Source organism: Haliotis rubra, unplaced genomic scaffold (genome assembly GCF_003918875.1).
Source record: "Haliotis rubra isolate DU_JTF1 unplaced genomic scaffold, ASM391887v1 Scf195, whole genome shotgun sequence".
NCBI classification, from domain to species: domain Eukaryota; kingdom Metazoa; phylum Mollusca; class Gastropoda; order Lepetellida; family Haliotidae; genus Haliotis; species Haliotis rubra.
The window spans coordinates 1,023,462-1,311,819 of NW_025765947.1; the positions used below are offsets into that span (position 1 = coordinate 1,023,462).

The 288,358-nt window shown below is 38.3% G+C and overlaps 9 protein-coding genes and 3 long non-coding RNA genes across 15 annotated transcripts; 6 read left to right on the forward strand and 6 right to left on the reverse strand.

Annotated features, from left to right (window-relative positions):
• The first annotated feature begins 18,085 nt into the window (after positions 1-18,085).
• On the forward strand, positions 18,086-147,460 carry LOC124274848 (spondin-1-like). Its single transcript, XM_046710214.1, has 14 exons — positions 18,086-18,762; positions 95,206-95,306; positions 104,624-104,772; positions 114,877-114,950; positions 125,070-125,228; positions 126,304-126,455; positions 132,263-132,413; positions 132,952-133,058; positions 135,457-135,700; positions 138,043-138,474; positions 140,527-140,697; positions 141,413-141,931; positions 142,468-142,646; positions 143,431-147,460. The coding sequence occupies exons 1-14, from the start codon at positions 18,522-18,524 to the stop codon at positions 143,476-143,478; spliced, it is 2,727 nt and encodes a 908-aa protein (XP_046566170.1). The 5' UTR covers positions 18,086-18,521; the 3' UTR covers positions 143,479-147,460.
• A 2,003-nt stretch (positions 147,461-149,463) lies between these two features.
• LOC124274849 lies at positions 149,464-164,772 on the reverse strand. Its single transcript, XM_046710216.1, has 13 exons — positions 164,470-164,772; positions 162,409-162,458; positions 161,625-161,716; positions 159,566-159,701; positions 158,764-158,861; positions 157,781-158,087; positions 156,731-156,877; positions 155,258-155,417; positions 154,220-154,353; positions 153,793-153,857; positions 152,909-153,079; positions 152,488-152,543; positions 149,464-151,357 (listed from the first exon to the last, which is right to left on the reverse strand). Exons 1-13 carry the CDS (start codon positions 164,519-164,521, stop codon positions 151,206-151,208), a joined length of 1,620 nt encoding a protein of 539 aa, XP_046566172.1. The 5' UTR covers positions 164,522-164,772; the 3' UTR covers positions 149,464-151,205.
• On the forward strand, positions 151,827-159,032 carry LOC124274850. Its single transcript, XR_006898055.1, has 3 exons — positions 151,827-151,990; positions 154,834-154,837; positions 159,022-159,032. It is a non-coding gene; the product is annotated as an uncharacterized LOC124274850 (long non-coding RNA).
• Positions 164,773-171,088: 6,316 nt separating the features above from the next.
• On the reverse strand, positions 171,089-172,058 carry LOC124274854. Its single transcript, XR_006898056.1, has 2 exons — positions 171,189-172,058; positions 171,089-171,155 (listed from the first exon to the last, which is right to left on the reverse strand). It is a non-coding gene; the product is annotated as an uncharacterized LOC124274854 (long non-coding RNA).
• Positions 172,059-173,936: 1,878 nt separating this feature from the next.
• LOC124274853 (novel acetylcholine receptor chaperone-like) lies at positions 173,937-179,692 on the reverse strand. Its single transcript, XM_046710219.1, has 3 exons — positions 179,552-179,692; positions 177,985-178,120; positions 173,937-176,243 (listed from the first exon to the last, which is right to left on the reverse strand). Exons 1-3 carry the CDS (start codon positions 179,660-179,662, stop codon positions 176,002-176,004), a joined length of 489 nt encoding a protein of 162 aa, XP_046566175.1. The 5' UTR covers positions 179,663-179,692; the 3' UTR covers positions 173,937-176,001.
• Positions 179,693-181,914: 2,222 nt separating this feature from the next.
• LOC124274852 (lanC-like protein 3) lies at positions 181,915-190,134 on the forward strand. Its single transcript, XM_046710218.1, has 4 exons — positions 181,915-182,527; positions 184,186-184,309; positions 185,416-185,634; positions 186,428-190,134. Exons 1-4 carry the CDS (start codon positions 181,994-181,996, stop codon positions 186,790-186,792), a joined length of 1,242 nt encoding a protein of 413 aa, XP_046566174.1. The 5' UTR covers positions 181,915-181,993; the 3' UTR covers positions 186,793-190,134.
• Positions 190,135-191,934: 1,800 nt separating this feature from the next.
• LOC124274855 lies at positions 191,935-197,880 on the reverse strand. The gene is made up of 2 exons (XR_006898057.1): positions 195,087-197,880; positions 191,935-194,959 (listed from the first exon to the last, which is right to left on the reverse strand). It is a non-coding gene; the product is annotated as an uncharacterized LOC124274855 (long non-coding RNA).
• An 862-nt stretch (positions 197,881-198,742) lies between these two features.
• LOC124274851 (macoilin-1-like) lies at positions 198,743-226,657 on the reverse strand. The gene is made up of 12 exons (XM_046710217.1): positions 226,304-226,657; positions 210,823-210,964; positions 207,944-208,070; positions 207,461-207,590; positions 207,013-207,079; positions 205,893-205,989; positions 204,314-204,689; positions 202,443-202,601; positions 201,540-201,725; positions 201,082-201,202; positions 200,207-200,381; positions 198,743-199,430 (listed from the first exon to the last, which is right to left on the reverse strand). Exons 1-12 carry the CDS (start codon positions 226,384-226,386, stop codon positions 199,216-199,218), a joined length of 1,878 nt encoding a protein of 625 aa, XP_046566173.1. The 5' UTR covers positions 226,387-226,657; the 3' UTR covers positions 198,743-199,215.
• Positions 226,658-229,623: 2,966 nt separating this feature from the next.
• LOC124274856 (T-complex protein 1 subunit theta-like) lies at positions 229,624-245,593 on the forward strand. The gene is given in 17 exon segments (XM_046710220.1): positions 229,624-229,741; positions 231,124-231,214; positions 231,860-232,071; positions 232,694-232,744; positions 232,746-232,764; positions 235,010-235,138; positions 235,990-236,051; positions 238,280-238,417; positions 239,052-239,123; positions 240,179-240,352; positions 241,189-241,276; positions 241,775-241,890; positions 242,633-242,704; positions 243,251-243,343; positions 243,805-243,876; positions 244,309-244,428; positions 245,181-245,593. Coding segments are annotated over 17 exon segments (1,638 nt in total). The 5' UTR covers positions 229,624-229,681; the 3' UTR covers positions 245,250-245,593.
• A 1,986-nt stretch (positions 245,594-247,579) lies between these two features.
• On the reverse strand, positions 247,580-260,550 carry LOC124274858 (serine/threonine-protein phosphatase 6 regulatory ankyrin repeat subunit B-like). Of its 2 annotated transcripts, XM_046710223.1 has the most exons (3): positions 260,387-260,550; positions 259,180-259,189; positions 247,580-249,016 (listed from the first exon to the last, which is right to left on the reverse strand). In XM_046710223.1, the coding sequence occupies exon 3, from the start codon at positions 249,009-249,011 to the stop codon at positions 248,112-248,114; it is 900 nt and encodes a 299-aa protein (XP_046566179.1). In that variant the 5' UTR covers positions 249,012-249,016; positions 259,180-259,189; positions 260,387-260,550; the 3' UTR covers positions 247,580-248,111. The 2 variants fall into 2 exon arrangements, with proteins under 2 accessions (XP_046566179.1, XP_046566178.1); XM_046710222.1 differs by lacking the exons at positions 259,180-259,189; positions 260,387-260,550 and adding an exon at positions 251,090-251,301 and having other exon boundaries at positions 247,580-249,014.
• LOC124274872 lies at positions 255,477-256,634 on the forward strand. The gene has a single exon (XM_046710244.1). The coding sequence runs from the start codon at positions 255,513-255,515 to the stop codon at positions 256,632-256,634; it is 1,122 nt and encodes a 373-aa protein (XP_046566200.1). The 5' UTR covers positions 255,477-255,512.
• Positions 260,551-260,765: 215 nt separating the features above from the next.
• LOC124274859 (8-oxo-dGDP phosphatase NUDT18-like) lies at positions 260,766-280,653 on the forward strand. Of its 3 annotated transcripts, none has more exons than XM_046710224.1 (8): positions 260,766-260,886; positions 263,855-263,990; positions 267,185-267,345; positions 268,771-268,891; positions 272,278-272,374; positions 273,102-273,248; positions 274,617-274,722; positions 277,552-280,653. In XM_046710224.1, the coding sequence occupies exons 2-8, from the start codon at positions 263,903-263,905 to the stop codon at positions 277,807-277,809; spliced, it is 978 nt and encodes a 325-aa protein (XP_046566180.1). In that variant the 5' UTR covers positions 260,766-260,886; positions 263,855-263,902; the 3' UTR covers positions 277,810-280,653. The 3 variants fall into 3 exon arrangements, with proteins under 3 accessions (XP_046566180.1, XP_046566181.1, XP_046566183.1); XM_046710225.1 differs by having other exon boundaries at positions 260,766-260,880; positions 263,853-263,990; XM_046710227.1 differs by lacking the exon at positions 260,766-260,886 and adding an exon at positions 260,951-261,182.
• The last annotated feature ends 7,705 nt before the right edge of the window (positions 280,654-288,358 follow it).

Below are 288,358 nucleotides of genomic sequence, written 5' to 3' on the forward strand. Positions count from 1 at the left end.
TTACGCCACTTTTAGCAATATTCCAGCAATATTACGGCGGGGGACACTAGGGGGCTTCCCACATGATATTTCTGAAAGAAGCTATAAATTAAACACTAATTATTCCTGCCGTATATAACACATAGAGTCTGAACGAAAACGTCAATCAAGGTTCAATATTTTATGAAAATAGAACAAATTACTATTTCTTCGAAAGGAATATGTTTCCTGAATAGAAATATTTTTAATATCTACCAATATTATTTGGTTGAAAAACGTGTTCAAACCTTGTGCATGTTTAAAGAAATCCATTATATACAAACAAATCCACGATATTTTGTTACATTATTGTAGTAATTATACTGGTAACAGTTTAGATGAAGGGTCTCTATTTACAGGGGCGGTGGGGTAGCCTTGTGGTTAAAGCGTTAGTTCCTCACGCCGAAGACCCGGTTCGAATCCCCACAAGGGTACAATATATGAAGCCCATTTCTGGTGTCCCCCGCCGTGATATTGCTGGAATATTGCTTAAAGCGGCGTAAAACAAAACTCACTCACTCTTTATTTACGACCCCTTTTCACTAAACGATGGCCAAGTGACACACCTTCGAAAGGAACCATAGGTCGTTCCAAAACAGTTCTTAACAACAACCCTAGCTACAGGGACTGAAAGGTACTGAAGAGCAATGTGTATTTAAACACCTCACTCACAGGAACACAACGCCAATAAACGGGTTAATAAATCAAATTCCGGGCAATGACACGCTCTGACCAGTCCCATGACACACATTGGTCAGTTTAGCGTGCCTACCTGCAGGTCTACCGTGAGCCACACACCTGGTAATTGCATGGGACGCTACAGGTGGTTTAATAAGGAAACCAAGGCATAGATAGGTAGTTGATGACAGACGAGGTAATGAAGTACTAAGATACACCGTTGCCAGTAGGGATGGTCATTACTGGGCGCGAAAATTCACGGACGGTCGAGAGATGAATATGTTGAATTGTCCATGTGTAGTATGTGTTTAGATGAATGTTTGTTTTGTGTTTCATTTAATATATATGCAGTGTAGGAAGTCAGTCAAGCATTCTTATGAAAGCTGTAACGAGAAGTGATATTTATGCGTAACGTTTCAGGTTTTCATGCACGTTTTCACGTAATGTTTGAGATTTTTGTGCATGGTGTTTCGACGTAAAGTTTCAGGTTTTCATGCACGTTTTCACGTAACATTTGAGATTTTTGTGCATGGTGTTTCGACGTAAAGTTTCAGGTTTTCATGCACGTTTTCACGTAACATTTCATGCACGTTTTCACGTAACATATGAGATTTTTGTGCATGGTGTTTCGACGTAAAGTTTCAGGTTTTCATGCACGTTTTCACGTAACATTTGAGATTTTTGTGCATGGTGTTTGGCCGTAAAGTTTCATATTTTTGTGCATGGTGTTTCGACGTTTCAGTTTAATATGCATGACGTTTCAGCGAAGCGTTTCAGATTTAAAGCATTGCGTTTCGATGTAACGATTTAGTGCATCAATCATTCCTTTTCCACGTCACGTTATAGATCATAAACCACGACGTCTCGATATGACGTGTCTATGCATTGAGAGGGACCCTTTGACGTATTTATAAGATGCTGGGGAAGTGAGTGAGTGTGTATGGTTTTACGCCGCTTTTAGCAATATTCTAGCAACATCACAACGGGATAGACCAGCAATGGTCTTCGAAGTCAAGTGAATACAGCATTCCAGGGGCAGATCTTTGATACTCATTCAAGGTATCCCCCGTCGTTGTATACGTGGAATGTTAATTTAACGGCCTAGAACCAAATTCTGACTCTATCACACAGCACCCTTCTGATGCAACACATCAGTTCTAATGTATCTTCATTTCTTCACACGAAATCACAGTGCAGATGAATCCAGAAATACATCTCTCAATATCACCTAGTTGAAAAAACAGCAACATCGAAATCGTTTGAAATAGAAGAAATTTATTTTGAGATATTTAATTTGCAACAAAACTCTCATAAACTGTAATTCTGACGTTCGTTGATATCTGAACCTTTATTCATTACTCTTAATGCCTGCCTATAAACGTACATACGCAAATGCCATTCCCAGTAATGACGTACATACGTTCAAGATGAGTGTGTCTCTCTAACGCAGTAATGAACACGAGCATCTCGAAAATATTTAATTATCAGCTCCGTTGTCGCAAGAATGTTTCATCAAGGGCTTAGGTATGAAACAACAGCGGCCTGCGGTAGTTTCAGCGTCTGAGCTTAAAGGTTGTGTAATACGGCAATGGCTTCGTTTGTTGGGTATGAGATGGGCGTCGACCTCCAAGGTCACGGCGTTCCGGAAAGGTATCCTTGATGAAACATTCTACATTACGAAGTGAACGCTGACGTCGCGGTCACTGCATGACACTGCGTGACCGGTTGGTCCAAACACACACCCTCCCTTTAAAGAGTTTGCTAATTTTACATAATTATTTGCCGTGTAATCATATAAAGTTTAATTAGCGTGGACGAACGCGATGGGAGGAAGAATGTCTCATTGTCACACACCACTGTGGAACAAAGCTTCCCTTCTTTGCCACCGAATATCGAATGTCGGGTCGGGTGGTCAAGCGTTCTCAGACACGATTTTCGAATTATGAGGGTGCACGTTCATTAAAGGGAGACAGAGGGCCCAGTTTTGTTACTCGGCGGTCTGAAGAGGCTACTTGAAAATAGCAACAGAGGAAATTATGCGTGTGATGGCTTCTATTGAATCTCGGGCTGTTGTCTTGGTTCACCTTCTGTTTGCTCGCCATTGAAGGGCATTGGCCACAGTGACGAACAAACTGCCGTCTGTCCTGCTAATAAAATGACCGGGCACAGACCGCGGACATTACAAGGACCAGATTTTATTTTCACAGTGAAATTTATCCGTAAATGTCAAACACTGGAACGTTGCTCTACGGGACACAGGTGGGAGCAGTTAATTACGATCGGATTAAATGTTTTGTACATGTTCCTGTAACAAGTCCAGGTTTGGATCAGAACGTCCAAGTCTTTGAAGACGTCATGGTCAGATGAAACATGGCCATTGGTAACCATGGCTTTTTTTCAATACAAAGCCTTTTATTAAACCTTCACGTCTTTGCACATGTCTCAAAGTAGCCGTGAAGCTAAAAAGTAAACATAGAAAATAATAACCCATTTGGATAATGAGGTTTTTCTTCTGTTGGTTTGGGTATTGACCGCACATCGAAAGCCGTGAATTGTCGCGGTCAGTACTCTGAGATGATATCAGTGTTATTTAAAAACGCACTTGAGGCCTTTTGCAATATCAAATAAGTGAGAACGTTCTATATTCGTATACAGAGTGGTATTTATGCCATTTGAAATTAGTATTCCCGTTTTATTTGCTTAACCTCTTCAGAAGTAATATTTGGCTCTAGAATACTAGCCTATTCATTCTTCGGTACACTCCTTTGTGGAATGGTGTTTATTAAGTGTCCCTCAGATGAAGACACAGGTAATAACATGCGCGATTATTGAAAGGTGAAAACGTATGAAAGGGACATAAAAGCATACATTGCATCTACTACAGTTCTACTACAGGTCCACTACAGGCGCATGTATGTGTGAATAGACTGTGTGTAGTATGACAATGCGGTGAAGGGACATGTGATTAAAGTGAGACCGAGTGGAACATTTAATATACTATTTTCCTGATATTGCCATTTTGTACGAGTTTATATTCAAACGAAAATTAATATGGAAAACGTTCTGCCACTGCACTACGTGTATCATAACATAAATGATATAATATGTAGAACAATCAGAGTTGTTGTACTTGACTCGGCGAATCAAAGGAACCTCCAATGTATGTTTATATTCAAAAGGACATAAAAAACGCCCATTGAATGAGTGAGTGAGTGAGTTGTATCTATTGCCAGTTTGAAACGCTACGTAGTCATATAATGGCGTGTCATATTTGGTCTTAAACGCCAATTTCATGCCATGAGTACGTTGGACTTACGCTCTTCAGTTCTAACCTTTACCGACCCGTGAAGATCTGGGTTAGAATTGGTTTTCAGCAACCCATGCTTGTCGTAGGAGGCGACTACCAGGATCGGGTGGTCAGGCTCGCTGACTTGGTTGACACATGTCATCGGTATCCCAATTGCGTAGATCGATACTCATGCTGTTGATCACTGGATTATCTGGCCCAGACTCGAATACTTACAGACCGCCGCCATATAGCTGGAATATTGGCGAGAGCGGCGTAAAACTAAACTCACTCACTCTAAACTTCACCAGAAAGCAATCAGAGCAGCCACCTTTGGTCAGTATTCAAGTTATATCACGGCGTGACAGCTGAATGTTGGAAGAAAGCCTGATATGATGCAGGTCTAAGACGTTTACCACTTTGGTGAAAAACTAACAAAAATAAATGTAGACATGGGAACCGGGTCTAAATAAAAGGGTTCTGGCAAACCATAAGGGCAGTAATTTAAAACATAATCAAACAATTGTACAAATGAAAAAAACAACCTTAAATGATGATTTGGAATTAACATCACTGAAAATTAATTTTTTGAAAAGTCAGGAAACGATCTGCGTTTTTTATATTTGTCAATTAATTATGTTTGTTGGGAACATTATACTAAATTTACTCATTTTTTTACGTTATCGTGATTAGGATTCTTGAAAAACAGGAGGTGCGCAACTCTAAATCCGTCATATCTGAACTTCTCACCCCCAACTCCATCTTGATCTGAGTAGGTGGACTGGGTATGGGCGAAACCAAATCTTGTCAAGTTGGATGTAAGACGATTAAATGGAATCCTATATCTGCTGAGCTAAGTTTTTAACTTATACATTGTATTAATCCTTTTTCTCAGTTTCACAATTGACAATAATTCAATACAAGTGTGTACCAGACTATCGTGAACTATAGTCCTTCTTCCAGGTTCAGTATTGCCGCTTCGAGATCCTACGACGCCACATTTTCTTCCACTATTGTATAAACCAAATGCTGTTTGTCGGTGGATCTACCCAACAATCGAGGCACGTTAAGCGTTTGTATCGAAATGTAGGCACGTTAGGATTATCTCGATCCCCGGAAACCCCAGATACTATAAACATGGCCATACGCCACTCGTGAAGGTTGATTCTTCCGCTACCGGCCTTGTGAACAAGGATGTTTCACTGGCGGGCCCCGGAGCAGACGATCAGACCTGGCAACCCAACCTGGCCCTGTCGTCTGCTCTGATAATTGCGGGAAATTTGATGACGGAGAGCAAGGTCAATGCGTGCATTTCAGGAAAGCAACATCGTATATATGTAACTTGACTGAATCCCACAAGGAACTACCAGAGAAAGGTCGTTTGTTTGATGTGTGTGAGTGAGTTTAACGTCCCATCATTACTACGTAATTTATATATGATGAGATTTATGACCAACCAAGGCACATTGTCAAATTCATTTGAGTGAGTGAGTATAGTTTTACGCCGCTTTTAGCAATATTACGGCGGGAGACACCAGGAATGGGCTTCGTACATTGTACCCATGTGGGGAATCGAACCCGGGTCTTCGGCGAGACGAGCGACCGCTTTAACCACTGGGCTCTCAGACAACTTGAAATTTCTATAACCGGCTGCAGGAAACATTATTACCTTAGAGACTTGTGCAAATCTACTTGCGGGAGAGTGTAGATAGTTTTGAAACTGCATTTAGCACCATTCCCACATCGTACTGATGTGATAAGACTCTTCACGCTGGCGTGACAGGCAAACGTTTGAAGCAATGAGTGAGTGAGTGAGTGAGTGAGTTTAGTTTTACGCTGCACTCAGCAATATTCCAGCTATACGGCGGCGGTCTGTAAATAATCGAGTCAGGACCAGACAATCCAGTGATCAGCAGCATGAACATCGATCTGCGCAATTGGGAAACCGATGACATGTGTCAACCAAGACTGATCTTCAGTAATCCCGTTAGTCGCCTCTTACGACAAGCATGGCTTACTGAAGATCAGTTCTTACCCGGATCTTGAACCAATGGACTTCCCAACTGATGCAAGAGAACAACCAACATCATCATCCGAGAAAACAATCCTTTGGCGAAAAATTAAAAATACGGGGACATTAGACTAATGCTTAGTCTCTGAATATATTTTGCAAGAAAAAAATCATCCGTTTTAAATTGAAAAGAAGTCCCATTGGGTTCGGAAGGTCTGATCCTGTGGAAATTTAGACTTGCTTCATTCAGGGCTTTAGCACTCCAGAAAGGGCTGTGGAAGATAAAACAAAGGGGTTCGAGGGCTGTGAGAATAGTCTAGCTCCTGTCCTGGGTGATACATGTAACAATGTATAGTAATTCTATCCTTAAAACAGACAGGTCCAGATAACCGGACAGTCTAGGGGATAACATGTTCTCATTATTCATATAATCTAGATATCATGATTTAAACTTATTGCCTTGGTGTCCGAGATTGTGCAAGCCTATGGTAACAATTAAATGAATGGATCACTTTATATCAGTGCTGACACCAGGTGTTCGTTAAAAGGATAAGCATGTCCACGTATCTCCTTAACTGACACCATTACTTGAGAATCCACTCAACAGCCACAAGAACGCCGTACAACGTGGAGCTTAAACCTCACATTAGCCATTCAGAAAACCATTGGCGGGCATCTAGACCCTGAATATATAATTATATATATACATAATTTTGATAGTAACGAATAAACCCATTTAAATTGAAAAGGAGGCCCAGTGAGCTGGAAGATTCCCTGAACCTGGTTAGATCCAGACTTGCTTCATTTAGGGCTTTAGTATTGCAGGAGGGCTTGGCAATAGGGAAAATAATGTGGTTCAGGGACTGTGAGATAGACTAGCGGACATCGTTAAGCCCATACGAAGTTGATCGCCTATGAAACCTAGATGCTAAGGTGTATCAAGTTAAACGCAGTGGCCTCGACCTGATTTCAGCGGTAAAGGTAAACATATCACTATCATTTACCTTGACGTATACTCTCAAGACGGACTTAGAAGAAGCATGTATTTACCGTTATCATAATCTTCAAATAACGGTGCCTCAAGAAAAGAAAAGATACGACAATGGTAAAGATTGACAATTACGACCCAGGAATTGATGGATACTGATAAATTGTCATTGGGGAAGTCTTGAGGCGTTTGACAGGTCGTATGACATAGTTGCACGGACTGGGGGTATCAGTCAATAACCTTCACTTGAGATGAAACAGATTTGCTGTATTTCCGAACACGGCCAGGACAGGCAGTGATGGTTTTTGTCCAACTCTGTCGACGGACTGCCAATCAAACTCTTCGGTTTAGTCGGCCAGGGGATCTTTTCATCATAAACATTCTCATAAAACAACAGTTCTCTTGACATAAAGCAAATAAAATGAATAAAACATGAGAGCTTCGTGCTCAATACAATCGCGTGATGGTATAAAGCTATAGCGATAGAGAATTTGTGATAATCGTTGTAACTTCTAGTAGGTGTGAGCTGGGATTGGAGAATGAGTGTTAAATAACTGGGTATACATACCTACATATTTACAACATTGGGGTAACTAGGTACACTGGTGTTGTTTATGTAATCTAAGGGTGATATTAACGGTCATCATGATGGCAAATTCTAAACAGAAAACGAGCATCGGATCCTGCTCAGACTAGGGGGTATAACTAACGGGCACTCCACGAGTAAACAGTCCAACTGGGTCATTTGTGTCACGATTTCATAATTACAATATCATGTTTGCTAAAGGAATAGTATTAATGGCATATTTTCAATGACTTAGAAACGACTTGTTATCGTTTTAATTACTTGCATCTGAAACCTCATCGAATGAGCATTTTAGTGCGTGTACAAAAGCATAATGGTCTATATTTGAAACATTATCGTATTATTCTTTTGATTTCATATTATCTAAATAAGTTAGCTTCACACGTCATAGCATAAGCTACAACTACAAGAGAATCTTACTAGTTCTTGTGTTGACTAAGCAGAAGCTGGCTGAGGTTATAACAAACGTGAGCTAGTGAGTAGGGTGTTAGGTCGCTTTTTGCAATATTCCAGTAAAATCAAGGCAGGGGACACCAGAAATGGCCTTCATACGTTGTACCGATGTGCAGAATGGAATCCGGGTCTTCTCCGTTATGAGGGGACGTTTACACTACTAGGCTCCCCCATAATATGTATATACACATGTTCAGCAATATACCATACTGTTGACATCAGTTGTTTTGTCACATAAATTCTTCTTATCATTGCAAGACAAGCATAGGCGTACATATAAGAAAGCACGGGCTAAAGTATAAAACGTAATCTTAATGTACAAATCTTCACAAGGCAAGTATAGCCGCACACAGTAGAAACCATTCACATACAGTATACCAATATACCCTTCTGTTAAAATATATTAAAGACATTTCATCAGATGCATTCTCCTAACAATCACAAGTATAGCCACACAAAAATGAAACAATATCATTTACTGCTCAAATATATTAAAGATAGTTCATCATATTACTTCTCTTAACAATCACAAGTATAGCCACACAAAATGAAACAATATAATTTACTGTTCAAATATATTAAAGATAGTTCATCAAATATATTAAAGATAGTTCATCATATAACTTCTCTTAACAATCACAAGTATAGCCACACAAAAATGAAACAATATAATTTACTGCTCAAATATATTAAAGATAGTTCATCATATAACTTCTCTTAACAATCACAAGTATAGCCACACAAAAATGAAACAATATCATTTACTGCTCAAATATATTAAAGATAGTTCATCATATAACTTCTCTTAACAATCACACAATATAATACACTGCTCAAATATATTAAAGATAGTATAGCCACATAAAAATGAAACAATATAATACACTGTTCAAATATATTAAAGATAGTTCATCATATAACTTCTCTTAACAATCACAAGTATAGCCACACAAAAATGAAACAATATAATTTACTGCTCAAATTTATTTAAGATAGTTCATCATATAACTTCTCTTAACAATCAAGTATCTTAACAATCACAAATTATTAAAGATAGTTCATCATATAAAATGTAACAATATAATACACTGAAACAATATAATACACTGTTCAAATATTAAGATAGTTCATCATATAGATTCTCTTAACAATTACAAGTATAGACACACACACATGTAACAAAATACTGTACTGCTCAAATATACTGAGGGAAACAAATAAGGGAACAACACTTCTTGGCAGTGTTCCTCTATTTATTCTCCGATTTCCTCCCACAGCGCTGGTGATGAAAACTGGAAAATATTCAAGAACGCTTGAATTTCAGTGTGTTCCCTTATTTGTTTCTCTCAGTATATATTAAAGATATTTAATCATCTTTACGTTTTATATTTTATACATTTTGTTTTCCAGAGCGATTGGGTGACCTCAGATTTGATCACTTTGATGACACACAAATGTCACAAATGCCTGTTTTGATGGTGGGGTAATAAAACGTAGTCTAGTTTTCGCTAAAAGGACTAGGCAAGAAATAAATCAATATGCCTTGGTCTCTGATCTTCAGAGGTCATAATTGCGTGTCTTCGACGCTCACGTGTCACTCACCTGTCATTTCAAACGGCCATCTTGGACAGACCTGGTTCTCGGGCACAGGTGTGGAGAGCGGGCACGGGGTACTCGTCACAAATATGTCTGTCTACCTGTCCCTCAGCAGCCTGTTGTGAAATTAAGGAATTTTCTTTCATCCTGTGAATGTTTTTATGACTTACATAAATCATGTTTCTTCTCCATGGTATGTAGTACGACTCAGAATTATGAAACGGTATCATTAATTTCTCTCATTTGTTTATGGGGTTTCACGACGATGATTACTGGAAATGTGTTTTTCATGCATTTTGTTCATGTGAGAGGTAATAAACCCAAATATTACGATTATTTAATCGTTAGACCAGTGCCAACCGCACTTCAGACAAGGATTTAAGGATTAAACGATAGTCAAGGATGTGATAACTGGGAGCTTAAGATGCTCGCGAAAGTTTAAGATGATAATCGAGGAATTTGGGAAGCCGGACAGTCCATTAACGGACGTTTCCCCGAAACTGGCAATGGTTTTGACCTCACTTTCAGTATCCTTAAATATACTACTCACACTCTGCTAAGGATCACAAAAATTCACAACTTTACTTAAACGTAGAGTTATGATTTGAAATTGTATCCATTTAAAACTGGATAAATAATAATATGGTAACACCTCTTTAGGCAAACAGCCACTTTAATCTAACCTTATGCACTTGATACATGAGTAACCATCAAAATGGTTTTCATGGCACCAATCAACCATTTTGCAAATCATGGAACAAGTCATTGACAATTACACAACACCTGTCAGTAGTAGGTATGGGTTCAACAAGATGAATTGACAGAAAAAAATCAGCTTCGATTGTACTACGAAACATGTTCAATTCGGGCGTAAAAAGTAAAATAGTTAAAATGATATAAATGGATGACGGAAATCAGTGAGTGAGTTGGGTTTTACGCCGCTTTTAGCAATATTCCATCAATATCACGGCGGGGGACAGCGGAAATGGACTTCACACATTGTACCCATGTCGGGAATCGAACCTGGGCCTTCGTCGTGACGAGTGAACGTTTTAACCACTGGGCTACCCAACCTGGTAAAAGGGTAAATATTGAAGACAAACAAACAAAAATGCGGGTACTAAATTTTGAATTGTGTCATGAATACACTATCCAAACAATAACGCATTGTTGAGATTGGTGCGTGTCAGATGAAATCCGGGACCAAATGTCTTACCACTTCTTTAAACTGCTTCTTTGAATTTTTAACATTTTTCGTTCAACAGTGTCTTTGTGAAAGAATGTATATGAAATTTAGAAACTGTGGTCGAGGGGTTCATTATCCGGCAACCCCACAATCACCGGATGTACACAAGGAAAGTAGTGCGCATGCGCAGAAAGGTTCACTTCGTGAATGAGCAACAAAATCTGCCACTCCGGCTCATAAACCTTCAAAGTGATGATTAGCGGAAAGTGATGACCTCAACAAAACGAAATAGAGAAATTATTTATGTTCAAAATGTAACAGTATACAGCATTTCACTCTGTTTGGGGCTATTAACAGAGCAGAGTCTGAGTGGTTCTTTTTCTCAAAGGCGCAAACTATCCAAACGACAGCATTCCGTTTACCAAAACCTAAAGTCTCCTCACGCCTGACACGCAATGCTATTAATGGCATTAACTTCCAGTTTAAGAGGGACTGAAATGCCAAGCGTTTGCCCTAGAGGATGCTGCAGTGTCTATTCCTATGAATATCGCAGAGTATGTGAAAACCAAGTAACCGTGGAGCCTACCGCTTCGCCTGTCCACTAGACTGTCTCCTAGTCTGTCATACAGACCCTGAAACAAATATATATCCAAGAAAGCCCATACAAGTCTAGAATATGTGGCAAGTCTAGATTTCCACAATTTCTGAAAATGAAGAAAGTCTCAGGTCTCCTTTTCATTATGTTGCATTTTTAATATGAACTGTTTTATCTGTAAAAAATGTTCATTTCAAATACTAGTTGTTAGTCTAACCGTTTCCCAGACCCTAGACTAACGTCTAGTATATAGTCTCTTAAATGAACATGTACAGAAGAAGAACTGCTAAATTATCTTGAAAATAGAGACGCTCTGAGACCTGTCAGCAATTTTAGACTTACGAGGGGCGCATTAGATATACTCATGCCAATAATGGTTGTGGGTCGGGGGTGTGAGGTGTGTGTCGGGTTGGGGTGGGGAAGGGGGTGACAACCATTATTGGCATGAGTATATGTTGGTTTCGTGTTTGTATGACACCCTAGCAAGACGAGAAGATAAATTCAAAATGAACTCATCTCAAGTCTATAATGTTTTGGCCAATCTCGCTTGCCTCAGCTCAAGCCTTGAAATTAAGCATCGTTCGTGGATCATTTGGATTTTAATTTTTAAATTGTAGATGTACTTTTGAAAAATAAGAGAACTTTATTTCTGAGACTAAATGTCAGTCTACTGTTCCCTTGTTCTGTACTGGCTACAGGTGGTCCCTGTCAAAAGTCCATTAGACCCATGGCCTACGGTGAGTTGTGGTCAGGGATTACATGGGTGGTAGGGTAGTCTTGTGGTCAGAGCGTTCGCTGGTCACGGCGAAGACCCTGGTTCGATTCCAAATCAAGGGTACAAAATGTAAATCATATTTCTGGTCCACCGTCGTGATATGGCTGGAATGTTACTAAAAAAAGGCGTAGAACTTCACTCACTCACTCAAGGGATTACAAAATTGCACTGAATTCTGTGTACGAGGACAGAGTTTCCGTTTCAATATTAGTTTGGTTTGCTCAACAACATTCCAGCTAATATGTAAACAACCGAATCTGGATCAGATCAGTGATTGGTATTATGAAGACCCGGGTTCGATTCCCAAGATGGGTACAATGTATGAAGCCCATTTCTGGTGTTCCCCGCCGTGTTATTGCTGGAATATTGCTAAAAGCGGCGTAAATCCATACTCACTCACTCTCTTCACAGTACGATGATGAAGTCACCAAGTCTCTAACCGTTCGACTCCTTACGAGTGAGTGAGTGAGCTTAGTTTTACGCCAGCTATATGGCGACGGTCTGTAAATAATCGAGTTTGGACCAGACAATCCAGTGATCAACAGCATGAGCATCGATCTGCGCAATTGGGAACCGATGACATGTGTCAACCAAGTCAGCGAGCCTGACCACCCGATCCCGTTAGTCGCCTCTTACGAAAAGCATGGATTACTAAAGATCAATATTCTAACCCGGACATTCACGGGTCTCAGTGTTCAGTGTAACCATAGGTTGTGCAAACCAAATAAGTTTTCGTCCCTGTCTTACAAGTATTGGAATTCGGGTAATAATGTTAATGCAGAATGTTCACTGAACACGATAGGTTTTGATCATTCTTTCTTGCAGCTGTATTTATTCAGGCCTTACATGAAGGACTATGTGAATATTTTGTTTATTCTGAAAGACTATTGGGAGCACCTCAAGGTCAGATGCCTTAAAATGTCTGTAGTTATTTTAAAGAATTATCACTTTTAAAATTTATCAAAGCTTTCCCTGAAACTGCAAATCATACAAATTACTGAGCAGTGCACATTATTATAATACAGATATAACTGCACTCTTCGCTCTCTGATAATAAAATTCAGCTCGCTTTTTATGCATTATCACAGCTGCGGAGTTTGACACAATACGTGATCATATTAATTCATGTTTAGTGTAGTGTATAGCCACATTTACATACTTGTGTTTTTATACGGGCGGGTATTCTTCACAGGAATGCAAAAGCAGCATTAATGGAACGTAAAAATGCGTGGTATCATTGGAGCTGTAATGTGCAATAACATCTATGCGAAATTGACATTAGGTGTTATTTTGGACATAAACAGACATAGCAATTAATGTATGTGGTGTGTAAGTGAATTAGGTTTTAACGCAGTTCTCAACATTATTTCAGTTATATCACGCGGCCTGTGAGCTTCTTGTGAGTTGAGGATCGGTGGGGTACAATATGTAGAATGTGTGACGCCAGTTTCTGGTATCCCCCGCTGTGATATTGCTGGAATATTACTAAAAGCGGCAAAAAACCATACTCACTCGTTTGATCCAGTAGTCAGCTGTTATAGGCATGGGTAACTCACTCACTCATGTGGAGGAAAGATGAAGTCTCAGTCGTTAGCACTTTGGTGAAACCCTAGAAACACGTTGGTGAAACCTTAGAAATACATTGGTGAAACCCTAGAAAAACATTGATGAAACCCGAGAAATACATTGGTGAAACCCTAGAAAAACATTGGTGAAACCCTAGAAAAACATTGGTGAAACCCTAGAAATACATTGGTCAAACCCTAGAAACACGTTGATGAAACCCTAGAAAAACATGGGTGAAACCCTAAAATACATTGGTGAAAACCTAGAAATACATTGGTCAAACCCTAGAAACAGATTAGAGAAACATAGTGAAACCCTAGAAACACATTGGGGAAAATCTAGAAATACATTGGTCAAACCCTAGAAACAGATTAGTGAAACCCTAGAAACACATTGGTCAAACCCTAGAAACACATTGGTCAAACCCTAGAAACACGTTGGGCAAACCCTAGAAACACATTGGGGAAAACCTAGAAATACATTGGTCAACTCCCCTAGAAACAGCAAACTTTATTCTGTGTAGAAACACATTGTACAAAACCTAGAAATACATTGGTCAAACCCTAGAAACACGTTGGGCAAACCCTAGAAACACATTGGGGAAAACCTAGAAATACATTGGTCAAACCCTAGAAACAGATTAGTGAAACCCTAGAAACACGTTGGTCAAACCCTAGAAACACATTGGTCAAACCCTAGAAACACGTTGGTCAAACCCTAGAAACAGATTAGTGAAACCCTAGAAACACATTTAGAAAACCCTACAAACAGAATCGGGGAGAACAAGGATTCGTAGTGTAATCTTTGGTTTCCGATATGGCCAATAGTGCTGCAAGGATCACCCCTTTATAAGCATTAGTGCCATCTACCTCTTCATTTCCGAAGAGATGCTAATGACTCAAAATAAGCTTTTTAAAGTCAAGGCTTTCTTTGTTCCAATCATAGTGAGTGAGTGAGTGTGGTTTTACGCTGCTTTTAGCAATATCCCAGGTATTTTTAGTTTACTAATGCTAACGGTGGTACATCTACACGGCGAGTACATGTGTATACATACGTAATTCAGGTCACGTAAAACAGCTGAAAGGAATTAGACATGCGCACCAGGCATGTGGACACGAATATGGAATTATCACAATACTTTGTTCATGGGAATTATAGCGTGTTTTAGAATGCATGGATTGTGTTTATACCAATGAAGGCGATCGATATTGTGATTCATTATTAACTGTAACAACGAATGTGCTTCACGAATAACACAGTTATACATGGGGTGTTAATCTACTAGTGGTGTTCCAATTAGTTGAAATAATCGAAGATTGGTCGCAGTGACCAAACGATCAAGCAATCGATCACATTTTCTCATAATCGAACACAAACGATTTGGGAACTGCTATTTTAGTGTTTGAAACACTTGACGATGGAACATGTCTTAGAAGTTGTCAGGGCCTGAAAACGTGTTTAATTCTTAGAAAACTCACTTCACTAACTGAAAAGTCATGACTGAATATTTCTTGAAGACTCCAGGAAGTTTATGTTCATGATATATTAGTCATCACTTTAATGTAGGAAGTTGCATCATGTTATACACATCTACAATAACAACCTTGACAGGAAAATCTGAAAAATGACGCTAACCAATTTTTTTCGATGATTGTTCGTTGGTAATGAAGCAATCATCAATTGTGAGATTTCAACCAATTCCCAACACTATAATCCACTGACGTAAATTCAGCTCTAATACCCGGTGTTATCTCTGAGGTACGGTGTCTTGTTAAGTTGTGGTTTTGCCGTTTTCTATCGATGAATTTAGTTGATCGTTTTGAATGATTACGCTATAAACTATCGTACAACCCCGAGAGGTTCGGAGTGAGAGAGAGAAAGAGGGTGTGGTGGTGGGGTGTGTGTGTGTGTGTGTGTGTGTGTGTGTGTGTGTGTGTGTGTGTGGGGTGTGTGTGTGTGTGTGTGTGTGTGTGTCAGGGTCACCACCCGTCCTGCAGTCTCCATTAAGTCACCACAAGCCTATTGAACCACGCATTCTCTGTAATTACGGGTAGCTTGTGTTCTCATCATTAACACGAACCAGTTTTTGTGTAACCAACTTACACATACGAGCTCGTATATATACCATCGTTACCTGATACCCCCAGTACAGCCAATTCGGCCAGACTCAATTCGAGGAGAATAGATCAATCTAAAGCCAGTTTACTTTTAGGGTAGTGTAATTTGATTAAAGTATAAATGTCTAAAACCCTTCACCGAAGAAAAGAAATAACTTTTAACGTAATTTTAATGGTAGTGGTTATTGGAGCAATAATGGTAAACTTGACGTAGACTATAGGCTTTAGTGATGTTGAACGGGTCTGTTTGACCCCGGCATTAGTCGAGCCAACATGTATTGAAGACTACTGGAGGCTAAAGGCCTGTGTCCACACAGAGGCTAACTCGGTGGGTAAATATGCATGTGACGGACACTGGATTTACTAAAACTGTTATTAAAGGGAACCAATTTCAAATATTGATCGTCTTTACATGGACTGTGTGCTGGCTTGAATCGGACAGGGGAGCCTCAAAATGAGCAAAGTGAGTGAGTGAGTTTAGTTGTACTCCTCACTCAGCAATATTCCAGCTATATGGCAGCGGTCTGTAAATAATCGGATCTGGACCACACAATCCAGTGATTAACAGCATGAGCATCGATCTGCTCAATTGGGAACCGATGACATGTGTCAACCAAGTCAGCAAGCCTGACCACCCTATCCCGTTAGTCGCCTCTTACGAAAAGCATGGGTTACTGAAGATCAATATTCTAACCCAGACCTTCACGGGTCTAAAATGAGCATAGATAATGTAATGTGAAAAGATTGGTAAAAGCGGTGACCAGGGATTTTATAACTAATTCCTTTGAGTGAGTGAGTTAGTTTTGCGACTAACAGGATCGGGTGGTCAGGCTCGCTGACTTGGTTGACACATGTCATCGGTTCCCAATTGTGCAGATCGATGCTCATGTTGTTGATCACTGGATTGTCTGGTCTAGACAGACTGCCGCCATATAGCTGGAATATTGCTGAGTGCGGCGTAAAACTAAAATCACTCACTGCTCATTTTAAAGTGAAACGGGATGTTTTCTGAGGAGTATGGGTCCACTCGCCCAGGCGAAAGTCCGGATTCAATTCCCCACGTGGGAAGTTGTACATGTCGGGGCACAAACCAATACTCGCCCATTAATCGATACAAGACTGACCATGTTGTCTTCATGCTTTCAGAGTTGCGTCCCTTATGGTACAAGGATCCGCTGAGAATTGATTTCGGTTGTGAGTGAGTGGGTTTGGTTTTTAGCAATATTCCAGTATATCACGGCGGGGACAGCAGAAATGGGCTTCACACATTGCACCCATGTGGAGAATCGAACCCGGGTCTTCGACGTGACGAGTGAACGTTTTGACCACTAGGCTACCTCGCCGCCTCGCATTGGGTCGAATGTCAGATACGCGTTGTTCGTGGTTTTCACTAGAAAGATAAACGCTTAAGACATGCGTTACTGTTCGAAGTCCCCCAACAACAAGCCGACACACTGTGATATTGCCCTTTGCCTCAATCCTCCAATCAAAACAAGGAAAATGAGGTTTACTCCCAGACGGGATTGACATGCAAGAATGACGACAAGATTGTGGAAATTAATAGAGGTTTTTACAGTGCAATCTTCACAAACAAACAGACAGGTAGGACACAATAACTCTAAGATGCCAACATGAAGTCAGCATGATACAACAAAGATAAGTTAAATAGCATCAGTCATGGATAGAAAAATTCCTTAATCATGAAAGGGCGTTTGTTTTTTTTAAGTCAGACGTCAACAATATTTACAACCTGTTTGTTTGTTGGTAAGGTAGCTCTGTAATGACACATCATTACATGACTGTGAATTTTAAAATATACAAAGATAGGGATGTTGGTCTATAAGAATTCGCTCGGATGGAACGCAGTCAGAGCGTGTCTATGTTATAAGAAGCATTATTATGATTAAGGGTTTAAGCATATGGGGCATTTTCTATCACATGGCCTTTGATGTCGTTTGGTATTTGATATCTTCGAGCGTCTCTTTACTTATTTCAAATTCGTGAGCATTGATGTCTGATCAAGCGAAATGACGAAATTACACAACGATTATCAGGTGAATGTTCCTTAAGCACCGAATGTTCATTTTCAAACATATTGAACAATGAATATCAATATTTGCGTGTCGAAAGAAAATTACAAATGTTTACGAACATGTTTACAACCAACATTAGATGATGTAGCTGTCAGGGTTGTGCTGCCCTCTTAATAGGCTGTTAGAAGACGTGTGCCTGCCCGCCTAACTGGGTCTATCGAATCGTGGACCGTGTGCTTGGCTTAGACATAAGGCTGTTAGCGTTCGGTTGGATATCTCCGTTGATTTCGCTAACCCAACGATCATATGTTCCACTGCTCTACAATCAATTGTTGGCCGCTATCGGCTAGATGCATGGTACATGTGTATTTGTCGTGATAAACTGACAGACATGCTCATAATCTGTGACGTCAGAAAGAAAGGGGCGGAGTTAGCAGTGACCGTAAGCCAATGAGAGATCTCCCGACTAGGACACTCGTATCGCCTTGGAATATCTACTGACTGCCTTTACACTACGGCCTATGCATGAAAACTACCGATAGGGTGTACACAAGTTTTCGTGGTGTTTGTGGATAACTGTACGGAGACAAGGCTAGCTCGGGATTTTGTGGTCGGCTAGATGAGTGTCGACTGATGGTGAACTTGAACACGATGTCGCGAGTGAAAGGATTACCGTGTGTTTTTACCTGTGTTTTATTGCTGATCGCGTTGGCACGTGTGTCCGAGTCATATGACTATGCAAAGAGGATATGTGCCCGATTGCCCATTCACACTACCGAGCTGATATCATCCGGGAATAATGGATTTAAGATAACTATCGAAAGTGACACCGAATCGGACATCACGAAATATCGACCAGGTGAACAGTACACAGGTAAGTTCAATCCCTCAACAAATTATACACTTTTTTGGCACTTCTGAAGAACCTGGTTGTAGACTGTCTTGAAGACTGTTTACTTCTCGCGCCACTACAATCACAGGTAGCAGACGACAATTTTCACACAGTTTCAGAATCACGCACAACATTGCCCCGAGAAATCCACTTAATACAGTGTCGAGGAATTTGAATATTTTCTTAACAGCAAAGTGGCCTTCAGTTTGCCAATGAATAGATAAGCGTAAACTCAAAAACGTGTTAGCTCGCCATTTTTTGCAGCTTTATCGGAAGTGGGACACGCTCTCGTCCACATACTATAAATTCAACCACACATCATACACAGTGTTAGTTTATGTTATGATATTAACGTGCTGTTCTGCCCGGCCAATCGATAAGTCTGCTATAGAAGAGTACAATTATGTATGTTAATTAAAACTATTTAGTATACCTATGTTCATAGAACATATTCAGTTAAATATAATGCCAGGTTGGTCGCCAGTAAAAAATGAAAACAGATCTTCCTAACGATACAAATGTTCGATTTTAATATAAATATTTTTTGAATAGAATCACAAAAGTGAAATTAAATTACATACAGCCGAGCCATCGTTCCGTTAATGCACTGAAGTGCCTGTATTGGATTGTGCATGAATTGTGTCAGCTTTGACATGACACGTGACTAGTACGGTGTATTGTTGTCAGTCTGTGATACACAGGCAACCACAGGCATGTGTAGTCAGTACCGACTCTCGGTAGCGTTTCCCGTAGCACACATTCCCCCTGCATTACTTTGCACAAAACAACCCCGCTATACAGGAAGGACTACGTGTAGGCGATATACGCAACGTGGCTTAAAAGAAAAGTTTTGTTTCATGTTTGAGCAAGTGCCATCGAATATTCTCTGAAAATAGCAGGGTTATTGTTTACTATACGTTAGAGCTGCTTTAGGAATGGGTGGTATAGACCCCATGTAGCAGTATAGACTTGACTTGATACTAGTGTTTATACAGTATAAAGTATAGATGGGAGGGTGTATTACATTGACGATGGTTGTCTGTTGTTTTCGTGGTGACAACAACTTACTTGTATTGTACGATTAGTTTCACGTCATTAAATGCCTTTCTTCTGGTGAATATAATCGTCGCCGTTGAAACGGATGAGTACATTTGGCAAATATCAAGAATTCTGGTGTCCTTGTAGAAATATGTTCTAACCCCCCAGTAGGACATTCTAGTGACCTGTGGAAGTTATACTAGTGATACACCGTGAACAAGACACAGGAGCCGAATCTCATTGTAATAGTATTGATGTTAATGCTGAATACAAGCTGACTTATTGCTTGTGGCTCTTACATTTCATTGCTAAATTGTATATATAATGGAAACGTATTAATTAATCTATATACCCCGAAGCGTTTTAGGTCAAATTATAAAGTCATAAAGTCAAAGGATTGAAGTGACACGGGGACAGCGAAATAAATTTCATAAAACGAATTTCATATTGCTTGTGAAAGATAGTTGTAGAGTAATGCTAGGGACATGTTTGTAGTTTACACTGCGATTAGCGTGTGATCTGGATTCTCGGTGAATACCGTGAGGTCTTGAGTAACACAGCTCAAGTTACATTTAACGACGAGGTTAATTTGAGACGAGATTGTTTCCTTTCTGAATGGTTAATAATGGTAATACATTTTGTACTTTTGAAAACAACGATTTTTCGTTATGTATGCTTATGGAAAGAAATAACGCAACCTTTTTGAGAAGACTTACGTATTAGGAAGGACATTTGCAGTACGATTCAATCAAAGCCGCACATATACAATAGGTGATGTGTTTATAACAACAGCAACACACAAGGTTGCTGATTTCACGTGTTGCTTTATTTCTGACCTTCAGTATATACATGCTTGATATCAAACTCTGTTCCTGACCTGTGGATGACATAAACGACAGCAGCGCTGTGACCGTTGGGTGTGACGCGCCGTGTGTTGTGATCAGTATGTTGTGTGATGTTGTGGCGCTCCAACACATACACGTCGGGCTATTTACATGTCTATCATTAATATCTTTTCAAAGAGCGCTGGCTTGTTTTCGGGCTGGTGGTTAAAGTAAATGCACATATGTTGCAGTCACGCGTCAGATCTCAAATTCAATATTTTAACAAACATTTCGCCTTTTTTCTCCACTAGCCATTGTGTCATACAAATTTTCATAAACATCACGCAATTTCGTTTTCCGGTAAAGAACTTCAGGAAATTGATGAAATCGTGTAGGCATTTGGGTGCACCTTTAGTAGACAAACGGGCGGTGGGGTAGCCTAATGGTTAAAGCGTTGGCTCGTCACGCCGAAGACCCGGGTTCGAATCCCCACATGGGTACAATGTGTGAAGCCCATTTCTGGTGTCCCCCGCCGTGATATTGCTGGAATATTGCTAAAAGCGGCGTAAAACCAAACTCAGTCAGTAGTAGACAAACGCTTAGTCTCTGAATATATATTATGAGAGTGACCAAATAATCCCATTTAAACTGAAAGGGATTCCCAGTCAGAGGGGAGATTCAGAACCCGAGGAAATCTTGACTTGATTAATTAAGGGCTTTAGCATTGTAGAGATGGTAGGCGGAAGGGAAAATAATGTGGTACAGGGACTGTGAGACCGACTATACGTTTGGTGTTGCTATGCCAGCTTTTGTACACAGAATGAGTAAAGTGGTTCATTTACACCTTGTATAAACAGCTGATTCAGAAGCATCTATCTTGGATTTATCTCTGTCAGGAATCTCAGTGACATCACAGTATAATCACTATTCCGCTTGAGTAACCCTCAAATGTTAATCAATACCTTTGTAATCCCAGTCTCTGCTCACTGGGTTCTCATATGGCGGCGTTTAGAGGGTCTCTCGGGAGCTGACAGATGGACTCTGGAGGGGTTCATCAGGCCTTACCATGCTTATCACTTATTGAGGATCGTGAGCGGGGAGGATAACGCACACACGTTATGTAATCATAGTGGTGATACGTCCAGACAGTCTAATTGGACTGCATCACTGAGTAGGGTTTATGACGATTGAGCTGTCCTCACTAATAATGCAAGGGACAATTGTCACGTACTCGAGCCCATTAAATCAGATTCTTTACTCTGGATTGATATCTATGGGTATCAAATCTGATCTGTATTCCTTGGGTGGGGAGGTATCAAATCTGATCCGTATTCCTCTGGTAAGTAGAGGTATCAAATCCGATCCGTATTCCTCTGGTAAGTAGAGGTATCAAATCTGATCCGTATTCCTCTGGTAAGTAGAGGTATCAAATCTGATCCGTATTCCTCTGGTAAGTAGAGGTATCAAATCTGATCCGTATTCCTCTGGTAAGTAGAGGTATCAAATCTGATCCGTATTCCTCTGGTAAGTAGAGGTATCAAGTCTGATCTGTATTCCTTGGGTGGGGAGGTATATAAATCCGATCTGTATCCCTCTGGTGCGTAGAGGTATCAGATCTCAATTGTATTCCTCGTGTGAGGAGGTATCAAATCCGTATTCCTCTGGTGGGAACTATCAAACCTGATCTGTATTTCTCTGGTGGGGAACTATCAAATCTGATCTGTATTCCTTGGGTGGGGAGGTATCAAAATCCGTATTCCTCTGATCCGTATTCCCTCTGGAAGTAGAGGGAACTATTCCTCTGGTCAAATCTGATCTGTATTCCTCTGGTTCCGTGGGAGGTATCAAATCCGATCCTGTATGGTGCGTAGAAATCAGATCTCAATTGTATTCCTCGTGTGAGGAAGTATCCAATCCGTATTCCTCTGGGGAACTATCAAATCCGATCCTGGTGGGGTATTCCTCTGGGTCGTAGATGTATCAAATCCGATCCGTATTCCTCTGGGTCGTAGAGGTATCAAATCCGATCCGTATTCCTCTGGTCCGTAGAGGTATCAAATCAGAGCAAATGATCTGAGAGGGTTTTTTTATGAAATCGTTAACAACCCGAACAAACAGATAGAACTAGCAAGAATTCTTATTTCTCGAACGCTTAACTCGTTTGGTTATTTCACTGCCTTTTACAATGAGCCAGCAAAAATACATTAAACGAGGGGGTATAACCCTGTAACGCTCAGTGGATGCACGTGAGTAGATGTATCCCGTTCCATGGGCTTGGCAACATTGATGTGTGGTTGTACATCACCGATGTGTCTTCGTTCTCCGCTTTTTATGGCAATAAGAAGGCTATTTGCTTTATGGCTAGATGATACTAGATGAATGGAGACTAAAATGTTTACCGCGTTAGCCGACAATAACACAGGCATGGGGATATATTGAAGGGCTGGTATATCATCTATTATGCAGTGTACATTATCGCCATTCTTTCATGACAAATACCACAGATCTATTCACTACAACATCTTTTAGTCCGATTCTACGGACGATGCTGGGAATTATTTAAAGTGCCCCTCAGATGTTTACTGTACGCAAGTATGGCGATATTAAAGGCACCCAATAACATATTGTTTACTCTACACTGCAAGGTGATATGTCGAAGAATCCTTGTACGGTACAGTTTACTATACGAATGTATAATGCCCCATTAAAGGCACCCAGTAAGATGCCGTTTTCTCTATTAACGCATAGTTATATGCTAATATAGAGCAACTAGTCTGATACTGTTTATGATGCATTAAAGCATCAGTAACATATTGTTTACTCTACACGTGCAAGGTGATGTGTTAGAGACAGCTTGTACGATACAGTTTACTATAGGAACGCATAATGATTTAAAGGCACCTAGTGAGAAAAGTTTTTCTACACACGCATAGTGATATGATAATTTAAGACACCTGGTCAGTCACTGTTTACTCTTCACAAGCATGACAATATATTAAATCATCCAGTAAGATACCGTTTACTATACACAAGAATATTTTGAAGGGACTTTCAGCTGAGTAAGCTGAAATAGACCACGCTCTGTAACATATCTATGGCTGTGGACGTGTGCCTAAAACACTGAGTGATAGTTATCGTTTTTGTGAAGCTTAACACCATCTTTTACGTGAACTAGTTTTTAATATGCCCTTATGGACATTTTGTTTTTTCAGGTATCCCGAGTTTCCGTATTGTAAAATCTTTAATCAAAGCAAATTACAATCGATCTTTTGAGAAAAGGAATATCTATGGCTGTTATGTGAAGAACGCGGAGAACGTGTATCTTCATAAGTCTTTATAATGTTCAGAGAAACATTTCCATTTGCTGTAAACGCTATTGATACCTGTTTGAAGTGAATCGACGAATCGGCAGTTTTATTAAGCGTACCGTATTTACCCCATTGACACATGTAATTTCTTCACAGGCAATGTATTCATTTCAAATGGCGTTAGCGACTTTAATTGATACTGAATTTAAATAACTGTCAAATGGTATCACTTTCTTTCTCTGCATAGTTGAATAGTCCGTTCGACTACTAGACACGAGGCTATTAAAGGGCGATAAATCACAGTGGTAATACTCCACCGTGTTGAGAAATGCTGTCAATGAGACCTTGTTGGACTGAAAGGTGCTGTAATTGTTACTGCTTATGCAATTGATCCTTACGATGGCTACACGCTTACCGAGATTCAAACGTTTTCGATTTCTATGTATTTTCTTTCACTTTATACTTTAAGGACAAAAGCTGTGTACGGTTATACAACTCAATCAGTGTTTGTCAACACTCAATTTAGAGAAAATGTATTGATCCTTATGTAATAATTGTCATTTGAAATTATATTACGATTTGTCAGTTCTATTTCGAAGGCTGTTACCATAGCTGAATTCTGATTTAACATTAGGGGCACGATGATGTTAACACCGTGACTGTATGTATTTTAACATTGCATGAGCTTATGTACATGCCAGTGGAAAGTGACACAATTAACAGTTGGGACTGTAGGGTAGCCTAGTGGTTAAAGCGTTCGCTCGTCATGCCGAAGACCCGGGTTCGATTCCTAAATGGGTACAATGTGTGAAGCCCATTTCTGGTGTTCCCCGTCATGATATTGCTGGAATATTGCTTAAAACGGCGTAAAACTTAACTCACACACACTCAATTAACAGTCTCCAAGCTCAAGCTGTTGATCACTGGATTGTCTGGTTCAGACTCGATTATTTACAGACCGCCGCCATATAGCTGGAATATTGCTGAGTGTGGCGTAAAACTAAACTCACTCACTAACAGTATCTAAATAAATAACACCTTAGCTCATCTATATCATCTGTATATTCCAATTGGGTAGATCGATGCTCATGCTGTTGATCACTGTATTGTCTGATCCAGGCTCGATTATTTACAGACTGTCGCCATATATCTGGAATATTGAGTACGGCTTTAAACAACAAACCAACCAACTGTATATTCCAGTCAGAGTATATATAGTTAGTATATTCGAACGCTAATACTGCCGTGGTGAAGGGATGTACCCCCAGAAGTAGATATCCAGGGGGTGTAACTAGAGTCCCATTATGTAATGGATGTGGCACGATGATACGTCTTGGGTGATTACACAAATCCAGGCTCCCGACAACAGGGGCAGATGAGGATATCCTCCCTGTCATGTCTTCACTCACCAGCCGCTGAATCCATGTGCCAAGTGGTTACAGAATATGCTCATTGATGCTCAGCCACTGAGCTCCTAGTTTGATTACAACGATGCCCCAAGATTAATACTAGGTATTACATATATCTTCTGTCAGACATGTGCTAGACTTTCGTCTGAAGGTGATGCATGATGTTACACAACATCATGCACTAATATTCAGTGGCAAAAATCTTATATTGAATTCTCATTAAGTTTTCAAAAGCTTTTTTAAGACGAAAACACCATGAACTAATATTCAGTGGCAAAATTCTGTTATTTAATTGTCATTATGCTTTTAAAAGCTTTTTTAAGACGAATAACTAAGCAGATGATTTCTAAAAATTGTGCATTTTTTGTTTATTTAAGTTATAAAATGCGTGTATAAATCGTGTTCAATTTAGCATTTATGTCCTTTTGATTGTATCATCATAACGGAAAAATGTAATATTTTAATATTTATTCATTAAATACACTCGTCGAGCCGTTAAAGGTTCTGTAAATAATTTTGACTCTTCATTTTGTTGACAAGCATTATATTAGGTTTATGTCGGCAGATCAAGCAAGCTCCTTACAGTTCACGTTAGCCCTTGATCACCAAGTAATGTTGAAAACCGGTAGCTCCTCCGACAAGGTCCGTCAGCGAGTGCTGAGGGTTGGTCGGGCGCTGTCGAGAGTTAAAGGGACGGCTTGACTATAAACAGGGCCAGATCGGATATATATAGAGATGTATTTATCTTTGTAAATATGCACGTAGTTTCGAATTGTCCTACGCCACTGGGATTTAGGACATATTTTATTATCTGATGTGGGTCGTACTTGTTAATTTATTGCCTTATTGGTAAGTGGATAAAGACAATAAAATATAATGTTGACATTGCTTTCGTATGCAGTGCTTTTGAAAAATGATACACTTCTGTAAAGCATCTAAAAAATCATGAAAAAGTTAAATGTTATATGAACATGTTATTGTAAGGAACTGTTCCCATGGTGATCGATAACAGTAAGCCGTGACGGATTAATATGTGTAATCACGACTCACAAGATATCAGGATCGGAATTGTATTATCAGAGTAGATTAAGTCTCTTTCACACTTAGGGTGATGGTAGCGAGTGGATATAGAATCATTTATTCAATGTTCAGTTGTGTATGATTTATACAGTGTTTATCAGGGCGGAGATAGTCGCCTTCAGCCTGGACGGAGCCGGTCATTGGGGCGACCTTCATATAGATGTCGAGGTCTGACGCTGATAGGTTTACAGTCCGCTGCTAATCTATCGTGTTTGTGTAGAAATTGCTTGATGACAGTTTCATTTATGTATCATTTGTAGATCCAAGTGGATATTTACTGAAGTTCACTTTAGATATTATCGTAATTGTTGGAGTATAATATACCAGCCTTGGAAGTAGCGGTAGTAGCAGGCAAGGTGAGGTGAGGTGAAATTGGGTTTAACGTCGTGCTTGAGTATATTTCGCTCATATGACGACGTGCATGCGTGTGTATGTGTATGTGCGGCTGCTTGTACTAGCCCAAACTTAAGCTGGTTTTATAGTGCTAGCCCACTGAGATACCATGACGCAGTGAAGCATGAATACCCCACTCAGACACATTATACTGAATCCGAGCCGACCAGTCCTTGTTGTACCCATTAATGCCGAGCGCCAGGCAGGGACCAAGTACCATATTTTAACGTCTTTTGGTATGACGCGGTCGGGGATCGAACCCGCGACCTTCCGCTCCGGGCGGACGCTCAAACCACTACACCACGGAGGCGGTCTAGCAGGCAAGGTAGCAACAGTAGTAACAATAGGGCCGCAGTCAGTAACAGTTAGTATGTCGTGCGCGTCGTATGCGCAGTTCATAGTACTAGGTGTACTCATGTCAGTGCGTGGGCACAGGTACATGTATACTCATGTCTATTTTTATACACACGACCATGTATACTGAAGCATATATATGTTATACTGAAGCTACATGTACAGGGTAAATAGGGTTCTCATAAGAAGATTGGTTGGTTGGGTTGTTTAACGCTGCACTCAGCAATATTCCAGCTATAAGGCAGCAGTCTGTATCTAATCCAGTCTGGACCAGACACTCAGTTATCAACAGCATGAGCATCGATCTACGCAATTCGGATACGATGACAGAAGAAGAAGAAGGAGAAGAATGATAAATATCCTTGTATAGTTTCGCCTTAACAAAACATTTTTCCTGTTCATAGTTTTATCTATTTCACACACGACTGTTTTGTATCCTTCAGTTTTACGGGCGTAGTCTGTATCATACACGGCTGTTTTGTATCCTATTTCTTTTTGCGGTACATAGGTATATTTCCTCGACAACTGTTTAGGATGCTACAGTTTTGCGGTACAAAGTTCTATTTCACTCCCAGCTGTTTAGTATCCAACAATAGTTTTATTATACTACTTCCCAGAACTTAGTATTATTTCATACACAAAGCTGTAATCCATCAGTATCTCTGAGATCAGATAAGCACATGCTCCTTGCTGATGTTTTTAACGCTGGAATGTAGGTCAACTCAGGTGTTCGCCCGCAATGGGAATACGACCCACGTCGCTTACTTCAACAGTGTCGACAGGGTGTTAAAGGGGGACTGAGAGGCGATGGAAAAGAGGACACATTCGTCCGGGTGTTCGAAGGCCTGTAACAAAGTCGACCGAATTGTTAAAGGGGCCTGTAACAAGTGGACTATTGTGTTTAAGGAGACAGTAACTGCCTCGACCGTTGTGTTATACGGGGCTGGCTGGCTGGTTAACCGGTTCTTGCTTGCTTGGTTTGCTGTTTAACGCCGCACTCAGCAATATTACAGCTATATGGCGGCGGTCTGTAAATAATCGAGTCTGGACCAGACAATCCAGTGTTCAACATCATGAGCATTAATCTACGCAATTGGGATACGATGACATGTGTCAACCAAGTCAGCGAGCCTGACCACCCGATCCTGTTAGTCAGTCGCCTCTTACGATAAGCATGGGTTGCTGAAAACCGATTCTAACAAGGATCTTCACGGGTGGTGTTAAACGGGCCCGTTACAGAGTCGACTAAGAGATAAAAGGGGAACTGTAAGAGAGTAGACTCAGGTACTAAAAGGGAACTGTAACAGATTCGACAAGAGACAAGAATCAAGGGTAATTGGCACTTTGTCTGTTTATTAACTTACAAAATAGTTGTCTATATTACGCAATGTCTCAGTTCAATCTTAGAACTTCAACGTCTGGACCTAAACTTTACAATGTCACAGTTCAGTCTTGGAACTTCAGCGTCTAGACCTAAACTTTACAATGTCTCAGTTCAGTCTTGGAACTTCTATGTCTTGGCCTAAACATAAAATCTTCAGCATCTTGGGATCATAGTCCTCCTTTAACAGCAGCGAGCTGTGTGTGTAAATGTTACGTCTCATCGTGTTTTATACCTGTGTATAGACGCTGACGAGGGCATACCCCAGGAAGAATAACTCAATGAAAAAACACTAAAAACTATCCCAGACACTGCATTTCTGCACATATTTGCACTGCATTGTCAACAGGTTGAAGTGCGAGGTGTTTAAATTGTTTGTAAGTCAGTGAAACCTTTTTTTTAAATGGAATTTCAGACGGGTATAGCTATTGTTGAAATGTGAAGGATGGGGATTAATTTGAAATGTTTTGAAGTCAAATCCGTTTCAAAGGAGATTGAGGTAGAAAGAATCTGTCAGAATTGTGAGAAAAGACTGAATTAATGAAAGAAATAAAGTGGAGGGGGACTTAAGGGGGAAGGGGGTTGTTGGTGCTAGAAAATTGACCCCAGCTTCCCGTCCTGACGCCTATATGCAAACACGTTTTTTGTGATTGGTCGTTTCACTTGTCTAACCGTGTTAATGTGTTTGACCATAGCAAATAGTCAGAAGACTTGACAAGTTTTACCTGTGTGCGACGTTGACGGTTCCGCATGTTAAAGACAGAGCCAAGCTGACCGCGGACAATGGCCTCCTGTCGGTGATACTAAGTCAATATTTTCAGTTTGAATTCAAGATCACAAAGTCAAACTGTTATAAAGAGCTTTTTATAGTCGTTATGTGACTATATTTGACATTTAGCAAAGTTAACATTTTAGTATAAGATTGCTGGGAAAGGCCAACATATATAAGCATATTCTCCACGTCGTTTAGAAGCACACAGGATTTCAAACGGTACCCTGCATCCATTTGAATTTTGTATTGACTTATGTACAAAGTTAGAAAACGTAATCGACCTGATTGGTAGAGTCTGGAATCTATAAGTGTAAGAATAATTTGAATTTTACATTTGAATTTCGGTTTAAGAAAGCTAAAGCATGGAAAATAACGAAAACAAACAATCTTTTTATGTTTCGTTCCACAGAAGGATGTTATTTCTAATACGTTGACACCCATGAAGATCCGGGTTAGAACTGGTCTTCAGCAACCCATGCTAGTCGACTAATAGGGTGGGCAGGCTCGCTGACCTGGTTGACACGTGCAGAACACCGCCATATAGCTGGAATATTGCTGAGTGCGGCGTTAAACAACAACAGTACAACAATAAAACTAATACCTTGAAGACGGATACGTCGGTGTTGCATATTTCAAGCGTGACTGGGTCTAGACGTCATAATGCACGCCAGGTGTGACACGGAGACGTTGGGTATTAAGGTTAATAATGAACTGCAAGATCATATCATGATATCTGAGTTAGTGTACAAAGTTGTTTCAAATGGCTTGGATCAGTACTTGCCTGTACTGCCAACTGTTCAGAGTTAACAGAATTTAGGTATGCGCTTCTGCTCTTATAAACGTACCGCTCAGCTGACCTTGTGGTAACGGACGCTGAAGGTGATGGCCAACGTCGTAATCTATAGCGCCGAACCCGGGTGTTGTTGCTGATGACGTATGCTGGAATGCTGACAATGCTATGTCATTGTGTGGTGATATTTTGGCAAGACTTAGTTCAGGTACACTTCCACGCCGAAAATATACCGGAGCCGTTTGTCAGACGGTTACAAGACTATACAGGCTCATGAAACTCATTTCTATATTGAATTTGAAATCTAATCGTAACTTTCATAATCAAGATTGCACCACAGGGGCTTGTAACGCTAAAATCCTTTTATATAGTACTATGACCCCGTCAGTGACAGTATATACCTTGATGGCAGTGTTTAGCGTTACAAGCCCCTGTGGATTGCACGTGTTCGTTGTAGGAATACTTAAATGTAATGGCACGTGTTACTATCTAAAGAAAACTACGTTATAAGAACATTAGTTTTGAAATCATCAAATACTAAATATCACGGTCTTCCCTTTCGTCATCCAGTAGAAGTAATATTCGTAATTCATAATTATACGTTTCTCTTAAATTTGTATTCCAAGTTAAGACTGTTCTTTGGTTGTTGACCCGTGAAGGTCCGGGTTAGAATATTGATCTTCAGTAACCAATGCTTGCCGTAAGAGGCGACTAACGGGATCGGGTGGTCAGGCTCGCTGACTTGGTTGACACATGTCATCGGTTCCCAATTGCGCAGATCGATGCTCATGCTGTTGATCACTGGATTGTCTGGTCCAGACTCGATTATTTACAGACCGCTGCCATATAGCTGGAATATTGCTGAGTGCGGCGTAAAACTAAACTCACTCACTCTCTGGTTGTTGCAGAACTATTGAAATGTTTGCGGTTTTTAGCAATGTCATGAGAAGGGATATCAGGAATGGGCTTTTGAATCTCAGGGTATGGAACCTAGGTCTTCCTGGTTGGAGGGACTGCTTTAACCACTGGGCTACGTCTCTGCCCTTAGATCGAAATTTAGTTTGTTGCACTTTGCTATTAAATGTATGATATACATCGTGTTAAAAACACTGAATGTCCATATCGTAAATGTCATGCTGGTTCACAGACGAAATCCGTTCAGCTAGGAAGGTTGATCTACAGGGAAATTAGGTTAAACAGTGATATAGATAAGCAAAGGTATCATCATTGTATTTTCCGGAAACAAGCCAAGCATTACGTTTCATGGATCATTAAGTCTTTTAGAAAACCATGGAATTGACGGGTCACCGACAATGGCCGGCATAAGGCGTCGAACATTGTATCTTCTGACTTTGTGTAGAGCAATCGTAGAAAACTGTCCGAACCAGTCATTTGATGAACACTGTACCCTCACTTTGCCCATAAATCGCTTGTAATGTGAATGCACTGGATGGCGCTCTAGATGCCCATGGCAACTGGTGCAGAGACACAATGCCATCCACAGAACGTTGCTTCGAATTATGGGTGTAAAGTATGTAATTGTAAGTAGTTGGAAGGAAATAGCATGAAAGTGAGTGTAGTTGTAAGGAAGGCATTATCACAATGCACATGTTGTCCGTGCAGGCTAAATGCACCAGGATATGCAGTGAATCATGACAGGAGTGGCTAGAAGTACACAATGTTGGTATGTAGTTCCTCCTGAACTCAAAATCCCCAGTCTGGCAGAAAACATTATAAACAGAAAACGTAAGGACGTGGGTGGGTTCTCTCCCAGTTACCTAAGAAAATCTTTATCATTACATAATAAGGCAATCTGACCCCTTCACCTTTTGGAAGGTAGTGTATTATCAAGACCAGGGCCATATTTAGGATTTGCACTGAGGCACTAATAACTCTATAATTATTAAAAACACTAACCGGATCTTGACTCTCACTGTTTCATAAAGAATATCATTTTATACGGATATTTTCTAAAAATTCAAATAATTTTGTGTCTGTGGTGCATATGGGCGTGTATGTGCATTCTTGCATGTTAACCTGTATTATAATGTGCAATGAAAATGTGCACATACGGTCTCTTCAATTCCGAAACTAAAGAATTTGAAACTTGCCACAGTATTGAGACCTAAATAGGATATTTCATACACATTATATTTCACGGTCTGCATGAGATACCACACCACTGATTGTAGCATGCTAAAGGACAGTCTGCCTTCATCTCATTACCCTGCTTAGAAGTGGAAGTATAGCCTTGCTCCAAGGCTGAACTGAATGCTAAGCCCATGGATGTATTGTAAATCTATCCTTTAAAGAGGCAAGTCTAGATAAGGGACACTATAAAGGATGCCAGTCTGTTGTTTATATTTTTTATAGAAATGTTCATTTAAACTATTAATCATTACCGTAGAGACTTGTGCAAGTCTAGTGGAAGTAATGCAATACTGTCTACACAAGATTGTTCTAGAGATTTGTGTGTAGTACATCTCCATGTTGTAGTCGCATCTGATGTTATACACTATGGTTACATGATGAGCCAGTATTCTTCAACTCCTAGTCTGTCTCACAGTCCCTGAACCACATTATTTTCCCTACTGCCAAGCCCTCCTGCAATGCTAAAGCCCTAAATAAAGCAAGACTAGATTTCTCCAGGTTCAGGTTCTGAATCTCATGTCTGCCTTGGGCTCCTTTTCAATTTAAATGGGCTTGTTTGTTACTATCAAAATTATATATATTCAGAGACTAAGCATTTGTCTATTCAACTCCCTACCAGAATCAGATGCAGTTTCAACACAATACTGTCATTTGTAATTAAATACACTGATCCCTTGTTAATTTGTTTACCATTTTATTTTACTCATCTTATGGGATCACAATTTAATGGCCCCAAATAATCCATACTGTTGGTAAGACATTGACATTTAGCCCAAGAAATATAGTCTTTGATAAATATTTATCCAGATAAAGAAAAACTAAATAAATTTCAAAAGGAAATTGATTTCATGGCATAGGCAATCTAGACATGCTCCATCATTCTTGAATTGAGTTGGAATCCTTTTCTAGTTTATTCTTAGGGTCTTGGAGGAGTCTTGGAGGCATGGTCAGAGGTCGGTCATGTGATTTAATTGCATGTCATCACTTCCTGTATGGCTTGAATCTGTCATAATATCAATCAATGGTTTGTCTGGTCTAGAAACAATTTACAGTTTGTTTGTATCTAGCTCAATATTGCAGCATAAATACATATTGTTAAAACATTCATGCTTAGGGATAATCTTTCATGAGAGTATATACAATCATCTTGAGCATTACAGAATCGGAAAATGACTGTGGTTGCTCTATATATAGATAAATAGATGCTAGTCATCCCGTTCGTCAGACGAAGTGCTGTTTCAGTTGTCATGGAACTAATCTATATAGAGACAAATTATAGCAAACTTTGTCATTTCGGTAATCGGAAGATAAGTTAACTTCAGCAAAGTCCTAAGTAATGATACATTTAGGAAGTAAGTATTTTCGTGTGGTTCACAGCTGGGTCAAGGAGTAGATGCTTGGACTGGCCAGTCTGAATCTCCCATCAACTCAAACCATAAACTGTCTGTATTTCTCTGGTGATGGACATCACACCAGATTAACCAGTAATTAAAGACTGCAGGTGTGACTACAAGGAAAGCAGCATATAAATAATGGTCTTGTTGGTCTGACTGGTCTTGCAGGATGCTGGGCTTGGTGGTCAGCCTGGTCAAGGGGTCTATGACATTATTATGGGCAGCTTGACATGGTGATGAAGCTGTTGATGTGTGGGCGGTATGGCTTGTTAATACTTCTCCAGCTGGGATGGTCATTGTTTTGTTTGCTTGGTTGAATTTTGAATGTGTTCAGTGATGCTTATGACATTGGTGAATTGTTTCATTGGTCCTGATATTACTGCAGGGTTTGAGGTGGGGTAGCCTTGTGGTTAAAGTGTTCACTCATCATGCCAAAGACCCGGGTTCAATTCCCCTTCTAGGTTAAATGTGTGAAGGCCATTTCTGGTCTCCCCCACAGTGATATTGGTTGAATATTGCTAAAAGTGACATAAAACCTTTGATTAAAATTAATTGTTTAACTTAGCAAAAGGGACAACAGCCACAATAACTGAAACTTGGTAAATGAAAAACAATCTGTTAAAATCTGTCCTCAGTATATGTTCTGTCATTACATTGTCCTGTTATTTCATATTTTGCTCCTGGTGATTGGAACACCTTGGTTCTCATATTTACTGGCCATGATTAATTGCTTTATGGCATTTGACCATCAGACCATCATATTTGTTCTATTTGTTGTCCAGACAGTTAATGTGTACAATAAGACTCCTGTTACATATATGAGGTGTATGATGAGAAAGGTTGTGTTACATATATGAGGTGTATGATGAGAGCGGTTGTGTTACATATATGAGGTGTATGATGAGAAACGTTGTGTTACCACCAAAACTGAAAATGCCAGGAAACTATGATTGTGGTTTCAAGTCCTGGCTCCCATTTCTCGAAACAAACTTAAGTTTTTACTTGAATTTCAAACTGAGTTTGACAATTTGAAACAGCTGAATTTTTAACTCAACTGCATTTTTAAATAAAAAAGCCCAAACAACTTAAGTAATCTATCCACCAAACTCAAATTGTCTACTATGTTCGAGTTTGATATTGATTTCAGTTCATTCTGGGAAATGCATTTTCTCAAATTTGAGTAAAAATTCTGACTTAAGTCAAAACTCAGACTGAACCATGCATTACTTTAAACTTTCACCCATACAGGGGTGGTAAGGTAGCCAAAGACCTGAGTTTGATTCCCCACATGGGTACAATGTGTTAAGCCCATTTCTGGTGTCCCCTTGGTAATATAGCTCGAATATTGCTAAAAGCAGCATAAAACTAAACTCACTCACTCCACCCATGCACTGGAAAGCTACAGAATATATCCCACCCAACCCACTCACTCATCCAGCACTGGTTTGCCTAGTCCAGCCACTTATCATTTAGGTAAGACAGCTGGAATACAGCTGACTATGGCATTAAACAAAGCATTTAGACATTCATTCTCCAAAGCTCCAAGTTCACCTGTATGGATATTTGGCCTTCAACCTGTGTCAGCTGGTCACCTGGCAATGACCATCCCAGACCTGGCAGGTTGTTGTCCAGTTGCACTGGACAGTGTCAGAACCAGCTGATAAGCTTGCACAGCATGTCTTAAGCCAGTCAGAGCTAGTGCATGTCCACAACTTTATTCCAACATGACCCCAGTCTGACCTGATGGTCTGAGACCTCCATTAGGTGTGTCCACTGGAGTTAGGATAAGCTTCTTCGCCTTCCATTATCTTTATAGTCAGGATTATGTCTCAGTACCGCCTCAGTGGTCAATTACACTCCCCATTGCTCTTCCTTAGCAATGAAATTAACCACCACATAGATGTAGGTATGTGTAAGTTGCAGCTGCTATTTTCCACATGACAGATTTTGTGGCATGCCATATTTAGAATTCTTTAATTCTTCACAAGTCTATTTGGTAATTTTTAAAAAGTTAAGTACGTCATAACATTTGTATGCATGATTCTGTTTTTTCATTAAACAAGTCTGTGTTCATTCTTAAATTTCTTAAATTCTTTCTGAAACGATATGTTCATAGAAGTAATAATACTTTTTTTCATTCATTTCAGTGTTAGGAATATTATTTATTAGCATATTTTATGACTGGACTTGAACACTATTACATCTTTACACTGAAATATGTTTTAGATTAATTCTTTTTAAATGTCTCTTGTCTGTTGTACTACTACAGCACTAGACTTCTGTTACACAACTTTAGGCCCAAAACCATCATGGAAAATTCATAGAATTTGATTCAATACAGCCCAGCCAGGTGCATTAGAAAGGTAAATAAAAATCGGAGTACGTGGAATCTCAAAAAGCTCATCTTGCTTTCATTGAATTAGGCATCTTCAATTTGGCCATGGGAGATATGTGTATTAACTGTGGTTTAAAAGGCTTATAGATATCTAATTTCAAATACATTTCAAGCATGAAACCAGTTAATTACTGCAAACTTCTGGGGATAAATATTTGCATTGAAAAGGATTTTCATAATCCATTAGGAAATATGTGACGAGAATGGCTTGGTTCTCAGCTATGCGGGTACAGATGGACCTTTGACCCATCTACCCATAATTCACTTCAATGCTGTTATTGTTCTGTTTTAATACCGCGAAAAAATTGTTTATGTGAATGATTGAGTTGGATCTTGTTGATAAGTGGTGTAAGCATGTCTGTGTGCGATGTTCTCAGCAGGCGAAGATGTCACAGTGAATCAAGGGCAGGTAATCCATGACCCGATTAGGATGTACCAGTACATCTTTTATACATAGACAATGTTTTACACAGCTCACTGCCACTTGCACAACTAACCTACGGTAAGAACCCCCTATGTTATTATTTACGCTAGTATACAGTGGATCATTGCTTTATTATCAATCATATATTTTTAATAAACGTTTTGAATAGACTCCTATTTATTGCCTAGTCATGCCTGAAGACAGCATAGCAAAGATTTTTGTGGTAATTGCCAGAAGCTCTCAGGCAACAGGGAAGAGAGGTCTCCACGAAACCTGTGTTGGATATGCAGACACTTCCAAGTCAACTCTCTGACGGCTTCCATAATTCTAAATAATGTTATTGAAAGCCTGGTGAATATCCTTGATTTCAGTAATGGCGTAGTCGGGTCTCAATAGAAAGGGTTATTGTATAGAAGTTGGGTGGATCAACCTACAAGCTTTCCTTTTGATGCAAGATTTTCTGGTGCCTAGCACTTGAAGGGACTCCACTATAGGATAAACACGTCTATGGTCCTGCTGTCCTCTTCCGATCAGTTAGTTCCAATGTAAGGAAATAGAACTGTATTGGTATCAGCAGAATTATTAATCTTACATTTGTCAACATTTGCAGCTGTGATTTAATATATAGTGAGGCTGACTCTGACAAGCTCAATGGGGATGTGAAATGAGAAGGCTTATGCTCGAGTGGTTCTAATTACCAATGTTATTCCATCAGTGTTGACAAGTAAAGAGAGAGGATTTTGTTTATTTTATTTAGATTTCCCTTGTTGTTTGGAGTGAGACGGCATTGGATGAGGACTTTGATGAAGGGCTTGAGAGACTCTATTGGGAATAAAGTGTGGTATTTGCATAGATTTTGTCCTTCAAGGGCTTTTAAGTGGATTTCTCAACAAATTATTCATGGTCATTTGTGAATACATTAGTAGATAGACATTCTTGTTGTTAGCATTGAGAAAGGATGGAATTTGATATGTGTCACGGCTTAAGTTTTACATAGATAGGGATCTTGGTTAGAAAGAAAATATTTTTGTTATTTAACAAACTAAGGTAAATCATTCATGTTGCTTGTTTCCAGACAGTCTGAAGTAAGAGAAGATGACCATATCCCTTGATGGTCTGTCACACTCTTGAAGGCTTTACCATGATGGTCTTACAGAGGTTTTAACACACGCCACTATTATTTAGCAAAATGGTTTAACAATTTTTATTTTTGGGCTGGGATTTCTGAACAGAAATAATGTTTTCCAGAAAATAATAAATTGTCATTGTTTATGGATGTTCTGAAAAATAATTGGTTTTAGGTAAAATAATTGATTGGCTGTACCTTTTAGAGGAAAAAGATATGTCTTGAAATGCTGACTTAATACTGAATGGTTGTTCCCAGGTCCACAGTACAATATCGTTGTCATGGTAACTTGTGGTTATTGATGGGTACCAGAAAGGGCCCAAACACATTGTTCATGCTGTTAACCACTGCTTGGCAAAAGTTATTTTTATGCACCAGTTATTTAAGTTATAATTAGTTTAGTTATTTGTTAATAATAGGGGCATAATTCAAAATTCATTCTCTTAATTGTGTTTGAAGCATTGATCATCAGTTTCTGAATTTCAACAACTTTAATGTATTCTTTAGAAAAAGTGTATATATTTTTACTGACAATTCAACAGGTGCAGTTAACAGTCAAATGAAACCTTTTTAAAATGTTATCTGAGGCTGTATATATAACAAAGGTTCCCAAACAGACATTGTTAGCTGGTACATGTTCAGTGATTTTCTCAACATTGGGACCGATTTTTGGTTTTCTTGCAGGTGCCTGTTCACATATTGAGCTAATATTAACATAAGCTGTTTCGTGACATCACACCATGTTCAGCTGGAGCCTTCTTATAATCTGTATTGACCCATGCTTCAATGCATTGCTTCAAGGTGCTGCGCTCCACATCAACCCTCTCAAGTTCCACCTTATCTTTACAATTAGTCATTAGGGAAACAGTATCATTGTCATATCTGAACTCAAGTGTGTTGCTACTGCTTATGATGGTTAATGAATAGAATTACAAAGATTGATATTTTCTACAAACAGGAATGTTCGCTTTGAGATTATTTTATGTTTGAAGAATTTTGTTCACAATTAGACTGATGAAGTCGACAAGTTCGTGAACTGTGTGGTTAAATGTCCAAGTACCTGTTAGGAGTTTGTGCACAAATATCCAATCCTTCCCATGTTTGCTATGAAGGGGTTAGGGATATTGACATTTGCAAGCTACAAAGTAGTTTACAATTGCAATCTGGTTGACAGACACAATCAACAGCTTGTGTTCCTCGCAGGTTGGATTAACATGAACTTACCCAAGCTCCTACGGGGCTAAATCCTGCTGTAAGGTTGAAGTGAAAAAAAGGAAGAAATGGGGTTAAGATAGCAGCCATATTGACACAAGTGTGTCTTGCGCAAAACACAAATAGAAGAATATCCCCGCAATGAGTCGCATTCCACAAACATCTCAAAACATTCTGTTTGTCGCTTGTCCGTCTGACTAAACATCGACAGGTCAGTTGAACTCCACACAGCAACACAACACAACAACACTCCAAACTCACGAAAAACGCAGGAATCTTTCTCCATCCACGGAAATATTGTCACCAGATTCAGCCAATACGCAGACACAATTCTTATGAGCCAGACGTAAATGTTTGAAACGTTTCCTCGCTCCTGTCTGATCCCAAGGTAAGGATGACACCATGGCAGATATGCTATATGTGTGTTGAAGTATGTGTACGTTGTCGGTTTTGCAGAAATATAGTTGGTAGGCAAATAGGATGTCTGCAGAGGGAATGGTGCTATTTGACAACAACTGCCTGATACTCGCCTCACCCTCTTCAAAGGAGTTTTCGGCACTGTTGAAACAGTTCAAGAATATGTGAGTCAGTTTGGTTTTTATGCTACTTTTAGCAAAATTCCAACAATGTAACATCTTGGGACTGAAGAACAATCTTGGCGCGACCAACGAACAATTGAATAATCGCTAGGATAACCACAACAACATACAGTAAACTATGGTTATCGAGAACTTGAAGGGACAAGTAATTTTAGTTTGCTATAAATGTACTTTATAACATGCATTTCTACTAAAATATAAAGAAAGTGGCCAGAATAAATAAAAACCTGTTTATTATGTTCAGTTCATTATAAGTGAGTTCATTGTAATTTTAGTTTATTGTATTAGACCTGGCCCCGATTTCTCGAAACAAACTTAAGTCTGAGTTTTGACTTAAGTCAGAGTTTTTACTCAAATTTGAGAAAATGCAGGAAAATGCATTTCCCAGAATGAACTGAAATTGATATTAAGCTCAAACTTAGTAGACAATTTGATTTTGGTGGATAGATTACTTAAGTTGTTTTGACTTTTTTTATTTAAAAATGCAGTTGAGTTAAAAAGTTTCATTTTGTCAAACTCAGTTTGAAATTTGAGTAAAAACTTAAATTTGTTTCGAGAAATCAGAGCCTAGCCATTACTGTGATGTCTCAGATATGCTGGTTGATCATAACAATTTGAATATTCTGAATAATACCTAACTTTTCTTAGAAGCCACCTCACAGCTTAGAAAATGCAATTCCACTAGCATTCTTGAAGAAATTTATGTTTCCCAATCTTGATATGTAGTTTTTAAGGTACTGGATGAGCTTAGATTTTGATACTTATCACATAATTTCAACATTCTGTGCAGAAAGGTCAGCGATCCCTCCAGAGGAGATGAGATATTTATATCTTCCAGCAAAGATTACTTTGAGATAGGCTGATGGCCCTGGTATATTCAACACTTATTTGAAGATAACACTTTATGTAACAAAGACATAAATAATCGTGAAACTAATTCAAAATATGAAACAATTCTAAAATACTCTACTATGGAATTAATTTGAAGTCCTTGGGAATATGAAAAGTATCTTTTTTGAGTTGGTTGACACTATTACACCCAAATCCCAATGTAGAAATTAAATTTTTAGGATTAGTTTTAAAAGAAAATTAAATGTATTTGGGGGATTCTTCTTCCATAATATTTGGATAACTAATTTTGAGCGATATCCACCTTGGAGTGGCAGTTAAAGACATATATATGTTCATATATACATTTGAGGATACACATTGACTGCCATGAACGTGGAACAATAAGTCTGTATAGGACATTTGTGCATGGAAGATTAACGGGCAGGTAACTCTAATCACATTTCTGTATAATAAATTCAAATGGGTCTTTACTAAGATTGTCCCTTTCAAACCAACTATCCAACCATCCAAACCAACTATTTTCTCTTCCACACCAACTATGAAACCAACCAAATCAAGATTTTCTCTGCCAAACCAACTATGAAACCTACCAAATCAAGTATTTCTTCTTAAAAAAACCCTATTAAACCAACCAAGTCAAATATTTTCTTTTCCAAACCAACTATTAAACCAACCAAACCAACTAATTTCTTTTCCAAACCAACCTTTGAAAATGGAAAAGAAAGCTGTTGTTCTCAAACCGGCCAGAATCAAGCAACATATGAATTCTTGTCCTCATGTATCCCTTACTAATATTTCATATAACATCCTCATACTATTAAACTTATCCTCAGTAACTAAAAGCATGAAAATATACAGATGTTTTCTTGAACTATTCCAATGGTACATACTTTTAATGTTTCCGACTACAATCCTGCTTTAGCCTGACTGAAATCATTTGTCATGTGTCTATTGCTGCAACTCGAGGTTTGTGTGTATAAAGATCCTCGTACACTCTATAAACATATCCAGATTCGACAAACGCATGTACACACACATGTAAACATGTGACCCACGTACCATTTCACGGATGCAGACACTAGAGGGTACGTCATTAGCATCGACTTGATCGCATCTCAATGGAAATTGTCGTATGGGAGGAGATTCACGGTAATGAGGTTCAAGATCATAGATGTCGTCCCCTACAAATTCCTCAAATAGCTGGTATTGATATTTTGGAATTTGGAAATAATGATGGCGTCTGTTGCGTGTTCGGTACATATCAGAAACAGGTTTATTTTTCGCTATCTCTTTATATGCATTGTATAGGACACGAAACGAGATTCAGTTTGAGAGCGTTGTTAGCGATGTTTGCTCAGCTGCTGAATCCGAAAATGAAGATTTTGTACATAAAATGTTATTTTATCTATTTATTATCTCTGATTGGGAAAGAAAGGAGTAAAATGAAATGTTTATAGAAAGATTATATCAATATTTTGTGGTTTTTATAGTTGGACAGTGATTCTTGGCAGACTGCTTTTACAAACTTATAAGATTTGAATTTTGAATTATTTTTTTTATATCAACGCTTATGATAACAGTTGTGGGAAGCTGCATTAGCAGAACTTTAGCTACCGATCGTTGCTAAGGTCCTATTATGGCTTTGGTGCTAAGACCCATTCATAGCAAAATGTACTATAATGTTTTCTGTAGTCAAATATCTCAACAGACAATCTTGGTCTTAATGATAGTCACCCGTGAAGATCCGGGTTAGAATTGGTTTTCAGCAACTCATGCTTGTCGTAAGAGGCAACTAACAGAATCGGGTGGTCAGGCTCGCTGATTTGGTTGACAGGCATGCCAAAAGTTCCTGACAACATCTTAGCACCATTAGGACTTATAGCAAACTCCTGAGGTGTCAGTTTAACACTGGAGATATGTATCTCCAAAACTTCCTCACATAATGTAAGCAGCATTAGGACTTATACAATCTCCTTAGATGTCAGTCTAGCATTGGAGAACCATTACGACTTAGTACTATCAGAAATGAGTTAAATGTCCTTCTCAGCATTGGAGAGCCTAGCACTATCTTCCACCTGACAGATCTCACATTGCTGGTGTGCTAGGGAGGCCTTCTTCCTAGTTGAGGTGACGGCATCTTTTCGGAATGTCCCAGCGATCTTTCCAAATAATTCAACTTTGCATTTGTTTGCTGAAGTTCATGTCCTGGCTATTTCATTGTTGCGTGTCTTGTGTGTGTTGTGTACGTGTGAAGTATTGTGTTGATGGTGAAACTGCATGTCAACCTCCAAAGAGGACGATGACGATAATGATGATGATAGCAGTGACGAGGGTGATGATGATGCCACCGATGATGATGATGATGATGATGATGATGATGGTGATGATGATGATGATGGTGATGGTGGTGATAAATATGATGATGATAAATATGATGACAATTTTGATGCACTAGATGTTCTGTTCTCAAGCAACCTGACCTTTCAGAATTTGTAAATGTAATTAATCTTATTTCAAAAGACATTTTTGTTAACAATGTCAGTATAATTTGATCTCCCTCATACCGACGCTCATATGCCCCCAGACGTGTTTACAGAACATTTATTTAAATTACATGCACAGTATTGGCTGTTTTTGCATGATGCAGTTATTTCTGCACCTATAGTTCAACTCAGACATCCATTCATGAACAATTTCACGTAATACCTTATTTTTTAGAAATAATTTTCCTGTAATGAAATCAAGTGTTATTGTCAAATAATGTAAAGCATTTAACACCAATTATATTCACATCAATAGCACTTTCATGAAAAAAGTTAAAAAGCATTTTAAATCCCCAAAGTGGTCAAAAGAATATGTTTAGTAAATTTATTCATTAGTGCCTTAAGAATTTGCCAGCTCAAAGGTATTTTAGGTTCCACCTGAGCAAGTTAATCACATCAAATAACATTTAAATGGACTCTGAAAGCAAGGATGAATGACTTTAAAAACCTTCTTTCAAACAGGTGTTATTTGTTTGTTTACATAATGTAAACTTGCATCGTCATTGTTGATAATAAGAAAGTGAAAATTACAATGCGTCTTCTAGGAGCTACTCAGGTGTAATTTAAGTGACTATTGAAAGAGGGCTTTTCATGCTGTACTATTAACCACTTAAAGTATTAAACTCAGATTAAAAAAAAGAATATAAAAATATGTTTGTGTAACTATGTTTTAATATTTTTAAAAATATGTTAAGTCTCTTAGTGCAATGTCCTGTAAGGCAAGTAGATAAAATGTTAATGGAAAAAATGGCAATTTTCTTCCAGCCCCTTGTATGACATGTCAGAAACATGTAACCACATTGCTTTGAGTGCTATTGCAATCACTTGCAATCACATATTATTGATTGACTTTCTTTCTTCAACTGACACAATATTGAAATCAGTGTAAAAACTCTCTTGCTGACTTACTCAACCATTCAACAGCTTAATAACTCAACAACTCACTCACCCACTAACCTATTCAACCACTCATTCAACCAATCACTCAACCACTCACTCAACAATTCACTCAACCACTTACTCAACCACTTACTCAACCACTCACTCAACCTCTCACTCAACCACTCACTCAACCATTCACTCAACCACTCACTCAACCATTCACTCAACCACTCACTCAACCATTCACTCAACCACTCACTCAACCACTCACTCAACCTCTCACTCAACCACTCACTCAACCATTCACTCAACACTTCACACATTTATTCAACACCTCACTTAACTACTCACTCAAGCATTCACTCAACCACTCACTTAACCATTCACTCAACCATTCACTCAACCACTCACTCAACCATTCACTCAACCACTCACTCAACCATTCACTCAACCTCTCACAACCTCTCACTCAACCTCTCACTCAACCTCTCACTCAACCACTCACTCAACCACTCACTCAACCATTCACTCAAACACTCACTCAACACTTCACACATTTATTCAACACCTCACTTAACTACTCACTCAACTATTCTCTCAACCACTCACTCACTCATTCATTCAAAACCTCTCTCAATTACTCACCAAACTACCCACCAAACCACTATTTCACCCCCTCACTTACCCTCCCATCCACTCACCCACACACTCAACGAACCCAGCATTAGCCACTGTTGCATATATCACCATACAATCACTCATCCCAACAGTTTTGTATAACAATAACAACGTGAACATCCTCGTGGCTGTAGTGACGTCCCCAAATACATATGGGACTACAACAACAAATTAGTCAAAGCAAATTTATAAACACATACAATATCATGTGATGTATATAAACCTCTCTGCGTAAATTGTGTATTCTATATGGCAATTTTATGGCTATGCGTCAAACGACAGATCAAAGAATATGGTTCAAATGCTTTTGTCAAATTTCAAAGAGCGCTTGTAGGATTAGGCAATTTTCCATTGCCCATAGGCGACCAATGTGTTGAGTAAACGTAGACAGAGTTATATGCCTGGTAAAAATGTGAGGATGAAAAGATTGACGAATGCATGGAATTTGAAGTCAACAGCCTTACTAGTTGTTGTACATGAAAGACAAATTGAAGGTAACATTTATTCAAAGATTTGCCTTGTCAGGCTTTAGTAGAATTTGATCAAATAGCATAATAACATAATAGCAAATCGTCAGCCCCACCAACATTTTTGTAACATCTTCCCAAGATTAATTGCAACTATTGAATGATGATTTTGAAATTTATTTAAATTAATTTCAAATGGAATCCGTTACATTTTTTAAATGAAAACAAAGAGGTTTGTAGCATGTATTCTGTTTCTTGTTCCGAATAACGTATAAATAAATGTGTTTTCTTAGCGAAACACGAAACTTGTACATAAGAAGTAATAATGACACCCAAGTGTATGTAAATTTTATAGTTGATATGTATTCATCCATGCAAGGATAGGCTAGGTTTAAAAATGGTCTTCCCAGACCATAATGAAATTGATTTCAAGACATGAATGATATTCGTCTTGAAAAACTGATACACAAGTTCGTGTTCAAGTAGTACCAACTGCTTAGGAAAATGAAGATACACACCCATATTTGATAGTGGTTAAAGATAAAGATTGTGTGTTCATACTAACATTGGCGGATCCAGAGGGGAGGGGTCAGGGGGTTCAACCCCACCCTCTTTTGAAAATGACTTAAGACCACATTGAAGATTTTTTTTGCGTTGGCACAGCCAATGTGGGTGGGGGTGGGGTGGGGGTTTCGAACCCCCTGGAACCCCATCCCCACCCACCACCCTCCTTTTCAAAATTCCTGGATCCGCCCATGTACTAAAATATGCTGCTAGACGTTCAGGATGTCCGGAACCTATTCTAACCGAAAATCAAGTGGAAAAGTGTAAAGTGTAATGTGTTTAGACCTATTCTAACCAAGAAACCCCACAGTGATGAAAAGAACAGAATGAAAAGCACATTGATCACTGCTGACCTTGAAGAGGAAGTGCAGATGCATCTCAGAAACCATCATCTTTTATGCATATGTTACTGACACAGCCAGCAACAAAGAGGGCAGATGTCACCACCATTAATAACAGCAGTTGAACATGTCTATGAGATTGGGATGACAATGGGCAATGCTTCTATTCCTTTGGTTCCATTATAAATGTATGGTTTCATATTATTCGCCTTCAAATTGCTTCCCAAGTCACACGTGGTGGGTCAATAATAGGTTGGATGTCATGACTAACAGAAACCAAATTTATGAATACTGCAGGTACTGATTAACCTTTGTCACGATGAGTAGTTGGAAGATCATGTCATGGAACTGATGCAAGAAAGTTAAAGCTGTATTAAAACCTCTGTCACACTAGCCCTAGTCTGTCCAAATGTGCCCAGTGAGCCCATGTAATTCTTGAATGTGAGGCAAGTGAAGATTAACAGTTTCTGAAAATGAAAGTTTCTGGGCTCCTTTTTATTATATTTTCTGAATGTAGTTTAGACATTTTAATTTCTCTAAACTATGTTATACTAGATGTTGGTCAGCACCCTAACCCTCCGTTTGCCCTAATGTATAGGTAATGATGTATGTGCAGATCTCCTCTCAATTACCTCCTGCCTCCGCCAACCACTGATGTAACCCTCCCCCATCTCCCTCTCTCTTGCACTCTCCCAGTTTCTTTCTTTCTGTCTCTCCCTCCATCTCTCTTGCTCTTGCTCTCTTTCTTGCTCTCACTCTCTCTCTCCCTCCTTCTCTCTTGGTCTTCAGCTCTCACTCTCTTTCTTGCTCTCACTCTCTCTCCCTCCTCTCTTGGTCTTCAGCTCTCGCTCTCTTTCTTGCTCTCACTCTCTCTCTCCCTCCTTCTCTCTTGGTCTTCAGCTCTCACTCTCTTTCTTGCTCTCACTCTTGCTGTCACTCTCTCTCTCTCCCTCCCTCCTCTCTTGCTCTTGCTCTCTCTTTCTCTCTTACTTGTGCTCTCTCTCACTTTCTCTTTTTCTCTCATTCTCATTCTCTCCCCTCCTTCCCTTCATCTCTCACTCTATATATATGTGCAGATCCCCTTCTGCCTCCGCCAACCACTGATGTAATCCTGCCCCACCCTCCCCCTCTCTCTGCTATATAATGTCCCTATACAACCACCCACACAGTTGTGTTTTCACCCAGCAGATCTCCACGTCATCATGGCTGCAAACACATCCCTGTCTGACAATACAACATCAACCTGCATGCCATCGTCACTATAGCTTACGTCTCCCAAAACATGGGTGGTACTTGCACAAGAAATTTGTCAATTTGTCAAAGCAGATATATTAATACATACGATGTATATCAACCTCACTGGGCAAATTGTGTATTTTATATGCAAATTTTATCGCTATGTGTCGAGCAACAGATCAAAGAATATAGTTTGCTTGCTTTAAAATTTCAAAGAGAACTTGTTGCATTGGGCAATTTGACTTTGCCCTAAGGCAACCAATGTGTTTTAATTGTTCTCTCACTTGCCAATGAATGAAAGGTAAATGAGATAGATGTTCTTACATTAGAACACTTGCTTGACCCAAACATTGTCAAGATGTCAAGTGATTAGACTGTTGTACCCTCATTTATATTATCAAAAATTAATACAAAATGGCATGCATGTCTTATAAAATTCATTTTGCAACATACTTAAAGATATTTTAAAAATCTCTCACCCCTGTAATGTACAACCAGCTAATAAGAAACTGGAATAATTGCAAGCAGCTCGTCTTTATGACTCATACTGTTACCTGAATATTTTACAGAATTGTTTGATCTTCTTGAAAATGTGACACCTAATGTCATACTGCCTAAGTATGTGTCGACACATCACAGGAACGAGGATTTCATATTCTTCTTGGTACATCCTTTTCATGTCGGAGATAAAAGCAAGTGATACGCATCTCGAAAATCTAGTGGCAGGTTGCTGCGCATCTGTGTCAGTGAAACGTCTGCAGTCGCATCAGCCTTGACGTACTGACACATATGTCGACTCGGGCTTAAAGTTGACATTATCTGATGGAAACATCAAACGCTTTTAATCACTCATGTTCACTGTTCACAGCGACATTGTGGCCTCACGCTTCATTTCATGACATGTAATTTACAGAAAATGAGCTTGACATTTGACCCAAGCACACAAATTGACAGGTGTTGCGCTAACATGTTACATACAATGTTCCGCGTGCTCTTTGGCATTTTTTTGTCGAATGCGATACCTCCTGGATTATATTCCTGTATCTGGTTAGTTTTCTGATAATAGTTTAAATATTTGTCATTTTCAAAATATTTTCTAATTGATTGATTTGATAATCGAGACTTCACGACATTTAATATTTTATGCATTCACAAAATACCGCTGTTCGTGTTCAAGTGTGTCAATGGACATGCCCCCAGCTACCTCTCAAATCTTCTTCAAAATTACCATCCTCCCAGATCATTACAATTCATTCGTTCATTCGCAAAAGCCGGTCCAGTAATGTGGAACAGTCTAACTATGCCCCCTTAGATGGCAAGAGAATCTACCAACATTCAAGTCACAACTGCAAACGCATTTGTTTATGGTGCCTGCCGTACGTGAACAATGTCTTTCCAGACTCATCTTTAAAAAATTAGCACTTTTAAGTGGCACATGCCAGAAAATAAGGCTATATAAATATTTTGATGATGATGATGCATTCACACATTCTAGCTATCCTCCAAGTCACAGAGCTTGACTACCCAATCCATATATTTGACACATACTAAGCCATATGATGAACACAGTGAATGATGATTAAAGGCTAAGATTAACACTCCGCTTATCCTGGCCTCACAAGGGGGTGTAACTGTAACTGTAACTGAAATCTTTAGCTAGGATTGTATGGCTAGAATACATTCAACAGTTTACCATGCTTGTCGCAACAACCCTTTAAAGTAGTTACAGTGTTGTTTTTGGAGTTGTTACAATGTGACATGTGGAAGATAGTGTGAACACCAGTTACATGGAGTGGTGCTCATGCTGTTGACCACTGGTCCGGTATATATATATGTCTGACAAAGTGAAACTAACACAAACTACACACAGAATTCTTAAAATTGATCAGAAAAGGAAATATGATCTTTTCATTTGTTGATTTGTAACAACAATCCACCAATATGATAGTTGCATGTAAGTAATCAACTCTTGACCAGACAATCCAGTGATTGATAATATGAACAATGTCCCACATCATAAAGATACACCATCAGCCAAGTCTCTGAATCTTATAAGTAGGGGTGGGGTAGCCTAGTGTTAAAGTGTTCGCTCGTCACACCGAAGACCTTGGTTCGATTCCCCACATGGGTTCAATGTGTGGAGTCCAATTGCTGGAATAAGTGCCGTAAAACTAAACTCACTCACTCACTCACTCACTCACTCACTCACTCACTCACTCACTCACTCACTCACTCACTCACTCACTCACTCACTCACTCACTCACTCACTCACTCACTCACTCACTCACTCACTCACTCAAGTAACCTGTTAGGATTAGCATGGGTTGCTGGTGACAAATTTTACTTAAATCCTCGCAAGATTCAATATGATCATTACAGAAACAACTTACTTTGAGGAGTTTAAGTAGAATATATTTAAACCAAATCAATGCACTTACAAATTCGTAGGCTGTTGGATTGATAAGAATCTAAATTGCTCTTAATACAAACATTAAACTTAACAAACATCAAACTAACATTGACAATCTCATATGGCCTTTGGGCGTTATGCCCAAAAAAGTTTTGAATATTGCCACACGCCCATGTGTTTAAATAATTAGATTGTTTAAACATTCTTGCCAAGGAGATCCAGGCTCAGTTAAAAATACAACTTCCTGCGGTAGTCATATATCTAAGAATTTTGTCACCACAGTCATTGACTGCCATTCCGGCGGCAGACATGTGGGCTTGTGTGGGCAGAGGAAGACTAAATATGACTAGTGTAGTTAAAGAAACGTAAGGTTTGCATATTGCAGCAATCTCTTTGAAGTGTGTTTAATGAACATATTTTTACTTTCTTTTGAAACTGATGAAAGATAAAAAAAAATATTTTGCAATTTGAAAAAAATATTTTTGAAAGTTTATTTCCTTTTTATAACAAAGTATATGACATAAATGTGATTGCAAACTTTAGGGGAGAACACAGTAAATAGAGGTTATCTCTTCCGATGTTTCACCTTCACCAGAATGTTGAGGTCTGTGTATGAAGTTACTTCTTTAATATTTATACTAAGTCAATATTTCAAGATACAGGAGGCAAATTAGAAAAACTCCAAACTGGAGATTAAGAGCTTGAGGAATATCTAGACTTGCTCCTTTAGAGGTTATAGCATGGCTGGGGAAATAATGTGGTTCAGGGACTGTGTTACAGAATAATATTTTCAATCAAACACATTATGGCATGGTTTGCACATCTGTATAACAAGAAATTGACATGTCAAGCCTAAAGGGTTAGAAATTCTTCTTTTAGTGCCATTTAAAACTGGCATGCTTGATAATGGTGTTAACATCTACACCGAAACGTCACATCTACTGCAGCAGTGTTCACGAATGGTGTTTCAAAGTAACAGGACATTGGGTCCTTTAAGTTTCAGATGTCTGTCTGACCCATTAAAAAATACACAGGACCCATAGAATAAAATTAAACACACATTTCAGATTTAACATTTCTTATAATTGGCATTGAAATTATTAACAAACATAATATTTATAAACAGCAAACAAGTGTTACGTGTCACATATAACAACTTCAGTCAAAGTCATTGTGAAATATACAGTCAGACACTGGGGCCGGCGGGTTGTAGACTTCTATCGGACCGTTAGCAAATCTGCCGGATTTGTCAGAGGGTCAGACGCTATTTGTGAACACTGCTGCAATAAAAATGTTGTCAATCCAAAACATTTATTCCTCTTCAGGTTTGAAATTCACCAATAACAAACAACATAAACATTTTTATTAATGAAATGAAATGTTATCTATACTGTGTTAAGTAGGAGAAATGAAGTACATGCAAACAACTGATGTGTGCAATTTTGTACCTTAACGAAGCCCAAGTTATTTACACTAAAAAATAGTTTTATATGCATGACAGTGTTTTAAAAAAACATGTAAATCTGTGAAACAAGCAGTGCTCACTATAACACTACGGGCTAGACAATTAGGTGTAGACAGTAAAATAAACCCACCTTTGTTGTTGCAAGTCTCATAATTTACCTGGTGATAATGTGCAGCAAGGTATGGTCTAATAAATAAGACAGTATTTTTTACAATGAGATAGTTAATCACACCTGTATTAGCCAAGTGATGCTACACTTGCAGGTATCGCTGTCACCTTGTCATCATCTATTTACCAACTGACTTAACTTACACAGTCTGTTATTGTCAAACACTTTTTACCATGCTTAGCTTTTTTAATGCAACAGACGAAATGTCTGTGCATATCACGACTTACAACGTCTGTCTCGTTCTGTATTTTGAAATATTACCATTGCAATTTCAATGACATTAACAGGATTCCTGCGTTGAAAGATCTGTAAGAAGATTTTGTGTGTATTTTTGGTATAAGTAAATTTTTATTGGATATGAAGGGATATGTTCTTAAATGATCAAATAGCAGGTGAGCTTATGTGATGATTAATGATTATTTTATGTAAGTATTTTAAGTGCTGGAATTTGATGACTGTGCAACTGAGTGCTGAAAGCTGGTGTTTGTGTGATGTCAGGATAAATGTGATTAGTTTAGTTTAGGATTAAGTCAGATTGATGACTCCGGCTATGTATGGACCCTCTCCCATCAATCAGTTTGTACTGGGTGGAGAAGAATGGGCGTGTCAGAAGGGGAGAGGTTAGGAGGGAGAGGTCAGGTGTGTGGCTGTGATTTAGTGAGTGGTCATGCTCAGTGAAGGTTTGGAACAATATGGAGGAGCCTGGACCATTACTGTAGATGAAGAGGGTCCAACATTGGTCATCAGTCTGCTTGAAGGTCATTGACAGTTTGCGCTGAAGTAAGAGGACTGTTGATAGATACTGTAATGGCATGGCTGAGGGTTATGAATAGGGCATTAACTTATATGATATAAGGATATTTATGGTTTGTGATTTATATGGCTATCAATTTGTCAATGTTAGTAATATATATGTGAAAGCAAAAGACGAAATCTCCTTATCGGAGATATTTGTCATTTGCAATTTATAATGAACTCTTACTCACTCACTCAAGCTCTCCACTATCATATGGTAGAGATGAATAAAGTGATTATGCTGATGTGTGATGACAATGACCATGCAAAGGTGATGATGATGATGATGATGATGATGATGATGATCAAAACATGCAACAGCAGTGACAATAGCAAGGCTGCTGCTGACGATGACGATGATGATGATGACAATGACGATATGATGGTACAGTAGTACAGCATAACCAACACCATAGTAAAGTGAGTGAGTTGAGTTTTACGCTGCTCTTAGCAATATTCCAGCAATATCACTGCATGGGACACCAGAAATCAGCTTCACACATTGTACCCATGTGGGGATTCGAACCTGGGTCTTCGGCATGACGAATATATACTTCAACCACTAGACTACCCTACCCCCCACCCCCCCATGGTAAAGACCAGGGTGCTGCTGTACAAAACAACCTTAGCGCTAAGACTACCTTAAGCCTATGTTAAGGTATGGGAGTTATGGTGACCTAAGCGCTAAGATCACTTTGTACAACGGCACCCTGGTGACAAAATCCCCTATTGGTATTGTCACTAGACATATCTTTTATGTCGCTACACATTCCTCCAACCTTTTCAAAATCACATTACCCTATTCATGGTTAGACATTCTCTTTGTTCTAACAGAATGCATCCTGGATATAATACTGTCCGCACAACTATGTCCCATATTGTTGATGTCCAACTATTCTGTCATTGGCAGTATGTTATGGAATGGCTGTGGAATTTGCTCTAACATGGCAACCATTTGTGTAGATTTACAATCCAAAATGAAACATTAGTCCAAATCTGCAAATCCATATTTCGTGTTAATAGTTTTCTGATGTGTTATATGTGGTAAGGACAATAGTATGGTATAACTTTCACTGTTCTGTTACAGAAAAAGACTGTAATATCATAGATTCATGGTGGTCGGTTGTAGTCAGTAAACAGGTTAATAGAGGACAAAACAGAAATACCACAACCCCCGATGAGATCTCTCTGCAGGGGTACATTTGTTATGAATAATGTTACATTTTGTCACACTTATGGGGAGGTGGGAGAGGGTCAGGTTTTCATTATTTACTCGGACATATACATTCTGACCATCAGGTGATGACAATATGTATTTTTATTGGTTTGGACGGTATATCGTCCAGGTGATTCACAGAAGTCTTTCAAGCTTGAAGCATGTGTGATGTTGGTTTAGGCTTGGCTTTGTGTTGTGGAGGACACAAAATATATAGGCCAGTATAATGTGAATTCAACATAGTTTACTATGAAACAAGCTGTGTGTGTCAGTATATTTTTGTCCGAGGAACCACGTTAGGGACCATATAGCCATTGGTATATGCTTTCTGCATGAATGTTCTATTCAGCAAGCATGAATCTAAATTCAACATGTGCTAGTGGACCATTTTGCAAGTTTTCTGTTTTTCAAACTTTTGAACGTAAATTGATAAATCACAAATCATAAGTCTTTAGTATTTGTTATTTAGTTGAGTCCTTTGTGACTTGTGAAAATGTTGATGTACAGGAAAGATTTTGTGTCAAATGTATGATTACTCATAATAATGAAATATGGTGCAGAAAACATTTTGGGTCAAATATATAATTTCTATTAATGATTAAAATCGTCTGAAAATTAACTTTTTGATCAACGCTTTTTAAGAAATATAGCCTTACAACTGTATTATTTCATTTAGTGAATGTCACTTTAATCATCAAAAAACAGTTTTGAGTCTTCAAAACTGTGGAACCAAATTTATCTACATGAAATAAGATGGTTGAAAGTCTCACCTTGAGACTGCCACCTCCTCACGCCTGAGTGGCTGGCCTGTCTACCAGAAAACTGATGGATGCGACACGGTTGAGTGACCCCAGTCAGGCAGTCCCCAATGTTTTTCACCAGTGGTCCCCCTCTATTATCTGCTCGGTCTAGTAGGGAGTACGTGCCTTTATTCCACCAAGGTATTTGTGCATGAAGCGACCAGCTAGGAAATTATTTACGTATACTGTTTGTTTCCATTTTTCATATCAGATCGTAACATCCAATTTTAGATTGAAACTTCTGTATTAGATGGTTTGATGAATCAATATCTGGTTTGTAAAACATACGTAGGAGCATTTGCAATTTGTGAGATATTTTAGTAATTGCGTTTAGACATTTTTCTTGAATCTGTTTTATCATGGATAAAAATGCATTTGTGATTTTTAAAAATATTATCCTTATTTGGCTAAGTGGTTTAAGGGCATTCGGAATTAGAAATAATTAAAGGAGGATTTATTAATAAATCTTTTGGAAACTAACTGGGTTTAATTTCATCATAGTTACATAAATTGAGTGGTTTCATTGCTGTTGGCATACAAAACTGTAAAATATTGGTGCACTTTTGTTATTTTCTTGCAATTTGTTAGGCTAGCAGACATTTTTATAAGTATGATTTTAAACAGAATTAACAGAAAATATTCATTCTAAATGCTTGTAGCAATTTGGATATAGTGCTTCATTGAAGAGATTTCTGAAACTAAATTGAATCTGTCAAGTTGATCTATACTATTTACAAGTGCACTTAGATTAATATTGGGTAGATGTTGCAATGAAAATTGGATTTCATGACTAGCTGACAGTGTTTTATCTTTTATTTCTTGATATGACTGGCAGAATCATTATCAATGACACTTAAGTATGAAGAGATTTTTTCCAATCTGAAAAGTATGCAATCTTAAAATTCCTCATCCAAAGAAAACTGATGAGATCAGACTTATGCTTAGAGCTTAATGACTCATCAACTGATCTTGTATTCAGGATTGTGAAACTAATTACTATCAGCCATAATATCCAAATAATTACCAATTAAATGCCAAACTGTATTGGGCTACTGAGGTTCTTTTTTCATAAGCATTTGTTTTTCATGTAATTTTCAGTTTTTATCCTTATAAAATGCAAACTTGCTCGCTCGCTCACTCACTCACCCACTCACTCACTTTGGACGAATTAACAATCTAATATTGAAACTGGAAGTTTTAAGTCTGAGTTTTCAAGAATCAAAGGTGTTATTTGCCTTTGATTCCAAATGCTGTTTTCCAAGGGTTTCCAGACTATCAGGGTTCTGACTACCAAGGTTTCAATCCTTATGTTTGTCGTGTGTGCCTCCATGTTCTAAACTGTGTTTTAACACACTCGCCATGTGTAAACTATGAATGCCCTCTGGGTATAATTCCACAAATTATGTAAATATATGGAATATCTATACCTTCCAGGCCTAATGTGAATTTTTATAATGTCACTGTAAACCGTTTGTGTTTGCCAGTCTGTTTACAGACAGGTATTATTGCAGGCTATTCCTTCTCCGTGTTTAAGGTTGAGAAAGTTACCCAATGTTTCCTGGTGGAAGCCATGTCACTGAGTAACTGCACTGGTGGGTTTTCAGAAAAGTGTTAGGTCGGAAACCTGGATCACTGTGGGCTCTCCTCCTCCATTACCGGTATTCAATTAGGAGATATCCTTTCCATGGCCAAAACATATTGAAACATAATGATCTTTTTGGTTTCAAACATTTCATCAGCAACACTTTTTGTTTCCATGAAGTCATTGCCAAATGCAAACTGAACACAATTGTAAATGTGACATTAGAAGAAGAAGAAGAAGAAGAAGAAGAACATCATCATCATCAACAACTTCATCAAAAACACAAATATTTGTGACATAACCCTTTCCATATTAGAAGAGGAAGAAGAAGAAAATTATAAAAAAAGTCAAGCTGATGGATTTTTTTATGACCAACACTGACATAATTTCTGCAAAAGATAATAAACCTAAAATATTGTGTTTGGTCTTGACTATCAATGTTCATGTTGGTAACGATTGCCAGGTAGAAATGCTATGGTTGTATGGCAGTATGTATATGTTAACCTTTCCAGTTCAGAAATCAGAGTTATATATAGTGTGCCCCTTTACCAAATCACTACGAGCATGTATGTGAAGACAGTGGCGTATGCATGTTGCCAAATCACCACGAGCATGTACGTGTAGACAGTGGCGTATGCATGTTGCTGCCGCCGCTGCCAGATGCACGTCTCAACTCGGATGTTTATCTCATCACTGGCCAGGCATGGATGGTAATGCCATAAAATCATATTTAGAAGGGTGAGAATTTGCCAAACAATGACATTGTTGGCAGACTTGTGTCAATAAGACCTTAGCATGTCTGTATCCAGGATGTCATGAGAGCTAACTCCAGGTTCATCCTAATGCCAGTGATACGTGCTTCGTTCATACACAAGAACATCTGGTTGATCAAGATGTGATTGTTTCTACAGGATTGACATGGTCTGATTTTGTACTTTCTGAAGTGAGTGTTGCCACAGGTGGTCAGCATATTCCTATATACTGCAGGCAGGAAAAAGTATACTCTTGAAAATTGGATTTGAACCAAAAATTACAAACTTATGAAAACATTACTAGGCTAAATCAGTCCCCCCAAAACTGCAAACGTGAGTTCCAAAACACAACTATGATACCTATATCAATACACCATCGAATAACCAGTTCTTGTTGTTTCATTTCTAGCTTCTATCCAGCATCTGTGTACAGATCTTTTGCTGGAATATTTTACACAATCAGTGAATAGTCAAAACCGCAGGAGGCCAATAAGTGGTAGCTTGTGCAGCAGGGCATGGGTTTACCCCCAGATGACATTCGTACATTGTCAGTTTTCTGATGGGTTAACCTCCTTGGTCATGTGGACAACAAATCCGTTCGTGGATCAGAAGTCTGTGGTTTGAATCTCATCCCGAAGCAAAATTTTATGGTTTTACAATGAGCATAATGCCACAGAAGCAGTTTGTGCTTTGTGTGACCAGCATGGAAGTTACTGATAGATAAACCCCAAAATGCCCAAACTCAGGCCAAATATTTCTGTAATAGAGATAGCAACAACATTGAGGCACTAACTGTAACCGTTTAGTTTCTCTATGGCAAGAAATCACCATGCAAGTGTTTAAAAGAACTATTTTTTTATGATAACTTGGCAAAATATAGATTCATTCTTCATACGTACCCATTCACAACACAACAGTGGTGGTAGGGTAGCCTAGTGGTTAAAGTGTTCACTTGTCACGCCAAAGACCCAGGTTTGATTCCCCACATGAGTACAATGTGTGAAGCTTATTTCTTGTGTTTTCCACTGTGATATTGCTGGAATATTGCTAAAACCGGCGTAAAAACCATATTCACTCACTCACAACATCAGTTTGAGTCAGTCATAAACTGAAATTATTCTTTTTCATTTTTATGAAGAGTGATTGTAATATTTGACACAAAACATGTCACACTGTTTTTCTCAAACTATTCATGAAGAGCTGCTTTAATTCAGATGTTGATTTGACATGTGCTTCACAAAAAGTGAAATGGCAAATATTCAGGAGTGCATAAAACATTCAGTTTTTTCTACAGTGTATACGCAGATGTTTATGGTAAATACCATCATGTCATGTTATGTTTGGCAGGACTCAATAGCTGTTTTTAACAAATATTTCCAAAATAAACTCAACACCCATGTTCATTTCCTAATTAGCAAACATTACAATTCGTTTCAAGTGTTTATTCAACAGGAAACAAACAGAAGAATAAAATTTGATCAAAAGTTATTTTTGCCATTGCACAGATGCATGTAATTTACAATTGTATTTTTACATTTGTTTTTTGCAACAAAGGAGGCACTTAGTTCCATATGAGCGGCATGTTCACATGGGCTCCGCAACACAAATGTAACAACTGTGTTATTTCTAGAATTAGGCTTCTGAATCCAGCACACCTGGAACATGGTGCTAAGTCTCCGTACACCAACACAACAAGGTGCATATCATTACCATGTTTGTACAGCGCCCGTGTACATCAAAACAATATTTAGTCATTATGATCTAAATTTGTTTTCACTTAGGGAAATTAACCTAGAGGTACAGCCGGGCTTGTTTGACACATGTACACTAGGATGGTAATGTTTAACATACATGTGTCTCCCATTTGAAGTCATGTGTGGAAAATAAGACTAATGTATACATTTTAGTCTGTTGTTTTTACTTTCTACAAATGCCAATTATTTTTCAATTTAAAAATTCTTTTATTGAACAATTGTCTTGAAACGGTTACTCTGGAACAATTGGAATTTTATGATGTAAAAAAGTTGTTAGTTATCAACTGCTTGAATTATATTGAAGTATTTGGCATTTTTTACACTCATATAATTATGTGATATTATATTGAACAATTGTCTTGAAACAATAACTCTTGAACAATTGGAATTTTATGATATGAAAAAGTTGTTAATTATCAACTGCTTGAATTAAAAAGTACATGACATTTTTTACACTCATATAACTATTTGCTATTACAAATATTTAGAAAACTGTTAGAATTTAGAAAATGAATTTAGAATAATGAGTATAGTCTAAAGCTGCAATAGAATTGCTGCACAGAGAATCTGTCAAAATATACAATTCGTGAAATGTCAGACTGAGTCTTTATGTCATTGTAATTTGGTATGTTTTCTATTTATATTCTTACCTATATTTCAAAGACACTCAAAGTTCATATGAATAATTTATTCTAATTTTCTGGAATTATTATCCCTTGTCTGAGATATTCCTTTTTGGCGTGTATGGTTTAAATGTATATAACAGATTGGTAAACACATTTTGTGGACTTATTTCAATCCCTCCAGAATCAAGGAATATGGTTGTGTAATCAGTGTGCTCTGTAAAGAGTGAGTGAGTGAGTTTAGTTTTACACCGCTATTAGCAATATTCCAGCACTATCACAGTGGGGGACACTAGAAATGGGCTATGCACATTGTACCCATGCGAGGGAAGTACTGTAAAGAGATAGAAATCAGTCAACAAATCAAATGTTAGGTAGTTGAAATCTGTCTGAAAACAAGATAACATCATGACAGATTGAAGAAGTTTTGTGTTTGTTTCTTTAGATTCAAGCGGGGTACAAAACAAAGTTAAGATCATATCTAGTCAGATAATGGTACATGTTCTGTCTGATATTGTCATTTAAATGGCAAACAAATAATATAGTGGGGATGAGGTTTTCCAATTATACCTAGTTGTACAGAAACAATATACAGTTGCACATATACAACAAACAGCTGTACATATACAACATATAGTTGTACAGAAACAACAAACAGTTGTACATATACAACATATAGTTGTACAGAAACAACAAACACTTGTACATATACAACATATAGTTGTTCAGAAACAACAAACAGTTGTACACATACAACACATAGTTGTACAGAAACAACAAACAGTTGTACATATACAACATATAGTTGTACAGAAACAACATATAGTTGTAAATATACAAGCAATTGTACATATACAACCAACAGTTGTACAGAAACAACATATACATGTAGTTGTAAATATACAACAAGCAGTTGTACATATACAACCAACAGTTGTACAGAAACAACATATACATGCAGTTGTAAATATACAACATACAGTTGTTTGGATACTGTACAGTTGTTTCGGATACTGTACAAGTACTGTAGCGTACATACACATATACATCATTATTAGAGATAACGAGGGGGTCATCCATGGAGCTCAAGACAAGTGTTATGGCGGGGGATGACTGTAGTTAGCTGGCATATAACCTGTTGCCAACTCCAAGTTTACTTTGAAATAAAGATTTTGCCATTCTTTAGGCTGATCATTGCAGTAAACATTATGTTCTCCTCTATTTCAATTTAAAAAAATAAAGAATTAGCTCCGATAGGAAACAAATACAGCAAGGGTGCACGATGGGAGGTTGTCATTGATTTTTGTAAATGTCAAAGAAGTGACACGTCAATTTACGTCAGCTGTAAAATTTTAAACATACAACTTCACATCAAAGCCTTCAACATGATGTGCTTGACATGTAATTGATTTAATATCACATGAGTGTGTGAGAAATGTATTAAAGTTTAAATCGTTGAACAGACGGCACCACATTGTAGATAGACAGACAGATAGATGGATGAAAGTAGCATTACCAGGGTTTATGGTGGTAGGTGTAAATGCTATTTTTGCAGGGATGAATTTATCATGTTATATCCTGAAAAGTGCCAATCTTTTTTTGAGCTTGCTGTATTTATTATAAATTATTGAAGATCCCATAATTTTGCATGTATGTATGCTTACTGGAAATGATACATGTGAAGATCCAGGTTAGAATTGATCTTCAGTAACCCATGCTTGTCGTAAGAGGCGACTTATGGGATCGGGTGGTCAGGCTCGCTGACTTGGTTGACACATGACATCGTATCCAAATTGCACAGAACGATGCTCATGTTTATCACTGGATTGTCTGGTCCAGACTCGATTATTTACAGACTGCTGCCTTATAACTGTAATATTGCTGAGTGCAGCGTTAAACAACAAACAAACAAACAAATACTGACAATGAGTTGTCTGTATGATATGACATTAACATTCAAGAGTTGCTGTTAAATTGATACTATCTGGCTGATTACTTGTCCACAAAGTTGTAGGAAAGTATTACTTCATGAAACCACACTTCCTCAAAAAAAAGAAAAAGATCAAAGTACTAAAATTGATAAAAAGATGATTGTTTCAAGCTGATAGTATATTGATATTTGTATATCCAGTCCTATGTAGGAGCAGCGGGGTATCCTGGCAGTTAAAGCATTTGAAGACATGGGTTTGATTCCCCACATGGGTACAATCTATGAAGCCCATTTCTGGTGCCCCATGCTGCGATATTGCTGGAATATTGCTAAAAGTGGTGTAAAACCTCACTCACTCACTCACCCTCTCACTCACTCACTCACTCACCCATCCCACATCCACTCACCCACTCACCCACCCACCCACTCACCCACCCTCCCACCCAGCTATGTATGGATCATATTGTGTAGTGACCGATTGCTATATACATGGTGAGGACTAGTCTCATAACAATCTCAAGAGTTTGTTTTTAAAATCTTGACCCAAGTTCTTATCAGGTGGGGAAAAACATTTCAATATATTTTTTAATCATTTATGAGATTATGAAACTGACAAGAGAAGGACTTTGTGAGTGTCTAATGTGTTGTGGAAATGTAAACAAGCATGTAGAATACACATCAGACAGAGTTACATTTCACAGACTCGTGAGTGGTGCTAGTTTACTTTGGAAGTTGAAAACATAATGGTTCATAAAAACATACATGTGTATGTATGAATAATATGACAGAAGTATTCCACTTTTGCCTTTATTGTTGTTAAGTAATATAATATTTCAAGGAACATGTCTGATAAATGTGCAGCGACAAAAATAGAGCTTGTATGTCTTTTGGTAGTAATCTAATGTTGTTGTTTTAAGTAATGTTATGGCCAACATTTTCAGTGTTCTATGAAGGGATGTTCAACAGTGACAACTGTTCTATTGGTTGATGCTTTGACATAGTACAATTAGTGTTCTATAAGGTGATGTTAAATACTGTTAGTGTTCTATGAAGTGATGATGTGACCAACACTATTTGTGTTCTATAAAGTGATGCTCAATACTACACATGTTCTATGAAGTGATGATATGACTAATAGTATAAGTGTTCTATGAAGTGATAATATGACCAGCACTATAAATGTTCTATGAAGTGATGATATGACCAATGCTATAAATGTTCTATGAAGTGATGATATGACCAGCACTATCAGTGTTCTATGAAGTGATGATATGACCAGCACTATAAATGTTCTATAAAATGATGATATGACAAGCACTATAAATGTTCTACAAGGTGATGCTCAAAAACATTAGTGTCCAATAGAAGTGATGATATTACCAGCACTATAAATGTTCTATAAAATGATGATATGACCAGCACTATAAATGTTCTCTAAAAACGATCACTATAAATGTTCTACAAGGTGATGCTCAAAACCATTAGTGTCCAATGAAGCGATGATATTACCAGCACTATAAATGTTCTATAAAATGATGATATGACCAGCACTATAGATGTTCTATGAAGTGATGATATGACAAGCACTATAAGTGTTCTATAAAATGATGATATGACCAGCACTATAGATGTTCTATGAAGTGATGATATGACAAGCACTATAAGTGTTCTATAAAATGATGATATGACCAGCACTATAAGTGTTCTATAAAATAATGATATGACAAGCACTATAAATGTTCTATAAAATGATGATATGACCAGCACTATAAGTGTTCTATAAAATAATGATATGACAAGCACTATAAATGTTCTACAAGGTGATGCTCAAAACCATTGGTCTCCTATGAAGTGATGATATTACCAGCACTATAACTGTTCTATAAAGTGATGTTTAATACAATAAGTGTCATATGAAGTGATGGTATGACCAACTATATTTGTATCATGCAGAGTTATACATTTTTCAATTGTTCTTGGAGGTAATTGTTTTGAAAACCTTGTGGGAATGTCATTCCTACAGCCTGTGACTCCCTCGCTGCTCAACATATTTGTGTAAATTGTCTGAAGTGTTACAGTGTTATGGTGTGAGAGTGTTGCAACCCTGCAACAGCACCACTTGATTGTTAGTGAATAGAACAAAGTTTTCAGGCAGTAAAACGAGAAAATAATCACCATCTATTTTGTTTGAAGTAAAAGGAAAAGTGAGATGAGAGTCATTGCTGAACCTGTTTATCTTTGACTTTGAGTAGCAGCGTTAATTTTAGGTTTTTGAAATTATACTGTTTTCTATTTATCTTCAAAGAGGAAACCTGATGTTTTTGGGGGATTTTTTAGAGGGGTGAGGGGTGGGGGGATTCTGGAAATCTTGAGCATTGTGAAAGCTTTGATCATGTAGAAAAAACACTGATGCCATCAATTGGATTGATTGATGGAACCTTATCAGAACCAAATGGAAATCTGTGGAACCCTAAGAAATCAGATGGAAACCTGTGGAACACTGGAGAAATCAGATGGAACCCTAAGAAATCAGATGGAAGCTTGAACCAGTTCGAACCATATGGACTGTGATGGAACATACATGGAACCAGACTTTTACAGAACAATATGGGACCCATAAAATTCAACAAACATGTTATTTCAATGAAATACAGCAATTTATTTCTGAAGCGAAAACTCAAGTTTGGCACGTCCATAAAACATGAAAATATATAGTTCTGGCCTGATGAAAAATTTCTAAAGTCGTCACCTGTGAGGCAGTTGTTTTTACGTCTTAAGCCTAAGTGTGTTTACTTCACTTCAGAAGTGAAGAGCTTGACATGAACACACACTTAAGTCAATACAAGACAGCAAACTGGATCCATGTACAGTAAGTCAAAAACATTCAAAATACTTGTGAAACCCTAATTTGATTATACAGAGGATTTGAATACAGACCACTCTTGCTAGAATGTTAGCTGAGTAAGACAATCCCCGGTATAAAATGCTGAGCCAGGAAAAGTAAAGTTACTTTGCCATTTTGTATAATTGCAACATAGGCTTAGATTATCAGGACGTAGTGAATCAGGTCAACACCTCTTCACTTTAATCACCTCCATGATTCCAGCTAAGTCGGCATGCTGGAGTAGCCAGTTAAAAAGCTTATTTCTCATTCTGATCACTTTTAATGGTGGACTGCAACCAGCTAGAGACAGCACATGGCTTGCATGGTGGCGATTATTGCAGTTTTATCTCACGTCTGATTCCATGTTAGTCTGCTGCTTGGAAGTTTACTGCCATTTTGTCCCACTAACAAGTTCTGTTCCAAGAAGTTTAAGGTTCAGGCTGTGTACTTGTGAATGTCGTGGAGGTTTTGTTCCCATGGTGGAATGGCAGAGAGATCAGGGCTGACAGCCATCATGTTCATCAGATTCAGATTACTTGCTTAATAAATGTCATGAAGTTCCAGATCTTGTAACAAGACCAGGAACCTGTTCCAGATTGTGATCTTGGTGCAACAGTGATCTTAGGTCTGTTTTACCAAAAGGCTCAATCCCTTTAGCAATAACATGGCTTCTAGGGTCTAGCCTAGTGGTTAAAGCATTTGCTTGACATGATGAAGACCCGGGTTCGATTCCCCACATGGGTACAATGTGGTAAACCCATTTCCGGTGCCATGATTTTGCCAGAATATTGCTAAAGCGACGTAAGACTAAACTCGCTCACTCACTCGCTCATGGAATGGGGACATTAGACCTGAACAGCTCTCATGCAATAATTATTAGCTTAAATAATCATTTCTAGGTTATATAAATAATGGGAACAAGTTGTCTCTGTAAAAGAAAGGCTCACTTTGTACTTACCTAGATGTGACTATTGTAAGGATCGAATAACTTCCTGACATGAGACTTATCATTCAGTACAGAATTAGAGCAAGGCTGTAAGTCTTTAGACTTGGAGCTGTAGTGTTTAAAGAAAGCCTTCAAATGCTGCTTCACAACTCCAGATTAGCTAAACATTTTGCTGACTACACAACTCAATTTGTATAGATCTGTTTGCAGTGTCTCTGGACAGCGTTTATGATGGTAGTGATATGTGGTAGTGACACTGTTATGTTTGCTCAACACTGTCTCAGTGTCTTAATCCTTGGGCTATAGTCTGATGAGACTAATGCATACATAAGTGTTTGATTATTGGACATACCTGTGTCCCTCGATATTGTTGACCAGGCAATGTTTCATCAGCTTATCTGTTTGCCTACTTATATTCATGTGTAGTGTAATGATACATGATAGGAGAGCCATTTTCGTGAGAAATATCACAGTTTCTTATATCTAGGCAAAACCAGTTCATGTTCTTGTTTACCTGTGAAGGTCTGGGTTAGAAGAGACTAACAACTAGTTTCTGAAATGAAAATATTTTACAGAAAAAAGCTCATAATATAAAGAATAAAATATAATGAAAAGGAGCCCTGAGACTCTCGAAGCTGTGGAAATCTAGACTTGTCACGTTTTCTAGACTGTGTGGGCTTTCTTGGATATATTTGCTTCAGGGTCTGTATGACAGACTAGGGTTAGAATATTGATCTTCAGTAACCCATGCTTGTCGTAAGAGGAGACTAAACGGGATCGGGTGGTCAGGCTCGCTGACTTGGTTGACACGTGGCACGTTCCCCATTGCAGAGATCTATACTCATGCTGTTGATCACTGGATTATCTGGTCCAGACTCGATTATTTACAGACCGCTGCCATATAGCTGGAATATTGCTGGGTGCAGCATAAAACTTAAGTCACTCACTCATGTTCTTGTTATATCCGTCTTCTTGGTCAGTATCTGGTTGGAAGGCCTGAAACAAGTTGTCAATGCATTTTTGACGTTGTTTGCCCCTAGAACTTTAAAACAAAGACGTTTGAAGACCTGTAGAACTTTTAAACTTTAAAATAAAAGATTTAATATGTTAAAAGATAAACATGTTTTCAAAATATGAGGTGGCACATCATGGAAACTTAAAATATGTATGTTATAGTCAATATGTTTTGTATAATATGTATAAATGTTTGTATGCTTGATATGAATGTTGGAATATGGATTTCTGAGTGCATATATACATGTCTGTAAAACTAGGGAAATATTTTACCTTCTAAAAGGGTAGTAGGTTGGAACATTAGCTTATTACACCTAAGGTCTGGGTTTGAAGCCTGACCTTAAATTGTCATAAAGGCTTCCCTTTGTGTTTCATATTTCTTTTGTAATACTGGTAAAAACATTCAACCTCACTCACACATTTTGTCAATTCACTACTCAAAGGTGAGGTCCTATTTAAGAATCTGAAGTATGTTTCTGGGTCTAGACTGTTTAATTAGTCAACTGAGTGTGAAATTTAGACAATGTCTCTGTTTTAAAGGGTAAGAATTCACCTTCAAAATGAGCTACAGAATAAAACCAAGTGTGTAGAAAGGTAGTGAGCAGTCATGATTATCCATTGTGTTGTTTCAATATTCTATTATGATAAATATTCTTAACCCATTCACTACTTTGCTGTGTGCAAAATACTCATCATGTCGGAAAGTGCACATAAAATCATCATCATCATCATCATCATCACTAGGAAGTGATGACACCAGTTCCATATGTATTTGAAAATTGTAAATTTGACTTCTCATTTCATGCAATTTGAATGGATGTTATATTTGGCATTGTGTATTCAAATCAGGCTTCAGGTGATATTAAGGTGACAAAGAGATGTGGGGTATTTATCATACTAGCACGGAGATATAACCGCTTCCGTGGTGTAGTGGTTAGAGCGTCCGCCCGGAGAGCAGAAGGTCGCGGGTTCGATCCCCGACTGCGTCATACCAAAAGATGTTAAAATATGGTACTTGTTGGTCCCTGCCTGGCGTTCGGCATTAATGGGTACATCAAGGACTGGTCGGCTCGGAGTCAGTATAATGTGTCTGAGTGGGATATTCATGCTTCACTGCGGCACGGTATCTCAGTGGGCTAGCACTATAAAACCAGCTTAAGTCTGGGCTAGTACAAGCAGCCGCACCTACACATACACACGCATGCACATCGTCATATGAGCGAAATATTCTCCAGCACGACATTAAACCCAATTTCACCTCACCTCACCTCATGGAGATATATTACCATTGATTATCAAGGATGGGCTGAGATTTGCAGGTAACCCATTTACTCAGGACAGTATGTGGATATTATTGTTATGACTAATGCAAAAAAGGCATATATATATAATTTCTATTTATCATTTTAAAGGAAAGACTTCATTTTTAATACATAACTCCAATTTGCTGATTTCTGTTTTCTTCTGGCACTAATATTTCCAAAAGATGCTTTAAACAATACTCAGTTACCATCAAATATATGTTTTTACATTGCAATATTGACATTGTCCTCAAAACATTTATGGAGACCATACCATACTTAGCAAAAAAGATATTCAGAACTCAGCATGCTTTTCCCACATGACTGAATCAATCTGGCATTCCCAGCTTAGAAATGGGGAGAAGGACCTCTTTAAAGTAAGATCTTGGTAAATTTTAGATACAGTATCATAGTACCAACAGTTTAGCCTTCTTCTGTGGATACGGTTCATGCAAGTTTCCTTAGAATGTATGGATAATGTCACGCTTTGTCGGTATGGCTTATTTACATTGGATATCATTATTTCATTTATCCATACAAGAGTGTATCACAGGGGTGTGACTGATGCTATCAGTTTTGTCAGATAACCACACCTTTCTGCCACCTTGTTTACTCTGCTGAGACGTATTTTGAGCCAGACAATCACTTTAGGTAATTTTGTAATAAAACACAGGTTTAAGACGGAAAAAAGGAAAGTGTTTACCTGTTAAGATGAAACTCTTTTCATGATGCAATGCTAAGAGTTCCAGGGTTGGACGAAGACAAACACGACAGCAATCTGGGTGTTGTTCCAGCATCAAGGTATGGATTGTGTAGGGCTTTATGTAACTACATGATCACCTGTACTGTTTAAACAGTATTAGCAGCTTGTTTTAGGGGGAACAAATGGAATCTGTCTGTTAGCAAAGTATAGAGCTTGTTAATCCAGCAGTTCTATGCTGGGCTGTATGCAGCTGAATCTGATATCTTGGGGACTCGATGAGGGTGTTAGGATGAGGCTCTGCAGGGTAGGGGAAGGATGGTGAGATGGTTCAGGTGCTCTGGGAGGGGTAGTTGTTCCTGAAAAGTTTTACCGTCTTTTTTGTTTTTAAAGCAGGTGTGAGTGAGAGTTTAGTTTTATGCCGCTTTCAGCTGTATTCCAGAAATATAACAGAAATGGGCTTCAAGCATTGTACCCATGTGGAATCGAACCCGGGTCTTTGGTGTGACGCGTGAATGCTTTAACCACTAGGCCACCCCACCTCCCTTAAAGCAGGTGTGAAACGTGAGATATCAGCCTTGCTCCAAGTCAAAATGTATTATAAATCGATGGATAATAAATAATAGTCCATTTGTATGGTTCACATATCCATACATAGTGCATGCTCAAAACTCATTACAATAAGAAGTATTTTTATATTTGGAGAAAGTAAGTCAAAAGAGACAGGTTTTCAATTGTGAGGGGAAAGTAGACTGTTCACTCCAGTCATGGAGGTGTTCTGTAGACTATTACATAGTACCTATATACCTGTAATGGGCAGATCTAGATAAGTGGACACCTTGTATGGTCATAATTCTCATTTATGTAATCTAGGAAATATATAACCTGTTTTCACAGAGACTTGGAAAGGAATGGGTGATAGAGGGGCAAGGTTGGGAAAAGAGGATGGAAGATGGGATGGTACATTTTATTGGACAGAAGAGGTTGGGAAGGAGAAGATTTATGGGATGAGGAAAAGGTTGGCAAGATGAGGTCAGGAGGTAGTTGGAATGGGAGGGGTAGTGAGGGTGAGACAGAAAGGAGAGGGTGCTGAAAACAAGATATTAGTCGGTCTCACAGTCCCTGAACCACATTATTTTCCCTACTGCCTTGCCCTCCCTGCAATGCTAAAGCATTAAATTATGAAAGTCTATCTCACGGGGGTTCCTTTTCATTTCAAATGGGTTTATTTGTTGCTATCAAAATTATATATATTCAAAGACTAAGATATATACAGTTCCACGAAGCAATACCGTGTGAGGTTTGACCAGTTATGACATCTACCTGGTCAAGCCTACCCTGCCAGTGCCAAGGCAATTCTTACCTCCACCGTGAAACCATACCATTACATACTCCTTCACTTCACCATCGAACCAAGTCCACTATAACCTTTGCATTATCAATATTTGTAAGATTGTTGAAAAGAAATAAAAGTTTATGTTATTTTATCTGATAATAAAATCGGCCACAACACAGTTGCGCTGTGACGTTAATGCTACATGAAATACACAGTTACCGATGGTAATTGACTGCAAACGTTTGACATTTCCTATGAACATGCTATACACAAAACATACCGAGAGATATGGAGTTAATAGCATCCTTGAAGTATTATCGTAATAGCCAGGGCTTTAACCCACACAGGTATTAAAGCGATGAAAGAATGTTTCAACTTACAAACAGAATTAGCAATGACAGAACCATTGCCTGTAAAGCTTTCATTTTTATTGCACAATTAGTTCAAAGCTGCTCAAAATAGTTTTATTGCTCAAAACGCAAGATTATTCTTGAAAGGTTTTGCGAATTAAAATGCATGTTTTTCATGACATTTAGAGATAAGTCCATAGAAATGTTATTCCATTTGTCACATCTCCTCATGTTATACATAAACAGTGTTGATTTTGTTTTTTGTTTGCTGAATTATTATTATTCTTTAGGGAGGAAAATAAATCACCTACTTAGTGTGTCAACAGTTTAATAGCCAACAAATCAAACAGTTAGACTACGTGGGCAGAAACCTATCTTCAAGACTCTCAAACAAACAAGGTTTAACATAGCCGTGATAAGTAGACAATTACAGTCTTTATTTTATTGCACAAATACTGGAGGAAGTGCGGATGAAAGCTAATTGTGTTTACATATCGTCTCCCAATTAAACTGGTTGATGGTCTTGTTACATTGCATAACTTGCAGCTCCACCGATTGTAATTAGGCTGGAGAGTGTCTGCCTTACCCACTCGGCCCCTTTAACAGGTTGAGCTGGTTGTTACACGAGGCCGACATAGTTTGTGTTGGGAGAACCGCGACTCAAGGTAAACAGTTGGCCAGCGGCTGGGGTAAATATTCCTATACCTGGGTTGTGACATTTGGCTCGCTGTCTGTGGATCTATATTGGAGCCTTTTCACCTCCCTATACTGGAGTTGTTCAACCCCTTATACTGGACTCTTGTCACCCATCTATACTGGGCTCTCTTCACCTCTCTATACTGGACTCTTTTCACCCCTCTATACTGGAGCCTTGTCACCCTTCTATACTGGAGCCTTTTCACCCTTCTATACTGGACTCTTTTCACCCCTCTATACTGGAACCTTTTCACCCCTCTATACTGGACTCTTTTCACCCCTCTATACTGGAGCCTTTTCACCCCTCTATACTGGACTCTTTTCACCCCTCTATACTGGACTCTTTTCACCCCTCTATACTGGATTCTTTTCACCCCTCTATACTGGACTCTTTTCACCCCTCTATACTGGACTCTTGTCGTCCCTCTATACTGGACTCTTTTCACCCCTCTATACTGGATTCTTTTCACCCCTCTATACTGGAACTCTTTTCACCCCTCTATACTGGACTATTCACCCTCTTTTCACCCCCTCTATACTGGACTCTTTTCACCCCTCTATACTGGACTCTTTTCACCCATCATACTGGTGTACTGGAGTGGGTGAGCCCCATCTATACTGGTGTTCACTGTCTGCCCCATCCGTCTTTTAGCAATATTCCAGCAATATCTCGGCGGGGACATCAGAAATGGGCTTCACATATTGTACCTATGTGGGGAATTGAACCCGGGCCTTTGGCGTGACAAGCCAGCGCTTTAATCACTAGGCTACGCAACCGCCCCCATCAGTACTGGAATCTACCACTGCCTGCCATAGTTATAAAAGAGTCTTCATCCTTCTTTACTTGAGTCTTCATCCTTTTATACTGGAGTCTTCATCCTTCTATACTGGAGTCTTCATCCTTCTATACTGGAATCTTCATCCTTCTTTACTTGAGTCTTCATCCTTCTATACTGGAATCTTCATCCTTTTTTACTTGAGTCTTCATCCTTCTATACTGGAATCTTCATCCTTTTATACTGGAGTCTTCATCCTTCTATACTGGAATCTTCATCCTTCTTTACTTGAGTCTTCATCCTTCTATACTGGAATCTTCCACTGCCTGCCATAGTTATTAGTCTTCATCCTTCTTCTGCTGGAGTCTTCATCCTTCTTTATCTTGAGTCTTCATCCTTCTATACTGGAATCTTATCCTATCTTTACTTGGTCTTCATCCTTCTATACTGGTCTTCACTGCCTGCCATAGTTATAATAAAGTCTTCATCCTTCTTTACTTGAGTCTTCATCCTTCTATACTGGAGTCTTCATCCTTTTATACTTGAGTCTTCATCCTTCTACACTGGAATCTTCCACTGCCTGCCATAGTTATAATAAAGTCTTCATCCTTCTTTACTTGAAGTCTTCATCCTTCTATACTGGAGTCTTCATCCTTTTATACTGGAGTCTTCATCCTTCTATACTGGAATCTTCATCCTTTTATACTGGAGTCTTCATCCTTCTATACTGGCATCTTCATCCTTCTATACTGGAGTCTTCATCCTTCTATACTGGAGTCTTTTTCACCAATCTGTATTGTAGTCTTCCACTGTCTTCCTCATCTTTGCTGGAGGCTTTTGCTGTCTGCCATACTAGAGTCTGAAGACAAGGGACAGCTTCACTTAACAGGATTGGGTGGTCAGGTTCGCTGACTTGGTTGACACGTGTAGAACGATTCTCATAATGTTGAACACTGGATTATCTGGCCCAGACTGGATTATTTACAGACCGCCACCATACAGAGTGCGGCCTTAAACAACTAACAACCGACCAACTTGCATCACTGTCACCTTTTACCTGACCTCATGCTGCAAATAAACAGAGGGCTTTAACAACTGCATGCATGTTTTGTCATGTAGTCTTCAAATCTGGATCACACTGAAGATACACTGTCAGGAAAACAGTATCTCCTTGCTGCAGAAGCTGGTACTACTCCTGCATCATATTTAGACAGCAATGGTAATCCCGCATATTGATATTGACACACCGAGAGATCCATCACTGCACATACTCCGCCTCAGCAGTTATCCAAATCAGCAGTGTGTAGGGAAATAGTACCACTAGAGGGCCATGTGTAGGAAGTAGCGAGGGAGACCCCACATCAAGGGTATTGGGTCTCGTACTGATTGTTATCAGACTCCTCAAGTCTCAGTATCAACACAGATCAGTGCTAACCTATTCACCAGTCAGTGCAGAAACCTAGACCACTAATTGCATATCAAAGATCTAATAAAGCAGTTCAAGGGTCTTATGTAAGTTCAAGTTGTTTGATAATTATATTTATTGATTTGTATATGCACTTTATGGTCTCAAAAAGAAGACATTATAGAAACAATTTGTGTACTCAGTGTTGATTGCTGTTAATATGTTGTGAGGAAAAGTGTACCATAATATATTCAAATCAGTAATTGCCATTAAAGGGCCAAACAATGAAATAACATGCAGATTTCTAATCTGATTATTCTAGTTTACTTCCCTATCCTATCTTTCTACCCAAGATCATAACCATAATAAAGCTGAGGTAGAAATTTACCATTGGCAGATCCTGTTACATTACAACCAAGGGACATAACTCTTCACAGAATTACAGGTATTTTGCTGTCCTTTGTCCTCTTTAACTATAGCATAACAGAAGCAATAACACTGGCCTTCCCTAGCACATTTACATGTATTTACATCCTTACCCAAGAATCTTGTCTGAAGTGTAAGGAATCTGTATAATGACTATGTCCTGATTGCTTACAATACATCACCATGGAAATGGAATGAACCCACAGTGACTCTATACATCACTATGTTATCTATTTGGAGTGCTAACATGTCAGAAAGGGTTAGGTAAAGGTTTATGTCATCCTCATTAACTCCAGGAGTATCTGTGTATCTGAAGCACAATGTGGGTGATGTCAGTTGATAGGGAGGAGGATGTGTCAAACGTCACAGAGGCTGCTGGACGTATGGCTACTGTGACATGCCAGCCTGGCTTGTGGTGTTACAGTCAGTTACAATGTTGCAAGACAGTACTATGAATGTCACTGAACAGCTTAGTGTCATGTTTCGATTGTTTCGTGGGAACCAAAATTGGAATGGAAATGTAATCTTTTATCATGTTATGTTACCTCAACCATCTTTGTAGTCTTCAAAGAAGCCCTATGTCAATACTAAACTGTAGGACATTTTCATCTGTTACTACAAGACAGGGGCGTAGGAATGGTTTTCAAGGGGGGGGGGGAAGCTATTTTATGAAAAGTATTGAAAATCAAAATGAAATTGTAGTTATGGTAAGGTAGATATGGTTTCGTCTTGAAAAAAGTGTGTGTGTGTTCCTACACCCCTGCAAGAAAACATGTCAGTAATGGTAGTGTATCCAGATGATCTTATTTGTACATGTTCAGTGTAATCACTATTGGAAACCAATGAAATGTTAGACTGAAAACATAATTAACACACTAATGCAGCCCAATGAAAACTTAGTAAGGTTAGTAGTGCAACCCAGTGGAAACATGTTTGGGACATTGATGCAACATCATGAAAGCAAAGGATGGATGTCATGCAGTGAAAATATAGACATGGATGGAACCCAGTGAAAAGTCAGTGAAGACATGTCTACATCTTTCAAAATTCAATTCAAAAATAAAATATAAATTATTGATATTAAAATTCAGAATCTCCAACTTGGAAAATTATTTTACCAAAACACTGGCATGGTGCTTCCATGCCAATGAAACCCCAACCCAGTGAAAATCATTCTTAGGAAAAGCATGAAATTATTGCAGCACCCAGTGACATCACACCAACTTTGTGAACACTACCCGACAACAAGGTCATGAAAACTTCAATACCTGGCTTCAATGTGATAACCCTGTAGTTCCCTAGCCCCTATGTGATAACCTGGATATCTCGCACTTGTTCAGCATTGTCTGTCTTCCTGGGAGGATCACGTTTCATGATATAGTTGAGGGTGCCTTGTCAGGAGCATCCTTGTCCTGACAACATGGCTGCAGCCGGTGACATCACTGCCGCAGTTCACTGACAATGCCGCGGTAAACGTCTCAAAGGCATACTCTGGTGTTTTAAGTCAACACTGCATGGCTGTGATGTCGACCAGGCACACCCACCTGTTGCTCCCTCACTTGGGTCATTGTCTCGCAACCAACAATGAACACAGTATTTGTCTGATCAAAACACCTTGTGCACCTTTCTTGAGATTTGGGTGAAGTGTGACTGAAGAACTCCAGAACAAAATAACAACAGGTGTTTTGAAGGGAAGAAACAGCATGTTTAAATATGTCTGATGAGATATTTCTTAATTCTTGACATATCAGTGTGATTCTATGAATAGACTATGGCATTGAGAAAGTACAACTCACACTGTAACATGTTTCAAATTCAATTCTGATTTTAATTTCATTAAAAATGGGTGTCATTTCTGTCCCTGTGGATGTTCACAATAGATCTGATGAATTGCAAAAACAACACCTGGTGCTGTCAAGTGAGTCACAAGGTTAAGTGGGTGGACACCTGGTGTCAAGTGAGTCACAAGGTTAAGTGGGTGGACACCTGGTGTCAAGTGAGTCACAAGGTTAAGTGGGTGGACACCTGGTGTCAAGTGAGTCACAAGGTTAAGTGGGTGGACACCTGGTGCTGTCAAGTGAGTCACAAGGTTAAGTGGGTGGACACCTGTCAAGTGTCAAGTGAGTCACAAGGTTAAGTGGGTGGACACCTGGTGTGTCAAGTGAGTGGGTGGACACCTGTGTCAAGTGAGTCACAAGGTTAAGTGGGTGGACACCTGGTGCAAGTGTCAAGTGAGTCACAAGGTTAAGTGGGTGGACACCTGGTGCTGTCAAGTGAGTCACAAGGTTAAGTGGGTGGACACCTGGTGCTGTCAAGTGAGTCACAAGGTTAGGTGGGTGGACACCTGGTGCTGTCAAGTGAGTCACAAGGTTAAGTGGGTGGACACCTGGTGTCAAAGACAAAATATGCCAACAAAATAATGGTTGATAACAGGTGTTTTGAAGGGAAGAAACGTGCATGTTTAAATATTTCTGTTGATATATTTCTTAATTCTTGAAGTCATTGTGATGCTGTGAATACACAAAGCCATTTAGAAATTGCTCAAATGTAACATGTTACAAATTTGATTCTGATTTTAGTTTTATTGAAACTATGGTGTCATTTCTGTCCTTGTGGATGTTCACAATAGATTTTATGAATTGCAACAATTGATATTTGAACACCTGGTGTTGTCCAGTTATTCACAATGTTTGGTGACACCTGGTAACAAAGGCAAAGTTTGCCAACACAAGATACTACTGGCATTTAATTCCTTTGTATGGTTTCATAATTCTAAAATTGCTGATGTCAACACCTGCTGTCTTGTAGCTACTAACAAACATGCAGACCCTTTTGCAGGAGATATCTTTTACACGCCTGGTGTTAACTGTTGCTAAAAGCACACATGATAATGCTGTTTTTAAACTCATGCACTTATATTCAGCTTTGTGAAATGGCATGTAAAATGTGCATAGCCAGTACATTTTGATGGTTATCTATCTTACATAATTGGTATCTATAAATTCCCATTGCTATATAGCTGAAAAAATGCTGTAACAGAAATCTTAACTCACTGGCTTACTTTTGAAAAAAATAAAAATTAAATTACAATCCAAAAGTCTAAATGTTATCCTGAACATCTTATTCAGCGGCCATTATAATGCTGATATGTCACTTCAATGAAGATTGAAAAAATTAGAAAAATTACTTCCCAGAACACCAAAGAGCTTATGTCCTTCTCAATCACAGTAAGGACACACAATAAGGTATTATTCCTATCCAAGTGTACCTGTCTGTTTGAGTGTGTACGGCATTGTTCTCAAGTTACATTGTATAATCTGATCATGCTGGGATTGTTCAGTGTCCCATCACTAAGCTGGTCCATCCATCACCTGTACCAGGGCAGCGGGAAGCTATGAGACGATCCCTCCAGCTCTGGCGATGGAGATGTACGCTTGTATTCTTACAGCACATGCTTATCTTCTAGATATTCTGTGAATGAGACTTGAGGCTTTGAGGTGAAGATTCTGACATACCTGTCAGTTCGTCTTTTACTGCCAGTCGTGATATGTCAGCTTGAGTAACGGGAGAGAATGGCAACATGGAGATGAGGGGCATTCAGCACACATCTTGAATTTTGAATCTTGAATTATGTCAACAGATGGCCGGCTTAGTAATCTAACATTTAGTTTCTGAAAAAGTCTAATTTTGATAGAACTAAATAACGTTTATATTGAGAATTAACCTCTGTGAACCTGCAGATTCCGAATCTTAACCTAAATACAATCTAGACTTGCTTCATCTGGGCGGTGGGGTAGCCTAGTGGTTAAAGTGTTCGCTCATGGGTAGAATAGGTGAAGCCCCTTTCTGGTGCCCCCTGATGTAATATAGCTGGAATATTGCTAAAAGCAGCCTAAAACTAAAGTCACTCACTTGCTTCATCTAGAATATTTTCATTGCAGAAAGGAATGTCAGAATGGAAAATAATGGGGTTCAGGGACTGTGAAACAGACTAGTCTTTTAGGGATATGACCTCAGTTTTAATAAGTATTTTATGTGTATTTTGTTCTTGTAAATATTGAGATCCAACTTGTCCGTGTCCTTGTCGAGTTTGTTGCTGAGAACAAGTCAGTAACAATCCAGCAGCCTCCAGGAACAGATCGTAGCACTATGACAGTCATAAGTCTTGTGTTACAGGAAAGGAATGGTCTGTCTCACAGTCCCTGAACCACCTTGTTTTCCCTACTGCCTAGTCTGTCATACAGACCCTGAAGCAAATATATCCAAGAAAGCCCACACAAGTCTAGAAAATATGGCAAGTCTAGATTTCCTCAGCTTCAGGATGAAGAAAATCTCAGGGCTCCTTTTCATTATATTTTTTTTTTTACTATGATTTTTTTTTCTCAGTAAAATATGTTCATTTCAGAGACTAGTTGTTAGTCTACCTACTGCCTAACCCTTTCTGCTATGCTAAAGCCCTAAATGAAGAAAGTCTAGATTTTCTCAGGTTCTGATTCTCTGGTTACCCTGGGACTCCTTTTAAATTTAGAGGAATTGTTTGTTATGATTATATACATTCAGAGTACGAAGCATTATGTTGAGTAAAGGAGTTGTTTGTGTTCCTGCTGCCAGGAAGGGAGACAAGCAGCCAACAGTCACCAAACTCCACCATCTGATCACTTTAGTGGCATCTAATTTCGATCATAAGTTGCTGGGGAACTATTCTCAACTGGAAACATGTCCATAATCTCTCATGAGTATCTGAAACTCCCAAGCAAGTCTACAATGCTTTGGTTGTTCTTGATTTCTTGAGTTTCTAAAGTGCAAAGATTCTCTGGAGTCCTTTCTCTTGTATACCGGTAATGAAGGTTAAATATAAAAATCTGAAGAAATTTTCATATCAGAGACTCGAAATGTTTGTCTAGCCTACGGAGTATGATGTAATCGTACGATGTACTGAATCAACAACCACAGTACAGTCTGCATGGCGTCACTTTCAAACCACATCTAACAAATCCCAGTTTTTTGGGACAACTTGTACTAATTTATCATGTTTTAACAAGGTAAATCTCTTTAATGTACAATCCTTTTTAACCGTGCTGATACATCTGAAGTTACACAAGTTCTGGTATGTAACGCACGACAAATATGTCAAACTTGTCAATAATGTTACAAAACTACCACCTATAACCCTTGCGGACAATTGATGATCCTTGTCTACCCACACAAGAACAAAGCTTTGATGAAATATCTGCCCATCACTATCACAGACCACGATATGTCACTTGGGTTTTTGCCACGTGCAAGGTCTGCCCCGAGGGCTACAAATATATGTGTTGAAGCGTGTTCTAGCAGTGCTGGTTTCAATAGGATGTGCACATTCATCTCTGCCGAGCTTGAGATAGGGACCACATGATCATATTTGCATAGGCTAATATTGTAGTCACAGCCACAAATCGCAGTTTACATTTCTAATTTTTTAATGACAAAATAACACTTTTTTTCCTGTGAGCCGTGCAGGTAATTGTAGCAATGTATGCTACCTGTTCAGTAAGGAATGTTTACTTAAAGAATTTCATCACTGTGAAAATACTTCAAATTTTGTGGAGTTTTTTTAACGGTATTTTTTTATATTTTCTTAACATATACTTGTAATCTGTTCTTGGAATGTATGTGTCGATTATCATGATCAAGCAAATCTGATTGTCAGTTATGTTTACGCTTGATTCCTTTCAAAGAGATTGTGGATTTGGGAATAAAAACTTGTGTGTATTGCCTCAAACGACTGCTTTATGTTCCAGGTTTAATATGCTGGGACTTGGGTGGAGCTTATCATACACTTTGACCTATTAGTATGATGAGATTTAAAATGATGCCCCTTGAATCCTGAAATAAAATATTTCAAATATTTTCAAACAAGGGGATTCATATGTATTTTTCAAGATTTCTTTCCTCGAATCCAGCAGTAAATGTAATTGAATTCAACTCAACAAAGCAAGAAGACATAAAATTCAGCATGACATTTCATCATGAAAAGGATGAGATTATAATTTTAATGATGCAATCTTTCTCTGGTGAAACTGGTAGGCTTCTTGAAAGAAGGAATAGATTAAAACCACATTACTTTTTCTTTTGTTGTTGAAAATTCAGATCAAATTTATTTTCTCAACTGGAGTAGACATTTTGGGTTTTTTTTTACGTCACATACAATGTCAATGATGTGTTGGAAGTCAGTCTACCACTGTGACACTCAGACGATGTTCAAACACGATGCAAACCCGTGAATTGTAAATGGGATGTAGGTTAATTCAAGTATAATTTATTACCTTTAAATGGGAAACAAATTGTCATGGCCTTGGTAAGCCTGACTTGAATGACAGGAGATTTTGCTAAACGCAAGACAGGGTGGTATTTGGGGATTATGGTCTTACCGTGTTTAAACAGTTGCTCTATATATCTGAATTTAATAGACGTTAATGTGGGAGCTTGTGCCGAATACCCAAGTTTGAACATCACCTGAGCATCAGTAAAATCTCTGCATCATACTCAGTGATGCTAGAATGTTTTTCATTAGGCTGGAGCAATTTCAGTTTTTGTTTTACATGCTCTTTTTTCAAATTTTATAAAAATTCTAAAAAAAATCTTAATGTTTTATCAAGTCCATATTTTGTAGGACCTTGTTTGGTAATGCTGTTAAAAAATGATTTCATGAGATCAAATGAATTTTTTTCATTTTTTTTCATTTTGCCCGATGGCATGTTGGGAAAAAGCTGAATTTAAATGAGAAAATGCTTGTCTCAGTAGTGTCAGACTTTGACGGATTAAGATAGATAAGTTTGGATGCAAAAGGAATATGGAAAAGGTTTAAGATGTCTTCAGTTTTAGATCTAGACAAATTGCTGGACGTCAACAATCTTATTAGGACTTTGCCCTGCAGCATTGGGACATATTTTTAAAATTAGTATTCATTTTTTCTCATATCATGTAAAGTTCAAGAAAATAGGAAAAAGAAAGTGTGAGAGTGCTTTAAATATGGGTTGGAGTGTTTGACTGCATGAGTGAGTGAGTTTAGTTTTACGTCGCTTCAGTGTGACAAGCTAATGCTTTAACCACTAGACTACCCCACCGCCCCTGGAGCGTTTGAGGGAGAAGGAGATTGTTTATCAGACTCATAATCTGTGCAGTTCCACAAAAGCACTAAGCTATGTCAAATGTAAATCACTGTACACAAACACTACCATTGGATCAAAAACTAACCCAGAATTACAAATGTCTTTATCAACATGATGTAAGAGGGGCTGTGATTGGCTAGACAGGAGGTCCCCACAACAAGTCATTGGCTAAATGACCTTAGCACATATGCCACATCCAAGTTTTAAGGAATCTGTTATAAGAACAAATTTGTCTTTAAGCACGGCCATGCTGTTCCTTTGAATTGACAAATGACATCCTTTAAGCCCGATTAGGTTTTCGCCAAGTTACATAGTCCCTGCAATGGCTGGATGGTATATGGGAAATGTGGGGCTGATTTATCTGAAAGGTGAATGTTTAGTTATCTAGACAGTGGGTACAAGTGAGTTGTGTGGGTTGTGTTTGCTTGTATCACCTTCACACACAGGTGTAGATGTAATTAATAACACTTTATCTATAGATATTGGGAACGGGCGGTGAATTTAAATGTTATTTGAAATAACATGCTTGTCAATACAGATCTGCGGATTATGGTGACTTGTTAATTGAAACAATAATAACAATATGAAACAATAATGCAGTTTTAATGGTATAGAAATGGATTAATATTGTCGTTGATGTTTTCTGGATACTGAAATAGAACAGACAACATGCATGTATCTGGCAACAACACGGGGTGGAGATTAATGCCTTTCAATGCTAACTAAATTACTTCTAGTTCATAAGACTTATCATCATTTGAATTTATTCACGTACTTTTGTAATTTAGACCTTCCTAACTTGTTGGATGGGGTGGGTGAGGTTAGCTAACAGTAAATATGTAGCATAAGAAATCCTATAAATTTTGGTCGTAATGAATTTTAATGGACACAAATATTAGCTATTTATAACTATAGTTCGGTATATGCATTTTAACTAAAATATACATGTGTTCAGTGTCCATGAACTGGGCTAGGAGACGAGAAGCAGTGATTGAGTGAGTCTGAGACAGAGAGAGTAAGAGAAGAAGAATTTTCAGCTTTTACAACCTGTACTCACCCTTCTCAATCTAGAGTGGCCAGTATTTTCACCTGATATGAATCAACATGAGGGTTCCTCAGGGTCGACTTGGTTGACACTTGTCATTGTATCCTAATTGCGTAGATTGATGCTCATGCTGTTGATCACTAGATTATCTTGTCAGACTTGCTTATTTACAGACCGCTGTGGTGTGGTGTTAAAGAACAAACCAACCAATCCTTTATAGAATTATTACTGAACCACACACATTACTGTATTTCACAACTTCATATGTCTACTGATCCCAACCTTTACATAAGATGGTGGAATGACATTAATGACATGAACTATTTTCCGGATAAAACATCCAGTTTCTTCATAGTGTGACAAAGAAATTACAAACTAAATTGAATTTATTTCCTGGCACCAAGGTCTTCCTAAGTAATGTCAGATGATCGTATGATAACGGCTGTCGCCAATCAGTCGCCAGGTCATGAAGAAGGCGACCGGCATGATGGATGGACAGTGTGCATCATGGGGAAGTGCAGATTGGCGCATCACGATGGCAAGACTGCATCAGATGGGGAGGGGACGGAGGTGCTGACACTGTAAAAATCTGCACCAGGGGACTCCATCATGTGATGGTATCTGGAGATGGAAATATCCAATGTCATCACATGGCATCTGATTCCGACCAACCATGTCCTGTGATAAATCATATTGTTGTAATGTACTTAAAACTCAGGGTGTGGCAGAGGAAGTTGAACTGTGGTGTTTCTGATTAGAACATTTCTTAAAATAAATAAAAAAGGAATTTTAAACTGAAAAATGTCATTGCCAGGGGGATGAAAGGGCTGAAGTGTTTACCAGAGATTGTGTTTTGTTTTCTCAGATATCAAGTTCAGGTGCAGATTTTAACTAATTAGATTTGTTGCACGTATTAAACTAATTAGATGGATAGCAAGTATTAAACTAATTACATTTGTATCAGGTATTAAACTAATTAGATGGGTAGGAAGTATTAAACTAGGTAGATTTGTTTTGCAAGACTGACCTTTACTCAAAATTGCTTACGGATTTGACTACCATAAGGTATTTTTAAAGGAAAAAATGATGTTTCATAATGCTGTTTTTGGTTTGAAATATGTTTTCTGCAACATTTATTATGTTTTTCTTTCATTAAGACTTTTATTTCATTAATTCTAAAGACGGTTAATTTTAATTGTTATGACAATTAATTTGCCTCCAGCCTCTTGACACATTGACTCAGATAGCTGTAGCAAAGAGAATAAATCTGGCCTTAAGCTTGTACAATATTTCCTGTATTTATGTATTTAACAGCACCTTACAACTATTGATGACAAAGTACACAAGCCCATATCATTTGTAAGGTAGGATAGTGGCATTTAGCACCTTTGTGGCATTGACTTTAGTTTATTTGATGTGAGAAATGAACTTGATAATGAGAATCACCAGGCGTAAGTAGACCATGCTTCACAAAACCTGTTGTATAGACCTGCAAATTAGTTACTTCCATGTTGACCTTCTATCTCAAGGACATCTGTAGAATCAGTTACTGTATCAGGGTATCTGGGAAATGGCTACAAAATGGCCAGAAAATGGACATTAAGGTTTTACTTATCTAAATCCTAATGAAACGTGGAGCTTCCAAAATACAAGAAGTGGGTGAACTTTTCAACTTTGTATTAAACTGACATGACATTTTCCATGTTACAGAAAGAGAGATGGCAATCTGGAAACCTATTTAATTCATTTGATTGTGGTTGTGGCTGGCATATATTTTATCAGGTGTTTAATGATGGAGTTTTTGAGTTTCTGTTGACAGTTATGGGCTTCTAGGTGGGAGACAAGGGCTTGAACTATACTGCTGAACTATCACTGCCTCTAATTTGCATATTTATTCAATTCTTCATGGAAATTTACTTCCATTAGTCATTTGAAAATTTCGCATCTGAACAAGACGATGACCTTCATATGTCCCCCATTGCAATTTTTAACATTTTAACCTGACACCAATGTTAATGTTTCCACAATTACTTTTTGGACCTATTTTATGTTGAATTATTTAGTGCTTTGTATGACAGCTGACAGTATTGTATAATGAAATTGTGCATGAATCACACTTGGTCTTGACAAATTCTAACGCTCCTGCAGATGCACTTTTGGAAATCATTGATTGAAATATCCTCCAAAACATCCACCAAACTTTTAATTTGAACATTTTCTGATAAAACTTCGCAAAATACATGTATGAAGTGTTAGTAGATAATGTTCAAATTAAGGTTTATTAAGATTTGAGAGGGGATGATTTAATCTGTCATTATTGCCAAATTAAAGTATACGAACACCACCAGAATATGCGAATTTAGGATAACAGTGTTTTATCATTTTGAAAACTCAACACTTGTCACTTTCATGTTAGTTGAATTTTAAAACATTTATATGCCCCTCAAAATAACTTTTGAAATTATGAAACATCAATGCTAACCATATTATAACTGAGGGAATTTATAATGGAGCTATTTATAATAAATAAAACAATCCAATCGCTTACTTTTATCATACACATAACAGGAAGAACAGCAGTAAATTTTTGTTGCTCTGAGAATAATCTCCACATAATGGGTGTATTAGAATTCAGTCTGCCTTTAAGCCAGTGTTGAAATGTATATACGTGTACAACATTTGTAAAAACATTAAATGTGTGCTTTGGTCTTTATCCCTCTGTGTGCAAGGTTTGAATGTTAATGAATCTCATTTGCATGATGTGACATAATATTTTCCTGCCCACTGTATATATGCCATCCGCTGGTGAACCTTGAGATGTTTGCTCATGGGTCTGACATTAATAGTAGTTTTAAGACAAGCAGTGTCATAAGAAAGGAATGGAGAGAGGTGCAAAGGGGAAACTAGCCACGATTCCATCACAAATGATTGACAACATTGTGGGACCTGTTATCACCTCTAGGCAGGATGCTAGGTTGTAGATACAATATTAGTGTTCCCTTACAACACGTATTGTGTGTTAAGGAAAGCTGCATCTGGCTTAGAATTTTCAATGACACATAAACACTATTGAAATAAATGACCGAATGCTCTAACAGTCTATAATATGTTTATTTTTCATGTAAATTCTTAAGGTAATATGTTTTAGAAAAACATATGAGATACATGTTTTAGAAAAACATATTCCCTAAATTTTTCTCCTTGTCATCAAAATGATTATTGGTATTTTCGGATCACTCATGTTTTGAGACAAACCTCTATATATGCAATACTTAAGGATAATTAATCATCTTTTTCATCATTTCATAACTTTTTCATCATTTCATAAAATTCAGTGCTGATATAATCACAAATTTCATAAATCGCAAGATTGGTTTCTCTGGGCTGTTTTGTCCTTGAAAAAGAGATCACAAGTAGAGAAAAGTACAAGGCTGTGGTAGATAAGACAAAAATAGCTACGACTTTGAAAAACAGAGATAGTAATAAATATTATAGAATGACCCAGAGTTATATCTTGTCAAAATATGTCAAGGAGTGTCTTGAACAGCTTGAACAAGGTTTAACTGTTTATTGTTTCATTTTCAGGAGCCTGCCAAAATATTTAATTGAATGAAAATAAAAACAACAACATTTTAATGAAACACTACCAAACAAAATCACTTTTATAGAATAATCTTTATCGGGGCATCTTTGTTTGTATGTTGTAATTTCTGGTGTCCCCAGCCATGATGTTGCTGGAATATTGCTAAAAGCGGCGTAAAACCAAACTCAGTCAGTCAGTCAGTCAGTCAGTCAGTTGTATGTTGTAATGTTATTGTGTTTATTAAGGTTGATGTAAGATACATTCTTACATTGTAGTCGCTCTTACACTTGTTTGGTTTTTCTTGTGACTGATTGTCATACTGACCGAAACATTCTGTACAACAAGAGCTTTTCAGGCAAAAGTAAAGCATGGCAAATTCATCCATATTCATCACGAGATGTTTTCTTTCAATGATTTAGATATTGCACACAACCAAAAACCATAGAAAATGGGAAAACCTTATTTCCTCCTTCCTTTAATGTGGCCACATTGACTTGAGCATACAAATACGGTAACCACGGTAACCACGATAACCAAACAACGATGTGAAATGTGTACAAAAAGTTGTCTCATTTTCTTTCTTCTTGTAAGCACTCAATTTCCAGGGATTCCATACCACAGTTCAATGTCATCCTTGACTTATATCTGATTCACTGAAGAGGAATATCATCATATTGTAAACATGTAATTGGGGTAATAAACCAACTCATTAAAATGGCTATATGTTCATCTTAAGGTTTTATTATCTTTGGTATGTACTCAAGGTTCAAAGAAGGTGAGACATAAACTGTTTCTTTAATATGCAATACGGTTGCCACTTTAAGACCAGAGATAGTACACATAGAAGTAAACTGATCCGAATCAGTGGTGAAATGGCAGATGAAATTTGCTGACTTGGCAGGAATTGTAGACGTGTATGCTTCAAGGGGGATTTATTGCTCAATATCTCAATGTTTAACTACTTAAGGTAATCAGTGCGATTTAATGAGCGAGTTTATTGCTAAACACCTGACAGACTCGTAGCTTCCAAAATGGAGAATGTTGAGGATGGAGTTTTGTTGTTACAGTTCAAGATGAAGATTGGTGTAGCTTTTGTGGGGTTTCATTCAGTGTCCTTTTCCTTTTCACGAGGTTCCCAAACATGATGTCCCCACACATTGTCTTCCTGTTCATTGAGATTCTAAAATTAAGTTAAAAAGCATGCACCATCATGGAGATGTCCTGCTTTACACCATCATCAATGATAACATAGTTCATCAAGATGGTGCCAAACGTTTGAGTGTACAAGACAGAACTAGGCTCTTGGCATCAATTGCAATAATTCCTGATAGATTTATGAACATTTATTAGTTAAGCAGACTAGACAATTTTATTAAACAGGAACTTGGGAAATTTGGCAGCTAAAGTTGCAGACAGTTTTATACAAGTTTAAAAACGTGTCTTGATTTCAACAGACACCTCCTGGGGAGGTTTTCATCAGCTGTTCTATTAATCGCCGTGACATCCTTACAACAAAATATCTTCAAATTCCTTTCATCGTTGTCCCACTATGACATCTGTATCTCAAGCCATTCATTATCGTATTATCATCTGTTATTTATATATTCATACCGCCCTTGGCAATGTTTAGAAAATAAGGATTAAATGAAAACAGTTAACTCAAGAATGTTTTGCTCCACCTATCCTTAAATTTACGAGTAAGAAAACTGTCTGGCCTAAATGTCTTGCATAACGACAATACCTACATACACCTGGTTTGACTTACGTCTGACGTACAAGAGGTTGGGTATATTTGGGAGCATTATGTTTTGCTAACCCACTAGGGGGGAAGTGGAATTATGGGTAAATAAGGATATAAAACTGCAAGACTATGCTTGACACTTGTATAGGGCACTTGCTAGTCAAAGATGAGAGAACAAGATGAAATAAACCAACCTAAAATAATTATTCATAGGTATGTCATACTGTGTCTTTTTATTGTGAAGAAACTAATGAATAATAAAAGAATGCAGGATTTCCATATTATGTTGTCTGTATTAGTCAGCCTGTCTGAGCCAGCATGTGTCTGTCTTGATTAAAGAGAGATCGCTGTTCTTTATAAATGTTGCTGTCTTTGAATCGGTTTTGAGAAAAATATGAAGTGTCACTGAACTTTGACTGAGATGTTTTAATACAATATTTACAAACCAGTGCAGATGTGTTGTGGTAGATAAGGTGGAGGTTATTTTGAATATTTAGATCTTTTCCCACCCTGACAAATACGAGGCAATTGATACATTCTCAATACCTGTATATGTTCGCTCCAAATCCAATCCTGAAACATATCAGCAACTTTTCAAAGGTGAACAATTCATTAAACGGCAATACTCTCATCATGATGTTTAAATCCTTACATATATCTTGAATCGAACATGTTTGGAATTTCACGATGGAATTTCACAACATGATTCTCCGGGTGTTATCAAAGAGACCTGTGCCGTTTATTAGCTTGATAAATAAGAATGGTAAAACGGTCAATGAAATTTAAACTGTGAGTAGTAACAGACATGTTGAAGTAGCAAAGGTGTTTTTGTAGGTTTGCGCAGATGTTAGGTGGGTGTTGCGCCGCATGCCACTAATGAGTGCACATTGCTGTGCAGGGGATGCAGGTGTGCATTTGATCTGCTGTCCATGGCTGGGATGTTGATACAGACTTTCTTTCACAAGACAAACATTTATTTAACATGGAAGGGGAGTGCTTATCTTGCTTATGGATGTATGCCTGTTTACATGTTGGCATTTTTGAGGGGACAGGCTGGTGTATGAATACAGATATCATACTCTGTCTGTCACAGTGCATGTTTCAGGTTTCCATACCGTACTGATTAAAATCACAATTTAGCTCTAAACTGTATTGAATGAACTAATAAATATAGTATCATGTAAAATATTAGATTATTAAAATGAACTCACAATTATATTTTTGTTACTGTATCTGAAGTTTGGTTATTGTCATTAAGTCCAGAATGTTCATATAATCAGAGTCAGTTAGTGAGGTATTTTTAATGTTCCATGAGTGATAATTCATGTCTACAGTGCTATATTACAAAAGAATGACAACACTTAAGACAAAATTAGATCATTTTCTCTTGATTTGGAAACTTGCTGTTTCAATTTCCATTGATAAGTACCAAATAAATTGCCAAACAAGGTTTTACAGAAAAGTATTAAAAAATGTAGCTTACCATTTATTAGTTCACATATTGTACAAATAAAGGGAAGTTTAATAATAATTGCTTTATGAATAGGTCTTGCGACATAACTAATCAGATGACATAACAAATGACAGGAAGTATGGTCTGTGATGGTCTGTCTGTGAAGTATGGTCTGTGACAAATGGCGGATGACTAACTGTAATAATTGATGTTGCAACTATAATCAAATTTAGAAAAATATGGTGGTTTTTTTCCATTTTTTATGAAAAGCATTATATATTCTTGTGTTTGATAGATTTAATGCATGAAGGAAGTATTTTATTTTGCCTTAACCATTGGAAGTAGTTTAGTTTTACCCTAACCAGAATACTATTTCAGCTTTACTTTGACCATGAATGAAATATTAAGCTGTGCCTTAACCATGGATAGTTTTAACCAAGAGAAGTTTATCCATGAGGAGTATTTAAAGTTTTACATCAACCATGAGAAACATTTTTATTTTACCTTAAATTTGTAAAAGGGTATTCAGAAATGCAAAAGAAAACTCTTCACAAATTTTGGAAAATAGTACAGTAAATATCTATTAGAGCAACTTGAATTACAATATGCCTGTGACGAATGATTACATTTCTTAATACTGAAGCAAAACCATAGATTAGCTGGGATGAAATGTTCCAAGAGCGTTCCAAATGTTTAAGAGGACACTTCACACTGAAGTGCACATGCATATATAGTATTGAAAGCGTAATCAATGCATACTTCATGCAAGACTCCTGTCAAGCCACTTACAATGATTGTTGTATGTCAGGTAGGGTTTTATATTCTTGTCATTTGCTTGACTTGCTTTAGGAGAAGTTGATGTTAGAAACCTTTCAAAACTGAACAAACCTGCTTAAGCCAGCAAGAAAGACTGAACGCAGGGTAGGTTCCAGACATACCCTGAATACTTCAATACCACAAGTCACAGCTGTCATGAATAGTAAGCACTTCATTCCCTATTATGTGAAAAATAAAATTACACACCCTCTACTGTGTAAAATACATTTTGATTACAGAATTATTTGGGGGGAAGAAAGAATGGAATTTGAAATTTTGAGATGTTTGGGTGGAGTTAAATTTGAAAGTTTCAAATTGGTTATGAAAGTATAAAGTTGATTTAGCAACACTGTTTGATAAAGAAATTTGCTTTGACTAAAAATTTTAAACTTACAAAAAATGAATGGAATTATCATTGATGACAGGGTGTAGTTACTTCATGGAAGTGATAGCACCTGTACAGAAATGGCTGATTGAAGGACTAGAGAATGAAATTCTTTTGTGAACACAATCTTCATTTATACTATGGTTTCTGCATGACATTTAAGATAGAACTTTTATTGATTTATGTTTTTAATAATTGAAAGCCTTATTGTAATTGGGATTCTGAGCTATTCTAGCATTTTCATAGTCTGTCATACAGACCCTGAAGCAAATATATCCCAAAAAATCCCACGCAAGTCTGCAAAATGTGGCAAGTCTAGATTCTGAAAATGAAGAAAGTATCAGGGCTCCTTTTCATTATATTTTATTTTTTTTACTATTTTTTGTGTGTAAAATATGTTCATTTCAGAGACTAGTTGTTAGTTTACCTTTTTCACTCAAACCAGAATATATTTTTGTAGATAATACATCAAGTTTACATCCTTAAACTGCTACTTAGATTTTTTGTTTGGGTTTGTTTGTTTCAGGAGAACCCAGTAACTGACCTGAGGTATCAGGTTTTGTTTCTAGTCGTCTTCTTACTCAATAAGTTAACTTAACTGTTTCACCTTGTCAGCAAAAGAAATTATAGGAATGGAAAAAAAATACCCAAGAGTATTGTGCATGATGATTTACCCCTTGAAAAAAGCCATTTTCCTCTTCCAGTGGTATTTTTCATTTCCAGCATGTCAAACTAATTCGTTTCCCTCACTCCTAAATCTCTGCTAACTGCTGTCGTTTAGGATTTATGGGGCATAAGTCCATCTCAACCTCCACTTAACAGTCTCTTCTTACACACACAAGTTCCTCTGTACAGACAGTACATTGTGTCATATGTAACTGTGACGTCACATGTCACACTGACGATCATAGGTCATCGTAGAGATACGACGAGCAGCCAATAAGCTCAGGTAGCGCCAGGTGAGAGATGGACAGACAGACAGACATAATGACAGTCGTGATGATCAAAGGGTTGTTATCTCGAGTATTATGGCTTGTGTTAATGATGACACAAGCTGGTGAGGTAAGAACGATGTTTGACCTCGATGATAACTGATAAATATTTGGTGTCTGTTGTTACGCCCAGTGAAAACTGTATCATTGTGGAGGCTGGTTCATGCGTACGTGCATCCCTAACCACGTATCTGTATCAGATATTGTACGATGAAATTAGGTACAGATACAGCTACTGAGAGCTTGCTACACTCCGCACTACTGGAGATAAGTTTATTACCTGATTATTCCTGATTATTTACTTCATCAATCAGTCAAGTGAGTGAGTGAGTTTAGTTTTACGCCACACTCAGCAATATTACAGCTATATGGTGGCGGTCTGTAAATAATCGAGTCTGGACCAGACAATCCAGTGATCAACAGCATGAGCATCGATCTGCGCAATTGGGAACCGATGACATGTGTCAACCAAGCCAGCGAGCCTGACCACCCGATCCCGTTAGTCGCTTCTTATGACAAGCATAGGTTACTGAAGGTTCATTCTAACTCGGACCTTCACGGGTCCAATCAGTCAAGATAAGAATATAGCTCTCTAGATGGCACAGTGAAAGTTTCAGATGTGCAGCCAAAGGTAATTCTTTTTACCAAAGTGGTAAGGACCTGCACCACCTCAGGCTTTTTATTTACCCACATGTTAAGCTGACATGCTATGTTGTAAGTGAAAAACTGTCTGAGAAGTAAAACACAACTCATGGCTCAAATGTCAAGTAAGTGAGTATGGTATTACATTGCTTTCGGCAATATTTCTGCAATATCATGGCAGCCAACTTGTAACTGGTTTACAGTGCGTCCATGTGGGGAATTTATCCTTGGGCTTTGTGAATCTATGTGTGTTCACTGATCAACTAAACAACACCTAGAGCAAGATGTTCACTGATCAACTAAACAATACCTTGTACAAGATGTTCACTGATCAACTAAACAATATCTAGCACAAAATGTTCACCGATCAACTAAACAATATCTAGAGCAAGATGTTTACTGATCAACTAAACAATACCTAGAGCAAGATGTTCACTGATCAACTAAACAATACCTTGTACAAGATGTTCACTGATCAGCTAAACAAGATCTAGCACAAGATGTTCACCAATAAAAAGATGTTCACTGATCAACTAAACAATATCTAGTACAAGATGTTCACCGATCAACTAAAGAATAGCTAGTACAAGATGTTCACAGATCAGCTAAACAAGATCTAGCACAAGATGTTCACTGATCAACTAAACAATATCTAGTACAAGATGTTCACCGATTAACTAAACAAGATCTAGTACAATATGTTCACAAATCAACTAAACAATACCCAGTACAATATGTTCACCGATCAACTAAACAATATCTAGTACAATATGTTCACCGATCAACTAAACAATATCTAGTACAAGATGTTCACCAATCAACTAAACAATACCCAGTACAATATGTTCACCGATCAACTAAACAGTATCTAGTACAAGATGTTCACCGATTAACTAAAGAATAGCTAGTACAAGATGTTCACCGATTAACTAAAGAATAGCTAGTACAAGATGTTCACCGATTAACTAAACAAGATCTAGTACAATATGTTCACAAATCAACTAAACAATACCCAGTACAATATGTTCACCGATCAACTAAACAGTATCTAGTACAAGATGTTCACCGATTAACTAAAGAATAGCTAGTACAAGATGTTCACCGATCAACTAAACAATACCCAGTACAATATGTTCACCGATCAACTAAACAGTATCTAGTACAAGATGTTCACTGATCAACTAAACAATATCTAGTACAAGATGTTCACCGATCAACTAAACAATATCTAGTACAATATGTTCACCGATCAACTAAACAATATCTAGTACAAGATGTTCACCAATCAACTAAACAATACCCAGTACAAGATGTTCACCGATCAACTAAACAGTATCTAGTACAAGATGTTCACCGATTAACTAAAGAATAGCTAGTACAAGATGTTCACCGATTAACTAAAGAATAGCTAGTACAAGATGTTCACCGATTAACTAAAGAATAGCTAGTACAAGATGTTCACCGATCAACTAAACAATATCTAGTACAAGATGTTCACAAATCAACTAAACAATACCCAGTACAAGATGTTCACCGGTCAACTAAACAATATCTAGTACAAGATGTTCACCAGTGAACTAAACAGTTCCCAGTTCAACATGCTCTTGTTGCAAAGCTATAACTAAGTTCCTTTTCCTTGCAGTTTTTTCTTGCAACATGGTAAGAGAGGATTTATCTAGGGCTATAGTCCTACTGTTTAAATTAACCCACCCATCCAATGTCATTTGAGGGATGGTTGATCTGCACAGGGCACTGAAAGTGAACAGATATTGTTGTCGTGATTTTTTAAGGATGATAGCAAAAAACTCAGAAGGAATAAAGGAGCCCTGTCATCAACGTTTCTGTGTTGGGAGTTTGATGCTGGGGGATATACAACAAGAAAAATGAAATTGTGGGTCATGACCATCCATATAACCTTCACTGTATTACTTTAAGAACCATGACTTAATAAAAACGTATAAAAAATTTCACTAGACTATTTTCTACAAGATCTATGGTCCCACCTTCTCACCACAAGAAGACAAAATGGTAGGTTCCTAAGCCAACGTATGATTGTTAATCCTTGTAGAGAAACTCAGACAAATGCTCTAAGGAGAATGAAGAGGGTGTTTTCTAGCACAACATCGGTTTTGAAGCTAATCCTGTTTAGTGAAATTGATATGCCATGGTGCATTAAGTTTGAAGGAATGTTTTTGCCAGTTAGTATGATGTAAACAAGACATTTCAGCTTCAAACTATTCCGGTAAACCTACCATCATGATAAAACTGCACATTGAAAAGTAATTAGATTTTTTGGAAATAGTAGGAAAATTAAATGAACGGTGCCTAAAGTGATGTATTTCTTGAATTTCTTGTACAGTCTAAGTACAACATTGTCATGTAACCATCATGCACCAACTGCTTTGAGTCTGGGAATGCACTTTCTTGGGTCCTCTTCATTAACCCATGCTTTGCAGTTGGGATGTCTAATCTTTCTCTGATCCTAAATAAAAATATTTTCCAACCAAACCCTAACAAATGACCATTCATTTTAATCAGCACTTCCAGCTGGTTTGAATAAGGGGTCATTGTTTAGGGTTTGTTTGAAGTTTTAAATTTAATTCAAACCTTCCTCCCATGTGAGAAAGAAGGGTTAAAATGGAAGCAATAGTATTTATTCTACTAATGATAGCAAATGTGTTTAACAGACGCACATTTGGAACAATGTTCCCCATGGCTCTTCCCATGAGAATCACATCTGTCTTTCTTTTGTTATTTAACGGGCAGGGAGTCAATGGCTGACTGAATATTTTGTCAAATCAGAGCTGCAGCTCAACTGTCATGGAGTATCAAGTGGTGGTTATTCAGTGCTCTCTGTATCATTACCTAGACACTTTTCAGATAGGCTATAAACTGTAATCCACTCGTCTCTTGTAAACTCCAAAGAATGCAAAATTAGTCCTGAATAGACTTTTAATGGTCATTAGGGTTCAGTGGGAGTAGAAATCGCTGTCATTGAAAAAATATAACATACATCGCGATTTCCTTTTGTCTCGTCAGTAGACATATTAACTTTATGACTTTGAATTTGTTGAATATGAAATATATATGTCTGGAATATTTGATGTTGCTTTTTATGGCTGTGTGATGTACCTTTGAGGACTATTAATGTTTTTCTTACTAGGCCCAAAACAATTTTATTTCTGCCAAGAGCAAACAAAAAATGTCAAACAAATTACAGACTTTGCCAGAGTTCTTCCATATTGGATTTAGGGGAAAAGACTGCAAATAAACATTTGAACAAAATTTAAAATCAGGGAAGATAAGGAAATCGTATTTCCCACTTTTCATTACTTTCATTAATTATTTACAATTTTTGAATTTGTTTAAAGTTCATATCAATTTTCTTCATAAACAAAATAAATTGGTCAGGTATCTTAATTAAAACAGTTGCTATTAACAAATCCATGTCCACACTATTTACATAAGGATTTAGGTTCTCTGTGATCAATTTTAACTGGAATTTTGTCAGACTCAGCAGGAGAGGTGGTTGTAGATTTTAATTGTTAAAAACATCATACAGAAATGATGGAAGGATACTCTGTGTTGGTGGTTAACATAATTAAGTATCATGAATATTATCATTTCAAGCTAATATGTAGATTTTGTTGGGTTTTGGGAATTCAGTTATGTGCTTTGAAGCAGAGGCCATATATTATATGGTCTCTGTTTGAAGTAGGAACTTTCAATCTACCATCAAAATGACTTTGTTGTTTTTAGATTATTTGTATGTGATATGACATTTTATGATAGGATGTAGGATATTGAGATAGAAAGCAACTGCCTATGAGGCAATGTGAATCTTTGAGGAACATCTCATGATATGGTTGTTTGGTATTTATGTTGCAGTCCCCTAAAGGATAATTCTGTCTTGGCTGGGATATAATCTTGAAAATTACCCTTGTTGTTGTTGCTGGATAGCTTTAATCTTTTAGAAAAGATATAATCTGTAAAGCAATCTAGATGAGAAACAGTTAAGGGATTTATTGAAACCACTGGAGAAGTAGTCAAAATTAACACTAAATGTACCATATTTCCTTCAATAAGTGCCATTTTTTTGAAGCGTTTGCCTTTAAGAGGTACTTGGTTAGAAGCACCTTTCATGAAAATGATCATCAGGCCTCTCTTGGTTTCTGTGTTTGGTATGTTAGGTCCAGATTTTTTAATTGTGAAACTGAGCGATTTGTTTATGCATGTGTTATGTTTTGAAATAATAAGCACTAGGTTTCTGTTTACCGCCTGGAAACCTGTGAAGATCCAGGTTAGAATTGATCTTCAGTAACCCATGCTTTTCCTAAGAGGCGATTGATGGGATCAGGTGGTCAGGCTCGCTGAATTGGTTGACACATGTCATTGTATCACAATTGCATAGATCAATGCTCATGCTGTTGATCACTGGATTGTGTGGTCCAGACTTGATTATTTACAGACCACAACCATATACTTCAAATATTGCTGAGTGTGGTGTAAAACTAATCTCACTCACTCACTCACTACTGCCTGCATTCTGTTAAGAGCCATGGTGTTTGTGCTGGTTGAAAAATATTCCCAGGTTTTCAGAAGACACAATGTGCATTCGGTAGATTAAATCATGATACAACTGAGATATGAAGGATAGGACAGAGAAAATTAGAAAAGTGACTACAATATTTGTCCTGTATATTGTGTTACCTAGTCACAACCATCATTGTGTTCAACATGGCTAAGAAGGCAATGTGTACTTGTGGTGTTAGGTGCTGCATATCATTGTGGAGAGTTGTCTCCCCTTTGTCAATCCAGGCTCACAGACATGTCTTGATTATTTCCTTGGTACCTTAACCTCGCTAACTGTTTCAACCAAAGTAGTTAGCATCAATAACAAGCTCATACGCTCTAGACACAGTGGAATTCCTGTCCTGATCAATGCAAAGAAGCTTTGAGTGATATCAAAATGTGTCAGTTTACTTGCATATACTTGTATGCGCCTTTAACAGATGTCCATTTTGAAATTTATCAATCATACCCGAGGAACTTAACCAATTCTTTTATTTGCAGTGATTCTTGAAGGCAGGGGGAACCAGACGTTGCTAGGTTACATGTTGGTAGCAGTGCCACAAGGAGCCAAAGAAGAGAATGTGACAGTTGGCCACTTTGATGTGAGTACATGCAGTTACAAATGTTATTTTAGTATTGTTCACATATATATTCACATATGCACCTTGTGTTCCAGTTTTCCAATGTGGTGTCCCATGAGTTATGCCCCTTAGATACCAGGATCAGCTGATTACAGTTTAATTCTAAGGTGCATTCAGTGTTGTTAGGACCATACCCATTACCCAAGTAACTGATATATTTAGGTTTGTGTGTTTCCATATCATGCTAAATGTCACATGTTTTGTATCAAAAGTGTTACTGCCTCAGTTGAAGAGGTGGGGTAGCCTAGTGGTTAAAGCATCCGCTCATCACGCCAAAGACCTGGGTTCGATTCTGCACATGGGTACAATGTGTGAAGCCCATTTCTGGGGTCCGCCACCGTGATATTGCTGGAATGTTCCTAAAAGTGGGGTGAGCCTAAACTCACTCACTCACCCACATGCTCTCTCACTCATTTATCCTCTAATTGTGAGCTGAATTTATGTCGCTTGTAGAACTTGATCAGCAAAGATCACACCATTAATAGACTTCACATGTAGCCATGTTGGGAATCAAACTCAGGGCTTTGGCGTGATGAACAAGTACTTTTAACACAATGCTACCTCACCACCCACCAGGATCAAGGAAGCCACGCTAATCTCTAGATTTGTATTTGTATAATTCAACATATGTCACTTGTTTAGCCTTAATATTGGGTCCAGCTCTTGTGCTCCTTGTGTATTCAGTGGCCTCTTGAGTGTGTCAGGATGAAGATGTAGTCGCTTCTCATGGCTTTCAGGACAGGGGAAGACATACAATTCACACATACAAGAGTGACAATCTTGTAATGTGGGCAGCCTGGCACTTTAACCTGGGAGTATTTGCTCAGAATGTAACTCAGAATATTTTCTCTCTTAATGTTTTCACAACCGAGGGTGACCTTTTCGGCTACACTTTGAAGGAACTAAATTGAAAAATCTGTCATAAGAAGCACTGGGGTTGGAGACAGATTCATTCTTGACCACTTGTGGTCGGTACTGTATCCATGTGTAAACATCCAGGTGAATGCTTCTCTCAAGTGGGATATAAATGGTTATATTATCCCCTTCATAGTCAATGGAAATACGTCACAGATTCTCTTGTCTGTCTCACAGTCCCTGAACCACATTATTTTCACTACAGCCTAGCCCTCCCTGCAATGCTAAAGTCATGAATGACGCAGGTCTAGGTTCTGGTATCCCTGGGGCTCTTTTTCAGTTTAAATGGGATTATATGTTACAAACAAAATTCTATATATTCTCTGGCAAGTCTTTTTTGACAACTACATACGGCCATGACATTATTTGTGTTTATGGTAGTATTTTGTCATTGATTCAGGAGAATTTCAAGAAATCTGAAGAGGGTTGAAATTGTGCCCTTTTCTTATTGATCTTTGTACAATTTAGTCAATAATTTATCCGAGTGTTTTGTCATTTATTGGACATCAAGATCATATCAATATTTGTGGTCAATCACAATCACATTTCACAATAACATATCTATATTTACTATTTGTAATCTGTCGTAGTGAATGGTGTGATATGTTGCATGTTGCTTAAAACTTTCAACCCCATCAGGGGTGAAGTTCTTTTCTGTCTGGCCAAGATATAAATATTTACATGCCATCATGATTGATTTGTTGGTTGGTTGGTTGGTTGACCCTGAGAATGAATTTTGCATGCACCCAGAGCCATTGGCTACAGACCCTGAAACAAGACCGCCTCCCTGGTGTAGTAGTTAGAGTGTCCGCCCAGAGCACGGAAGGTTGCGGGTTCAATCCCAGACCGCGTCATACCAAAAGAAGTTAAAATATGATACTTGTTGGCCCCTGCCTGGCGCTCGGCATTAATGGGTACATCAAGGACTGGTCGGCTCGGAGTCAGTATAATGTGTCTGAGTGGGGTATTCATGCTTCACTGCAGCATGGTATCTCAGTGGGCTAGCACTATAAAACCAGCTTAAGTCTGGGCTAGTATAACTGACTGACTGACTGAGTTTGGTTTTACGCCGCTTTTAGCAATATTCCAGCAACATCACGGCGGGGGACACCAGAAATGGGCTTCACACATTGTACCCATGTGGGGATTCGAACCCGGGTCTTCGGCGTGACGAGCCAACGCTTTAACCACTAGGCTACCCCATCGCCCCTCTGGGCTAGTACAAGCAGCCGCACATACACATACACATGCATGCACATCGTCATATGAGCGAAATATTCTCAAGCACAACGTTAAACCCAAATTCACTTCACCCTGACACAAATGAACCCATACAGCCGTATAGCTAATCTGTCATACAGACCCTGAAGCAAATATATCCAAGATAGCCCACACAAGTCTAGAAAATGTGTCTAGATTTCCACAACTTCTGAAAATGAAGAAAGTCTCAGGGCTCCTTTTCATTATATTTTATTTTTTTCACTTTGAGCTTTTTTTCTGTAAAATATGTTCATTTCAGGGCTGATTGTTAGTCTATCCTGTAGCAGATGCAAGTCGAGAATATGTGGCAACTGGTCGTATTCCTAGAGTGGAGTCTAATGATTGGTTTGTCTGATCCACACATGACTATTTACACTTGAAATATGATAGCTGGAGTGCTTATGAAACAACACATACTTACTTCAGGATTGGAAGTTGCCCTGATTGAACAAACTTCATTGACACACTCACTCCCAGTATACAGAGCTATGAAACATTTCTCTACTTCCGATCCATAAAAAGTTGTGCAAAATGCATGAAGATTATAATTAAGATATATCGCACACTCAGGGCAATTGGCACCTCAAAGTGTTTTTTACTCCACTCACAGTTCAAATTATTTTCTCTTTTGACTTTGAAGTCTAAATGTAGAAGTGTGATATCTTCATCTTGAATGGTCGACAGCTCCATGTCTATCAAACGGAAGATAGAGCTCGCTGGAGCTGTTATAAATAAATGAATACATTATCAAGAAAATGAATTTATGAAATTTGGTTCAGATGATGACTATTATCTTCAAAGAGAATTGTTTATGAAAAGATGGGAGTTGGATGCAGCATCCGTTAGGGTGTTGGCAGGTGAGGAAGTAAGAGATGAGCCATTTCATTAAGACCTCGTTAAAATATCAATAGACATTTAATAAGGACATAATGATAAGATTATAGCATGTTCCGCCTACCTAAAAATAAAAAAGTAAATTGACCTTTTTTATGTAATACCCTATAATAAATGGGTGGGGAGAAACTTCTTACATAATGGAATGTCTGTAATTACAAAAAAATATGATGCAGAGAAGATACCATTCTTTTAGATTGGTGGGAAAACCGTGATTTTCTGCACATCCCAAGATTAATGGAATGAATGATGAGTCTGTGGAATGTTAATCTGTGTTCATGAATGATTTTATAGAATGATGATAATTAATCTATGGAATAACAATGTGATCTATGGAATAGTGATCCATGATCTATGTAATAATAAATCAGTCATCTGTGGAATAGTGGGCCATAACATATGAAATAGTAATCCATGAGCTATGGAATAGTTATCCATGAACTATGGAATAGTGATCCATGAGCTCTGGAATAGTGATCCATGAGCTATGAGATAGTGATCCTTGATTTATGAACTAGTGGTCCATTATATATGGAATAGTGATCCTTGATCACTGGAATAATCAATCTGTGATCTATGGATTTTCGTTTAGACTTTTATTGATTAATGTTGATGTAAGATATATCCTTTCATGTCAGTAAATAAAGAAGGATGTGGTTTGTTTAAAAGTATAAAAACATATGGTCCTTGAACACATCTTTAAAATTTGAAGATGGGCCATTTCTGGCAGAATCTGTGGGAATCATATTTAAGGCAGCTATAAGAAGCTGCTACTGCTGCTGTTGGGGCTGCTACCTCCAGTGAAAAATACTGAAATACCAAATCCTGAAACAAGTTATCTAACATTAAACAGAGGGAAATGGAATACATGTGATTACTATCATTGGGATGATCATTAAGAGAATGTGGAAACTTCATAGAAAAATACCTTCTTTTCCATGCCCTTTAAATCAGTCTTCAGTCGGAGGCATATAACACGATGAATACAAAGCCTCTAAGACTAGAAACATTCTCACCATAATCGGGGTTTTAAAATTCAAATCTTCAAACTTCTTTTTTCATCTTGATAAGAGTTGGATCAAACATGGAGTATAAAACAACGACTATCAAGTAGAATACTCGCTCCAAGGCATGTTTTATGAAAGTCAGTCTTGTTAAATCTACCCAAGTTCAAATGCCTCTCTCTTTCAGACTTTTATGTTTGACAATAATTTGAATGTGATCACATGAAAGGTTTACATGGCTTGTGTCGTGGCTGGGCGTACACGCGTGTTGATGTATGAGACTGTGGTCGTGTCAGCAATGATCGACAAATACTTCTAAAAAATCCATAGGAACTCCAGTTCAAACATTACTTGCATTCCATTTAGTACCCTGTTTGCTCAACCTCTTATCATTTACTGTTTGTTTTCTACATTTTGTTGAAAAGGTTTCTAAATGATTGCCGAAGAAACTGTGGTGTGCAGACAGTTTTTCTTCTTAAATGTGATTATGTTGTTGGACTGTTTGTGACACAAAAACACATCACTTATGCTTTTCTTTTGTTGAAGAAAAAAAAGTATGATTTATTGGACAGGAATCGTTTTCTCAAAGAAATATGTCAATTTATTCTATAAAATACAGGGGATTATATAAAAGATATGTGAGACACAGCAAATATTTTCTTCGTTTTGCAGATTAGTTTTGTAAAGGTTGAATTTGTTTATAACAAACTAGTTTTGCTAATCGTTCTTTTTTTACCTTTATCTATTATTTAAATAATTTTTTTATGAAAATGGTACATGTTCTATGCAAACTTCTGTTGCAATATTAACCATGATATCCTGACTTTTTTATTGTCTGACTGTTTATGATTATCCCTTTTTGTTCAATAGGTAACCATTTAATCCTGTCACAATTATTATTGTTTGTTTGCTTTTGTCCTATGAAGTACTTTAGTGTGGCCTAAAGTTGAGTCATGTTAGGCAAGCCAGGTATTTCTTCAGGAAAGGCTACACTATATAGAGCAGTTCCCAGTTCCTATCAGATCATTTGAAAGGTGAGCTTCAGATAGGCATGATAAATTCACATTTACTTTCATTTTTGTGTGCGAAAAACATAGTTTATATGGTTCTGTATCTCATAACATGGGAGAAACAAATTTACGTAAGATACAGATACTTGCCACCCATAGAAAGAGAAATGGTACTGTTTGTTTACTGACAGGGGATGTTGACATCGCTCAACAACTGTTCTATATCAGTTACAATAAAATCTATTAATTGTGATGTCGATGGACAAAAGGGAAATCTTATGGTCTAAATCTGCTTTAATTGGCAGTTAATGTGCAGTTTCTGTATGTAGCATCCATGCTTATCAACTGAAATGCATTTGGCCAACATCAAAACCTTTTTTTCATTTAAATAAATATGTGTAAATATGTCTATGTGTCTTAAGATTTCTTATCTAAATGAAAGTATTGCTTGAACTTGTTTTCTGAGGGGAAACAGCAGCTGTCTGGATTGCTTGAGGGAATGGAAGTGATCGTGCTCTGCAACACAAACACTCCAGGACATATCTTGATTTAGTTGTTATGTTTTCTGGAGATTGCTAATAATAGATCATAAGATTAAGATATTAGGACACCAAAATGTTTTTTTCAAATAGTCATATATCTCCATTACATGATGTGATATGAGTGTTATAGCCCAGCAAGAAGGATGATATGAGTGATTCTACACAGCAAGTCGAGTGAAATGAAATATAGGTCTGTGACAAGGCTGTCAACTTAGCCTGTAGGTTTTCATACAGACTGCATAAGAGTCTCGCATAGTACAGAGAGAAGGTGAAAGAGCAGTGCAGACATTTCAAGGAGGGGCAAAGCAAGCAAGGGGGATTATATTTGTCTGTCTGAGTTTAACATGAGAGATGGAGATGAATGTCAGTTCTCCCCTTGGGAGAAAACTCAACAACTTCATGGACAAGGAATAGTGATTACACCATAGTTTATAGTGAATTATCAGGCTGTCATGTGCCAGGCCACAACACCTGCATGTCATATTTCTGCAGTGTGGGGGGTATGATTTACAATAGGTATCAGTACATTCCAGACAGAGCACAACTATGTGTCCCTTGTTTTCACAGCCATGTGGTCTAAGGCAAAGGTCTTGTTTTGTTTTAGAGTCCAACCATATAATTATATAAATATAATTTATAAAATAAATAAAATTGCCTCAGGTTTAACACCTTCAGAAACATTTTGACTGGAGATGCTAGGTGCCTTTGAAAAATAAGAAAGGCTGAGCAATGATAAAGGAAAACACATATGCCCACCCCGTCCTTTAAAATAACGAAATTATATTTTATGCAGGGTTAAAAACAACAATCAGAAATTTTTAATAAAGAAATTGTTTTAAGCAGGGTGAAAACAACAATCGGAATTTTTGTGTGCATATGATTTAAACAGTATTTTATTTCCATTAATGTTTACATTTTTCATAATACATGACATAACAAAATGGAAATAGGATTAGCAAACAGGCCATATGGCCTATGTCAATGCTTCTCCGCATATAGTTCGTTATATCTTGACATAATTCTATGGAGCAGACATTAGGACATTAATGAATGAATCAAAACAAAATAAAAATAAAGAAAATAAAATAAAGAACAAGATACCAAGTGCATTTTATGTTTATAGGTTGTTACTTGAATTCCGTAACGCAGTTAGTTTCAGTTATGTAATTCTGAACTGATTTTATAAGGTGTGCATATCTCTCACCACCAGTGATATCAGGACAATCCCTTGCTTTTTATGATTCATTATCAAGAAATTATATTTAAGATTTTATTGGTTTTCCTTTCAGCATATTTAGACTTCTCTTGCAACATGTACATGTTCTAGTAGATCTTGTTTAGGGAATCAGAAGGTATTTTCTGTCAGTAAACAAAGTGATCCACTTATCCCCTGGTAAATGATATGTGTACAGAGGTACCTGTTTCACAAACTGAAAGAGAGATAGTAACAAATAGTAGCAATGTGTAACAAATATGGTTACAAGCCATCCCTAGGGGATATCATCACCTGTGTCTTAGTCACACAAGAAACATGAAGGAAGGGACAAACCCATAAAAACTTTGTCACGAACCTTGGTAACATGGCATTTATGACACTATGTTTTCTAAACACCGTGGGCTGTGGTTTTATTTGAGTTATCTAAAGGCTGCTTGACAATTTGATAACAACAGGGCCTTGTCCATTTAAGTTTTTCTGATGTGTATAAACTAATAAATAAACCCAAACTGTTTAGTTGGATTGAAAATGTTTTTGTTTACATCTTTATTGATGTTTTTATTTATGCAGTTACCTAATGTCTATACATTTTAACTAACAATACCTTTTAGACAAAGTAATTAATTGGTAAGGTCAAATTAGCAAATTTATTGTTACATTGTTGTTCTCTTATCTTTCTATTATGGTACCGGTATATCTTGAAAGATTTGTTTTGAAAATATTAGAGTTCATTGGATAGAAACAAAACTACACAATGGAGTATGTATGTAGAGTACATAGCTTGAAAATATGAACCAACAATGATCCTATAGAAAACCCAGTAGGTCACAGACAGGCAGGATGTATAGAAGGCAGTCAAGTTTTCTGCAGAATTTGCTGTTAGGGCCATAAGATCATTATTAGATTCTATCTCTGGCTGCCTTACTCATAACCAAACCTAACACCCCACATCAAATCATTTTATTGTTCCTAAGTTCCTCCAGGTAAGGAAATTCGCAATGTGTGTCCCCTTGTTTCTTTGCTTCAAGAAGTAATTTTACCATTTACCTCAGTAAGTTGTTCCAACCATATACCTCAGTAAGTTGTCCCAACCATATACCTCAGTGAGTTGTTCCAACTATTTACCTCAGTGAGTTGTTCCAACCATTTACCTCAGTGAGTTGTTCCAACCATTTACCTCAGTGAGTTGTTCCAACTATTTACCTCAGTGAGTTGTTCCAACCATATACCTCAGTAAGACCTTCCAACCATATACCTCAGTAAGTTGTTCCAACCATATACCTCAGTAAGTTGTTCCAACCATATACCTCAGTAAGACCTTCCAACCATATACCTCAGTAAGACCTTCCAACCATATACCTCAGTAAGACCTTCCAACCATATACCTCAGTAAGACCTTCCAACCATATACCTCAGTAAGACCTTCCAACCATATACCTCAGTAAGACCTTCCAACCATATACCTCAGTAAGTTGTTCCAACCATATACCTCAGTAAGTTGTTCCAACCATATACCTCAGTAAGACCTTCCAACCATATACCTCAGTAGGACCTTCCAACCATATACCTCAGTAAGACCTTCCAACCATATACCTCAGTAAGGACCTTCCAACCATATACCTCAGCAAGACCTTCCAACCATATACCTCAGTAAGTTGGTCCAACCATATACCTCAGCAAGACCTTCCAACCATATACCTCAGTAGGACCTTCCAACCATATATGCACTTCAGCAAGACCTTCCAACCATATACCTCAGTAGGACCTTCCCAACCATATACCTCAGTAGGACCTTCCAACCATATACCTCAGTAGGACCTTCCAACCATATACCTCAGTAAGTTGTTCCAACCATATACCTCAGTAAGTTGGTCCAACCATATACCCTCAGCAAGACCTTCCAACCATATACCTCAGTAGGACCTTCCAACCATATACTTCAGCAAGACCTTCCAACCATATACCTCAGTAGGACCTTCCAACCATATACCTCAGCAAGACCTTCCAACCATATACCTCAGTAAGTTGGTCCAACCATATACCTCAGTAAGTTGTTCCAACCATATACCTCAGCAAGACCTTCCAACCATATACCTCAGTAGGACCTTCCAACCATATACTTCAGCAAGACCTTCCAACAATATACCTCAGTAAGTTGTTCCAACCATATACCTCAGTAAGACCTTCCAACCATATACCTCAGTAAGACCTTCCAACCATATACCTCAGCAAGACCTTCCAACCATATACCTCAGTAAGACCTTCCAACCATATACCTCAGTAAGACCTTCCAACCATATACCTCAGCAAGACCTTCCAACCATATACCTCAGTAAGACCTTCCAACCATATACCTCAGAAGACATGAGATAATTTACAGACCTCCTAAGAAATGAAAATGAAAACATTTTAATGAATTTATTGTTCCCTATTTCAGGTCACCTCGTACCTCGGGTATGTGAGGGATTTGATGAAAGAGGGCATCTGTGACCACCATGTCATGTCCCACTACTTCCTGGCGGACAAGAACAGTATCCGAATGCAGTGGAAGGCGCCTACCAAGAGTGCCGGCTGTGTTGAGTTCAGGTAAAGGCAGTCTGGTCTTGATTAACCCTGCACTTTCGGATTTATCACTTACTGTTGGGTCCGAAGGTCAAAACCCATGACTGAGGGTTCAAATCTCAGATTCGCCTTGGCGTTGATCCTTGATGTTTTAAACCCATGTCCATTCTCATTAGTTTCACCAAGGCAGTAAACATCTTTGACCTGCATCACTTGGACCTTTTCACATTACATGGGTCACCTTTTCACATTACATGGACCACCTTTTCACATTACATGGGCCACCTTTTCACATTACATGGGTCACCTTTTCACATACACATTTTCACATTACCAGACTTTTCACATTACATGGACCACCTTTTTCATATTACATGGACCACCTTTTTTTCACATGGGCCACCTTTTCACATTACATGGGCCACCTTTTCACATTACATGGGCCACCTTTTCACATTACATGGGCCACCTTTTCACATTACATGGACCACCTTTTCACATTACATGGGCCACCTTTTCTCATTACATGGACCACCTTTTCACATTACATGGACCATGGACCTTTTCATGGACCACCTTTTCACATTATATGGACCACCTTTTCACATTACATGGACCACCTTTTCACATTACATGGACCACCTTTTTCATTACATGGACAGATTTTACATGGGACCTTTATGGACCCTTTTCACATTACATGGACCACCTTTTTCTCACATTACATCTTTTCACATAATATGGACCACCTTTTCATGTACCACCTTTCACTACTTTTCACATGGACCACCCTTTCACCATTACATGGACCACCTTTCACATAACATGGACCACCTTTTACATGGACCACCTTTTCACATTACATGGACCATCTTTTCACATAATAAGGACCACCTTTTCACATTACATGTACCACCTTTTCACTGACCACCTTTTCACATTACATGTACCACCTTTCCACCGACCACCTTTTCACATTACATGGACCACCTTTTCACATAACATGGAGCAGATTTTCACATTACATGGGCCACCTTTTCACATTACATGGGCCACCTTTTCACATTACATGGGCCACCTTTTCACATTACATGGGCCACCTTTTCTCATTACATGGGCCACCTTTTCACATAACATGGACCACCTTTTCACGGACCACCTTTTTCGCATTACAGGGACCACCTTTTCACATTACATGGACCACCTTTTCATGGACCACCTTTTCACATTATATGGACCACCTTTTCACATTACATGGACCAGATTTTCACATTACATGGACCACCTTTTCGCATTACATGGACCAGATTTTCACATTACATGGACCACCTTTTCACATTACATGGACCACCTTTTCATTACATGGACCACTTTTCATGGACATGGACCACCTTTTTTCACACCTTTTTACATGGAGCAGATTTTCACATTACATGTACCACCTTTTCACGGACCACCTTTTCACATTACATGGACCACCTTTTCACATTACATGGGCCACCTTTTCACATTACATGGGCCACCTTTTCACATAACATGGAGCAGATTTTCACATAACATGGACCACCTTTTCACGGACCACCTTTTTCGCATTACATGGACCACCTTTTTTACATTACATGGACCACCTTTTCATGGACCACCTTTTCACATTATATGGACCACCTTTTCACATTACATGGACCAGATTTTCACATTACATGGACCACCTTTTCACATAACATGGAGCAGATTTTCACATAACATGGACCACCTTTTCATGGACCACCTTTTTCGCATTACATGGACCACCTTTTCACATTACATGGACCACCTTTTCATGGACCACCTTTTCACATTATATGGACCACCTTTTCACATTACATGGACCAGATTTTCACATTACATGGACCACCTTTTCGCATTACATGGACCAGATTTTCACATGACATGGACCAGATTTTCACATAACATGGATCACCTTTTCTCATTACATGGACCACCTTTTCACTGACCACCTTTTCACATTACATGGACCACCTTTTCACTGACCACCTTTTCACATTACATGGACCACCTTTTCACTGACCACCTTTTCACATTACATGGACCATCTTTTCACATAATATGGACCACCTTTTCACATTACATGTACCACCTTTTCACTGACCACCTTTTCACATTACATGTACCACCTTTCCACCGACCACCTTTTCACATTACATGGACCACCTTTTCACATAACATGGAGCAGATTTTCACATTACATGTACCACCTTTTCACGGACCACCTTTTCACATTACATGGACCATCTTTTCACATAATAAGGACCACCTTTTCACATTACATGTACCACCTTTTCACTGACCACCTTTTCACATTACATGTACCACCTTTCCACCGACCACCTTTTCACATTACATGGACCACCTTTTCACATAACATGGAGCAGATTTTCACATTACATGGGCCACCTTTTCACGGACCACCTTTTCACATTACATGGACCACCTTTTCACATTACATGGGCCACCTTTTCACATTACATGGGCCACCTTTTCACATTACATGGGCCACCTTTTCACATTACATGGGCCACCTTTTCACATTACATGGACCACCTTTTCATATTGAATAGACCACCTTTTCAAACAGACAATTATGATTACTCTGTTGTTAATTTCATACTCTCACATTTTGGATTCCTTGCTTTCTACATCTTATTCCTAGCCATTTTCTGTTCTGCGAATATTTTCTTAAAAGTTTGAAGGAGAATCTTCTTCTCTTCTCAACTGTCATTTCAAACCTCTCACTTCCTGTGTCCTCTTAACGTCCTCTATCCTCCTCTGTCCTCATTCCCAATGCCTTTTCTGTTTTCTTCCTTTCAGTCATCTATTGACCCTGAAGATCCGGGTAGAAAGTCTTCTCTTCCTCCCATTCCCAATGCCTCTCTTTCTCTTCCTCTAAATCACTAGCTGAAGCCATCATCTCTTCTTTGGGCGTCCTCCATTTTCATTGGGTAACTCCTTCATCTCCATCTCGTGTTTCCATTATCTTCCATTATGCCTTTAATCCATATGTTTCTTCTTTGAATCTAATGACTTATCTAACCCCGAATGCCATCAATTGTTTATCACTGTCTATCACAAAATTTCAGAAATAATATTAAATATGTCATCTTCTGCCTTTGACATTTTAAATTGCTTTGCACTGTCCTATAACCCTTTGCAATAATCACATTAAACATTGCCATGGCTTAAAGCTTAAACATGAGGAAGATATTTATAATGCCCCTCACGCAATGCCCCCTCGACCATGAACAAGTACAGATTTACAAAACTCTCATTATCAAAATCCCATAAAAATGAGGAAGAGGTTTATAATCCAGTTTAATCTTTCTGTACCCTGTACACCAACAAACTCAAACCATTATCCACCACATATTTCAACTGTGAAGCGTTTCACAGGTACCAGAACACTTCCCTTTCTATTTTATGCCATTCAGCAAAGTATAAAAATAGCTAATGAGATGGCAGATCTAAGATGTCTGACAGTGTCTTCTGGGAAAGAAGTTGATTGGTAAAGGAACCAACTGCTGCCTCGAACCATTATTAGATTCCTACAGGGGGATGGCCTACCACATGCCTGCTCCATCACATCCCACCATCCGATCCCACATGCTGCAAACTCATCATCATATAAGATAATCACAGCACATTAACATTTCAACCAAATTGCTTTTTCATTCGAGTCGCTTTCCGAAAAGTAACACCCCTGTTTATTGCTATTTTAGGTTTGAAGTCTTTTATAATAAGATAATGTGATTAAAAAAGACTACACTTTTCTGAAAGTGACACTTTGTTTATTGCTAGGTTTGGTTTTAAGTCATTATTAATCTGATAAAGTGATTAAAAAGGATTATTTCCGAATATATATGCTTCATTTTGTGGAAGCTGTTTGTGAGGAGAATTTAAATGGGAGTGATATGGGTGGGGAACTTTTAAAAGGAAACAATTTTAGAATCAAGTCTGACATAAGTTCAGGATAATATTGATGATAGGGTGGACATTTTAACTTAGCTCATAGACACCTGGTGTTGTCAGTGTGGCTGTGTCATTTATAATGATTTAAAATTTATTTTTGAATTTGGGGTTCATTCTTTGCCACGTACAGAAATACAATTGTAAATACTAATGGCACTGACATTTATAATGTTACTAGAATATGTTGTTCTGGTTTCACTCTCTGTATCATCATCTGAATGATGATCCTAACTATGAGAGATGGTATTAATATGTTTTGACTAATATAACCATAAGTATTGTAGGGAGTGGTCATTTAGTTCTACAAATTAGTTTTGCTCTTCACATACTGTACTATTGTCATTATCTTGATTAAATCTGTAACTGATATTGTTAATGTATTTTACATATTTGCCATAAGCACTCACAGTAGATACTTGTATGAATGATTATTAAAGCTGGCCTAAATAATTTAGCAAGGAAGAGATAGAAAGAGACAAAGTGATGGTAAAAATCATTGTGGAGCTTGAAATTTCAAGGTTATTTTTGTAATAGTCCACTGGAAACTAATGTTTGCTAAACCAAGATTTGTTTATAAATTGTCATTTTGTATCAATATCTTTACTTTAGCGTTAATGCTAGTATGAATGGTATCAGTGTCAGTTACTGATACTTCCTTAGTTTGATATTTCAAGAATTTAGTAATTTAGTAATCCTTCACCAGGTTTTTCTGAAACACTGAAGCAGGCTGATAATGGGATAAACATAACTATGGTGCAACAAAGAATTATTTTACTTCCTCTCCATGTTAGGATTCTAATTCACCACTGAAAAAAACTTTTGTAAGCATATGCCTCAACACATTGTCTCGTCATCCCCACATCACACGCTGGAATATAGTCTATGACATGAAGTTATGTATGCTGTTAAAATAGGATGATTCTAAGGGAACGCTCATGTGTTAAGAAACCCTGAAGGGTCTGATAGTGTTGAGAAAAAGGGTGTAGACATAGAGGAAAGGGGGATGGGTGGGGTGATGTTTTATTAAATAAATGTTCTGAGGTCTGTAAGGGAACATAACTATAATGCAGTGACTCTTGAACATGCAGACTTAGTCTGTCTCACAGTCCCTGAACCACATTATTTTCCCTACTGCCAAGCCCTCTCTGCAGTGCTTAAGCCCTAAATAAAGCAATCTCTGGTCTCCCTAGAATCTCTGGTCTCCCTAGGGCTCCTTTTCAGTTTAAATGGGCTTGTTTGTTACTATCAAACTTATATATATTCAGAGACTAAGCATTAGTCTAATGCAGATTGTATTCACCATCCCAGAAATTAAATCTCAAAGACGTACAGACATGGCAGCCATTTTGAAAATTTCATACTCAGGCATTTTTCATTTATAGATAAGTAGAATTTGATACTGATTATGTTACAGACTTTGGGCATATTGCAAATTAGACATATAAACTCAAAGCTTAATGTTTTTAAGAAATTATTTTCAAATTTCAAATTCTAATTGATGTAAACTTGCTTAACATTTCATTTGCAACAAAATTCTTTCAAAGGCTATAAAGAAAAGACTTTATCATCGGTCTTGATGAGTTTTAAGTAAGCACAATAATAGAAACAAAAAAGAGGGCCTGTATAAACTTTATACAGTGATTACAATGTGTCCTGATACGAATAATATTATCATGTTTCCTGCAATGTAACTTTTAAACATTACCGCTGAGTCAGTCAGTTAAAGAAAAGCGACATAAGCTATTTCCTGTGATTAATTATTCTTGTATTTTTTACGCCAATCTTCAAGACACAGAATGATGTTGCCTACAGATTTCCCCATACTCCCTCATCACCTTCACACAAAGCTGCATTGTTGCAGTGATGTTGCAGCGATGTTGTAGTCATGTTATATGTCACGACAGCTGTTTGAAACAGTGTATTCAAAACAAAAACAAAAACAAATTCCTGGGCTGCAAAATACATCCATTTTGTGTCCACAAATTTTTCCTTGTCAACAGGTCAATTTAAGTGCAACTTTTGTTCAGAATTTGAACGTGTTGAGAATCTAATCGTTTGCACAGAAAACACAACATGAAAACTATTCACAATTGATGTTTTCCTTCAATGAATATTTTCTCAACCAACTGTTAAGGGAGTATATCATATTGTCATCAGTTAATAAATGTCACATATTTCTGTCATATTCCAACAAAGGTGTACATCAGTCTGAAAATGGTCACTGAAGACTGTTTCCTGTCTGTCATACAGACCCTTAAACAAGTATATCCAAAAAAGCCATGTAAGTCTGGAATATGTCTAGAGTCTAGAGTTTATGGAAATGAAGAAAGTCATATTTTATGATTATAATTTAGGAACCGTTTTTCTGTAAATATGTTCATTTCAGAGACTAACTGTTAGCCTAAGTGTTTCCTAAACCCTGAGGTTTTGGTGTCTTGGTTGTAAAGCATGTCAGCCCTATAGTTGTGAGGATTATACAGCTCTTCTAACATATTTCTCTGACAACACGTCAACTCATAAAATATCACAATGGAATGTCCAATTTCTATGCTAATATTAGGTATCCCCTGAAATATCCTTTCTTAAGTATTCAATGGGCTGTTCAAGTAGGGTTGAAGTGTCGGTTTTGGTTGCAAGGGATGCTGGGAGTAGTTTCCTAAAACGAGGGAAATTGTCAATTGAGGTGTTAAAGAAGCCTTGCTCCAAGGCTGTACTGAATGCTTAGCCCATGGATGTATAGTCAGTCATTCTATCCTTTGAGGAGGCAAGTCTGATCAGCGGACAGTACTAGTCTGTTATTTATTACTTTTTAGAAAATATCATTTAAACTATTCATTTTTACCTTAGAGACTTGTGCAAGTCTAGTCTTAAAGCTATAATGTGGGTTACCTTAGGTCTTATGTTGATGAAGTTGAACAAGAATCCATGTATTGATAGTCATTAGGGAACTGTACCAACAAGGATTATTAATCAAAGGTCGAATATTGTTTTATGCTGCTGTGAGCAATATTCCAGTTGTAACATACTGATTATTAATTAATCAAATTTGAACTGGCAAACCAGTGGTTGATAGCATGAGCATCAATCTGAATCATAGGGTATAGTGAGGCCTAGTGGACCTGTAACACATTGTAACCACACAGTCATGTCATGACAAGCACTGATACTGGGGATATGGAATCCAAATACAGAATATCAGAAGATTATTTTCTCAAGACAGTGAGCATTGTGCTTGTGTAGTTTGTGACTGAAAAGAACAATCTTGACAGAATCGACTTCTATTCTTTATTCTTTCAATACGATGTATAGAGCTAGTGTACATTTATGAAGCAATTCTTAATTTTGAAGTTTGTTTTACAAAACAAATCTTATGGATAACAACTTCTTTATTTGAAGTTAATCAAGTCGGGAACAGACAATCCAGTGGTCAACATCATGAGCATCGATATATGTAATTGGGATACGATGACATGTCAACCAAGTCAGCGAGCCTGACTACCCAATCCCTTCTTAATCTGAAAGAATATAGAAGTTGAAATCCATACATTAATCCTGTTTTCAACGATTCTACAGAACTACAGAAATACCACTTAAGCATACTGAAAAGAACCAGATGGGTGTCTTTAGTACAAATAATCAGACATATTTATCACCAGAGCTGCGGAGACACGATGATGTAGAATGATATTGCTTGCAGACTTCCTTATAACTCCTGGCATCCCTCCATATCTAATCCTGATTCCTTATTATCTCATTGTGTTATCACATACTGTTATCACATACTAATGCAGACTCGTGTTTCCCCGTGAACCAAGTACTTACTGACGTGCGTCTACCTATCACTGACGCCTGGACTGGTGATAACGTCATTGAGCAGAATTGCTATATTTTGTGAATGTCTTCAAAAGTTTTCTCTTTAAAAATATACATAATTCAACTCTTTGATAAAAAGTCGAAACTGTTGAAATTTATCTAAAATATTTTTTTAAGAACGGAAACCTGCAGTTGTGAACTTTTCAAAGTTAAATAAACATGGATGAAACATGTTGTGAACCTTGTGAAGCTTTCGCTCTCACTCTTCATTGCAAACAAACAGTTCTTGCCAAAAGGTTTCTTATGGTAGGAAATACTGTGGTGTGTTTAAGAGGCTAGACAGTAGAGAAAGTTAAGATGATAAATATTTCTGATCATCTCAAAATATCAAAGGTTGGGCCTAATAGATGTACAGTGTGTTTGTTTAGACTGCTGAATTTGCAAAATTTTATAATTATTTGTTATTTTGATACCAATCAATGTAATTGATTAAATGTAGAAGATAACAAAATATGAGAACATGATCTTTGGTGCTCAAAGTTTTGTCAAAATATAACATTGCAGTTTACTGTTAGACAAGAAACATTCAATACCTTGGATGCCATTTCCTAATTATATAGACTTTGGTCTTCTGTTTATTTATTTCTTCGTTTGTGTGGTGTAACTTCACAAATTATAGCCCTCTTTAAACAAGATGGACGGAGTGAAGGAACAAAATTGTGTTATTTCAGACACTTGAGCACCATGGCTGTTGAGAGAGTATCTGGCTAATCGTGGTAGATATGGTGTGTTGAATGTGTTCACTGAACAAAGATAAACATTACACAGGTATTATCTACCGTTCCATTGGCTTATCATATAGTAATGTACACACTACTTAAGCTTTTCTCACATACACGTGATACTCGCATCCTCGGTTGTCGTATTATGTCAGCGTGTTTAATTTCTCCTTTTAAAAAATCTGTCAGTTGATATTAGTTGAAGTAGTGAAGAGATGCTCAGTGGTGATTTCCTGGAAGATTAACAACAAAAATGGTGTCACATTGATTCAGTCATCCCTGACCTAACAGCGATACTTTGTGATAACCTGGGAGCAATATTGTTGCTTGCTGGGATGCTAGTCTGATGGACCACCCTTGTGATGAACATTTACATACAGGGTAGAGGACATTCTCGAGCTGGGGCCATGGTTAAAGAAATGAATTTCTTTCTGTTGTTATGCTTGTCACTTGTGATAAAATTCCAGTCATATTCTTGATGACAAGATGTGGAAATTCTCTATTCAGAACAAGCTATTTTTGTTGAAAATTCACCTAAAATGTTCATACTATGTCTCTTTTTGGTGAACTTTTGTTTTGAAGTCAACGTGATTACACATATTTTAAATTTTAAAAATAATAGATGCTGTGCTGTTTCAAAATTGTCCTAGTCGTGGAATGTTTTGAAAAATGTCTAGAATGTATGGCAGACGATTGCTTTTGAATTGTTGTTTGTTTAAGACATATTTTTTTAAAAACAAACAAACAAAGCATGACCATGAGGCAAAGACTGCCATGACCTGTAAATATATGCCACAGCAGACCTGTCATTTATGATTTTTAAAAATAATGAATTATTTAAAATTGAGACTGACTTGAGGGGGTCCACCTGAAGTGTCGTCATAGCGGGATTGTTGCACTTGAGAACATTCAATGCAAAGATTGGCAGATTTAGGCCTTGGGATTCACCAAGTGTGCCTCAATTGTGTTTATTGTGTTGTTGTTTTGTGTTCAGACATGTCTCTCACATCACTGTTGACAAGTTAATCTTACCTGATTTACACCTTAACCAGCTGAAGAACTGTTAGGCCATAATAGCAAAATTGTTGAGTTAACATCCAAAGTTTTCAAAAGTGGAAGTGAGATTTATTTTATTTTATTTTATTTATTTATTTATTTATTTATTTATTTATTTATTTATTTATTTATTTATTTATTTATTTATTTATTTATTTATTTATTTATTTTATTTTATTTTATTTATTTATTTATTTTTATTTTATTTTATTTTATTTTATTTTATTTTATTTTATTTTATTTTATTTTATTTTTTATTTTATTTTATTTTTTATTTTATCCAAATACACATGTTAGTGGATTTAAGTGTCTGTATGAGAGCAAAAAAGAAAAAAATGTGAAGGATCAAATCAGAAATATTTCTGCCTGTATGGTTCTTTTTCCAGAAAAACAGCAGCCATTTGAAATGAATTTCCATATGGATGTCACAGATAACCATTGTGTTGTATGGTTTCAGGACTACAGTCATCGAGTCATCTCGGATCTGGTACAAGGACAGTGGCCCCTTGGTCAAGGTGGTCTGTGAGGAAAGTGAGTACATAGTCCAATTAGTGTTCTTGTAGTGTTGTAGTATTAATGTAGGACAGTGGAGGAAAGTACATAGTCTCATTTAGTGTTCTTGTAGTCTTTAAGTGTTATTGTAGGACAGAGGAAAGTAAGTCATTAGTCTCATTTAGTGTTCTTGTAGTGTTGTAGTGTTAATGTAGGACAGAAGAAAGTGAGAACATAGTCTCATTTAGTGTTCTTGTAGTGTTGTAGTGTTAATGTAGGACAGAAGAAAGTGAGAACATAGTCTTATTTAGTGTTCTTGTAGTGTTGTAGTGTTAATGTAGAACTGTGAGGAAAGTGAGTACAAAATCTCATTTGATGTTCTTGCAGTGTTGTAGTGCCAGTACACTTATGATAAAGAACCAATAAGGTGCTCTCTTCAGTTGATCTAGTGCTTCATATTCATACAGGCTTTTGATTCAAAGTAATTCTAGTGTCATCATGTTTCTGTTGTCAGCATTAAATTTCAATGTTGAACCATATTGTCAACATGACAATTGGATTGTTGACATCAATGAACAATAGAGTTTAAGTTCAGGATGTGTCATGTATATAAACTCACAAGCATACAGCAAACACATAGAGGTACAAGATTGCAGAGCATCAGATGACCCTTGGATGTAGAGGCACTGGAGCAGAAGAATGCACTGATGCAGTGTTTGAAATAAAGCACTGATGCACAGTTTCTGGAACAGCATAAACATAAACCATTGATTCATTTTTTCTGAAACATCAGTGAAGTGCTGACGGAGTTGCTGAAGCATGATGACGTAGATGACGATGTTGATGATGATGTTCATGGTGATAAATTATGGCATACAAATGGAATGTTGAAAAAAATGACAGTGAAGTCAGATAATATCAGACAGGTGATAAATCGATATCGTAGCACAATTCATATTTTTGACAAAAGGTAGAGAGCTTTTTCTCCGGATAGGATATCCTTGTTTATAGGGAGTCTTCTATGTAAGACTGAGTCCGGAAATGTGTCACAGTAGTGTGAATCGTTACTAGGTACCGCTGATTTCTATTCAGACCAATAATTATCGCTGCTGTGATAAGAGAATACTTACAAATGGCAGGTTTGAAACCTCTCTAAGTCAGAAATGAAGAAAATGTAAAAATAGATTATCTAATTTTTGTATGTGGCTGCTGTTAATGAACTATTAAACACTGGACTTGTGTTTATGTTTTTGTAGAATCTAAACAATAATACATATTTATTCTGTTTTACACCCTTATGCAAAACAAATCTGTCTTTGCAACACAAGGATCAGTCAACAGGAAGGTTCGTAGGTTTGCTTTGAGGACAAAATTGCTAAACCAGAGTGAGTAAGTGAGTATTGTTTTACGCCCCTTTCAGCAATATTCCAGCAATATCATGGCTGGGGACACCAGAAATGGGTTATACACATTGTACCCGTGTGGGGATTCGAACCTTGGTCTTTGGCATGACGAGCAGACACTTTAACCACTAAGCTACCCCATCACCCCTAAACTGGAATGATAAATTTCCAAATCTATGTACCTGTAATAACTAATGACTAATTGTTTGGTTTTGCAGTGGTAACCATTATGTATTTTTATGAGAACACCACCAATAAAGATCAGGTTTTAATGCTTGATGATAGATATTATATAGCACACATATCCAAGCAATTAGTACATGCTCAAGGCGCTGGAGTGTTCTCTTGATCAACGGGTCTTTTTCTGGCATTGTTTTATCCAACTCAGCTCCCTGGGGAGTATTCAACTCATGCAGCCTGTTAGGCACAGCGAGTTATCACACAGCCTCATCCTCACAAGGTACCCATTTGCAGCTGAGTTAACTGGGACACATAGTCACAGTATTTTGTCCAATGATACTGCACCTTACTATACCCGTAACTAGGTGTCTGCACGTGTTCGTGTGTCCACCATCTGGTCACCTACCATCGAATGAGTGGGTTATTTAAAGTGTACAGGGTTGTGTACTGCACTCTAGGGGTTGTGACAACACTGAAAGAGCCTGCAAGTAATGTTAGCTGCTATGTTTTTACACCTGGTAACCAGTGGGGATCGATCCAGGCACGTTTCGCTTTCTAGCGCAGCACCTTAGGCAGCTCACCCACCATGCTAATTGTATGTTAATATATTGCATACAGTCTCAAAATGTAAAAAATTTACAATGTAAAAATATTTTAGAGTTTTGGAAAGAACAACTTTAAAAAATCTCAATTTAGGACACAATAACTTTTTTCCCAATTGCCTGCCAGTAACACTAGGCTTGGATAATCCCTGATTCAATGATAAGCATTGTGACTGAAAAAGCAAATTACCATATCCCTTCATCTTGGTAAACTGCAAATGTATGCAGTGATGTGATACTGGTTCGGTGTGATGTATATTTTAGTACTCATTGATGTACTCACAGGACCTCTGTCGATCATATATACCTTTAGTCCTTCACTGACTTGAACTTGACATGTGAGTTAGATCAGCCTGATACTATAAAATTATTAGCTAATTTCTTGCCTCGTCTTAAGAAACCCAGGTAATTTATGGAGCATGTAAAAATGACTTGTAGTCAGTTAAAACCTGCCAACGCAAGAACGTGGAAAAAATTAATATCGTCTGTCATGTAATGGTTGTCGTGAAGACGATCGTCTCTTTGTGTGTATTACATTCTTGTAGCAAGGGTACTCTCAGCTTTGATGTGGCTTGGCCGAACTTTGACGTCATATCATAAAGTTTATCATAAAGGACAAATCTTGAGATGCAACAAAACTTTGACCTGTTTTGGGTACATTTAACTCAGAAAAGTAATCCTGATTACAATTTTGTCTTCTTCAAGCAATAGGCTTGAATGAATATAAAGATGGATGTTAATCTGATATAGGATTTTAATGGGGTGGCAAGTACACCATCAAATAATGTTTTAGAAAACTAGAATCAAGAAATTATCTCAATAATATATTCAGTGAGTGCACATTGAAGATATGTAAAGTCGATTTGATGATAATTAATAATGGAAGAATTCTGTTTCAGTGGTGGTGGTGCAGTGAAATGGGGTTTAATGTCATACTTAAGAATATTTCACTCATATGACGACATGCATGCGTGTGTATGTGTGGCTGCTTGTACTAGCCCAGACATAAGCTGGTTTTATAGTGCAAGCTCACTGAGATACCATGCCACAGTGAAGCATGAATACCCCACTCAGACACATTATACTGACTCCGAGCCGACCAGTCCTTGTTGTACCCATTAATGCCGAGCGCCAGACAGGGACCAACAAGTACCATATTTTAACATCTTTTGGTATGACATGTCCATGGATCAAACCCATGACCTTCCGTTGGGTGGACACTCTAACACCATGGAGGCAGTTGAATTCTGTTTCAAGGTAGTAGTGTAGCATATTTTTGTGATGCGTTTTAAATTTGGAACTAATCCAGGATGAATATTATGATTATGATATTAGTTATGTTGACTTTATATGTGATGTTGAGACATGGAGTGCCCAACTGATGGAGGCACTGGAACTCACTGTGCAGAGTTGTGTCCCTTGTTCCTAGGTTGTCAGAACCATATCGGTGTTTGTGAGTTTCAAAGAATTGGTAAACACCTAAAACTTGCATCCATTTTGGTTTTGCTCCAACATCACTCACTCACTCACTCACTCACTCACTCACTCACTCACTCACTCACTCACTCACTCACTCACTCACTCACTCACTCACTCACTCACTCACTCACTCACTCACTCACTCACTCACTCACTCACTCACTCACTCACTCACTCACTCACTCACTCACTCACTCACTCACTCACTCACTCACTCACTCACTCACTCACTCACTCACTCACTCACTCACTCACACTCTCTACAATGACATTGAAGTGAGCTTGAGGTATCAATCTATTCCTCATCCTAGAATATGGCCATGAAATCAACAAACACTCTGTTTTGCAAGGGACAATCAAAAGGGAAAAGATATTCACCCACTGGAAATGTTAGAACTGGTAAATTAGACATTCTTACAGAATCATAAGGAAACCCCAAACATACACAATCTTCCATCACAATGGTTTCATTGTCCAAAGAAATTATTGACTTTCTATTTTCCCATCAATTCAAGTACCAAAACATTTCAGTTGTGTTTAAAAAACGCAAGTGTCTGTTTGGGCATATCTGTTTAATGAGATACTCAATACTGCACACAGGGTAATCATATTTGCATTGAAATTGTAGACATTTATGAGATGATATCACAGTCAAATTTAGTTAGTAAAGCATGTTCCCACCTTGCAGTTCTCAGTGGGAGTTTGCCACTGTCAATAGATTCGTAATATACATGATCTGACAGGCCAATCTCTGTATAATATCTCACCACGACGCAGACAAACCTACATCATGTCATATTAGTAAGTTGTGGGAATGGATCAGATCCCTGAAATACTCCCCCAAACATATTTTTTTTCGTCGATGTCTTTCAATCAGCCCCAAGCTGTGTAAAGACGCAAGCGTGTAATTTGTTTCGTCTTGTCAAAGCCTGGTTTGTCCAGATCCCATCTTCCTATGCTCTTGAAATAAACATGTCATCTCTGCTTTGTGGGGTATGGAAACTGAAAACTCTGTAATTGCCACAGAAAAATCTGCTTATTCATATCTTGCTGAGCAGGTAAGTGTGCTTTATCTGTGACAGATCATAGGGCGGTATATAGTTGAACCACACGGGTATGCGATAAATACTTATATCACCCGATGGTTTCATAGTGAGGATTCATCCTGCTGGGCTGATAATGCAGACTGCTGTTCCTCGAGATATGCAAGGCGATGAAGTCTATAGCTACGCTAAACCATGCTGTTCGATGATTTCAGTTCTCATGTGATAAACCCCAGATCCTTTTCAGAAAATCTCGTAATGATGTTTACGATTAAACAAAAAATGATTGTCTCCCTTAGAGGGTCAGGATTTTGAAAAATGTTAGGGCGGAATACCTCTTACCTGAGCAGCTGATATAAATAGATAGATCCTGAGAATATTTGTATGATAGGAAAATTTAAAGTAGAAGGCGACTTACGTGGGGTCTGAAAAATTTATTCAAGAATTTGTCAAATTAACTGTAATGGTTGCAGTCACAACCTATAGGTTTTGTTCTCTGTAGGTTTGCGTGTAATGTTTGCTTCATGCATAACTGCATACTGTGGGAAAATATCCACCTACTGATCTCTTCGTCATCTCTGAAGTTGAAATCATTCTGGTAAAGATTGCATGACATAAGTTAAAAATTACTTTCTTAAGATGGACTATTTTTGGGGATTCTGGGCGTGAGTCATGGGATGTGCATGTAGGAGTAGGCTTAAGTCTGAATGGTTTTCAGCATCTCGGAAATTGCGTAAACATTTAAGCTGGTGAAAGTTGCTCCTTGCTGTTTTGGTATGTTGTTTAAACTATCTGGCAGAGAGAGACATATCTATGTAATTTCCTGAAATCAATATAGCAGTGTAAATAAATAAGTTCTGTTGGAGTAGACGCTGCCCACAAACAGTTTAAACAGCTGTAGTTGAAATGATCCACAGGTTGGCAGAAGGAATTTCGGCTGTGAATTTCCTCATTGAAGCCAGGTTTTTAGCTCCCCTCCTTAGCCAAGATATGACTTTGACATGGAGGAGAATATGCTTTCTCTGCACATATCGCAGACAATTTTGTTTTGTTTGGTTTTGTTGAAATTTAGTGTAGGGGAAAGACTGTGTAGGGAGTGAAGTGTTAGGCCTTAGTGAGGTGGAATGGAGTGTAATGTTGTGTACAGGATTATTTCCCTTATATAGCCATGTGCAGGCAAGTGTATGTGGTTGCTTGTGGTAGTTCTGATGTATGTTGGTTGTTTAGTGATAGACCACTGAAATACCATCCTACAGGAATAACTCACAACCCCCAAGAGAGAGAAGAGAGAGAGAGAGAGAGAGAGAGAGAGAGAGAGAGAGAGAGAGAGAGAGAGAGAGAGAGAGAGAGGGAGGGAGGAGGGAGAGAGGGAGAGAGAGGAGAGAGAGAGAGAGAGAAGAGAGAGAGAAAAGGAGAGAGAGAGGAGAGAGAGAGAGCATCTGCCTTTATGGTCTGTGGAGAGAGGAGGGAAGAGTGAGATAGAAGGGGAGAGAAGGAAATAGAAAGAGAGAGAGAAGGAAAAGGGGAGAAGAGTTGGAAAGTGTGAGAGAGAGGGGTTGGAGAGTGAGAGAGGCAAAGTGAGATTAGGAGAGAGTGAGAGACAGAGGAGAGTGAGAAAGAGAGAAGGAGGGAGGAGTGAGTGAGTTTAGTTTTACGCCGCTTTTAGCAATGTTCCAGCAATATTGCGGAGGGAAAACCAGATATGGGTTTCACACATTGTGCCCATGTGGGGAATCGAACCCGGTCCTCGGCATGACGAGCTAACACCTTAACCACCATGCTACCCCACCGCCCCAGGGAGGGAGGAAGTGTGAGATAGAGAGGAGAAATATTTAATTAAGTTGGAAGAGATTTAGGGTACATATGAAGGTAAAATGACAAAAAGAGTAGTGATTGTGTTGGTATGAACAACAGAATTATGTTCAGGAAGGAAAGCTATTCTGCCAGGAAGAGAGAGAGATCACTTATATCTGAGTGAGAGCGACAAGACCTGCACCGACATTAACTGCCCATATCTGTGCCTACTGCTGCGTGTTGTCTCAGGTTGGAAATAGCATCTTGTGGAGCCAATGAAAAGAAACAAGAACCTCCATGTTTCTTCCCTGAATGGTGGATTAATGTTTAAAAGGTTACCCAGTGAATATCTCCGGAACTGGTAAATGATAGGCTTTTAATGAGCTGTTTGCTTGTGTAGACCTGCAGAACATTGTATTGAAGTACACATACCACCCATGTTGGTTTCAGAAGTCATTTTTTAGAGTTCTATTTGAGAACAACAAACCTTGGAACTCTTTTGTCAGATCTTGGGGTTACAGTATGAAGCATGTTAGACAAGTTTTCAACAAAATATCAGAATATTGGTATCTGGGCCATCTTGCCCTATGTTATTGGGGTCCAATGCAGAATTACTGTCTGGACAACACAGGCAAATATGATGGCGTACTGGACAAATGCCATAAATTATTTTATCAGGGCCAGTAATTCTGACATAAGAGGCGACTAACGGGATTGGATGGTCAGGCTTGCTGACTTGGTTGTCACATGTCATTGTATTCCAGTTGTGTAGATCAATGCTCATGCTGTTGATCACTGGATTGTCTGGTCCTGACTTGATTATTTACAGACCATTGCCATATAGCTGGAATATTGCTGTGTGCGGCGTTAAACAACAAACCAACTAACAGTAATTATGAGAACTAAGAGGTTCTAATCATCTGGAGCAAAATTTATAAAAACAGGACAACAAATGCTTCTGTAGCTGTTGTGATGTTTGCTAAGTGAAACAATTATCAAGGTTTCACACTGATTTTAGCAATATTCTATGACTACCACGGCGGGGAACACCAGAAATAGGCTTAACACAGTCTACCTGGGTCTTTGGCATGACAAGCGAATGCCTTAACCACCCAGCTGCCCCACTTCCCTGAAAGAAATTTGTACAGACTGGACTGTTCATAGGTGGTTGGGTGTGGTAGGACTAGAGGGAGTGAGTGAGTTAGGTTTTATGCCGCCTTTATCAATATTCCAGCAATATCACGGCGAGGGACACCAGAAATGGGCTTCACACTATGTGCCCATGTGGGGAATCAAACCAGGTCTTTAGCATGACAAGCAAACATTTTAACCACTAGGCTACCCCACGCCCCTGGTGGGGGAAGAACCTCAAGATACTGACATATGATAAATCAAATGTCTTAGAAACGATTGCTCGATAAAAGTCAGTTTGAATAAAACCTGTTTGATGTGAACACTTTTTGCTAAGTATCCCAGGATTATCTTTAAAGCTGTATATTGTCCTACCTGAGATGAACCATGACATACCTTATCAGACATTAAAATCTAAGACTTGTTTGAAAATACAAGTTTTTGCGAGGAGGTAATATTTTGATTACCCAGATGCACTTGTTGTGTAGTGCACTTAATATGCTTTCCACAGGATGAGGGTCTGATAAGGTAGTGTGTGTACATGACATCAAAGAAATTCTTCATAGTTACCTTTGATCTCCTAAACAGGGCCTCAATGAAAGTCTATCTTGAACTTAACAATGGAGGGATTAGAATCAGTCATCTAAATAACCCTGCTCCTTTTCAGGTTTAGTGACCACAGATACTGGAGATAACATTTAGGAAAGTATCATCCACACTGATTATCTGAATGTGTTGGAAGGAAACTATCATGTTCTGTACAGGATATCTGATACAGTCTGCATACATATATTTTGGTGCATTCACATAAAGCAATGGAAAGAGATGTAGGAAAGGGGTATTAGCAATTACTGATTGGATGATTGTTGAGTTGAGTGATTATCTCGGCATCTGCACTAGGTTACAGAGAGACAGCCAGTGAAACGAGCAAGATAGGATGCAGATATATGATGACATGTTGTTTCTATCTGGCGACCATGTTGATGTAAGAAATATGTCTCTGAGCCGAAACCTGTCTGTGAGCCAACTGGGAACAAGGTTTATGCTTAGTGTGACGTGTACACTTGTCAATTAAATCAAGTTTGGACAAATAATTATTTATTTGTTCGACTTTAACAAGTTGGCAGTGATATGTTTCAGTCAGTCGAGGTGTGTTTTTCTTCAGCCGTGTGTGGCCTGAGTTCGGTTGGTGGCAGTTGTTTAAAACACTGAAAATGAAGATTTGGGGATAAGTTTTACGTCATTAATTCCTGTCAGTCATGATTTTACCGCTGTCTTGATAGCATATACAACATAATGAGGTTGTGTTTAGTGTAGGTGGTAGGTGCTAATGTCAATTTGAAAGACAGAGCACTTTTGTAATCTAAGACATTCATTTATATTTTCTGAAAGGTGAAGACAAACAATTATATTTTCAGCATATCCATACATATCCAATAAATATTTTCCCAAAATAGTGAGTGAGTTTAGTTTTATGCTGCTTTTAGCAATATTTCAGCAATATCACGGAGGGGAACACCAGAAGTGGGCTTCACACATTGTACCCATGTAGGGAATCGAACTCGGGCCCTTGGTGTGACAAGCTAACGCCTTAGCCACTAGGCTACCCCACCACCCCTTTTCCAAAACTAAAATGTAAAGCTCAAGCAAAAAGTATTTGTTCAGAAGCAAAATACTTTTTCTAAATACTTTTAGTCCCACCCTAAGATTTGGTCATTAAATACAACCTTCTAGTTAATGACTCCATTGGATGTTCCTGAACAGAATATGTCCCTATACTTGCTGGAAAAACCATGATGAGGATTGGGTGGACACAATCTGTGAGTGAGTGAGTGAGTTTAGTATTATGCCAAACTCAGCAATATTCCAGCAATATGGCGGCAGTCTGTAAATGAACAAATCTGGACCAGACAATCCAGTGATCAACAGCATGAGCATCGATCTACACAATAAGGATATGATGACGTGTCAATCTGTGACTGAATGAGTGCCATTATGACCCAATGATGTGGTTGTCATGCTTTCAACCACTGGTTTGTGTTTGTCATATTTACAGTAGCTCTAAAATATTACTCTCGGTGTCATATAAGCCCCAACCAAACACTGGAAATCATGCATTCAGTCTGTGGGTATTTTAACTTTATACATTACACAAAGCAAACTTAGTGCTAAGGTCATCGTAACTCCCATACTGTAACACTGACTTATGATCATTGTATCGCTAAGGTCACTTTGTAGAACAAGAGCCCTGTTATGAATATGAATGTATATATGTGTTCTCTGACTTAGAACTACTTTCCAAAAACTGCTTTCAAAGCAAACTTAGTGCTAAGGTCATCGTAACTCCCATACTGTAACACTGACTTATGATCATCATATTGCTAAGATCACTTTGTGGAACAGAGCTCTGTTATGAATGTCTATATGAACGTATATATGTGTTCTCTGACTTGAACTACTTTCCAAAAACTGCTTTCACCTTAAAAATTGCAACCTATTCAGTAAGAATACTTGTGTTATTTTCAGTGACCCAGCAGGATTCTGGGGTCAATGTTCCGGAGAATGCTCCGTCTCACTTGCAGCAGAAGCAGGAATGCTGTGCTTGCGGTCACGCCAAGTATGTCATCACATTCAAGGGGCTGTGGTCACGTCATACCCATCCCAAAAACTTCCCCACCGGAGACAGTAAGTTTTGTTTGAGTCAATCATTAAAAGTCAGCAAATATTTAGACAATGACATTCAAAGGCTTTTACAAAAAATAAAATTGTTTTAAGCCCTTTAAATATGTAGATGGAAAATAGCACTGAAAATTTGGTTTGTGGGAATGTCGACCAGGAATTCTTGTGTAAATATACACAACATGGATAATTAGTAGTATTCAAATAACATTTCTTTTGAAGACAAAATGTTTTCCTCAGATGTTATATTTGAAATTATAACATTTTATGACATTTGAAGAATGGAAGGTAAGAAAATCTACATGTGTGTTTGTTATGTAAATTTGTTTGTATAATTCTTTGATTAAAGTGATATAGAAATATTGTTAATTAGTGAGTGAGTGAGTTTGGTTTTATGCTGCATTTAGCAATATTCCAGCAATATCACGGCGGGGGACACCAGAAATGGGCTTCACGCATTGTACCCATGTGGGGAATCGATCCCGTGTCTCAGGTGTGACGAGCAAACGCTTTAATCACTAGGCTACCCCACCGCCCCTATTAATTACAGAGGGTCTGTTTATACATAGTTTTCAAAATCTGTAGTGGAAAGTTGTCAAAGGTAGTGCGCCAGGTTGTGTAGAGTTGCATCCCTTTGTCTGTGTCAGGATCTGCTCATCATGAGTTGAAATCCGAGATTAAGATCCTTTGAATGTTGTCAATACCTACAGTATGCATTAAAGATTGTTTATCTTCCACACAAAACTGACCCAAAATCTTAGAGAAACTTACTTTATAAACCAAGATGGTTAGACTGAACATTTAAACAGAATAAGATAACTTTGAAGATGACTTTCACTCAATAAACAGCTTTTCTTTAAATTCATTTATGTTGTGCAGGATGGAATTTGCCAGTTTCGTTTTTCTAAGGGGCCATAACTCTAGGTTTCTAGGTTAAGTTGAGTTTTACGTCACATCAGCATTATTCCAGCCATATAGCGTGGAGAACCAAATCTGCATACATGGACATTTTAAGCACAAAGTCCAAATGATTTTCTTGAAAAAATCTATATGTTCATTATATTATTATTTACTTTTCCAGGTGCATTTCTTCTGCATTGGTCCAACATCGTCGGCGCCTCTCACAGTAACGACTACCGTATCTGGGACTATGGCAGTTACGCGTCTGAAGCTGTGCGAGAAGTCTGTGAATACGGCTCTTCCCGTTCCCTCACAGAAGACATGAAGAGAAATGTAAGTGCCGTCTTCGTCATCAAACATAAAAACTTTCAATAAAGACGCATACTGTGTCCTGTTAGAGTATGTCCCTGGCTCAAGGCAGGAAGAGAAATGTAAGTATTGTCTGTGACACATACTTAAAACTTGGGTTTTAACAGAACATCATCCCTCAAGACATGAAGAGAAATTCATGTGCTGCTTGCATCCTCATACTTGAGATGGTAGAAAACTCACATTTAAAGTACAATCCTTCACCAAAAAAATGAAGAAAAATATAAGTGCTGTCCGCAGTGCAAACTTGTAACAGTATGAAAATGATGCATGTTGTGTCTTTCAAGGCATGAAGATAAACGTAAGTGCTATCAGTTACGTAATTAGATTTTATGCAAACATGAAGCATAGCTTGTGATTAAGAGTATATTCTCCTTAGACATGACGATAAGGCTCTGTCTGTAACATTAACATAAAACTGTATCAAAGTGATGCATATTGTGTATCTTTAGAACATAATCTCTCAAGACAAGATGAAACATTTAAATGCTGTCAGCAACACAACCTGAAATGGTACAAAAGTGATGCATAGGTTGTCCTTTAGAGAATAATCTCTCAAAACAAGACGAGAAATGTAAGTGCTGTCACAGGGCCATGCATAAAACGGAACAAAAATGATTCACATTGTGTGCCTAGAGAATATATGAAATGTTATTTTAACTGGGTACAATCCAACCAGCCATGTAATAATGCTCTTGTCTATATCTCCTGATTTCATGGGTAGTTAGCTACAAGAATGGCCAACTCTGGCTATAGAGGACTTCATTGTGTGGAGCAACTTGTGCATCCAGGTCTTCATGCATCACTAGTGTACTGACATGACTAGGAGAAAGTTATGTCCGGTTTACACCGGCTGAACACCAGCCCTGCAGGTGATGTGGTCTCACTATAGGTTGTGTGTTCTACAATACAATATACAGTGTTAGAGACCGATGTCATATTGATGGAATATTGCCATGTGTGGCGTTAAACAACAAACCAACATCATTCACTTAAGCCACTTTTTGTTTTATGGTTCAAGGATTTATACTGACCAATAAACTGGGTTGGTTGAAAAATACTACTCCAAGAAGTAAAGGACATCTGATTCTTCTTATAGTTGATCTTACATCCTGTGACAAATTAACAAAAGTTAAATGACAGAATCTTATGACAGATTAACTTTACTCATTTGTAAATCTATTGAGGTAAAGATGAAATGATCTGATGTGAAAAACATATATGCTGAAATAAAGATAGCAAGTTCTTATGTACATATTATGAGAAAAATAATCACAGAAAGGATACAAATAATTATATAAGATTAAAAATCTTGATATTATTTTAATGACATTGTATTTTTTCTTGAAGTATGTCATTGTAGCAAATCCTTATAAATCTTGCAGTGAGTTGTCAAGTATAGAACAAAGACATTGACTCTTAAATGGAAACAGTGTTGGAAATCGAAATCAAGAATTGATGGAAGAAGTTTATAATTCATTTTTTAAGCTGCCCAGGTTCAGAAATTAAATTACACAAATTCTACATCGGTTACGAGATATGACAACTGGTCATGGAGAATTAATGGAAGAACTTTATAATTCAGTTTTAATCTTCCGAAGTACAGTGATTAAGTTATACGAAATCTACAATGGCTATGAGATATGACAGATATGGGTTATGAAAAATTAATGGAAAAACTTTATAATTCATTTTTAAGCTTCCGAGGTACAGAGATTAAATTATACAAATTCTATTATGAGATATGACAGCTAGGTTATCAAGACAGTATTTTGTAATACCTGGCAACTTTTCATAAGTAAAACATGTTGCAGGTCAAGTGAATATCAGGTCAGCCTCAATAAAGTAATGATGACTGGTGCAAAGGTAACACAGATGTGAACGTGTTGATAGGCGAATAGTTTTGATATTTAGCTAAGAAGAAAGCAGTATGATGTTTACACGTGGCAGGGGGTTCCCGAGGTAATTAGCAAGGAGGGACGAGTGGCTACATTGTGTCAATATTGACTACAAAGCAACACTAGAGGTGCCCTCTTGCAATTACAAGTATTCCCATACCAGTGTTGAACAGAATTACAAATATGCATCCCTCTCAAGTCGACTGATTGTCAGCGATGGCGGCATGCTCTGTGAATGTCAGCTGTGACTTTTTGCCCAAATCTTACAAGTATGCACACTGTTTGATTAATATGGACAAGGACTTGTGTATGAGGTGAGATTTGTCAAATGAGGGTGTGGAAGGGTCACAAAGGTCATGGGAGTAAGGGGAGATAACTCTAAATGTTATATTTGGGCCCTGGCATTCTCAAGGGAAATGTCACCAAGTGCTGTGGGTAGTAATTAGGGTCAGGGCATTGAAACAGGTACTTACAGGTATTGAATAATCAACAATAGTGGGTACCCCCATGTTGTGATGATAGACAGCAAGTATGTACTGTACAGTTTATGTTTCAGTCTGTTCAGTGTTGCAGTATTTATGTTGCAAAGAGCATGGAATCCTTGCACAAATATTTTCTGTGCATGGTTCAATGTCCTGATTTTGATCTTAAAATATTCGGATCATTCACAAGAAACATTCAAGGGAAAAAAGACTTTCATCTTTCCTTAAACAAACACGTCCATATAATGATATTTAGATACGTAAAGATATACAATGGTTCTGTTTACATTGAAGAAATATGAATTTATATTTTTGTACTGTCCAAATATTGACCGCATTTGACTTCTTGACCCATAAAGAAACTATTTTCAACAGATATCCAGTTCAGCTATGCTTTTCTTTGATATTTGGAATGTTTTACAACATTTATCAAATGTATTTTCTTATTGTTGGTTCTGTATTTTCATCAGAGATACCACAAGATGGTCTTTCCTTCTGAAGGAAAACTTTGAGAATAACATTTAGTGTAGACTGAAAAATGAATAATAGTAGGTGCTGTTGGCTCGCTGGTTGAAAAACAAACTTAAATGGGATACAAAGCAAAGGAATCTTTTGATTTCATCTTTGTCTATGAATACTTTTCTTGAAAAGTGTTTTTTCCCCATACAACTCTGGATATGATAAACTTGCTTTTTCTCTTGACAAACGGATACTTAACTAAGTATATCATAAATTTGATGAATATTAATCAAGTTGTCCTTTTGCAAAATTCTGCTTACCTGATAAATTCAGGTATCATGGATGAATGTGATGTCATCCATTGCATGGTGACTGACATCATATGCGTCTCTCAACTGTGACAGTGAGAGTGCTGCAAAAAATGAATGATAGTTTTTTGCGTTATGATGTTGATAAACATGATGTGTGTTCCTTCTTTTGGGTGTTATAGAGTATTTGACCCGTGAAGGTCCGGATTAGAATGAGCCATCAGTAACCCATGCTTGTCGTAAGAGGCGACTAGCGGGATCAGGTGGTCAGGCTCGCTGACTTGGTTGACACATGTCATCAGTTCCCAATTGAGCAGATTGATGCTCATGCTGTTGATCACTGAATTGTCTGGTCCTGACTCGATTACTTACAGACCGCCGCCATATAGTTGGAATATTGCTGAGTGTGGCGTAAAACTATACTCACTCACTCAATTTTCTGTACAGAGTTGCATCCCTTGGGCGCGTTAGAATCCAATGATCATTGGTTCTAATCCAATTTGCCCTGATAATGTTTCGAGGATTTTCAGTACCATGCCAAAGTGGTAAGCGTCTAAGATCTGCAACAATTTGCCCTCTCCTCCCACATCAGTGAGTGAGTGAGTGAGTGGGGTTTTACGCCACTTTTAGCAATATTCCAGCAATATCATGGCGGGGGACACCAGAAATGGGCTTCACACATTGTACCCATGTGGGGAATCGAACCCAGGTCTTCAGCACACTGTAACCACTAGGCTGCCCCACTACAGCCCTCCCACATCAAGCTGACACACTGTGATACAAGTGGAACACTATTTAGTGTTAAACCCAGCTCACTCACTCACTCACTCATAATGATTTTGCAAATTTTAGACGAGGCAGCTGTGATAATTTCGATAAATGGCTGTCACCTTTCAAATCTATCATGCATAAAAAAAATGTAGGCTGTTAATTAACATCAAAACTACTCGTAAATTCCACTTTGATGGTAGAGCTCTTCCAATTTAGTCGTAAACATCACCTTTTGACCTGAGCCAGTCATTATCTGAACAGCTGAACTTGAAACTTCACTCTTTAAATCAAGATAATTGATAGTAGATTGATAGGCTTCAGCTTAATTAAGTGTAATTATAAATAAATAATTACTTTTGTCAAAATACCTTTAAAAAGAAATGCGAAACTTGAAAAACAGAGACAATCTTAAGAAAGCATAGCAGGTTGAATAAAGCTTTCAAACCTGTAACACTAGACAGCTTATCTCTGACTCTGTGTCATAATCTCGAAAGAGATAGCTATCTCCAACACCAGCCCCAAACCGTCATGTTAAACACTAATATTACATATTTACACCGTGAATAAGACATATATTTCACGATAAAGAGGATGGCAGTGAAATTGGATTCTCAACCTTGTCTACCAACAGCACATTGGCCATAGTTTAGTTTTATTTTCAGCAGCCCTTCGACCCAAATGTCAGCCTCCCAGGAAGCGTAATTTTAAGGAAAATTATTTCTGTATATTGTATATTCCTGTTTTCTGCCCTCTGTGTATGTTGTAGTGTTAGATTTGTGTGGAACACTACTTACGGAGTCGTAATTTATTTGTTTGGATTAGATTTTTTGTAAGTGCAATATTCCTGTTTTACGCAGTTGTAGTTTATTTGTTTGGATTAGATGTTTCGTAAGTGCGATATTCCTGTTTTATGATGAAGATTTGGTTTCAAGATAAGTAGTTGTCACATGACTTATCTGTATACAGGAGATAAAGCTTCAAATACATGTTATCACCATAGATACCAAATGAACTCAAAATGCAATATTTCTGTCATTTTGTTTCTAAATATAGATAATTATAGGAATGTTTGACCTTTTGAGAAATTTATCAGAAGAAATAATGTTGTACTTTCTATGAAATATGTAAGATTATATAATACTGATTATAAATCATAAGAATTTCAAGATTAATTGAATTCTATGAATACCTGTGTGGGTAGATTTCAACATTAACATTGTCCATCTGCCTGTGGTGTAATACATCCTCATGTACAGGGCTATTTCAGTATGTTGGTTACATCAGACTTTTCTGTGCTGGGCACACATTCCTGTCTACTCAATAAATTACCAACTGTTCACCTGTGTACAATGAAAATTAGTTCAAGATTTTATGGTATTTCATCTACATCAGACCCAAGATGTTTGAATACTGTATGTGGTTGTAATGGAGGTGAATGATTATTCAAGATTTTATAGTATTTCATAAAGACACCAGTCCCAAGATGTCGGAGTGCTATATGTGGTTGTAATAAAGCGTGAATGAATGTTATTCAAGATTTTATGGTATTTCATATACAACAGTCCCATGTCGGAGTGCTATATGTGGTTGTAATAAGCGTGAATGATTGTTCAAGATTTTATGGTATTTCGTCTACAACAGTCCCATGTCGGAGTGCTATATGTGGTTGTAATAAGTGTGAATGATTGTTCAAGATTTTATGGTATTTCCTATACAACAGTCCCATGTCGGAGTGCTATATGTGGTTGTAATAAGCGTGAATGATTATTCAAGATTTTTTGTTATTTTATATACAACAGTCCCATGTCGGAGTACTGTATGTGGTAATAATGAAGGTGAATCTTGTCCAACAGAGCAAGAAGATCCGGACCGTGGTGAAGACGGACTCCCTGTGGGGTCCAGACCGGATCCTTGACTCCGTGGATGCAGTGTTCACAGTCAACACCAAGAAGCATCTTCTCTCACTTCTCACCATGATCGGGCCCAGCCCGGACTGGTGTTTAGGTAAGACTGTTATGATTCCATCTTTTGAGTGATGAATCTGCCAACCCCATTTTTATGGAGAAAGATTTCCAAGGTCCATGGTTGCTTTTCTTTCCAACATGTCATACATGCAGAAGTATTTCCTTCCAAAACATCATACATCTGAAATATTTCTTTCCAACATGTCATAAATGCACAAGTATTTGCTTCCAAAATGTCATACATCTGAAATATTTCTTTCCAACATGTAATGTTAACACTATATGCTATCTTGCTATGAGTGGCCCAGTACCGGATAGCATTCAGTTGGAGAAGAGATTTATATCATAATACTCTCATAAGAGATTCATATCATAATCACACCCTCACTCCTCGCCATGGTTGGGACCAGTCTAGACTTGTGTTTAGACGGAGAGGCGAATCATATTAAAGACATAGTGAGATAATCGTTTAATCAAATACGTTCCACCTTCAACTCCAGTGAGGTCTTACCATTCCATAAACACTGCCCAGTTCCATGGTTTGGTTGGCACTTTGTTATACTGTTCTCATTTTACAGGAATTAGTGCCTTTGACATGTGCCAGAAGAACTGTTCCTGGGCCGACAGCCAGGAGATCGACCTGTACCCTTGGGATGCTGGTACCGACAGTGGAGTGTCATACGAGGTATGGGAATTGGAGTGATTGGGCTGGATTGTTGTTTAATGCCACACACAGCAATATTCCAGCTATATGGCGGTGGTCTGTAAATAATCGAGTCTGGAACAGACAATCCAGTGATCAACAGTATGAGCATCAATCTATGATCATCGATATGCTGACATGTGTCAACCAAGTCAGCGAGCCTGACCATCCCATCCTGTTAGTCGCCTCTTACGACAAGAATGTTACTAACCCATTCTAACCACAAAAATGTTTGTCAAAATGTTGGTTAACACATTAAAATTTGTTGTTAACTAGTTTACCAATATACTGATCCTAAAAAATGTGGGATAAAAACAAATGAGTTTTGATTTTGTCTCAACATTTGTATTGATTCCACACTCCATAAATTATGTTAAACTGTGAGACCAATGGGACAGAGTCAATCTCATTGATATCAGATTTTAGTTCTCATTTACACTAAAGATCTTTAAACATCCCATTATCAGTAACATCAGAATGACCTTTCATCTGACCAATCAGAGCACTGCTTACCAGATCAGGAAAGTGACAGTCAGAATGTGTTTATAATCATGCAACCTTAAAAAAGGTCAACAAGGATTATACTGAAGGACAGTTACGGTTTGTATGACTGATTCTGTCAATATCATCGTCAATCTGGATGAACATTTCAAATGGGAGACATTATTTCATACCTCATGGAATAAAAAGCACACATTTGGATAATGTCAACTTCATTTTATTGGTCAGTCAGTCTTTTGAACATGATCTCTAATGAGATGTCGACAGATCTTTGTTTAGCAGTAGCTAGAAGTGAGATCTTGAGTGAATGAGATTTGGATAGACATGCACAAGTCTCTAAGTTAATAATCAATAGTTTAAATGATAATATTAGCATTCAGTACAGCCTTGAAGCAAGGCTGAGATTTGGACTGACTTAAACAATATGGTGTACATGGCAATAATATGAATCCTTCTGTAGTCTAGCATAGAAATATGTGAAGTATTCAACTCAAGAAGGCCATAGGTTAAGTGTGTTCCTGCAGGGAACTGTGAACTACATGCAGCCCATGACAGAATAATACAGTGGACATGAAAAGTGATAAATGGTCCCAGTTAAATCTGATGTCCACAATGACAAGTATCAGTCTGTATCATCCATTAATTAGATTATTATCAGAGAATTGTTTTGTAAGTTTCAAATTGAATTGATTTTTTAACCTCCATGATTTCTTGTGTGTCCATGACCTCGTTGTTCGGAATCGGTATCACGTGTGTTAAGAACGCCTGTTCTTTAATGATTCCTGAAGCAATTCAGCTGTTCTCCTTGTTTTAAGTAAAGAAATATATTGCTTGGATGTCTAGACTGCCAATTCTACCTGTGACTTGTGAATGGTCCCTGACAAGCTCCTGTTCTGTTATCTGTGTACGATCTGATGAGAGTGGAGCCAAAAACAGCTTTATGATGCAGGGGGGTCGATGCGGAGTCAGACTCACGCGGAAGTAGACAGAACATACCACAGATATGTTCAGAATGACATAATGGTTAATTGATTGCAACCTCCCACTTCCGGAGAAATTAACTTTTTGTCAGTAAGTCAAATAGAATTGATTTGAGACGTGAAATGTCTTTGAAGGTTCCATTATAAATTCTTCTATTTTTAGAAACAAATTAGCCTTTGAGTCAGCATAATGGTTTTAGGATATGATATATAGTTTCTAAAATTTATTATTGGTGTTTGGTATTAGTATTCATTTTTTAAACGGGTACCAAAAATAGGGTTTAGTTTTCTAGAAAAATAACAGCTATATATTTATTGAAACTGTGACAAATTTGAGCAACTTTAGTTAAGTGAGTCTAAACGGAGACTCGTAGGACATATTTAGAACAGACTGCATCATAGATCTTCTGCAAATGTCAACCGGTGGAATGCAGTTTACTCTCTAACTAAAATCCATTGATTACATGAGCAAAGTGTCCTGACCTCTAAGCAAAGAGTCCCTTTAAGGGGACCTCAGCTCCTGTGTCCCAAGCTCATGTCCGCTTGAATGTCTTGACCGTATAGTCTCTGTGTAGACAATCATATACTTCAGAATGTTTTGTATGTTTTAAACAGAATCAGATGATCGAGATATTTTATGAAATGGAAATGGCTTTAACACATTTTTCTGCATTTACATCATTTTTGTCAGTTTGAGCTATATTATGATGGCCTGTAGATAATTAGGTTAAGCAATGACCAGTGAGTGGGCATACCGGTCTGCCCCCCAATCCACATTTTGTTGCCACTTACATCATGCAATAGATTACTGGAGACCTAATGCTACCAGGTCTCATAGGGGAATCCCGTTTTCAGCATGTGGAATATTTTCTAAACAAATTTAAACTTGATCATTTCAGTCTCCAAATCAAGAATCCGAACCAAAGGAGCAAATCCATTCAATCACCAACTCCATCATCAGAAATCGGGCTTCACCGTTCTTCGGGCCTAAGCCAATCAAACCGATGGGAAGGCTGATTCTGAAGAAAACATATGAAGCATGCTCCAGTGATCATGGCGAGACCAATTCGGCAGAGGAGTCACCCAGCACGGACGAACTGGTCAGCGAGATGAAGAAGAAGATGATGATGCAGAAGAAGCAACGTAAGTTGGGAACAGAGTGTGACAGTAATGTTTAGAGTCATAGTTTCAAGAGAGCAGAGTGTCAAAGGTGGTAACAGAGTATTACAGTTGAGAACATATGGTCACAGTGAGTTTGTCAGTTTAGTTTTACGCCGCACTCAGCAGTATTCCAGCTATATGGCGGAGATGGTCACAGATGGGTATAGAGTCACTATTTGGTATAGAGTCACAATTGGGTTTAGGGTCACTATTGGGTGTAGAGTCCCTATTGGGTATATCGTCAATATTGGGTGTAGAGTCACTATTGGGTGTAGAGTAACTATTGGGTGTTGAGTCACTATTGGGTATAGAGTCACTATTGGGTATAGAGTCACTATTGGGTATAGAGTCACTATTGGGTATAGAGTCACTATTGGGTGTAGGGTCACTATTGGGTGTAGAGTCACTATTGGGTGTTGAGTCACTATTGGGTATAGAGTCACTATTGGGTATAGAGTCACTATTGGGTGTAGAGACACTATTGAGTGTAGAGACACTATTGAGTGTAGAGTCGCTATTGGGTGTAGAGTCACTATTGGGTGTAGAGACACTATTGGGTGTAGAGTCACTATTGGGTATAGAGTCACTATTGGGTGTAGGGTCAATATTGGGTGTAGGGTCACTATTGGGTGTAGAGTCACTATTGGGTGTAGAGACACTATTGAGTGTAGAGTCGCTATTGGGTGTAGAGTCACCATTGGGTGTAGAGTCACCATTGGGTGTAGAGTCACCATTGGGTGTAGAGTAACTATTGGGTGTTGAGTCACTATTGGGTATAGAGTCACTATTGGGTATAGAGTCACTATTGGGTATAGGGTCACTATTGGGTGTAGAGTCACTATTGGGTGTAGAGTCAGCTATTGGGTGTAGAGTCAATATTGAGTGTAGAGTCGCTATTGGGTGTAGGGTCACTATTGGGTGTAGGGTCCCTATTGGATGTAGAGTCACTATTGGGTGTGGAGTAACTATTGAGTGTAGAGTCGCTATTGGGTGTAGGGTCACTATTGGGTGTAGGGTCCCTATTGGGTGTGGAGTAACTATTGGGTGTTGAGTCACTATTGGGTATAGAGTCACTATTGGGTGTAGAGTCAATATTGGGTATAGAGTCACTATTGGGTGTAGGGTCACTATTGGGTGTAGAGTCACTATTGGGTGTAGAGTCACTATTGTGTGTAGAGTCACTATTGGGTGTAGGGTCACTATTGGGCGCTATTGGGTGTAGGGTCACTATTGGGTGTAGAATCACTATTGGATGTAGAGTCACTATTGTGTGTAGAGTCACTATTGGGTGTAGGGTCCCTATTGGGCGCTATTGGGTGTAGGGTCACTATTGGGTGTAGAATCACTATTGGATGTAGAGTCACTATTGTGTGTAGAGTCGCTATTGGGTGTAGGGTCCCTATTGGGTGTAGGGTCAATTTGGGGTGTAGAGTCAATATTGGGTGTAGAGTCACTATTGGGTGTAGGGTCACTATTGGGTGTAGAGTCACTATTGGGTGTAGAGTCACTATTGGGTGTAGGGTCACTATTGGATGTAGAGTCACTATTGGGTGTAGGGTCACTATTGGGTGTAGAGTCACTATTGGGTGTTGAGTCACTATTGGGTGTAGGGTCACTATTGGGTGTAGAGTCACTATTGGATGTAGAGTCACTATTGGATATAGAGTCACTATTGGGTGTAGGGTCAATATTGGGTGTAGAGTCACTATTGGGTGTATAGTCAATATTGGGTGTAGAGTCACTATTGGGTGTAGGGTCCCTATTGGGTGTAGAGTAACTATTGTGTAGGGTCACTATTGGGTGTAGGGTCAATATTGGGTGTAGAATCACTATTGGATGTAGAGTCACTATTGTGTAGGGTCACTATTGGGTGTAGAATCACTATTGGATGTAGAGTCACTATTGGGTGTAGAGTCACTATTGGGTGTAGAGTCACATGAGACGAACAGACGGCATTAGGAATAAGAGTTGCCAAAGAGGGTTACAGTTGGGTATAGTCTCCTTTGGGCATCACTTGTCAGAGAGTGTTATACAGAATCACAGTTGAGTATAGATAGTGGATGAGACTTGGCACAGAGACTTAGAGTCAGGTACCGAGGCTCAGAGTTCAGTTCAATGGATGAGAGTAATTTGGAAGGGGTTAAGATGTTATATAAATGTGATGCTTTAGAAGGGAAGTTTAAACTACAAAGGGGATGCTGTGCCAGTAACAATACCAAGCAAACAATATTAGTTAAGATTTTCAGCTAAGCATCAAATTATTTAGGAGGGTTGTCAGAATTGCTTTCCATTTTCAAATTTATTAAGTATCAACTATTTTTTAGAAATGGAGAAATGTGCCACCAGTCAGTGGAACGAATGGGGAGAGTGCTCCAACCCATGCGGGAACGGTATGCGACAGCGCCGCCGGATGTTCAAGAACCCCGGCATCACGCAGTCCATGTGCAACGTGGAGATGATGGAGAAGGAAACATGTGTAGGAAACACAGGCTGCAACGCCAAACGTCGCAAGATGCAGAACTTCAAGTTCCGGCATTCGAAGGGGGTTGATGTCAACAACGTGTGCGCTGTGACACCGTGGTCTGACTGGTCACCCTGTAGCCGGACCTGTGGTCTTGGGATGAAGGAGAGGTGGAGGATGTTCCTGAGGAAATCCCATAGGACGGATGACTGTGGTGTACATCTCCAGGAAAAGGATCTCTGTAGAGGCACCATCCCAGACTGTGACATGGCAGCCAAGATGAAGAACTACACCGGTGAGTAGGGTACTTTTGTGGGTCATTATTGTCGGAGTAGGATTACTGTTGTTAAAAACACTTGTCCAGGGCCTCATTCCATTCCTGTATAACAAGGATCCTTGCCTTTAAGGCAGATCTTGGATCCATGACAGGGTGCCAGATTGTGACCAAAATGCTACGATAATTCCATTAACTTGAGCCCTGGTCCAATATTTAATGTCATCTGTATAACAAGGAACCCTTGGCTAGCCCTGGTCCAATATTTAATGTCATCTGTATAACAAGGAACCCTTGGCTAGCCCTGGTCCAATATTTAATGTCATCTGTATAACAAGGAACCCTTGGCTAGCCCTGGTCCAATATTTAATGTCATCTGTATAACAAGGAACCCTTGGCTAGCCCTGGTCCAATATTTAATGTCATCTGTATAACAAGGAACCCTTGGCTTTAATGCAGATCTTGGATCCATGACAGGTTGCCAGATTGTGACAAAAAAATGCTACAATAATTCCATTAACTTGAACCCTGGTCCAATATTTAATGTCATCTGTATAACAAGGAACCCTTGGCTAGCCCTGGTCCAATATTTAATGTCATCTGTATAACAAGGAACCCTTGGCTAGCCCTGGTCCAATATTTAATGTCATCTGTATAACAAGGAACCCTTTGGCTAGCCCTGGTCCAATATTTAATGTCATCTGTATAACAAGGAACCCTTGGCTAGCCCTGGTCCAATATTTAATGTCATCTGTATAACAAGGAACCCTTGGCTAGCCCTGGTCCAATATTTAATGTCATCTGTATAACAAGGAACCCTTGGCTAGCCCTGGTCCAATATTTAATGTCATCTGTATAACAAGGAACCCTTGGCTTTAATGCAGATCTTGGATCCATGACAGGTTGCCAGATTGTGACAAAAAAATGCTACAATAATTCCATTAACTTGAGCCCTGGTCCAATATTTAATGTCATCTGTATAACAAGGAACCCTTGGCTAGCCCTGGTCCAATATTTAATGTCATCTGTATAACAAAGGAACCCTTGGCTAGCCCTGGCCCAATATTTAATGTCATCTGTATAACAAGGAACCCTTGGCTAGCCCTGGTCCAATATTTAATGTCATCTGTATAACAAGGAACCCTTGGCTAGCCCTGGTCCAATATTTAATGTCATCTGTATAACAAGGAACCCTTGGCTAGCCCTGGTCCAATATTTAATGTCATCTGTATAACAAGGAACCCTTGGCTAGCCCTGGTCCAATATTTAATGTCATCTGTATAACAAGGAACCCTTGGCTAGCCCTGGTCCAATATTTAATGTCATCTGTATAACAAGGAACCCTTGGCTAGCCCTGGTCCAATATTTAATGTCATCTGTATAACAAGGAACCCTTGGCTAGCCCTGGTCCAATATTTAATGTCATCTGTATAACAAGGAACCCTTGGCTAGCCCTGGCCCAATATTTAATGTCATCTGTATAACAAGGAACCCTTGGCTAGCCCTGGTCCAATATTTAATGTCATCTGTATAACAAGGAACCCTTGGCTAGCCCTGGTCCAATATTTAATGTCATCTGTATAACAAGGAACCCCTAGCCCTGGCCCAATATTTAATGTCATCTGTATAACAAGGAACCCTTGGCTAGCCCTGGTCCAATATTTAATGTCATCTGTATAACAAGGAACCCTTGGCTAGCCCTGGTCCAATATTTAATGTCATCTGTATAACAAGGAACCCTTGGCTAGCCCCTGGCCCAATATTTAATGTCATCTGTATAACAAGGAACCCTTGGCTAGCCCTGGTCCAATATTTAATGTCATCTGTATAACAAGGAACCCTTGGCTAGCCCTGGCCCAATATTTAATGTCATCTGTATAACAAGGAACCCTTGGCTAGCCCTGGTCCAATATTTAATGTCATCTGTTTAACAAGGAACCCTGGACCAATATTAAACGCCATCTATATTACAAGAAAACCTTGGCTTTTTAGTACAGACCCTGCACCTATGCCAGATTGCCAGATTGTGACAACATGCTACAATAATCTCACTGACTTGTGCCCTTCTTCCAGCCATCTGCAACGAGGATGCTGATACTGGTCCGTGTCGGGGTATGTTCATCAGGTGGTTCTACAACGCTTCCATGCAGAAATGTCAAGCATTTACCTATGGAGGTTGCCGTGGAAACGAGAACAAGTTTGACACACAGGAGGAATGTGTGGAGCTGTGTGCTGAACACATGAGTAAGTTCTATATGTCAACAAAATGTCAACTTTGGAATAGTGATCATAAATTTCAGTTCCAGTGAATGTTAGGTAACTGGATTCTGTCAGTTTCATCCATTTTCACAAGAGTTTCAATGGTACAAGCCAGGAGCGGATATAGCTTTTTAATAAATCCATTTTCAGAGAGCAATGGTGCACCTCCCTGCACCCCCCTTCTGGATCCACCTATATAAGCCCTTTTACAGTGTCCATAACCTTGATGTGATTGTAATACTGCTCAAAATAACTGCATAATTACTCTATTATTAATATATTTTGGTGATTATGAATTTTTCAACGCAGGGATTTTTTAGTTGAATATATATATTTGAAAACTTATCACTAGCTCAAGAAAACAACAGTAGGTCACTATGACCTACTTTCAGTGAGAAGCGTATGCTATAGTTTTATTGTTTCTGGAAAACAGTTCTTGAAATGCTTGCAGCTGATCCTGAAGGTCAAATACACTCTCAAGGTCATACACTGAAAACAGTGTCATGTTCATGATGATATTTACTGTTGTCTGATGAAATTTGGTATGTATCATCTTTAGGTTGGGAGGCTGACATGATAGTGTCCTTGAGTAACCTTCATTGAAGGTCATGGTTGCTTAAGTGGCCATTTTGCCCCAATCTTTGAAAATTATGATAAAACAGATACCATCAACAGTAATGCATGTTTTTGTGAACTGCAGTGGAGGTGAATCGAAAGCAGATGATGATCGAGAAACAGATGATGATGAAGAAGCAGATGATGCAGAAAGAGTTGATGCAGAAGCAGGAGATGATGAAGAAACAGGCTATGATGAAGAAACAGCGAATGGAAGCTGAAGAAGAGAGGGAAGGACAGTCACTGACATTCTCACACATGGACCTGAAGACGCTCATGATGAAGAAGAAGATGATGCAGCAGTCGGCCAACTTGAAGATGGAGAGGGCGCTTTCAGACGAGATCAAACGGAGGAGGAAGGAGAGGCGGATGATGAAGCAGAAGAAGAAGATGGAGAGGAGGAAGAGGCGACACAGGAAGGAGCATTCGAGGTCAGGGGTTAACTGCATGGTCACCCCCTGGTCTGATTGGTCGGAATGTTCGGTCACGTGTGGGAAGGGCATGATGACCAAGTCGAGGATGATCAAGGTGCAACCACAGAATGGTGGCCGGAAGTGCCCAAGGAAACTCGTGAAGAAGAAGAAGTGTAAAGTGGATAGATGCCGTAAGTAGCTCTGAGAAGCATCCTTGGAAAGGGGGGTTGCAGAAGTGACCATTGTCTTCATCTCTTTTTCACAAACTTAAGCAGCAACCATCAAGATGGCACTTCTGAAACTGGACGCAAGTTTGGTATAGATCTCTATTCAAATTCTCAGCTATATTGAGCTTTCGATATATTTAATCAAAATCAGAAAGTTGCTATCAATGGAAGTATACTTTCCAGTATTTGAGAAGGCAAATTTATATCAAATTCAGTGATATTGTCACTTGTTTCGATCATCGCAATTTGATTTGTTTGGCATGAAGTTCCAGGGTATTTTATATAATAGAAATGAGATATGATCCGCAAGAGCTGATGATATTGTTGCTTGTTTCAGTCAGGAAAGAATACTGCAAATTGACTGGCCTCTATTTTTAGCAAACCATCAAACTGGAATAAAACTAATTCTGGCAAGAGGTTCATGGATATTTTATACAACAGAAACGATACACTGGATAATTAAAGATGATATTAATGTCTGTGAATGATCTGTTCTTCAGCTATTGACTGTGAGCTGAGTCAGTGGGCAGACTGGCAGGAGTGTTCAGCCACATGCGGCAAGAAATCTGTCCAGGTCCGGCGCCGGAAGGTCCTGCAGAAGGCCAAACATGGCGGTACTCCCTGTGCAGCTCGGAGGGAGAAGAGGTTCTGCAGTTTGCCGATGTGCCCCAATGAAGATGTATGAGTCTAACTGTATATTATAGATGAAGCTAGGAGAATATAAACCTGCTTTATGACACAACACTGTAGGTAGGGTGACGATTCCACTCCGTAATAATGGTCATCAAGGCAGTGACAGATGAAAGCAATTCAATCTCTCCCCAAACATTTGCATCCATCCAAGTCTGTTTCTATTTTCTGCATGGCATGAATTAAATACATTGCAGGAGCATGTAACTTAAGTTTTACTTTTTCTAAGAATCTTTCTAAATCCAAACATTTAGCCCTATTTCTGTTGCTATCCTTATTTCAGCTGTTCCTATGACATGCTGGTTAGCCGTGCTAATTCTGTTTGCTTAGATCAATGTCTTTTGCATGAATATTATAAAATTAGTTGTGTGACTAATATTACATGGTGCTATATCTATGGTGAAACTAGTAATGGCGGACATCTTGATGGAAATAATAATAACACAAATATATAATATGATCTCATTATTACATTTTTTTAGTGTAATATCTGTGTTTTCTTTGGATGTTGAAATTCTTGCTTTTTAGATGGCTTCTGTGTTTTGATCGCTTTTCTGTTTGTTGTCCAAATACTGTACTTTTAACCCTTTCAAAAGCAGTTTCTACTCTAACAGCACAGTATTGTGTAGTTTGTAGACAGTCACTTTTGGAAAGGTTAAACTGTGTGTGGCATAATGTCTCATGTTGCAACCAAAGACATGGCACCATGGGTAATATCATTGACGCAATGTCCAGGATGGGAATAATATGGGTTAATTTATGTACTTTTTCAGCTGGAGAAGGATATGCGTAGGTTTATGCTCTTCCATCGGCGCTACTAACCAATCAATGTTTGCGCTCCTGCAACCATGTGACCTCTAGTAACCAATCGGCAGCAAGACTTCAATACATCGTGCCTTGACCTCTCATAGGGAAGAGGCCACTATCTTGCCAAGCAAGAGCAAGTTATCATATCAGAAACTCAGTCTTGTGAACATAGAGGACCGGTGCTTCAGTGTGTGCAACTGATGAATTTCAGAGCGTCTGTTGCCGAAACTCAACAAGACTTCCAGTTAGTTCAGTAGATGGTCCACTGTTGGAAGACTGTTGGCTGACCTGCCTTCTGTACATAGATGTACCTTGTGTCTGTTTGTGCCTTGTTAGAACTGTGACAATGTGTTCATGCATGCATCTAGCTCCGTATCCCGACGCCAGGCCTGCCTGTATATGCTGCCCCCCACCTAGCATCATGCAGGTGTGCGATACTAACCCAGCGCTCTGCATGTATTTAATGCCACCTGTACCAGCAACCTAAATGCTTGTCCACTACCTTGTGTTCCAATTTAACAGGTTATGTGCCTTAAGTACATTACAAAGCGGTATTGAATGACCAAAATGATATTTTTAAGTAAAAAGCAATGAATTAGCATTGTGTAACTTTTCAAGTTCAAGGATGAATTGATTTCTTTCATTCAATAATCTACTATCTGCACTGCATTTTCTTTAAGAGTAAGTGACATTTTAAGACTGAGTTAATACTCTCAGCTATGACAGTAACAGCAATCACTCCATGTGCACCATGCACCGCCAACATATCCTGTCACTGCACTACACCATTTGTTGCTTAGCTGGTCTAAGGGAGGTAACTCCAAATATGCAGATTCACAGCAATAATGTCCGAACCTATAGCTAGGTTCCTTCTGTGCACGTTCACGAACTGCATAAGCATATTTGTATTGCCGATACTTATTACAAGGATAATTTGTTATCCATGTTTTTAAATACCATAATATGATGTTTTTATGGGTCACAAGATTTTCTTCATTTTGAATCACAAGTTCTGTATCAGGGATTTTACTGTCTGTTTAATGTAAACTTAATCATAATTTAAACTCTGATTTTGTTCACTATCCTTATCCTAAGACTCTAACAGATATATACTGACTGCAAGCTTTACTAAATTCACTTGATACATCGTGTGTTAATAATAAGTATTTTCTTGAATAAATATGACTTATTATAAAAGATGTTCTAGCATATTTTGCATCAACAATTTCTCTTAAGTACATCTGCTTGAAGATTAAAATCTTTATGTTCTAGGGTTTTTACATGAAATATCAGCTAAATTTCAAAATAAAACTGAATAATAAATATTTTCCTGATGTCATCATATCAATGCTTGATTTCTAATCCAGCAAGCTCACAAAATAACTGTCAACTGAAGATACTCTACAGTGTTCAATCCACAGCACGTACAATAGTTACCCTAATAATATACACGCTTACTTAAAACATACCTAAAATGGTACTTTGGATAAAGACTACTTTGGTCGTGAGCAAATGTTGAGTAGTTGATTAGAATCATATTATCTAAACCCATTGCTTTGATGTCTGTAATTTGACTGGGTTCATTTGCTTACTCCTTTAATTTGAAAATGTCCTTCCTACCTATTTGAATTATTAGACTGATTACGGTTGTCAGTTGTTTTATATACTGAAACCAGGAAGTAGAACATGTCAGCTGAAAAAGTTGCCGTCATTGTTCTGTAGGTATGGGGTAATGACTGAAATTTCAACTTACAAATCGATGATGTGTTGATTTTTTTAAAGGGGCTCATCATATTTGAACTTGTATATGAGTTTTTAGTGACAACAATTGCACTCCGAAGTGTTTCATTATGTCTCATTCAATAATTTTTTAAAACAATTATCAATAAATTTATGTTATTTCGGTGTATGACATATATCGTACATTGGTGATTGATGTGGAAATTGTAAATGTATTTTTTAAAATGATGTCATGCAATCAAATCAGGTCGGACATACTGTTACTACAGTTTAGGTTCTTCTTATATCAAATTTAGTATTTGCAAAGTGATTAGTTTTCAGGACAACAGCACCTGTAACTAGGGAAGACCCACTCTGTGTTTATGCAGTCTCTTAGGGATGAGACTCGACTCACCTGATACCCCTGGTTCAAATAATGAGATGTTCCTTTGCTTTGATGTGAATACTGATTGTTTGATGATATTTTCACCTATGGAATAGGGTATTTTCCTTCAGAGAAAAGATTCTTTCATTATTTCTAGGATGGTAAGGTGTGCTTTGAGGCAGGTGGTCCTCGTCAAGTTGTAAAGTGCTTTCATTGTATATTGTAGATAGAAAAGTTGTTATTGAACATTGATGTACATTGTTTTAGAGAGGGTAGATATTAAGCCAGCTTCCTGCATCATTCCAATTCAGTTGTTAGTTACTGTATTCAACATCTTAAGCATCCCTGGCTCAAAGTGTCTTTGTGTTGGCTACCAAACCCATTTTATTCTAATGAGATAAATCTTTATATATTTAAAAAATAATTTTTACAAAAATATGAAAATTGTCACTACAGGGTGGAAACCTCTTAAACTTACAGGGTACTTGAAACAAAAATTTAAAATCTTGTAACACTTAGCGGTGTGGGGCTTAATAGATTGAATACGGTACTTGAGTTTGATTGCTGAAATCATTCTTTTTACATCTGAGTGATATGGATCATAATTTGATGAAAGGTTGTTATCTCATGGAACTGATCATCATTGTTCATCATGAAGATCAAGAAGACACAGTGTGATGAAACAAGTGGTTGATAGTGTGAGTACTCATTCATTGCCTGGGATATGACACTGAATGGTCAGCGTTCTGTGTTATTGATCCAGGTTTCACACCATCCATCACATGCAGCCATTGTGACCACATAATCCACCATTTTTCTCACAACTGGCTCTGGATTGTAGAGATCAGACCACACAACCGACTTCTTGACCTGGAACCTTAGAGCAACCAACAAGACAACTCATGATGCATTTCAAGCATATTCAGAAATTAACGGAATGGCTACAGCAATTGAATATTTCATCATAAAAGAAACATATAATTTAAAATTGCAAGAAATTCCTATATTAATTAATGGTGCAGTAGTTAAAAATCAATTTATTTACAAAACCTTGGATATGAAGAATTATTTATATGTGAATGTCCATTTAATATTTTAAAATATTTACAAAGAATGTCCATCTAGAATAAAAGTAGATTTTTTCTGCACAAAGATTAGAATTACAAAAGCTTTGCTTTATATTGCAGTCGCTGGCTACAAGATTGTATATATGTGTTGTGCTTCTGCCCAAGCTGTGTAAGAGATACCTCACTACTAGATATTTATTGATGTTTATGGTATATTTGTATTACCACTGGTGCATTTAATGTCACTGTCGCTCTGATAGCCACATACTATTTGGCTACCACTCATTTATTCTTGTAGACATTTTATACAAAAGTTGTAAAATAATATAACTAAATGATATTGTTCCACCATTAAAATATCCCGTCATTTGTTTTAATTTTGAAAAATAAAATCTAAAATTTGAAAAAATTATTCATGACTGCTTATAATTTAAGGCCTTTGAAATATTTAAGGCCTAAATTGCCGTACCGATTGTATTGAAATATAGTTTGCATAAACAATTATTTATTTTTTTTATAGTATTTAATAAATGTGGTAGCTACTCTTTTTGAGTGTGTGTTTATGATTAAAAAGGCCAAAGATTAATAGATCTCGACTTTGAATTTGAAATATCTTTTTCTGGAGAGAAAAATGACAACTCTTACCTTTCTTTAAGGTAAAGTGTACAAAAATTATGACTAAATTGAAATATGAACGAGCAATAAATGTATATGCCAGTTTGATAGGGTGATGCCCTCTGTACATTATGTGGTCAATATTTTGTTATGTAAATGTGATATTGAACTGTACCACTTACAATAAAATAATAAACAAAATACTACCAAGTTTGTTGACATCTTATTTTTTCTTACGTTCATTTTCAGCAATTTCATAAATAATTGCTAAAATTTGAAACAAATCAGCAAAAAGCAAACATATTTTTACTCACCTGGATAAAAGGTCCAGGTTTTGTTACAATGACATGCATTAAAACAGTTAGTGAGCCTCTCCACCCTATCCCATTAGTCTCGTTCAATGACAAGCATGGGTTGTTGAAGACAAATTCTAACCATGATTACACAATGCCATTTAGAAAGTGGTCAAATGTAACATATGTTATATTTGGGATTACACTTTCTTCGTAAAGTACAGATTCATCCGGGATTCGAACCCACACTCTCAGAGTCAGGCACCTAATCGCCAGCACACAAAGTCAGACGCCTAGACCGCTCAGCTACCGTTTCCGTGGGGAAGTTGCGGTGGCTGAGCGGGTTAGGCGGCTGACTTTGTGTGCTGGCGATTAGGTGCCTGACTGAGAGAGTGTGGGTTCGAATCCTGGATGGGACTCAACCCCAAAAAGTACTAGAATCTGTACTTTTACTCAGAAAGTGTAATCCCAAATATAACATATGTTAAATTCTAACCAGGACCTTCACAGGTTTCAAGGGTCCAATTAGAAAAAGCGGGACATGTTGCAAAAACACTTTCCTCATTTCATGGCTAAGAATTTCATGACTGAATTTTTGTTAACATGAGATTCAAACAACAGCAATCTTGTATACATAAGCCGAAGTCAGTCAATGAGAAGTTGATTGGTGTAGCAAACTGATCCAATTAACAAACCAGCACGGCTCACACCTTTCCGCCATTGACGGGTGAGTTCAAAAGGCAGAATAGTGATTTTACAGAAATCACTGTCTGTGCTAATCAGACTGGAACTGATAAGATGCCCCTATTAGTGATATGGAAATCATTAGATAAACAAATGCTTAGGCGAAGGAATTAGGACTGGATCATCTTCTTTTCTACCCTCATAGACATACCTATGTCTCGAATACATCGATAAGTCGAATTTATTACTTGGTCCCCAGCGATTCGACTCATCGGGATTTGACTGTACTATTACAAAAAAGTAGGGGAACCTGAACTTTCAATTTGGATAGGAAGTATAAGGCTTAACAAACCTTTCAAAGACAGACATCTTATGAACGCGCCACCACTTCTCTTTACCACCACCCCTAAACACAACGCATGGGATGCATGTGCACAACGCAGTAGCCCCATACACGTGCATGGGGTGTCATTACTGGTTTTGACATTTTTCAAGAAGTTTGATTAATCACTGTAGACCATTAATTTGACAAGCATTTTGCATCACACAGTTGTTAGTGTTTGTTTGTAGCCATTTGTTTTGTTTGAAAATGAAAATGATACACATGCAAATTTCACGTCATACACCAATCATCTTTTCAAGAGCGATTACTGTACAAACAACTATGGTCGTAAGGAAGTGCAAGTGGTGAGGCACTCTAAAACATTCATTATTAGCATATCAACATTGATTGGCTCCTATATATCTAATTTTCAATCTCCTATATATTTTTTCAGTGGTAAATAAAGAATGAATTTCCCCTATTTTTTTAAAGAGTATACTTTGAATCTGAGCAACAGTGCTATGGGACATGTTCCTTCCCCAACAACATGTCCAGTCAAGCAAGATGATGTTACTGGAGCATGAAAACTGTACAGTGTTTCTTCAAACCAGGGTCCCAATCCACAAAGCCTTTGTAGTACCATGAGTTACGACAAGTCGTAACATTAAGCACACTTTGTGGATCGGGATCCAGGCACATAGCTAGTCTAGATATGAACTGATGATTTTTGAGTTTGGTATATTTTGAAAATTATTTTTATATTTGAGTTTCTATAGCAACAACAATGACCAAGACTAACATTGAGGTAGTTGTGCCATCAACAAATCATGTTGACATATCCACAACTAGCATTTAGCATTGTGGGGGATATTGATGACTGATTCCTTGTTTTTCAATAACAACACAAAATTAAATGCAATCATCATTTTATTTCATTTGTATAAGTAAACAAATCATGATAAGTACATTCAACATCTTTGGGGCAAAGTGAATATCAAACAGGCACTCAGTTATGTATATTTCAAACTTCAACAGACTCAATAACACCGTAACCATATATATCCATAGCATATAAATAATCAAACTGACCTTGTTTAAGGAGGACAAGTTTCATGGATAGACAACTTCTTTATTCTGTATAGGGGACGTTTCGACTTGTTTGACAACATTAGGATCTATGTTGAAACGTCGCCTATACAGAATAAAGAAGCTGTCTATCCATAAAAATTGTCCTCATTCCTCATCTCCTTAACTTCTAGAATGACGATCAAAGAACTGACCTTGTTTGTTACAGTAAATCTTATCATCGTATAAATCCAATGGCATAGCTGTTCAAACAAATGCCCAGTCCAGTGTCCCAGATCAGCAACATTTTCTGAAGGATTGGCTGTTTATTTTCTCTAATGGTTCACAGAACTAGGCATAATAAATCCCATAAAACAAAACTGAAGTTGGAGATAGCAGCTGGGCTCATTTGGTGCTTGTGTAGACTGCTTTCTTCATATCCATCTTTTGGGCTGACCTGAATACATGACCTTGAAATTGACCTCTATTTACATATGACCTTGAAATTGACCTCTATTTACATATGACCTTGATTTTGACTTGTATTTACAAATGACCTGATTACCTTTATTTAACAGTATTTCTTAGAATTATCAGAAACTAATTCCTGAGTTAAATTTTGGTAGAAAATAACCTCTAATTTCATTATTTTTGACAATTATGGTCAACACACGAACTGTAGGTTTGGTTAACCAACTAACTTCATTTGGCATAGCTTCATTGCTTTTAAAAGTAACAAGCCTTCTGGAGCTTGTAAGAAGCTCGAATATATGAACCATGGTTCCTAATTATGAGCAAGATATGACTTCATGTACACCAAGAATGTTTGGGAAGATGGTGACGCCGACGGTATTGATAGTGATGAGAATCCACACAAGGGTTTCTGCTGAATGACCAACAGTGATCAACACTCAAGTCCAAGTAGACACATTTGTCTCTTTCCTAAATGCCAGGCTGTGAAGGGACAGCATGAACTGTACTGACCATGCTTTGAACACCAACCATAAAAGACATTTTTGTCTTCTTTAATCACTATAGTTCAGCCAGGAACCATTTTAGTTTGATGAAAAGCTGAACCTATTTCCTTTAAGAATGTTAAACTTGCAGTATTAAATGATTTAGATGATGATAGTAAAGGTCTTGGCTTTATAGAATTGGAACATGCAGTTGGACCCCTTGTGGTGTTTAAGATAGGTTTCTGGAATATCAAGGTCTTGATTATGGAGGTGCCACTGTATTATGTAGCATGCCTGGTCATATCACACTGTAATTTATTTTTATACTTCAAAAATGTCACTGCAGATGTGCAAAGTATACAGTCAGTCAATATGCTTAATATACTGGTCCGTAGAATGTCAATTAATGACTGACTTCGAGTATCTTTATTCCACAATAAGTGGAAGAAGTCAGAAATTAATCTTCACATGAAACATTACATAGCTGTTGTCCCTTCCTATTGAACACTGGCAGATAGTACAGTCATGCACAAAAATAACTGCCTCCTTGAACTGTTCTCCAAGAAATGTCAGATGTATCACGTTCCAGTTTTTAGACAGGAAACATTGTGTGAAGACATCATCCCTTGATGTTCTCAGCTGTTCACATGAACATGGATCTTGGTTCCTGAACTGCTTGACACTGGTGTATTGTGGGATTGCCGAGTTGACTGGAAGCGAGACGGGCCAGTTGACAGTGAGAACTCATAAGGGTCCATACTGTTTGTGGCTATTCTTAGTCTGTCAGCTGAAAGGAGAGAATGGATCATATACACTGTGAGGTGAAGAGAATGGCTCTGACATACACTTATAGAGGTATGTATGTATACAGAAGTATAGATATGCTTCAAGAACAGACACTAGTCTCTTCCTTGGTTTCAGCCAGTCAGGTATGGTGACAGACTACACCAGCCAGATCATAGTCAACGGCAGTGTTTAAAACTCCCAAAATCCCAAGCCAGACAGCTGGACTGGTAACTTAAAAATAATTACCAGTCTGGATACAAACTTGCCTGTCCGGTTTTCAACAATGAAAAACAAAAAAAAAATCAGGTTTCTGAATACTTTACTGTGTAGGCATCGCAATGAACAACAAAGCACTAACAGGCAATGCACCCAGTTTAGGTAAACTGAAAGTACATGTGTTGTGATTGGTTATTGTAAAATGAACTGTCCAATCGTAAATAGTTTAACATAATTATCATAGTACCTTAAACACAGCAAACTGACGACAAGAGAACTTGTCTGATGTTATGATATATTTACTGTTAGGGGTGAAAACATCTGCCAGACCACCGGACAGGCTGCTTTTGAAATTTGACCGTCCGAGATGAAAATAGACTGTTCCGGATGGTCGGGCAGGTGGAAATTTTAAACGCTGGTCAACGGGTTGTTTGACAATAGTTGTCAAAAGACCAAACACTATCTACATTAAGCATAGACAAGTAATGTTCCTTTTTATGTCAAAATACCTTCAGGGAAGACACATGGGGTATAGGGCATCTATTCTGCCCCAGAGTCCAGTAAAGGAGGTGAACAAGAGTACCAGGTACCTTTTCTGTCCAAGATTTCTTATGCTGGGAGAAGCAAGTGTAGTGGTGGCTATTCTATCTCAGCTTCACCATAGAGAGGCAAGCGAGGGGAAGTCAGGACGTTTCCTGCACAAGAATTCACATAGCAAAACAAGCAAAGGTACTAGGAACTTGTTCTGTCCAGGTAAGGAAACAACGAGACATGCGGCAGTACTATTTTCAGTTCTGGAATTCACACACCAGTAGTGAGATCCTCCGACACTCCCCTGTGACTGCTCAGATGACCACAAACAGTAAGACCTAAGTCTAGATATTCCAGACGCACATATCACACAACAATACTCACATATTTTGGCCTCTGAATGAGAGCTGGTGGCAAGGTCCTTCCATGTTGTCCAGTAGCTGAAACAAAGACAACAGATTCTCTTGTACACCAGTTTAAAAGATGTAGATGTGAACCAATAACAAATATTGACCGATGCAATACTACAAATAACTCCAGTCATTTAATCACATTTGACATTTTTTAAAGAAGACAGGGGATTTAATTAAATCATTCCTGAAAATAAAATAATTTATCTCTGGCTTAACAAACACAAAACCTTGATGCTAATTATACTGTTCTCGGTCCACACAATACCATCTGGCTCCTTCCAGTGCAAGACATCCCAGGTGCCATAAGACTAATTAATGGTTTAAAACAAGAAAAAGGTTGTCATTCTTTCACTGAAGAGATGACTGATCTAGCATGATGACAAGCGACATACTCATCAAAGTTGAGACTGGTGGTCCAGTCCAGCAGCTCGTCCACCTCCCATTCTTCCAGTGCGTCTGCTCCGGACGCTTCCACGGTCGCCACCATCCCAGCTGCAGCGCCCTCTATCAGCTTCACGGTCTCGTAGTCATCAGCCTTGGCCTTCAACATGCCATCATGGTACCTGCCAACAAACGTATGGCATTGTGGACATATATTTTTGGTAACATTAAACATATGTATTAGTAAAAATGAAATTTATCATATGAATGAAAAATATACCTGATTCTCCACACAAAGTTTTCAATTTTCTTGTGAAGAAGATATCCAATCAGACAAATATCTTAGACCCATAACCTATCAGAGGTCTATCATAACGTCTATCAAAACATTAACAAAGCATTTCTATCTCATGAGCTTAAAATCAACGTCCAATCAAACTGACTCTTCTGAACAAGCGCATGGCACAAATCTAATTTAGAACCAGGACCTGGTCCATTCAGACCTTCAGGTGGAGTTTGGCACAGATCTTAGTTCAGAATTTGAACTTTCTTGGAGCAAACCCACAAATACATTTCTTGAATCGGAAGACATATATACATTATCTTTCAGCAGTTTGTTCCCGGTCAGTTAGGTGTGGGAAGGAAGTCCTTAAGCTACCAAAGCATGCTTTGTCTGAAGATGGTATGAAGCAAGATGAGGCCAGTACTGGTTGTGTCAATGCTGGCTTCAGCCACAAAGGAATAGTGTAGTTTTGAGAGTATGGTTATTTCAAGGGTCATGTCATTCGAAACACTCTCTAAATGATGACGGCAAATGGTTCTGGGTATCTTTGAAGTCGAATTGTGATGTAATTTGGCACTTTGGATAACAGTGGATGCATCATCCAAAACTTACATCTTCTTCATCCAGTTTATCTTCTTCTGTTTCCTCCTCTTCTCAACATCTTGTTTCCTTGCCAACTGAAATCAGGACAATATTCCAAATCACACACAATGAGTCTTCTATGATGCTTCAATTTGTAATGAAGATGTGCATCCTTCAGGAATACCAGAATCCTAAGATCATCAGTTCAAATCCAAAGCCTGATTCTGATCCTCAGTTTAGATACTCAGCCTCAGTTCAGGCAGTCACCGCAGCATCAACTGATGGTCAACCTGTTATGGAACTACAGTACCAACCGACACGAGCCATATGGTCACTATACCACAAACATTTAGGAATCCTGTTGGGAACAAAATGGTGGCTGATGTGACATGGGGCCAAACTGAAAAGGGTAATTTCGACATTGATCATATCTGACTTCTTTGAAGTGACTGGTTACCTTATCATGGTGGAATTCATATTTCTTGTTGGATGTCTGCCATGTGACTGGGTCAGACATAATGTGATGGATCAGACGATCAGACACTAGACGCCAGCCATTGTTCTCAACTCTCTGATACCATCCATCTTTGTCTGGAAAGGATCAACACAACATAAAATGAATGTTTGTTGTTAAACACTGCCATTAGCCCTAGACCAGCCATATCATGGCACCATACAAACTAGTGCTTGATATTATGAGCAACTCAAATAAATGAATATCCATAACCATTAGTCGCCCCTAACAACAGGGTATGTTCTACCTTGTGACCCAAATCATATTTGTGTGGTGTGCATGATTTGGAATGAATAATGCTACTTCACATTTTAATATTTCTCTACACAGTAAATGCTTCACAAATCTCAGCACAAGCACTTGTAAATGTGGGTGGTGGGGTAGCCTAGTGGTTACAGCTCAGCTGTCATGCCCAAAACCCGGGTTCAATTCCCCACATGGGTACAATGTGTGAAGTCCATATCTGAAGTGTTCCACTGTGATATTTTTAAAATATTGCCAAAAGCTGTGTAGAAAACCTCACTCACTCACAGACTCACTGAGTAGCGCTAACATAGCTTTGTGAGTATGAGCCCTTAATAGAAAGCCTTAATACATCATACTCTTTCTGGAAATCTCACATTGTTTCATGTCACAAACAAACAAACAAAATTTTAATGAAATATACTTCTCAAAGACTTAAAGAACATCCGAACTCATATAGCGATAGTTTATCCATCATGCTGAAATATAAGCTGAAATGTTTAAACCAAACAATGCACAAACATACCGAACTAAACCTTGCTTCATCTAACAATTATCTAAAAAATATATCAAAAGCTTAAAATGCAATGAAAATTGCATTTATTTTTTTTCTGTCTGAATGGTCTGTGGGTCTGCCTTTAACAAAGAATTGGAAAAAACAAACTGCTACATTTATCTAAAAAGAGCAGTAAAGAAACGAAACCAATGATTATTCTGCGTCTACAGTGTTCCACTGACCTGCGCCCGGCCCAATCACTGGCCTGTTTTTGGTGTGTTTGTCCTTGGCCTTGGTATGCTTGGCCTCTGGTCGCGTGTAATCTTTTGGGCTGTTGGCACACATGTCGACGATGTTGCGGTGGGTGAAGATCTTGTAGTAGATGTTTGGAGGGAATCTCTCCTGTGAGGATGTGAGGTAGCTAATATTACTCCTTACAGTGATGCTGCTACAGTTTGTGTCCAGGCTTAAACATAGCCTCATCTACAGGCTAGATCTAAGTGTTTGCCACTAATGTGGCAATGTCCCACGCCGCTAAAGAAGAACGAAATATTTATAACATATTTACTAAGAAGGTCAAGGTCACCAAAATCGGCTGGTGTCTGCGTAATCTCCTAATGTAGGCTGTCACCAAATTTGAAGACATTGGGTACAACAGTTCATGAGATACCGCGTTAACAAGAGGTTGAAAAGTGGTCAAAGTGTTGTTATGACCTTGAAATTATGGGCAAGGTCACCAAAACCGACTGGTGTCTGAGTGATCTCCTTAATGTAGGCTGTCACCATATTTGAAGACATTGGGTACAACAGTTCATGAGATATCGCGCTAACAAGAGTCTGAAAAGTGGTCAAAGTGTCGTGGTGACTTTGAAATGAAGGTCAAGGTCACCAAAACCAACTGGTGTCTGCATAATCCCTCAATGTAAGCTGTCACCAAATTTGAAGACATTGGGTACCACAGTTCATGAGATATCGCGTTAACAAGAGTTTGATAAGTGGTCAAAGTGCCATGATGACCTTGAAAATAAACAAAATGCAAGTTATTTTGTATGGTTTTAATAAGCACCCTATTTGTCAATCTAAGCATCAAGTGGGCTTATTATGGTAAATATGATATGCACATATTCTGTGATCTATATGATGATAATAAAATATACCAAATGTTCATCATTGAAACAAATGAACAAGCATTAGGGGAGGGTCAACATACAAGATAGGGAAGTCAAGATTCTTGTTAATTACACAAATGAACATTCCCTGTGCACCACAACCTCACAATATTGACCATCAGCTATGAATACACAATGCCATTCAGAAAGTGGTCAAATGCAACATATTTCATTTGGGATTACACTTTTTCAGTAAAGTAACGATTCTAGTACTTTTAATCCCATCCGGGATTTGAACCCACACTCTCCAAGCCAGGCACCTAATCACCAGGGCCTAGATTTTCGAAACTCTCTTATCGCTAAGATAGTCATTAGTGCCATACATTAACATTAACTTATGACTATCTTAGTGCTAAGAGAGCTTCGAAAATCTAGGCCCAGCACACAAAGTCAGCCATCTAACCCACTCAGCCACTGTGGCTTCCACAAATATTGTAGTCAGACAACTGGTGGTTTAGATCACATCAGCTGATTCACTTCAAGGGATGGACATTTCTTTTCCCAACTTGAGGCCTGTATCTGAACGTCAACAATATCCCCACTCACCCCAGCGAGGCGGAAGCGCACATGGATGCCTGCTGCCGAATCCAACATCTTGGCCTCATTGGGGTTGATGCATCTCAGCATGAGACCTGGATCTCCCCTGGTCCGGAAGTTGATCAGGTCTCGATAGTAACGATACACCTGGACATCCTGTACAAATAACAGTTTGTTATTTTTGTGACTCTTTGATGATCTTTCTTAGAGGTTAATGGATGACAAAGTAGACTCATTTTACAGGTCCCACCTTCTTCCTTTTGTTGTAACAATGTTTCGGTATGGACAGTCAGTACATGGATCAATACTGAACCATCATTTTTACAGTAAAATAAAGAAGATGGTATGCATAAATAGTGTCTATTTTAATTCATTTAAAATATTTCTTGTGTAATAATTGACCATCTTTCTTATCAGAAATACGAGTGAATTCCACTACCTTTTTTCAAAAATATGGAATATGGGTTTGAAAAAAATTCAAGGCACTGGGGATTCTCCTAAAGACTTTGAACGTTGGGATCCCAAAATCTGAAATTCCTGTTTTGTAGAGCACCAGGCAGGACAACAACAAGTACCATCTGTTAACCTCTCATGGTGTCATATAGCCAGGAGCAAACTCCTGACCTATCACACTTCAGGCAAACACTTAGCTCACTAGACTATGGAGGTGTCAGTTGCATGGGGAACAGATAGCAAAGGTATGGATCACAGTGAAATGCCCACATTGTCCAACAAATCAGAATGTACCATGAACTCCAATTCATTTTACAATATCCCTTGAAACAATGTGCCTGCAACTTACAATGTGCCTTCCATGTGCCTGCAACTTACAATGCGCCTTCAACTTACAATGTGCCTTCCATGTGCCTTTAACTTACAATGTGCCTTTAACTTACAATGTGCCTTTAATGTGCATGCAACTTACAATGTGTCTTCAATGTGCCTGCAACTTACAATGTGCCTTCCATGTGCCTGCAACGTACAATGTGCCTTCCATGTGCCTGCAACTTACACTGTGCCTTCAACTTACAATGTGCCTTTAATGTGCCTTCAACTTACAATGTGCCTTCTCCAAGCTCTCTGTATAATTATCACAGCATCTGTGTCCGGTATTGGCCCTTCTCGTATTTTCTTGACCACAACAGTGGTTTTCTGCTGCATGCTGATGGCTGTTTTGTCCGACAGCTGTGGGGACATGTCCTGTCGCTGCTGGTGTTGATAGTGCCGCTGTTGCAGGCGCTGTGATGGTGAGTTAGTTGCCCTTGATGAACCCCGGCTGGCTATAACCGGCTCCTTCCGGACCTCCTCCTGTTCTTGTTTTTTGCCCTCCCAAATCTGGAGATACGCTGCACTAAACTCTTCAAACCTGGAACAGAACAGATAAGGCTGTGAGAAATGCATCTTTGGTGCAAACCCATCACATACACATTAAAATGGGTCCAGGAATCAAACCCATCACTTACGTTATTAAGGGGCGGTGGTGTAGCCTAATGGTAAAGTGTTCTCTAGTCACAAAAAAACCCTGAGTTCAATTCCCCACAAGGGTACAATGTGTGAAGCCCATGTCTGGTGTCCCCCGTCGTGATATTGCTGGAATATTGCTAAAACCTAAACTGAATCACTAAATTATTAAAAGGGATCTAGGATTTAAACCCATCACTTACATCTTTTTAAAGGGGTCTAGAATTTAAACCTTTATTTACATTATTAATATAGAGCTATGATCTAAACCCATCAATACATAATAAATGGGATCTTGGAATTAAACCCATCACTTACATTATTACAAGGGATCAAGGAGTCACATGTTTGTATTTTCTGGCCCAAGTAGAATATAGTTTATTTCCAGGACATATATCTAAAATGGCAGATCAACTCTTTGAGTTCAAATCTGACACATTTAAACCAAATGTTATTGAGTGCCAGATTTGTAGGATACATATTCTGAACATGTGGAAGGTCAATGCATATGTGCATTCAGAATGCATAATGCAACAAATCTAGATAAATACACACAGGTCAACTGACACTGTTGCACTTACGTGGGTATCTCTTCAGGTGCCACGTCAGCCGACTTCAGTTTCCTTACACATTCTTCATAAGCTATCATCATCTTGTCTGAAGTGGGTGGCTCTTCTCCCTGGGGAACATAACATGAACTGATTCAGGAAGTGGGGTGGGTGGGTTTGCCACTTTGGCAAGGTATATTAATGTATATCGAGATATTGACGTGTCATTTATTTGTTTGTTGTGTAAGGTGCGCTCAGCAATATACCACCTATTTGACATCAGTCTGTAAGTAATGGATGGAGTCTTACCCTTTCGATCCTGTTTGACGCCTCTTACAACTAGCATGGTTTGTAAGAACTATTCTAACCTGGATCTTAACAGTATCAATACATTTTTAATGTCAATGGCATACTAATACAAATTTTTGACCATTGATACTAAAAAGAACTTTCATATTTGATGAGATTACCATGCTTATAACAGAGAATAACCAAACTGGAATTTCAATTCGGCTATATTTAGACAAGAATTCTTTTCGAGTTGATATAGCACTACTGTATTGTCCAATCAATGACCAGTATATAGTGCTGACAATCCTAGAAACATGAACAGGGTGAATCTGGGATCTAAACCCATCATCATTGGATGCGTGTTTTACTAAGGGAGATAACTCTAAACAGCAACTTGTGGCACAGGAGATGACAGGGCCAATATTAACAGATGGATACTGTTGTGGTCTCAGTATACTGAGGTTTATGGTATTTATACGTCTTGTGTATTGGCAAATAAATTGTATCGCATTCTATAAGACCAGTGTTTACAGTTGACCTCTACCTCGCCTGTGTGAACATCAATGCTGATGAAGTCCTGCAGGTTTTCAACATCCTTCAGTCGCTGTAGATGATGTTTGCTGTCACTGTAGACGGCGGTGCTGCTTGTCTTGGGTTCTATAGCATCATACACATTGCATCTGGAACATGGGAGTATGTCATAATCAATTACATATCAATATATTCTTTGGTTGCTCAACAGCTCTGTCTTACACTATAACTGTTATTTATTTATTTTGTTTGTTTGTTGTTTAACGCCACACTCAGCAATATTCCAGCCATATGACGGCGGTCTGTAAATAATCGAGTCTAGACCAGACAATCCGGTGATTGACAGCATGAGCATCGATCCAGACAATAGGGATACATTCATGACATGTGTCAACAACTAAGACTAAGAGAACTTGACTACCCGATCCTGTTAGTTGCCTCTTACGACAAGCATGGGACCAGTTCTAATCCAGATCTTCATGGGTTCTGTTACTTGTTTCTTAGACAATGTTTTCCATTACATTTTAGCGCTGTAACTGACAAAGTATACTCCCATAAACCAGTATCCAAGCTATTACTAGCAATACAGCTTTTACTGTTACTTATTTTAAACCATGATTTAGTGTTGTACAAACCTTACATACTTAACTTCATTCAGTTGTGTATTGCATTTGTATGTATTGTATGTTCATTCACATTGTCAATGGAATTTTGTTACTTTAGAAAACATAGAATTTCTGTATAATGACTGAGTATTGTTTTACGCCGTTTTTAGCAATATTCCAGCAATATTAAGGCAGGAGACACCTGAATAAGAACCCATGTGGGGAATCGAACCTGGGTCTTCGGTTTGAGGAGCGAACGCTTTAACCACTAGGCTACCCCACCACCCCTCTGTGTAATGATGCAGAGTAGGACCATAATCATGGAACAACTCAGCAGAGGGCAACAGCAGGACTTTACACATTGTACCCATGTGGGGAATCGAACCCGGTCTTTGGCATTATGAGCGAACACTTTAACCACTAGGCTACTCCCATCGCCCCAAAACGAAACTCAGAGTCATATATCAGAGACAGTGTCAGACTGGCTGCCTCAAAAGTGTCTGGCACAATTGTTTACCTCCGGACTACAACTGTAAGAGAAGTACTTTGTTTTAAAGACTGGCTACCACTGTGAAACAGTCTCTTCGGATCTGAGAAACGTTACTGTTATTTGAGACATCTGTCCAATCAAATTCAACCATTTCTCAAGGTCAGTACAATTTGAAAGAGAAAGTGAATAAGAACCATTAGAACAAACTTTGATATCACTGGTATGAACAAACTTTGATATCATTGATAGGTACAAACTTTGATATCACTGATAGGGACAAACTTTGATATCATTGATAGGGACAAACTTTGACATCATTGATAGGAACAAACTTTGATATCACTGATAGGTACACACTTTGATATTGATAGGAACAAACTTTGATATCATTGATAGGAACAAACTTTGATATCATTGACAGGAACAAACTTTGATATCATTGATAGGAACAAAGTTTGATATCATTGATAGGTACAAACTTTGATATCATTGATAGGAACAAAGTTTGATATCATTGATAGGTACAAACTTTGATATCATTGATAGGTGCAAACTTTGATATCATTGATAGGAACAAACATTGATATCATTGATAGGAACAAACTTTGACATCATTGATAGGAACAAACTTTGATATCACTGATAGGTACACACTTTGATATCATTGATAGGTACAAACTTTGATATCATTGATAGGAACAATCTTTGATATCATTGATAGGTACAAACTTTGATATTGATAGGAACAAACTTTGATATCATTGATAGGAACAAACTTTGATATCATTGACAGGAACAAACTTTGATATCATTGATAGGAACAAACTTTGATATCATTGATAGGAACAAACTTTGATATCATTGATAGGTACAAACTTTGATATCCTTGGAAGTAAAGTACAGAAAAGTAACACTTTTACCAGTCATGGACTTATCATGATCATAGCTCTGGTAGGCTAAAAGTAAATGTGTAATACCTGGCTTTGTATCCCCTCGCACGCCGCTGTATCTCAATGGCTGCACTTATCTGGACATCTTCACTTTGCTTGTCACCAGACTGTATCAAGGACTGTAACAGAAGAATCATTGTCATGTCATACTTTTGGGTAAAAACAAAGTTTGGATAATCTCTACACCATGTGCACTGTAATTGTCACTCAACAAGTGTGTAACAGGTGTGTCTGATGATGTTCAACGTACGACAGGCTGGTTCCTGTCTCTCTTTATGCTGCAACATCTTTATGGTATAAACAGACTGGTTCAGTAAAAAGTCATTGAATTATAAACAAATCTAATTCAACTCTGTGCTGGTTAGGCCCTTTTGCTAAATTATCAGTGACTTAATGACTCATTTCAGCATTTGCATCCCCATTAAAACACAATTCCTGTCTGACACCTGGCCCTTTCACCTGTGAGCCAAATGCTTTTATCCGATAGAAACTGTTGTCAAGAAAGCAACATTTTCATTTAAAAAAATTATGAAAGTTTCTGCAAATATCATTCTGTAGCTATGTGACGGACAGCTATTCAAGATACACTGTGACTAACATCAGTCATTAACAAGTCAACCACCTCAAACATTGTGAAAAGAAAAGAAGAAAAAAGAAAAGAAAAACAGTACTACCCATTGACCATTACTATGTTACAAGGAACATAAAGTTTATTTAACCTTTGCTTACCCACATGAAGCAGCATTTCATAAAGCAACTAGACCACAGTTGAATCTCTACTCATGCATGTCTAAATGAAAAAACAACTTACCTTGCGTATATCCTTTGGTGCAGCTGCTAGTTCTCTACTCTTTACAGATCCTGTTAAAAAGTGAATATGCATGGCATAATTTTTTTAACTACGTACACATCAAACCTAGATGCGGGCTTTCAAAAAACAAAACCCAAATTAGAATAGAAGCTGGTCTCAAACAAACATTAGGGCTAGGAAAACAGTAATTCTACCATGGTAATGGTATAACAGTAAACTACTTTTATGAACATGCATATAATGATTGCCTGACAAAAGCCCCGCAGGACCGAAGCCCCACAGACAAAAGCCCTTTTTGGACAAAAGCCCCAGACATCTCAGACAAAAGCCCCAAAAGATATATATATATGAAAACAATTCAGCTTGGCCAAGACCGCTTGGTCTTACTAAGCAGTGAACGCTTATTTACCTTTGATGCGATTAACACTAATTTGTAAACTATAATTGAGATTATCATGTAATCTCAGTGTCAATGTCACTATGCATTTAAGAGGCCTTCAGACACAGTGTGATATCAAATCAGGGCAAAATGTCTGAGCGACCATGAAAACGCCCGCACACTGAATTGCCACATGTAACCAAGATAAAAAAGTCAGTCAGAGTCTTTGATGGCTGATTTCTGCACAAACTAAAGCATTTATATGCAGGGCTCCAGATAAGGGACGTATTGGTGTATGTACGGATAAAAAATATGCACGATACGGTAGGAAATAATTTAGAAAACGTAGCAGATACGAACCACAGCAATGGTGTATGGTCTTAGAATCATTTACAGACGTATTTTTCTGAACGAGTGTTGTTTTATTATTTATTGACCTGTTTACACAAGACTAGTAATGTTGTGGTGCATATATGAAACGAAACACAAGATTACTGACACGCCATTAAATTCCATTCAGTACTCAAAATGTATTCTTAAGTTTATCCAGAACTCCTATATTGAAAAAATAAGGAGTACGTACTCCTGATGTTGAAAAATTATCTGGAGCCCTGTATTATGACAGTGTATATGCCTGGATGTAATAAACAAATGTACATGTACTTTGTCAGTAAGTGTTTCATCTTTATACGCATTCATGTAATATGTGTTTCATGCACAATCGTATGTTCATCAAAGGGAGATAACTCCATTAAAATCTGTGTACCTCGGACTGCTGTCTAATTCGGACTTTTTAGTTGGTCCCAAGCCAGTCCGAATTAGACAGAGTGCACTGTATTTACAAAATTACTCCGCTGTTCATTAAATTAATGGAACAAAATTAATCATGATACTCAATTAGCTATTCACCGATGTGTCCAGCCCGTTTACTGCTGGTAGCCAGTACACTTGTTTCCCTTGCTCTAACAAAATCAACGCTTATTGGTTTGATTGCTTCCCAATGAGTAATATGGCAAACCAGACAGTGCTTGTTGTAGGTGTGGGACTGATGAAATGTGGAACACTTGGGCCATAGTGAGGTTGATCACTGACGTTGTGAGATGAACAATGTAAATTTAGAATGGACATTAGCATTAAAACCAATTAAACATAATACAACAGACAAATCATGTGTGTGATATGCAAAAGCTTTTTACATGTATTCATGTGTGTATGTATGTCACTTAAGTTTAAAGGATGGTGAATGTACAATGTAAATAAAATTAACATTTATAAAAGTAAAAACTATCTTTTATTCTGATACCTTTTTGGTCAATCTGGACTATCAGGTGTCCATTTTAACTTGGAAAATGGGCTCCTGTGATTAAATCACCTGGTCCATTTGTTACTTGTTATTGAGTCCTACGAGGACACTTCATTTTATAATTTACACTGGCCATTATTTAAATTTAAAAATAAAGTTTCTGCAAAGTAATAACATGTAGCTCGAGACTTGCCTTGGTAGTAACACATGTTTTGAATACAACTTCATCATATTCGTCACATTTGTTGATCTGATTTTCAATCGAAATGGACAAGATACGAAGCGCCGTAAAATCAGGTGTCGGATTAAATATAAATCTTCAAAGGCCAAATAGTGTTATGCTAGTATACATACGATTCATAATTGGTAATGATCTTACCTGGAAGGTTCGATATTTCTAGTAGTTGTATGATCTCTTTCTGTTTAAGCATGTTTGCATGTGTGTGTCCACTTTTGGCCGACCGATGATGGAATCAAGAATGTAAACAGTGAACAAACATTCAAAACAGGTGCTCCTTCTGTTTTTAAGATGACGTTATTGATCCCAAGTGTCAGCACATATGTGAATCATCTTCGCTAATCCCTTATCAGTGAACAGCACACATATTCCAAAAATCCTAAATGTGAGCGATATTCAATCGGTTGCTGATGTGAATTTGGTTGTCAATTTCAACAAACCCCACTTCCTGGCCTACGAACATGCGCAGTATACACAGGGGAGGTAATCCCAAATCCTACTACTTAGGGATATTACGCCGCTTTTTGCAATATCGAGTCGGCGACACAAAACGTTTTCATCAATCAGCGTGTATAGGAATTAAATACATAGAGCAGAAATGCTTATGGCAAAGGAAATGAAAAGGACAGTAATTACGTACTTTCTGATTGTTTGTCCAAAACTTTGCAAGTCATTGTTGGTTCACTTCAAGATAATGAATTTTCTAAAATGGCATCATTGAAAAATCTGACATGAAATCAGCCATTTTGGAAAATCTCATCAAACATCCTGACTACAAACCAAAATTCTCCGTATCAACATCAATCATTTGAAAATGAGGAAATTTCAGAAAAGCTTAGAAATCCAAAGAAAGAAGACAGAGACCAAGGCATCTTCTTTCCCAGTTTTTACTCCACTGTGCAATCATGACATCATCCACCACTATGCGATCCTTGATTGCTTTCATGCTTGTGTCACAATAGCCATCTTCTGGTCGTCAGTATACCTAACTGAAATTAATGAAACCCCTTTCTGTTAACCCATGAAGATCCGGGTCAGAATATTGATCTTCAGTAACCCATGCTTGTCGTAAGAGGCGACTAACAGGATTGGGTGGTCAGGCTCGCTGACTTGGTTGACACATGTCATCGTATACCAATTGCGCAGATCGATGCTCATGCTGTTGATCACAGGATTGTGTGGTTCAGACTCGATTATTTAGATATAGCTGGAATATTGCTGAGTGCGGAATAAAACTAAACTCACTTTCTGTTAATCTCTTTGGATTATTTTGAACATTGAACTTTCAAATTGACTTTGCCATCATATTGTAATCTTTGTACATCAATACTATCTCATATTCTTTGCAATTATGTTGCTATCTCTTCTATCCCACTGTGTATTGTCTAAATGCTCCATATATAATATGTATCCAGCATGCCCAGACGAGGCAAGAAGTAGTTCTGAAATTATTCATTGTATTCTGGTCAGTTTTTTTTTAATGTACAGTTTTCTGTGATCATGTGCAAATGATTTATTACAGTATCATCAGTGTTTGAAACTCCCCAAATTCCAAGCCAGACAGCCAGACTGGTAACTTAAAAAAAATTACCAGTCCGGATACAAACTTGCCTGTCCAGTTTTCAACAATAAAAAACCAAAAAATAAGGCTACTGAATACTTTACTGCATGTATTGTAAGGTTAAGGCTAAGGTACATGGCCTGGTTTAGAAACTAGAAGTCTGTTGCATTTACTGCCTCTCAATCAAGATCAGAGAAATATCTACCTGACCACCGGACAGGCTACTTTTGATATTTGACTGTCCAAGATGAAAAAGGAACATTCTGGATGGTCGGGCAGGCAGGAATTTTAAACGCTGGTATCATACAATCCATTCAGCTGTCATTGCCGGTATGAAATATACTGAGAAAAACAAATAAAGGAACACAGGAAAATCCAAGCGTTCCTTTAATATTTTCCAGTTTTCATCACCAGCTTTGAATAGCACTGTGCGAGGTAATCTAAGAAATAAACAAGCATTGTCACTAAGGTGACATAATCCCCAGCCGCAAATTATCAAATCAAACTTATAAAGTAATGAAAGTTTAAGTTAAATGTCAACAAAAACATGACCAATCAACCTCTCTTGATATCTTGCTCTTTAGGCGTTCAAACACACACATATTTTCAAGACTGACTTTGACCTTGACATGAATGTCATAGTGTATGAAATATGCAAAAATAGTACTAAAGAAATTGCTTATTGAAAAACATTCAAGGGAAGTCTTGAAAGTCTATGAAGAAAATCCAGTGAACCATTCTTGAAATATCTTGCTGACAATTCAGGTTAACATGCTGAAATCTTCAAAGTGTCGTCGTGACCCTGAAAATTATGTGAAGGTCACCAAAATTGACTGGGCCCTGGGCCTTCCCTAGATGAAGCTTGGTGTCAAATATGAAGAAACTCCAGTGAATGGTTCTTGAGGTATCTCGCTGACAAGCATAACATGCAGGTTAATATGGTGAAATCTTCAAAGTGTCTCTGTGACCTTGAAAATTAAGTGAAGGTCAACAAAATTGACTGGGCCCTGCGCCTTCCCTAGATAAAGCTTGGTTTCAAATATGAAGAAAATCCAGTAAACGGTTCTTGAGATAGCTTAACATGCAGGTTTACATGCTGAAGTCTTCAAAGTGTCACCATGACCTTGACAATTATGTGAAGGTCACCAAAACTGACTGGGCCCTGCGCCTTCCCCAAATAAAGCTTGATATTGAATATGAAGAAAATCCAGCGAAAGGTTCTTGAGATAGCTTAACATGCAGGTAAAACGTTAAAGTCCTCTTGTGACCTTGAAATGAAGGTCAAGGTCACCAAACCTGACTTGGACCTTTCTCATACTGTGATGAACCTAGGTACCAAATATGAAAAGAATCTAGTGAACAGTTCTTAAGATATTCCAATTCATACGTACAGACGGACGGAGCCTAATACTATATCCCTCACTTCGCGCTAAACGTGCGGCGGGGATAATGAAGGAACACTGCCATGAAGTGGTGTTCCCTTATTTGTTTCTCTCAGTATATATTTGCTGCTTTTGTCAAAAGAGTTGTTCTTGAGTTCCAGAATGATTTTAGGGATGACACCCAGTGCAGTGTAGGTCATGAATAACTTTCACTTGGAAGGTATGTGGATAAAGGCGTTGGAGTGTTTTGTATCCATTTTGCCGAGCTAAAAAGATGATACAGTATTTTTAGAATAGAGGATTGATCCCATTTAACAACATTTTCCAACTAATCAGATTACAGGAAATACTGAAATTCCTCTGTCCATCATATGTGTAGAAAAATAACAAAACACATCAGATGCCATTTATAGGTTTTATTGAAAAGACAAATCAGATACACATTTATAAAAGATGTATGATGTCAGGATGGTGAGTGACTGGAAGGATGATGTTCAGATCACGTGTTGTAACACTTGGAAACAAATACATCACATTGAGTCTACACAACAGTACAAATGAGGATGGAGAGTTACATAGCAAAAAACACAACCTACAACGAAGCACTGACTTTCGCTTAACATTCATTCAATACTTCTACAACACAAACATGAGCAAATGATGCTTCAACTGATCCATCAGTATCTACAACAACTTTGACGCAATTTTTCTGACATGTATCAAACAGAGAAATGCAACATTAATGATTACTATGTCTGTATCTGATCTGCTTAAATGCTTGGCAAGCCATGGCGATCATTACGCTAAGACTGTCTCCATTAGACCTACAAGATATTTCTGTACCGGTATGTAATGCAATGTTCCACTAAGATCCATTTTCTCAGGGTACATTAAGAATTCAAGGATATTTTCTAAAAATTGCATCACACTTGACCTAGAAAAGACCACACTTGTCTTTTAAATATAAAAATGTGGTACCCTTTTAACCTAATTGTCCTGCTTGTTACAAGTTCAGTATGCTCAAGCAGCTAGCCATTGGAATGGATATAATTTTTAAAATTACTATCAGCAGAGTTTACACAAATTGTTTTCTCTGAAGTAACTGACAAAATTTCAGAGGTCTTAACATTGCAAAATATCAACCCAGTAAAATCCTGTATACTCTTGTACATCAAAATAAAGCAAGCTTGAAATTATACAGAATTTTTTTCTGTATCTACCACTTTACACATTAATGGAAAGAAGCATAATGAAAATTCTTTGAAAAAACATGTATTCAACCCTTTCAAACTTATGCTGTCTAAAATAATTAGAATTAATTCCAGTGTCTAAAAATATTGAAAATATCTGTGCATTATAATTTACACTTAATTACCAGAAATAAAGACATGATTGAAAGAAATACAATTTCATTCAGTCATATTATTAGTTATATTGGATACAAATTAAAATTAAATATGACTTAAATAAATCTTGATTAAATAGATTTTACTTTTCTCAGAAAGATTACTTTCCACAACATGAAATCAAGATGATATTAATACAATTTGAAACATATTACATCAAGATACGAATAACATCTGACTTCACTGTTACAATCGTACCATGCAGCCATATCATCCTCAACCATCATGATCAAGGGCGGACATGATCCAATATATAAGCTGATGAATGGATGGCAATGTACACATGCTGAGAAGTATCACAAGTGTTGGATGAATCAATGACTGGTTCTCACGATGTTGACAGATAATATGTGAGAGATAATATGCAAATAAATATTCAACATTGCAAAAGACGTTGGAGAAAAAGTGCTGTAAACGTACATAGCAAGATACAATACATACACAATATCAGCTTTCAAGTCTTATATCTGTGCTGTAAATAACAAAAGGGTCAGAACAAATTCAGACAGACTGGTGCTAACCAACATGCGTATACTCAGTGCTATAATTTAAATTGGTCGAAGGAAGGAGAAAGCAGAGACACCCATTAAATCACTTCAAGGACAGCCTAAAAGAAAGCTTGAAGTGGTGATGGCCTGCCAAATTAAAGAAGGTAGTACTTGTCCGGCCAAGCTGGTGCAGCATCGTCCACAAGGCATCAACTTCTTTAGAGGCAGAACGACAAGCAGCTGCCCCAGAATGTTGCAAGACTGCCACGCTTCCTGTGACAACAGACTCTCAGTGCCTGACCTGTTCCAGACTCTGTCACTCAAGAGACTACCACTATCCTTAGCAAAGATCATAAGCCAACAATGGATAACATTGCATGGCTTCAACAGTGCCAGAAAATGTCTCTCAGGAAACATAAGGTCTGAAAATAGTAAGCAATATTCCCTCACTGCAGTTTCCTGGCTTAACCTAGCGTTTTGATTTGATCATCAGAAGCGGCTGTTGTAATCTGCAAATCTGGTCATTCATAATTCTTAAAAAGATACATTATGTCAACCTAGGAAACTTGCCATTCATCCTGGGCACTCAACTACTTATACATTAAATACGATAAACTTTAAATATACCATTAGGCAAAGACAATAGGAAATGTGATTACAAATCCTGAAAGGTCAGGCTATTCAAACACTGAAAATGTTATACATGTTTAAGTGTCTCTATGATATAGCATGAAGTTGGCCCTGAGACCCCATGTGGACAAAAAAATGACTCATTACTAAACATATACACAAAGAATTTAGTTAAGCACCCCCTGACATATCTCATGATTGAATGAGTCCCGATCTTAACCCTTTGAAGCATATCTGGAACATGATTGGTCGTTGTGTGCAATAAAGGGATCCTCCTGTACAGAACCTGCCCAATTGGAAGCTGCTTTACACGAGGAATGGTGTAGACTGCCCCTTCAGAGGATCAGGAGGCTGACGGGGTATGAAGAGAAGAGTGCTGGCTGTCGTACAGTCACATGGAGGTTACACTCGGTATTGACCTTGAATCGTGTAAGACATGCAAAATGACATTTTGAATGTTCACTCTCACCAATAAATTCAACATTAAACATTCCAGGGCCATACTTCTACAGACATGGTTTTGTATGAAAATCAGTGTTTTTTATAAAAATGAGCAATTATGATCATAAAAGCAACATGGATTCCAATCATTTTGTCGTATTTTATGATTTTTTTTATCAGGGTCATAAGGGTCAGTAAAACTCATGTTTTTCCATCATGGTCACAAGAAGAAGTTTTGTGTACGTGATGAAAACCTATCTTTGCAAAAATACAGGGGTGCTTAATTAAGTTCTTTGTGTATATAGTACGAATATAGTAGGTAATATTTTCTCACGTTAAGTCAAAGAATTCCTCTGTGAGAAAACAGAAATACAGAAAAAGCTACTGAATGTTTTCACAATATGACACTATATTCCTAATGATTATGATACAAAGGTTATTTGTAATGAGGCTATTCAAATATGACAGAACTATGACCAATACTATGGGAAGTTGCTTAAAACTGAATGTCTACTCAAAGTAACACAACCAAAGTTCACAAAGAACTGAACTAATCTTTGGTTTTCTTAATGCTATTACACAATGCTACAAGTAGGTAAATTCTCAACAGCTAACATGATAATATAGGAAAAGAAGCTAAACAATGCCTACATTATGACAAATAATTATGAGCCAAAAAAACTACCTATTACATTTCATTTGACCATGACCATAGTCAGTGTTATACTCATTATCAAAAGTATTACATTGTGCTCTATTATGATAAATACTCATATTTGGAACGATACCTTTCTTTTTGAGTCTGCTCCAAGTGGGTGAGCGAGATTGGTTATATTCAACTTTTTAATATTCCAGCAATATCACAGCAGGGGATCCCCAATTTGGACTTTACACACCTTACCATGTGGCGGAATAGAAACTGGCTTTTCATGTGACAAGCTAAAGCTTTAACCGCCTTTAACCACTATTTAACCCACAGCCTCTGGACCATTCCAAATGACAATGCTTAAAATAGCATCTTTTCTGGCTTAAAGTTTGTTGTAAATAATCTCCTGATTCTATTCAGTACATCAAGGGTTAATGCTTCAAGGTCATAATTCTACATGTAGATACATGTCATTGCTGAAACAAACCTTGTTTAATTATTGGACAGATCTCGAAAACAATGTACCTGTCATTAACAGATCTTATTTTACAACATTTCCAGCAAATACATAACATTGAGCAAATATACTTAATACAGTTGCAATACAAGTAGAAATGTAAAGGTATAAACATGCAATATTGCACAAACTACAAGAGCTGAAAACAGACAGAACAACATGAGCAACTAAAAAACTAATGTAAGTTGTATAAACTTGAGACAAAGCAAAACAAAAAAGTAAATACTGGTAAATGTTCCACAAATGCATGGAAAAAGATCAACAAAACAAAGCCTTCAGTTGAGAATCTTATAACCTGGTCACGTACAAATTCTCACAAAATTTGTTTAAGTCAAATGAGTGTTAATGACCAACCTCGTTGATCATCTTTATCGCACTGACTTCATGTACTTGAACATACCAAAACTGGACATTGTAACTCACATTCCAAAGACAAATACTACCTATTCTTACTTATCAGCTGTAAATTTCAGCGAAGAGATAAACACAAGGAAGACTGCACAAAGTACAGCCATAAGCAGACTAAATAACAGCCACAAAATCTGAAACCACATTTGTATATCAATAAGTGCATTTTTCAATATACACTGTACAAGGCAAAGTTTGACAATATTTCTCGTGAATACACAATGCCATTTAGAAAGGGGTCAAACGTAACATATGATATATTTGGGATTACACTTTCTTTGTAAAGTACAGATTCTGTTACGTTTGTGGGGTTGAGTCCCATCCGGGCTTCGAACCCACTCCCCCAGAGTCGGGCACCTAATCGCCAGCACACAAAGTCAGACCTGCCCATGCGGAAGGCGCAGTAGCTGAACGGGTTAGGCCCCTGACTTTGTGTGCTGGTGATTAGGTGCCCCACTCTGGGGTGTGGGTTCGAAGCCCGGATGGGACTCAACCCAACAAAAGTACTTGAATCTGTACTTTACTAAGAAAGTGTAATCCCAAATATAACATATGTTACAAATATTTCTCGTATCCATAAAATGTCCATGAGAATCATAATACGTCTTCACATTGATATCGGTTGTCATACATTGACACATATCATGCTATAATGCTGTGTTTGATCACAATGACAGTACGATAATTTCAGTAGCCAACAGGACTGTGCTATGAACAATGTCCTGCAGTGAAAACATACCCAGGCGCACTGTCATTTTACAGAGCCATTTTAACCAAACTTTTACTCTTGTGTATCATAATATGCAACAATACATACTGTATTATTTATATGCTACATCTATGTACCTTTCTATGTATGTAATTATTGTCTTATTGTATTCACTGTAATAAGTGCCCAGAGCAAAAATGACTCCGCTGCTGTTTTCTGTAAGGAATGAAGAATACTGGTATACAACAAAATATGGACTATAATTTTCAGTGATATGCAGTCACGCAACTTAGAAGCCATATATGTTATATTTGGGATTACTTCCTCAGCAAAGTACATTTCTAGAAAGTTTTGTGTGAGTCCCATCCGGGATCTGAACCCATACACTCAGGGTTATGATCTGCAGCACACAAAGTGATCTAACCTATTGAGCCACCACAGCTTCCACAAAATGACAACGGGTAGTCATTATACATGACAAAAGTATAACAAGTGGTAGTCCAGATCACATACTATGTGTAACCCTCTAACAAGTGTAAACTTAGAAGCTGTTCAGGAGACACTTAAACGAACAGAGCGCTTAATACAACAAATACAATAAGCATGATACGAGTCTTACGATTTCTTCTAAGGTAAATATTCAAAACATACAAAATAATAACTGTAACTGACCCATCGATACACCACCATCAACAGCATTTTATTGCAAAGCATATTTGTTAACTGCAAAAATCAAACATCTCATCTCAAAAATCAAACCTTGATTTACTTGTTTCAAGGAAACCTGCATTGTAATGGTTGACTCCTTGTCTAAGACTTTTCAGCTGCACCTTTAATGTCATTGAAAGACTGACACAAAGTTTGTTGTCTTCTCCCAATACAAGACAATGACAGCTGCTAGGTGGACATACCAGCATCACTAAGTTACAACACTTGTATCTGTGGAATGTATACCAGGAATGCATTCAAGGTCATCATCACTAATCCATTACCGTCACAAATCATACTTCAGAAAATCTGAGTGAGTTGGTTTAATTTTATGCCGCTTTTAACGATATTCCAGCAATATCATGGCAGGGCGACACCATAAACGGGCTTCACACATTGTACCCATGTGGGGACTCAAACCTGTGTCTTCGGCATGGCGAGCAAACACTTTAACCACTAGGCTACCCCACCGCCCCACAGATCTGAAGAGAATTAATGGAATTAAATAACTATTTGTTCTCTTACAAGGCTTCTGTCAATATATGGTGCTATTGTGAATCTGAACTTCTCACCTATTACAATGCAATGAAAGGGCACAAACTTCTACGTAGAGTTGCCTGCCCTTGACATGTACAGAAATCAAGGGTAAGAAAATATCTTGAGTAGAAAAATGATGCAAGCAGTATTATTTCTTAATAGCATACTCACATGATTTTATTTGTATGCATACACAACCAAAAGGTTACCAAGTACTGCTTTGTCTCGCTATGTGATCAATGTCTTGAATGCATCCCTGACAACCGAGGTTGACATTTGCTTCATCCAGAACATCAATACAATTAAAAAGCTTGTGGATAAAACATTGCAGTGATTATGAAACCATTTAATGGCTGTTTTGTATCAATAACTTACTAACAGCAACATATACAAATGTTTTGATGTTTCGTTTGTTATATTGTGCTTTTATACATTGAAAGGAGACGGTTAGCAATAAGAGCAATTTACATGCTAGAAGAGGTAAACTGAGTTTTCCAAAATAATTCCCATGAATGATACATATAAGGAAACTATTTCACTGAGAATGCATCATTGTATCTACAAAATGCATACCAAAACACACTGTGTGAAATATAAAGTTTCACACGCAATATTCAATTTGCTTTTGCAATAAATTGTAAAATGATGGTTTATTTAACAGAGCAATATTTACTTACATTGAAGACTAAAACAAGTTTGAAAGTTTCTTGTTAAAGAAGAAAAAGGGTTTATCTTCTAGTGGACATCTTATGACAAACAGGTGGAGTATTAATGTTGTGTGAGATCAAATAAACAAACAATTTAGAACATTACAAATAAAACAACCATGAAAGAAACCATCATTAGCCATTGCATGTGTAGTTTGGCCCTGCCCCAGTGATAAAATGTCTTTGTCGATTTCACGAAACCTTATGTCCCAAATAGTCCATCTAATACTGTTTTGAATCTACCAGACCCAAACTGTCTTTTAGCATCATATAAAGTAAATTTTAGCATTAACATTTTGCTTAGTTTGATAGACTGAATAATTATTTTTCTTTTACCAAATTCTGGTTTCAAGCATCCGGCAAGTGGATTAAGATGCAGAATGAAACATTTGCTGATTGGCTCTGTTTTTCAAAATCCCATTTTACTAAAAATGCTTGAAATACAAAACACACGAATTGTGTTCATCCTTTCACTATCAGTTTTATTTTTTTACACCAGAACTAGTACTGTGGTTTTTCAGTTTCCACAAATGCATTCATGAGGTAGCTCCACCCAATGGCTTACAAGAAACTGGACATAATGCTGTAGGCAAAACTAATTAATCTGTAGCCATAAAAACATAATTTGTCTCAAATATTGAGCATGACCATATTGCAATATATCATGTTCATGTCTTGCAGACCACCGACAGAATCAAAATTATTTAGAAATTCATTACCTCAAAAAAATAATTCAGCCCAAATTGTTCGTGACAATAAAATGTATACCTTCTCTAAATGCTAGTTACTCAATTACTCATAACAATCTGGGCAGTGTTCAAAGGATTCCTGGATGGTCTATAACTTTAACTTTGCCAAAGTGTAATAATCTTTTTTAAATTGCCAAAGTGTAATAATACTTGTTACAATATTTCCTTCAAGAAATGCTGATGATGGGAATTTGCCATGCCATTGTATTAATGTGTCTCACTCATGATCGTATACACGACATGATTTGAAGCTATAGATCAAACATCTTGTTCGGGATTTCAATCCAAATCCATACTATGGAACTTTTCAATGATAACATCATTGCTGCATGTTGAATTACCAGACATATCAAAGATTCAACCATTCAGACCCAATCAACGTTTATACTGTAAATGTACTCCCCTATTCAGTGTGTTGGCAGTCGTCTCTACAAACAGAGTTTTACTACTCTCGTACATTCAAGTTCCTGTAAAGAAGGATACTTTCCACATTCAGATCACCAAAGATGTATTTGGAAAACAAAATAATGTATTTTCTGGCCTGGTTTCAAAAAGGCCTCAGGACTAGAGATATACAAAACACTCATTTAATATCAAACTCTTACAACAGCCTTTCATCTGTATATCAGCATTAAAATCTCAATTAACGTACAAATCTCAATATTTTCAAAGACATTATTGATTATTGGAGTCCTGTGTGTGTAAAAAGTAGAATTACTTATATGTTTTGGTGATTTTAAAAATGTCACCTTGAGATCAAACAGTATTTGACTAAATATTTTCCTCACTGGTCTTTCTTTTCTTCTGGTGGAGCTACAGGTTGTTCAGTGCGAACTTTCTTGGAAAATACAGATTTAGGTTCTGCAGTCAAAGATTGCAGGAAGATGATAAGTCGACAGGTCAATAGTAGTGCAAACACGATAGCTGGGCTCATTTTCTCCAAACCTTCATCGAGAGCAAAGTGGGCATAGATGTCGTTGACAGTGATTGTTAAGAGCACAACATTGCTTGCTTCCTTCAGGGCACCTGTTAACAACAAAACAAAGTGAATCAGAGTTAGGAAAGGATTACTAGTAGTACAGGTGCATGCTAGGAGCGAGGTGGTTGGAGTGAGTGAGTGAGTTTAGTTTTATGCCGCACTCGGCAATATTCCAGCTATATAGCGGCTGTCTGTAAATATTCGAGTCTGGACCAATCCAGTGATCAACAGCATGAGCATCGATCTGCGCAATTGGGAACTGATGACATGTGCCAACCAAGTCAGCAAGCCTGACCACCCGATCCCGTTAGTCGCCTCTTACGACAAGCATGGGTTAATGGAGGCCAATATTCTAACCCGGACCTTCACGGGTCTGAGGTGGTTGGAAGGTGTGTTAAAGTGAATGTTTAACATTGTTAAACTCTGCTTTACATTTGGTTGTAGTTTAACGCCACACTAAGCAATATTCCACCTATCTGGTGGCGGTCTGTAAATACAGTGGAAGCTGTGTAAACCGGCACACATCCGAACTGAAGAAATGATCCACTTTAGACAGCATACTGGATTGTAGAGCTGACATGGTTACCTACGACTAGAACTGAACCAGTTTTATCACTCTCATATACATTGTTGTATAACGTAGTTCTCTCAATTTCTCTCAACTCACTAATTACATGTACAAGTATACCCATATTGAACTAAGATTAAATTATCTTTGTCGGCAAGCATGTAGTTTCAACGCAGGATTAATTTGTGACAATACATATCCAACCACACCCCTGATAAGACAGCACTGATTACTTTATAAACACATATTCGGGCGGCTAATTTCATGCCGAGATCTGGAATTGACAGCTGCCGGATTGCAGAGCTTTTATATGATGATAAATGTACTAGCCACGGACGGGACTGAGATTTTATGCCAGTGTTGACAACTTGCCGGATTGGACAGCTGCCGGTTTTGACAGCTTCCACTGTAAATAAGTCTGGACCTGACAATCCGGTGACCAACAGCATCAGCATCGAGCTAAACAATGGGGATATGATGACATGTGTCAATCAAGTCAGTGACCATGACTACTCAATCCCGTTAGTTGCCTCTTACAAAAATTCAGGCTTCTCTGCTCTACGATCAAAACAAGAAGGAATATTACAAAATATGACCTTTTTTATATTTTCAACAATTTACAGATGTGCTTTCAACAAAGTTGGGTGAGTGAGTGAGGGATGGATGTTGGTTCAGAACAGAATTTCAGTTATATTGCAACACGTCAGCTTTATATGGGAGAAAATCAGACAGATGCAGGTAAGAGATATAAAACCCTGTAGAGATACCTATGAGTATGGTGCGGACACAACTAGAAACACAACAAGGGTGAACATGGAATTGAAAGCTATGGTCATAGGTTTCTGGCACATACAGGGTTTGCAACTCTGCACAACTGACTACCCCTGTGCATCAAAGCTTTATCATTATCCTTCACAAAAATCTCCAAAAGAGTAGCCATGTTGTTAACAACAATAAACAGTTATTCTCACTCAAACATATCCACATAGAAATGCCTGAAAACATCTGTTACATGATTTCTTCTTATCATTAATACTCAACATTTTGATGGTGTCAGACAATTTTCCCTTACTGTTCTGTCACATCAACCAACAATATCACCGCTAGAATTAGTAACAGGTGGTTCTCTGAAACATTAGCTTTTTAGCATTGGACGAGAAACTGCTGTTACGTGTGAGAGTTACTGAAACAGAAAGGTATTGATAACAATATTAACATACCTGGTACAAATGCCAAAAGAATGCCACATACAACCTCAGCAGTCCCCACAGCTTTCCGGTAAGTGTGGGGATTTGGTTTCCATCCGGTCTGTTTCACGAGCGGAAAAACTTTTGAGTTTCGAATGTATGTTTTCCTCTGAAACATAAAGTCAATATTACATAAACTGATAAAGACCCTTTCATAACACAATAAATGATTGCTGAATTACAAAGACTCTAAACCTGCAACACACTATGAAGATGCAAACTGACAGGCTAATGGTTAATGTAAAAAGAAATAGTTTTGACATCGTCCATAACAAAAGTCCTGCAATTTCTCTCTCTTTCTCTTCTCAAGAGTTGTGTTGAATACTGGTTAACAACCAGCTATCACAAAGATTAATTATCACCAATACCTTATTAGACCAACACATAATCAGGAACACTTTTGTTTGACATTTGAAAGTGTATATTAGAAGACAAGATAAGCACCTTACTTAACTCGAACATAGAGCAAAACATGACGGTTGGTCATATGAGTCTTTATGGCTACTTGAAGAAAACAAACATCTAACAAGAAAATGTATATTTAATTTCATTATTTGATACAATATTTTCCATGGACCAAAATGTGCATCACAGTATAAAAATAGTTTGTACATCAACCTTTCATTTTCAAAATCTCTGAAATTTAAAAAGATGAAAAACAGCTGTAGACATATCCTGTATAATACCCAACACTGTGTTGAAAGTATACATGCTGCAGGACAATCAAACCAGACATGAAAGTTTATAGGTTAGTTGTATAGCTGCACACTGCAATAATCAAGCCTGTAATGGACAACTGAGTGGTTGATATTATGAGCAATGATCCATGCCTTCTGGGTACAATGACATTTAATTAACCACGTCACCCTGCCTGACCAACTGATCTACACCGTCACCCTTTTGCTATCAACATCAGTTCCTAGGGACCCATTTTAAGCAGGTTTTAAGCAATTGTTTTAGCCAGCTCGATATAAAACAAGTCAATAACTTATAAAGGACATCTGGATCTTAAACACAAGTCCGAGCAATTCCAATGCGTAGGTCATGCAACACACCTGGTTATGAGTAAACACTACCATCTGAAAACATGTAATCCAATCATATGTATAAGCTCTCCCAAAAGAATTTATGATAATGGGAAAGTAAAAGAGTTTTGATGACAGTGCTGCATCTGGCAAACTGCAATTTAGCAAATAGATCTGAACATGTTCTCAGATGGTATCATTGTCAATCACGTATGAAATAATTCTCTGAATAGCCTTTACAATGTGTATCATTGTGAATAGTTGAAACAATTAGACTATTGGCATTGGTCGCACAAAAATTAGAAATACTTTGGTTCAAACAATATTCTACAGTTCTTCCAGCAAATAAATACTTCTAACCTCTCGCAATCTCAAACACCGAACAAATACACCAAGTTACTTGACAAACACAATTCACATGAATATTTGCATGTCGTATTCAGATAGCTTTGTCACTATCAGCTCCTAACGCAGGCAATCTGGTAAAGGTATTTGTACTTGAAATAAAAAAGTACCATTTCTTTGTATATTTCTCCATTAACCGACGGTGTGAGCTTAATCGTGCCCACAAAAACAAAGAATAGTCCCAAAGTCAGAGACATGACCCGCAACACAATCGAAGCCATTGCTGTCTGCTCTGACCAGCCTGTACATGCCACTTCCGGTGACAGATGTAAAAACTGGAACGGGGGAATTCAATAACGAAAACTGATTCTGTTCACATTAAACTTGTCTCCTGACGTGAAGCCCGACTATATTTCTCGAATTTCGGAGAAAACTAGCACAACAAGGAAATAAACCAACAAACACTTTAGGAATAAACCTTCTTAACATGTTCATTCTTTTTCATAGCTTTTATAGGGTTCGAGTGGTTAATGAAAATATACAGAAATAGTTATTGCGTTATTGCCAAAAATTGGCTGTTTTCCTTCCTAAACTGTTATTTGTGATGTATACACATCTTGTTCAGTCGTGTTTATCGTAGTCCGCATAATGTCTGAATGTATCGCACCACAATGGAGGGTAATGTAAATGTATCGAACAAATCAATTTCCCAGGAGTGGGTATACATCCAACTGATGGTCCCAATAATGAGTACTAATACATCCAACTGATGGTCCCAATAATGAGTACTAGTATATTAAAATAATGGGTGTCCGAATATCAGGTATATATCCAACCATTGGGTGTCATGATAGAGGGTGCATATCCTACCAGTCGGTATCCAAATAGTGGGTATATATATATGCAACCAATCAGAGTACCAGTGCTGGGTATATATCCAATCTCTGTGCCCAAATAGTGGGTATATATTCAACCAATCAGTGTACCAATACTGGGTATATATCCAATCTCTCTGTGCCCAAATAGTGGGTATATATCCAACCAATCAGTGTACCAATACTGGGTATATATCCAATCTCTCTGTGCCCAAATAGTGGGTATATATCCAACCAATCAGTGTACCAATACTGGGTATATATCCAATCTCTCTGTGCCCAAATAGTGGGTATATATCCAACCAATCAGTGTACCAATACTGGGTATATATCCAATCTCTCTGTGCCCAAATAGTGGGTATATATCCAACCAATCAGTGTACCAATACTGGGTATATATCCAACCAATCAGTGTACCAATACTGGGTATATATCCAATCTCTGTGCCCAAATAGTGGGTATATATCAACCAATCAGTGTCAATCTGGGTATATATGCCCTGTGCCCAAATAGTGGGGGTATATCAACCAACCAATCAGTGTACCAATACTGGGTATATATCCAATCTCTCTGTGCCCAAATAGTGGGTATATGTACAACCAATCAGTGTACCAATACTGGGTATATATCCAATCTCTCTGTGCCCAAATAGTGGGTATATGTCCAACCAATCAGTTTACCAGTAGTGGGTGAGGTGAGGTGAAATTGGGTATAACGTCGTGCTTGAGAATATTTCGCCAATATGATGACGTGCATGCTTGTGTATGTGTATGTGTGGCTGCTTGTACTAGCCCAGACTTAAGCTAGTTTTATAGTGCTAGCCCACTGAGATACCATGCCGCAGTGAAGCATGAATACCCCACTCAGACACATTATACTGACTCCGAGCCGACCAGTCCTTGTTGTACTCATAAATGCCGAGCGCCAGGCAGGGACCAACAAGTACCATATTTTAATGTCTTTTGTTATGACGCAGTCGGGGATTGAACCCGCGACCTTTCGCTTTCCAGGCGGACGCCTTAACCACTACACCACGGAGGGTAGTGGGTATATATCCAACCTCTCGGTTCCCCAATAGTCGTTATATATTCAACCTCTCGGTTCCCCAATAGTGGGTATATATACAAACAATCGGTGTACCAATCAAACATGATAATTTGTTTAGATCCGGATTAGAATTGTTTCCCAGCGACCCATGCTAGTCCAAAGCTAATGGGATCGGCTGGTCCGACTCACTTATTTGGATGAAATATGTCATCGTATCGTAGTTCCGTAGATCGATGCTCATCATGTCAATCACTGGATTATCTGAACCAGACTCCAGACAAACCACCGTCATATAGCTGGAATATTGCTTAGCGCGGCGTTAAAAAACAAACATATCTTTCCAACGATTCAAACGACTGCAGATTGTTATTCCTGATAAAAACTGGAAACTCAAAGATAGTTAGTCCCAAGCAGGAATAAAGCACGTGAAAAAGTATCAAAGACCTCAATGAGGATCAGCATAAACTAGCAGTGGCTCCATAGCCTAAAAGCAGGGATGGTCATATCGCTTTACACGCTTACCATGAATAATCATTTCGTTGCTTGGCACATTTTATTGGTCCACATTAACAATTTCGTTATACGATCCAAGTTTTGGAAGTCACCACATTAAAGCAACTCACTCACGGAAATCGATGAACAAAGCCCAGAAATTGTAGCCTATTGGTCGCGAAGTGACAGGCAGACGCAATGTCCCGATCCAGATATTTCGTGAATAGGTTAAAAGACTTTAAGGAAGGCTCGGAGGTTGTGCTTACTACCTCAAAATGGAAAGAAATGTCAGAATCGCTGGCGAAGACAGTCTCAGAAAAGATGGCACCAAATTTGGATAATTGTGATGGTGGTCTCTATGTAGGAAATGCTGGAGTGGCATATATGTTTTGGTATCTAGCATCTTCTGCAGCATTTGAAGAGAAGAGAAAACAACTATTAGAACAGGCGTTTGAATATTTTGGAGTGTCTTTGAAGTATGCCACTGGAAAGAGAAGCCGAGATTCTGACACCTCATTTATTCTGGGCAAAAGTGGGGTGTATGCTGTTGGTAGCCTCATTGCAAATTCAATGGGCAATGAAAAACTCAGTGGCGAATATGCAGCAAAATATGCATCTTATGCAAAGGAAGTGCAGAAGCAGAACCTCTCCTGTGGCTCAGATGAACTGTTTGTGGGAAGAGCGGGCTATCTTTGCGGACTGCTGAATCTCCATAAAAAGTTGGGGCAAAAGGTTGATAAGCTTTTAACATCAGACAGTTTTAAGACCAATTGCAATCAGTTAAATATGACAATTTCTGTTATTGAAACTCATTGTCTGTTATGCAATGTTATTGCATTATCTTATTTTTAATACAATAATCTTCTTTGAATTAGAGGCAAACTGCCTCAGTGGTGCTGAAAGGGTAGTGTCGGCATAGGTACTACAGATATGTACCCCAGGTCCGTTTTTGTACACAGAAATGTACCCTAAACAAAGTCAAAATACAGAAACATACCCCTAAATGGCAAACTAGTCCATATTCCGCACCCGGCACTGAAACCGTATGTAGTTATTCCCATTCAACTGATTGTGAGAGGTATTGTGCAATCCTGAAATATTTGTTACTGTGTATGGTCAATTCTTATCAAACATAATCAAATGCATCTCAACCATCAGCATGACAGTATTGATCAAGAATACAGCACAATGTGGAAACAACACAGACTCACTCTCTAATGGCCACTAACTCTTGTGTTCTCACTCACCCTGTGACCCGTGAAGACCTGGGATAGAATAGGTCTTCAGCAACCCATGCTTGCCACAAAAGGTGACTATGCTTGTCGTAAAGAGACGACTAACGGGATCGGGTGGTCAGGCTCGCTGACTTGGTTGACACATGTCATTGGTTCCCAACTGCGCAGATCGATGCTCATGCTGTTGATCACTGGATTGTCTGGTCCAGACTCGATTATTTACAGACCGCCGCCATATAGCTGGAATATTGCTGAGTGCAGCGTAAAACTAAACTCACTCACTCACTCACTTATGCTGTTATGCCCATTCTTACACTCCTACAGTCTCTGGTAAAAAGCCAGATTTGGGTTAAATCACATTAGTTCCAGCAAGCCTAGCTAATAATAGTCCAAATTAGGGCTGGGACGATACACTATGTCACGATACGATACATATCGCTATAGTTTACCTGCGATACAATACGTATCACGATACATACACCTTGAAAGATTGACATGGTATCAAGATTTAAAATGATTTATTTCAAAGTATTTATGTTTAACAATAACACTATTGTAATAAACAAACAAGTAACTCCATCATACTTGCGTATTTGTCTCTAAATAAGTACTGTAACATGTTTAAGATAATACTGTTTTGAAAAAAAGTTGTGTATCGTTTTGTATTGATACACCAGTCGACGATACAATAGCTGTATCAAACATAAATGTAATGTGATGCATCGATGCATCAGTGAATCGTCCTAGGCCTAGTCCAAATCATAAAACAATATTGGACTGAAAATGGTATAATAGCCTTGTTCATTCTCGTAATGTCAAACACTTTGGACTCCCCACTCCCACTTGGTACCGTCTTAGACTAACGCTTAGTCCCTGAATATATGGAATATTGATAGTAACATATAAACCCATTTAAATTGAAAAGGAGTCCCAATGAGTTGGGAGATTCAGAATCTGGGGAAATTTTGCTTCATATAGTGCTTTAGCATTGCAGGGAGTTCTAAGCAGTGGGGAAAATAATGTGGTTCAGGGACTGTGAGACAGTCCATCTTATGCCTAGTCACTCATTCTCTTGCACTCACTCGAAATCAATCCCACCAACTAACTCCCTTATCTGATGGCCTGAATGTTGTAGTATTATTGCATATGTTGCAGGTGTTGAGTGACACTGATGTGAATGCGATATGTAGCGCAATAGTTGAGTCCGGGAGGCAGTACGCCCGCAGACATAAATCAGCCTCACCTCTGATGTATGCCTACTACGACACCGAGTATCTAGGTAGGTTAGCCCCTTCAAACATAACAATACAGAGGAGAAAATGTCATATTCATGTCACCTGGCTGAATATGTCATTGTAGCCCCATGGTGATAATCAGTGCTCATGTTATCAACCACTAGTTTGAAAGATCAAGACTTGCTTTGTTTTAGCAGGGGCAGTGGGGTAGCCTAGTGGTTAAAGTGTTTGCTTTTCACGCTGAAAGCCTGGGTTCGATTCCCAACCTGGGTACAATATGTGAAGCCTATTTCTGGTGTCCCCCGCTGATATTGCTGGAATATTGCTAAAAGCGGCGTAAAACCATACTCACTCACTCATTGTATGGTTCCTGTGTAGTAATCTGTCTCTCACACCATAGAAAAGAACTTAGAAAGGGAATCCAAGACAAGTCTAGAAGGATTAGGCAAAAATATATGTTGTGGTTCTGATTACACGACCGACCCTTGAATTCTGGTGCCGACCGTAGTTTTTTTTTAAAGAGGTATGAATAAAATAAGCTTTCACATACCATTGTTTTTGTCCGGCACCAATGGACATCGGTCATTCTGATAGAGAAAATCGACATAATGGCCACAAGCTTGATTGAATAAACAATTATAGATTGATAAATGTGTTATTAGTTCATACTTTACTGAGAGCGGAAGGTCGCGGGTTCGATCCCCGACCGCGTCATACCAAAAGATGTTAAAATATGGTACTTGTTGGTCCCTGCCTGGCGCTCGGCATTAATGGGTACATCAAGGACTGGTCGGCTCGGGGTCAGTATAATGTGTCTGAGTGGGGTATTCATGCTTCACTGCAGCATGGTATCTCAGTGGGCTAGCACTATAAAACCAGCTTCAGTCTGGGCTAGTACAAGCAGCCGCACATACACACGCATGCACGTCGTCATATGAGTGAAATACTCTCAAGCACGACATTAAACCCAATTTCACCTCACCTCACCTCATACTTTACTTCTAAAAAAAAAAGTAAAAAAAATAGAATTCCTACCTACCTACCCTAAATTTTAAAAAGGTGTAATCGGACCCACAATTTTATTTGGCCTTGGTAGATGCATATATTTTGATGACGTTATTTATCACTAAATGTTATTCTACCTGTGTAGGTGCTGCCCACGGTCTCTCCTCCATCCTGCAGATGTTGCTGAGCTTTCCCCAGTTCATCCATTCCAACGCAGATGCGGAGCGAGACGTCCGACAGGCAGTGGACTTTATGCTCATTCTGGAGCAGCCCAACTTCAACTACGCTCCTGCCATGGATGAAGTACAGAGAAGATCTCGACCCGACTCGGACGAGCTTGTGCACTGGTGTCATGGAGCTCCAGGTGAGGATGTTGCTGTGGGATGTTATGAGGCCATACCAATCTCATCTCAAGCCCCTCTCTAATACAATACCTCCCTTGTAGGTTGTGTTAGGTAAATCCTTTGTGAAATGACCATTAGTTTATAAAAATATTTATGCATAGGTTTTGGAGCTGATAAAATGTCAGCGTTCTAAATTTCATCAGTCCCTGATTATAAAATTTTCAGTGAACCAAAGAAACAATACTGTTATTCCTTTGAATACTGTCTGGATGTAACTGTTAAGATCCAGGTTAGAATTGGTCTTCAGCAACCCATGCTTGTCATAAAAGCGACAGTAAGGATCGGTTGGTCAGGCTCGCTGACTTGGTTGATGCATTTCATCATCACCGCCTCCGTGGTGTAGTTGTTAGAGAGTCTGCCCAGAGAGCGGAAGGTCATTGGTTCGATCCCTGACCGCGTCATACCAAAAGACTGAAAATATGGTACTTGTTGGTCCCTGCCTGGCGCTCGGCATTAATGGGTATAACAAGGACTGGTCGGCTCGGAGTCAGCATAATGTGCCTCACCATTTCAGCGTATCCCATTTGTGTAACTCAATACTCACGATTTCGATCACTGGATTGTCTGGTCCAGATTTGAATATTTACAGACCACAGCCAGATAGCTGGAATATTGCTGAGTGCGGATTATACAACAAAGAAAGAAATCAAATTGTTTGGATGTAGATGTCATGGTAACCAGAAAAGACAAGGTGATGAATGTTCACAAATTGCCTGATATGTCGTGGTCCAGAATATTGATGTTTTATTGCAGGTATAATCTACCTGTTTGTACGAGCGTTCAAGGTGTGGGGTGATGAGAAGTACCTGCAGGCGTGTGTCAGGTGTGGGGAGGTCACATGGCAGCGAGGATTGCTGCGGAAAGGTCCGGGAATCTGCCACGGTGTGGCCGGCAGTGGCTATGTCTTCTTGCTGCTGTATCGCCTCACAGGCCACAAGAAGTTCCTCCACCGAGCCCAACAGTTTGCGGAGTTCCTGTACACCCCTGAGTTCCAGTCTGGGGCCAGAGTTCCCGACAGCCCATACAGTTTGTACGAAGGATGGGCTGGTACTGTCTGCTACCTGGCAGACTTGACCCAGCCGGAATCAGCAGAGTTCCCCCTCTTTGATGTGTTTTAAAACATACAGCTTATTCCAACCTTATCCAGTGCTTTCACGGTTAAACACGCCATGCTACCCATTATCAGCAATTTTGTCTGCATCTTGTTGACTTGTTAGTGAGACCATGGCTTGTGTAAAGGCAGCTTAAGCTTGAGGAAAACCAAATGAGTTTGATATCAGGCAATGTTAAAACTGTTCTGGCCACCAATTAGTAGATTGTATATGTATAGTGTTGTCAGTGTTTGTTGAACTTTATGAATTTGTGAATTTATCTTAACTGTATTGCATTTGTTCTTTAAATCCGTGTTCTCTTAGTATTGCCTTGTGAGTACTGATACAGCACTCCATGTTATACTACAAGGCTCACGATACAATGCATCAATTTATAACTCCTGAAACTGTTAATGCAGATTCTGTAGCATTTCCTGGTCAGATGATTTCCCATTTTTGGCAGTCTGTTGTGCACTGGACCATGCAGGTGTTGTATCTCACTGCCAAATTTGGGACAACTGGTGTGACCAATTAAGATCAATTAGCCTCGTCAGTAAGGTGGTAACTAATTTGCTACTGGGACAATTAGGACCAATTAGGCACTGAGGAGGTTTGTAAAGTAGACGAGTAAAAGTAAAGAGGTTAGAGTAGTGGAAACTATAGAAGAGAAAGGACAGATCCTGGATGGAAGAAAGTAAGGTGCCAACATTCATTTTGGATGGCTATGCTATCTCAGACGAGACAGCGAACAAAAATGGCACTGATGGTACAGTCATTAGAACATTAGAAATACTTTGCAAATGTATTGTGAATAAAATAATCATCACCAATGCTTGTGGCTGTGTGCTGGCTGGTGTGATTGATCCCTGGTCAGCTATAGATAGAATCCTCACAGTGCCCATAGCTACAATATCACATCTTTAGTATCTGAATTTTGAAAACAAACTATCTGAAATGTGAAAACAAATGATTCAGGGTTGTGATTTTCCTGCAAAAGGGATAGAATATGACTTTGAAATATGAAAAAGAAGTACCGGTACTGTATTTGGATACGAATCATTTCACATCCATATTATGAAGATCTATATCGTATCACGGCTTCACTATATTTTTACACATTTAATGAATATTGCTTATGGAGCAGGGGCGGTGGGGTAGCTCAGTGGTTAAAGCGTTCACTCGTCAAGCTGAAGACCCAGGTTCGATTCCCCACATGGGTACAATGTGTGATGCCCATTTCTGGTGTCCCCTGCTGTGATATTGCTGGAATATTGCTAAAAGTGGCAAAAAAATAAACTCACTTACTCACTCACTTATGGAGCATGTAAATGACAGTTGACTTCTTTCCTTAACCTGTTGTGGGAAAACCTTTGAGTTCGATACATCACGGAGTCAAGATACAAACACAAGCATCTATCCAATCACAGACAGCAAGATGTTTTTGTGAACACTGTTTGAAAAAATTACTGCTTGAAAACAGTTATGCGAAATATGTGTCTAGCAATAGTTGAATAAGAACTTATTCATTGTTCATGTGCTTTCATGAAGTGTTGTTAGTGCTGAGAATTGTGTGATCATGTGATTCATTGAAAAAACTTCAGTTGAATTTCAAGATAAAAATTCAATGTATTTAGTATCTTTGTGACTGTGACTGGAGATCTAATTCTATTCTTGATGTACAAGTGATTTTCAAAATTTAAAATGGATGTACATAGCTAAAAATGTAAGTGGGGCGTTGGGGTAGCTGAATGGGTAAAGCATCCGCTCGTCGTGATGAAGACCCAGGTTCGATTCCCCACATGAATATAATCTGAAGCCCATTTCTTGTGTCCCCCTGCCATGATATTGCTGGAATATTGCTAAAAGTGGCGTAGAACTGTACTCACTCAGTATGTGCGGATAGGTTTTCAGCTGAAGGTTTGGTTCAAGACTGGCGAACAATTAAGATTTTATCAGTGTTGTCATAATATAGCATGTATACTGCAGGCAGAAAATAGGTGACATATCTGTGGCCTTGAGGTTAAAGTTCACTTATGAACTGTCTGTCGCAAAAGGGGTAGCTCAGAATTACCTCACAGGACAAATATCACAATTTTTACTGTTTGTCAATATAACATGATGGATTCGATTAAATATATGCCTTATGAGTTTCATATCACTACATGGTTTAGGGACGTCATTTTTAAATATCTTAGACCAGTCCTGTTAGTAATCGATCCTTTTCTTGATATCAGTGTTGTCATATGATATACAATGCCATATCAGAACAGCATGCTCTACAGTGATTCCTGACTGACTTTCACTGCTCGATTTCCTTGTTTCCGTTGATGCAAACGCAAGACGTTTTCAAAACTAAGATGCTTGTCAAATCAGTTGTAGAAAATGTGTCTAACTCTGAAGTCTCATCATGATATGCAATTCTTAGTTAGTGAATGCCACCTCAATTTAGGTGAATGAATGCCACTCCCACAACCTAAATCGCTTAACTATGAAGGCCGGTATGCAAATTATTATGATTTTATGAAAAATGAACACTGGTCACGTGTACATGAAAAGAATTTATAGTTGGTTATGTTTTATTTCACTTAGTATTTGTTTTTATGATCAAGATGGTCAACCGTTTAACCTATTTTATAAATACTCAATACAGGGTTTGTTTGACTGTATTATTATTTTCTGTGATATTGCATCAGCAGATTTTGTTTCTTACATCAGTGATAGACTGTGTCAAACTGCACATTCAGTGACTTTTTGTAACTATTTTATGGAAATCGTGACAGTAATCTCAGTGTTGTTTCATAACTTCAGAAAATAAGAAAATAAGTATTTTTCCCCAGATTATATTTCTGATTGATCATTAGTTATTGTATTTTGTAATGATTAATCTGTAAACTTAAGTTACTCTCATTGTAAGTTTTCAGACCCTTTGCATTTTGCCACTTCCAGTATATCAACATGGGAGGTCATAGTATATCATCTTGAGGCAATTCCATTTAGTGTTTATCGTTACCGGTATACACAGATTGACTTCTGGAGGCACGTGTGTAGCTTTACGATGTTACTTGAATTCATGAACATGTAGCACTGCAGTTATTGACATGCTGCGAAGAATCCTTGCTTCATTTCCAGCGACATAACATGCAGGATTGTAAATATGAATTAGTCACAAATATTTTGGAAGTAAGAAAGACAAAATATGAACAAATTAGTTGTGGTGACATTGTTCAGCTAATTTTGCTTTATGGAATGTCTATGGAAATGATCTGATGATAATGATACCTTTGAAGTGTCTTGCTTTCTTGTTGTTTAAGTCCCAAGTAAATGGGCTGTTTTAATGTCCATGTTAATGATTAAACAACTCAGATGAAATCTTGTTTTGTTGTGTCAGCTAATTAGGCAGCCCCTGAGCTTGGATTTGAAAGAGGGTACTTGTTGTTACCTTGCCTGGTGCTTGGCACTAAAGGGACACAAGGATTGGTCAGCACGTGTCCCGAGTTGGCGCCCAGCACTAGTCTGGACACTGGGTGCATGCACTCTGTTAGTGCAATGATCTTGAGCACAGTGTGAAACTCAATACACCTCACCTTATTCTACTGCTGTTACTGGGGCACTGGGGTGCCTAGTGGTTAAAGCGTTCGCTGGTCACACTGAAGAACCCGGGTTCGATTCCCTACATGGGTACAATGTGTGAAGCTCATATCTGGTGTCCCCTGCCGTGATATTGCTGGAATATTGCTAAAACCATACTCACTCACTCACTCTGCTGCTGTTACTACAGTCTTGACTACAAGCTCACTATACATGCTGAAGACTTTAATACCCGATTCCTGTATATACCACTTAGGAATATTTCTGGCTTTAAGTTCATCAGATGACAAGCCAGCCTATGTGAGTGAAAAACACAAATAAGATGTAATCATGGAATCTTTACCCCCAAAAACCCCTCAAGCACAGTATGGTGTAGACACACCAAGGATCTTGGGGGTGAACCTGGGATTTGAACCCAAGACCAGATGATCCATGGCTCAAACACATAGCTCTGCATCTTTGCAGGGTTTAGGTCACCCCCATTAGTTAGAATGAGCGAGAATTAGTAATTACCAGACACTTCGTCTGCACCTTGTATATACTATGTTCCTACATCACTTATGAGCACACATTCTCTTAACCTAGAAATCAAGCCACATCCCTATTCAAGTGGGATGGAATCCAACAAGTCAACAAAGAATGTTCAGCTTAATTGGCATTTCTTATGCATTGTCAGTTTTACAACTCCACAGCAGGCAGTTCGTCAAAGTATATTCCCTGAATAGTAGTCATAGGGAATGAGTGTGTATGGTTTAGCAATATTACAGCGGGGGACACCAGAAGTGGACTTAACAAATTTTTATCCATATGGGGAACCTTAGACTAAGGCTTAGTCTCTGAATATATATAATTTTGATAGTAACAAACAAGCCCATTTATATTGAAAAGGAGCCCTAGGGAGACCAGATATTCAGAACCTGAGGAAATATAGACTTGGTTCATTTAGGGCTTTAGTACAGCACTGCAGTAGGGAAATTAATGTGGTTCAGGGACTGTGAGATAGACTAGGAGAACCTAGGTAATCGTCGTGCCGAGTGAATGCATCAGCCACTGGCCTACCCCATCATCTTAGTAGCCATTGGAGTTATTTTAGTCTTACATAAAACTTATCTAATAGCCTGGCTAAAAATATGTCACTCTTACAACACACAGAAGGTGACAGAGGAACATAGTGTATATTGATGAGGTTTTTCAACAACCCAGTCTTTGAAAAGACTGTTTCCATGGTCTGTAGGACAGAGTATCTGTCAGGAGAGCAGGAGATTGGTGGTTCCATCCTGGCCTCGTCACACCAAAGACGTTTAAAGATGGTGCTACTTATTACCCTGCCTGGTTCTAGGCATTAAGCTGATAAATCAAGGACTGGTTGTCTTGGAGTCAGTAAATGTGTCAACGGGGTGGTCATGGTAACCTGTGGCAAAGTTTATCAGTGTGCAAGCACAATAAAACTGGCATTTGTCAAGACTAGAACAAGCAGGTCAGCACACACATACACAGCTATATAACTGTGATAATCTTGAAACCAATTTGAGAACCCATTTTACTTTATCTTTTTTTAAAGAAAGAAAAACAAAGATGGAATCACTTTTTGCACCTGAGCACAAAGCCCTTTATTTTGACTGTTTGGGCCTGGGCGTACACAAGAGCATAGGCAGCTGATACACCCTCACTGTGCCACGCCCACTTTCGGATATCAGGACCACTTAAAGGAAAACGGCGGTGACGGCAGCAACACACGAAACAATAGTAGAAGCATATAACGAGTATCACAAAACAGATAACACTACTAAGGCAGGCAATCTCCACCCTGGTACTACAGTAGAGTGCCTTAGTCCTGTTCCTGCCCAGAAACCTCTCCCAATCCATGCCCCTCAGATGTACTGGATGATATGTGAAGATTACATGGCACCTTTCCCCACCCTGTCTCAGTTCGAAATTGTTGAGTGATGTCTAATTCAAACTCTCCAGTCTTGGATCTACAATCAGGAGTCGAATTCTTATGAAGATAAACTGACAACTTATCTTACTAACAGCATGCATTAATTAATTTTACTGCTGATGAAAGAGTATCGATTATACAGTGGCCAAAATATACATTGTATGAAACAGGCATTATTTAAGTTGCCATGGATACAGATTCTGGACATGCAGAAACAGAACTAAAACAAGCACCTGCACCACTGACTCTCAGTTACTACATCCTTGGACATTTTTACGTCAACAGAAATCTTCACATACAGGTAAACGTTTGGCTCGGACAATCATGTGTTGACTTTGATGTGCATCAACTTCAGGTATCCTAATCCTGTTAGCAAGCAAGCACATCTTTAATAGACGATATCCGCACTAGATATATTAGGAAACGCATAGAAGATTTGAATTTACCGAAGTTGAATGAAACATCAAATTCAAAACATGAGTTGTTTGAATATTTATAACATGAAATAAGGATAAAATTAGTCCTATTCTGACCAATATGCTCCGTCATTTGCAACATATTGAAATGAAATCTGCATTGTCTTTTTGACTGAAAATAACTTAAGATAATAAGGGCTGGTGCTATCCTGATATGAATGAAATCAAAGTATCCATACGCATGAAACTTTATGTAATAGAATCATAACAAACTAATAATAACATTTTCATTGTCGTCTGCTTCATGGATCAAATTAGACATGGCAGTTCATCATGTGGCATCTTTCACTGACATGTAATTCAATCATGAAAAAAAAAAGACATTCATAAATCATAAGCCTCCTTCCTGACTCTGAAACTTGTGAAAGACCTTTCACCAAATCATTATGTTGATATATTTAAGTACTTAATTGAAAAAACAACAACCAAAAAACCCAAAACGAGACTGAAATGCAAAAACAAGCATATCAACAATTTACTTATGAATGTATTCCTGTTCCATGAAGCAAACAAAATAGAGATGCCACACGTTCCTGTAACTGCAATTAAAGTGCTCAGATGACCGATACATAGGAGGCGGGAACCTTCTACATTTGAGGATAAGTATTACCACAGCATCTCAACTGTATCACTGTCAGTCCGTCTAGACCAATGACAGTACAGGTGCCATGGAAACCAAAACTTACCACCCAATCCTCCCTCACTGGCTCATATGACAACCATTGGATACTCGGGACCTTTGTTTTCAACCTTTCAGTGAAAGCACCAAATCTCACTTCTTTGTCATTAATAAAAGTTGGTATGGGTAACATGTGACCCTTTGTGAGTGATTGAGTTTAGTTTTAAACTGCTTTTTGCAATATTCCAGCAATATCAGGGCGGGGACACCAGAAATGGGCTTCACACATTGTACTCATGTGGGGAATCGAACCCGTGTCTTCGGCGTGACAAGCAAACACCTAAACCACTAGGCTACCCCATCGCCCCAAAAGCCTCAGGTGTAGATAGAATTAGGTTCCTTCCTTCGACTGGACTATCTCTGCACTCAAAATAAACAGTTAGTCCAAACTACAGACCACTGTGTAAACAAGACACTGCTTCAAAAGAAGTAGAGTCAACTAAAATATATTTTTAACAGTGAGGATACGTTTTAACAAACTGAGAATAAAACAAACAATATATAACATGTAGACTGGTAATTGGATGAAAGAAAAATAGATGTCGTTCTGACGATATGTTTCAGCAAATTGTTTTAAAAAATACTTCGTAAAGATGCACTGCTTACATCACTAGCATTAACCATTCATCTTGGAATCCAGGACAGCATATATGCTTTTATTCTGTAAATGTTCACATGAAAATATATTCCAGCTGAAGTCTGTCCATACTGCCAAAAAATATAATTTGTAAAATCAAATACTGGAAGCATTAAATGGCAAATTTAATAAATTAGCAAAACAGTTCCTCCCCACAGAGAAGTCAATGAATCCTATAGGAAGTTTGTTCCGTGTTCATGTTATAGCAGGACTTAATGTGTGTTTAAACCAAGTCAAAAATAAAGCCTCAAATAATAACAGGAGCACATAAGCCTTGAATGTTCTTTTTTAGATTACACAGATTTTATAGACCAATATACATTAAGGTTTACACTTGTTTTAGATGTTAGTGTCATTTTCAGTAGTAAGTGAGTATGGTTTAACACCGCTTTTAGCAATATCACGGCGGATGACACCAGAAATGGGCTTCAGACATTGTACCCACGTGGGGAATCAAACCCAGGTGTTCAGCGTGACGAGCGGACGCTTTAACTGTTAGGCTACCCCAACGCCCTCTATGAATAAATGTAATCAAGGTCCCCATCCACAAAGCATTCGAAGCACTACATCAATTTTAATCCTATGATAAACTATTGAGTTACGATAGCTCGTAACACTATGAATACTTTGTTGATTGGGACCCAGGTCTGGATCATTTCACAATCCATTTTGGTTGAATCGGGCTAGTTTGTCCATCATTTCAGGCTTGTGTTTATCTTAAACAGCTACATTTTTGGAGAAAACAAGCACCTCCAGAATATCACTAAGTAGCTATACCAGTGATAAATGTCATGAGCAATGATAAATGATGACGGTACATCATCATCAAAGCCACTGACTGTAATCATCTCATCCACTGGAAAGTGTCTTCACGACTGTAATCATGACTGATGAGTTGAGTTTTATGCGCTTTTAGCAATATTCCAGCAATATCCGGTGGGGGACACCAGAAATGGGCTTAACACATTGTGCCCATGTGGGGATCATAATGGTCTTTAAAACCTCGCTCTATAGGATGTCAGACTGCTTGGGATCATAATGGTCTTTAAAACCTCCCTCTATGATGTCAGACAAGGTTACTGATCACCGTGGAAACCAGAGGGAAGCCTCTCATATCATACTGCATCAGTTATCATGATCAAATGATACATTATTAGACGACGTGATTGGTTGACACATAACCATAGATAGATGTCACTAGATACTCAAAATTAGACAGTGTCAGACCTGGCCAATAGAATTTTGGTCCAAACCCATTCGACAAGTGTTGACATAAAGTTAGTGCTGCAATTCCAATCACATCTAGAATTAAATTTTGACATTAATGATAATTCTGTTTCATGTAAACCTGTCTTCCCAAAGTGAAGTGAAACATGCTGTTATATATAATTCTCGTCCGATATAAACATTCAAGGCTTAAAAGTTCCTGCGGCAAACCCTGAATGCTTTCCATTTTAATGTCAATGACATCTCTTAGCAAAAGTCATTTACAGAATACATGGTCATATTAATAATGCATGTGTCATATTGCTAACAAAAAGTAAATAGAAAGGTCAAGGGCAGTTTTATTATGCCCTAAAGAACTCCTTTAAATACAGAAGTGCTTACACAACATCAACAAACCATTTCCACTACATCTCACTCATTTCTTGGCAGTTACAGTCAAATACCCATGAAAAATGCCACTGGATTTTGCTACCATAAAAATCAGGTCTCACAAAATTAATTTGAGGGTTATTTCGAGTTCAAAAAATATCCTTATAAAATATCTGAAACAAACCAAATATACTCTGTAATATCAAGGTACACAACATGACATAGTTTCTTACCATTTACAGAATAACAATGAACATGAAAAACGGACAATATAAATTATGGATACAAATTCTAAACAGACACTAATACGACCAGAATGAAGACTGTTGCAGGCTGTTTGGCAGTTGGTAAGTTAACTTTGTAAATAAATTGCAGAGATACATTGCAACCCTAACAATATTTAACCATTCTGAAATGGTAACATTGGTGAAGAAATGGTTCCTTGTTCAGACTTCCATTGTACTTACACAGTGAGTTCCCAGAACACAATTTGCCTCATTAACAATTTTCATTTTTTTTAACCTAAGCTCAGCTCTGATATAAATGAAATTTCACATGAAAATAAACAAAACAAGAAGTTTCAAATGATGCTGATTACAGTAAGCTATGTTTAAAACAAACAAAACTCCAAATACCACTCATTTCAGGTCATATTAACTGTAGTTTATTATACGCATTTCAACTAAAAGATAAAGAAAATGGTCAGGAAAAAACCCAGTTAGTCATAGTGAGTGAGTGAGTTTGGTTTTACGCCACTTTTAGCAATATTCCAGCAATATCATGGCAGGGGACACCAAGAATGGGCTTCACACATTTTGCCAATGTGGAGAATTGAACCCGGGTCTTCGCTGTGATGAGCAAACGCTTTAACCACTAGACTATCCCACCACCCCCAGGTTGGTTACATCTATTAGTTCGTTATAATCATGGTCGTAATAAACATAGCTTACTGTATTCAAAAGTCTTTAACATGCAAATCTGCACTCACAGTTCATCCTACAAGTTGTCAAAAAATGACAAAAAGAAATCAGAGCTGAAATAATACTTTTTCTCTACAATTTACTTTTACAGAAATAATGCATGCTTCTTTGGCCACCAGTGAGACTATGGAAGCCGAGTTTGCCCTGTACACTGACCAGCTGCAGGTTCTATTCAATGTCACAGGTCAATATGCAATAAATAACCTTACTTAAATCTGGAAGCAAATCCACATGGTGTAGATATTAAAAAACATTCTGGACCTTGAATTTTCATTTTGACATTCCATCACTGACTCTTGTAACTTGCATGCTCCGATCAGACCCAAACCAACTAACAACATTCTACCGATAGCTTAATTACACCACATAAGATCAAGGACCACCTAATTCTTTCATTTTCCTAGTTACTCTGCAATGGCTGAATTCTTTCATTTACAATAGTTTGAATTGGCAAGACAAACGAACCATAGAAATATGAAAGAATCAAGTGCTTCTTGTTAGAGTAGTATATATCATAAAAATTGACAAGATTTAGTTGTAATATCAGTGGTATATTTTAAAATATATTACAGGTTCATACACACTGCAAAGAAACAGGCTTGATATACCCAAAATGCACATTAATATTGACCAAATTGTTGATATGAATCTTGCTTCATGAGTAAATGCAGTTTGAAAAGATCAGCATTAAAACACAGTTACCCTAATACTCGGTGGATTCCTATCAATACACTATATTGGCTTTGAAACAGCCAAGGAAGTACTTACATCAACAAATGTGATTGTTAGATTTCTGCTGGATGAAAGAAGTAAATATACTACCCAAAAGGAGTTCAGGAAAACCTAATTTCTTCATGGCTATAGTTGTGTCATGACATGACATTTATTCATGATTTATTCTACGAGAATTCATGTTTTCCATGACTTTAGTTCATGTGTCATGACATGACAACTTTTGACCAAAAATCAGGTGTTTTCTAATTTCTTTTAAGTAGTACCTGAACAAAGGTGTCCATGTCAGAAATAATCTAGTGGCTAGTAAATCATCGCAGAATTTTCACAGTGATGCACCAATCCAATGCCCCCAAGAAGGAATGAAGGAAACTCTTATCAGGGCTCCAGATAAAGGCCGTATCGGCGTATGTACGGATAAAAAATATACATTATATGGTAGGAATTAATTTAGAAAACGTTGCAGATACGCACCACAGCAATGGTGTACGGTCTGAGAATGATTTACAGACATATTTATCTGAAAAGGTATTGTTTTATTGTTTACTGACCTGTTTACACAAGAGTAGCAATGTTGTGGTGCATATATGAAACGAAACACAAGATTCCATTCAGTACTCTGAATGTACTTTTAGTTTTTCCAGTACTCCTATATTGAAAATATAAAGAGTACTACTCACTCCTGATGTTGAAAAAAGTATCTGGAGCCCTGTGTTATCTTCAACCAGAAGCCAAATGCAGAAGGTTGTTCTTAGCAAAGTTACAAAGACTATTGCTCTAGTGTGAAGACAAGTCTCCCAAACTGGGATGTTCTTTCCTTTAGCTGTCACTAAAACTTAAATTTGCAACCAAAAAACCCAACTGTAAAGTTCGGTTTGATGTCAATATTTCATCACATCATGGTTCGAGCTTATTTTGGAAGGAGATCCTGCTGCGATGTGGATTACGGATGTCGTCACTGGTAAAAACTGACCAAGCAAGGATGCACCTCTGCAGTGCTAGCAGCCCCATTGCCTGCTTCTTACAATGAACTGAAAATTATAGGACTCATGTAACAAATATTTTCTATATTCCCATTTTACTTTCCTCTCCATCTGATCTAGTCTGACATGCATCATGCAAATGCCCGAGAACCAAGAACATATTATAGATGAAGTCAGAGCAACTTCTGAGACTAATGGGTCCAGTAAGACTCAGTGGAGGTCTACGGCACTAACACTAATTATTCAAATTTTAAAAAAGAAAATACATTTTGAAAATAACTGTTGATGTTCAGGATATTTGTTTTACTGTCCTTCAAAGTAATTTTTCCATGTTCAAACTTTTCCTACAAAATATAACAGAACACAGTTTCAATCAATCAGCCGTTTATCTTCCTTTTTCAAAAGTTAAGCTAAGAGTTTATTTTAAGCATATCTTTAACAGAACCGTACTGAGTGTTTTGACTTTGGGTATGCTCATTGTGGAAGAAACAAGTTGGCGTTGGTTTATTAAGTAATCTTTGTTTACCAGTGGTGCAGCTGCGTACTTAGATTATGTGAACACTGTTGGCAGGTCAACTACTGGTCGCGAGAGATGGCAGTCACCAGACCTGCAGCTCCAACGGAACTGAAAACCAATTGTAGCACCAATGGACGAGTCTATAAGATTGGACTAAAACAACATGTCCACCGTTGTACAGATATGAAGTGGGGCTGTCCACAAGGCAAAAACGTTCATGTAGGGTGGAGGTGGTGGTTCAATGGTGAACAATGTCATGTTACTTGCAAGGATGGGCTGGGAGGGAGGAGAGGAGGATGGTTTTGAGGGCTGCTGGCTGAGGTTTAAATAGAGTTCTTGGGGGTGTAGTCTGTGGCATTGGGGTTCAGGTCCGAGGACACCGTCACATCATCCTTGCAGTATTTTGAGGAGAAGAGCGGAGAGGACGTCCTCTCTGAATTGAGAGTCTGATAAGAGCTTGTGCTGGGGATAAGAGCCATCACCTCAGCTATTTTTGATTTCAGCTCTGCAATCTCGCTGTCTTTCTCATGTACTGTGTCTGTGAACAAAATAACAGGTTTGTGGGAACTGGCATATTCAGTGCAAAAGAAATATACTATTCACACTTTGATAAGGATCAAATCATGGATTCAAAAGAAAACTATTATGTGGGGTCAAATTTGGTTTAAATACCTAAGCTTATTGTAAACATGGATCCTAGGTTTCAGTATGTCACTGCATCTTGTGGATCCCATACCTACTATTGACATGTATTGTTTATTTGTCAATAACTGGTCCCATGATTTGCAAAATGGCTGACTGGCGCCATGAAAACCATTTTTATGGTTACTCATGTATCAAGTGCATAAGGTTAGATTAAAGTGGCTGTTTGCCTAAAGAGGGGTTACCATATCATTATTTATCCAATTTTAAATGGGTACAATCTATGTTTAAGTAATGTTGTGAATTTTTGTGATCCTTAGCAAAGCGTGAGTAGTACATTATTAGTGACAGAAATTGGCCATAGTCATTTAGTCCTTGCCAGTGAAGGTTTTTATAGGGATGAGAATAAATTTGCCAGTTTTGTATGGACAATTGGATGAAAAATGTTAGTTTCTATCAATGATAACCAGTGCTGGTTATCGTTGACAATATGCAGACCGAAAAGGGGATCAGAGTAATTTATCAATAATTGATTGTGATCAATTGTATTTAAAATTTAAATGGGTCCTGACACAGTAATAACTTAATCTGCATCCTTCCACACTTCTAACTCATATACAACTCCCTTTCATTTTCCAACATTTAAAAATTAATTAAAGGTTAAAAGCTCACTCTGTAATATTTTAATTTGGCGCCTCTCCTCGGCGAGAGCTGAAAACAGATCCTGCTTGAATCTTGTCTCTGCACTCAGGTTATTCTCCAGCTCTGTGTTCTTGTCTTGCATGGCCCCCAGGGCCGCCATCAGAACCTCTGTCTCCTTCTGGGCATCCTTATACTGTCGCAGAGCCTAGAAACAAACAGCTTAGTTCTAAAAAGGTTCTAATTATTGTTGATGAATGAATTTATGAGAGAAAGTGAGTGAGGTTTTACGCTGCTTTCAGCATTATTCCAGCAGTATCACGAGAGGCAGATGCAGGTCTCAGAATATTCACACCTTTGGGGAAAACCCACTAGCATGAGTATGGTGCTGAAAACATGGTCGGGGCGAACCAGGATTTGAACCCATATATGAACATACATACATGGTTCAGGCAGATCAGTCGTTGACGAAGAATAATTCACAACAATGAGGTACAATTGAACACAACCAGCCAATTTACCCACTTGAGTGAGTGAGTATTGTTTTACGCCACTTTTAGCACTATTCTAGCAATATCATATCAGGGGACACCAGAAATGGGTTTTACCCATTTCACCCATGTTGGGATCGAACTCGGGTATCTGCCGTGGCGAGCAAACGCTTTAACCACTAGGCTACCCCTTCGCACCTTTACCCACAGTAAACACCTGATCCTTGTCTTGGTCCTTGAAGCAAAACATGGGAGACTCAGTAGCAATCAGTTGAGTGAGTGAGTGAGTTTAGTTTTACGCTGCACTCAGCAATATTCCAGCTATATGGTGGCGGTTTTAAATAATCGAGTGTGGACGAGACAATCCAGTGATCAACAGCATGAGCACTCAGTTGAAATGTTGCTCAATATACTTACTTGTACTTCTCTTTCAATCTGTCGAACTTGCTCTTCCCTCATTTTCAGATCCCTGCGGAGCTGTTTTATATCAATTTCACTGTCTCTTCTCCTAGCCTTACAACTCTCTGTGCATTCGACTCTGAAAACACATTAAACTGTCTACATTCCGATCACATTCAAACGTATTTTCATACAAAACAGCAAATCAAAGTCAATTTTTGTAGTTGATAAGCATGAGTGTTTAAATATTCAAGTCTGGACCAGACAATCCAGTGAATAATATTGTGAGCAATGACCTGCTGGGTCATGATGGCGTGATGTAATCACTTTGCCTGACAACCCTACCTATGAAGTCACCTATTACAGCCAGCATAAGCTAATCCCGAACCCTACAAAGACCCAAGCACCCCTGTAATGCCAAGCAATGTTCCACCGAATCCAACTCAACAGATGTCAACACATTACGTTAAACCAACCTTGCTGCTGTTGCCATGGCAACTGCTCTAGCTGCAGCAGCTGCCTCGTCTGCCTTTCTTGCTTTGCGCTCTGAGGCAAGCTGTGCCTCAAGTGATGCTCGAAGCTTTCGTTCCTCTTGCACCTTCTTTTCCAGCATAGCTATGTTCTGTTTATCTTGCTGCTTGCTGGTCACAAGGTTGTGCAGTCTGGGGACACAGCAACAATTGTTACACATGGAGAGGGTCAACTACAGGAGTGAGTGAGTGAGAGAGAGAGTCAACTAGAGAGAGAGAGAGAGAGAGAGAGAGAGAGAGAGAGAGAGAGAGAGAGAGAGAGAGAGAGAGAGAGAGAGAGAGAGAGAGAGAGAGAGAGAGAGAGAGAGAGAGAGAGAGATTTACACCGCCTTTAGCAATATGACAGCAATATTATGGGGCAGGGACACCAGAAATGGGCTTAACACATTGTGTCCATGTGGGGAATAGAACCTGGGCCTTCGGTGTGATGAGCGAACACCTTACCACAAGGCTACCTCAACCACAGCAGGCATATTCAGCTATCACATGGTGTAAGTATTATCAGGGTATATAGGGTTTTCAAACAGACTTTCAATGGTAGCTATTTTTGGGGGTAAGATATTAAATTTCGACTCAGCTAAGGAGGTTGTGCCTTCTACACCACCTTCTGCTTTAAAAGAATGCTATGACAGGAACACTCTACTAGCACGTACAATTTCGTTTCCCCATCTTTTACTTTCACAAAATAAGTCAAAGCAAGTCAAAGAAGATGTTTTCCTAAATAAGAATAACTGTAGTCTTCTAAAAATATCAGCTACTATTTGCCTTCTTTTAAATAGCATATGACACTATATGGACAACCCCATTCAACCTCACAGTCAAATTCTAGAAAATACCAAGAATACTTACTTATTCTGTAAATTTTCATTATCTTGCTGGAGTTGATACAGCTCGGACCGCAGGGACTTATCCCCTATACTGAAGTTATTTATCTGAGATCGTAACTCTTGCTCACAGTTTCGACTAGATTGAAGGTCCGCCTTTAACTTCTTTACATCTGTCTCTAACCTGAAAGAGTCAACAGATAAATATGAAGTTGGTTATCTTGGTACATCCTAAAAATGATATTTCACCAAAGTACTATCGCTGCATATTATTTACTGACATTTGCCAATATTTGATTACTGATCACGTTTGAGATTAACATAAGCACATGAAATTGTCTTGTGAATTTCTTCTGAGATCCTCTGTTGATTCAGCTAATAAATACCCAATATGTATACAAAGATAATTTAAATGCAATGACTGTAAGGAATAATAAACTATATTAGTTGTTATTTTACTTGCTGCTTTAGATGTGTACATAAAACAAAAATAATTATAAGTGAAGCTGGAGAACAATAATGAACAGCTTGACAAGATCAACCAATCAGCAATCACTACACAAAGGCATGCTGCTGCTTATTTAATTCTTGCCTATTTGTGTACACATTAAAAGTAAACAATCATAAGCACAATAACAGTGATTATTTGAGCCATACAGAACAGCTTGATGAGATCAATAAATCAGCGATCATTACATAAGGGCACCCTGCTGCTTCATTATACTGATAGCAAAACAAACATGTTGACACACAGGACCAGTAACTAACATCCAGTACTAACTAACTAGCAGTGATAAATGTGTTACGATCAATACGATCAACAACAGTCGCCTGACCACCTGCTCAATGTAGTTAGTGGTCTCTAGCATAGGTGGCTTGGAAATCATTTCAGGGGTGGAAATAACTTTTAAAATGCTAGTGTACTCGGAACAGTGGCACATGTAAAATCACTTGCCCTGATAAGTTTTCCACTATACTGGCTGTCTTCTGGTTGATTTTTTAAATAAACAACATAATTAACATTGGAAAGTCAAGTGGACACCGGTACAGTGTGATATACAAATTTGCTTGCCCGACAGAAAAAAACACTGGACTCGGACGTCGGGCAATGGGTTATTTCCACCCCTGCATTTAAACCTTGAATCCCACAATTCCTAAAATACTGACATTTGCTTCCTAATACAAATATTTCAACAAAACATAATAAAAAATTCACCTTATTTCAAAATTTAGGAACAGAGAGATTGAAATTGTCAGTTCTCCATCTCCAAATGAGATGTGATAACTTTCTGTCCCAATGAGCTGTATAATGCAAAAGGTTTCCCAGAATTTAGAAATGAGAGTTGTTCCATTTACTGTAGTCTTAACCCCCCAAAAAAACTGAAGTTTTGAAAAAATAATAGTATGCTGGGATTACTAATTTGCTAAACTCCCCTTACAAAAAAGCGATACCACCTAGTGTTGGGAATTGGCTAAAACCTCATAATGGATAACTGGTTCAATGCAACCGATCAATCATCAAAAATAATTGGTTAGCATCATTTATCAAATTTTCCTGGTTATGTTTGTTAATGCACAAAAAAAAAAAAAAAAGAAGAAGAAAGTGAAAACCATTGCTATTCGTTTGCGTTTTTTTTGTTTTGGTTTTGGGGGCAAATTGCACAAAATGCATCTGTGAACTTCACATACTTAAAGGATGACTAGTATGTTAGGAACATAAGTTTCCTGGAGTCTATGATCGATTGCTTGTTTAGTCATTGCGACCAATCTTCATATTTCGATTAATCCGACCACCACTTATACCAAGAAGCAGAAATACTGAAACAAAGAGGCTGTTATCGTTATGGGATTTAGGTCCACTGAAGCATGATGACACACAATGAAAGCACCACTCACCTTGCTATAACTTCATCTTTATTGTTGCTGAAAGTAGCTGGAGGTGGTATATCTTTACTGTATGTCTTCCCTTTTTTCGTACTATTTTCCTTACTGCTATTTAACTTGCTGCCCTGGGATTTTCCACCCACTGAGCTGGATGCTGTTTTGAAAGATTTAGCTTGCTGATCATTGACAAAATTGTCCGCACTTTCATCAAACTGATTAACATTAGTTTTCTTTGGCAAGCTTTTCTCTATATACTCTATCTCGTCATCTTCATTAATGTCTGAACTCTTGGCGGACTTCTTGCCATCTTTTTCTTCTTCTACTTTCACTATTTTCTTCCCTGCCACCCCATTTGAGATTACCTCCTCCTCCGGTTTGGATGGCAAAGCTGCAAGAAAACACAAGTCAGTAAGTCACAGAGATTACTACAGGACTGTATCATACTCATTTAACAAGACAAGTGTCAAAATTCTTGAATTTCCCAAATGACGTTAATGAATGAATTCTTAAGTTTCTTAATATCAGTATGACACATATGCGAGGGAAAAGTTTCTTTATTATTTATTAAGTCTCCATCATTTACAGTTCCTCTTGAGGAAATTGCACTGACAACAACTGCTGTCTTAGAAAACCATAACTGTTGAATGTTAACAATACTCAGCCATGACATTGTTTTGGGTGAGATCATTCTAGCCAAACATTAGTGATTTCAATGAAGTCAACAATGACATGGTGCACATAAAGGGATATTTGCATTAGAGCACATATGATATTTTATAATTTAATAAATTTGGGTATTTCTATGCCTGCTTGATGGAGAGACAAGCATGAAGAACAAGAAGATGTCTACCACTGATTTTAAATGAAACTCCAGGTGAAATACAATGTAAAGACAATTGTTGTTGGATATATATTCATTTGTTGTTTAACTCTGCCCCTAGCCCTGTAGTCCCCTCACCACCCCCTGACCACAACTGTCAGCATTATTCCAGCCCATACACGGCTGGGGATTAGGTGCCTCATATAGGTGGCATGATAGATTAGAGGGAGTTCAAATCTTAGATCGGACTCAAACCTAAAAACAGTGTACGAAATAAGCCAAAAACCCAGCCAGACATCAGGGCTAGTAACTTGAAAATATTACCAGCCCAAAATGGATTTAACCAGACCAGACACCAAGCAGGATATGGTGAATTTACTCAGATGTATGGAACTTCTAAACTTTTTACCAGACCGTCCGTCACAAATCTAGCCCGTCTCGGGCGGTCAGACGGGCCTTATTTCATACACTGGTAAAAAGAACTAGAATCTGTAGTTAGAAGACAAAGAGAAATTTCAGACATAACATACAGGCTTCTGTAAATAATCGAAGACTGGACCAGACAATCCAGTGACTGATATCATGAGTATTGATCCACTCAACTGGGATACAATAACATGCATCAACAATGTCAACAAGCCTAAACAACTGATCATGTAAGTTGTCTCTTATCTTTCCGTGGTCTCTGACAATACATGTTTCCAAATTCGTAAAGGTTAGTGCCTGAAGGATTTGTGTGGTATTGGGGATAAAACATTTGAAATATGTCACCTTTTTGTTTATCAGCATACTGGACCTCTGCAGGAAGTGCTTGATGTAATAGCTGCATGTAAAAATCATTTTCTTTTTGTACAACTTTCTGTCTTCTCTGTAAAAGGAAAGAAAAATGGGTAAAAATCATGAAGTCTTTAACTGGGACGTCTATTCATATTGCAAAACACATACCACAGTGCCATCCATTCAAGAAAGCTACATCACACACTATTTAGGAGTTTTGCACAATGTTCTGGGTCTATATAAGACCCCAGTATTTTTGTATTGACAGGAAGCATATTATTTTTCACATTTCATGTGTTTCAACGACAATTGGCATACTTAAGTGGCGGACAGACATATTATTCACACTTTGCTAAGGATCAAATCATGGATTCAACAGAAAACTCTGATGTGGTGTCAAATTTGGTTTAAATATCTAAGCTTATTGTAAGCATGGATCCTAGGTTTCAGTTTGTCATTTCACCTTGTGGAACCTATACCTGCTATTGACAGGTGCTGTGTACTTGTCAATGACTCGTTCTATGATTTGCAAAATGGTTGATTGGTGCCATGAAAACCATTTTTATGGCTACTCATGTATCAAGTGTATAAGGTTAGATTAAAGTGACTGTTTGCCTAAAGAGGTGTTACCATATTATTATTTATCCAATTTTAAATGGGTGCAATTTCAAATTAAAAATCTACGTTTAAGTAAAGATGTGAATTTTTGTGATCCTCAGCAAAGTGTGAGTAGAATAATTTGAATATGGCACATTTCATCCACAAAGCAACATGAGTAAATTTCTTTTTCAGCTTTCAAAATTCATGCTAGCCCTCCAGTACCAGCCTACCAGAAACAGCTGAGGACAAGTAAATATCTAATGATAACAGTGATTATTGATGAGAAGTATGTGAGACTTTCTATTTTTCATTTCTCGCTTTCATAAGTAACCCCCAAATTAAGTAAAAAGAGGCTGACACTAAAGGAAGTCCTAGGTGTTTGACTGTGAGGTTTACTCCTGTAGTGTTGATATCTTGACCCCTCGACCTTCACGCTTAAATTTGAACACTGAATTCCCTACTGACATACAAAGATTGTTACAAATTCAGACATTAAGCAATAAAAAAAACTTACCAATCTCATTCTGTAAGATATGTAACTTTTAAAACCAAATCCTAGTGTCACCACTGGATAACCAATACTGAAAAACACAAACACATAACAACAGTTAAAACCTCGACACTGAATCCTATGAAATGCATACATTAATGCAGATTGTAATAACTAATATCTGGACAAGAATAAACAGTGATTGATATTATGAGCAAACTTCCACGCTTTTACAAAGTCAGAGTATGATCAACACTATTATTATTATTATGATATTATTGTTATTACCTCCATTGTCTCCAGCCACATTACCAGCATAAAGAAATGTGCTTTCTAACTCAGAATCATCACAGGCACTTAAATTTCAATAAATGTCCCTCAACAATAGAGAATAAAACAGACTTGAATGCAATGCATAACAAAAATGCCTGAAGTTTTTCAATGGTACAGTTATCCAAGGGAGGTAACTCACCAGTGCGCAGCAAATGGCCTGCAAAGGTCTAAATTAAAAGGAAGGCTCTTGAGTTCTCGAAGTCGCACTGAGGCTTCTATGTATACAAAAAGCAACCACAGTGACACTGTCGGCAGACATATCCCCCTCTCTGAAACAAACCAGTAGACTTCATCACAGATCAGGTGAAGGAGATCGTAAATTTGAAATCATGAAAAACTGAATGTTACATTTTTTTCTGACAAAAACTACTAAAATCAAAGTTCTTCACTTATCATTTTATCATGTACATTCTTTTGTAATCATGGCAAATATTAGTAATAAACTTGATTAAAGGTAAAAACAACAATTACTGGAATCTACATTAATCAAGTTATTTACCTGAGAACTACTCTAAGTTACTATCTCAGCCATGTTAACTTCTTACATATCATCATAGGTAACTAGTTTTCCTACCACTGTTATCACTGACAGTAGAAGGTGAGAAGTATGTGAATGTATTACCTGTGTGCCAAACATATTGAACCCAAACGTAGGTACTGGCCGCAAAAAATAGCCACTGTACTGGTATGAAAAGATAGCAGATGACGTCTGATGTGATAGCGATGCAAACGAAGAAGACAGAGAAAGCCTGAAACAAAACAACAGTCATTTCACTTATGATAAGTCTGTCTCCCAGTCCCTTAAGTCCCATTATCTTCTCTTCTGCCTGGCCCTTTCTATAAAGCTAAAGCCCCAAATGAAGCAGGTCTACATTTCGTCAGGTTCAGGTCTGAATCTCCCATCTCACTGGGGCTCGTTTCCAATTTAAAAAGAATTGTTTGTTTCTAAATTATATATATTCAGAGACTAAACGTTAGTATACACTTATGACAGTTCTATAGGGCTTGAATTAAGGTGATGAATCCTGCTTACACCCAGTGCAACCTTAAGTAATAACCTGCTTGCACTCAGTGCAACCTAAGTAATAACTTGCTTGCACTAGAGAAAGACAACTTACATCTGCTGTTGAGTATAAATGCAATGTTGATGCTTGACGTTTTGATGATTTAGAACATTATAAGAAAAATATTCTAGGTCTGATGAGCAAAGTTTATCATATTTAATAAAATTTCATGACATAAACAGAAACAATCGTTCAATCAATGTCTGTGTAGTGATCTGAGTCACTGTTCCAAGCCAGTTCTTCATCATTCTGTTTTACAGTTGAAGTTTGTGTTCTTTGAACAGCAAAATATCAACATGCACTGGGTGCAAGTTAGCATAAATATGAGGCTGCAGTTTGCATTTGTCAGGTTCTAAGTGCTTAAATCAAACCCTGTACCTCATTATACAAAATTATTCCTTAAATTTATCTACATCCTCAAACAGGTCATTATCTTACAGGAAACATCCAAGCTAGGTCTGTTCATGACCAAATGGTTTACAATGCACAAAGCTAATACAGTCATCCCTCGCAATAACGCTCTTCGCTATACCGCGGATTCGGTTAAACCACGGGGTAATCTGTGGCTCCCATAGAAAAGGTTGCCCAGCGATCACACATGTTCATGTCATCGAAAATAGCACATCAACAAATCCGCTGTTGAGCTCTGGTTAATCACGTTATATTCTAGTGAAATTCAGTGCAGATTGCAATTAACAGTGTTTATCGTACATATCAATGCTTTTTCAGATGTTTCAAACATGCAGGGTTTTCTCAATAATTATCAGACAAACAGCAAAACATCGTAATAACTTATAAAAGACAACTTGCCATCTGCCAAATACTTACAATGTTTGCTGTGATGCAACACACCGCGTTATTGCACGGGTAAACACCGCCATCCGAGAACGTTATAATGTCAGAAAACACATTTTATTTGATTACATTCAATCCCATTTTCATTGATTAAAACTGTTTACAGCAACAACGGAGAAACCGCGAGTGAAATGGCATTACCTCATTCCATACAAATTCTGCTTACCACATTCGTGAGGGTCAGTTTTTTGCGTCTACCGCGATAGCACCAATTTCACTTTTTTCTCAGCAATCACGAACAGATTACAGCCTCGTCATCCATGGACCCCAAGACCGCGCTATTGACTCATTAAAGTCATATTTTACAATTAATTGCCAACATTTTGTTTTTACAATCAAAGTGGCACGTACCGCGGGAAGTCAGCGGTGACTTGTCAAACTGTCTCCTACGTAAAATGTATCCAGCCAGGTAACCCAAAGTGCTCAGCCTATGTTAAATATGTTCGTAGAAAACATGCATTATACTTATACAATAGCAATATATAATATCTCTGTTAAAATAACTGCTTAAGATATAAAATTATTCTGATAATGGAATAGAAATTCTTTGATGTTATGTTATCGGATCGTTTTTAACTGAATCACCGGTACATTGGACCAAAACATCTGTGCACCACTGATTGCTATTTCCGGCTTAGTTGAATAACAGGTAGCATAACAGGAACAACAATTGAATTACCATGTCTAGTGATGTTTGATTGCAAGGTTCCTGTACATACATCTATTATTTTCATTTACAAAGTTGTTTTTTTTTTCACCTCCAACAATACGATATAGTTTCGACTGGGCACAATACACGAAATAGCAGCTTTGTTATGTCCATGGAAAATACAATTTTACTTGGCCTTTGTTCCGCGTTATGTAATAGTTACTATAACGTGGGTGTCTAATAACGCGGGGTCATCAAGACCCAAGACCTGCGTTATGGCGAGGGATGACTGTATTAGCTGTCTCTCATTTATCACAACATACAGCCAAGTTCCAGATACATGGCAATAATCTGTAAATAAGAAAGTCTGGAACAGACTATCCAGTGATTTAATGTCTGAACAACAATCACAAGGTCAGGTTAAGTTGACTATGATCTAAATTGGTGAGCAGTTGACATACTTGGTTGCCTGTTACGACCATCTTACCAAGCTTGGCACCAATTCTGACCAAGAATCACAACAGAGGGAAGTAATACACACTGTGATGAAACATGTGAGTCTTCTACTATTCTAGTCTTTTTGTATTCTTTTCTGGAGATCTCATAACTTCTCATAAGCACAAAGAACAACTTCGATCAAAAGAATTTTACCAAAATGGGACTTCACTCACTTCAGACCAGATGCTAAAGGGGAACTTTATAGTTATCCATACTCTGGTGACGATTTTGGTCTTGATATAGATTTAATCAGTGAATGGTGTCAGTCAGTCTGTCACTGTCTATGTGTAAACTCATAAACTCTTAAATTGATACACATAATCAAATTTACGTTTACAGTCATCCTCTTCATGTTGCTACTCTTTATAAATTAAACAGTGGAATTCTTAAAATGACTAGAATATTCACTAAATGTTTACAAGATTATCATCTTACCAGTCCTTGGTACTTGAATGAGTCGTAAACACTTCGGAGAAGGAGCCAGAAAGGCCAGAGGTATTCAAAACGGAACTCCAGAATGAAATCTGCCATCAAAACCAGCGCCCACACCAGTAGAAACTTCAAGTACAAGAACGTACTGAAACAAAGAACATGCACATGTAGGACCTGCCAGGAATCCAGTCATACTATTCCTTCAAAAGAAAATGAAACAGGTCATTTTACACACATTTGACAAAATCAAACTTCCGCACACATTAGTGGCTAAAGCATATGGCAATCACACCCAAAACATTTAGTCTGTCTCACAGTCCCTGAACCACATCATTTTCCTACTGCCTATCCCTCCCTGCAATGTTAAAGTCCTAAATGAATCAAGTCTAGATTTTCCCAGGTTTCTCCCAACTAACTGGGGCTCCTCGTCAATTTAAATGGGTTTTTTTTGTTACAATCAAAATTATATATATTCAGACTCTAGGGCTGTGACGATACACTATCTGCGATACGATACGATACACATCACAACATACACCTTGAAAGAATGATACAGTATTAAGATTTCAAATGATTTATTTCAAGGTATTTGTGTATAACAATAACACTGTTGTAATAAACAAACAAGTAACTCTATCATACTTGCATATTTTTCTCTAAATAAGTACTTTAACATGTTTAAGGTAATACTGTTTTGAAAAAAAATTGTGTATCGTTTTGTAGCGATACAATAGTTGTATCATACTTAAATGTATAATGATGTATCGGTGCATCTGTGAATTGTCCCAGCCCTATCAGAGATTAAGCGTTAGTCTAGCAAAACATTATAAAGTATGGTTTGATTTTTAATCTTTTTATGTTAATATTTGTCAGTGAGGTGTTTTGTTTGAGAAGAAATGGCTACAGCAGAAATTAAAAAACAATTAAAGGGTATTCTTGTATGTCAACAATAATAATTAACATAAGCATCAATTTTAAAAACATAACATACAAAAACATAAACAACCATCATTGAAACATAAAACTGAACCACATCACATCTTCATCACTCATTTGCATGTTCATGTACAACAACCAAATGGGTACAATGTGTGAAGCCCATTTCTGTCGTGATGTCCCTGGCGTGATATTGCTGGAATATTACTAAAAACAGTATTATGCCATCAAATTAGCACATTGTGTCAGGATATTGTAGTCATATGTAATGCTACCTCAAGTTTTTTAAAACGCTGTGTACTGGCAACAGATTTGTACAGAAATATATTGTGATAGAGGCAGCCCTAATTAAAGTAATTAAAAAGGCTGTTTATTGGCAAACAATTTGTAATACAAGTAGCTCCAATGGAATACATTTTGTGAAATACTGGGAGGTAAAGTGTTTGACAGTGATTGACAGATCCTGATTTCTTTACACTAAAGTTTCATATTACTGGGAATGGTCAGTTGCAGACATTATGTAGCCATGGATACAGGGGAGATAACAATGTGTGAAAAATATTGTTTTAATGTTATAGCTATTTTGACAATGAATTTTGAAGCAAAACATCATTTGTAAATTAACTTTTGAGTACAAACCAAAACCTTGTGCAGTCCTCATAGTCAAAACTCCATAAAAATCACTTCTTTAAAAATTATTCTAAAATGAATCGAATCATACTGAGTGTAGTACTACCAATCACCTGTTGTAATATTTGTGATGAAATATTGGATGAGGTAGTGAAAACGTGAAGTACTGTCAGAAATATAATTTTTTTTTCCTTTTCTTCTTCACATTTACAATTTATGTAGTTAATATGTGAAAGTGTGAATTATCTGTTAAACTAGATTTGACCTAACTACAGTCTCAGTGTTAGGGAGATAGGAAAACGTTAAAAAAAAGGACCTTATTGGGGAGAGATTAGTGCAGAAATGAGCAATGCAGGCAAAGCGACTTATTTGGAACAAACCATGGCTTTATGCAAATTACTGTGCGAAGGTTTTGTATTACAAAAGACACTTTTTAAATGTCCATTTTGAAATTAGACTTAGCTTCATTAGAAATGATAGCTGACATAAAATATGATAACTTTAATACTGAAATAATTTAACAGGGCTACAGATAAGGGGCGTACAGGCGTAATGTACGCCTCAAAATCAATTAAGTACGACGTAATATAAGATTTCAAGCGTATCGTGTACGCACTTGTATACCTTTGTACGTTAACATTTAATTTCCTTGCGTATCGTGCAAATGGAAATATGTTTCGGATAAATACTTTTCAAGTTTCTTTTGCGAAACACGATTTGACACATGAAACCCGACAGTAGGAATCACTTGCGTTGCCATGCAACGATATGCGTCACTATTTTTCGATTGGCTAAAAACTACACTGTTCCTATTTATGTCCAGTCGGACCTGACATTTCGCGCATCACACGGTCGCTCAGTTATTTCTCACGCGACTTCAACTACAAATACATGGTTGGAAATAGTGATCGATGAAACGTCCAGACAAACCACATCACCAACTCGCTCACACAAAAACATGTCAGTACTCCTTCAAAATTCTCAGTACACCTCCACTTGCAATATGATGTGTAAGTACACTCATCCCCCCCAAAGTTATCTGGAGCCCTGATTTAATTATTAAGGATGTAGCTACCATGGAGTCTCACTATCACTATACAAAACAAACAGGAAGAAGGGGTCGTCTCAAAAATAAACCTGGACGGGTATCACAGACGGTGGTTGGGGTCTTGCTGGGTAGATATCTGGATAGAGATATCAGCTAAGATAAGATAAGGGGAAGTAAACAGCATGTCATAACAATGTACAAACAAGAAGACAAAGTCATCAATATCCTCTGCAATGGCAAAATACTCTTCATGAATATGTCTACTAGATATGATGATGTCAAAGTTTTGGCATGTATATAAGAAAGTGGAAGGATATTATTGAAAGTTTCTAAAGTTCTACTCCAGACAGGAGAACTACCACCAATTTCAGTTGAAGCCAAACTTGTTACCATGGAAGCGCTAAAAAATATTTTATTCCGAAATCAAAAACAACCAAAAGGCACCAGTTCACCACTAGACCTATCTAAGTGCCAAATTTGGTGAAGAAATATTGTGCAGTTTTTAAGTTTGCTGTAGTTGAAGTCCATCAATTTCAGTTGAAGTCACACTTGTTGCCACGTAAACGTCAAAATACTTTATTCAGAAATCCAAAACTACTAAAAGGCACCAGTTTACCACTAGACCTATCTATGTGCCAAATTTGGTGAAGAAATATTGAACGGTTTTAAAGATCTGCTCTGCAAAAGACGAATGTGCACGGAGTCCATTTTAATAATATCCAGTCCTGTCGATCTTCAGGTGGTCATGCCACCTATATATTTTGAGACATTTAATATAATGGCTGATTTAAGCTTTTCTATGGGTATCATACTTTTTCACATATAAACCTTATGAAAGAAACACGCAAGATGTTAATCAATAGATGAGACATATTCAACACACATTAAAAAGCATAAAATATCTTTGAGATGACCCTTGTGCCTGTCAGCAGCACATGCATTTCATGCCAGGTGAATCGACGGTCCGTCATCAAAACATGCCTGAACAACCTAATTGCCATGTATAGTCTGATCTATTGTTTTTAGCAGCTATTCGCATAAGTTTTGCTCGATTTTACGAGTAAACATGATTTTCTGGATATCGTATTAAGCATCCCACTGTACGCCAATTTAGGCCGATGTGGGTTATTTTGACATGTGCTATGTGCAGTTGTGTAAATTTGAGGGATACAGAGTAACAGCATAAAAACAATTGTTGTTTCTATTTCTGACAGTACTTTAGGCATCAGACTTGGGGCAGGGGTACTCGCTCAGAAATAGAAGGGCATTATATTCAAAGATCATGGAGGAACTCTAAAGAAGATAAAAGCTCCAAAATATCATGAGAAATTTTGAAGACATGCTGTAAACTTCAACTACAGCAAAATTCAAACAGGCATTGTACTTTGTTTACTTTCAACTGACCTCAACAAGATGTGTCAGAAAATCAGAGTTTACAGTTTGAGTTTACCGGTGTGCATGCACGTTACAGCTGGACTTTCATTCAGAAGGTCTGGCACATTCAACAAGCTATTCTTGTCAACAGTTTCTAACAGAATCAAGTTTATTCTTACAGGTCACAATTCTGGCTTGAAGCCTGCTATCAAATAATGTACACATATATATTAAGAGTTTTGATTTGAGAGTGTGTGTGAGTGGGTGGTTGGACGAGTGGGAAGTTGGACATAAGAAATTCTAGCTCAAAAGAATTAATATCCTTTCACTACCAGGGCATTTTAGTATCTTTCAAAAATATTTGAAGCATTTTACGAAAAATACAGATGCAAATATAGCGGAAACAGGAAGGTTACCAACAAAATACACCACATGTAACATTTTTTGTTTCAGCTGTCAGTAGTCTATTTTAAAACTGGGTCAACGGAAAGGTTGCCATTCCACATGACCGACAGGTAAAACAGTCATAAAACAGTTAGATACGCCATCGAAACTGGAAACTTGCTACCTGCCTGAGGATAACATAAAAAGAAGCAGTGCTCAGATAAGTGTGCGTTCATGTTCATACGGGTGAAACACTTACAAACCCAATAGCATGACTCAATTTAGAGCCTTTTCAAGTTGTATACGTCTTGACAGATCTTTATTTCCTGATCAAATGTAGTCATGACGTACACACAAACTCTAGTGCAGTGAATCAAAAAACATCTCACTTATTGTAGTGAGTGAGTGAGTGAGTGAAGTTTTAAAAAGCTTTTGGCAATATATGGGAGTGATGAAAATAATAAACTGATGACAGAATACACTGCCCAAGATCCGTAAGAAAGTAGAAGGATAATAGGCGCTTGTTAACAATAATCGATGACATTTTATAACACGTCCTTCCCGTGTACAATGCATATGCTCACAATGTTGACATATAGTATGACCAGAAATTATTGAGAATTTTAGGAATATGTTTAACTGGATGTCTAGTACAAACAACCTTGACCAGCTATCAAGTGCTTGGAGACAACTCCGTTAATCCTTTTTCATTAGTTTGTGAAGAGTTATCACCCTTTGTTTACTTGCTAGCAGACGACATTTTCAGTGATATCTCAGTATGGATGATTTAGAAAAGAGGAAGTTGATTTTAGAGTATTATGACAAGGACAATTGACTGTCGGATAGGATTGATAGAGGAACTGTGGCTGTCTGTAAGGAGACAATTCGAACTGATCTGCATGCAATGGGTAGGCAGAAAAGTCGAGGAATTCCATCACCGATCATGAAACCTGAACAAAAGGAGCAAAGGTTGAACTGGTGCTTACAGCATAGAAATTTTAACTGGGACAATGTGATTTTCTCAGATGAAAGTTCTGTGTGGCTGTTTCCTAATACACTGAAGTTCTAGACAAAACAAACAGAAAAACCTTTGTATCAGCGCCCAAAGTACAGTCCGAAATTTAACGTGTGGGGTGGCATATCTGTGTATATCTGCTAATATTCACATTTAATATGTGAGTAATGAGTGAAAAAGATAAAAAAATTTACAATCTTTAAATTCTCAATAATTTCTGGTTGTACTGTATAACCTTTTATTAGTCATGCTGCCAAGAGGCGCTAGAAATTTGAATAGTCACATGACTTATCCCACCGGGTACCCATTTACCCTGCTGGGTAAATAGAGACAATTGAATAAAGTCACCTGCCTGTATATAGTGAACTGGATATCGGTCTGGTTTCCAACCAAACGGTATAACGCACATGCCGTCGGTTATCAGGTTCCTACACCTGTCCTGACTACCTGCGCTGCCCCAACCTCGTGAGGCAGCAGATTAATTTAAACCGTAGCTAGTCTCGAAATAGCCGTGGTGATCCTAATTCAGTAATAATAATAATGAAGATAAAACTGAAAATTATCGCAAAATCCAACCACAAAGTGAATGCTCAAACACGTACTATAAAGAAATGTTTGAGTTAATACTGCAGTGAAATAATGTAATCAACCATGGATGCAGTTTTATAGCGATGGGCAGATCATTCTACAGAAATGGCGAACTACCAGTGAAAAACGCTTCCCATAAGAAGCCATGGCAGTCTATATAAAAAAGCATTCAATAAGAATTGCTTACAGATCGCAGTTGTCTGGTTGAAGGGAATTAACAATTCACCTAGCTATTCTGGTGCTATGCCGTTTTGACTCTTGTATGTGATACAGAGTACTTAAAACACCTGTACCGGATTGATTTGAAGCCGTGGCTGTAGGTAGATTTCAATGCAACTAATGAATAACTAAAGTAGTAGGCGAAGAACTGGCCTCAGATGACGAAAAACTATAGCTTCCTTATACAACGGCAAGTGTAACAGATTGTCGAGTGGAGAAAAGATCGACAACTCCCTGACTCACTTATGCCAGTCCCGTATACGGTAGATATCTACCAAAAGTTGAGAGAATCAAATTCCGTTTATAAGTGATGAATGGGGAAGAGATGGCTTATGAGTCCTTTCTGCTTGTCGTAAAGGTAACTAATGAAATCGGGAGGTCAGGTTGCTGACTTAGTTAACCCAATATGACACCATATCCAAACTGCGTAGATCGATACTCATGTTGTTGATCACTGGCTTGTCTGACCCAAGTCGATAAATTATAGGCCCCGTGACATAAGGCTGGAATATTGCTCAGTGATGCGGAAAACTTAACTCGCCCACTCCATGCATGATTGATACTCGTCTACCGTGAATAAACTATAGAGTATCCCAGCTGCCTACGAATATAGACTCTAGACTATGTCTCTATTTTAATTCTTTAATGAATCCAGTCTCTGAATCTGTTCAAATGAAGTGAAATAAACCACGACCAGGAAAAAAATGCGCCAACGCCCCTCTTGAGCTGTGTCCTTTATAACCCGAAGTAAACTTGGAAAACTGGAGGAGCAAAACCCGTAGACCCGTGGCAAACCAGCAAGAATAGGATAACATACCAATGGATGTCCGAGCAGCCATATCTAACTCCTTGAATCGCTATTGTACACTGAAGTGTTTGCTCCCAGAAGCCGTTAACTTCATGTAAGAGGGCAAAATCCTTATCCAAGTTAGGTAGACTGGCCGGAATAAATCTATCGTGAATGGTGTAGACCTGGGCAGGTTATCCCACGTCGTGGCCTTGGAGAGGCCTAAGTTATAATACTCCAATGGTTTCTTAAGTAATGAAGAATGCGACAAGGACAGCTTGGGCATCCCTTCTGGCAGTAATCAGCAACCCAACTCCACGGGTATGTCAATTCCCTGATCCTCAAATGGAGGTGGAAGGATATTGGGATAAAGACCATATGATAGTTCCAACTTCTCCATAAAAATTCAACCCGGCGAGAAAACCTCTTCCAAAAACATTCATAGTTAGTACTGTCAACAAACCCTCACACATAGTGAACTCCGGTTGTGAGAAGGGATATACCGATGAAGCGACCAGATCGGCCAAGTCAGACACCAACGGGTTCAAGGACGGATTATCCGTGTCAGTATACGCCTGCAGTCCTGTGGCCATATTCTCTTATCAAACCGCTAGGTCCGTGGCTGTGGAATTGCTGGGCTGACAAGCCATTGTCAATAGCCGCCTATCCGGTATCATGGCTCAATCCGGGACGGGAATCCCGTGCACCCGGTACGGTATCAAGCAGTGAAAGTCCTGCTGCCTAGTCCCACCATGGAAAAAGATAGCAGGCCCGTGTCTCTCGGTTGCTGGGTTGACAAGCCCATTGTTAATAGCCGCCGACCCGGTGGTATGGCTCAAGCCGGAAAAGGAACACCAAGCACTCGGCACGGTATCCAGTCCGTGACAGTCCTGCGGCCGTCCCACTGTGGGAAAAGATAGCAGGCTGTGAGCGAGAGGGAACCGCCACGGATGGCTGGTTCTCGGGAACCAAGATCGCGGAGTGTGTAGCCTGAGCCACGGTCACCCCGGACCCAGCTAGACCGACTCCGTTCCCGTCGCCTGAAGCCCTTGGCTTCTCCCCCTGAAGGGGACCGGCCTCCTGCTTATGCCAGGGTATGGTAACCGGCTTTCCCGGTCATAGCACCCCTGGTTTCCGTCAGAAATGACTTTGGCCCCGGCTCGTGCCATCGACCACCATTTTCATACAGAAAAATTATATGATGGGTTCTAGGAGAAAAATACAGTGACGTCGGGATCAAGGGAGATAACTCAGGGGAAGATTAGGTATACCACTAGAAATAGCTATGACTTAGTGTTAAAATTTCTTTTGATTTTCTGTATGTAATCTGTGTATCCACAGGAATAAAGCTACCATAATCCAGAGGGAATGTTTACGTTATAATTATAATATTTGCTCATTGTTTTATAAATAACCAAAGACTGGACCCATTAGAGTGAAAATACATTGAATACCCAAATAGAATGGTGCTGGGAGTCAGATTGAATGAGGTAGTCGATACTGTTCCTGCAGTGGATCCGACTGGTACAGTCATATCAAAGACTGGGATGCTGGGTGAGGCATTTCAGTTAGACATTTCCAGAAGACATTGGTCATGTTGAAACTGATCCTGGGACCTCTTTAACGGTCATCTGTTTATCATGATGTGTTATTCTAATTATCTGTTCTGGGGCGAGGTCAGCCATTATACATGACATGTAAACTGTCCTTGATATAGATTTGGTTGTTTTGTTTGTTGTTTAATGCCTCACTCAGTAATATTCCAGCTATATGGCTGCAGTCTGTAAATAATAGAGCCTAAACTAGACAATCCAGTGATCAACAGCATGAACAACAGCATGGGTTGCAGAAGACGAATCCTACCCTGGACCTTCACGTGTTTCCTTGATATAGAAGATCCAGGGATCATTAATGCTTGCTGCTATAGTATTTATATCTGAATTAATAATGGTCTCTAATTGTTTGATAGGCAGTCTAGAAGTTGGTGAGTCAAAAATGAAACATACAACTTTATGGATGACAACTTCTTATTTATTGCATTTTGATGTAGATTCTTACATCGTTATCAAGCTAAAACTACATCGAAATGTCGCTCTATGCAATAAATAAAAAGTTGTCATCTATAAAGTTGTATGTTTCATTAGTGGTCTCTAACATGTGGTATGGAATCTCCCTTTATAATGTTCAACATGAGAGTTCTGCCCCATACTTGAAAGCTTTGTCTCCAACACAGATAATGTTGCCTGAAAACAGTGACATCCAGATGACATTTGTGAACAAATCAGGACCCACCTGTGAATTACTGTGAAACAAATCTCGTTAACCTTGCAGGAGGCTAATTAAGCATCTCTCTATTGTGTCACCAGCATAGAAACCAATGCAAACTCGAAAATTATGAAACCAAAATGATATGGCTAAACAGAGGACAATGCCCCTTATAAGCTTGCTTTAATAAATTTATGTGGCTATTTCGTAACCAAGATTTCGAGGTCTTTATTAACCTATCAGTTTTGTGTGTGTTATAAACACCCTGAATACAGTAAGAGAATGTATCAGTTTCGCATGTCATTACAAAAGAGGTTGGTAGGTGTCACTAGTCTTGATTATTTCATTGGATGTTTTACTGCATTAAAGTTAATTTATAATACAAAAACTCTATTTGCGAATGGAGTGTGTGATGATGAGATAAGAATTAAGATCGGTTTAATCCAGCAAAACCACAGGGATTTACCTTGAGTCCTGTATTTGAGGGTCCCTGCGACTCATGCTCTTAATTTTTAGGGGTCCTGGACAACAAAATGGGGGTCCCATATACTAAAATATAATTATTAATACTGTTATTGCATTGTATCATGATCATCACATTGTTACAGTAATTAAATTGCAAATAATACCATAACCTAGCTAGTAGCAAACTCTGTGATAAATTTTGTCACTTGATTGGAATTTTTACAAAAAGTATTTGGACTCTTTTCTGAGTCCCTGTGGACGCACTATTAAAGTTTGTTGCGTCCATTGTCAAGTTTTATGCGTATAGGACGCAGGAATTCACGTCCTGTAAATCCCTGAGGCCACTAATTTTATTGAATCTTGATGTGTTAGTCCTGTTACTATGGTTACAGACAGAGGATGCCAGTGATGATGGAGGGGTCTATGTGATATGATCTCTATACCCCAGAAAGGCAGAAAAACAACACAAATGCCAAGAAATACTCAATATATTTTGTGTGTATACAGATGTTAAAGACGCTGATGCCAAGATTATACATATTTTACCCTAGAAGTTTTACTAAAAAAGCTATTTCAAATTATTCAAGATCTGATTTTTAAGCCAAAAACAACATGAGCTGCCCAGCAACTGGTTTTAACATATTTTACAACACCTCAATCATCTAAATACAAGACTGTTCCCAGAGGAGCATCCTTGTTGACAGATGAAACAAACCCAAACAAAATATGCATGATGAAATATACCTGATACGCCATACATATCATGCTGATCTACAGAAGTCGTATAAAGAGGAAGGTCTATTGTTGTCATGGGAGTTTCTTCCCACTATTGTCACCAGCCATATTACCAGCACTCTAACAAAGATGCTACTAATGCATGGTCATTATACCTGTGATGTGGCTATTAGCAGTGTAGGAAAGATGTAGAAAATCTAGCCTGTCCACAGGACTGGCAGGTCAAATTTTTTACCAGTCCTTCCAAAATGTAGCCTGTCCTCCAAATATAAATAAAACACCTTCGGCAGTAAATATTCAACAAGAAGACAAAGTCATCAATATCCCCCGCAATGGCAAAATACTCTTCATGATTATGTCTACGAGTTATGATTATGTCAAATATTCAGGTGTGTATAGAGAAAAGTGGAAGGAGAGTATTGAAAGGGGCACTATCACCAATTTCAGTCTCAGTCAAACTTGTTGCCATGGAAACGCCAAAAATATTTTATTTAGAATTCCAAAACTACCAAAAGGCACCAGTACACCACCAGATCAAACTATGTGCCAAGTTTGGTTAAGAAATAGAGAACGGTTTTAGAGTTCTGCTCCAGAAAATAGCACAACCACCAATTTCAGTCTAAGTCGAACTTGTTGCCATGGAAACGCCAAAAATATTTTAATCAGAATTCCAAAACTACCAAAAGGCACCAGTACACCGCCAGACCAATCTATGTGCCAATGGTGAAGAAATGTGAACGGTTTTAGAGTTTGCTCGTGAAGAAATCAGTCTAAGTTGAACTTGTTGCCATGGAAACGCCAAAAAAATATTTTATTCAGAAGTTACACCACCAGACCAATCTATGCTGCCAAGTTTGGTGAAGAAATAGTGAACGGTTTTAGAGTTCTGCCCGGAAACAGACCACCAATTTCAGTCTAAGTCGAACTTGTTGCCATGGAAACGCCAAATATTTTATTTAGAATTAACCAAAAGGCACCAGTACACCGCCATACCAACTACCAAGTTTGGTGAAGAAATAGTGAACAGTTTTAGAGTTCTGCTCCCGGAAAAATACACAACCACCAGAGTCCAACTTGTTGCTATGGAAATGCCAAAAAATATTTTAATCAGAAATACCAAAAGGCACCAGTACACCACCAGACCAATCTATGTGCCAAGTTTTCTGAAGAAATAGACAACGGTTCTTTAGAGTTCTGTCTCGAAAAGACAAATGTGCACGGACGGATGACGGACGGACGGATCGGAGTCCATTTTAATACCCCAAAAGCAGCGTTGCTATGGGGATAAAAAGGTTATAATCATTATATATATGTCATTGGTTTGCTAAAATTGACCAGACATGAGGACGGACTAGATATTTTTTTAACCCGTCCTCCACAAAATTCACCCGTCTCGGACGTTGGGACGGGCTATCTTTCCTACACTGCTATTAGTGTTGAGAATTGGTTTAAATCTCATAATTGATGATTGGTTCATTACAACCGATCAATCATCGAAAATAATTGGTTAGCGTCATTTATCAAATTTTCCTGGTTATGTTTGTTAATGCACAAAAAGATAAAAAGATAAAGCAAAAAAACCATGTAGTTCTTTTCGAACCGGGTCTTGTTTTCTTTGCATGTAGTTCTTTTTCGTTTTCTTTGCAAATTGCACAAAATGCATTTGCAAATGTCACATCTTTAAAGGATGACTAGCATGTTAGGAACATGAATTTCATGGAGTCTTTAAAATAAATTCAATCATGAATTGGAAGAGCTTGTAGTGCTAATGAAATCTAACAGACAAAACCAACCTTGTGAAAAATATTGTTATTGCAAACAAGTGTTCCAAAATTGATTGTGTTCGATTATGAGAAAACATGATTGATTGCTTGGTCATGTAGTCATTGCGACCAATCTTCGATTATTTCAATTAATCGGACCACCACTAGTGGCTATGTCTTGTTGCTTTAGATATTAGAGAAATAACACAATTAGTCTTAATCAAGGCATACTATATCCAATACTGAAGGCAGAGTGAATGTGACGACTCTGATGAGGTGGAAGATAGTCTAGAGTGAGTGAGTACGGTTTTACACCGGTTTAGCAATATTCCAGCAATATCACAGCTGGGGACACCACAAATGGCTTCACACATTGTACCAACGTGGGGCAATTGAACCCAAAGTTTCAGCGTGACGAGCGGATGCTTTAACCATTAGGCTACCCTACCGCCCCAGATATTCTAGAACTTGTTGGAGTTATGATGATGAAACTGAGTGAGCGAGTTTCTTTGTCATATTTCTATTTTTCTTAATTCCAATTTGGAACATGGTACTGTTAAACGTATTCTTACAAAATACAGAAAACAAAATATGGAAATAGTTAAAATATACAAGTAGGGGATTACAAAAATTCAACTGTAAGACAGGTTGTGCTCATGTGATATGGAAACACTATGTTTTACTACAAGGATCTTTATATCAGTTAGGGCAGTGGGGTAGCCTAGTGGTTCAAAGCGTTTATGTTCGTCACTCAGAAGACCCAGGTTTGATTCCCTTCATGGGTACAATGTTATGTATGAAGCCCATTTCTGGTGTGCCCCCGCCGTGATATTGCTGGAATATTGCTTAAAGCCGCGTTAAACCATACTCACTCAATCCTGTTCAAATGTGTATTTCAGTTTGACTGAAGTTAGGTGAATAAGTTTAACTTCCACCAGCCACAGGTGTGAAGTTGTGGACAAGTGTGGCTATTGTTGACAAGTAATTGAAAATAAGTGCTTTTTATCATCTTCTACAGGTGTAATAATAATAATGGTAGTATGACACAAGTGGAACAAATACTTTGTTGGAATTGTAAATGACTAAATATAAAAGACAATTTTCTGTTACATGTTAAGTGTTCTGGAATACTGCTAAAAGTGGCGTAAAACTAAACTCACTCACTCACTATATCAGTAAGGCTGGCTTAAAAAATCGAAAATATAAGGAAGACTTATTAAAATTATTGCTATGAAAGTAGTGTCATTGATAATATCTCTCAGAATCTATGGTAACCCATGCACAAATGTGTCACCACTCACCAGTGATTGTAACACATTTCTTTTGCTCAATTTTAAAAATTTATTGTCATAATTTCATCTCTGATATTTATCAACAATTCATCTATGAATGATCTCTATGATCTAGCCAGACCTTTTTAATCGTTCCTACAGTAAAACAGGGACGATGGCCTGTAAATATTCTGGACCAAACAAACCAGTGATTATATTAAAAGCAATGACGCATCCTTTTGGGATATGATCACATTTGACCAATATAACAAAGCCTGACAAACTGGAGGACCAATTCTAACCTTGAATCCCAATAGGGAACATCTGACAACTGAATGCTAACTACTTTCTATCTAAAAGCTTTACAAACTGTACTCTTAACTGTTTTGCTTTCAGTTTGATAACGCATGCAAATGCTTGGTAAAATAAACAAATAAGTTCTATATGTGCATATTTTGCATATTTACATTCAAACTACAATGACTGAGTGTGACATACTGATTCTTAACTAAACCAATCAGGAAATTACTTGTGAAGAACCGCGTGAAAATTGGTCTTCAGCAACCCATGCTTGTCATAAAAGGCGAGTAACAGGATTGGGTGGTCAGGCTCGCTGGCTTGTTTGACCCATGTCATTGTATGCCAATTGCGTAGATCGATACTCATGCTGTTGACCACTGGACTGTCTGTCCAGACTCGATTATTTACAGACCGCTGCCATATAGCTGGAATATTGCTCAGTACGGTGTTAAACAACAAATGAACCAACCAATAAGGAAATATGTTTTGACCTAATTTCTCACACATTCCTGGTTAAACCATAGCATATACACTTGCAGTTAACATGGTTAATGTTATTTGCATTCATTTTCAATTTGTATGCACTCAGAATGCAACATCTTGTTGCCGGTACAACAGTGCACATAGCTTATATATAAATGAGTCACACGATATCTACTGCCACTGGTAATTCTTTCCTGTTCAGAAGCTTCCTTCATGTTGAAATGATTCATTTCAGGTTTCAAAACACTCTTTCAAGAATGCTATACAATTCACAATACTTCAGAATTCCAAGTTTACAAGTGGTGACCAGGAAAAGGTTTATGGTTTTACATTTACAGAAACACTGTCAACATTTTGATCACTTCTGTGTTGGGTTGCTAAACAAATCTCAAAAATGGTATCGGATAATTAAATCTTTTAGATCTTTTAAGAATAATTTGCCTGATGTACATTTGGTAACAGTCCTATTTTCACTAGTAGTTTTCAATTCATGAAAAGGAATTATGTTAGATCCTTCAACAGTGACCTGAATAGTCAAGTGACATCACTTTCCTTGAATACACATATACAAAAAGGTGTATGTCACAACGGATTGCAATAATGAATGTGGCTAGCCAGTTTCTTAAGTGAAGCTGATTTTAGATTTGTGATATAAATAGCATCTTTGCACAAACCATCTGCTAGTAATTTCAGGACAAAATATTTGGAGAACAGTGAGTGACATGATATTTTCATTACAAATTGTCATTAGAAACCATAAATGGTATATATTTGTAGACAAATAACCAAATATAAAGACTGGCTAAAGATTGTAGTGTGTGAATACAAACATTTTCAAGTTATTTCCTGTTTCAAATATTTCCTGCTCTCTATCTGTTGTTGCTTTTATGGACAAAGGTACCTTGGTGCTTTGATAGTGCCAGTTTACCGATAGATCTATTGCTAACGTCAAAATATGGGCATTTGTCGAGGTATCAAAACGTTACTTTTGACATTCAGCATAACTTAGGAAGGGAGATGGCATGCTTCTTTGATGTAGTATTCAACGCTAGTGACCTGGTCGTAGTAGCATTGATCGTGTTTATGTCCTTAAAGGGGAAATGCACTAGATATCTCGACCTTAAACTCATTTCTTTGAACGATTCCTGAAATTTGACATTTTACGTAAAATGGCAGACTCGAAACTGGCACTGCCATATTGAAACACAGTCGTGTTCTTACCTTCCATAGATACCATCCGATATTTTGTTCCTTTTCACAGGGCGTCTGGGTTTGCCGCAATCAACATTTCGCGGTCTTTTCATGTTCCTCAATCCCCTGCACACATCAATTGTGGATTGATGATGTTCTTTTGTCTAATTTTATCTTTCCTAATTATTATGACAGTCCTGGAAGTACTTCCACAGCTTCTATGTCCTTGCACATGCGCCCTGGGTCAGACTCGTCCGGCTAATTCCGCCACAAACGACCGTAATATTCCGGAAATATTCAACACCGCATACAACTGTAAATTAACAGTTTTTCAGGTTTACAAAAGATATGAGGTATGTCTGAACCGACAACAACACTCAGATTGAAATTATGAGATAATAAGCAGGTGCGCTTAATGTATTATACTATTTCCCTACAACTAACAACCAAACTTAACATGGTTTAGACACGTCTGCTGACATTGGATGTTCATCGTGTTAACGACGAATATAATTTTAGGTATGCTTTGTTCAGAAGCAGATACAGAACACCCATTACGAATCAAAGAACCAAAACAGGCACTGTTAGGCAGCCAACAAAGGGCCGCTCACTACCCCCTGGTGAAATTACACTCCAACCGCTATTAGCGGAGTAATTAACACCATGATAGACAGATGCCACATACTTGTTAATCTCGTTAATTATGTCTATTTCTATTGTTGGTCTGGAAGTCCAACTATGCATTTATTGTGAACAACAGAAGTCAATAATCATCGGACATGGAATTGGGCAAGATGAGAAGATTAGTGTCTGCGATTCGCGTGCCAAAATGTCACAAATTCATTTTTCTTCTTCAAAATACAAATGAGAATTTATGTCGCGAAATACTGTATATTTAAGCAGGGATAGTCTCCCTGATTTAAAATGTATCATAAAATAATTGAATCAGAGATTGCAGCCAGTCGTAAGTAAGGTATTTTGATAAGTTTGTTTTGTGGGGATGGTTCTTTTCTTAGGCATTTTAACACATGGTACATTATTATCCCCTTCTTCGTAGAAAAGTATAATACTTTATGGATAACACCTTCTTTATTTGTTATGATGCGACGTTTCGGTATAGCTTCTTATACCGTTGCTTGACATATACGGTATAATACTTTTCTATTATCCATCAACTTCTAAAATGCCAATCAAACAGATCACCTTTCTTCGTAGAGGGGAAGAATTATTCTTCAAAGGGTAATAAACAAAAACAAATCATTGGCAATTTGGTTAAACACGCACATGTAGATCGTGCTTATGATACAAAATTATTACAGAAATACACTTTTATGAAATTTTAACAATACAAATGAATGAATTAAATACATTTTAGTGGGGAAGAATTGATCTTCAAAGCGGAACAGGAAAACACATCTCATTGGCAGATCCGCCCAAGTCCCAATAAGGGACCGTTCATATTTAATGGCTAGGGGTGTGTGTGTGTGTTTTGATGGTTTTTATGGTGAAGCATGTACAATGTGAATGACCCCCCAACCAAATACAAAAATAAAAATAAAATAAAAAAAATAAAAAAAAATATTAAAACAATTAATACAATAAATAAATTATGTACAAAGCATAATTTGTCTATGTACAAAATTGCTGACCCCACCTCACCCCATAAGCACATGTTCTGCCTCCCCATTGAACACATAATTTCAAATTTTTAGTCCCCCCTCTCATATCACCCTCCGAGCCATAAATTACCTCAAGACGGTCCCTAATAGCATTGGAAACCATCTTTAATGGAAGGGTGTAATAAACAGTAAATTACTTGTGTAAATCAAACATAAACAGGGCGACCAGAGATTCCGAACCTGAGGAAATCTAGACTTGCTTCATTTAGGGCTTTAGCACTGCAGATAGGGCTTGGCAGTAGGGACAATAGTGTGGTTCAGGGACTGTGAGACAGACTATAGATTTGCCATGGCTGCTTCCTTCACCTGAAAAGTATAAGAAACAATTACAATAAACACTGAGATTAACAATTAATTGATCATTTACGGCTTAATTAGTTAACGAGGCACTTCTGAATTCACATCTTAATTAAGGTTACACAATGTATGTAATCACATGTTGATTAGTAATTAACGAGCCAATTAAAGGATAAGTGGTCATTTTTTAAATACCTATGCATCTTACCTTCATCTTCACGTGTGCCTTCTGAAGTTTACCAGGCTCTATGGGATGGGAGTGTGGTGAAGAGCCCCTTAGTACAGGTGTCCTGGTCCTGGATCACAGTTGCACTGCCGTCTTCCTCAATGGACAGTTCCATCGATCTCAGCGAAATTGACGATTTCTTCTACACCACCACATTCCACATGCATATCAGAAGTGTCAAGTTCGGCAGCAGAGCTTCCTAGTGTGAATGAGAATCTACCAACTTCGATCTTGAAATAACATCTAAAAGCATTAATTAAGAAAACATTGCGAGAGTAACTAAACAGCTCAAAGTATTACATAAGAAAACACCTCAAAGTTCAGGATAAAAAAAACATCTCAAAATATTACATAAGTAACAGTCTCAAAGTATCAATTAAGAATGCATTTCAAGAACAATACTCAATAATATGAAAAATATAATGTATGGCCATTTTGACTTTTTCTATGGCCATTTTGACTTTTTGGTATGGCCATTTTGTTTAGAGGTTGTGGCCATTTTGACCTTTTTGTGTGGCCATTTTGACTCGGGTCAGTGTGGCCATTTTTTCGGGTGGCCATTTTGACCTGTTCCCTAAACTGGAAATAGCCATCACGACAAAGAACGTTATATATTTACTTACAGTTCGCGACGACTTCAAACCCACAGACAACACAACAGTAATTCCATGTTTGTAGTTTTATGTAGAAACACAATGAAACGTATTTTGTACATCGCAGTAATTATGGATTTTAATAACAAATACGGTTGCACCATGCATGTTTTAAGTAAAATGAGTAAACGTATTGGTATCATCACTGACTAATAAGTTTCCCCTTTCTATAAAGTAACTATATCAGTGTATGCAATAAATTCGAAAAATAGCCAGCCCGAATGTGATAATTTATCTATTTAAATGGCAAAATTAAACAATAACTTCCAAAAGTTTCCTGCCCAGACTAAATGTTACCAGGTTACCGGACAGGTCTTATTTCATACACTGACGATATGCAGCAGACTCTTCTTTACATAATTGTTTTTGTTCTGATGTTAAAGAATTATTTGTATTAATTTTACTTACATTTCCCTTTGACATCGTCCTTATTTTCTTAAAACCCGTTTCACGCCTCTGGGAAAATGTCATGCATTACAATTGTTTTAGGGAAGACAGTTTCGATCTTTGAGGAAAGAAGCCGAGCATTCTGGGAGAACTTAATCATTGAAACATGGCGATGCACGTTCCTAAGGCACCGGGCTTTGCCCAAATGTTGAAAGATGGGGCAAGGGTATGTAAATTTAGTTCAAATTATACATGATTTGACAATAAGTACCATCCATCTTGAAATCGTACTCCCATCCGTATGTGCTGTGTCATTTTGTCTGAGTTTCCCCACCGTAAACAATCGGCCATGTGGTTGTCACGCCGTCTGAATGGTCTCGCATGTTCTGGAAGCTCAGACATGTTCAGGAAGCTCTAACGGTGCCCGTAAAAATATGAATTGCCAAATTAAAAAAAATAATGGTTGTTTCACGACGTTCAAAATAGGAGGCATATAATAGACATTTCCTCATCTACCCACTTCTTTGTAAGACGAATGGGAGATTCTAAACTGATAGTGATACTTATGAAGTGATTTCTGGTTATGGAATGCATGCTAAATGAAAGCTCTAAGCTGTTACTGATAACTTTATGTGCTTGAGAGAACAGGGGCTTGTAACACTAAAAACTGCCAACAAGGTATGTACTGTCACTGATGGGGTCTTAGTACTATACGACCCTTGTAGAATAGGTCTTCAGCAACCCATGCTTGCCACAAAAGGCAACTATTCTTGTAAGAGGCGACTAACGGGATCGGGTGGTCAGGCTCCCTGACTTGGTTGACACATGTCATCGGTTCCAAGTTGCGCAGATCGATACTCATGCTGTTGATCACTGGATTGTGTGGTCCAGACTCGATTATTTACAGACCGGCGCCATATAGCTGGAATATTGCTGAGTGCGGCGTAAAACTAAACTCACTCACTCACTCTTAGTACTATACAAAAGGATCCTACCATCAGTGACAGTATATACCTTGATGGCAGTTTTTAGCGTTACAAGCCCCTGTGGATAAAGTATTGCATTAAAAATTTAAAACCTTTCATGGAAGGTTATATTCAAATATTTGATAATTTTGAATGATTTTAAAAGTTGGTGAGTAGCAGTAAAGAAAAGATTTTTTATGGATAGCCACTTTTTTTATTATAATGTGATGTATTGGTATAGATATTTGTACCATTTTCTAATATTAATAAGCATTATTTTTTATGTTTGGGAATTATTGGTGTTGATGCCAGAAGCATTTCAGTTGAGTTGGCATTGAGCAATAAACAATTGTTCATGTCCTGCAATACAGACTACATTCAATGACAGAAGTATTTCAAGTGCTAATTTATGCATTACTATCATTTTGTGTTATTGGCTGCAGCATGGGCTAGAAAGGCCTAAAGCATTGTCGTATATTCAGCTATCTTGTCATTGACTTTCAAACATTACACACTTGCCTTGTTTGTATATTCTTCAATTGCCTATGTGTATACATAAGGACAGACTTCACCATGTTTTTGGTAATATACGGTTGTAATTTGGAAGAAATGGAAATGTCATGGCACCTGTCTTACTTTTCAGCATTATAGTGGCCTTGAGGAAGCGGTGTACAAGAACATTGATGCCTGTAATGAACTGGCCAAAACAACTCGGTCTGCTTATGGACCCCATGGTGAGTCATGAAAAACTGGATTTCATGTTTGAAATTGAACATGAAATTGATGAGTCCTTGTGACTACCCAAATGTTACATGTGTTAAAAGTAAACAACTTGTGTGCCCTTTAAGTTCTTGCTTCAGACAAATCTCAAAAGATTTAGTTCCCTTTATGTCTAACATTGTGGGTGACAACAAATAACTTTCTGAAAAGATCTGAATAGGGCACATTCTAAATGCACTGGAGACACAAAACATACTACTGTTAAACTATGGGAAACATACATTCAGTTCACATAACATATCTATTGCTCAGTTATAAAAGGTCTGATAGGTTATGTTGAAACACACCCTAGTCATTTCATTGATCTGTCTTTGCAGACAGGTACTAATTATATCTACACTATTATTACTACACAACTCATATTCTCATTTTAAAAAATGAATTAAAATGTCACAATGAATTTTATGAATGTGTGGAGGTTATGTTCACTTGCATCTGGGCCCAATAAAGATGTCAAGGATTCATTATGGTACTGTTACATACTCATTACATGGTACCCGACTGAATATTCCATAGCTCTAGATACGTAGCTGTGGAAACCTTAGTTCTGAAGAAAATTTGTAGGTATAGTGATAATGGAAGTGGTTATTTTCTAACAGGTCAGAATAAGATGGTGATCAACCACTTGGACAAGCTGTTTGTGACGAATGACGCTGCAACGATTCTGCGTGAGCTGGAGGTGCAACATCCGGCTGCCAAGATGGTGGTCATGGGCTCCCAGCAGCAGGAACAGGAGTGTGGAGATGGCACCAACTTCGTCCTCATCTTTGCTGGGGCACTCTTGGAGAATGCAGAGGAACTTCTCAGAATGGTGAGAAACATAGCTGCTTGGGCAGTGAAGTGTCTTTTGGATGATGGAGAGACTTTCTTTCAATTTCAAGGCCAATTTTTTTATTACCCCTTCTAAGCATGAACAATTTGGTTGTTTGTTGTGGCTAATAGTCTGTTTAATCCCGACTTTCCAAAAGGATTTATTTTTCTTTTAAAATAAGAGGTATTTTAAGATATTCTTTTGTTCATGGCTGTAATTTCATGATCAGTATTACCTGTGAAGGTCCGGGTTAGAATTGGCCTTCAGTAACCCATGCTTGTCGTAAGAGGCGACTAACGGGATCGGGTGATCAGGCTTGCGGAGTTGGTTGACACGTCATCACTTCCCAATTGCGCAGATCGATGCTCATGCTGTTGATCACTGGATTGTCTGGCCCAGACTCGATTATTTACAGACCACTGCAATATACCTGGAATATTGCTGAGTGCGGCGTAAAACTAAACTCACTCACTCACTCATTATCAGTATTATAAGGAATGCTGCAAATTGTGTCATATGCTCCAAGCTGTATTTCTGTATCTTTGGATGTACAAGATCACATTTGTTACCAGTATTGATGATAAATATTTCTGCCTTTTAATTTGTTTGTCTTTCATGCCAGGGTCTCTCTGTGACAGAAGTGATTGAGGGCTATGAGATAGCATGCAAGAAGGGCGCTGGAGTTCCTACCGGGTAAGTTTTGGAATTCTTTTTCATGATATTTCAGTACTGTTGCCATGGCGATATCTCATCTAGTATTGGGAGGAGGTCTGTTTTTTTCAGGGAATGTTCAGGAAAGCAGTCTTTCTATTTGTGAGTCCACCATTGGTACCCAGCGTGACTGAGTGATTTGGCTGCTTACACTAAATTGAAGCATTGTTCAATAGTAATAGTCCGCTTATATGGCGCTCATATCCAGGCACATTGCCTGCTCACGGCGCTATCTACATTACTATCCCTGGTCATAGGACACTGTCATATTTTCCAAGCTTTTTCAGCTCCCTGGGGATCATACAGCTATGCTGCCTGTTGGGCGCAGTGAACTAAACACTCACATTGCCAGCACATCCTCACTGGTACCCAATTTATAGCTGGGTGAACTGAGACAATGTGGATCAAAGTATCTTGTCCAAGGATACTATGCAGATGTGCCCATCTCGGGACCTGAACCTAGGTGCCTCCACCGGGGGATTGAACCTGGGCCTTTAGTGTGATAGGCAGACGCCTTACCACTGCACTATTGTGCTCCACAATACACAAGTCAAACACCATAATTTTGATGAAAGGGGCTAACACACCATACTCATTCACTTAACTCTTTCAACACCAGTCAACCAGAGGCATTTACTGCCGTGACACCTAGTTCCCAGAGACCCTGAGGTCATAGATGAAGCCTATGTTTATGAAGGAAATTATAAGCTTGTAAAACGTTATTGCTACTACATCCCATACACCATTTAAAAGATCTAATCCTACTGTTGATAAATATGAAGTTTATTTTTATAATATTATTCAAATAATACAACTACAACTTAAATAAATGTATTTTTGAATGAAAATGCAAGCTTACATTTATAACGTCCAGATAAACCACGCTAAAAAGCAAAAACTATGGCGATTTTTTCCATTTGTGACATGTGATAACATGCCCCGTGCCTTTTCTTTTATATTTTCATTTTTACGCCATCAGAAAATTATTATAAAAGATTTCTTAAATAATATGTATGGTCAGCCTATTTCCCCGATACCTGTGGCTTTCCTCGCTTCGGTAACATGACATAACAACGGAAAATACCTCCGTTTTGAAGCTTCAGTATGCATAACATGCGAGGCTTAATCGTTTGATGTCGGGCATCGCTCGAAAAGCTCTGAACATCAACAATATCACTGTACCCTTGCCAAGAGTATTTTCACAGTTGTAAGAAGCGATTTTATTGGATAAAGATTGGTTTCTAATGACGCTTTTTGCCACAGTCTGCTATAAGGGTCATTGATTGGTCAAACTCAGACACCTGACCTAAGGCAGCCAATCATATTACGGCAATGGATACCGCCCTCGTAAAGCGTAAAACCTTCAGATTTAGACGAAAGTTTTGGGTAAAATAATGCTATTCTGAACATATTAAGCAAGAAATCGCTACCTGTATGTAAATTATGGAACTTATTGGACGTATCGTGCTAGGTTATGACCTTTGACAAAAATGCTTCATGTGTATATTTTCGCATTAAACATCGTGGTCGGCGTGAAGATTGAGGCGCAAGTGAGAGCCGAGATGTCAATCGTCAGTGACTTGACTTGCATTACATGATCGCGACACAAAAGATGGAAATAGTAATTTTATATGTACGCTTGACAACTTTTATGAATGTTGTTGTTGATTTTATTCATTAGTTTATTCAATTTATTTAATGAATTCCTCGAAACCACGTTACTTTGCTCTTTGACAATGTTATTGTAGACCCGCTGCCGAAGCATGTGTCCGAGAATCGTTGTTTTCAATAACATTGCGAAAAATAGTTTATAATTTTAATTCTGCTGATAATATATGATAAATTGAAATTTAATAAGTGTTTTCAGACATTGTGAAATGTGATAGATTTAATATATGAATCATAAGTCAGGTAGGTTCCTAAAATTATGTCTCATTTTGACGTGACTACTGCCTGGCCGCTTAATCGGCCTCCGGTGTCTGGGGACTCATAACGTTGTGGCCGCTTAAGCGGCCTGCGGTGTTGAAAGGGTTAATGAAAGGGGCTAACAAACTCGGACACTTCATGATACTTGCAGTAATGTTTGTATCCATTGTCAGTGTTTATGCAGGGACCTGTTGTGGAGGTAAATGTGATGTTTTTAACCAGTTTTAGAAGATAAGAGCTAAAGTTCAATGATCATGTTTGTTCATGATTGATGGTTAATGACATGCCATTTCATTGCTAGACCTAACGATCGGTGAGGTGAAAAACCTCCGAGACAAGGAGGAGGTGAAGAAAGTCGTCCGGACTTCAGTGATGAGCAAACAGTACGGCAATGAAGACTTCTTGGCAGAACTGATCACAGACGCATGTAGTGAGTTGGGAAAAATAACTGCACTGTGTGTGTGTGTGTGTGTCTGTGTGTCTGTCTGTCTGTCTGTGTGTCTAAACTCAATTATTTACAGACCGCCGCAATATAGCTGGAATATTGCTGAGTGCGACGTAAAACTGAATTCACCAACTCACTGTGTGTGTGTGTGTGTGTGTCTGTTTATTGTCTGTGCTGTGTGTGGTGTTGTTTGGTGTCTGTTGCGTTGTGTCTGTCTGTCTGTCTGTCTGTCTGTGTCTGATAATTGAGGGGAGCAATGGATTATATGGTTGAAGCCAAATGAATGCTTGATACCCCACATGGGTTCAGTGTAACCCATACTTTTCAACAGAGACTGTGAGATCTAGTATTATAGATTTGTTGATAACACTACAGTCATTTGCACTTTGATGTCATTGGTTAGTAAGACTTGACTGATCTCTTTGCCACCAAAGCTGGGTAGCAGGTTTTACAATTTACATAGGAGAAACAAATAGGTGTATTAACTGTATCACAACAGGAGGCCTTAATGGAGAATCTTTCATTCATGTCCTCAAATACCAGATTCATCAGACCGCCGCTGAGTGCGGCGTAAAACTAAACTCACTCACTCACCAGATTCATCAACACAAGTCGATTAAAGTTTGAAACTCCTTGACAAGCCTTGGAGTGTCCAATTTTCATCGTGTCCTATTGATAAATAATCTCTCTCCAGTGAGATTATCTGCCTCCTCGCCTCTAATCTAGTCTAGTCATTTGTTGCTGCTCCATAACTGACTATTATGTGATAAAATAATGTCATGGATTCATTGTGCTTTAAATTAATTTTAACAGTTGCTTCTCTCTATTTTCTTCAGTCTCAATTCTACCCGAGAAGAGCGGATTTAATGTTGATAATGTCCGAGTGAGCAAAATTCTGGTAAGTCTTGCTGTTTTCAAGAAATCATCACAGTATTATGTATTTCGAACAGTTAAAAAGATCCTATTCCTTTTTAAACTTGAACATGTGCCAGCTTTATCAGGAATGGTTCTGATGTCCCATGATGGACAGTCAGTTGATTTTCATAGTTTTGTTATTGAATCACTCTTGACATCGGGTGCCAAGTAGTTGACGATGCAAGTTGACCTAATGATTAGGGCTGTGTATTGGCAAACAAATTGTATTGCAATATGATGCGATTTGGGTACCCGTATTGAGATATGTTTTGGGATGCGTTTTGCGATATATTGGGAACTTAAGTGTTTGACGGTGAGTGATACTATTTGTGCATGTCAGTCCTATTTTCTACATTATAAGTCCCACAAAATATATGTTATGGTTTCTGATGACACCAATCTCAAAATTAGGTTGTATAGTCAGGGATTCTATTTTCTTTTTTTTATATACAATTTATAGTATTACACTATGAATAACGAAGGAAAACATTTGTTGTAAATGAACGTCTGTAGATTTTTATTTTAACCACAAAGATAATCACAAAAACTTCATAGAATTTATTTACCCAATATACCGGTACCGGTTCTCAGAAAAAATATTGCAATATGTATCGTTTGAAAAGCATATTGCTGTAATATCGTGCAGTCCTAACGATATATTTGTTTGTTTAGTGATATATGCCTCATGTTTGTCTGGTTCAGTTGCATCATTTACTGGCTGCCATGGATACAACTGTAAAAAAAACCCTGACTACTGCATAATGCTGCAAACTTGTTTGGTCAGCTCCCTACCCATGCTGATAGGTTTCAAGTGGCAGCACAGTAATTAAAGGTCACATGCAACGTAAAACACAACTTTGCAGATTCTGATACCTTTCAGTATGGACTTACCGAAACAAAGCGTCAAAAATGCAAATTCAACTTATAAAGTTGAAAAATAATGCGATGAAAAAAAACGCGCGGGTCAAATCGGAGTTCAAACGTTTCACTAATTTTCCCCAGACTTTTCTGGGGAATACTGGTTTCAACAGCTGGGCTCGCTCATAGCATCGCGGCGCAGTGAAATAGGGTTCGCGCGAACTTGGGAGGCGGGCTGTCTGGTGAATACTCGGTGAAGGCTTTGGTATGAGCTATTTTCATAATGTTTTGTTGATATCTCACAGGCGCAAGCTTTTTGTATGTTATGACAATAAATAAACGGTTTATATAATTTCATTTGTCTATTTCACCACACGTTCTTCTTACCGAGTCACTTTCTCAGTTCGATACTTAAAAGCAATGTCATTATTTAGAGTTGACACAATTTCTAACTGTGATATAGATATGTCGCTGTCACAGACAAAACTCAATGTCTTGTTTTATTGACCCATGTGTGTCTGCCTGCCTGTCTGCTAATGACAATATTCAATACACAACTGCGATCACTGACTACATGCAATTTGAACTTAACACCAATCAGGCTATACACCATAAACAAAACGCATTGATTTATGGCCCGAGTTCGGTCTCTGTCACATTATGTAATTACACAGACAGGCAGGTGTGATACTTGAACACATGACATGTTATGATGTCTGTTGATTGCAAAATGTTATACACAAAAAATGAGCATGTATTTACAAAACCCAACTTTCTATATATACACACGCAATAAGCCGTGATGGCGGCATCTGCTAATGAACCAGCCGTTACACTTGAGTGCACACCCACCCGCTCTGACTGGGTTCGGTTTCCCGGCTGCTTCGTTTCGAGGGAGGTAAACCCAAGTACAAAATACTGCACTTTTGATTTGCGATTATACGCTTATAATTTTGTTTATTTGTTTTTTCATAATCGGCAATGCATATTATATGTCATGAAGAAGTGATAATTGTGTTTTAATTATGTTTGATGTTTTGGTTGCATGTTACCTTTAAGGGAAGCTTCCTACCTAAGCTGTACCCGTGAAGGTCCGGGTTAGAATATTGATCTTCAGTAACCCATGCTTGTCGTAAGAGGTGATTAACGGGATCGGGTGGTCAGGATCGCTGACTTGGTTGACACAACTCATCGGTTCCCAATTGCCCAATTGATGCTCATGCTGTTGATCACTGGATTGTCTGGTCCAGACTCGATTATCTACAGACTGCTGCCATATAGCTGGAATATTGCTGAGTGTGGCGTAAAACTAAATTCACTCACTAACTCGCGCACTCACTCCTTGTTTGGTAGGGTTGTGGCGTGACACAGAGCTCAATAGTTCAAGGTATGGTGTTCAAGCGACTGGTTGAGGGGGATGTCAACAAGATGGAGAAAGCCAAAATAGCAGTGTACTCTTGCCCCTTGGACATCATGCAGACAGAAACCAAGGTAAGCCAATGTGTCCAAACTGTTCCCCCGATACACTACTGTTCCAGATAAGCTGATGGTGTTTACCTTAACCAATATTTGTCAAGTCACGAACATGTGCATTTCGTGTTACAAAGTTGCAGGTCTTAATATGACAGAATCCTAAGATTGTGGGTTTTAAGGGCAGTGAGGTAACTTAGTGGGTAAAGTGGCCTGTTGTCATGCTTAAAGCCTGGGTTCAATTCTCCACATGCTAAAATATGTAAAGCCCATTCCTTGTGTACCCTGCCATGATATTGCTGGAATATTGCTGACTCATTAATGGGTTTGAATCTCAGACTGGCTCTGTTCCTTTGTTACCAGTTTGTTTTCCTGTCGTGTTAATCTGACGAACAATGGTGTAACTAAAATACTGTTTGTGTAAAATTAGTCAGTCAATGAACTGATGGTTCACCAGATATGGACCTTTGTATTTGTTAATTGTGACCAGATCAAAATACTTTATAGAATTTTTTGTCTGAAGCAAAAAAACCCTTAAAATGTTAAGGAGGTCAATGGGGTTAATGTTAAAAGATCGTTCTAGTGTCCCCACCTTGATAATGCTGGAATATTGTGAAAGGGACATAACTCTAACTTCACAGATTATTTCTTTCAGGGAACAGTTCTTATCAAGACAGCGGAAGAACTTGTCAATCTCAGCAAAGGGGAAGAAAACATAATGGAGGCAGTAAGTGGATATTTCATATATATACCAGTAGAAGTCATGTCACTCTGTTGTTGATTGATTCAAGTCAGGAGTTCACTGTCCATTCTGTATGTGCTTTGTAATGAAGTAAAGCTGATGTAACTAAAGATTATAAATAGGTTACAGAAAAGTTATTCATCACTTATTACATGTTTAAGTTGTTCTGTGAAGATAAGGGTTAGAACTGATCTTCAGCAACCCATGCTTGTCGTAAGAGGCGACTAATGGGATCAGGTGGTCAGGCTTTCAGACTGGTTGACTCATGTTACTGTAGCCCTATAGATTGATGCTTGTGCTGTTGATCACTGGATTGTCAGGATTAATTTGATTATTTATAGACCACTGCCATATAGCTGGAATATTGCTGATTTCAGCGTTAACAACAAACAAAACAAAAACCACCCCAAAACATGCAAAGTCAGAGAAATTGCTCAAATCAGATGAAACTTGCTCAGCCAATCAGGGTGTAGATGAAATTACCTGCTCCCATATGACCACAGGGCTGGTTAGATGTAATGGTTAAAGCGTCCGCTCGTTACGCTGTCGACCAGTGGTTCGAATCCCCACATGGGCACACTGTGTGAAGTCCATTTCTGGTATGTCTTCATATACATGTCTGAATTTTAACTTTTAACTTGACTGTCGGGCAGGTGAATTTGAGAATCTGACAGTCCGTGCTGAAAATAACCTGTCTTCATATACATGTCGAAATTTTAACCTGACCGTCGGGCAGGTGAATTTGAGAATCTGTCAGTCCGTGTTGAAAATAACATGTCCCGGGCGGTCGGGCAGGCAAGTATTTCAAATGCTGTTCAAATATGTTGATTTATCCATTTCAGAATCATTATGTATAATTTTCAGCAAGGAAAATTGAAAAGGAGCAGATTGCTCTACACAGTTTGAATAATGTTTTTTTCCACAGACTGCTTTAATAATTCGACTGTAAAGTGGAAATTATATCCAGAATGATTTTATATGTCGATCAAGGCTTCATTCTAATGTAGCATTTACTAGACCATGTTGATTTCTTTTTCCAGCAAATCAAGTCAATAGCTGACGCTGGGTGCAATGTTATTGTTACGGGAGGGAAAGTGGGTGACCTTGCCCTTCACTACTGCAACAAATACAAGATCATGACTGTGAGGTTAATGTCCAAGTTCGACCTGAGGAGACTCTGCAAGACAGTCAATGCAACAGCTTTGCCCAAAATTGTGAGTGGTGCTATGTTTGACCCAGCTCCGCACAAAATGTCAACTGCTTGAAAATACCAGTGGTCACTTTCAGCATAAGTCATCATGTAAAAAAACAACCTAGATGGATGTACAATTAAAAAAACAAAACTCTTACACGAAATCACCCAATCACAGCTGTCATGTAATTCAGTCTGCACTGAAGGCTCCCTATGAAAAATGCTTGTAAAACTACGGATTGTGATTGGGTGTTGTGTAACCTTGAAATACTGTGGCTTGGTATCTCAGTGGGCAAGGACTATAAGACCAACACAATTCGGAGAGCGGAAGGTCACGGGTTCGATCCCCGGTCGCATCATACCAAAAGACGTTAAAATATGGTACTTGTTGGTCTGTGTCTGGCACTCGGCATTAATGGGTACAACAAGGACTGGTCGGATCGGAGTCAGTATAATGTGTCTTAGGGGGGTAGTCATGCTTCACTGCGGCATGGTATCTCAGTGGGCTAGCACTATAAAACCAGCTTAAGTCTGGCTAGTACAAGCAGCCGCACATACACATACACACGCATGCACGTAGTCATATGAGCGAAATATTCTCAAGAACGATGTAAAACCCAAGTTCACCTCACCTCACCAGCACAATTCTGGTCTCGTACAAACAGCCATACTAACATATGCATACACTTGGCTATGCAAGTGCAATAATATTGAAGGTGACATTTTTCTCTATGACACTTCATCTCAACTTGATAGATGCCCTATGTGTGTGATTCTTTGAGAGGTATACTGAAATTGAGCTTCTTACTTCTGTTTTTGATATTTGGAGTAATGTTTTTAATCCTTGATCTGTTTCAGACCCCGCCTACAGCAAAGGAGACAGGTTTCTGTGACTTTGTGTATGCAGATGAAATCGGTGGTACACCTGTCATAGTGTTCAAGCAGGGTCAGTCCTTCATTCATCTCTCATCTCTCTAGAATTTGCAGTGAGATAGTATTGAATTATGATACTTGTTGCTGCTGATCATGGAAAGGCTGAAGCAGAGACATATGGGGGGGCGGTGGGGTAGCCTAGTGGTTAAAGCATCTGCTTGTCATGCTGAAGGCCCGGGTTCGATTCCCCACTTGGGTACAATGTGTGAAGCCCATTTTCTGGAGTCCCCACCTGATATTGCTGGAATATTGCTTAAAGCAGCGTAAGAGTAAACTCACTCAGACTTGTGTCTTAAGCATATGTGTATAGTTGACACTGTCCGGCTTCAGCAATCTCCAAGTTTAATTTCTAAGAGGTGTGAGATTTTGTATACGTTTGATGGGTGATGTCTGTTCTCAGAGAAATCGCTTCGCTTGTAAGTTCTTAAAGGATGTCACTTGTTTCAAATGCTTTGTTGTTTGAAGATAATTATCCTGAAGAGACACATGATCTGTTTCTTGTTGACTGTAGACAAGGAAGAGAGCTCTATTTGCACCATTGTCATCAGAGGGTCCACAGAGAACATCATGGATGACATTGAGAGAGCTGTCGACGATGGAGTCAACACCTTCAAGGCACTGACGAAGGTAAGCAGTGTTTTCGATCTTGGATGGTGGTGTTTGACAGGGACGTCTTGAAGACAGATTTGTTATCAGTAAAACAAGCATCACATGCAGCTTTGTGTTTCATCATTATTCTGATGACGAAGATTACGACATTATGGATAACAACTTTGTGTTTATTGCATAAGGCAATGTTTCGGTGTATCAAGCCATCTTCTACAATGCTGATCAAACAGTTTAAGAGTAGGCAACATTTGTTTCCAACTCCAAACGTATTCTCATGATGTTGCATCTGTCTTTAGCAGCACAATAGTGAGATGAAAAATTTGGTGTTCTTTCAATTCTTTAGAGTTGGATCTATGAAGTGGTACGTGTTCATATCTTGGAGCATTCATATAGTATTCTGTCATCCTCAAAATACGCCCTAAAGTTTGCAGTGCATCAAACTTTTACTAAATTCAAACATCCTTTTCTCAAAATAATCAGCAGAGATGTCTCTGTGTAAAAATGCAATGTTCTACTGGAAAGAGCTGTTCATTAGGGAACAAACTGAATTTATGAAAACAAGCATGCACAGCATAATGGTAAACCAGTGGATGGTTTCCACCCAAGTTCATATTGTGCTGTCATCTTTTTCAAATATCCAACTTGCTTCCTCACTATTTGTTTGCATGAATTACTAGGAATCGGGGTATTTATAGAAATATTATATGTTATCCTAAGGATGCTTTGTCATGTATTGCCTGATGCATGCTATCTGTTCCAGGAAGCCAAGTTAGTACCGGGAGCAGGGGCTACTGAGATTGAACTGGCCAAGCAGATCACTACATTTGGAGAGGTAGGCATATGTCTTCATTATCTGTGTCAGTTATCCTCATGCGATAATGCTTTTCTGTTCCCTGTTGTGATAGTTCCCAAGCCAGTCTATGTTGGTCCTTAGATTCGACTTAATGGATCGGATGGTTCTCCTCGATGACTTAGTTGATCCATGATTGATCACTTGATTGTCTGGCCCCATCTTGATTATTTACAGGTAGCCACCATATAGCTGGTATATTATTAAATGGCATTTATCAACAACCTGACCCATTATGGGGGAGCCAAAACATGACTGTTGATTTGAATCCCCACAGGGAATGATATGTGATGCTATTGTTCACATGATCTTGCATAATACGTATCATAGCCCCAATGCTTCTGAACTACTTCCATGGCAGGTAGAAAACAGCAACCACTCCTGCTATTACTACTTCTTGATACTATATCCCCACATTGATACTATAACAGGTATCACCCAATGAGTAATTGAATTTGACTTAAAGCAGAGTTTCAGTCCTGGCTCTTGATACTATAAGTATCACCCAGTGAAGAAGTTTGACTTCAGAGTTTACCTGGCTTGCAGCAGTATTCAGTGAAGAAGTTTGCAGAGTCACTGGAGGCCCTCCCAAGAGCCCTAGCAGAGAACACTGGAGTTAAGGTGAATACCAACTAATTGTATATATATGTATATACATTATATGAGGTAACCATCCAGTCTTAAGTGCAGTCAGATTATGTGATCCCATAATGAATCTATTGATTGACACATGTCATCATATCACAGTTGCCAAGCTCGATGCTCATGCTGTTGAACCCGTAAACGTCCGGGTTAGAATTGATCTTCAGCTTGTCACAAGAGGCAACTGACGGGACGGGGTGGTCAGGCTGGTCAGGCTCGCTGATTGGGTTGACACATGTCATAGTATCCCAGTTGTGTAGATCAATGCTCATGCCATTGATCACTGGATTGTCTGGTCCAGACTTGATTATTTACAGACTGCCGCCATGTAGCTGAAATATTGCCGAGTGCAAAATAACTAAACTCACTCACTCACTTCATTCTTCCGAATGTACCTTGTCACCTTTGATGTAGAAGCTGAACTAATTTGTTCATTCCAGGCTACGGAAGTTCTGTCTAAGCTGTATGCAGCTCACCAGAAAGGCAGCAAAACCACCGGTGTGGATATAGAAGTAAGTGTAAATGGACAAGACATGCTATAAGCGAGATGGGGTAGTACGCTTGTCACTAGGGGTTTGAAATCTACCTTGTGCAGTGTGTGAAGGCTATTAATGGTTTTCTTTGTCTCATACTGCTGGAATGTAGGAAAATGCTATGTAACACTCTTGAAATGAAAAGAATGAGAATCAGGTACTACTGACCATGTTTCTGTGAAAACCGCCAGTCATGTGGAATTTCAATGCCATGCTTTATAAAGGGTTGAGTTTGTTGGCTTGTATAATAAACAGAATTCACGGCCAATTCTTCATTTGATTTTACAAGCTTTTTTCCATCTTGTTAAGTATTATGTTTTGTATTGCCTGAATAAGAGTAAATGTCCAAGCAGAAATAGAAACAAACTTGCAAAGGAAAACATGAAGTGTAAGTAATTATTCTGGTTTCAGAGTGGAGGTCCAGCCGTGTTTGATGCGAAGGAAGCAGGGATTATAGATCTTTACCTTACGAAATACTGGGGAATGAAGTTCGCCTCGTCAGCTGCATGCACTGTACTCAAAGTAGACCAGGTATTGTATGGAAGCTAAACATTGTTACAGGCATGTTTCGGGGATATATAAAAATATTTATACTTGTTTCATTGGATGTCTTTCTTCTAACAGATGTATGATAATATTTACTCTCATGAAGTGGGGTATGAGACAGTTATACCCACACTCTCTTGGTGTAGTGGTCAATATCCCCAGTTTTTGCATTGGAGCTCTGCCTTTGAGGTTCCACTACCAAACATTAGGGGTTTTGACAGATACACCCCAAAAAGTGTGGGTATGACTAACTTGTAATCGGGCTATAACAGTTCAGATCTTCATGTATTTGAAAGGCATGCTGGCAAGTTGTGAAGTACCTAGTATTTTTCCCTTGTGAAAGATCTTGTCATGTGTTAAGACAAAAATTAGACTTCAGTTAATAAGTGTTAATGATCCAGAGAGTACATTGTGTGTCAGTTGCTATTAAGAGTTAAACAATGAAAAATGACTGTATAATGCCTGGAGTTCTGTGATCCCAACTCTGTATAGTGAGAACCCTACAGTTAACTATGTTGAACCATGGGGGAAGAGTAGATGACTGCAAGATTTGAACATTACTTCCATTGCTGCGATTTCATGTACATGCTGATAGGAAATGGCCGAGTGCTCAGACCTTTCACTCGAACAATCTCTGTCTTGTTTTTGTATGGAAGAAGCGGTCGTATATGGCTGTAAGTGATTAAGAAATGTCAAATAGAGCCTCTTTTTATTACTGTAATATTGTTGACTTTCAGATTATCATGTCCAAGCCTGCTGGAGGTCCGAAGCCACCCAAACAGAATCAGGACTGGGATGAAGATTAACAACATCACCCTATAGAGTCATGCCGTCAGTTTTCAACATTACCATCATGTCTGCCTTGTCTCAGAGGATGTGACTGTGATAACAACCAATCTTCAAAAGGACTCCATTGTATGGTGTGTTAGGGGCCTGGATGTATTCTAGCCCCAGAAACTAATGGACTTCTTTCATCAAGAGTGCTATTTCATTGTTAAGTAAAACCAAATTGTTTTGGTGACTAATGATATTGTCATTGGACACGTCACTTGAGTCACGTTTGCTCTATGAAGACATTATTTAAGTTATGTAACATCCATGTTTTGTCTGCTTTTTATACTGTATGCTATAAACAAATACCTCTCGATCACTCTGTGGTTGTGTTACTTTTCTTACAGAGTGAGTGAGTTTAGTTCTACGCCGCTTTTAGAAATATTCCAGAAATATTCGGGGACTGCAGAAGCAACATCATGGTTGGGGACTGCAGAAATGGATGCTTTAACCATTATAGCCCACCACCCTATGTGGGAATAACAGAAGTCCCGAGGTTTCAAAAGTGTTTAGGGCCTAGTACATAAATGTGGATGCTTTAACCATTAGGCCAGCCCACCATCCTACTCTAACTAATGCAACACCAGTATTTTGTCCTGCTTCCAAGGTCATGGTTGCACTGAGCCACTGCCGAGAAAGTGGTTTAGGGTCTAGTCGCAACTCCTATCCCCTTTCCTATGCAACACTAGCATTTCCGAGATATGGTTAACTCTTAACAGGTATGACAGTGTTTATGTACAAGTGTCCCAATGGTGCTTTCAAGATCATTGGAGGTTGTGAAACATGGTCATATCTTTATTTTACATGTATTTGTGGTGGTGTTTGGTCCTGTAGCGTAGAACTCTGCTCACAATCAGTTAAAGTTAAGCAACGTTGGTTACGGAGAGTCTTGGATGGGTGACTGTGTTTAGCAGTTTGACTCCTGAGAGTTTCTAGGACTAAGTCCTGCCCCCCAAAGCACATGTGGTCTCACAAGTGAGTTTGTTCAAAATTGCCTCTGTCCACCCAGCAGTAAATTGGGTACCTGGTATGATCCGATGATAGTCTGAATATGAACCTTGAGCACCTGACAGGCAACCGGTTGTATTCTCCACAGGGAGTGTTCTGTACGTGTTGACCAGGGGTAGCACTGCATGCACAATATAAATGGACTATTATTATTATTTGTACAATCACAAGGCATAGAGTTGTATCTTGAGATGTGTGGAAGTTCTGGGTCTGGAAATAGTGTTTGTGGACTGGAGTAAGAGGCGACTAACAGGATCAGGTGGTCAGACGCGCTGATATGGTTGACACATTGTCATTGTATCTCAATTGTGTAGATTGATGTTTATGCTGTTGATCACTGGATTGTCTGGTCCAGATCCGATTATTGACAGACCGCCGCCATATAGCTTGAATATTGTGGAGGGCAGCGTAAAACTCAACTCACTCACTCACTCAGTCATGGACATGAAGTAAACGGAGCTGCTAAAGCAACCATACCTTTGGTTTGCAAAGGTCCTGGAAAGGTGTACTAATGAGAACCACCTTTCCATCAAATATGCTTTTAAAAGCAAATCTTGTGTGGCATCAGTGTGAACTGCTGATACTTGACTGGTAGGTCATGTGGTCATTGTAAAGATCTTGTTTTGTGACCATTTGTCAAATACTCGGCCTCCCTCGGAAGGAAGATGGTAAACATTCAAAGTAAAAAATGAGATTGAATAACATATCACAAAGTTAGATGTTTTATTTAATGTAGAAAAAGATAATTTCATAGACAATGTTATGGTAAGGAGTGTGTGAACTGAGTAATGAAAACAAAGGGTATGTGGAGGTAGAGAGTATTCTTATTCACAAAAATAGTTGTTGGGAAACTGAATTTCTGAGTGTACTGAGTATTTATATTAAAACCTATTAATGAAGGGCGACATAATGGTCTGTCCTCGGAATACTTATGTATGCCCATTTCACCAAAGTGGCTTTGGACAGTTCTGGGGGGGGGGGAGGGATTCTGAGCTAACAAGCAGTGCCCCGTTCCTCAAAACGATCGTAGCGTTACAATGATGGTAACTCGTATACTTTAACATAGCCTTATGACTGGCGTAGTGCTGCAATCGCTTTGAGGAATAGAGCCCAGACCGGTTGAAACAAGTGACTTTAGGAATCTGGTGGTCGACTGACTCGGTTGATTACATGGCATCTTGCCCTAATGGTATGGACTTGTTCAGATCAGTCACTGTGTTAATCATCAAACAAATAACATGAGTGAGTGAGGTTAGTTTACGCCGCACTCGGCAATATTCCAGCTATATGGCGGTGGTCTGTAAATAGAGTCTGGACCAGACAATCCAGTGATCAACAGAATGAGCATTGATCTGCGCAATTAGACTGAAGAAGAGGAACACTTTTTATGGAAAGGCAACTTTATTGCAGTGGATGCATCCACAAATATAGCTAAATGCAGTCTTCAACTCAACAGTCACTCACTCATGAAATTAAAAGAGTCAATATTTGAATTCACCATAACAAAAGAATGAATTCCTTGCTTTTGGTAACAATATCAATCAAGGTCTCATCATTATTTGGCTGAAATAATGCTGATGTGATGTAAAATTTTAACTATCACCAATCCAGGTTTAAAATTGTCTCCCCAGTTTTTTAATTGTCCTTGTGATGTTTCTCAGGATTCTGGTATTTGTTACATTTCTAATGATAAGGACGGAATCTTGGGATGATTTTCCAAGTAAGGGATACAATTTGACTCTTGACAAATGAGTCAAAATTTGATTTCACCTTGACAAAGAATGAATTCCTTCATAACTTCTGGTAACATGAGAAGATCAACCTTTGTTTTAATTTGTCTGCCAATTCTTTTTGCGAATTGTCCGTCTTGTGATGTTCTTCAGGGATTCTGGTATTTGTAACATTTCAGATAATAAGGACCGGATCTCTGAATTATTTTCTGAATAGGAGATAATATTAGAATATCTTTGCTTGACCAGTCCAACAGCCAGTAAAAGTTTCACAACACGCGCATTAAAGTAAAACACGGCCACACTTAGAGGTGTAACAGGGAGAGGCACATCCTTCCTTGTAAATTGCAACACACTTGGATTTGCAGTACGGTCAAGGTCGCAGTTTTCTGACACCAGCCATTTCACAGCAGCAAAGTTACCTCCCTTTATTGCATAATGCAATGGCGTCATCCCATCATGGTCAGTTGTGTTGATGTCGACCCCTGCATCGGTGAGATGTTTGAGGCACTGAAAGCCATCATGATGACCAACATGTCCTTGATAAGGCAGCTGGGTTAAATGAATGGCAGCTTTCCCTTTATTGTTCGTCGTATCAAGTCGACAACCATATTTTATAAGAGCTGCCATTACTTTATGGTGTCCTCGATGAGCTGCCACCATGATTGGAGTCATGCCGAGATCATCATGAACATCTTTCATGATGTCGGGGCAGGTTAGCAGGAACTCTAAACATGGTATCTTTGAGTTGATCACAGCAACGTGCAAGCCAGTGCCACCATTTTTGGTTTGGATGTTAACATTTGCTCCTTTTGAGACAAGAAACTTGACAATGTCTGTGCAACCATAGCGACAAGCAGCAACAACGGCCGTCTCCGAGAACATCAGATCCTGTGAGTTGATGTCAATGCCTGTGTCCAGGATTTCGGTTAGACGATCCAGATCGCCTTGTTGCGCAGCAACCAGCATTTGAAGGTTGAGGTCATCATTTGTTTCCATGGCCTGTAGATGAAAGAAAATAACATGCACTCAACCATGCCTGTTGATGAAAGACAGAATAATGATTTGAGAAGAAAACATATAATCAAAGAAGGCACTTTGATGAATCTGAGTGTTTTAAATAATGCATGCAATAAATTCAAGAATGTTGGCATCACACCTTCAGTTCACACCAAATTCAAGCTTCTTGCACCAAAACAACAACAGAATAAACTAGCTCCAGTCATGCTTTTTTGAGAGGCAAACTGTGGAGAAAGCTTGTCTGTTTTTATCATGGGTCAGTAACAAAATACTAAATGTCAGTTTGAGCAGAATAGAGGAAAATGTTTATCAAAGATTACAATACAAAATTGAAATATTCCTTGGTTGTATGAAGTTTATCACATTCCTACCCAGAATTCCGTGTGGGGAGCCATTCACATTTAAATTCTTAAATTTTAAAACATCTATGTGTAAACATTCAATCATGTCGTGAAATGTTTAACTTCCATTGGGAAAATATATATGTGTGAAAAAGTATTTTGATTTGCGTATTTAGCCCCCATACATTTGCATTGAAGGCTGATATGGAGCTAACCATACTGTCACTTTGTAAAGCAATATTGTTATTTCCCACACTGTGACAGTACATTTATATTATTATGCAAACCAGCACTGAAAGGATTGCGTTACATCCATCTTTTAGACTGACTGTGTTCTTTTTCAAACAAGAGAACAGCCTGCATCATTGCATGTGATAGACCTACAACCAAGGTGTGGTCACTGGAGTAGAGTGTTGTCTCAAGAGCAGAGAGAGCTGGGGGTGTTTATTGGGTGTTATTGTTTACACAAATAATGAGTGAGTGAGTATGCTTTTACGCTGCTTTTAGCAACATTGCAGCAATATCACAGCAGGGGACACCAGAAATGGGCTTCACACACTGTATCCATGTGGGGAATCAAACCCGGGTCTTCAGCGTGATGAGCGATTGCTTTAACCATCAGGCTACCCCATCGCCCTTTACAAATAATGCTTTAGGATGGTTCATATACTGTCCCAGCAACAATGACAGGTTTTGAAATTCATGTAATTCGGTGGCATGGTTAAAATATGTTTCTGTAACCTGAGGCACAATTAAAAACTATACATTTCCAGCAATATGAAGTGACATTGTGTATCACATGAAACTGTTCATACTGTTCTTACATTACATTCTTACATGGGGCAGTGGGGTAGCCTAGTGGTTAAAGCATTCGCTCGTCACGCTGAAGACTCGGGTTCGATTCCCCACATGGGTACAATGTGTTAAGCCCATTTCTGGTGTTCCCTGCCGTGATATTGCTGGAATATTGCTAAAAGTGGCGTAAAACCAAACTCACTCACTCTTACATCTTATGAATAACACATGGAAAATAATAAACATATGAATATGCCTCTAATGAACATAAAAGACAAGAGTTTTATTGATGACAATTTCTTTATTGTGAAGGGTCACGGCATTTTGAAGTATGTTCTTACTCCTTCATCAGGTGAATGAAACAATTAGGAACAAACAGCTATATATGTACATGTTGAAACAACAACACAACAGTATAACAAAGGAAGCCAGTAGTTAATTGGTGGATGGACAAGTGGAAGCCAGGGATTGTTATCCAGGCATGATTGATAAGAAAGACAAATAGAAGCCAGGGGTATAATAATTAGCACTAACTGGGTGGATGGACAAAAGGAAGCCAGGGATTGTTAATCCAGGCTTAGTTGATGAGGTAAAAATAGTGGCATATAACAGGGTGGTAAGAAAACAAATGGAAGCCAGGCCTAATAGTCTTTGTCCTTGTATTTATTACTATTAGGCCAGGCTTCAATTTTTTCTTACCACCCTGTTATTTGCCACTATTGTTAAATCTGAACTGGCCATTGTCTAATAAATAATGAACAAGCCCATCTAGCAATAAATCATCCACAACTTTAAAATCTTTATAACCCTATAACAAGTTTAAAGAGGAAAATGATACTGAGTAAAATACTTTTAACAAGCATTTTCATTTCAACATTTCATAAATTTCAAACAGTGACAAGTGACCAAATTAATACTGACGTTTCGGGTCAATCCATGGACAGTAAGTCGCTCTTCTCCTATGGTAAAAAATCCACGATCAGGTGAAGCACATCCAGTGGTACTAAGACCTAAAAGGTGACACAAGAAAATGACACGGGATGTCCTTGGCAAAGTGTTCGAGATGTGATGTCTTACACACACGGCCTTAGTTCGTTTGCACTTAGCTGATTTACTTCTGTAAAACTCTTGTACCCTCGCGTCATGGGTTTCCGTGGTATTAAGAAATTTAAAACTATGAATATGATCGCTCATATTGCCAAGTCATATAAACATAACATAGTGTTAGACGACATACCTTTGTATTATTTAATGTCAATAAAACACTTTTGTCATTCTGAAGTTCGTTGTTGTTCGGACGACAGGCGGCCATTGTGCACAAACTCCGGTGACGTCATATGTTTCCGTGGTATTTCCAACAGATCAAATTACGGGCGCACAGCACATGTCACAAATCTCACACGTTGTCAACAGCCAATCCGTGAGTGTCAATGTAGGTTTACAGTAATAACGAAGGTGATAAATTGTAATACAGTAAACGATTTTGTAGAATTAACACAATAGTCACATTTCTTCAGCATAAATTTCCAGTTCATAAAATATGTAGAGTTGATACGGGATACGTGAAATGAAAAGTGAAAAAACAACTTAAGAGATGACCCTATCGGGCTTCATTAGTTTACAAAATAGAGCTGGGATTCACCCCTTAGGTCACGTGATTGTTTTTATTGATGACATCAGCTAGCAGACGAGCGCTGTTCGGAAAACTTTGATGAAGCTGAATAAGTTTATAGAAAATGTTTGTAAAGATCGCTCAAAAAGTGCATTACGTGCTTCAACTTGTTACTAGACATATTACAAAATGCAAAAGCAATAGTGAATATGTGAGGACTGACTAAAATCAATGCATGCTTATATAGACCCCATTCTGAATATCTCCATCTCAGGAAACCACAACAAAACGGCACCTGGCGAAAACGGCACCATTTGGACATAACGGAACCTCGACTTGGCGAAAACGGCTACAAATCTTATGGCGAAAACGGCACAAACTAAAATCTTATGGGGAAAATTAGTGTGTTATAAGATAATCGGATTGCTGATAATAAATACATCTACTATTATGTCGGAACTATCAAAATTTAAGAAAAAGGATGTATTTATATATTCAAGGATACGATGTGAAAACTACTTTATACGGTAACGGCGCATTGAATAACTCAACTATTAGTGATATTCTGAACTCATTACAACAGTTCGTTTCTAAAAGTAACCGCTTACAGTAATTATCAAATCTACGTATATATTCAATGTAAGGCAAGTTTTATATATTTGATTTTCTGCGGCTGCTCATTTCGTTGCTAGGCATATCCAACACTATACCGAACATATTTATTATTCAATCATTTATCTGTTATTTTGTCACAGTATTTTTCTTTTGTTGTCAAATGATTTCAATTATGTATCCAGCTATTGGAACAATGTAATGGAGTTGCATCTATATAAGCCACTAGGCTTGTCGCCTATCCAGGTTTCTTTGACGAAATAAAAATGTGCTTAAACCAAATATATCTACTGTGTCGACAGTGATTGGAAGTGGGCATCCCATAGCTGACAATCGGATTGCAGAATGTTTAGATAGTAAATACATCTACTGTGCCGACAGTGATTGGAAAGGGCATACCAATTTAGCGTGAAAACATCGCAACCTTTGATGTTTTAAGTACATTTACTCAACTGAAATCGCCCAGTGTCAAACTCAGTGTCAAAATGAAATTGTTTTTAAAACGCACAAATGTACCCATTGTTTACCGTCGCCGAAATACCTTAGTTGTGCGTGCGACGTTAAATAAAGCAAATAACAACAACCCATTGTTTGTTAGTTTTTGGTTTTATGGAGATTTTTTTCTTTTTGGGTATACATAACATAATAATTTTTTTCTGAATATACATAACATATATTATGCAAGCTTAATGATGTTTCATTTTTCATATTTTACCATTTTTATTAGACATTTCCTGAAATTGTGTCACTGCCATTACGAAATTTGTAACATCATTTTGAAAAGAAAAAATCCAAAGATAATATTTATTTCATGTACATATATATTAAAATATCTAGTTTTACAATATAACATGGAGTTTTGAAATTGTATATTTATTGCTTATGAAAAAGACAAAAAAATTCAAATGCAACATCTGTGACATCAGCCACTGGAGTTGTGACACATGAACATTGAGTAAAATTGGTCGGTGTAAAGTTAATATAAAAATATAGTTTCCTACTTTTGTTACTGTAAAGTGTAGAAAAATATTGTGATAAGTTAGTTACCATAAATTTTTTGGTTTGATTTTGACTTAAGTTTGTCGGATACAAACATCTGACATAAATATGCACGGATTTTGAGAATGACTCATATGTTGATATAATCTTGCTGATGTTATAATGAAATGAAATAAAACATGAATCAACGTCATACTTTGTTTTATATATGGTGCCTTTTTAGCCCAGAAATCAGTAGCCGCTTTCGCAAGGTGTCAGTTCTTCCTCTCTCTCTGACCATTCTTCTTCATCAGTACAATCAACTGTTCTTGGCGATTGCAGGTAAGTAATAATGGAAGTTAGAAATTCACAAATGATGTCTTTGAAAAAAAGAGAGTAATTTTGTGTTGATATTTTGTAGTTATTGGTATTTATTCATTTTATTGGTGTTTTAAAATACGTTTAAAATATCAAAGCAATTGTATAATCAAATATTAATATTGTTTCTTTTCTTCTGTAAAAAAAGGTATAATGTAAATTAATAAGTACAATATTCCCATCTTGAGTAAGTAACCAGACCTTGTTTGAAATAGCATTGGCAACCAACTATTGCATAATTTTAACAGCTATTTAGAACACTTCAAAATATTTTTTTAATATTAATATTGTGTATCTCCATTTTCAGTTCAAGAGATGCACTGTGGGACAATGCATGGAAGTCATTCTTCATTGACCTCACCGATGAACCCACAGATACCCCATGCCTGGAAGAAGCGACAGATTCTGATGGTTGTTCGGCTGATGAATTCTTTGTTATTTTGGACACAATTCACCAGTATCATCCGGACAACAATGTAGATGAATTTGTTGATGGCATCCTGCGATACCACAAGTACCAGCAATTTTTAACATTGAAAAAGGAGCTGTTTCAGCATGTAGATGATCTAGGCAATTTTACAATTGCAAGAAACAAGCGTGAAAACATTACCATTGTGCAGTTTTATGACAATGACGTAGGCTCAGTCCAGCTTTCAGTAGTCATCAAGCCATCCTTTACAGCAGCAATATATGCACATCGACGTGACATTGGCCCAAATCATGAATTCTGGATTGGTTTACCTGCATTTTTCTCCACTCTAAGAGATGTGAAGAAACTTTTATCAAAACTCTCTACATACCATATTTGCGTCGGCAATTATGAAGACAGATTTGCAGACTTGATTCCAGTTGGTGCAGGCATAAGTGAAGGAGCTATTTCAACAATATCTGCCTACCGAGAAGGAGATTTTGGAGCCAACATAAATGGAATTGCATATACTTCCACCATCCGATCCCTGAAGTGTCAGTTTCTGGTTTCTCAGAGAGACCGTTGTAGCCACTGCTGTAAATACAGAGCCACACTCCGAGCAAATGCCAGAAGAGACAGCCTTTCTCCAAAAAAACCGGAAACCAAATGCATTCAGGCACACAACTCACAAGAACATGTCGAAGAATGAAGTCATAGAAAAGTACCTAATGATGAAAAGTTGTCGAAATTCCATTCAGCTTGAAATGGAGCGTTTACGGAAAACCATCACCAAGAATATTACTCAGAAAGGTCTTAACCTAATTGTTTCATCTAACTCCGACTTTCAGAAACTCTTGATGGAACACTCGGATGAAGTATCACATAGTTACCCTGATGAAACATCTATTCAGATACTTTTCTGGGAGCAGCAGAAGAAATACAGCGACCTTGAAGACAAACGTGCTATGCGATGGCATCCAATGGTCATAAAATGGTGTCTCTACATGAGGAGTAGAAGTCGAAAGGCCTATGAAGTCGCTGGCAAGTCAGGCTTCATAGCCTTACCGAGCAAAAGGACACTGTATGATTATTCACATGCTCTTCCAAGTTCACTTGGCTTCCATCCTAGTTATTCCAAACATTTAAAAGGAGAAGCCAAGTCACTTGGAATGTTAGACATTGAGGCAAAATCCTACGTTGGCATTCTGCAGGATGAAGTGAAAGTGTCAGAAGGTCTTGTCTATGACAAAAACACTGGTGAACTGGTTGGTTATGTCGATTTAGACAGAGTTGGCAATGATTTGCTCTGTTAAGAGGAGGTTATTACAGGCAGTAAACCTCAACTAGCAAATACCATGTTAGTACTCATGATCCGTGGTATTGTGACAGATTTGAAATACCCGTATGCAGCCTTTGCCACTAGGGGTATAAGTGCTGATTACTTATTTCCTTTACTTTGGGGAGCTGTTAGTAATTTAGAAACAATTGGATTGAAACCGCTGTTTGTAACCTGTGATGGAGCTTCACCCAACCGCAAGTTCTTCAGCTTACACGAAGATCCTCAGCTGAATAATTTCTACTGGACATGGAATCCCTACTCTCTTCCACGCAGGAAGCTGTACTTCATTTCAGATGTTCCCCATCTTATCAAAACAACCAGAAACTGTTTTTCCAATTCAGGATCCCACAAAAAGACCAGAGATCTGTGGAAGGATGGCCGAGATATCAGTTGGATTCAAATTTTGAAGTTGTATGAAGAACATGTAGAAAACGCCTTGTTTTGTAAGACATACAAGCTTACAAGAGACCATATAGATTTGTCACCATACACAGCCATGAAAGTCAACTTGGCTGCACAAATATTTAGTAGCTCTGTGGCAAATGCTTTGGAGGAACTATATGGGGACCCAGTCAAAGAAACTGTAAACCTAATTAGGCATATCAACCGATTTTTTGATTGTCTCAACTCAAGGAGTTTGCAGGAAGGAAGCAGAACTCGGAACAGTGATAAGAAAGAGTACCGCAGTATTTATGACCCCAGACTGGATTACCTTCTTAATGACTTCTTGGATTTTTTCAAAGCCTGGGAGGATAGTGTTATGCAACGGCCTGGGCAATTTACTTTCACTCAAAGGAAACGCATGATATTCAGCCATCAAACACTGAAAGGACTCCGAATATCTGTACATTCCATAGTTGAATGTGTGCGATTCATGCTTGATGCCGGTGCAGAATTTGTTCTTACTCATCGATTTAATCAGGACCCTTTAGAAGAACAGTTTGGACAATTTAGACATAAAGGAGGCTCAAATGACAATCCATCAGTTTACGCTGTCAAACAGAACTTTTCACAGGTAAAGGTCATTGGTTCATCTGTGCTTCAACCAATACGTGGCAACATATCAAACAAGAGGCCACACCCTACCTTGACTGTTGATGATACAGCACTCCCTAGACGAAGACAGAAGCGCGTGTAATGTGCTTTACTTTAAAAGAAAGACAAATTTATGATCTCAAGATTCCATCTCCCATACATCTCAAGATTCCATCTCCCATACCACTGGAGTACCACTCTGTAAAAGTATCTGTTGTAATTATGGCATTGTAACTGTAATGTGTTGAAGACTTTTTATATAGGAAAACACAACAGCAGACTGGGAAGGTTGAATTACTACATATCAATGATATGAAATTTATTTTGTTGAACATGTTCATTGTAACATATATTTTTACTTGTTGCTGATGAGTCATTCTAACCCAGATTTTCATGGGTGTGCACAATATATACATATAAGTAATTGTTATCATTAATCACAAACAGTAAATGATGTTCTGGAATATTGCTAAATAGTGTTGGAAACTCAGTCAATAATCACAAACAGTAAATAGTCTCATAAATAGTGTAGGATTACAATAAATTGTCTCTTGATTTCAGAATTTTTCTGAGTGACTGGCTGTTTTTCCCTTCGCTAGTTTTTCTCTCATTTTTTTTCTCCTTCTGCTGTTGTCGCTTGACAAACTTGGCCACAGCCCCACCACGCACGTTAAGAAACAAAGTTACTAGAAATTCTAAAAGTTTTAATTTTAGTTTTTCTTCACACATGATTAACTTGTCCCAGTAGAAGATGACCATGGGGTTAGTCAAAATACTTTCTTTCAATATATCACATTGAAGGGAGTAAGAACAGAGGTTGGACAGATCCACTTTACTCCTGACTGCTATTTCAATAGATCGCACAAGAAGAAAGCAATAATCACTTGGAAGTGTAAGGCCACCCCTGTTGATTTTTTCTGTCCATCTGGCAAATGTCCGAATGTAGCTTTCTTTGGATTCTGTTTTGGTTTGAAGGCTATCGATGAGAGCCTCTATGTTTTGGCCACTTATTGTCTTCTTTTTAAGAAGAGCGTGGACAATATATCCAGAAATATAAAAGAGCACAGCTTGGTCATTTCCACTGATATTGTTTGCTTGCTTCTCATCAGCTGTCTTCATCGATTCCGTAAGAAAGTGAAAGAGCGTTTGAATTATGCGGTCTAGCAAACACTGGGTGAAGATGTGAATAAGTCTGATGTGATGGTTGCTGACTTCCTCTATACAGGTGTGCATGCTTGAAATAAATTCTTCCTGTATGCGCATCTGATGATACTTCCTCCAAAGTTCCTCTCGGTCGCTTGATATTGAACTCCCATGGCCAAACCCCTTGAACACATGGTGTAACTTTGGTGTCACAATAACTATAAAATCGTTTATGGCATCTGAATCTCTACTGAGGGATTTTGCAATTTCAATCACATCTTCACCAACTATTGAACCTGACTGAGATGCATCCATCATGGGGTCGCAAATGATCAATTTTAGTGCCTTGGGTACTTCATCCTTTAAGGCGTCCAACATTTGCGCTTCACTTGCAAGAGGCAAGACTTTTGACGATTCATCGGGTTTGAAGCTGTGTGGCTTGGTGGTGCTGCTCTTTTGTCTGTGCTCATAAGCTGAAATAAGAAAGAGGATAGCTAAATCTAATAATTTAACATGTAATAAAGTACATGAGTAGAAATTATGGAAATTAAATCCAATGTACAGTTCACTTCACGGATATCTAAAATATCTGTTAATGAAGTTATGTTAAGATTGTGTACAGATTTGTATGATTTTATGTTTTACATTCACAATCAGTCCTAAATGGACAACATAACTATGCATGTTGTGTTGCAAGAAGTTTATAAGTTATCATGTTTTAATATATTAATACAGGTCGGTGGGGTAGCCTCGTGGTTAAAGCGTTGGCTCGTCACGCCGAAGACCTGGGTTCGAATCCCCACATGGGTACAATGTGTGAAGCCCATTTCTGGTGTCACCCGCCAAGATGTTGCTGGAATATTGCTAAAGCGGCGTAAAACCAAACTCACTCAGTAATATATTAATACCATAGTATATTGTTTGGTCTTAGTCTCAATTCAAATTCAGTTTATAGTTTCCTTACAACAGTTGATATTCATAAATTACATGAGAAGATTTTATGGAAATTATAATCAAATGTATAATTCACTTCATGGATACCTAAAATATCAGTTAATGAAGTTATTTTAAGGTTGTGTACAGATTTGTATGATTTTATGTTTTCATTCACAATTCATTCGCAGTTTGTGTTGCACCAAGTTAACAAGTTATCATGTTTAATATTTTAAAACATTAGTATACCTTTAGTCTTAGTCTCAATTTCAAATTAAGTTTAGAGTTTTTTTACAACAGTTGACATTCACATTTACTGTGTTTTTAATAAAAGAATATGTAAATGGTTGAATTTAGTAATACATATAGATCTATGTTCCTATTCTATTATAAATACATGTACATATCAGAACGTGTGATGTTGTTTTTTAATGGTATTGGTTGCAGTTTCCTGCCAAGGTAAAATTGACACTTTGACTTTTGATGCAGTTCGTTTTACCTGGTAACGCTCATCATTTGCATGCTGAAATTTTAAAATTAATTGGGAAATGTGGCACTTCCTGCCCATAGCACGAATATTTCATGGACTCAGAGAAAAGTAACGTTTGTGAAAATTGTTACGTTCGTCGTAGTACGTCTCCGTGCGTAAGCATAATCACTACCAGCCCCAGACTAGCATTATAAAAGACATTAATGCTCGTGGATAATGTGAAATCGTGCTTCGTTGGGACTATCATCTGTATAAAAATATGCGAATTATTATGAAATTAGAATCAGAGACTACTAGCGTCATTTAGTGAAACACCTGCCAGTGCCAACGGATACTTGCAAGTAAAACTTATAGATTACGCGATGATACGTTTAGCGAACATCGGGGATATTGGCAACTGTAAAACTGCCTTACCTGACTATATTAGTTGGAATTCTGTGTAATAGTCGGATAAATCTTTTCGGTGGCATCCGTTACGTATTTTGGAAATTGTTTGTAAATATTATTAATACAATTAGATCTACTACTATGTGTTTTATCAAATACACATTACTAAAATTAATATATAGATCTACATATAAACAATATATAATGTACTATACCTTTGATGTCTGATCGGTTGTGTTTTTTCTTCATATGCCCTCGGAAACCTACAATAGTTTTGTAGGTTTTGTTGCACTCGGGGCACTCGTAGGCAGCCGTGGTAATTTCTTGTCCTGTCTTTTTCTTTGTCTTTGGAGCACTAGCCGCACTGTCATTTACATCAGACTCAGTATCATCCGAAACACAATCCTGGTCGTAGTCTGTAAATTCGCCAAGCAAAGTATCGAGGTCCAAGTCGGAATCATCCCAGTGAATAAAGTCGTCCATGGCAATGCCGAATGTTCGTTGAAAACAGATATTCCGGGCTTATAACGACACGCATTTCGCGAATAATAATACACATGTTCAGCGATGTTGTCAGCTGACATGTGCAAAAAAGAGATAAGATAAAGATTAAGATTATTGTAATCAGTTTATTGGAGCTGTCCATGTAATGTTTGACTGTCAGTCGCAGCCGGTGAAATCCCGCTAAGGGAATTAACTCTCAACCCGGATATTACGCAATATTGTTTACGTGGTTACCAGAGTGCTCATTTGCGAATGTCTGCGCATCTGTTGCGCATGTGTACCGGTAGAGGGAAGTTAGCAGCAGGGTGTCGATGTGTATCAGTTACATGCCAGGCCGTAGCGCTGATGGTTAGTGATAAACTGTTGGAGAGGGCCGTCCCTCTATTATATGGTCTCTGCTAACGTAGCTGTATGTGGGCTGGGTTCCGCTGTTCTCAAACTGTATGAGGTTCGATAATCTACATCTTCTTTGCATGGGACTGAAAACAACTTCGAACAATGCTGTCGCGATTTCCGAAAACAAAGAAAGGGAGGTAACTCTTGCATTCATGATCTCTCGCGAACTGCACGAGGCAATGATTATGAGACCATCTGAGCTTAGGTCGTCAGGTCCTAAAGTATGCCAGCGGCGGATCCCACTGAACCCCTCCCCGGTTCCGCCAGTGCAAAACATTAACTTCAATGTGGTCTTAAGTCATTTACAAGAATGTTGGTGGTGTACATAGTGGTGTGGTGTGGTGTTCGAATGTGTGGTGTTCGACGTCAATAAAATCAGGGGCAGGTAACTCTAACTAACATAAATTGTTTACAGCTGCCACCGTCCGATACATGGCATGTCTGCGAAATCAACGTAGAAGATTACAAAATATACCTCGTGGGACAGCTGCATAAAAGTCGAGTCAGTTATCTGGTATTGACGACTGAATTGACAAAACCAATTGTGATTGGAAATCAATGTTTTAGGCTTGTCAGAACATGGAGTACTACTCTGAGTAATGCGCTTGACTGCACGGGTGATTCATAACATGAAATGGAACTTGATGTCATTATTGTCATTGATTGTTAGGGTCGACACAAGGCAACGTGCGTGGATAGAATTTGTCATCTGTTAACGTTTGCTGCGGAAACATATGGCTTTATAAAAAGATAAACAAGAGGAAGTTCATTACGATAGATTCAGCACTTCTTGTGGTGGTAAATGAAGGATATTGTGCAGGCAAACGAGTGTGCGAAATTCTACAGTATTGCTATTAGTTCTCTGGATTTGGGAAGTAGTTTGCATGTATTGTTCATTTTCGTGGTTGTTCTTTTGTATTTTACTTTATTTCTTCCTTGAGGATTGGCACAATCTTTGAGTATTGAACTGATTCTTTTAAACTTAAAGGGCCACTGATGCAGAGCGATTAATGTTTCCAGCCAACAGTCTAATTACGAAACCTAGCTGCAAACTGGTCAGCCTCTGCTCCCTCGACCGTGACAGACACGGGGACTTGGCTACTGTCCACCTTGGCAGAATTTCTTCAACCTAATCAGTGGGACATTAGGAAGGGTGGATGCCCATCAGATGCCGTTATTTGAAAATATCCCCGGTAGTTCTTGTTTGATTGTAATAAAGTATCCCAGCAGTGTAGGCATTTTCAGATTTACAAATGTTTGGATGGTATATAGTGACTGATCCAATTTGATCCTATTTCTGTGTTTTTTACCTCGATATTTAATCATGTAAAAATATGATGTCTATTACGTATGCTATGATATCCAAAACACACATTTGATATATTTGAATCCATAAACTAAACATCCCCACTTTGCCATTGCTAAAAAAAATCTGAAATTGTACTTAGGTACATAGGTATATACAGTTTCTAAATAAGTACACAGCAAATGTTATATATATTTCTTATGTACCAATGAAGTTTGATCCATTCGTATCGTCAAAACAGTGTCGGCCCATAAGTATTTTTTCAGACAATCAAACTTGCATGCAATACAGCGATTACTACTCTCTTGCTGTAACCTTTGTTTGGTGGTAAATCTACACATGTTATTTGTCATCATTCACTTGATGGTCAGTTAATGAATTTATAACAGGTATAATTAGTGATAACACCACTCAGATTACCCAACAAAGGTTCCCATTTCTTGTGTCTGAAGTAAATACTCATCATTATAAATTTAGGTCTGATGTGGCAAATGTATTACATCTTATGTAATATGCTCATGGAAGTGCAGCAAGAGGAATTATCAGCTGAGTTTCAAAACAAACATTGATCAAAGGATTAACAGATAACATGCTGATTGATTAATTGCTCTTATCCTGCACAGCGGATTTGTCAAAAGGTAGTGTTTATGTGTAGATTCACTAATCTATACTGAATACACCCTTGTCGTAAAGTTTCTTTGTAAAAACAATGTCCTTCCTTCAAAGGATTAACCGCCAAAACCTTGATTGGTAGCTCATTATTGGCTAACTAATGGAGGACATCATGCAATTACTTGCCAGGTGTGCTATCTTGGGTGACCAATGGGATACACCAATGTGAAAAACCTGAAACGATAGATCACTTTTTCGCATATTAGACTGTTAAAAGACACATGACATGGAACAGGATTCTTTGTCAGCTGCAGATGAATGGCATCTCATTACTTTATGTGGATATTGATGGATACATTCCCCTAACAAGGTAATAGCCTGATATTGTTGCTGTAACTTTAGTCTGTTTTAATTTTAATATTTGCATTTTGTTTTAATCTATTTGTTATGGCATTCAACAGAAGCATTTTTTTTCCGTGAAAGGTAATGAGACAGACAACATACACTAGATCGCACTTAGGGCGTGTGTGTGAAATATTATATACGTCTAGATATTACAGTCATGTTATAAATTCACTAGGTATAAGCAGATTGTGTGCATTTTATAAGTTGTGCTGTAGATACTATGCATACAAATATGATAATAAACTAATTAGGATTATAAGACAAAATATAAAGATGTACATTGACTTCGCTATTTCAGTCCTAACATTTTTTACCACTGGCAGATGGTTAAACTTAAAATGTTTCATTTGTTATCAAAATAATGCCATTTAATACAACATTAAGATTGACTAGTAGTGAAACCAAACTTACTACTCTCCCCAAGACTCCCCATGTACTTAGTTACTCTTACTTTCAAACAATGCTATTATATCAGGCTTCTCACCAAATTCAAGGTCAAACTATTTCTTAAATCAAATTCTACATCCATTTACGTTAACATTTTTATAAAGTCAACATTACTATGAAATCAAAATTTTACATCAAAATCAGCATTTTTATCAAAGTGAATATTTTTATAAGAAACCAAATTATTCATCACAGTCTACATAATTTTACAACATCAAGATTATCGAGTAAAAAAGATTTCATCTTTGTTTATCAGTCTATATGTTTTCTATCAATTGAGCATGGTGGTGGCGCAGCAGAGGTAACGAACCATTCATGAATTCTGGGATATCATCCGGGTACTCACGGGAGAAAAACAATAACAAAAGCAACAACCAGTCCAGGGAAATTGCTCTGCATCAGTGGCCCTTTTACTGTGTCAATATGTAAACAATAGATCTATGGTTATATTTATTTGCCTCAATTTTTAAAATTAAAAGTAGTCTGTCTCTCTGTGTTTGCACATTTATGGAGTCAACAACCACTGAACCATACATATTCGTGGTATTTATGAACTGATTTCATGGTGTCTTTGTGTAAACATTAAAACCCCAATAAACACCAATTGTATTTTTATAAGCCCAAAGAAATACTGAAGGCAATTTTAAATTCCCCCAAATCCTGTCCAATCCCTGTGAAACAGTATTGGTTCATTTTTCAGTTCACTGGCATAAAGACTGCCCACTCACCACAAACTGACAGGTAAGAGATGGACGATCTGGAGGAGAACTTGAGAAGACTTCTGAGAGGAGAGTCAGTCCCAATGTCGCACATTGATGTCAGAGTACTTGATGCAGGTACGGTGCACAGGGGAAGGTCTCTTCAGTTTCGTGTCTCCCAAGAAACCTGTGATCATTTGAAACAAGTTCACCCTGATAAATTTTCATTGGTTGTCAGCTAATTTTTAGTCTGTTTGCAGTGAAAACGTACAGATGAATTTCACTTTAAACAAAAGAGTAAATCAATTGCCAATTGAACATTTAAATCTAATAATTTTATTTCAATTTTAGAATAAAAGTTGTTTAACAAACAATCATAGTTTCAAATCGCTATTATTGGTTTGTATTACAAGGGGGTAAGTGCAGTAGTTGGAATGGTGAAACAAATGCACGTGTGGTGCGTGATGAGCGTTAACTTAGACCAAACCTACATGTTCTCGGTGTTTCATTTAATGTGCATACCCCCTGGTAAAACAAACCGATTGAAACTATGATCTTTTGTTAACCAACATTTATCCTAAGTTGAAAAAAATTCTGAGATTTAAATGTTCAATTGCCAAGGTAAAATAATGAGGATTCGCAATCTTAATTTCACTTTATTCGATTTACTTTTTTGTTTAAAGTGAAATTCATCAGTATGTTTTCACTGCAAACAGACTGTACATGTGCTTGTTGCTTTCACCAAAGTGGTAAACGTCTTAGACGTTCAGCTGTCGCGCCGTGATAGAACTGGAATACTGGTCAAAGGGGCTTTAAACCACTCCCTCTCATTCGCTCACTCATCAGTGAGATTAGACTTGTATTCTGCTCAGGTTGCTTTGTGGTGAAGGTTAGAACAGAAGAACTGAAGTCTATCATACTCATAGGTTGAAACGGGCGTGCGAGACCAAATATGATTTCTCATTCAATTTTGCATGAAAGTTGGAAGTTTAACCCTTTCAACACCGCGGGCGCTTAAGCGGCCACAACGTGATGAGTCCCCAGACACCGGAGGCCGCTTAAGCGGCCAGGCAGTAATCACGTCAAAATGAGACATAATTTTAGGAACTTACCTGACTTATGATTCATATATTAAATCCATCACATTTCACAATGTCTGGAAACACTTATTAAATTTCAATTGATCATATATTATCGGCAGAATTAAAATTATAAACTATTTTTCGCAATGTAATTGAAAACAACGATTCTCGGACACATGCTTCGGGGGCGGGTCCACAATAACATTGTCAAAGAGAAAAGTAATGATGTTTCGAGGAAATGATTAAATAAATAGAATAAACTAATGAATAAAATCAACAACTGCATTCATAAAAGTTGTCAAACGTACATATAAAATTACTTTTTCCATCTTTTTGTGCGATCATGTAATGCAAGTCAAATCACTGACAAGTGACATCTCGGCTCTCGTCGCCTCAATCTTCACGCTCGGACACGATGTTTAATGCGAAAATATATGCATGAAGCATTTTGTCACAGGTCATAACGATACCCGGCATCAAGCGATTAAGCCTCCCATGTTATTCATCTGAAGCTTGAAAACGGAGGTAAGAGTCTCTGGGAACTTCGGTGTCATGGCAGTTAATAATGTTTACATTAGTGGTGTAACGATTCATCGATAGGATCGATGTTTGCATCGTCAGCTACGCGATATGAGTGCATCGATAGAAAACACATTTAGGTAATATATAAGGATGTTTATATCGTGAGGGTCCATGTTACATCAATGTATCGCCACAAGAGACGATATATATCCCAATACTACTTAAATACTACTTAAAGTTGTAATGAGTATTGCATTAGGAATAGGAAGGGAGTCTCTTTGAAATTCTTCTGAATTTTAAAAACAAATTGAACCTTGTAGGAATTTGTTTGTGTCTGCTATCTTTGTTACATGAACAAAGGAGTTTGTGTATAAGTGAATGAGTGTGAACATTTTTCAAACTCTGTGAACTGTAGAATACTTGTCTTCAAGTAATTGAAATATCTTTTAGTTGTTTGACAAATAACACCATTTATTAACAACTATGAATGATGTCTTTGTGAAGAAAGAACAAAGAGAAGATAAAATTTAGAATGCATACTTAAGAGTTTTTATCAGTGATTCAGAATTCTGATATAAATTACATTGGATTATTTGTGAAAGCATTGGTGCAGAAACACAACTTCCCTAAGGGAAACTTCAGTTTCAAATTTATATATATATATTAGATCAAGGTATACTGAATATGTTTGACTGTACTTTCTTACGCATCAAATGCTGAAACTTTGTAAGATGAACAGCATTTTAATTGTGTGTGAATGTAACACAAGTTCTGCTGTATAACAAATAAGTTTCAGTCTTTTTCTCTATTATATCTGTTCTGTTTTTAGAAATTGTAAAGTATTGGGATACGTGTTGTATTGCCACCATTGTATCATGATGATAATTGTCTCGCAGGTTCATTGCACAACGTTGTTATTCAGGGTGCGATTTCGCTATTTACAACCCGCACTGGTGCATGTTAAAATGGCTGGTGCAGGTTACCTTCAGTAACAGGTTGCACCTGGTGCAGGTAACAATAAATCCTCCAACATCTTATAGCTGTCATTGTGTGTTTTAATTGGGAAAAACGTGACCGTAAGTAACATGTTTCTTTCCATGTGACTTGTTAAAAGCAGAAACATTTGTGTACTCATAAATACTGACTGACTGACTGACTGAAGTTGGTTTTACTCCCCTTTTAGCAATATTCCAGCAACATCACGGCTGGGGACACGTGAAATGGGCTTCACACATTGTACCCATGTGGGGATTCGAACCCGGATCTTTGGCGTGACGAGCCAACGCTTTAACCACTAGGCTACCCCACCGCCCCTTACTCATAAATAAGTTATGTAGAAGTAATCATATAATTGAGATTTACAAATAAAGGAAATGCAAAATTGAAACAGAATCATTCATCATTTATCATCTTGAGGTCAGATTCTGTTGAATGTATCTGAGACCGAGTACTTGTTATGAAAATTGCTAAACAAGTGTTTATGTTACCTTTTAGAACCAGTAACATTATTTTATGGTGCTGCCAAAATTTTGATGGTGCTGCCAACCTATAAGCCAGGTTGCACCCAGTACAGGTACTGAATACAAGCGAAATCACACCCTGTTATTACTGTTTGGCTGACTGAACTTTCTGTTTCCTGCATTCTGTACAAGCCTTTCAGCCAGTAAAATCCTGTACACCTTACTAATGGCCCACTGAGAGAATGTATACATTTATTGTGTTTTTCAGAATCGTTTGTGCCGCTGACGAAGCTGTCAGTTGGCTACATTGTGTGTGGGGTTCTCATCAATGACAAGGATGAGGTGCTGATGATGCAGGAAGCAAAGCGGTCATGTTACGGAGACTGGTACCTTCCAGCTGGGAGACTGGAGCCAGGAGAGAACCTAGTTGTAAGACTACTTACATCTGTCATCAGATTGCTTGGTTTGTTGTTCAACACCACACTCAGCAATATTCCAGCTATATAGTGGCGGTTTGTAAATAATGGAGTCTGGACCAGACAATCCAGTGATTAACAGCATGAGCATTGATCTACACAATTGGGATGTGATGACATGTGTCAACCAAGTCATCGAGTCGAACACCCGATCCTGTTAGTCGCCTTTTACGACAAGCATGGTTTACTGAAGATCAATTCCAACCCTGATCTTCATTGCCTAGATCTAGGCCATTGGTTCAGTCACCGGATCGTTTCATCCAGACTCAATTACTTTCAGACCATGATATAGCTGGAGTATTACAGAGTGGGAAGTTAAGCAACCAACCATCAAACAAAAATATAAACTTTTGTTCTCAAACAGAATATATGAAAACAAAATATCTGGAATTTGTGACAGTTCATACACCATGTTTACTGATGAGGTACATTTACCGAGAGAAACTATCTTTCAGTATCCATAAACAGTGTCAGAAAGTGAACATTTGAGGAAGAAAATCAGAAATAAACTAGGCAATGAGAAACACAAAAATCAGTTACTCTAATGCTAATATAGCATTATGTTGCCTTGTGCTGGCAGATGGTTTTATAAATTTAAGATTGAACCAGCTGGTATAAGAACAATAGAATAACTCATTCCACATTACCCATGCATCTCTGTTTGGATTCAAGAAATTTAGTTTTCATGTTATATGTTGTCTTTAGTCTGTCATATTGACCCTGAAACAAATATATCCTATACAGACCATTCAAGTCAACAATACGGCCATAATTTTGGTAATACATGGAAGAATTTCTCTGGGCTCGTATTTATGATATTTTGTCAAAATAATTTAGAAACAATACGTTTTACATAGACTATCATATATTCTCTGAAATAAATAAGTTTTACATAGACTATCATATATTATCTGAAATGAATAAGTTTTACATAGATTAACATATAGTCTCTGAAAAGTTTTACAGCAAAAATACACATTTCAGAGAATATATGATAGTCTATGTAAAACATATTTATTTCAGAGAATATATGATAGTCTATGTAAAACTTATTCATTTCAGAGAATATATGATAGTCTATGTAAAACTTATTCATTTCAGAGAATATATGATAGTCTATGTAAAACTTATTCATTTCAGAGAATATATGATAGTCTATGTAACACTTATTCATTTCAGAGACTATATGTTACTCTATGTAAAACATATTCATTTCAGAGACTATATGTTAGTCTATGTAACACTTATTCATTTCAGAGACTATATGTTAGTCTATGTAAAACACATTCATTTGAGAGACTATATGTTAGTCTATGTTGTTTGTGTGTACCCCATGTTGTGGCCTGCTGGTACTATGCATCATCTCTGTATTACACAGGATGGCATGAAGCGTGAGGTCAAAGAGGAGACTGGCCTCGAGTGTGAGCCGACAACACTGGTCAGTGTGGAGTGTGGCTCCGGTGTCTGGCATAGGTTCACCTTCACGGGCAGAGTCACAGGTCAATACACAGTGTGCAGGGCAATGTCAGGGCTGTTTTAGCTCACCTGGTCAAAATACCATGTGAACTTGAGTTGTGGATAGTCTTCTATCACTGTCGTTTTAAATGTTTCACATTTTTTAATATCTTCTGCAAGAACTTGAAAGATTGAATTGAACTTCTTCTCAGTCTTAAGGAGCTCGAGTTTCTTAATTGAATCTTTACTTCTGAATTAAAATATTTTTTTTGTACCTGGTAATATTTAAAAATAATGCCTAGAATGCAGAAGTTTGGGAAATGGGTAATATTTGAAGACAATGCCTGGATTGTCGAATTCTGTTTGAAGGACACTATTGTGCAATATCTGTGATAGTGGTAGATGTATGATGCGAAAACAACATGTCTTAACCTTGTCTGTAGAACTGGAAAAAATAATGAAAACTTACAGACTCATTAAAAGAGGCCAGAATCACGAAAGATCTCAATGAAATGAAAGGTTTCTGAATGATCAGATGATAATTTCTTGAAAATATTACCAGGAACCGGAGTTGTAGGTTGAAGTAGTCACTAGTGTGGTCGTAAGAATCAACTGGCGGGATCGGGTGGTCAGGCTCTAACTTGGCTGACACATGTCATCGGTTCCCAATTGCGTAATCACTGGATTGTCTGGTCCAGACTGGATTATTTATAGACTGCCACCATATAGCTGGAATATTGCTCAGTCGACATAAAACTAAACTCACTCACCAGTGTGGTCATCTTGTGCTTTGTCTGTCTCACAGTCCCTGAACCGTATAATTTTCCCACCCACTCAGCCCTTTCTGCAATGCTGAAGTCCTAAATATGAAGAAAGTCGTGATTTCCTCTGAATTCCCTCATCTCACTGGGGCTCCTTTTCAATTTATAAGGAATTATTTGTTTATTTCAAATTTATGCATAGTCAGAGACTGAGCATTATCCTATCTTTTAATTTGTATACTTTCTACATCATACACAATATGCACTCATCTCTTTGGGTCTGGTACTTGACTATTACCCCTGTATATTCAAACAATTATAATTATATCAGTGGTGGAATGCGTAAGAAAAGCATGTTCTATGGATGTCAACTTCATTATTGTGAATAACACAACGTTTCCTGATGAAGGAGCAAGCATATACTCAGAAACGTGTTACTCACAATAAAGAAGTTGACATCCATAGAACTTGCTTTTCTTAATGATCATTTTGTTCATTGGAAAGACAATACGGGCCATTTGAACTCATGACTTAAGTTCACACTGAACTTAGAACAGGCAGCCTGACCATACATATAAGGTTATGTATATTTCAAATATGTTACTACTGTGATCTGGAGATCATGGGTTCAAATCCCAGTCAACATCATGACGATCATACTCCTGTGTGCCTGGGTTAGTTGCTATACAGAGTTGCATCCCTTGGGCACAACAGAGATCATGGGTTCGAATCCTTCTGTGATCCTACATCCATGTGGCTGAGGGACAGTAGGGTAGCGTAGTGGTTAAAGCGTTCACTTGTCATGCCGAAGACCTGCTTTCGATTCCCCACATGGGTACAATATGTGAAGCCCATTTCTGCCGTGATATGGCTGGAATATTGGTAAACTAAACTCACTCTCTCCATCTGTCAGGTTTTTGCTGTACAGAGTTACATCCCTTGAGCCCACCAGGCACCTATGATCAAGGTTTCAAATCCAGCTACGATCCTACACCTGTGTGTCTGGGTTCGTTGCTGTACAGAGTTGTATCCCTTGAGCACATCAGAGATCATGATCTTGGGTTCAAATCGCACCATGATCTTCTACATGTGTGTCTGGGTGTGTCGCTATACATCCCTTGCACACACCAGACACCTATGATCATGGTTTCAAATCCTGATTACCCTAATTAGATTTCTAGGTAAATACTTCATATTTTCATCCCGCATTAAGCTAACTAAAATACAGTTCGAACCTTGTACCAAGGAAACAAATTGGCTTCCTTCCGTGCTGAGAGTAATGAAATTGAATTACTGTAGATTCATTAATTATCCCCCACAAAGCGGTTTTGCGGGGGGTATTAAAATGGACTCCGTCCGCGTGTGCGCGTGCTTGCGTCCAGAGCACAACTCTAAAACCGTTCACTATTTCTTCACCAAACTTGGCACATAGATTGGTCTGGTGGTGTACTGGTGCCTTTTGGTAGTTTTGGAATTCTGAATAAAATATTTTTGGCGTTTCCATGGCAACAAGTTTGACTTAGCCTGAAATTGGTGGTGGTGCTCGTTTCCGGAGCTGAACTCTAAAACCGTTCACTATTTTTTCACCAAACTTGACACATGGATTGGTCTGGTGGTTTACTGGTTCCTTTTTGGTAGTTTTGGAATTCTGAATAAAATATCTTTGGCATTTCCATTGCAACAAGTTTGACTAAAACAGAAATTAGTGGTTGTGCACTTTTCCGGAGCAGAACTCTAAAACCCTTCAATGTTTCTTCACCAAACTTGGCACATACCGGTACATAGATCTGGTGGTGTACTGGTGCCTTTTGGTAGTTTTGGATTTCTGAATAAATATTTTTGGCATTTCCATGGCAACAAGTTTGACATAGACTGAAACTGGTGATCGTGCTCCTTTCTGGAGCAGAACTTTAAAAACCTTTCAATACTCTCCTTCCACTTTTCTATGTACACACCTAAATATTTGACATAATCATAACTCGTAGACATAATCATGAAGAGATTATTTTGCCATTGCGGGGGATATTGATGACTTTGTCTTCTTGTTATTCTCTTTTTGCATATTTTGAGAAATGCTGGTCTGTTGATTAGCTGCTTTTCTGTTAATGAGATGCTATTTTGCTGATCAGCATTTCAGGTAATTACCTTCTGTTCTATTCATGACTCCTGTTCTGTTAATAAGCTGTTATAATGTTGTTCTTTTGACATGCTGGTGTTCGGCTGCCTTTCTGTTGAGAAATGCTGTTCTGTCAATTAGCTGCCCTTTCTGTTGAGAAATGCTGTTCTGTCAATTAGCTGCCCTTTCTGTTGAGAAATGCTGTTCTGTCAATTAGCTGCCCTTTCTGTTGAGAAATGCTGTTCTGTCAATTAGCTGCCTTTCTGTTGGGAAATGCTGTTCTGTCAGTTAGCTGCCTTTCTGTTGAGAAATGCTGTTCTGTCAATTAGCTGCCTTTCTGTTGAGAAATGCTGTTCTGTCAATTAGCTGCCTTTCTGTTGAGAAATGCTGTTCTGTCAATTAGCTGCCTTTCTGTTGATGAGCCTCTGTTCTGTTGATGAGATGCTTTTCTGTTGATCTGCTGAGCTACTGTTCTGTTAACCAGGCGATGAGGTGTTAATCTGTTAATGACCTGCTTCTCTGCTGTTAATGTTCTGCTGTTCTGCTCATCCAGGTGGCAAGCTGAAGTCAACCAAGGAGAAGGATTCTGAATCCTTACAAGGTTGCTGGATGAGCATGGACACCATCAAGAGCTCGGAGACGCCGTTGAGGTAAGACAAGGTGGTGGAACACAGACGAATATATCACACTTCTTTGAGAGGCATTTTAGAAGTTGTGAAGATGAAGGAAAACTAAGTCCTATGGATAGTCAACTTCTTTATTGCAATGAGTGCGACATTTCGGTGTAGGTACTAACACCGTTATCAAGCAAGTGATCATCATAGAACTTAGGTTTTCATCACTCAAGTAATTAGAATGCAAGCTGATGAAAACTTGCATGGGTGAATAGTGTTTGTTTTATGGTTTTTTTTCAGAAGCATATAAGAGATTGAACACTTCATATACGCCTTGAATGCATATAACTGATTATTTAGTTAATTAACATTTATGATCCAATGACAACTGTGTGTTGAGAAAGGAAAAGTCACTGTTTAGGGACCATTCATAATTTATTGCTAAGGGTGGTGGTGATGATTTTTATGGAGAAGCAATGTGAATGACCCCCCCTTTATGTACAAAATAAGTGACCCCCTTTGCATGTCATGTACAAAAGTCAATGGACCCCCCCTCCCCTTCCCATAATTTCTAAGCATAATTTTAAACATATTTTATGTACAAAATTGCTGACCCCCGTAGTACGTGTGTACAAAACTGCTGACCCCCTCTAGCTCCCCAGAACAAAATAGGTGACCCCCTTAAAATGATCATCACCCCCTAGCCATAAATTATGAACGGTCCCTTAGTGAATGAATCTAATGAATATTCATGGAATTTCAGGTCCTTTGACATTCTAAAGCTGATCAAATGTACCCAGAACTACTGTGCAGCAAGTGAAGGAGCTCGTCATCCAGCCACCCTTCCTGCTATACATGACCACGCCATCATGATCCTCAGACTTGTTATTGTCTTCAAACTGAATGGCCGGTACTGTCAGCTAATTTAATTTTTAGAAATATGTAACCTCTACAGATGCCTGACAGTGGTCTAAGGAGCATCACTCAACTGGGATGTGACCACCTGTATTAGGACCTGCACACTAGGGGTGTGGGCACCTGTATTGAGGATCTGTTCACTAGGGTGTGGGCACCTGTATTAGGACCTGTACACTAGGGGTGTGGGCACCTGTATTAGGATCTGTACACTAGGGTGTGGGCACCTGTATTAGGATCTGTACACTAGGGGTGTGGGCACCTGTATTAGGATCTGTACACTAGGGGTGTGGGCACCTGTATTAGGATCTGTACACTAGGGGTGTGGGCACCTGTATTAGGATCTGTACACTAGGGGTGTGGGCACCTGTATTAGGACCTGTACACTAGGGGTGTGGGCACCTGTATTAGGATCTGTACACTAGGGGTGTGGGCACCTGTATTAGGACCTGTACACTAGGGGTGTGGGCACCTGTATTAGGACCTGTACACTAGGGGTGTGGGCACCTGTATTGGGACCTGCATTAGGACTAGGGGTGTGGGCACCTGTATTAGGACCTGTACACACTAGGGTGTGGGTGTGGGCACCTGTATTAGGATCTGTACACTAGGGGTGTGGGCACCTGTATTAGGACCTGTACACTAGGGGTGTGGGCACCTGTATTAGGATCTGTACACTAGGGGTGTGGGCACCTGTATTAGGACCTGTACACTAGGGGTGTGGGCACCTGTATTAGGACCTGTACACTAGGGGTGTGGGCACCTGTATTAGGACCTGTACACTAGGGGTGTGGGCACCTGTATTAGGACCTGTACACTAGGGGTGTGGGCACCTGTATTAGGATCTGTACACTAGGGGTGTGGGCACCTGTATTAGGATCTGTACACTAGGGTGTGGGCACCTTTATTAGGACATGTACACTAGGGTGTGGGCACCTGTAGTAGGATCTGTAGACTAGGGTGTGGGCACCCTATATTAGGACCTCTGTACACTAGGGGTGTGGGCACCTGTATTAGGATCTGTACACTAGGGGTGTGGGCACCTGTATTAGGACCTGTACACTAGGGGTGTGGGCACCTGTATTAGGACCTGTACACTAGGGTGTGGGCACCTGTATTAGGATCTGTACACTAGGGTGTGGGCACCTGTATTAGGATCTGTACACTAGGGGTGTGGGCACCTGTATTAGGACCTGTACACTAGGGGTGTGGGCACCTGTATTAGGACCTGTACACTAGGGGTGTGGGCACCTGTATTAGGACCTGTTGATTATGGGTACGAGCGCCTGCATTAGAACCTGCATGGAATCAGTGATGGTTTCTTATATATATGCCTAGTAAGGGTTGTTGGTTTTGTTTTCAGAAAGGAACAACTTTTGATCAACACAAAGAATGGTGCTCACTTCCCAAGTGGGATGATTGCCCCCCGTGACAGAGCAGTGTCTGCATGTTGTAAGAGGGTTGTGAAGGTAAGCAGTCAGATGAATGGTGTCTGCATGTTGTAAGGGGGTTGTGAAGGTAAGCAGTCAGGTGAATGGTGTCTGCATGTTGTAAGAGAGTTGTGAAGGTAAGCAGTCAGATGAATGGTGTCTGCATGTTGTAAGGGGTTGTGAAGGTAAGCTGTCAGATGAATGGTGTCTGCATGTTGTAAGAGGGTTGTGAAGGTAAGCAGTCAGATGAATGGTGTCTGCATGTTGTAAGGGGGTTGTGAAGGTAAGCCGTCAGATGAATGGTGTCTGCATGTTGTAAGAGGGTTGTGAAGGTAAGCTGTCAGATGAATGGTGTCTGCATGTTGTAAGAGGGTTGTGAAAGTAAGCAGTCAGATGAATGGTGTCTGCATGTTGTAAGAGGGTTGTGAAGGTAAGCTGTCAGATGAATGGTGTCTGCATGTTGTAAGGGTTGTGAAGGTAAGCTGTCAGATGAATGGTGTCTGCATGTTGTAAGAGGTTGTGAAGGTAAGCAGTCAGATGAATGGTGTCTGCATGTTGTAAGGGGTTGTGAAGGTAAGCTGTCAGATGAATGGTGTCTGCATGTTGTAAGAGGGTTGTGAAGGTAAGCAGTCAGATGAATGGTGTCTGCATGTTGTAAGAGGGTTGTGAAGGTAAGCAGTCAGATGAATGGTGTCTGCATGTTGTAAGAGGGTTGTGAAGGTAAGCAGTCAGATGAATGGTGTCTGCATGTTGTAAGAGGTTGTGAAGTGAAGGTAAGCAGTCAGATGAATGGTGTCTGCATGTGAAGGTGTCAGATGAATGGTGTCTGCATGTTGTAAGGGGTTGTGAAGGTAAGCAGTCAGATGAATGGTGTCTGCATGTTGTAAGAGGGTTGTGAAGGTAAGACTGTCAGATGAATGGTGTCTGCATGTTGTAAGAGAGTTGTGAAGGTAAGCTGTCAGATGAATGGTGTCTGCATGTTGTAAGAGGTTGTGAAGGTAAGCTGTCAGATGAATGGTGTCTGCATGTTGTAAGGGGTTGTGAAGGTAAGCAGTCAGATGAATGGTGTCTGCATGTTGTAAGGGGGTTGTGAAGGTAAGCAGTCAGGTGAAAGGTGTCTGCATGTTGTAAGAGAGTTGTGAAGGTAAGCTGTCAGATGAATGGTGTCTGCATGTTGTAAGGGGTTGTGAAGGTAAGCTGTCAGATGAATGGTGTCTGCATGTTGTAAGAGGGTTGTGAAGGTAAGCAGTCAGGTGAATGGTGTCTGCATGTTGTAAGGGGGTTGTGAAGGTAAGCAGTCAGATGAATGGTGTCTGCATGTTGTAAGAGGGTTGTGAAGGTAAGCAGTCAGATGAATGGTGTCTGCATGTTGTAAGGGGGTTGTGAAGGTAAGCAGTCAGATGAATGGTGTCTGCATGTTGTAAGAGGTTGTGAAGGTAAGCAGTCAGATGAATGGTGTCTGCATGTTGTAAGAGGGTTGTGAAGGTAAGCTGTCTGATGAATGGTGTCTGCATGTTGTAAGGGGTTGTGAAGGTAAGCTGTCAGATGAATGGTAAAGTGCATGTTGTAAGAGGGTTGTGAAGGTGCATGTTGTAAGAGGGTTGTGAAGGTAAGCAGTCAGATGAATGGTGTCTGCATGTTGTAAGGGTTGTGAAGGTAAGCAGTCAGATGAATGGTGTCTGCATGTTGTAAGGGGGTTGTGAAGGTAAGCTGTCAGATGAATGGTGTCTGCATGTTGTAAGGGGGTTGTGAAGGTAAGCAGTCAGATGAATGGTGTCTGCATGTTGTAGAGGGTTGTGAAGGTAAGCTGTCAGATGAATGGTGTCTGCATGTTGTAAGGGGGTTGTGAAGGTAAGCTGTCAGATGAATGGTGTCTGCATGTTGTAAGAGGGTTGTAAAGGTAAGCAGTCAGATGAATTGTTTCACATTGTCTTGCACCATGGCTCAGTTAACCTTGTTGGGGAAACTTTGATTCATCAGTGTTGTCCAATGTAGAAGGATTAATTGGTTGACTGTTGTTTCACACCCCACTCAGCAATATTCCAGCTATATGGCAGTGGTCTGTAAATAATCAAGTCTGAACCAGACAATCCACTGACCAACATCATGAGCATCAATCAGCGTAATCGGGATACACGATGACATGTCTCAACCAAGTTATTGAGTCTGACCACCCAATCCTGTTTGTCGCATCTTATGACAAGCATCGGTTACTGAGGACCAGTTCTAACCCGGATCCTCACAGGTCCAATGTAGAAGGAGGATATAGGCCGTATTCCACAAAGTGTCTGATTCAACATAACTGTAACTCCCACACTCTAACTTAGCTTTATTGCAACTTTGTAAAACGGGCCCTGGAAATTATGCTTTGCTTTCTAAATTTCTGAGCAATTAGGATGAACTGTGTTCATGTTTGAGTTTATGATAAAGTATCAGATCAGTCTCCAGGGAGATGATCAGCGCTGCCTTATGCTCCTGATTGGCTTTCAGGAAGGGAGTAGCCTAGTGGTTCAAGTGTATGCCGATCATGCTGAAAGCCTGAGTTTGATACGCCAAATGGGTGAAATGTGCAAAACGCATTTCTGTTATCATATAAGGCGATGGGGTAGCCTAGTGGTTAAAGCGTTCACTCATCAGCCAAAGGGTTTGATTCCTCACATGGGTAAAATGTGTGAAGATCATTTCTGGTGTCCCCTGTCATGATATTGCTGGAAAACTAACCTCAATCAATCTGTTGTCGTGTGTTGTGATATTGCTGGAATGATGCTTAAAGAAGCATAGAACTATACTTCCTCACTCACAGACTTGCCTTATAAGCAAGAATGCTCATGACTTCAAATACATGTTATGATAAATTTCCTATTTCAGAGTGCCTTAGGCAAGGCAGTGGAAGTCCCAAAGGCGTGTGGTTTGTTGTCTGTGGAGCATTGTGGGATGCCTAAAGGTGAAGATGACGGTGTGTGTTACACAATTGTGTATACATATGACGGTATGGGGAGTGACCAGATGCCCCAGATAAAGAACCCCAGTTACGAGTGGAGGAGTCTTCTTGATGACAGTCTACACACACAGCTCCTCACTCGGATACAGCAGGACCAGCTTGTTCCTTTCATTGACTTGCACTGAGTAATCTGCTTGTTGTTTTTAAAGTGCTGTCTGTGGGGAGTGGACATGTGATGTTTGGATTGTGTGTGAATCAGAGGTTGAAATGAGAGGGTGGGATCTGATGATGTGTACAAGGCAGGAACTGATAGAGAAAGTAATCCAAGACTTATAGTTGGTTGATCTTCTGTTCAATACCAACCTCGATTATCCAGATTATTTATCTCCATTCTGTTTGGAGTAATACCCATTTGCGACCATATCTATGTTTTGGAAGTGGCATCAAGGTCAAGGTCTCTTTTTCTTCCATTATTGACACTCATGAAATTGGAGTCAACCACCAATCAGAAAAGTCCTCCTGAATTAAGGTTGACATAGCTGCCTCATTACAGCAAGAACCCAATAATGAAAACAAGGTCTCTCACCAGAAGACTGGGGGAGGATTCTTAAATTTGGTGTAAGATGTCTGTGATGGTTCAAGTTGTATTGAAGATGACCGGAAACATAATGAGTCGATGTTTAGTTTATATCACCCCTTCTTTTAATCTGAAAGAACCATGTAATTTGTTCAGATGTAATATTTTGTCATGTCGACTCAAAAAATGAATCTATCATGGTAACTTGGTCCAAAGTATTTCTCATAATACAATGGAAATACAATGAAGGACACTTGGTCCTAAGTATGGTACAATGTATTTGTATTCATAACAGCATGGAGATAGCTGGATTATCAATAATCCTAATACTGTGGATCATCCAGGATGGGCCTACTGTGCCACATGAAATGATTTCAAAAGAAAGAAGTGCAAGCTGCAGAGATGGTCTTCATCATCACTCCCTCATCGTGTTTATTGTTACACAGTATTTGAAAGAATTGGTGCTGTTTGCCCGCTTACTGCCTCCATTATCTGTGTTGTTTAATGATTAGTGAAACTTTTGATGTCACAACTGTCCATCAAATGAAAGTTAGGATGTCAATAATTACCACAGATAAAACTCTACAATGTAGGTAGTATTATGATTATTAATGATACTTTCCAGATTTCAAGGATGTCATTTATTAACCTACAGTGAAAAACAACAGGGAGAGTCCTTGATAATGCAGTTTTCTTTCTTTGACAATTATCATGAATATAAGCTCAGTAAAGTTTGAACATATTTGTGATAAATGTTTGCCATTCTTAATAGAATCAAGAAAAGTAACATAACTTATGGTGGATGAAATAGTTGATTAAATAAACTCTGTAAATGATCTCATATATGAATTTCGAATCTTACAGATTATGCTAACGTTCGAAATACCCGCCTGCCTGACCGCATGGGATGGGTTATCTTCAACACGGACTGTCAGAATCTCAAATCCACCTGACCGACAGTCGGGTTAAAATTTAGACATGTATATAAAGATATTCATCATGTTTCAGCGTAATAAATAATTATGATTTCACTCGTAAAAATTGAATAAATAAGTAAATTAGTATTTTTTGTGGGCAGGTAAGTTTAAGTTTTGGCAGAGACCATATAATAGTCTATTATATGGTCTCTGGTTTTGGTGAGGACTGGCAGGTCTGGCTGAAATGTTTGGGAGTTTCATACCCTGATTATGCACAGCCATTTGACAAGTAATGCTTGTTTTGCGCAAATTGTAATTGGCTCCCAAACTCATCCTTCAGTATATGGTCTTTGATAAGTGTAAGGAAATGAAAAATACTGAGAGTATTATCTCTGTTAATGAAATATTTTTCCATTTGTTTTGATCCAAAGTGCATGTTGATTGAAGAAACAAATGGCGATTAATTTAACATGTTTAGAAAAAATCCATTAATATGTCCCCCTAAATTGAGGGTACCACATCTCCCTAGGATTCTGCTTATCAGAGACATCAGGATGGTGTTTGATTCTGTGATTGTGTGAATAAGGATGAAGTCCAATAGATGAACTTATGAAACTATAACAAGATTGTAATGTGAATTGTGTTTTCAACTGCTGCTGGAGGAGAAACACGCTTGTTTCTCACATGCTTCAAGGTTTTGAAAGTATATCTGTACTGATCTTGTTTATGGAAATTATCAGTCCTTCATCAGTTGCTGATTGATTCACATCACCTTGTTTGTCTGATTACTGTAATCACCATAATCTTCCTAGGCACTAATAGCAGTGACTATAGGGAAACTGATGAAAAGCACACACAAGATAATTAAAATTCAAATGTTTCTATAATATAGTTACTATGCAATTAAGTAGTCTTATACTGATGTCTTTTCTGTAAAAAATAAAAGAGAGTACACAACAAAATACAGACTGTCATGTCAATTTCAGAGCCTACATATGAACATTACTGGTAATCACAAATGGATGCAGAAGATAGTTAAGGGGTGCTCTTTGGTATGGGACGCTTTTGATAATTAGGGAATACGATATTGTGCTTGAGTTAGGGAGAAATGTGGCTGTTGATAGTAAGTGATGTGAATTTTCATAAGTGGAAATATGAATTTGTTTTGTTGTCAATATTTAATCCATTTTGGGACTTCAGTGATTAGGAGTTCTCGAACACTCAAATTCAAAATGTCCTTCATACATGTCACATGTTGGAAGGTCTGACTTGTTGTTGCACAATCATCAGGTAAAGCATAGTATGGCAGAACAAGGGCCAAAACGTTCAAAATGTTGTATAAGCATTTGATTTCATGAGGTTTGCAAATATGAAGAAATGATTTTCATGGTCAAATGATGTATTCTCTTAAAAATGTTTAATGAGGTGCGAAGCTTGGATGTTTTGAATGCATACAAATACTTTTCTTCGTAGATATCAATCTTAAGGTCCTCAAACTGTGTTTGATATTTAACATAAATGTTGTATTCATTGTATTTTGACAATATGTTATATGTTCAACTATGTTTTGTGGAGTTTACTGTGCATGTTGTTCAGTTGTCAATGAAACAGAGGATGTCACCGTCCAGCATGTACCGCATATAGAGGTATGATGGATGTTTGATATAGAGGTATGAGGTATGAGGGATGAGGGATGTTTCACTAGTACTGGAGTTGTCCAACAGTCAGTGCTAAGGAAGATACATGACCATATTAACATTGACAGTAAATTAAGTGTTTTTGGATGTGAAGATGGATGGTGGGGTAGCCTAGTGGTTAAAGCGTTAGCTTGTCACGCCGAAGACCCGGGTTTGATTTCCCACATAGGTACAATGAGTGAAGCCCATTTCTGATGTCCCCCCACCGTGATATTGCTGGAATATTGCTAACAGCAGCATAAACCTCACTGACTCAGATGTAGAGATGCAGATTAATTATAACACTTGAAACTTCTAATGTCGTTGGTTCATACGGAAATTCCCTGACATGAAATGCTCAGTAACACCAGCATCTGAAACTTAATGCTTGTGTATGACTGAAACATTGTGATCATGGTATTTTGATTTCGCTTTGATTCCATGTTTCAGAAGCAAACAAATTGAAATATGAGATTAATGGTTCAGAACTATTTCTAGGACAGACCTTCGTACATCTTTGTGAGGAGTGTAATGATGTACTGAGCAGTCAAACCATGTAAATTTTTTGCACTATGATAGTCCTGTATAGGAAGCTAAAATTACCAGTAGTATCATTCAGAGATTTAATAAGTATCAATAATTGTAATAGTTGCACTTAGTAATAAGTATTGCTGAAGAGGTCGTTGTCGGCACAAGTACTACAGATACGTACCCTAGGTACATTTCTGTATACTGATATGTACCCTAAACAAAGTCAGAATACAGAAACGTACCCGGTACCCTAAAAGGCGGACAAGTCCATATTCAGCAATCGAAAACTGAAACCGTATGTATTTGTTCCCATGCAACTGATTCCAGTAGCATTCATATCGCGAATATCCGTTACTGTGAATTCTCATTACTTACATAACGCAATCAAATGTATCTAATACAACAGTATGACAGTTCCGATCAAGAATACGACACAATGGGAATGGAATCGTCCTAGGGTACGTTTCTGTATTCTCATTATGGCCAGGGTACGTTTCTGTATACCATTTTGGTGCCGACAACGACCCCTTCAGCATAAGTATTGCATATATTATGTACATTTCAACTTACCTGGATTCACTTGTACAAAATGATTTCAGTGCAAAGATGAACATAAGACCCAAACTCTAACTTGCTTCCCACAGATAGATAACTTTAACTTGCTTCCCACAGCCTTAATGCTAAGTCTGTGTGTATGAACACTAGCCTTAATATTGATACAGGTTGACTGCACAATGTCCCAGCAGAAATATTCCATCACAAGTAAACAAATCACTAGGCTTGTGACAATACGCAAAGTCACGGAATGATATACATACACATATATCCCAATAGGATACATCTTCATGCAGAAAGAAGACACAAGCTAATGATCAGTCTCATTAAAAGAAGATCGTAGCGGTCACTCAATTGCTGCCATTTTGTCAGCAGTAATAAGCACAAAGATCTCATTTTAGTGATATCAGCTTAAAACTTCAATATTTTTGAGTTGATATTATTTTAAAAATATCTGAAAAATGGTGATGTTCATACAAATCCTAAAATGGCTGTACTGAATACTACAGTGCACAGCTAAGGGACCGTTCATAATTTATGGGCTTGGTGGTAGATGATGATTTTTATGGAGAAGCATATACAATTTGAATGACACCCCCTCTAAATTTTATGTACAAAGTAAGTGACCCCCCTGCATCTTGTACAAAATCAATCAGCCCCCCTCCCCTTCCTATAATTTTTAAGCATACTTTTAAAATATTTTTATGTACAGAATTGCTGACAACACCACACCACCCCCCTGTACATGTGTACAAAATATCATCATCACCCCCCAGCCATAAATTATGATTAGTCCCTAAAGACTGTTACCCTGTAATGCATCATTTCAGATTGATGCTCCTTTTCTAATCAACAAAGCATGTTATCTTTGAATCCTTGTGTTTTGGGGACTTACAGCTAATAAAGTACAATCATACTGGCAATAAAAAGGGAATGCTGATTAAAATATATAATTAAGTTTGTTTCTCTGAAACAAAAATAATACCTATCCAGTTTTACCTGGATGTGTAAAAAGAGCAAGTGAGACAAATTATGGGTTCATTTAAATTAATATATGAATATACATACATGGTACAGTTTTGTCAGATGGTGTGCAGGTATACTGCTCAAAACATGTTTAGCAACACCTACAAATCGAAGACTGTCTGTTGAAATACTCACCAGCCTATAGTGTATAAAAATCTTGTGTTTAGCTTATTTTGAGTAGTATGCGTTATTTTATATGGTAAATTAATTCTGCTGGTTCTTTTTTTTGTTTTATGACATACATGACTGTTTTTACTATATTTTTTCAGTTTTTTAGATATTAGCAACTTTTCACATTGTTTTCTTTAGAAGTCCATATTTATTGCCACATGAAATATCCATCCAAATATACGTATGTACAGTACATGTATATGAAATCAGTTTGCAATATATCAATATATCAATTTTATTTGCTGTTGGATGAACTCACCTGTTAATCATGTCTCATGAAGTTAACCAATCAGTGTTTCTGAGGTGGGATGTTTGACCAGTTGGACATATACTGCCAAGGCTGACCTCTAAATTACAGCCGCCATATAGCTGAAAAATTGCTGAGTGCTGCGTAAAACTCAACTCAACTCTAAATTACAGTGGATTAGCCATTCCCCATCTGACAGTTCAAGAATTTTTTTTAAGGATGATCAAAACTTGACACTGATATTTATTATTTTCAATTTTCTATTCGTCAAAATGTGTCAAACATGATTTAAAACAGAAAATTGTAAATAAGAAAAACAAAACAAAACTACAGCTGGAACAGACAGTTGTTTGAGTCGCATGTCATTGTCAGTAGTGTATGGGCAAGTAAATACTGTCTTTGTAGGTCCCATGGTTATACAATCAGAACACTGGTCTGTATACATGGAAAGGACTAATGAAGATCCAGATAGGAACTGGTCTTCAGCAACCCATGTCGGCTGAAAACCAGGGTGTTCTAAGTCACTTAAACCTAAGTGTTAGATCGGATGGATTGGCAGTCATGTCATAGTGCCCCAACTGCTCATATCGATGCTCATGATATCAATCACTGGCTTGTCTGGTCCAGACTCGATTATTTACAGACTGCTGTCATATTGATGAATAGGGCATTGGAGAACAAACAAACAACAATTTTAGAGCTTTAGGCAACAAACTGTGGGTAAAACTAACAGATTAACTTTAATTCATGCCACTTTGTGAAGTCATATTCGTTTGGGTTGTTTGCTTGTTGGTTAACGCTGCATTCAGCAATATTCCCGTCTACAAATAACTGAGTCTGGACCAAACAGGATCGGATGACATGTTGTCAACCAAGTGAGCCCGACCGCCCATCCTGTCTTAGGACAAGCATGGGTTGCTGAACACCAATTCTAACCCGGACCTTTATGGGTGTCAAACTGTGAGTAAAACTAACAGATTAATATTACATCTTGCCACTTTGTGTATGAATCCCCATTTCTGGTGTCCCCTGCCATGATATCGTAAAAACATACTCACTCGCTCGTGCCACTTTGCTGACTATTCACAGCCTGTACATGATGTAACATGTATATATTGTACGACTGGTGTATATGGGCTGATGCCTTGGGTATAATAAAGCATTACCACCTGAATTTGAGTACAGTGTCCTTAGAGTGAGTGAATGAGTTCAGTTTTACGCCACACTCAGCAATATTCCAGCTATTACATTGATATACATTTATATAGCGCTAATATCCAGTCTTGAGAAGACTGCTCAAGAGCGCTGCTGAACTCCGTATGCAATGCTGAACAAATGAGTTTTTAATCTGGATTTGAAAGTACTGAATGTCTGTACTGATCGAAGAGAGAGGGGTAATTTGTTCCACAAAGCTGGGCCGACAACCCGAAAAGACCTTTCACCAAATGTCTTGGTCCGGCTGACTACAGTCTGGCACATGTGTTGTTGTGATGACCTCAGATGGCGTGTTGGTTGATATTCTTGCACAAGGTCTGAGAGATAAACTGGTGCCGTGTTGTGCAAGGCTTTGAACATCAATACCAATATTTTGTAATGGATACGTTGTCGGATGGGTAACCAGTGCAATGTCATCAGAACAGGTGTTATATGCTCTGTCTACTTTGTGCGTGTCACAACTCGGGCAGCTGAGTTCTGGACTCTCTGTAACTTGCTCAGAAGATATTCTGGAATCCCCTGCAGCAGAGCATTGCAATAGTCCAAGCGAGATACTACATATGCTTGCATCAATGTTGCAGCAGTTTGCTGGTTGATGTACTTCCTGATTAAGCCTATGTTGCGGATGAAATAGTAGGCATTCTTGCACATTTTATTGACGTGCTTTTCAAGGCTAATAGTGCTGTCAAATATCACCCCAAGATTGCGAGCATGATCAGTGGGTTCAATGATACACTCATTAATTTCGAGTGTTATTGAATACAACCTTTGTCGTGTTGAACTTGAACAGAGAAGGAGCATTTCTGTTTTGTCTTGATTCAGCTTCAGGAAATGTCTGGTCATCCATTTTTGAATTGCCCAACATGCTGCAGAGGCTTGAAACCTAGGTAGAGTTGGGTATCATCTGCGTACAAGTGAAAAGCAAGGTTGTGTGATCGGGCTATGTCTCCAAGTGGTGATATATAAATGAGTAACAGAATCGGACCGAGGACTGACCCTTGAGGCACTCCAAATTGAAGTTCTTCCTTATCCGAAATTGTTCCATTAATACACACTGACTGATGTCGGTTTGATAAGTACGACCTGATCCACTTTAACGCTAGACCAGTGACCCTGATCCTGCGTTCAAGCTACATGGCGGCGGTCCGTAAATAATCGAGTCTGGACCAGACAACCCAGTGATCAACTGCATGAGCATCGATCTGCGCAATCGCCTCTTACGACAAGCATGGGTTACTGAAGATCAATATTCTAACCCGGACCTTCACTTAGAAGAGCTTTAGACAACCACAGTTTGGGTTTGTTCCCAAGGAATTTGGCTAAGAAGTTAAGCAGGCTCCAATGAGTATTGTGTAGATTGTTAGATTATTCTCCTGAGAGTATATTTATTTATTGGCAAAAAGTGCTGTGACAGAAATTAACAGGACAGACCTCCGTATAATTGATGTTCTCAATAATCGATGTGATTACTGTAAGCAGTACCCATGAAGATACGGTTAGAATTAGTCATCAGCAGCCCATGCTTGTAAGAGGCGACTAACGGGATCGGGTGGTCAGGCTCGCTGACTTGGCTGACACAGTCATGTCGTATCCCAGTTGTGTAAATCGATGCTCATGCTGTTAATCACTGGATTGTCTGGCCGATTATTTACAGATCATCACCATATAGCTGGAATATTGCTGAGTGCTGCGTTAAACAGCAGACTAACGAACTGTAATGCTCCTATTCCACACAGACCACGAATCCCACGAACTGCCACGAATTAACAAATTTGAGTATTCGTAGTTGACTCGTAATCAGTCCTTGAAGTTCTTAACTAATTCGTAATATAGTCGTAGTCAGTTCTTGCAGTTCTTGAGTAATCGGGAATTCGTGGCAAAAGATTTGAACTGTTCAAAATTTTGGCCACGAACTCCCGATTAAAAATGATCGTAGTTAATTCGTAACAAATTCGTAGTGCATTCTTAGGCATCGTAACCAAATCGTAATCAATTCGTAGGCATTCTTAACTCATTCGTGTATTCGTCAGTTCGTGGCTTGACCTCGAATCGGCTACGAATCTGTCAGGAATCCGACAAATACACGCCGAAGCAGGTACAAAGCAAGTAAGAACTACCTACGAATCCGCTACGACAGCAAATTGGGTGTATACGGAGTTTAACCTTCACTTCCGGTCATTAGCTGCTGACGATTGTGTCACGTATCCACGTATCAGCAAGATGTCAAGAAAAGCTGTAAGTAAGGGCAAGGTGAGAGGGAAGAGAAGCAAGAGAACCAGGGAAGAGGGAGAAGAAGGCAGCACCTCACCCCCAACCGCCTCAAGAGTAGCTACCCTTCCACTGGAAGATGAACCCACTCCAGAAGTGGAAAACAATGTGGCAGATACAGCAGCTCAGTCAATGGGTGCTGAGTCAGTGGCTGGTGATGTTGGTGATGATGATGAACTAGCAGCTTAAGTATAAGAGTAAGAAAGCAAGGTTCTTGTCCAACCTCACAGAGGACAAACAAGAGGATGTGGCCCTCTTCTTTGAGAGGAATGACTTCATCTACAACAAGAGGCGGTTAGACCACCTCTGTGTCTCTAAAAAGAATAAGGCGTGGGAAGATCTGGCCCAGGGGATGGGAAAGGAGATGAAGGCACGGACTACATTTTTGAGAGCATCCGTACCCAGATAGGGAAACTCAGGAGGAAGAAGAGTGGGCAGGCATTGGTTGAGATGGCAGACCGCCAACAGTGGATATAGACCAGATTCCAGTTCCAGATGCCCCACATCGGACATGTCACCCAACGCACAGTCCAGTGCTTCCGGAGCGGCGCCACCACCAGCCAGTGTGATGAGTTCCAGGAAGAGGAGCCACAGAATCCAGTGACCACCACTCCCGGAAGCACGAGTGTGACCGTGTCCAGCACCAGGGGATCCAGAGGCAAAATAATGGGGGCCGAAACTCTACGCCAGGAGCTGCACACCTGCAAGGACCGCCAGGAGAAGCTGTTACAGATCCTGCAAGCGCCTGCTGTGCCTGAGGTCCCCCATCCAGAGAGGTTAAAGTTCGCGGGAGGACCTCGGGCATGCTTTCCAGAACCTGCCCCAGTCAATCTACCGTGACGTACAGAAGACCATGTTTGACCTTCTGTTCAACGCTGAGAAGCAGGCAGATCTGGAAGCAGGAAGATCAGCACCAGCACCTCCTCAACTGTACCAGCAGTTGCAGCCAGACCCCTCACAGTGGTAGTCCAGACCGGTGGCTCCAGCTCGGTTGGTGTGGCACTCACAGGAGCCAACCTGGGTCGACTGGCAGTTCCCAGGATACAGCCAGTCTCCAAGCCAACAGGAACTGCCCCGTCAAAGGTCATCACAGACAGCTACCTACACCAACCCGGTGCCTCCTGCCCAGAGCCAACAGCCCCGGTCGTCCGCCAGTTCCTCGGAGCATCAGCAGGAAGCGTCATTCAACCTGTCTGAAATACTGATGGACATCAGCCAAACAGCAGTTGCCACTCGGGTCACACAGACCTCGACGGCAACCACTCAGCTTGACAGGTCCACACCCTCCACTCCTTAGACTGTGTGTTTAGCTGTGTGCAACTTAGACTGTGTGCTTTCAGCTGGGTGCTCTTAGTGATATGTTTATGTCTAAAAATGCCTCTCAAAGAGTTTATGTTTTTTGTTTGATATGATATGATTATAAGTTGAATTTACTTAGATAAACATTTCTATCTTTCAGTTCTATATAATACCAATAAAACTTGAAAAAAGATATAAAAAAGACTAATGTTTGCTTTTGTTTGCGTGGTCCGAGCAGAAATTTTGACAGAT

What these genes read in the sequence shown, in the direction of transcription:
- LOC124274848 (XM_046710214.1), top strand. Translation starts at nt 18,522, where the DNA reads ATGGTGAACTTGAACACGATGTCGCGAGTGAAAGGATTACCGTGTGTT. An exon ending in CAAGGTGGTCTGTGAGGAAA is followed by an intron (nt 114,951 to 125,069) that starts GTGAGTACATAG and finishes TGTTATTTTCAG; the next exon opens with TGACCCAGCAGGATTCTGGG. An exon ending in GTGTAAAGTGGATAGATGCC is followed by an intron (nt 141,932 to 142,467) that starts GTAAGTAGCTCT and finishes TCTGTTCTTCAG; the next exon opens with CTATTGACTGTGAGCTGAGT.
- LOC124274849 (XM_046710216.1), bottom strand. Translation starts at nt 164,521, where the DNA reads ATGCTTAAACAGAAAGAGATCATACAACTACTAGAAATATCGAACCTT. An exon ending in GCACCTGAAGAGATACCCAC is followed by an intron (nt 158,088 to 158,763) that starts GTAAGTGCAACA and finishes GTTCTGTTCCAG; the next exon opens with GTTTGAAGAGTTTAGTGCAG. An exon ending in TGCGCTTCCGCCTCGCTGGG is followed by an intron (nt 155,418 to 156,730) that starts GTGAGTGGGGAT and finishes ACATCCTCACAG; the next exon opens with GAGAGATTCCCTCCAAACAT.
- LOC124274853 (XM_046710219.1), bottom strand. Translation starts at nt 179,662, where the DNA reads ATGGCTTCGATTGTGTTGCGGGTCATGTCTCTGACTTTGGGACTATTC. An exon ending in GAGAAATATACAAAGAAATG is followed by an intron (nt 178,121 to 179,551) that starts GTACTTTTTTAT and finishes TTTATGTTTCAG; the next exon opens with AGGAAAACATACATTCGAAA. An exon ending in TCTTTTGGCATTTGTACCAG is followed by an intron (nt 176,244 to 177,984) that starts GTATGTTAATAT and finishes TGTTGTTAACAG; the next exon opens with GTGCCCTGAAGGAAGCAAGC.
- LOC124274852 (XM_046710218.1), top strand. Translation starts at nt 181,994, where the DNA reads ATGTCCCGATCCAGATATTTCGTGAATAGGTTAAAAGACTTTAAGGAA. An exon ending in ATAAAAAGTTGGGGCAAAAG is followed by an intron (nt 182,528 to 184,185) that starts GTTGATAAGCTT and finishes CATATGTTGCAG; the next exon opens with GTGTTGAGTGACACTGATGT. An exon ending in CTGGTGTCATGGAGCTCCAG is followed by an intron (nt 185,635 to 186,427) that starts GTGAGGATGTTG and finishes GTTTTATTGCAG; the next exon opens with GTATAATCTACCTGTTTGTA.
- LOC124274851 (XM_046710217.1), bottom strand. Translation starts at nt 226,386, where the DNA reads ATGAAAAGACCGCGAAATGTTGATTGCGGCAAACCCAGACGCCCTGTG. An exon ending in GTATGCTGATAAACAAAAAG is followed by an intron (nt 204,690 to 205,892) that starts GTGACATATTTC and finishes GTTTTCTTGCAG; the next exon opens with CTTTGCCATCCAAACCGGAG. An exon ending in CCAAATTAAAATATTACAGA is followed by an intron (nt 199,431 to 200,206) that starts GTGAGCTTTTAA and finishes TTTTGTTCACAG; the next exon opens with ACACAGTACATGAGAAAGAC.
- LOC124274858 (XM_046710223.1), bottom strand. Translation starts at nt 249,011, where the DNA reads ATGGAAACAAATGATGACCTCAACCTTCAAATGCTGGTTGCTGCGCAA.
- LOC124274872 (XM_046710244.1), top strand. Translation starts at nt 255,513, where the DNA reads ATGTTAGTACTCATGATCCGTGGTATTGTGACAGATTTGAAATACCCG.
- LOC124274859 (XM_046710224.1), top strand. Translation starts at nt 263,903, where the DNA reads ATGGACGATCTGGAGGAGAACTTGAGAAGACTTCTGAGAGGAGAGTCA. An exon ending in CTTCACGGGCAGAGTCACAG is followed by an intron (nt 268,892 to 272,277) that starts GTCAATACACAG and finishes CTGCTCATCCAG; the next exon opens with GTGGCAAGCTGAAGTCAACC. An exon ending in AGCTCGGAGACGCCGTTGAG is followed by an intron (nt 272,375 to 273,101) that starts GTAAGACAAGGT and finishes ATGGAATTTCAG; the next exon opens with GTCCTTTGACATTCTAAAGC.